Genomic DNA, 288,358 nt, shown 5'->3' on the forward strand with positions numbered 1-288,358 from the left:
GGGCCGTAAGGGCACTTGGAATTTTCGGGCAAACGACAAGTCCATAAACCCACTGCACGCTCCAGAATCAACTATCGCGGCGACTTGAATGTTCCCTCCGGGAAGCTGAAGAGAAACGGGAACAGCCAGGTGAGTAGCATTACTAGGCACAGCAGGTAAAACAGGAGTAGACAAAGAAGAGTGCTTACGGAATTTGGCAGGACAAGATCTCACGTAGTGTCCGGGCTCCCCACAGTAAAGACACAGATCGTTGAGCTGCCGGCGTTGTCTTTCTTCGGTAGTGAGAGTTGGTCTAAGTAAGCCCAGTTGCATTGGTTCAGGAGTGTCAGCAGCGGGATGTGCAGGGGGGTTTGGAACACGGGGTAACATCCAGACTGGTCGGGACGGCCCGGCAGTGCGTTCTGCTCTCCGTTCTCTCAAGCGTCTGTCAATCTGGATGGAGAGATTAATAAGGGCTTCAAGTGTTGCTGGAATACCAACCCGGGCCAGTTCATCTTTTGAAGGTTCAGAGAGTCCCATGCGAAACTGGTAATCGTTCCAGGTAGTATCGGAACTCCAGCGCTGGAATTCGGACGCATAGTCCTCTGCTGCTCTACGGCCTTGCTGAAGAGAATATAAGGCTGCTTCCGCAGTGGCCGCTTGTTGAGGATGCTCATAGAGCAAACCCATTGCTTGGAAAAAGGTATTCAGGTTGTTAAGGCATGTATCCTTTTGCTCCAAAAGCCGGTGGGCCCATGCCTGGGGCTTATCCAGTAGGAGGGAAATTACAAAGCCCACCTTAGTGGATTCAAGAGAGAAAGTTCTGGGTTGAAGTGCAAAAAATAGTTCACAGGCATTGTGGAAAGCTCTATACTTGCTGCGATTTCCCGAAAACCTCTCCGGAGTTGGGACCTTGGGCTCAGGGGGCATCATAACCACTGATGGCGCAGAAGAAGTTCCCGGCACGGTAGGGCCTGTGTTAGATAAGACCTGGACACGCTCTTCCAACCGGGATTGGCCTTCTTGTAGAGATTTAACAGCCTGGGTAAGTCCAGCAAGATGACGGCATAAATCATCCATAGCAGAATCTCCCTGCGTGGGCTCAGACATGGCTGCCCGATACTGTCACGTACCTTAAGGCAGAGCCCGGAGTGCAGGGAGTGGCTTCTCGTAGACCTCTGACTCGAGAGACCCTGGTAGCGATGACAGGGGCTCGGGAGCACAGAGGGGCACAAGTGCCTGACTGGATGGTAGATGTAAGAAGCAGCAGACCGTTGATGGTGGAGGTGTATTGTAGTCCAGTAGCGGAATGCAGGCAAAGGTAAGGTTCAGCAGACAGCAGAAGGATTCCTGTAGTCCGGCAACGGAATGCAAGTGATCGCAGGGTACAGCGAACAACGGGAGGGGTTCTGTAGTCCGACAGCGGATGCAGGTGCAAACGGGATACTGCGGGAAGTGGGAAGAGTCCAGTAGTCCGCTGCAAGAGGTAGGAGATGACAGGGCACAGAGAGAGCAACAGCTGGGTACGGTGGTGGACCGGGAGGTGTCCTGTAGTACAGCAGCGGCAAAACAGGCAACTGACAGATAATGGGTAGTATAACAGTCCAGGTCAGGCACAGGCGAGCAGATCAGGTACAGAAGCGTAATCCAAAAGAGAAGTCGGGTACAAAGCCAAAGTCGGGGGCAGGCAGCAAACAGCGAAGTCAGGAACAAGCCGGGTTCAATACGGATCAGGATACGGACTCAGATTCAGGTTCAGATACAGGATACCAGGATACACGGGAACGCTGTTGATCGGGCAGCAAAGCAGTGAAGCAAGGATCCACTTTAAATAGCGCCAATTGCGTCAAACAGACGCGCACGACCGTGGTAACGCTCTTCAAACCGTACAGAAGATCTTCTGCGACTTACGCCGCTCGGATGCCTGTGAGAAGGATCTTCCTGACACATTGATTAGTTTGTGCACGAGTATGCGGTGCGTGCGGATGCGCAGTGTGACGGATCTTGGCGCCGATGGGCTTATTTAAAGGAACCTGTCACCTTGCCTCCCTGCTGTCTGGTCTACAGTGTTTCTGAGACCCCCTGCAATTACCTTCATAGAACAGAAACCCCCTAGGAGTGGATTTTAATGGCACGTACAACTAAATTAGAAAACAATCATTTCACTTTATTAAGTATAAAGTAGTGTGCAGTATACATAAAACAACTGGATACAAAAGTTGAAGAGATATTCTTATAACAATAAAGAAAGCACAAGCCTATACATAATCAGTGTAGGTACAATCATCCTACGCGTTTCGGAGCTGTAAATAGTCTCCTTCTTCAGGGCTAATGTACAACATACATACAAGGCATCTATTGAATGACAGATGACAGAATATTAGGACATATAGGCGATCAAACACGCATATAATAAAGCATGACAAGAGGGTTAGGGTTAGGTACAGGTTGGCGTACGATGGGGCACATGTCCCCATCGCCACCCCCTGCACCTGGAGGTAGTGGGAGCCATTGAAAGTAAATACATTGTGTTGTAAAATAAACTCCAAGATCGACACAATAAACTCGCCGTATCTCGAATCGACCCTGGAATCCATAGATAGAAAATGTTTAATAACTGTTATGCCCTTGTCGTGGGGAATTGAGCTGTAAAGGGATTCTACATCCACCGTGACAAAGAGGGCGTGGTCCGGAATTTGTAGAGAATCAATGATTTAGAGAAAATGTAAAGTATCCTTAACAAAGGAAGGTAGAGAGAAAACTAGTGGTTTGAGAAATTCATCTACAAGTTTACTAGCATTATCACTGACTGAGCCAGCTCCCGAGATAATGGCCCTACCAGGAGGGTTTTTTGCATCCTTATAGATTTTTGGCAGCGCGTAAAAAAACGGCACACAAGGAAATTTATTTTTAATAAATTCCCAAGTCTGTTGGGTGATAATTTGGTTAGAATAGGCCAAATCGATACGTGAATGGAATTCAAGATTGTACTTTTTCACAATGTCTGCTGGGATTCGACGGTACCAGTCAGTATTCCTAAGTATTTTGTTACACATATCAATGTATGTTGTATTGTCGAGGACGGCAATGTTCCCTCCCTTGTCCGATGCTTTGATAGTAATGTTTTTATTTAGGGAGAGTTGTTTTAGGGCCAAATGTTCCTGTTTACTGAGGTTAGCCAGGGATTGAATATGAATTTTTAGAGCTTCCAAATCGTTATAGATAAGTTTCAAAAATGCTGCGGCATTAGGACACGTGCTGGGGACGGGGCAGAAATCCGATTTTTTCTTTAAATTGGATTTAGTTAATATTGTACAGGTATCCTGTGAATGTACTGTGTCCTCCAACAAGGAGGTCAGATCAAGCTGATCAATAAAATCGGCTGGATTATTTTCCTCCAAGAGAGCCACTAGTTGGTTTAGGGCCTGTATTTATTGGGGAGTGTGTTCAGTTGAGACTTCCTTGTTGAAGAAAAGTTTTTTCAGAAGTAGTTTTCAGATAAAGAGTTGAAGGTCTTTGTATATATTGAAAGTATCAATGTCCTGGTTGGGGAAAAAGTTTAGGCCTTTCCTCAGGACATTGATCTCATCATCAGAGAGCTTATAAGAAGAAAGGTTAACAATGGTTAAATCAGAAGATGGCTCATAGGATGGAACTAAAGAGCTACTTGGGTATAAGTATTGGGATTGTTCAGTGATGGGGGGGTGCCCGCAAGGATTCGTTATAAAAAAGAAGGGTCATTGGAAATGGTATCAATAGAGGTGATAGTGATTGAGTTTTTTTCTTCCCTTTGACCCAACACTCTATATTCAGCCCCAGTGTTTCCCTGTGATTCTGCCCAACTACTATCCTCTCCCTTATTTTCCTTTACAGGGGTTCTCCAGGGAGGTTATTTGGGATCCCCCCTATCTAAACAACCATAGAAGATTAATGATACATCTGTGTTTTACTACATTCCCTACTTTTCTCCTCCCCTTGAGAACCCCTGAATACTGGCAAAATCAGCTATTTATTTGAGATCATCCATTGCCTTTGTTTTAAAAAAATAAGAACCATGGGATACATCTAATTGTTGTCACAAGTTCTGTGAGTACCATCTGTAATCTTTCTTGCAATTTACTTGTCATGCTTTATTATATGCCTGTTTGATCGCCTATATGTCCTAATATTCTGTCATCTGTCATTCAATAGATTCCTTGCATGCATGTTGTACCTACATCCCTGAAGAAGGAGACTATTTACAGCTCTGAAACGCATAGGGTGATTGTACCTACACTGATTATGTATAGGTTTGTGCTTTCTTTATTGTTATAAAAATATCTCCTCAACTTTTGTATCCAGTTGTTTTATGTATACTGCACACTATTTTATACTTAATAAAGTGAATTGATTGTTTTCTAATTTAGTTGTACGTGCCATTAAAATTCACTCCTAGGGGGTTTCTGTTCTATGCAATTAATTTTGGATGTGGCACAACTACCCTACACAGCCCTGCTGTACCATATTATTTCCTGCTATTACCTTACCGTTTATCTGATACCAGTTACCCGGCTTGTCTCTGATCATTCTCTGTTTGCTGCCTGCCACCGACCCTGGCTTGTCTTAACTATTCTCCTGCCTGCTGCTTTGGTACCGATCCTGCCCGCCTGTGTATGACCCGCTTGCTTAGGAGTACGCCTTGCCTGCCGCCTTGGTACTGTTCCTGCCCGCCAGTGTTCAACCCGGCCTGCTAGAGATCCGCTTGTGTCCTGATCTACAAACACCTCCCGACTGCCTCTGCCTTCAGCTTCCTGTGCGGTTGTTCTGGCTGTTCTTGCTACTCAGCCATACCATCCTGCTGTCTGCGGTCCTCGAGTTCCAGCTTCCACTCCTGGACTACCTCTCTCTCTGTTCCGGTTTGAGTGTTCCTGCTGCTCCCGCTCACTGCTGGCCCCAGTTCCAGCCAGCATTTGGATCTTCTTCTGCTTCTTGGAGTCCGGACCAGCCCTTTCATCTGTGACCTGTCAGGCACTCGTGCCCCTTTGCACTCCTGAACCCCTGTCTGCTCTATCAGGGGTTCTTGAGCCAGAGAAATACGAGAAGCCGCGCCCTGCATCAGTGGGCTCAACCATCAGGTATATGACACCGAGTTAGAATTAGATTTAGATGCACACACCTCTTAAAGGAGTCTTAAAATCAGTTACTGCTCCAGTGCAAGCTCATCACTCTGGTTAAACTGGTTAAATGTTGTGCACGCCTTCAACAAAATTAATGCTCCTCTGAAGTTTGGCTCTAGCTGCCTTTTGCCTAGTTTCTGACATAGCTACGTGTGAGGGTAGTCCTCTGTGGGGTACTCACAGAGTAGGGTGTTAAATATACAGTATATATTTAATTTGGTATATATTCGATGATCGGATTGAATAGTCCCAAAAACTTTAACACAGCATTATTTTCTGATCTATCGAGTGAGTTACTTAAAGATCTCAGGATTCTCACCTTTTTTACTTTCCTGGCAGCTAAGACCACTATAGTGCGACTATGGAAATCACCTCTGATAAATCTAGCATTGGTGAAAAACAAAATCTCCTGGATTATGATAAATTAGCTAGCATCCTTCGCAAACAACAACGCCTTTTTAAAAAGGTTTGGAACCTCTGGATTAGATAGCTCCAGTCCCTGTGAGGGGTGGGATGGAGGGGGTTGGCGGTTTGGAGCATGGTGATCGGCTGTAAATATTCTTTTCTCTCTCCTTTTCTTTTTGTACAATTTCTAACTTCTATCTGATTATCTTATGTACACTTGATGTGGGCTACAGCTTTTGGAAACATATATGAATAATAGTACTGAATTGTCATAAATGATAGTATCAACATTACTATGCCTACAGTTATCGGACCACGTTAACCACTGCACTTCGTGCTTTTCGCATGTCTCCGTCTTGCCCCTCTGGGTGGAGATGGTCATGGACAGTCATTATAATATGTTTTAGTCACGGTATGATAATAATATGATGGCTTTGATAATCCCCATTGTAACACCATTACTTGACATTAATTTTTACAATTGAGTAATTCATTGTTTGTCTAAATCTCTTTTCAAAAAAATCATCGGAAATAATTTTAGCTCAGAGAATGAAGAGTTTAGACTGTAAATTTAATACATTACAATTTGCCAGCTTTTACGTAACAGAGATACAGCATGACCCCATCTTACCTGTGTTCCACAACACTGGAATGTATATAAAGTCCAAGCTTCAACATGGGAGGTGGATGTGCTTAGTCTGAAAATACAGAGTTTCTAAAGTTTATGGAGAAATGGAGAACACAGGAAAACAGAAGGAAGCTCAGACTTAATTTATCGATTTTAGCGTGTGTCGATCTTACTATCATGTTCACTTAAAAAAAAAATTGTCCAATTTTCTACTGTTGTATAGAAAAAAAAATGGTTTGCTTAAATACCATAAAATGCCTGCATATCATAACGTATTGGTTAAGGTGAGAGAAAGAAACCAACATGAGAAGAAAAGAAGCCTGAAGCCTCAGGTCAACCTTGTCTCTGTGTAGCACAAAAACTGAAAATTGTATACTCACCTTCCGTAATTTTCCTTTCCTGACGCATCTTCATGGCAGCACACACTGGGCTGTGACTCCGCCCCCACAACCTGACAGGATTGGATTAGCTATAAATTTGAAGGGGAGACCCCCCGCTGCATTCTCTGTATATATCATCACAAAGAGACAGGGAGGGAACCGTGTGCTGCCATGAAGATGCGTCAGGAAAGGAAAATTACGGAAGGTGAGTATACAATTTTCCATTTTCCTGACGCTTTCATGGCAGCACACACTGGGGAAAAACTCGCCAGTCGGGTGGGTGCAAGTAAAAAATAAACTTTAATTCCTTAGAATGCGGAAGAATTTGCTCTAATGTTGGATCTGCCGAAGTCAGTCATGGACAAGTGAGCTGAATCCACCTTGTAATGGGAAATAAAGGTATGCCTGGAGGACCAAGACGCTGCTCTGCATATTGTCTCTGGAGATACTCCGTGAGGGATGACCAAGAGAGAATCTGTCCTTCTAAACAAGGTAGTAGCAGTTAGATAATTGATGATGGTTGACCTCACATCCAGAGGGTGTGGATCCCCCTGATCATTAGAGAAGGATGGAAGAATGATGTCCTGGTTGTAGTGGAATGAATGGCCACTTTGGGTATAAACTGCTCCGAGGGTCTTAGAACCACTCTGTCGGGAAAAATAACTAAATGAGGTTCCGAGATCATTAATGCTTGGATTTCTGATACCCTTCTTGCTGATGTAATTGCAATCAGGAAAGTCAGCTTTAAAGTCAAGTCCCATAGAGAGATTTTTTCAGATGGATTAAACGGAGGTGAAAACAGGGCGTGGAGAACTACTGACAAATCCCATGACGGAAAGACTGGTTTCCTGGGAGGTTTGATTTTCAGATAGGCCCTTAAGAACTGGATAACTAGAGGATGAAAAGCCCACTTCGTATCCATTTTGGTTGATAGGGCAGACACTTGAACTTTGAGGGTACTTAGACTCAGGCCCTTGTTGACCCCTGATTGGAAAAATTCCAGAATGTGAGCAGGCTCTGGAGAAACGCTATTCCATCCCTTCTGTTGAGCCATGGAGCAGAATCTTTCCCAAACTCTAGAATAAATGGTATTGGGCGGAACTTTTCTGGCTTGCATCAGAGTTGATATGACCTCTTGAGAGCATCCCTGGGCTCTCAGCCTAGCCCTCTCAATCTCCAGGTCATCAGGTGCAACCTCTCCGGAGCTGGATGCAGGAACTGACCTTGGGACAAAAGATCCGGAGTTACTCGAAGGGAAATAGGAGGTTGAAGGCTGAGTTGCAGAAGTGTCGTGAACCACGGCCTCCTCGGCCATAGTGGAATAAATGCGATTACCATCGCTGAGGATCTCCGGAGTCTGGACAGAAACCTTGCAATAAATGGAGTTGGAGGAAAAATGTATCCCAGCCTGAAGTTCCATGGGTGACTCAGACAGTCCACCCCCTCTGCCGATGGGAACGACCCTCTTGATAGGAACCTGAGGCATTTGGTATTCGCTGGGGTAGCTGCTAGGTCTATCTCTGGTATCCCCCAGACCTCCGTCAGAAGAGAGAAGGTTAGAGGGTTCAGGGACCACTCGTTGTTGGATAAAGTTTCTCGACTTAGGTAGTCGGCTAATATGTTTTGCGTTGCTGGAACATACACCGCTTTTAGACTCGAAAGATGAATCTGAGCCCATTCTAAAATGGGCCGAACCTCCTCCATCAAAGTGATACTCCTGGTACCTCCTTGCTTCTGAATATAGGACACTGCCACTTTGTTGTCCATGCGGATAACCACATTCTTGCCTCTCAGGAGTGGTGCGAAAGCTCTCAAGGCGTGGAAAGCCGCTCTGAGCTCCAGAATGTTCGAACTAGGCCCAACGCCTGAAAATGCCACTGTCCCTGGGCTGCCTGGTCCTGAAAATGGGCTCCCCAACCCATCTGGCAAGCATCTGAAGTGACTATTTCTGGATCAGGAGGGACTATTGGTCTGTATCTCCCGAGATTGCTGCGGTGTGTCCACCACCATATCGACTGCTTCACCGGTCTGGCGACAAAGATGATTTGATGCATCGATACTCCATCCCACTGCCTGAGAAATTAGTTCTGGAGAGTTCTCATGTGCCACTGTGACCACTGTATCATAGGAATGGTTACCGACATGGAGCCCAGTACACTTAGGCAGGCTCTGGCTGGCAACTGATTTGTCGACAATAGTCTCTGCATTTTCCGCATTAGAGGCTTGACCTTCTCCTGCGGAAGCTGTATCCTGTTCAATCTGGTGTCTTGATCTGCCCCCAGAAAGACCATTCTATGTGTAGGTTGTAAACTGCTCTTCCTCCAGTTGACTATCCACCCAAACTTCTGAAGTGTCGCAAGGAGAATCTCCCGGTGGAGAATCAGAGATTCCTGATCTCCTGCTAACAGCAGGATGTCGTCCAGATAGTGGTGAACTCGCAATCCTTTCTCCCTGAGAAAAGCTACTAGCGGCAACAGAATTTTGGTAAATGTCCTGGGAGCCGAGGAGATGCAGAACGGAAGACACCGAAACTGGAAATGGTGCTGTTTTATGGCGAATCGCAGAAGTTTTTGAAAAACCGGGTGAACTGGCACATGAAGATAAGCGTCTGACAAATCTATAGAAAGCATCCAGTCATTTAGATTTATCGCTAAGAGAATGGACTGTAAACTTTCCATTTTGAAGGATTCCACTTTGATGCCTCTGTTGAGTCTCTTGAGGTCCAGCATGGGTTGCAAGTCGCCCGTCTTTTTTTTCACCAAAAACAGAGGGGAATTGCTCCCTTTTGTTTCAGCTCTGTTATATACTTTACTAACAGACTCCTCCTAGATAGTGAAGACGGAAGTCTGGTTGAGCGGAAGTAGTTTGGTGGAAAACTGTTCTTGAATTTCCATCTGTGACCAAATCTGATTGTGGAGAGTGTCCATAAGTCTTTTATGTGCTTTTTAGCCTGGCGTCCACCTGAGCCGGGTGGGCGGGCAAATTTTCGGGGTGGCCTTGGACTTCTGCAATTTGAGAAAGGAGGGTTTTGCAATCCTCCAGTCTTTTCTAAATTCCCTACCCGTACGGTAGGATCTGGATTCCCGGTATTTGTCTGGCAAATTACGCTTGAAAGCTGGACCTCTCTGTGCCCTGGGTCTTCTGATTTCCCTCCGGAAACCTTGGAGATGGCCGAATCTAATTTGGCACCGAACAGGTTCGAACCATCATACGGAATCCTGCACCAATTTGTTTTAGAGGCCACGTCTGCTATCCATGGTTTTAGCCATAGACCTCTTCTTGCCGTTACCGAAGCCAGCATTGACCTAGCAGAAGATCTTATAAAATCTATCGAGGCCTCTGCCACGAAATCTCCTGCTAGTCTGATCTCCTGCAGGGAAGATATCATTTTCCCCATCTCAACGCCATCCTGAAGGTCTTTCTCAACTCTGGATGCCCATCCTGAGATGGCTCTGGCCACTGCCGCCGTGGTAATCGCTGGCCTACAGGCTCCTCCAGCCGTAGAATAAGCTTTTTTTAATTCATCTTTCGATCAAGAACATCCCAGAAAGAGACCACACCCTCGATCGGTAAAGTTACGTGACGGGCAAGATGCATTAATGAAGAGTTGACGATGGGAGCATTTATTAGGGGTCTCACTTTCGCTTCCTTTAAGGGATACATTTTTGCCAGTCTATTGGAAAGGCTAGCCCTCTTATCTGATCTCTCCCACTCGTCCTTGATGAGATCCTCGAGCTCTTCAATGAAAGGAAATGTCTCCGGATCCCATTTCAAATTCGGAAAATACTTCCGCACCTTAGGGGGATTTGTTGCGTCCTCCTGCCAGCCAATTGCCTCCTTGACGGATTTTGCAGAAGGTTCCACAAGGGAAAAGTCAAAGCCGGCTGACATATCCTGACTCTCACCCTCAGAGAAAGACTGGGTGAGATGAGGTTCCACAGAGGGTGTGCTGGGAACTGCTCTATCCAAAGCTGGCGTTGCTGACTCCAGTAATGTTTCCCGTACAGACTCCCTAATGAGGTCCGTAGCCATTCTTGCATCTGCTTCCTTCTCTCTAGTGGCCTCATTGAAGCAGGAGCGACAAGCAAGCTTATCTGGCAAAGCCGGAGCACCGCATACCCAGCAAGCGTTTGCTGCAGGACGGGCATGGCGGCTCTGATGGTGCGAAGGAGGAGACCTCCTGCGTCCTGACTGGCTATGGTGTGAGTGGCTATGCCGTGAATGGCTATGCCTTCGGTGGCGTGAAGGGGATCTTAAGCGGCTTCTGCGAGATTTTCTACTCGAGGTATGGCTGGATCTTCTCCCATGTCTAGAACTTGTGGTTCTTGATTCAGATTTTCTACTCGAGGTATGGCTGGATCTTCTCCCATGTCTAGAACTTGTGGTTCTTGATTCAGCTGGGCTGCCGAAAGAGAAAAAGGCAGCACTAAGCATCTGGCACTCTTTTTTCCATCTGCCCTTCAATACCTACCTAACTGGTATAACCTCTTACTTAACTTGCTGATGGTGGTCTGCGTGGGCAGTGGACTCCATAAGGAAAAAGGTACAGGACAGTCTACAATGTAAGAAGGAACGCATAAGTAGGAAGCAACTACTATGTCTCCTACCGAAAAAAAAAATTTAAACATTTAATTGCCCGCAATACACCAAAAATATGGACCTATAATAAAAATTTAATATTATTTTATAATTATTTTAATAATATTTAAATTCATTAAATATTAATAATAAAACAAGACCAAGCAGGAAAAATGTATAAAAGAAACCCCATAGGGACTTACCTTGGGTGCAATATTGGAATCAGGGATGCAGAGCAGTCTTCTCCAGCTGTAGCCAGCAATACACTATACATTGGACTTACACAGAGACACTGTGTTTTTAAAAAATGGCGCCATACCGCCGCTGAATGACGCTCCGTGCATGCGCGGAAGTGACTCGAGCATCCCCGCGCCATCTTGGAAGAGGGAAGCTTAATCAAAAACATAGGGAAGAAAATCCTAGGTCTGCACATGCGCAGAGCAGCGAAACAAACGGCGGTCGTGAGGGATAACAGGTACCAGCAAGTCCTGCTCCCTCCGCTGGAAAAAAGTAAGGTATTTAAACTAACACAAAGATAATTAACACAAGAGATGCCAGGTTGCATACATATAGAAAAGTGAGTGGGAAAGCAAGGAAGGGAAGTCCACTGCAGATAAAAGCTTCTTTAAAGCTTGTCATATGCCAATAATATGCCCCTTGAGACCACCAGAGCGGGGACTCCCTCCATAGAAGCTCCTTTAGAGACTGTACAGGAGGGACTTCCAAACAGGAGAGGCTTGAACCTGCTGGGGCAAAGGCGGTAAGAGGCTTATTCATCTGCAACAAGGAAAACGCGTCCGACCAACCTGTCAGGTGAGGATAAAAAAGAGAATGCAGCGGGGGGGTCTCCCCTTCAAATTTATAGCTAATCCAATCCTGTCAGGTTGTGGGGGCGGAGTCACAACCCAGTGTGTGCTGCCATGAAGGCGTCAGGAAAAGGGGTTTTTATAAGTTTAAGGCCAGGAACTCAAATTTGACTTGCAGAAGTGATGGCAATGAAGAAGGCAACCTTAGAGTATATAGAGGAATATCCCTGAAAGGTTCAAAGGGCACTTTTATGAAGTCCTGACAGAACCAGGTTGAGGTCCTACAGTGTCATTAGGGGACATACAGGGGGAGAGGGAGCAATGCCATCAAGGAGAATCACCAGGGCTGCAATTTGATAAAGACTGTAGAAAATGATGGATAATTAGGTATGATATCTTTTAAGACCTGGGCTTCAACAGCTATGTTGTTACAGCCAACAACTGTGGAGCAGCATTATAAACCACTCCTTGGGGCAGAAGAGTACCACATCTATCTGGGCCAGACAGCGATGCGATGAGTATCACTGGAAATGCCCTCCACCTCGATACTGCATAGAAATCATGAGTGGTGTTTTAGAGAAGGAAAGGCATAGAATCAAGTTGAGCTGATCCCATGGAGTCACCAGAGTATCCAGTGCCATACTTGGAAGATCCCTAGACCTGGGGACAAAATAGAAATGGACGTCAAAGTGCATACAGTGCTCAGCACAAATGAGTACACCCCTTTTGAAAAGTAAGATTTGCATCAAAATCTCAATAAAAGAAAAATTTCCAAGATTCTTAAAAAACTGAGTTTTGTAGAACATTTGTTTAGCTCATTACATGAAAGTAAGGTTAATAATATAACTTAGATGACAAAATCTTCAGTTTTACTCAAATTAGTTGATGCAAAAATGAATACATCCCACAAATAAAACTACTACTACTACATCTAGTATTTTGTATGACCTCTGTGATTTGTAAGTACAGCACCAAGTCTTCTAGGCATGGAATGAACAAGTTAGTGATATATTGCAACATCTATCTTTTTCCATTCTTCAAGAACGACCTCTTTTAGATGGATGGAGAGTGATGCTCAACTTGTCTCTTCAGAATTCCCCATAGGTGTTCAACTGGGTTCAGATCAGGAGATATACGTGGTCACTGAATCACTTTAATCCTGTTCTTCTTCAGATATGCAACAGTGGCCTTAGATATGTGTATTGGATCATTATTATGTTGGAAAAGTGCACAACGAACAAGGGCACGGAGTGATAACATCAATGAAATGCAGCTCCTCGACACCAGCAGCCCCACAGAAGGACACTACCACTACCATGTTTCACTGTAGGCACCAAGACATTTTTCTTTGTACTCCTAACCTTTGCAACGCCATACAGTTTTGAATCCATCAGTCCCAAAAACATTTACGTTGGTCTCATCACTCCAGAGTACAGAGTCCCAGTAGTCTTCTTCTTTTTCATCATGGGCCCTGGTAAATTCTAGGCATGCTTTTTTGTGCATGGGCTTTAGGAGAGGCTTCTTTTGTGGACGACACCCATGCATGCCATTCCTATGCAGTTTACACTGTATTGCGTCACGGGATACAATTAGATCAGTATATCTTTCTACTTCTTTAGTTAACTGCAGTGAACTTGCATGGTGATTTTCTTCAACCCTTATCATCAGAAGATGCTCCTATCAAGGTATTAACTTCCGTGGAGGGACTGGATGTCTGTGTGAAATGGTTGCAGTTCCACAGCAGACTGAGGAGGCCATGGTATGCAGTGCTGATAGTGAGGATGTCACAGACCCATTGATCCCATTGCCCTCAGACCTTGTGCTAGATGAACAACCCACTTTGTCTGAAATATTGAGGGTGGTACATATGTGCACAGCCTCGGTCAACACCTTAAAAGATCAATGCGGGGGCCTGCAGTAAGAGGTGTCGCTGCTGCGACAAGACCTCCAAGATCTTGGAGAGGACAACTGATCCCAACAACTGGCAAAGGAAACTAACAGGGTGGATGATATGGAGAATCATCTATGCCGCAATAATATTCGTATCGTAGGCCTGCCAGAAAAGATGGAAGGAGGGAACCCGACTGCTTCCGAGGAAAGCTGGCTGATAGAACTTTTCAGTTTTCGGTCTCCCCTTTTTTCATAGTGGAGCAAGCCCATCGCACTTCGGACTGGTCACTCCCAGCTGGTGGTCCTTTTTGACTGATGCTGGCCCGTATCATGCACTATAAAGACCAATGCACGGGAGCATGCCAACATTCAATACAATGGGGCCAGAATATCTTTCTACCCTGATTTCTCTGCGGAAGAGCAGAGACGCGGGGCAAAATTTTCTGGTGTGAAGAGGCAACTGCGGAACCTGCAATTATCCTATGCGATGATATACCCTGCAAAGCTGCGAGAAAAGATGGAAGGAAGGAACCCGACTAATTTAGTAGAAAGGTGGCTGATAGAACTTTGCGGTAAAGACGCCTTTTTTCACAGGGGAGCGCGCCGATCGTGCTCCGGATTGGCCACTCCCAGTTGGCGGTCCTCTTCAACTGATGCTGGCCCGTCTCATGCATTATAGAGACCAGAAGACGGTACTGCGTTGTGCACAGGAGCATGCCAAAATTCAATACAATGGGGCCAGAAACTCTTTCTACCCTGATTTCTCTGCAGAGGTGCAGAGATGCGGGGAAAAATTTACTGGTGTGAAGAGGCTACTGTGGTACCTGCAATTATCCTATGCAATGGTATACCCTGCAAAGCTGCGTGTCACGGCTGGTGGGCAGACATATTTTTTGAATCCGTAAAAGAGGCCTCAGCATGGATGGATTGTAATGAGCAAGCTCTACAACATCATTATGATGCAGAAGATGGAGACTAATGCTTATTCTTCCTTTCCTGTACCAGGTAATAAGACCTGGGTCACCAGATGCTTTCTTGGGCTCACTTTTTTTGGCTCTTCAAGCAAGTTAATGTTTTGCTGGGGGACATGATATTGTGTACTGAGCTATGAGCTACACTGTGGTTTAACTGACAGTTGTGCTGTTTCAAAGCGTAAACAGACAGGGGTTTCAAACTGGCAGCCCTCCAGCAAAACTACAAGTCCCATCATGCCTTTGCCTGTGGGAGTCATGCTCATAACTGTCAGCCTTGCGTTGCGCCATGGGACTTGTAGTTTCACAACAGCTGGAGGGCCACCAGTTTGAGACCCCTGGCCTACACACTTCTACATATTTTTCCGACTGGTTTGGTCTGCCATGTTCACAGGCCTACCTATTGTTTTTCTTTTTCTACTTTTTTGTGTTTCTTTTAGATACAATTTGGGACACAAGCAATTTCCTACCTATGAGTTCTCTAAAATTGGCGCTGTTGCGTCTAATTGTTCTAATTCATTGTTGACAGCCCATTATAGTGCAGTGCAGCATGATGGACAAGTTTGAAGGTTTGCTCGGTCGTGACAATATATATGCCAATTGCTACCGGACAGAATGGTCCCAACCTGATAGCAGATATGTTACCAAGACGATATGCCACGCATTCTCTTTGAACATCCCGCATGACTGAGATCCATGTGATTTCTTGGAATGTTCCTGGACTCAGCACCGCTCATAAACACATAATGATTTTTTTTTTTCCTGCCTTAAAAAATTTCACCCGGGGTTGTCTGAAATACCCTTGGGTGGGATGACCGTACCCACTCCATTCACACCTTGTTTTCTCGGGGTGTGAGTGTACTGGTACATGGCCTTACCAGGAATATTATGTTAATATTGATTCTGAAGGACTACCCTTCCCTGTGGCGGTGCTCCAGCTTCTGTTGTCCTAATTGGTGGGTGTCAGGTCACCTAGAGCCCAGGTGACAGGTGCACACCGTAGGGTTGGGGATGCACCGCAAGGCTGTGGACCCTACGGCTGACGGCTGCAGACGGGGGACAGATCCCACTGGGGTAAGAGCGTAAGATTCCCCGGGGCGCGGAGTCTAAGAGCCAGCTGGTGTTCACCAGAGCTTCGAGTGGTGAAGATGGTCTTAGCTGCAACTGGCTCCAGGTCGCGACCCCCAGGGTCCCCCAGCTCACACCCACAGTAGGTAACAGGAGGATAGGGATGGTGAGGGACAAAGCCAAGGTCGGGGCCACAAGCAGAACAGAATAGTCGGGTACACGCCAATAGGTCAGGGTCACAGGCAAGCAGGGATGGTCAGAACACGCCAAGGTCGGTAACGGAAATCAGAAGCAGAGCACACGACAGGAAACAGGAAGCTAATACACAAAGGTTGATCAGCAGGATAGGCTAGCAGTGCAAAGGTTAATATAGTGTAGTCTGATAGGGGCTAGGGTGGAGCCATTCCAGAGGAAGGAAATAAAAGCAGTCAGGTGAAGCTCGGCTGGTCTCTAGAAATGAACACATGCAGACAGGTAAGGAGAACAACTCTAATGCATAACCATGACAGTACCCCCCCTCTTACGAGGCCTCCCCCTCCCCCGCCTGGGAACAGGTTTAGAGGGGAACTTCAAATGAAACTTCCTCAACAGACGAGGTGCAAAGACCTCGGAAGCCGAAATCCACGACCTCTCCTCAGGACCAAAACCTTTCCAGTGCACGAGGTACTGGAGAATGCCTCTACAGAGTCGGGAATCCAAAATTTGGCTAACCTCGTACTCCTGATCATCCTCAGAGACCGGTGCTATGGTAGGGGAAGGACGAGAGAACTTATTGAGGACTAACGGCTTTAAAAGGGCAACATGGAAGGAGTTAGAGATTTTGAGGCTTTTGGGAATCTGGAGCTTGAAACAAACCGGATTCAGTTTAGAAATTATGGTGTATGGACCAATGAATCTTGGGGCAAATTTGAGGAAAGGAACCCGGAGTTTGATGTTCCTGGTGGAGAGCCAGACTTTGTCTCCTGGCTGAAAAGAGGGTGGCTTACGCCTGCGACGGTCAGCAAAACTCTTGAATTTGTTGGCAGCTTTCTGGAGGGAATCATGAACGTCAGCCCACATGGAATTGAATGATTCCTGAACAGTAGCCAAAGCTGGAATGTCAGAAGAACAAATCATAGGAAGGGGAAGCTGAGGATGTCTTCCATAAACAGTGAGGAAGGGTGTTTTCTGAGAACTGACGTTAACATGATTATTGTGGGAGAACTCAGCCCACGGTAATAGTGATGCCCAATCATCATGATGGGCAGAGACCAAGGTACGGAGAAAGACCTCTAACTCCTGATTAACTCTCTCAGTCTGGCCATTGGATTGGGGATGATAAGAAGAGGTAAAATCCAAGGTAATGTCGAGGGATTTGCAAAAGGCTCCCCAAAAACGAGAAGTAAATTGCACACCCCTGTCCGAGACGACATGCGAAGGAACACCATGAAGGCGGAAAATCTCTCGTACAAAAATGGGAACCAAGGCAGGGGCAGAAGGGAGACCAGGAAGAGGAACAAAATGAGCCATCTTGGAGAACCGATCGATTACTACCCAAATGGCCGTATTATTCTCCGATAGTGGAAGATCAGTGATAAAATCCATGGCGATATGAGACCAGGGCTCCTTAGGAATGGGCAAGGGCATGAGAAGACCAGCAGGGGCTTGAGTGGAAGATTTAGACTGAGCACAGACGTGACAAGCCTTAACATAGTCTTTAACATCCGAGCGGAGATTAGGCCACCAGTAGTGACGACTGATAAGCAGGAAGGATCGGAGGAACCCAGCATGACCTGCCATCTTGGAATCATGTCCCCAACGAAGGATCTTGGTTCTTAGCTCCGTGGGAACAAAGGTCTTACCAGGAGGAATCTTTGATTCCAGGGTGGTAGAATGGGCAACAATGCAAGAGGTAGGAATGATCGGCTCAGGATCAGGGTTGGACTCCTCGTCCAAGGTGTCAAATGACCTAGAGAGCGCAGGTTTGTACGTAATCGTGAATTTAAAACGAGAAAAGAAGAGACTCCACCTGGCCTGTCTGGGGTTCAGACATTTAGCATTCTGTAGGTACTGTAGATTCTTATGATCAGTAAAGATCGTTATGGAGTGAGGGGAACCTTTCAAGAGATGACGCCACTCCTCCAACGCCAATTTAATTGCGAGAAGTTCCCGATCACCAATGGCATAATTTCTCTCTGCCTGAGAAATTTTTTTGGAGAAGAACGCACATGGTTGACGTTTCTTCTCAAAGTCCTGAAGAAGCACAGCTCCCACCCCCATCGAAGAAGCGTCTACTTCAATAAAAAATGGGTCTTCAGGATTTGGTCTCCTCAAGAGGGGTCCAGAGACAAAGGCCTGTTTCAGATCGTGAAACGCAGAGACAGCCTCGGAAGACCAGTCTTTGGCATTAGCACCCTTCTTGGTCAAAGCGATAATAGGCGCAGCAATGGAAGAGTAATTCCTTATGAACTGCCTATAATAATTTGTGAAGCCAAGGAAGCGCTGTGTGGCCTTGAGGCTAGCAGGAAGGGGCCAGTTGGTAATGGCAGAGACCTTTCCGGGATCCATGCGAAGACCCTCACTAGAAACAAAACATCCCAGAAACAGGACCTCGGAACATTCAAAGGAACATTTCTCCATCTTGGCATAGAGATTGTTCTCTCTAAGGCGCTGAAGTACGGTGCGTACATGGTTTCTGTGAGCAGGTAGATTTTGGGAAAAGATGAGAATGTCATCAAGATAGATGACAACAAACTGGTACAGTAGATCCCTGAATATTTCGTTGACAAAGTTCTGGAACACAGCTGGAGCATTACACAAACCAAAAGGCATAACCAAGTACTCGTAATGCCCGTCCCTAGTGTTAAATGCGGTCTTCCATTCGTCACCTTCTCGTATTCGAATGAGATTGTATGCACCTCTGAGATCCAATTTAGTGAAAATGGAAGCCCCCTTCAACCTGTCAAATAGCTCAGATATTAGAGGTAAGGGGTAACGGTTTTTAATAGTCACAGCGTTTAAACCTCTATAGTCAATGCAGGGCCTGAGGGTGCCATCCTTTTTGGCAACGAAAAAGAACCCTGCTCCTGCAGGCGATGAGGATTTCCGGATGAAACCTCTCTCCAAATTCTCAGCGACATACTCAGACATGGCTTGGGTCTCTGGAATGGATAAAGGGTAGGTACGACCCCTGGGCAGGGTTGCTCCAGGGACAAGGTCAATAGCACAGTCAAAAGATCTGTGAGGAGGAAGTACCTCAGCAGACTTCTTACAGAACACATCCCGGAAATCGCTATAAGCCGCAGGAAGATCGGACGAGACAGATGTGGTAGCAATGGGAAGTTTCCTCTTGGGGGTCACCTTGGAAAGACAAGACGAGAAACACGAAGGACCCCAGGCCAGGATCTGCCCAGATACCCAGTCCACATGTGGCGAGTGGAGCTGCAGCCAAGGAAGACCCAATACAATGGGGGTAGAGGCCTTGGGTAGGATGAGGAAGGAGATCCACTCCTGGTGGAGTATCCCTACCGACATCCTAATAGGTAGCGTCTGGAAACGGATAGGACCCCCTGGGAGCACAGTGCCATCAATTGCCGAGACTACTAGTGGAGTAGCGAGGGGAGAAAGGGTAAGCTTCATAGAAGAGGCAGTTCTCCAGTCCATAAAATTGCCGGCAGCCCCGGAGTCCAGATATGCTAGGACTGATTGGGGAGAAGTGCCTACATGGAGGAACACCGGAAGAAGGAGACGAGAAGGTGATGTTTCTGGGTCCAATACTCCACCTTCCAAATGCATTAGACCCGAGCATTTCCCGGACGGAGCGAGCAGGAGTCACGAAAATGACCCTTTCCCCCACAATAAAGACACAAGCCCAGAGTTCTGCGTCTAGCACGTTCTTCGGGGGTTAGTCTGGTCCGGCCCAGCTGCATGGGCTCCTCAGCAGACGGAGGATGCTCCACAGGGCGACGGGGAAAAAGCTCAGGCTGACTAGAACCTGGGAGGTGCTGGCGTCTTTTTTCTAAGGACCTCTCCTGGAAGCGAATGTCAATTTGATTACATAAGGAAATGACTTCGTCTAGACCGGCGGGGATAGCTCTTCCTGCTAATTCGTCCTTTACTCGGTCTGAGAGGCCATGTAAAAAGGTTGCGACCAGGGCCTCATTGTTCCAGCTCAATTCCGCTGTAAGGATACGGAACTGAAGTGCATATTGGCCCACTGAACCAGATTCTTGGCGAAGGCGTAAAAGGGCACTAGCCGCAGAAGAAACCCGAGCTGGCTCCTCAAAGATGTTACGAAAGAGCTTCAAGAAGTCGGACAGGCTGGAAACCACTGGATCATTTTTCTCCCACAGGGGGGCAGCCCAGGCTAAAGCTTCACCGGAGAGGAGGGAAATGATATAGGCTACCTTTGCCCGATCGGATAGAAAGTTTTGAGGCTGGAGCTCAAAATGAATGGTGCATTGGCTGAGGAAGCCCCTGCAGGCCTTGGAGTCCCCAGAGAAACGGGACGGAGCAGGCAGTACTAATGAATGCGTGGATGCGACTGGTGCGATAGGTGCAGTCGCAGACTGTACTTGAGGCTGCGGGTTCGGGGTTCCCAAGGAAGCCTGTAGCTGCTCGAAGCGAGAAGCCAGATCCTGGAGGAATCGCATCACCTGAGTCTGATTAGATTCCTGGGTCTCGAGTCTCTGCACTATGCCCTGCAATGGATCGAGTGCAGGGAGCGGCACGTCAGCCGGGTCCATGGCTGATCAAACTGTCAGGTCACCTAGAGCCCAGGTGACAGGTGCACACCGTAGGGTTGGGGATGCACCGCAAGGCTGTGGACCCTACGGCTGACGGCTGCAGACGGGGGACAGATCCCACTGGGGTAAGAGCGTAAGATTCCCCGGGGCGCGGAGTCTAAGAGCCAGCTGGTGTTCACCAGAGCTTCGAGTGGTGAAGATGGTCTTGGCTGCAACTGGCTCCAGGTCGTGACCCCCAGGGTCCCCCAGCTCACACCCACAGTAGGTAACAGGAGGATAGGGATGGTGAGGGACAAAGCCAAGGTCGGGGCCACAAGCAGAACAGAATAGTCGGGTACACGCCAATAGGTCAGGGTCACAGGCAAGCAGGGATGGTCAGAACACGCCAAGGTCGGTAACGGAAATCAGAAGCAGAGCACACGACAGGAAACAGGAAGCTAATACACAAAGGTTGATCAGCAGGATAGGCTAGCAGTGCAAAGGTTAATATAGTGTAGTCTGATAGGGGCTAGGGTGGAGCCATTCCAGAGGAAGGAAATAAAAGCAGTCAGGTGAAGCTCGGCTGGTCTCTAGAAATGAACACATGCAGACAGGTAAGGAGAACAACTCTAATGCATAACCATGACAGTGGGGAGGCCAGGCCTTTTCGTTACTGATTGTTGGGGATTTTAATTGCGGGCTGAACCCATCTATTGATAAATATCCAGCTCCTCGCAATCCTATTTTAACGAGGGGAACCCCTCTGTTGCGGTTGTTGAATGAAGTGGGATGAGTTGATATTGGGAGGCATAGTAACACTCTTGATAAACAATTCCCATGTTTTTCAAAAACTTAACAGTAATCTATCCAGGATCGACCTGGCAGTGGGTAACTTGGCCATGCTCCCCCATCTATCTCAGAGGTCATGTATAAGCCCCGCAGCGTGTTGGATCATTCACATCTGGTGATACAACTTATCCTTTCCCCACCCTCTCAACTGTCCGGGGAGCCCTGGAAATGCAATGCCTTTTTTCTGAAATGATTTTCATCTCATGGGAAGCTGGAGCGGAGCATTCGCCAGTTCTTTGCCAACCAGAATCCTGATGATTCCATTCTCCTTCAAAGGGAGTCGTTTAAAGCTTATTTGAGGGAATGCCTTATTGCAGAAATTACCAAAGTGAAAAGGGCCTCTTCTGGATAGCCAGAACAAGTTGAGTCTCAAGTTCATATCCTGGAGATGCGGTATGTAGAGGACCCCACTGACTCCACCTGGGAGGCTTTGCAGTCGGCTCAGTCTGTAAACAAGCACCTGTTATCCTCCTTGGCAGAAAAGAAGGGGTTTTTCTCCAAATTTGCATTCTTTGAGGAAGGGGAGTGCACAAGTCGCCTTCTGGATTGCCAATTTTCAGCAGAGCTCCCCTGCTTTCGAGCGATTAAAGACCAGACGGGCCATATAGTGCGCTCCCCAGATCAAGTAACGCAAGACACTGTACCTCCCCAACTCTAGTTATTCTTAAGTACTAGAGGGATATTTAAATGAAATTACATTTCCACTACTTGTATCTGTTCAATAGAGGGAATTAAACTCTCTTCTTACACTAGAGGAGTTGCGGGTGGCACTTGCTGCATTACCTACCTGTAAGGCACCCGGGGAGGATGGTCATCTCATGGAGATACAGTATCTCACAAAAGTGAGTATACCCCTCACATTTTTGTAAATATGTTATTATATCTTTTCATGTGACAATACTGAAAAAATTACACTTTGCTATAAAGTAAAGTAGTGAGTGTACAGCTTCTATAACAGTGGAAATGTGCTGTCGCCTCAAGATAGGATTTTTTGTACTCACCGTAAAATCCTTTTCTCTGTAATTCACCGACCTCCACAGCTCCATTCTTGGCCATTGGGTTATATACCTCACCTCTAGGAGAAATACTAGGCAAAGTTGTAATACAACACTCAGAACTTTCAGTTCTGCCCATGGGGGCGGTCCCTTAGGTCTCAACCCTCCTGCCTGCTAGCAGACCTCAGTACGTCACCAAGCAGTATAACAAAGAAAAAAGGAGGGGCGGGTGCTGTGTCGGTCAGTGAATTACAGAGAAAAGGATTTCATGGTGAATACAAAAAATCCTATTTTCTCTTATATTCACCGACCGACACAGCTCCTCTCTTAGCCATTGGGACGTCCCCAAGCAGTGCCAAATAAGGGGTGGGAAAACAGCATAAACACTTCATCCACCGTGGCAAGTGGGAACAAGTGAAACTTTACCCACAAAAGAGAACAGTGCGTGGAGAAATCCACCACAAAATCAGGGTACCCTCAATAGGAGTGACTACCCACAACCGCACAAAAAACTGCAGAATGTAATGCAACAGTGCATTAACATAAAAGATACTGTGTTTTTATCGAAAAAACAGAAAAAAAAGGTAAAATATTGCACATTCAATTGCAACTATACAGCCGCCTGCAAAACTTTGCGGCCAAAAACAGGCATCAGCCGATGCACTGATGCCTACCTTGTAGAACTCGGTAAACGTGTGGACAGACGACCAGGTCGCCGCCCTACACACCTGAGCGGCAGACGCTTGGTGTCGGAAAGCCCAAGACATTTCGATTGCCCTTGTGGAGTAGGCCGTAAACAGAAACATGGGCACATGCCCCTTTAAGGCGTAGGATTGTACTGCAATCTGTCTGATCCACCTGAAAATGGTGGTTGATGAGACCGCCATGCCTTTCTTGGGACCAGCTACTGAGACAAACAGCGACTCTGACTTCCAAAAAGGGAGCAGTGGTAGACAAATACACTTTCAGAGCCCGAACCACGCCCAGAGCGTGAATGCCACCTCCTTAGGGTGTTTTGGCCTAGGACAGAGAGATGGTAACACCATGTCCTCATTAATGTGAAATGCCGCGACCACCTTCAGTAGAAAGGACGGTTGCGAACGCAACACCACCTTATCATATGGATAACCAGATAAGGTGACTTGCAAGACAAGGCCACCAGTTCCGAGACCCTCCTGGCCGATGTGATGGCCACTAGAAAGACCACTTTCTGAAAAAGCATCAACAGGGGAAACCCCCTGATATTTTTAAGCGGCGGTTTTTGAAGTGCCGATACCCCCATGGGATTTGAACGGTGGACGCACCAGAGGGACTACATGACAGACCCCCTGAACAAAGTTACTCACTATGAGTGAGACACCAGGGGTCGCTGAAAAAAGACAGTCAAAGCTGAAACTTTCCCTTTAATAGTGCTGAACGCCAATTTTTTGCTCTACTCCTTGCTGAAGAAACAGCAGGGTCCTGGATATAGAAAAAGAGCGTGGATGCCAACCTTTCTCCTCACATATGGAGATGTAGGCCGTCCAGGTACGATGATATATCTTCCTAGAAGATGATTTTCGTGCTCTCAACATAGTTGGGATCACCGAGTCCAACAGACCCCGGTTCCTCAACACCTGGCTCTCAATAGCCATGCCGTTAAAGCCTGCGATGGTAAAGCAGGATGGAGAATCAGACCCTGAGACAGAAGGTCCTCTCGTAATGGCAGTCGTCAGGGAGCGTCTGCGTACCATGGACGCTAAGGCCAATCTGGGGCCACCAGTATTACTGGGATCCCCTCGGCTTCGACTCTATGAATCAGATGTGGTAACAGCTTCAGTGGAAGAAAGGCATAGATCAGCTAGTACTGATCCCACGGAGCCACCAGCGCGTTTGACGCGTTCGCCCACGGATCTCTTGTCCGGGACACGAAACTTGGCACCCTCTGATTGAGACGGGAGGCTAGAAGATCCACATCTGGTGTGCCCCACCTCAGGCACAGTAATTTGAATACCTCCGGATGCAACGCCCATTCTCCTGGGTCCAGCATCTGGTGACTCAGATAGTTCGCCTGCCAGTTCTCCACTCCAGGAAAATGTAAATGGCCGACAAAACCAGTACATGTCGCTCTGCCCACCTAAGTATGTGAGCGACCTCCCATGGCGTGGCTGAGCTTCTTGTCCCCTCTTGGTGACTGATGTATGCCACTGCAGTGGCGTTGTCTGACTGGACCCTGATCGGACGTCCTTGCAGTCTCATTGACCATGTGGAGAGGCACAGCCTGATCGCTCTCAGTTCGAGCAGACTGATCGGCAATTTAGATTCTTTTGTCGACCAGAGGCTCTGAGCCGACTGGACCCCCATTATTCCACCCCAGCCGAAAAGGCTGGTGTCCGTTGTGATCACTGTCCACTTTAGAGGTAGGAACGACTTTCCGGCCTGAATCACCGGGGACCTCAGCCACCAGATCAGTGATTCACTGACTGATTGGCTCACCTGAAACAGATGATCCAGGGACAACTGAGATTTGTCCCATTTAGACAAGATCTCCTTCTGCAGGACTCTGGTGTAGAACTGGGCAAACGGTACAGCCTTAAAGAAGGCCACCATGAGCCCCAGGACTTGCATGCAAAAGCGAAGCGACGACCACCCGCGGTTCATCAGCAGTCTTACCGCGGATCTGAGAGTCTGCAGCTTGTCCGAAGGGAGAAAACTCTCGCTTCAATGGAGTCTAGCAGCAAGCCTAGGTACTCCAAACGCTGAGTCGGTACAATCACTGAGTTCTTTAGGTTCAACAGCCACTCAAATTCTTGCAGAGTCTGCATGGTGATCGCTACATCCTCCTCTAATTCTGAGGCGGAAGATGCTCTCAGGAGGAGAATGTGCAAGTACGCATCCTGGATGTCCAAGTACGCCAGGGAGTACCCTTGATGGAGTGCAGCAAGTACTGGGTGACTGATTCCATTCTGAACCTCTAAACCTTAAAGTGATAGAGGGCTTTTGGGTCCAAGACTGGACGTACCTCTTCCTTCTTGGAAACTACAAACATATTTGAGTAGAATCCTTGGAAATGTTCCGATTCCGGAACCAGTACAACCACCCTGCGTCTCAGCAGATCCCTTACTGCCCCCAAGAGGGCCTCCCGGTGAGCCGAGGATATGGGTATGCTGGAAGGGAAGAATCTGTTTGGCGACTCGAGAGCTAGAGAGCAACTCTATCTTGTAGCCTGAGAAAATCAGGTTGCAGGTCCATTGGTCGAAAACCGAGGGGACCACCGGGCTGCAAACTCCCGAAGGCGACCCCCCACCCGAGACATGGGTGGGGACAAACCTTCATTCGGTAGCACTTATACTCGCAGGCTTGCGGTTCCCGGTACGTTTTTGTCCGTCCATGGTCGTCCTGTCGGGCTGGGGACGATATATCGAAGCTCCAGGCGGACGGAAAAGCCATTAGTGAACGGGAAAAAAAGAGGGCCCTTGCCTACAGAGTGGCTCCTTAGCCTTCCTGTCCAAAGAGCCGTTCACCAAGGAAGGGAAGATCCGCCAGGACTTTTTTAAATGCCTGGTCAACAGACCAGCATTTCAGCCAATCAGGCGCCTCAGCACCACAGCTGACACTGAAGCCCTAGATACAGAAGGAGGTATCCAGGGCCGCGTCACAAACGTACTTAAGGCCTTGCACTAGTTGGTCTGCCAATTTCATGCAGACAGGAAATGCCTGACGCTCTTCGAATTTGCGGTGCAAAAGTTTTGCCCACTCAGTCAGTGTCTGCGGCACAAATGCGGATGCCAGTACTGGTCGCACAGCGGACCCCACAACTGTAAACTAGGAATGAGCCACTGCCTCGGCCTTCCTGTCCGCGGGATCCTTAAATGCAGGAGCTCCCACTACCGGGATCCTGGTTATTAATTTAACCTGGATACTGGCGGGTCCACCACCGGAGGAGCCGACCACTTCATGAGAAGGCTTTCCTCAAAGGGGTAATGCACTGCCGTATCTGGGGACCAAAAAGGTCAGTTGCGTGCGACCCCATTCCCTGTAAGTGAACTTGTCAAATAAGTCAGATACGGGAACACCATAAGTGAACATGCTGGCTTGCGGGACCCAAAAGGGACCGGCGCCTCAGCAGGGGGACCTGATTGCTCCTGAATCTTCATGGTATCATGCACGGCTGTGATAAGTGCGCCAACATGTGCTTTTTTGCACCCGGACGGGGTCTCATCCTTACTGTCCGAACGGTCCTGGTCAGCGTCATCTGACAAGACAGAGCAGGGGTCACCAGCCTCATCAGTGCCCGAGCTCTCCCCAGAGGACGGGGGGAACAGGGGCCACCTTATTGCACCCATCTTCCCACGCACCGCCATCTAGCAATGAACGAGTTGAGGACTGCCATCAGGGTGTCCATGGGCACTGCGCAGTCTGCAGGTGACCCGGTTGCCATTGTCTGGACTTTGGGGGAAGAAACACTAGTTTCTGAGCAATGCTAACCCTACCCTGTCTGCCACCCGGAAGGGGACTTAGAACAGTGACAGTCCCACCCTCCCTGCTGCCACTGACTGAGGGGCTCATTCCCGCCTGACTCACCAAAGCTGGGGAGTTCTGCGCTGTCCACAAGTGGTGCCTGTAGTCCCTGAGTGCACCCAGGTGAAGAGGAAACCAAAAACAGAGTTGGTGATAACCGCTGGAACGATTGCTAAAACGATCAGAAAAAATGCTCAGGCTTCAATAAAATTGCCCAGTACACAGACAGGAAACACAGGGAAAAAAAAGGTTGTGAGCACATGAGCCATGCTGCTGTCAGGGAACACTGAAATATGTTCAGGCTTCCAGAAAATGGCCACCAGTGCCTTGAATAGGAATCACATCGAAAATGGCCGCTGAAGCCCAGTCAGCCTGCTCTGCCCACACCTAAAATGGCCGCCAAACATCGCCATGAGGTAGAAATAAAAAAAACCTGCAAAGCCACAGCGCTGCACCATTCCCAGCAGACCCTCACAGGCACCTTTCAGGGGCATACCATACAGGCCCTAAGACCCCTGCCATTCAACCAGCCCCCCCCCCCCCCCATGTCAGGTGAGAGCCCACAGAGAGCCCCTATATAGGCACACACACACCGCTCAGCAGCCACATGCAGCATTCCCCCCCAAAGGGAGGAGGGAGGGAAGATAGGGATGGGAGAGAAGATAGGGAGGTGAGGGGGGCCCTTAATCGACCTCCCAGGGAATGCTCAGCTACTCAGCCCCGTCAGAACAGGGAGAGCTGTACTTACCAGTCCTGAAGAGCTGGGAGACATTCCACTGTAGACCTACTCCTAATCAGTACAGGGAAGGCTACTGGCCTTGGCATACTGTGACACAGACATCAGTAGCCCGGTCATATGTAAGCCCTGGAGGATAAAAGCTCACTGACCACCTCTGGAGCTGAGGTATGTCGTGGCCTGCCGAGCTGTAGCTGCGACCTGCACACGCTCGATGGCCGGACTGGGGAGACTTCAAGGATAAGTGACCCAGCCAGCTGTTGATAGAAGATCACAGGATCATTCATCTTGCGCAAAAAGCGAAGCTTCTGCATAAAAAACACGGACCTATGGGACCACAGGGTTCCTAGGTCTTTCTCCATCACTATACAAAATAAATCTGAGGTCTGCTAGCAGGCAGGAGGGTTGATACCTTAGGGAGCGCCCCCATGGGCGGAACTGAAAGTTCTGAGTGTAGTATTACAACTTTGCCTAGTATTTCTCCTAGAGGTGAGGTATACAACCCAATGGCTAAGAGAGGAGCTGTGTCAGTCGGTGAATAAGAGAAAATAATGCAACACATAGCCATTAACGTCTAAACCGCTGGCAACAAAAGTGAGTACGCCCCTAGGTGAAAATTTCCAAATTGGGCCCAATTAACCATTTTCCCTCCTGGGTGCCACGTGACTTGTTAGTGTTACAAGGTCTCAGGTGTGAATGAGGAGCATGTGTGTTAGATTTGGTGTTATAGCTCTCACTCTCTCATACTGGTTACAGAAAGTTCAACATAGCACTGCATGGCAAAGAACTCTCTAAGGATCTGAAAAAAAAAAAAAAAAAAAAACGAATTGTTGCTCTGCAATCTTCTTATAGCCTAGGCCATCTATATGTAAAGACCATGAAACTGAGCTGGCAAGACCATACAGCTGCTTAACAGGACAGTTTTCACTCAGAACAGGCCTCGCCATGGTCAAACAAAGAAGTTGAGTGCATGCGTTCAGCGTCATATCCAGAGGTTGTCTTTGGGAAATAGATGTACTGGTGCTGCCAGCATTGCTGCAGAGGTTGAAGGGGTGAGTCTGTCAGCGCTCAGACCATATGCTGCACACTGCATCAAATTGGTCTGCATGGCTGTTGCTCCAGAAGGAAGCCTCTTCTAAAGATGATGAACAAGAAAGGCCGCAGTTTGCTGAAGACAAGCAGACTAAGGACATGGATTACTGGAACCATGTCCTGTGGTCTGATGAGACCAAGAGTATAAAGACAAGTGTGTCTTGCCTACAGTCAAGCATGGAGGTGGGAGTGTCATGGTCTGGGGCTCTACAGTTCATTGAGAGAAACATGTACTGTGACATACTGAAGCAGAGCATGATCCCCTCCCTTGGGAGACTGGGCCGCAGGGCAGTATTCCAATGTGATAATGACCCCAAACACACCTCCAGGACAACCACTGCCTTCCTAAAGAAGCTAAAGGTAATGGACTGGTCAAGCAGGTGGGGAAGGTGGAGGAGCGCAAGGTCTCAAATATCCACCAGCTCCATGATGTTGTCATGGAAGAAGACTCCAGTGGTAACCTTTGAAGCTCTGGTGAACTCCATGCCCAAGAGAGGTAAGGCAGTGCTCAAAAATAATGGTGGCCACACAAACTATTGACACTTTGGTCCCAATTGTTCAGTTAGGGGTGTACTCACTTTTGTTGCCAGCGGTTTAGACATTAATGCCTGTGTGTTGCGTTATTTTGAGGGGACAACAAATTTACACGGTTATACAAGCTGTACACTCACTACTTTGCAGCAAAGTGTAATTTCTTCAGTGTTGTCACATGATAAATATTTAATAAAATATTTACAAAAATGTGAGGGGTATACTTACTTTTGTGAGATACTGTATATAAACAGTACACTGAGGTCCTATTGCCACAATTACTGAAGATCTTTAATGCAGCCTGGGAGCAGGAAACTCTACCTCCCTCTATGTCCAAGGCCAATATTGTTTTAATCCTAAAACCTGGGAGAGGCCTGGTTGACCCAAGTTCATATAGATCCATCTCACTTCTACAGAGTGATATTAAACTCCTGGCAAATGTATTGGCAATCAGACTGAATGGGGTTATTACATCTATTGGGCACTCGGACCAAGTCAGATTTATGCCCAATAAATCCACTGCATTGAATTTGAGAAGGTTGTTCCTTAATATTCAATCCTCGGCTGATAATGTGGGACATAGGGCCTTGTTCTCGCTAGATGATATGATGGACTTGCCACCTGACTATGGACAGGTTACGAAGACTTAATGCTAGTTGAAAACTTATAAGGCATTACCGGTGGCTCGAATGGTAACATGATTTTATATACAGTGCCTTGCGAAAGTATTCAGCCCCATTGAACTTTTCAACCTTTTGCCACATTTCAGGCTTCAAACATAAAGATATAAAATTTTAATTTTTTTGTGAAGAATCACCAACAAGTGGGACACAATTGTGAAGTGAAACGAAATCTATTGGATTTTTGAAACTTTTTAAACTAATAAAAAAATGAAAAGTGGGGCGTGCAAAATTATTCGGCCCCCTTGCGTTAATACTTTGTAGAGCCACCTTTTGCTGCGATTACAGCTGCAAGTCGCTTGGGGTATGTCTCTATGAGTTTTGCACATCGAGAGACTGAAATTCTTGCCCATTCTTCCTTGCAAAACAGCTCGAGCTCAGTGAGGTTGGATGGAGAGCGTTTGTGAACAGCAGTTTTCAGCTCTTTCCACAGATTCTCGATTGGATTCAGGTCTGGACTTTGACTTGGCCATTCTAAAACCTGGATACATTTATTTGTGAACCATTCCTTTGTAGATTTTGCTGTATGTTTGGGATCATTGTCTTGTTGGAAGATAAATCTCCGTCCCAGTTTCAGGTCTTTTGCAGACTCCAACAGGTTTTCATCCAGAATGGTCCTGTATTTGGCGGCATCCATCTTCCCTGTCCCTGCTGAAGAAAAGCAGGCCCAAACCATGATGCTGCCACCACCATGTTTGACAGTGGGGATGGTGTGTTGAGGGTGATGAGCTGTGTTGCTTTTACGCCAAACGTATCGTTTTGCATTGTGGGCAAAAAGTTCGATTTTGGTTTCATCTGACCAGAGCACCTTCTTCCACATGTTTGGTGTGTCTCCCAGGTGGCTTGTGGCGAACTTTAGACAAGACTTTTTATGGATATCTTTGAGAAATGGCTTTCTTCTTGCCACTCTTCCATAAAGGCCAGATTTGTGCAGTGTACGACTGATTGTTGTCCTATGGACAGACTCTCCCACCTCAGCTGTAGTTCTCTGCAGTTCATCCAGAGTGATCATGGGCCTCTTGGCTGCATCTCTGATCAGTCTTCTCCTTGTCTGAGCTGAAAGTTTAGAGGGACGGCCAGGTCTTGGTAGAGTTGCAGTGATCTGATACTCTTTCCAATTCAAAATGATATCTTGCACAGTGCTCCTTGGGATGCTGCCTGGTGTGTTCCTTGGTCTTCATGATGCTCTCTGTGCTTTCAACAGAACCCTGAGACTATCACAGAGCAGGTGCATTTATACAGAGACTTGATTACACACAGGTGGATTCTATTTATCACCATCAGTCATTTAGGACAACATTGGATCATTCAGAGATCCTCGCTGAACTTCTGGAGTGAGTTTGCTGCACTGAAAGTAAAGGGGCCGAATAATTTTGCATGCACCACTTTTCAGTTTTTTATTTGCTAAAAAAAAGGTTAAATTATCCAATAGATTTCGTTCCACTTCACAACTGTGTCCCACTTGTTGGTGATTCTTCACAAAAAATCAAAATGTTATATCTTTATGTTTGAAGCCTGAAATGTGGCAAAAGGTTGAAAAGTTCAAGGGGGCCGAATACTTTCGCAAGGCACTGTATATAGATCTATTTATCAGGGATATGCAATTAGCGAAACTCCAGCTGTTGCAAAACTACAAGTGCCATCATGCCTCTGGGGGTCATGCTTGTGGCTGTCAGTTTTGCTATGCCTTATGGGACTTGTAGTTGTGCAACAGCTGGAGGTCCATTAATTGCATATCCCTGATATATATTGTTTTTGTTTTTATATCTGCTTGACCTTTATATATTAAGAATTTACCTGGTGGCATTCACTCTGCTTTTTTTAATGCAATTTTATTATTTTTGAAAGTTTTATGTATGGAAGCAAGCATGCTTGATGTTCACAGAGTCTCTCAAAAGAGTCTCACAGATGAAGGGAAGCAATAACTGACCTAGTAAATTCCATGCAGAATGTTTGCACCCAAAGGAAAGTGGTGAGAACTGTTAGAAGAGTATGGGGTAAATGTCCAGTTTTTCTTTGAGAACTAAGCAGGGTTAAGTACAAACCCCAAAACCTTTTCTGCTCTGGAATAATGGCTTTAACCCTTTGAGAAAAGAGCTGTACCAGAAAAGCTAGCCTTTTTGGATACGTTTACAGGTTTGATAACATGAAGCAAAGTTTAAAATTCTTGTTGCCCTGGATACCACATTCTGGACCCCAGTATCTGAAAAGGCTTGATTGGCTTTAAAGACTAAAAGATATCACCCACTCTGATAATTGAGGGATTCACACATTGTGTGAAGGACTTGTTCAAAGGTTTGGAGGACTTTATAGTCCAAGACTCGCAGTAAAGGCCCAAAGCTTGAATTTGGGAAAAGCAAAAGGCCTCAGAGGTAGAGGGTTTCCCAGACTGGGGCATGCGTGATAACTTAAAAAGTGTTGCAATGTCACATTAAGCTGTCACAGCACACACATTAAAGTTGAAGGGAATTGCTAGAAAACACTCTGTAAGGGTGCCAGGCTCCCCTTAACAGGAACAAGCTCTTTTACTCATCAAGTAGCAGATGGCTGGAAACATTCTAAAGCAGTGTATTATGCACATACCAGAATAAAAACAAGACATTTGCATTTTGGCATTGCCCTGTCAGCAGGGCCCTCGGGAACCAGCTGATTATTGCTAAGGGTTTCACCTTACTTACCTGCTGGCTTATTTCCAATTATCCTGCCAATGCAGTCTGTGCCTGTTTATAGGCTCATAGCAATTTCCTTTCACTGTGTAATGACAGCTGTGTAGATGTGCTGTTTATCCAAGACTTTCCAAATAATGATTTGATACACACTGAGCTACATTCATTGTTAACAGGTTGCTAGTAAAGACAGATGCAGGACTCTGCATTAAATACATTTGTGACCTGATAGTCTTACAGTCTGTGTGTGTTTGTGTATGTGTGTACTTGATTCAGCCTTGAAGCAACATTGTATCAACGTGGCTCGACTCTCTCAGCTTGGGTTGTCTTTAGACCCCTTTCACACTTGTACGACTAGGGACTGCAATTTCAAATGAAACGTTGTACCCCACGATTTCCACTGAGTACCATTTATATCTGTGAGACTTCAAAGTAGTCCCGGCACTACTTTGGTCCGTTCTGATGCGACTTGAGGTCCATAGACCTCAAGATTACACAGGCCAAGTCGTGTCAAAAATCACAGCCAGGTTGCACAAGTGTGACAGGGGCCTTACATGTGGACATTCAGCTGTTGGTTCCAGTCTCTGCTCATTTATAGCTGAATACATGGTTTATATTTATCACATCATTTATTATGTTCCATGTGTTGTTGATATACCATTTTATGACGATGTTCAACTATATGCGGTTGGGTTTCTAAGATTGTATATGGATCCATGTGTGCCATTTAACTACTTCAATACCGGACACTTTTACCCCCTTCCTGTCCAGGCCACTTTCCAGCTACTAATGCCAATTACAGACGTAAAACAAGCTCTGGACTGCGGCACTCTTCAGAAGACCACTTTTTGACATTTCGCACTAGCTGTAGTGTTTATTCATATTAATTTTTGCTATGAATAAACACTACAGCTAGTGTGAAACGTCCGCAATTTTTCCTTGTTCGTTAAGCTGTGGTGTGATTTTCCAATAAAAAAGTGGTCTTCTGAAGAGTGCGGCAGTCTAGAGCTCTTTTTTTCGTCAGTTGCTAGTGGTAATAGCCAGCACCTGTGGCTTCCCAGCCGAAGAGACCGTTTACAGCCTGAATGTGTGCTGCTGGAGCGGTGAGATCCCTTCTCCTACTTAATGCCAATTACTCATTTTTTATTTTATTTTTTAAACAGAGCTTTCTTGTTTGGTGGCATTTAATTACTATTGGGTTCATTGTTTTTTGTTCTATAACTGAAAAATACAAAAAATTTCTGTTCATAAGTTTGTCAAGATGTATTCTGTTACATTTCTTTGGTAAACAAATTACCCAAATCAGTGATTATTAGTGTGTGATGATCTAATATTTTGAGATTATTATATATATATTTTTTTTTTTGGGCTGGTGCGGCATATGTAAAAAAAATAAAAATCAATAATTTTTGTTTACTGTCTTTTTACAATTTTTTTTGTTTCCCATGAACAGGGAATAATATCTTTTTAGATTTAGCAGGTCTCTCTGTACCCAAAGTGGAGTGGTGAGACAGAGGAGACTCAAGCCTGGCAATGCCGAGGCTTTTGCTCACAGTAATTCAACATTTGGAAGCATATTGGGTAAAGCTATAACCTCACATATATAGGAGGCTGGGGGTGAGAAATCTTCCGCAGCCTGCTCCAACACCACTTCCAGTCCTCTTCACATTCTTCAATGTCCGCTGCTTTCTACGGCAGGCATATCAGCATCTGAATTCTGTAGATAGGGTTGAGCTAGGAAAAGGAGCTGAACAGTGATGGCTGTATGAAAGCCCCTTCGAAATTGTGACATAGTTGCAAAAAAGACTGCCAAAGTCAGATAGGCTGCTTTGTCGCTTGCCTGAGATGGAGCTAGATTTAGATGTGGTGTTAAAACAGAGTCCTGCGCCGATGCAAGGGTAGCCAATTGAAGAATCTGAAGATAAAATAATAAGCCAGTTACGCTAAGAGTGATTTCTTTGTAAGGAAGAAAAGATCCATCACCTCAGGACACTGGTGAAAAAAAAACCTAGAGGATTCACAGAGGTAGGTAGAGATCTGTTTATCTGTTCACCTGTAGTTCAGCTTAAAGCAGCCTATAGACGGTACAAATTTCTTTCCTGCAAACATGGGTTGCAGAAAATTAATTTGCACAATTCCCCCATCAACACAGACAGTGCTGACAGGGGAATACCTCCTGCTGAGCAATATAGTGTTCTCCCAGCGGGTGGGGGAAGCCGTGCTGACCGGGAGAAGACAGTGATTGTTGCTAGCAGCTATAGCAGCTGCTTGCGATTATCGGAAATGAATCTGGCAGGCTGGTTGAACCAAAGTTGATCAATCAACTTGATGCATTCAGCCTGCAATGGTTCGAATCTAGTCCAGTTCGTTCCTGCTGAACCGGCCAAGATTTGAACCGTGTATGGCTGGCCTTAGAGTCCATTTACACTATTCAACTGGATAAGCGTACACAAATTAATATGCATTGCATAAAGGCAGTCCATTCATCTGAATGGTCTGTATATACACCGAAAAGGTACACCTAGAATTTTTGGTAGCACATCGAACTACAATTCTGTTGGCAAGGTGTGCTACAGTGACTTTCAGACTGACTGGCACCACCTAATAAAGTACGTTGCTTTGTTTTATGGTAGTGTACACATTAGCACATTAACTACTTTTGGACCTCCCCACCGCACATATACTGCAGCAGGGCAGCCTGGCTGCGGGAAACAGTGAAACCTGTACTTTGTTCGCGCTTCCTGGTCTGGGACATGCACGCGTGCCGCCTGCAACCCACTCCCCGCTGTGATTGGACACAATGGGAGCCAATCAGCGTGTCCGGCAGCCACAATGTCCGCTGGCTACCGGTGATCGTTTGGCAGAATGACAGAACGGCAGTCTGCCTATATAAACAAGGCAGACCATTCTTCAATCCCAGAAGAAGAGAGAGATCTGGGATTCCTACTATTTAGGAACACAGATCTCTCTGTCTAGTGAAAGCATCCCCCACAAAGTAAGAAAGCTCACCTAGGGAACACATAACCCTTTCATTGCCCAATGTTAACCCCCTCCCAGCCAGTGTCATTTATACAGCATCAGTGCTTTTTTTTTTTTTAGCACTGATCACTGTATTGGTGCCACGGGTCCCCAAAAACTGTCACTTCATGTCCAGTTAGTCCGCCACAATGTCGCAGTCCCACTATAAAATCGCTGATGGCTGGCATTACTAGTTCTAAAAAAATTTTTTTTTTTTTTTTTAAATAAAACAAGCCTCTAAATCTATCTCATAGTTTGTAGACGCTACAACTTTTGCGTAAACCAATCAATATAAGCGAATTGGGATCTTCTTTCTTACCAAAAATATGTAGCCAAAGACAAATTGGACTAAACTGATGAAGAAATTCGATTTTTTTACTTATTTTGAGTGGATATGTTTTATAGCAGAGAGGAAAAAAAATAAAATAAAATGTATATATATATATATATATATATATATATATATATTTATTTATATATTTATATATATATATATATATATATATATATATATATATATATATATTATTTTTTTTTAAATTGTTGCTCTTTGTTATTTATAGTGCAAAAAATAAAAAAAAACGCAGTAGTGATCAAATACCACCAAAAGAAAGCTCTACTTGTGGTAAAAAAAAAAAAAGGACATCTTGTTTGGCTACCACGCCACATGACCGCTCAAAAAAATGGCCTGGTCATTAAGGGGGTAAATCATTCCGGGGCTGAAGTGGTTACAATCGTGTGAATGGGCCCTTAACATAGGGCTTCAATCCAAGCACTGCACGCCTTGCTTTGATACAGTCTAGTGTTTATTGTATGTTATGGAAGGTACACTTGAATTTCAAAAAGTTAAAACATATAAAAGTGGTTAAGGGGAAAAAGAACAATGTATGAACATTTGATAAATGCATGAGAATGTCATACCATATAGCAGATTACAATGGTAATGTTAATGCCAACAGAGCATTATGGAAGTTAGTTGAATAAAAAAAAATACTATGCTTTTTACAAACATCTGCTGCTTAAAATACCGGAAAGGAAGTCTGTACTGTAAATAATAAGTAGTCACAGAATGTGGAGAGATGATCATTTTGTTTTGTTTTTTCAATTTTTGTTTTAGAACTTACTGCAAAATGCAATGGGGAGAAAAAAAAGAAAAGATGTAAATGGTGCAATTACTTCACAGAAAATCACAGAATCACCTAACCAAACCGTTATCGATAAGAACATAAAAAGGTACAGATTATAACTCTCCTATATGAAATAATTTACACACATATGTCACCTATATCACCATCTAAAATAATCACTAAATACATTTCTTTGAAATAATAAACAAGCAATAATATTTCAGCATGATGAGTTATCAAAAAAAAAAAAAAAAAAAGCAAAAAATAGTGTTTTGTTTTAGTTTGCCCCCTCATATTTTTTATTTTATTCTCTGGATGAAACTGTTCTGAAACTTTTTAAATTTTTGTATTTTTTTTTATGTAATGTAGTGCAATCAACCAAGCTTATCTGGTAGTACAACTGCAAAAAAAAAAAAAAGAAGAAACCACTTGTCAAAAATACTTGTACAATGGAATGGGGGGGAAGAATTTAAGTCACAAAACCATTTTCATTTCCCAATCATTCAGGAAAAAATACTCCACAGTTTTCAGGCTGAACAAGCTTGTGCTGTGTTTTCACAAAGTAAATGTTTATGCAGAGGATGTAACACTCTGTTTGTAAACTGCGTGGTAAGCGTTTCTCAGTAAGACGTATGGGAAGCAAGATTCCAGCAAGTCCATGGTCAGGAATGGTGACTCTTGCACAATCTGTGAGCAGAAACAAATGTGATTATTACATCAATCACTGCATTATACAAAAAAGATAGGACATTTGAACAATCACCAATTTAGACAGTTATGCTTGAACAAGTTGGGTGAATGAACTTCTTTGCAAGTATTCGGTTTTATTTTTATTTTTTTTATCAACTCTTAGCTTGCATCCTGTAAAGATTTTTTTCCAAATCAAACCCCTACTTTACGCAGTTGCTTTGCAGTGAATTTTTTTATTTAATTTTTTACACCCACCAGCTGCAGTTTACCATTGCTTTAAGCCCTGCATGCATGAAGCCTAATTTTTTGATAATTCAAGGGTCAGCTCATTTTAAAATGGAGTCAATTGACTTCACACATTTCAGCTTTGTATCATTGCTGGAGGCATAAATTGCCCAGCAACTTTAGATGGCTATTGGGAAAACATCCAGGCACCCGATTTCCAAGGTCCACCCATTAATTTCAATTGGCTCATCCCTGATATTTCCTGCTACGATATTAAAATGGTGGAAATGACTGAAAGAGATGAGCATGGGATGAAAATCTCATAAATATGTATTTACAATCAAAATTGTAGTGTAGGGTAGACTAATCCTTAACACCAGTCATTTAAAAAAAAAATTGTAATGTTTGAAATTGCTGCATGTAGAGTAACATAAGATGGCTACCCAAGTGTTCTGCTAGCTAAGGGCAATTTTTTTTGCAAATGCCAATTTTTGGAGAGAAAGTCCAGCACAGCCACCCTCCATCCTACTCCTCACGTCTCGGTATTGGTCACTGGGGCACCCACATGGATTAAAGCGGAACTACAGGTACAAATCTTTAGCAAAAACTTCCAGGACTAAGCTTCTGGTGTTCACAGCTAAAGTATCTGGAAATGTTCTACCTGAAGGAGCAATCAACAAGTGCGGAGCTTTTACGGAGCTATCTTGTAAGTTGAGCAAGTTTTGTGAGATGTGAAGAAATTATTGCAGAACATACCATATCTAGCAGCAAATAAACAGATTCTCGGTTTCTTGTTGTTGTTTTATCAGTCTCTTGGCCAATTTTCAGGAGGCTAGAAGATGCCAGCTGTGAGGAAAAAAAAAAAAAAAAAAAGCACAGTGGACAGAAACATAAGTACACAGGTCCGCTGAACAGGTAAAAGATAAACATACAAATGTATATGGGCTCCTTTCATTAGGGATCCATTAGACATTATCTTTACACATTGCCAAGACAGCTGAAAGGCCTAGATTTAGGTCTACTTCTAGGAACACTAAATATGCATTTTCTAGAGTGCTGTGTATGCATTGTGATGCTTTTGCAAGGCATTTTACATTTATTGCATATGTGTATTTCAAGGGAAGGATACTACATATACACATTCAATGCAGGTATGCTTAGACCCATTACCATTCACCCTAGATACACTTTCTGTAAACTGCACCAGACATGAAAACTGTAAACCCATTTCACAAAGTACACAGTTAACAGCTGTAGGTGACATTCAACAGTAAAAGCCATCAGTATGTACCTCTGGATATAGTTTTTCCCCTTCAGTGTCTCCTAAAACCCTTTTAAAGTGGTCACTACAATACAGACTCTCACAAGTGTCTGTATCTGCAAAGCTATTAACACACCCCACATGATAATATCCCTGGACCTACTGTTAAAGCAGAATTCCACCCAAAAGTGTAACTTCTGTTCGTAATTCTTCCACCCTCAGGTGTTACATTGGTCTTTCCCAGGTATCTGCCGGGTTCCCTTACTCAAAATGGTGGCCTCTGCTTTAAGTTGCTCAGGCACTGAGCATTGTATTGCAGGACAGGGGACTGGTGCATGTCCAAGATACATTATTAGAGCCGGTTCACATAAGACCGTGGAGCGGGAAACTCGCATTCCCTGTCAAAATTAAGTTAAGGAAACCCCAAACGCAGATTGCAAATGCAGGCCACTTGCCCACACCGGCTCACATGGTACAGAAGTTGCAGAAAATTTCCAAAAGTAATGCATGCACTCCTTTTGGTGTGTTGTTGTGCAATATCAGCCCATTCAAAATGAATGGGCTGAAATGGCACCACACAACTGCATGTGACTCGCATATGAATGCACAGCACATCCCTGTGCGATTTCTCGTGTGAACCAGGCTTTAGCAAGTGGAGACACTTTGGGGAAGCTCAAGGCAACTTTAAGCAGGAACATAGTAAAAAGGTAGTTGTTAAAAGCATATCTTGTTAGGTCCCTCCAAAAGTTGTTTGTTTAGTACTTCACATGGGTTTGCATAAAGAACGCACCATGCTAAAAAGGCACTATGAATGGTGTATTTTAATGCTGCAGATTTAAGGCACAGAGGTGTGAACAGATCCTAAATCTTCTGGACAATAAAAACCCCTCAATACTATTATATCAACATATATCTAAATCTTTCTTAACACTTGTTGCTGAAGCCACTAACTGTGCCAGTTCTACCTCTTCACCGCTCTGACTGTAAAGACCACCTATGCAGGTTACGACTACATTGATTTTTGGCCAACCTCATGTTGTCACTACGTGTCTTCTTCAGAGTCCTTAAATTGAATAACCGACCCACATATTGTAGGTATGATTACTATTTGTATAATGTTGCATAACCCATCTTAAAATGGAAGTAAACCCTTCCAAACAACTTTGACCTACAGGTAAGCCTAGATTAAGGCTTACCTGTAGGTCCAAGTAATATCTCCTAAACCTATATGGTTTAGGAGATATTTGCCCGAAAATGGGCACCGCTGTCTACGGCGCATGCGCCGTAGACAGCGGCGCGCATGCGCACTAAATGCGGCAAGTCCAAGAATGGATTTGCCAAATTTGTCGACTCCCGTGCGCATGCGCGGGAGTGACGTCATCGCGGCCTCGCCGTATGACAGCGGCGGAGCTGCGAGGCGCGACTCCCGTGCGCATGCGCGGGAGTGACGTGATCGCGGCTTCGCCGCTGTCATTGGTCGGAGCTGCGAGACGCCACCAGCAAGATGGACGCGGCGGACTACAGGGATCAGCGGCGACTTCGCTGGCTCCTGTGTCAGGTAAGTGACACATAATGAGCTACTATGCGATGCATAGTAGTCCATTATGCTTTACCTTTGCAGGGAAAAAAAGAGGAAGTAAACCCATCAGGGTTTACTTCCTCTTTAAGCATCAATTTTCTAGGGAGAATGAGTTTAATTTTTGAAGTGTTTCCTCATAATTTAGAACAATCACCCGCCTTAATAATTTCGTAACTTTTTAGGCATTGTTTATCTTTGCTTTTCTTTGAATGATTTAATCAGTCACATGCACTATCAATTAGTTCTTGACATACAGGCATACCCAACTTGTCTTTCACTGGACACTTAGAGTTCTATAGGCGTTTTTTTTTTTTTTTTTAGAAGCACGTGATTAGACTCAACATTCGCCATTATCTTCCTGCTTCTCCTCCTGGCCAATCAGTACAGGAGGAGGTCCTGAGACCAGATTGGCCGGGGGAGAAGCCAGGAAAGCCTCCCGGGGCCTGGGTGGGCCAAGTGCGAGACTGGCGGGCTTGCGGGCTGGGCTTTCCCCCGACCCTCAAAAAAAAAAAAACATTTTTTTTTTAAAATGGAGCACCAGCTGCTGCGGCTCCATCTGCTTGCGGTCCAATAAAATGCCTATACAGCTATTAATGTTCACATGTGAGGTATCCCCATAATCATTGGGAGCTTTTCCTCACTGTACATATGGAATATTTATCAACAAATTACACCATAATGAATTTTGTTTTTAGCATCCTCCAGTAAAATGTGTAAAATAGAGAAATAAAAAAGAACCTTTTATACCACTTACTGAATATCTGGTTTTGTCTACTATAATAGCTGGAGGACATTTAATAGGCTTGAGTATGGCACAAGATAAAGCTTCAGATTGTTTCAACTATATACCGGTATCTAATATACCAAAGTGTACATTTAGATTAAGATAACTAGCCAATAAATGCATTTTAATGAAAATATTTGCCAAGATATTAGTTAAGAATTAGTATGCATTAGATAAGCTATAGGTGCTTTTTAAAAAACAAAAACTCTGCCAAACTAAGGTTCAGTAAACCAACACAACAAAATGGCAAACTATGGTCTGGTCACAAAGGTTTCAATTACCCCTGGACAAGAAGGGGTTTATTCTAGTTTCAGAACAAGTGCTCAAAGATAAATTGCACATTTAAGGCAAGTCTGTACAAAAGCTATGCATAGTGGTATATAAGATCTCTACAATGTAACAGAGCTGGGATATGTTTTACATCTACAAAATTTCCACTGCACATACATCTTAAATGAACCAAGGTTTACTGGAAATGGTTTCCAGATTCGTATATAGCAAATATATACATCACATGTGACAATAAGCCCAATGACAGCTCTCAAGCACTTAGACAAGCATAAATAAATTCGGCTCTGACTGCATGGAGAAATATACCAAATGCCTGCATGACAAGTTATACGTACAGCCAAGAACTCCTTAAGACGATCCTCAATACTTCCTTTGTGAATGGTAAATAAAGCTGCAGCAATCTGGTTGATGGCCTTTGCTAGGCAGTGAATATTATTGCAGTGACCTAAATCAAAAAGAAAATGGTTAGTGCATACACAGTTGCTATGCACAACAATGCATCTTTCTGGCTTATTGAACAACATTACAATACCTTCTATGGCAGGGCTGTACTGAGACATCACGTTGCTAGCCAAGGTTGGCAAAGACACGGCCACAAAGACCATGAGAAGGCAGGCAATTTTGTACTCTTCCTCTGGACTGATTGTTTCTGCAATGAAAGAGGAAATTGCTTTAGCTATACAATCTAAAATGGTTGTAAAGCCTCGAGGTTTTTCATCTTAATGCATTAAAAGGTGAAAAGCCTGTGCTGCAGCCCCACCCCCAATGTGCACGTCTCTCTCCTCATTGGAAAGATTGACAGCAGCAGGGGCCATTGGCTCTTCCCCTGCTGTCATTCAAATCCAGTGGCACGTGAGCAGGGGGTGGGGCAGAGTCCCGCTGTCCACATCGATGGACGCAGCAGTGGAACTTGGGCGCGGGCCCACATGGGTGATCCCATTGAAAGCGGTATTCCATAGGGGGACATGATGAAGACGAGGGGCCTGGAGCACCAGGGGAGCAACCCAGAAGAGGATTGGGACTGCTCTGTGCAAAAGCATTTTAAAAATAACAAAGACAAGGTGATAACAGTCCCCTCTTCAAGAGTACACACACACTTCTACAACCCCTATATACAGTTTTAATGGTATGTATATTGTTCTACAAAAGAAAGCAACTATGATCTAAAATGATCTGTGGCACCTGGGTTTTTTCTGCTGAGTTAACTCAGGGGCACAGTTAACAAAACTTAAAAAGCATCCAAAGCACGTCAATAGAAGTGATGTATTTTTACAAATGAATTCTGGGAAATGAATTGCACTGCAATTTAAAGAGCAAGTGAGTACTCTCTAGTAGAACTATACAGAAAACACATACAATACACACGGGAAATGCATGGGTTTAATAAAAGGAAAATTATTTGAAAATGGACTTGGCTATCTACAATGACAGTCAACTGCTTCTTAAAGTGGAACTTTAATTAAAACAGCTACATGCACTTTTGAAATAGGTTCACCATTTTAGAAGCTTATTAATTTATACTTCTATTTCAACAGTTTTTTATGACATGCACAAATGTAATAACCAATATTAGTTAGGAGTTCTACTGGTTCATCAGCTGCTTCACAGAACTTCATTACATTTTCCTTAACTTTTTAAAAAGTTAAAATGTACAGTATATATAGTTTTTATTAACCAGATAGTATTGTCAGCTGATGCTTTCAGTGCAGGTCAACATTGCTTAGTTTTAACACTGTGCTTCCAACAAACTCATCTGTGGCTTTCTAATTAAACGGCCGTTGCTGCCACAAGTAGGTCCAAGTCAGATAAACAAATTGTGGATTGAAATAAAATGAACAAACCACAAAAAAACGACCCCCAATGTATTTTCACAAGTAAAACCACATAGGAGGGGTAAATGTTTAAAATACAGTTCATGACACTATAAAAAGGAGAAAGTAAAGATTAAATATTTTCATCAACGGCAGAAATCATTACACCAGTTACGTTAGCATTGGGGTGATATTTTTGGTGCCTAACAACCTATTTTAATGTAGGAGGTGATCTGCATAAAATATAATGACTGACTGCAGTCCCTAAAGGGATGTGGCTTAGCAAAAGTGTGTATGGTCTGCTTTAAAATATGGTTATGCTAGTTGATGCAGCTTCTTAGAAGAACGTGGAACTTAAAAGAGGGGGGTGGATGAGCAAGCAGGCAGGATTTTTAATGCAGAAGAGACCGGTCTCTTGGTCTCTGCTGCATTAGAGTTAGAGTTACTTACCTGTGTACCCCTGTACTTTGCGCTGTGCATACACAACTCATTGTACAAATTTGGCAATATTGAAGTTAACAGAACTCTAGCACATGCGTGGGAGTGACAATCTCGGCCTGGCCAACAAAAGTGGCCAATCACTGAGACCCAGAAACCAGCCGCCTGAAGATATCAGCAGCCGGAGGGGAGCTCTGGGATTCTGCATGTTGGACTGAAGGAGAGTATAGTTCCAATTTAAAGTTTAAAATCTGGTATGAGACATACAATTCAAATATAGAACATGTGCAGTGTTAACTGTCTATTTTACATAAATTTAAAATTCTTCAGTAAATTTATAATCTTACTCATACAGAATTTTTACACTTTAAATCGTCATATGTATTTGCAGAATCTCTATGAGGTTTTGCAGTCATTGGTGTTTATATTTTTACAGTTTGGAAGTAAACCAATTTTTTCAGCAACACAACCTGTATTCGAACACAACAAAGAAAGCATACTGCTGTGCACATATGCAAAGGCAACTTAAAGTGGTTGTAAACCCTTACAAACCACTTTGACCTACAGGTAAGCCTACACGGTTTAGGAGATATTTACAAAAAACCAGCACCACTGACTATGGCGCATGCCCAGTAGACAGCGGCGCGCAGGCACACTGAGCATGCTGCTGCTAACGGAGATATGCCATTAGTGGCGGCTCCCGTGCGTCATCACTGCTCCGGCCATTCACAGTGAGTGGCCGGAGCAGCAATATCTGGGGGGGGGGGGGGGGAGGGGGAACTGGAAGCTCCGTGCTACAGGGGACATTGATGGCTCCTGTGTCAGGTAAGTGACACATAATGGACTACTATGCAATGCATAGTAGTCCATTATGCTTTACCTTTGCAGGGAGACAAAGAGGAAGTTTACTTCCTCTAAGATTTACCAACCAAGTTCAAAACCCCTTTAAGTATAACTAAAGACAAACTTTTTAATTAGTTTTGGACAGAGTGAAAAGGGAACAGAAGACCTATTATACCCTGCTCCTACAGCGCCTCAAAGATGGCGCTTGCAGGACTTTTTTTTTTTTTTTTTAACGTCCTGCCAGTGCACAGCTCCAGTAGAAAATCCCCATTTCTTGTAGAAAAACTGAGGCTTAACTAAGCTGAAAGTGGTTATGCCAGAACAGGGATTTCTGCCTTTTCTGGCCAGTGTTCATACACTTGTAGGTGGTAGCATAACCCAAGTAGTCATTTGCACAGTGGTGTAGTGGATAGCACTTTCACCTAGCAGTAAGAAGGGTCGCTGGTTCGAATCCCAACCACGACACTACCTGCCTGGAGTTTGCATGTTCTCCCTGTGCCTGCGTGGGTTTCCTCCGGTTACTCCGGTTTCCTCCTACACTCCAAAGACAAGCTAGTAAGTTAATTGGATCATGTCTAAATTGTCCCTAGTATGAAAGAATGTGAGTTAGGGACCTTAGATTATAAGCTCCTTGAGGGTAGGGACTGATGTGAATGTACAATGTATATGTAAAGCGCTGCGTAAATTGACGGCGCTATACAAGTACGTGACATAAATAAATTGGTGTCCTGTGACGTACGATTAAGAAAATGTGGATTTTTTTCTATTGAAAAGAAGTCTATATTTGTGCATCTAGTAATTGTTTTGGCACGAAGCTTCCACTGAACTTCAATCTATTACACATTTTTATCATATGCTTTGTGTGGATTGCACTTATTTTAGGACCAAAACCCAGCTCATCGCCATTTATGACATCATTCATCATTAGTTGCCTGCAATAAAATTCTTATATATATATATATTTTTTTAGTACATGAAGTGTATAAAACGTAACTCCGGGAGGGGGGAGGGTTGTAAAGGGTGTAAGGTAAGCACATAAGTGTGTAACTGATACATTGTCTCAGATTATTCTTTAAAAATGGCAAAGTTTTATGCTAGGAGAAAACAAAATAATTTACCAAAAAAACATACAAGACATACCAGATTTTTGGGAAGATAATGCCACGACTAAGGCTGGATCAATTTCACAGGGCAATCCAGCTGCAGATGACAATTCATACACATTCATTGCAACCTTTAAAAAAAGGAAAACAGAAGTCATTAATAGTTATTCTTCCAAGCAGCCCATATCCAGCTGTGGTTTTTCATCACAGCGCCTCTTTTTAGCCAGATTTCACACACAACTGTAGGAAAGAATGTGTTACCTATAGTAACCAGGATCCACTTAGGAGTCCTTCAGTGCATGCAAGTGATAAATTGTCTCACTTTCAGCACTGTGCAAGGATATTCTGTCCTCCAGATGTTTATGAAGAATGTCTGGTTTAAAAAGAATCAAAGTCAGCACGTACAAATACTCTACACCTGCTGCTATAAAAAAAAAAAAAAAAAATACTTGCTGTAGCATAGAGTCCAGCTCTATCTTTCCCTCTGCAGATTCTTATAATGGTTGCACTATCATCTTAGATTAGAGAGGCAGCTGCGATTTCCTGATAATTTACAGCCAGCCTCCCATCTCATGATGCAGGGAGACCTGAAGACCTGAAGTCTTGCAGTATCCTGGGACATGTGACATTATCGCAGGGAGTGGGTGAATGTGGCCCAAGGTGACTTTATCCTCACCTAGGTAAGGCTTAAGGAAGTGGGAGCAGGTATGTCAAAAAAAAGGTACCCCATCCCAGAAAAAAATAAATAAATTTGGATAAACGTTAGCAGTCCTAGCAGGCTAAAATTACTCGATAAAGTCAGTTATACTTTAACCACTTGGACAATTCTGACACTTCCCACCAACACACATGTAAAAATATATATTTTGTTTGCTAGAAAAGTGCTTAGAACCCCCAAACATTTATGTTTTGAACACAGAGACCCAGAGAATAAAATGATGGTTTTTGTAATTTTTTTTATGTTCTATGATATTTGCGCAGCCATTTTTAAAATGCAAATTTTGAGGGGAAAAGAGAAAGAGAAAAAAGCTATTTACTTAACCACATCAATACTGGGCACTTTCACCCCCTTCCTTCCCAGGCCAATTTTCAGCTTTCAGCGCTCTCACACTTTCAGTGACAATTGCGCGGTCGTTCTACACTGCATCCAAATTACATTTTTATCATTTTGTTTACACAAATAGAGCTTTCTTTTGGTGGTATTTATTCATGACTCCGTTTTTTTATTTTTTGCGATATAAGCAAAAAAAAAAAAAAAAAAAAAGAAGAGCAGAAATTTGGAAAAAAAAAGCAATATTTTCTTTTTTCTATTTAAAAGAAATCTAATAAAAATCTAATTTTGTCATAAATTTAAGCCAAAATGTATTCTTCTATATGTTTTTGGTAAAAAAAAAATTCCATTAAGTGTATAATTGGTTTGTGATCATGGACATATGTACAGAAATGATCATGTACAGATGTGCGCAGGTGATAACAGACATATGGGAGCAGATAATCACTGAGGCATATGATTTTAGTGGGACATATGTGGGGGACAGGTGTTATTATTTGGGGACATCTGTGTTTTACATTGTGTGGTGACAAAAAGCTGTAAAAAAAAAAAAAACTGCTCATACTCACTGATCACCAGCCAGCTGCAGCGATCCGCTCTCCTCACCGACAACTTCCGTGTGAGCAGAAGAGAGCCGATTGCCTAGACATCATATAACCACTGTGATTGGACACGGCCATCATGTGATCAGGAGGGCCAATCACAGAGCCCTCCTGTCGATCGGAGATGTGTCGTGTTCCCGAACGTCCACTCAGGAGAGAGCGCCCACCTGGCCGTTTATGTATATTGGCCGGGTGGAAAGTAGTTCATTTTAGTGTGCACAAACAATAACAACAAACTTGTTGGTAAAATATTAAAGGTGATGTTACGCTAGGTAAATAGATACCCAACATGCCATGTTTTAAAGTGTGTATGCCTGTCCAACAGTAACAAACTACAGTAGCTAAAAAATCTCCACAGGCAACATTTTAAAAGCCAGTTTAAAGTTACACAGGAGGTCTGTTGCTAGAATTATTGCTCTTAATCTAACATTTGTGACGATACCTCACTTGTGGTGTGATCACCGTTTGCGTTAGCATTTGTGTGGTAGCATTTTCTTTTTTTTTTTATTGTATTTAAAAAAAAAAATAATAATTGACACGGCCCCTTAAAAAAAAAATGTTGATCAACTTTATTGCTATCACAAGGAATGGACAACATCCCTTGCATGAGCAGTGGCCAGTATACTTTACTGGGAGATCTAAAGGGTCTATTAGACCCCAGATCTCTCCTCTCCTCTGCCCTCAAGCATCTGATCAAATGTAGATTTGTAATGCATTCTTTGCAAGTGTCCAGTCACCTGAAGGTACTATCTTAACGCAGGGTCCATGAATATCAAGTCTCTGTCCTGTAGGCCTCATACATACTAGACGTTTTTACAACTGTGGTTTGCATGCACACATAAGTTATCAGCGTATTTTGGCAGGGGCGTTTTCTGGCTGGAAAAAAAAAACCCCCAGCACTAGTAGGTTTTAAGAGGACCTTTTCAGCTGTAAAAATTATTTAACTCTGATAAAAGCTTAAAAACAAAAAGTAAAAAACTCATTGTAAAGTTACAGCTAATGCTACTGGCATTTTTAGAATGTCCAGCGTGCATGAGGTCTTATTGTGCGATACAACTAAGACTTAGAAAACCATATTCAGTTCATTGGGAAACTAGCAGCTTTATTCTGGAAACTTTAATAATGGCAGTGGGAGAACATGGTTGAACTTGGGGTTCTTGGTCCTACAAGTGAATGTACTTTGTATTGGTGTAGTTACAATGAACCTTATGATACAATATTTTCCTTTGTCACATTTTCCTGTGCCTCTGCGAGAAACTGTATACAGGACTATTCACCCTCTACAAAGAAAGAGCAGCAGTGTCTGGTCTTTATTTTTTCAGTTTTCACACTGAATCACTGCACAGATCTTGTAGAAAAACACAAAGTACACCAATTGGCATGGGGGGAAATGTATAGCCTGCCATTGATGACCATTGTGATGCAGTCTGCTATTGCTGACCACAGTAAAATTGTGCTAGTTTCCCAGCTGTCCTGGTGAAGCTTTAGAATACATCCCAAGTCGCTGACCAAAAATGAGAGAAGGGAAAACAAACATTCCAACTCTCATACTTTATTTGGATGACCAACAAATATTTTAAAGTGATACTAAAGTCTTGTTTTTTGTTGTTTAAAAATAACAAACATGTCACACCTGCTCTGAGTAGTGCTTTTGCACAGAGCAGCCCAGATCCTTCTCTACTCGGGTCCCTCTTTGGAGCTCGTGGCTCCTCCCACCTGTCAAGTGCCCCCATAGCAAGCAGCTTGCTATGGGGCAACAAAGCCGAGCAGCTGCTCTGTGTCTTCACTCAGACATGGAGCTGCGGTTCGACCCCATCCCCTCTCTCTCCTCATTGGCTCACTGATTGACAGCAGCGGGAGCCAATGGCACCCGCTCTATGTCTCAGCCATTTAGGAGGGAGAGTCCCAGATAGCCAAGTCTTTTGTACAACACTACTGGATTGAGATGAGGCTCAGGTGTGTATTGGGGGGAGGGGGGGGGGGGGGTTGCTGCTGCACACAGAAAGTTTTTTATCTAAATGCATTAAGATAAAAAAAAAAAAAAAAAAAACTTCAGCCTTTACCACTTTAGGGAGGAGGCAAACGGGAGCCTTTGTTTTCTAGCCAAGTTTACTTTATCTGAACTACTTTTTACAGTTTGACTACTTAAGGTAGGAGAAGAACTCCTCTGAGTGGGTGTTGCTGCTTCATGGTACAGTCTCTTACCTTCATGTCAGTCTCCCTTGGAATGTGATCCTTGAAGTCTTCCACAGAACTTACAAGGAAAGGAATGTGGTAAGATAAGACCTGAAAGAAGGATTGAAAACTGTTATTACACCAGTCCCTCTGATCTGCTAAACAGCTGATAAAAGATATTCACTATGCATTTATGAAACAAGTTGTTCAAGAAGTTTGCTGCTAAAATGTCAGGCATGAAATAGATTATGAATATCAAAAATAGATTTTCCAATGAACTCTCTAAAACAGCATTAAACCATCCATTTGGAAAAGTATTTATGGCGCTTTCAAGACAGAATTATGATCCTAAATCATTATAATTGGGTATGGTCAAAAAACGTAGTACAAGATACAGACCTCAATATAAAAGTAACCACCTGCTATGGATGCAAACAATTCTGATTGCTCACATACAGTACATGCAGCAAACGGGTAATAATGCATGAATAAAAACAAAACTGACAGAATTAAAAAGGCAGAGAAAAGAGCTGGTGATTGACAGTCAACAGTTCTTCGCTCACAGAGGACCGAGAACTGATCAATTGTCTTTGATCGCTCAGTTCTCACTCTTAGCACTAGAGGGGGACCTAGGTAAATATGATTTCTTTAAAAAAAAAAGTAGTTTCCAATTCTTTGCTTATAAAAAAAATGTAGGCTGCTGACAGTCCTTATGCTAGGTATCAATAATTGGTAACTGTAAATCTCTTTAGAAATAAGTTTATATCCCACCTGCGGTTAAGACCAAGTGGAACCCTTGAGTGTAAATTAAGAAAATCCACTTTTCTGCAGCAGGGATATTTCCTCCTCTAAGATCAGGAAGCGCCCTTTCATCAACAGTAGTAGCAAAAGTGGGGACACCTTTCCCATGTTGATTTGTTTTCTTACATTTTAGCTTTAACTGAATTAATTCTTTGCTATCCCTTGACATGACTCATCTCTTCACCTTACTGGATTAGCCAACTGGGACAGCCTCTATCCTACAAGCATGTGTTAATACAGTAGCTTCGGCTTCCATTTCAAATGATTGCAACATTTCAAAATGCACTTATAATTGCCCATTCAAATGGCCTTGATGATATGGCCAGGATGGCGAATAGCGGCTCTTAAAATAGTAACATCGATACGTAATTTGCCACTGAGACAGGAAATCTCCCCAAGGCTTTACTTTTTCAAACACCTTTTCGAAGGTGGCAGGACATAGATGATACAATCTATTCCTTCATCAACACAGTGTTGATGGGGAGCTACTAACAGTGATGCATAGCATAATAGCCACTGGCCATAATCACAGGTAAAAAAAAATAAAAAGACATGCTGCAGATCGATGGTTTGAACCATCTATGGCCAGCTTAAATCTGTCATCCGGGTCCCTTGCTAGCGCTATTTCCACATGTAGGAGACTGGTAATCCAGCACTACAGATGTGCAGATGTAGGATGGTACTCGTGGTCATCACCTGCCGGACACTAAAACAAGGACCCCGTCTCCTGTGCTCTGTTGAAGAGATAAAACTTGGGTCCTGACAATCAAATGATCACAGACTGTAGTGAGTTAAAGAAATATATATCTCTCTGAATGCCCCTTATTATAGCTATTCGTTTAAAAAGAAAACAAGGGGGCAGGGGTTGGGGTGCAATGGGGAACCCAGAGTTAAGCCTAAATCAAGGTCCCCAAAGCACCTCTTTTTAAATAATTGTTTTGTCTGTTTTATGTTTGCTTTCATGAGGACAAAATATATATTTTTTTTAAATTAATTTCTCTTTATTTATTATTTCAATTTATCATAACAATATCCAGATGTATTTTAAACAACCGTACACTTCATAAAAACACAAGTAAAAAAACATAATACAATAAGGTTTGCTATCTAACATGTCCAATTTCTTATCTCCCTAACCCTCCCTTCCTTCCCCCTCCCCCCTATCCCACCTCTGTACCAGTTAAACATCACACAGTCTCCATAACTGTCACTATTTCGGGACTCAGCTATTAATAGGTATTAACCTCTTTCTACTCCTATCCTCGTGCAGTAGTATTAATCCATTGGGTGCTCCATTCCCTTCCACCAAGGGGCCCATATTTTCTCAAACCCTTTGAGGTTTCCCCTACGTATATATACCGTTCTTTCCTTCCACACCAACTCATTGATAACTTGGGTCCAATCACTCAATAGGGGTGCTTCCGTCGCCTGCCACCTTTGCGCTATCAACTTCCGCGCTTGAAACAAACATCGTGTAACTACAGTTGTTATATTCCACCCTTCCCCCCGGTTTCTCCTATAACCCAGTATACATGTACCTGGATCTAGGTCCAGCTTTGTCCCAAATATTCTGTTTATAGTTTCAACTATTTCCTCCCAGTACCGGAATAGCTTTGGACACCTCCACACCATGTGTATGAGGTCTCCAAAGCCACCACATCTAGGACAATTAGCATCTGTCCTCTTACCGAACCTAAACAGCTTTTTGGGGGTAAAATAGGCTCGGTGTATCAACATTAAATGCGATATTTTTTGTGATGGGGAAATTGAGGTTAGTGGCCCAAGCTCCAATACTCTCTTCCACTGTTCATCAGACATTACACCTATGTCTTCCTCCCATTTCTCCTTTTGTTTAACCAGGTCGGTTTCCCCATTAGGATTTTTACATAATGATTCATACATGGTCGAGATAAACCCCCTGGACTTATCCATCGAGTTTATCTTCTGTGCTAGTGATGTCCTGTCCAGTACAGGTGTCTGGGAGCCAAATTGTGCTTCCAGGGCATGCCTGATTTGTAAATATCGGAAAAATGTCTGTTGGGGTATGCTATATTCCTCTTTTAAGTCCATAAATGACTTCAGAGTTCCATCCTCATATAATTGACCCAGTCTTGTTATCCCTTTCCTCTCCCATACATTAATTTTTCCTACTGACAATACCTCCTGCAAGTTCTTATTATCCCATAGGGGCGTGTATTCTGACCATTCCCTGCATCCTGTCCGTTTTTTTACCGTTATCCATATTTTCCGCATCATTACTATTGTAGGGACCTTATACTTAAAGGAATTCGCCTCTAAAGCATCAGTCAGGGTTTCATGCGGGGTTTCTATCAACCTCCCCCCCCTATTTAAATTACCCACCTCTTTCTGATCGCTATCCACCATGTGTTGTAGCTGTGCTGCTAGGTAGTAGTTCCTAGGGCTGGGCACCGCCGCTCCCCCTCTATCTGTTGGTAACTGCAACGCCTGCAGCCGAATTCTCGCCTTTCCCTTTTTCCAAATTAACTCCCGGAAGAGAGTTTCAATTTTTCTAAACCACTTCTTACATATCCAAACTGGTGCGTTATGCAGTATGTATAACAATTGTGGCAGCCATATCATCTTGATTAGACTGCATCGGCCTGCCGCTGACAGGGGAAGCCGACTCCAGGCGTCGCAGTTCTTCTTAAATTTGCTCAACAACGGACCCACATTCCTATCCACATATTGGCTAACATCTGATGTTAAATATATGCCTAGATATTTCAATGCCACTACTACCTCCATTTGTGGAATCCCTGATGCGGTCACATCCCTCAGGCCATCAACCTGGAGCAGTTCTGATTTCCCCCAGTTTATTAATAACCCCGTAAAGCCTCCAAACTTTTCTACCACTTTGATTACTTTCTCAAGCGATTGCCCAGTATCTCCCAAAAAGAGGAGAACATCGTCCGCATATAGGGCGATCCTCTCCTCTCTACCCCCCCCCCTTTGAAACCCAGTTATCTCAGGATGTGACCTGACGGCTATTGCCAGCGGCTCCATCGCCAGCGCAAAGAGCAACGGGGAGAGTGGACATCCCTGTCTCGTGCCTCTGCTCATTTCAAGTTTTCCGGACTGATTCCCATTAATCCTTATTAACAAGATTATACAAAATATATATAGAAGCAGTCCATACACTGTTGTAAACAACCGCTCCTACAGTTTCCACTTTGAAAACTAAAACAAAGCATATTGAGGTAATCCACGTTTCTTGCAAAGCTTATTTTACTGCCCTGCCTAAATGCAGATTCATCAGAAACACAAATACATTTTAAGAGGACCTAATTTTCAGCAACAAAAGTTAAAAAGCAGCTTCCCTTTTAAGTGGAGACTGCTGGAAAGCGCACAATCTGATGCAGCTCAACTTCACCACTAAAAGCAATGCATCTCTGGGGCCTGAGCTTTGTTTCAAGGTTTGACACTAGACCAAGTGAAAGGGTTTTTTTCTATTTGCATGCTTTCTAAGTTGATTCAGACAAAATTTGGGCTATGGGGGCTAAAAGGTTAACACATTCTCATTTAAGTTTTCAAAAGGGAAGCATATGATCTGCTGTATTCTTGTGTAAACTACAGCTAGAACAGTGTGCGTAAATGGAGAGGGTTCAAAAAGACAGAACAATGGCACGCTAAAATGAAGGATTACTACCATTATCTCTTTTCACAGTTAGCACTCTGAAGTATTAAAGAGGATGAGTCAATCTGAACAGCTGGAACATCAAACGCGCTGTTCTACTTTAGATGCATGTGAGAAAATAAGCACTTGTAAAGTCTTCAATTATACACCTGACCATATCGAAAAGCAACCATTACACTGGCATGCTGGAATGTGGAGTTTATAATCAGAGTGTAGCAAAAATGGTTCTGACATTTATGATGTGTCTAGGTTTGAGAAGCCATTGTCTATTTTTTTTTATTTTAAAAGAAAAACCCACACTAAGAATATAGAGAGCCTGCTTGAACTGTGGATCACGATATGACTTAAAAAGGAAGTCTGTGCTAAAACTAAAACCACTGCATCTATAGACACCAACGATTTAACACTAACCTATCTAGCCAAATAAATCAGTATACATACCTTTTTGGAAGGCGATCCAACCCGATCCCCAGCGGCGGAAGCGCTGCAGAGGACAGAGGTGTCAACGGCTGTGAAATGAATGGGAAGTGACGTCACCCATAGACTTACTATGGGGCTTCCATCATCGTCCCTGTCCTCTGCACCTGCCTACACAGCGAAGGATCAGGTCGGAGCGGCTTCCAAAAAGGTAAGCATACTGATTATTTCTTTACAGGGTTAGATAGGTTAGTGTTAGATCGTTGGTGTCTATAGATGCAGGAATTTCACTTTTAGCATGGACTTCCACTTTAATTCTTATAATTTGCAAAATTGTTCCAAGTTAGCAATTCAAAGTAGTAAAGCCAAAGATGGCCAGGAAACTAATATATTTGGTTGAAGGTCAGCAAACACAACTTCAGTATTTAAAAATGGTACTTATGACTGCACCTCAGTTGTGTAAAACTACAGTGTATACAGTGCCTTGCGAAAGTATTCGGCCCCCTTGAACTTTTCAACCTTTTGCCACATTTCAGGCTTCAAACATAAAGATATAACATTTTTATTTTTTGTGAAGAATCACCAACAAGTGGGACACAATTGTGAAGTGGAACGAAATCTATTGGATTTTTGAAACTTTTTTAACCAATATAAAAATGAAAAGTAGGGCGTGCAAAATTATTCAGCCCCCTTGCGTTAATACTTTGTAGAGCCACCTTTTGCTGCGATTACAGCTGCAAGTCGCTTGGGGTATGTCTCTATCAGTTTTGCACATCGAGAGACTGAAATTCTTGCCCATTCTTCCTTGCAAAACAGCTCGAGCTCAGTGAGGTTGGATGGAGAGCGTTTGTGAACAGCAGTTTTCAGCTCTTTCCACAGATTCTCGATTGGATTCAGGTCTGGACTTTGACTTAGCCATTCTAGCACCTGGATACATTTATTTGTGAACCATTCCTTTGTAGATTTTGCTGTATGTTTGGGATCATTGTCTTGTTGGAAGATAAATCTCCGTCCCAGTTTCAGGTCTTTTGCAGACTCCCACAGGTTTTCATCCAGAATGGTCCTGTATTTGGCTGCATCCATCTTCCCCTCAATTTTAGCCATCTTCCCTGTCCCTGCTGAAGAAAAGCAGGCCCAAACCATGATGCTGCCACCACCATGTTTGACAGTGGGGATGGTGTGTTGAGGGTGATGAGCTGTGTTGCTTTTACGCCAAACATATCGTTTTGCATTGTGGGAAAAAAGTTTGATTTTGGTTTCATCTGACCAGAGCACTTTCTTCCACATGTTTGGTGCGTCTCCCAGGTGGCTTGTGGCAAACTTTAGACGAGAATTTTTATGGATATCTTTGAGAAATAGCTTTCTTCTTGCCACTCTTCCATAAAGGCCAGATTTGTGCAGTGTACAACTGATTGTTGTCCTATGGACAGACTCTCCCACCTCAGCTGTAGTTCTCTGCAGTTCATCCAGAGTGATCATGGGCCTCTTGGCTGCATCTCTGATCAGTCTTCTCCTTGTCTGAGCTGAAAGTTTAGAGGGACGGCCGGGTCTTGGTAGATTTGCAGTGGTCTGATACTCCTTCCATTTCAAAATGATCGCTTGCACAGTGCTCCTTGGGATGTTTAAAGCTTGGGAAATCTTTTTGTATCCAAATCCAGCTTTAAACTTCTCCACAACAGTATTACAGACCTGCCTGGTGTGTTCCTTGGTCTTCATGATTCTCTCTGCGCTTTCAACAGAACCCTGAGACTATCACAGAGTAGGTGCATTTATACAGAGACTTGATTACACACAGGTGAATTCTATTTATCACCATCAGTCATTTAGGACAACATTGGATCATTCAGAGATCCTCGCTGAACTTCTGGAGTGAGTTTGCTGCACTGAAAGTAAAGGGGCCGAATAATTTTGCACGCACCACTTTTCAGTTTTTTATTTGCTAAAAAAGTTTAAAATATCCAATAGATTTCGTTCCACTTCACAATTGTGTCCCACTTGTGAGTGATTCTTCACAAAAAATAAAAATGTTATATCTTTATGTTTGAAGCCTGAAATGTGGCAAAAGGTTGAAAAGTTCAAGGGGGCCGAATACTTTCGCAAGGCACTGTATCTTATATCAAATACATGAAGGAACGTTAATGGACTTGGCCACAGAAAGAAGATCCACAAATATTGTTCTGGTATTACAGCATGGATGCACGATGTGCAAATAGTGTTCCTGATCACTAGCCACACCAGTGCCAGTGTCACCAGAACTGCATAGCCAACAACAATGTTCCCGGATTGCTAGTTATACCAATGCCAATGTAAGGCAGTAACAGTGTCCTGATCGCCACCAAACTAGTATAGTTTCTGGTGAAACAGCATAAGCCAGTACCACTGTTCTAAATTGGTGGCCACATCAGGTGTCATTGGGTACCTGTAGAGCTACTGTCAAAAACATCCAAAAAAACATTTACACTAATGAAGAGGCCTTTCAAATTCTGATCAGGACCGATCTGTTAAGAGGAGCAGGGAGAAGACCTCACAGTCAGATTCAGAGTCTGCATATATGAGCCCCTCATACATTTTACACACAGCCTTAAACCACATGTCGGGTTGGAGGGGCAGTAAAACCACATGGTAAAGCTGTTTTTACCATCCCCAGCTTCTCCCCCTTTAGCAGCTGGGGGATGTACACATGCTGTGGCTGCAGCTGGAGGTATACCCAGGGTGAATGGGCCTGCACTTCAACTACCCCGCAACTGTGTCTATAGTGATGCTGCATTTACGGGCTTAAAACAGGTGGTGAGGAGGTAACATAATGCCTCTTTACCACCTTTAAAATTCCTCTGAAAAGCAATCTGTGCATGGATTGCTTTTCAGAGGAGCAGCAGTCCTGGCTGCTATCACACACAAGCCCTACAAAAGCAGTTCTGATGGTACAGGAATGGGGGGGGGGGTTCGGATTAAAAGCAACACACACACACACACACAGCCACATACACAAACAAATGCACACACACACACACACACACACACACACACACACACACACACACACATACAGACAGACAGACACATGCGCGCGCACACACACACATACATACAGACACATGCGCGCACACACACACACACACACATACAGACAGACACATGCACACACACACACACACACACACACACACACACACACACACACACACAAAGCCCTTTTAAAACTAATCTAGCTTCTAGCACAGTACTCTACCTTTCCAGCTTCCTCATTCAGCCGGGTACTACACTGTAGGGGGAAGCAGAGAGCACAAGCACACTCCCCTGCACTTTACTTTCACTTTTGAGGCTGACGGAGCTTCTCACAGTGCCGATGTACGGTTCGGCAGGGGATCAGGCTCATCTCACAGCCCTGATCCTGCAGCACACTGGTTGAGATAGCCAAGTGGGCAGTTCAAAACTAGGCAGCGATCAGCCCGCGGGCTGGACTTTGGACATGCCTGCTGTAGGCAATATCAAGAAGAGAAAAGATTGATCGCACACTTGAATCCAAAAGATGCTGTAGAAATGTCTTTATTGTCACGAGCCAGACAACATTGTAACGATGATCAGTTCAATGTTGTCTGGCTCATGACAAAGAAATTTCTACAGCATCTTTTAGATACAATGGTGCGATCAATCTTTTCTTCTCTTCATACGGATATAGCATGGGACCTTGTCAGCTTTATTACATTAGGAATATCATCTCTATGTGGACAATTTCTATTTCAGCATGCCACTTTTCAGACAACTTTTTCTCCAGCAAACTGTGGCTTGCGGTACGTGACCAGATCACAAAAGCTTTCCACAGAGACTTATCACAAAGCTGGCATCCACCAAAATAGCTCAGTACAAACTCTGGGAAGGTGTGCTCCAAAAACCTGTTTGCACTCTATAATATAAGGGTGTTCATCACTAATTCCAATTGCCAATATACATACAAATCATGTCCTAAGTCTACGTGAAGACATTCGAAAATATTAAGAAGAATTTACCGGGAAGGCCCTGTACCCAAAAGCCTTTCATCTGATGCAGTTAAGAGGAGAGACACTTCCCTGATCTTCTCCCCTCTACCCAGGCTGAACCTCCCAAAGTGTTGTAGATGCACCACTGTCTACCATAACTTGGTCTCTGCAGAAAAGGTTTTATTGCTACCGTGCCTCACTACGATATTAGTGAAGGTGCTTCTTATGTGCTTGACTAGCTGCCATTTATGCCTGTATCTGATCTTCTATGTACCAGCCCCTCACCTGTTATTTTAACCATATTTTTGACTTCTGCCTTGACTGACCCTTTGCCTGCATACTGATCACTTCACCGCTTGCTGCCTGAACTGATCTTGACCTATTTAGCGACCACATTTATAACCACCACCTGGACTGAGCCTTTGCCTGTTTGCTAACCACACCTCTGCCTGTACCAACCTATCTGCACATTCCACTGACTATATTCCTGCCGGACACCATTCGCCGATAACTGCACTCCTGGAACCACAGGCCTTTTCTTCAACCAGTAGGTTAGGCCTACTTGGCTTATAGGAACAGCGATTGCTGTAGGTAAAGCTACAATGAGCTAAATTCCCTGACCACTCGTATAAAGGCTAGCATTACAGAACATGGTTTTTGACCAGATGGATGACTTTTTCGTGACACACAAGATACAATGTCCAGTGCATAATTAGTTCAATCACTGAAAATGTCTCACATGTGGTATCCCCATACTCGAAAGGAGTAGCAGAATGTGCTTTTGGACCCAAACTATATTAAACAGGTGTCTCTCAAGACTCAATTGGGTTATCTTATGTAGCAATCGCTTGGTGTGAAGACAAGGACAGAGCTCGCCCAAGCTCTAGACCTCTAATGGAAAGGTCATGGAAATCGCACATCTTTGCAAAACCCGTAAGGTGGTATATGACGGCCTTGGCCCAGGTTCCAACCAGGTCACACTCCCAACAGGTTTCACTGCATCCGCAGAGCTTAGTCACGGGGGGATACTCATGACTAAGCTATGTGGGTGGAGTGAAAACTGTTGGGCCAATGGCATGGTTGGAGCCCTGGCTGAGGCCGTCATACACCTCCATACGGGTTTTGCAGGGATGTGCGACTTCCAGGATTTTTTCTATTACGTTAGGATGTGTTTTGGAATGTAACTCGAATATCTATAAAATATCTTATTGAATGAAAACTTAGAGGTGCACCAAACGAAAATTTTGGCGCCAAACCAGAAAATTCAGGATGCACTTGGCCAAAACCAAAAATAACAGTTTAAAAAAAATATATATACATATTTTTATATATAAATTGGATTAGATTTGACTTTTTAATGAAAATCATAACTTTAAATTAATATGAATTTATTGTTGGCCATTATCGGCACCTTTAGCACAAAAAAAGTTCACAAAATGCATTCCGTGGTGTTGTTAAAAATCTTGCTTGCTGAATGTTTGGTCAGTAAAAAAACAAAAAAAAAACTGCACCTCCCCGTTGAAATGCATTGAAAATGCAGCAAGAACACATCAATAACGCACCCGTGTTAGTTTTGATGTGGTTTTTGAGGCACATGACCTATGAAAAACACCATAAGCACAGTGAACTTGTGGTAAAATTGTGGCAAAATTGCTGCAAAATAGCATGCATTTTTGGCGGTGTCTTCTTTATCGGCAGAAGGCCGAAAACAAAATTTTTGGTCGCTAAAAGTTTTGTGCATCCCTAAAACGTTTTAAAAAAAAAAATACATCTTTTCTAAATTTTCCAAACACTTACGGCAATAAATGTAATCCACAAAAAAATTAAAAAATTAAATAAAAGACTTCCTATGCATCCTAGAAAATATTGTAGGTGACTGCTTCTTAAAGTATGTAGGTCTGTGGGCGTTTCTATTTTCCTAGTGCTCCAGGTCCTCCAAAAAGTGATAGGGAGGAATGTATGCTCCTTAGAATTTAGGCCCCTCTATGCAGCTAGTCTGCAAAAAATCTCAAACATGTGGCAACCCCATACTCGGGGGGGGCGCAGAAGAATAGGGTGCAAGTCTTACTATACTATTATAAGAGGTCTTATTTGACATCTGAGTAAAAAGATACATACACTTTTTTTTCATATTCCAAAAACTTGTGGCTAAAAATGTGATCTTCAAAAAAGACTCACCAGTTCTTATGGTAAATTAATTTTATTTGTAAAGAAAGTTTATTTGCAAAGTTTGCAAAACAAACCGTTTTTTTTTTACCCAAAATGTTTGCTCTTGTTTGCCTTATAAATTATAATATTAAATATAATATTGCGTGACTGAATAACTGTCCAGGTATCAAAACTGAAGAATGGCCTGGAGAGAAAGGGAGTTTAACATGCTGGTCTTCAAGTGGTTAAAGAAACCATAATAATTTTAGGCATTTTAAGTATATTTACTATATAAATCTTTATTTCACAAACAGGGTCCAACACTATTGTCACAAACCATTATGGGCTCTCTAAAAAGAAGTACATTTTTCTACAGCCTGTTTAAAACGTTATACCATGTGAGCAGGGAGGGCAGACAAGTCACTTCCTAAAGACTCTTTCTCTAGTGTGTGTAAAATTAAGCTTGAGCCACTGAGCTCCATAAACTGGCTATATTTTGCAGCACAGCAGCTAAGAAAATAGTAAGCCAACTGGCATAAGGCATCTATGGAATAGGGTGCAAATTTAATTCAAGGTTCACTTAAAATGGTTTTATTTCCCTTTTTAAAGTTTGCACCATTTGATGCTGGGCAACAGCTATCATTTATTTTTTTTTATTTTTTTTTAAGGCGACTTAAAAAAAAAAAAAAAAAAAAGGTATGCAATACAAGTACACCTTGTTTGCATGCTGCTGCTTCCCTTGCTTCTTGCACCATCAGTCCTTAAAGCTACACAATCATGTGGGAATGCATGAGTGCTCTCTTAAGGAAGGTGTTATGTGGGCAAACATCACTACCAACACTCCTTGAAGGCCAGATGATTTTAACGTTTGAAGAAAGCTCATTGCTATTCCGACTAAACTTCTAGTAATGATTTTTAAAGCACCAGACATATCTGTTATACGTACTCCACAAGTGTGTATTATCGATAAGTCTTGTATTACCTGAAAATAAACAAACATATTGGTAGCAGACAGTAAAGTGTCCACACATTTTACTACAGTAACGATCCTCTTGCAGATCCTAGGAGTTCTCTTAAAACAAGTATTTGCAGCATACAAATACCATCTTGAATGCAAATGCAGACCTCTATCACTCCTCACAACATCCCACTATGGCATGTGCAAAAGCTCAATGAAGTAAGCATGTTTCATAATTTTTTGAGCCAGAAATGTATAAGCAGACACTCCTGGCCAGCTAAAGGGCAGTAGCAGTGACTAAAGTCAAAACAGTGGCAGGTTTACCTTAAAGAGGAGGGCCGGTTTTAAAAAAAAAAGAAAATAATAAAATAAAAATGTAAAAGTCAGCAGCTGCAAACACTGTAGCTGCTGACTTAATAAGCACACTTACCTGTCCAGGACGCCCCCGATGTCGGCCGCCCTAGGCTGACCCGTCTCTCGGTCTCGGGTCCCGGTGCCGCCATTTTGGCAAAGGGAAACAGGCAGTGGAGCCTTGCGGCTTCACTGCCCGTTTCCTACTGCGCATGCGCGAGTCACGCAGCGATTTGTGAATGGGACGCGCTGTGTTCTGGGACACACAGTTCCCCGAACACAGCGCGACCCATTACCCAGAAGACGCTGCACGGAGGAGAGAAGAAAGAAGATCTCTGCGGAGGAGGAAGGCGCAGATTAGGATGATGTGCCTAGCAACAGGCATTCCTGGTAAGTTAAAAAAAAAAAAAAAAAAACATTTTTTTTTTAATGATTTTTTTCTAATTTTTAATGTATTTTTTTTTTCAGGCTGGCCCTCCACTTTAACTTCATTTCCCAATCAGAAAGAACATGCTTTTAAAACAGGCCAACAACATAGAAGGGAAGAAAAATTACATTCTCTCCTAATGAAGCAACATTTTACAGTCCACCCCTAACTATGCTTTCACTGAAGATATCATCAGTGTGGCTTTCAAAGTAATTTCCAGGAAGGGAATGTGACATCTACATCTTAGATTTGATCTGAGATATTCCTGGCTAACGTCCTCATGTAAGAAGAAGAAAGAAAAGGGCCATTACCGGATTATACTGAACTAATATCAGGTGGAATACAAAGCTAATATGCATCTGGCACAGCTTCAGACGGTAGCAAGACAAATATTCTGATATACTTCAATGGCTTAGATTTAAAGCAGGACTCCATGAATTCAGCTCCTTTTTAACCACTTTCAGACCGGACCATTTTGCTGGCTTAAGACCAGACTACTTTTTGCGATTTGGCACTGTGTTGCTTTAACTGACAATTGCGCGGTCGTGCGACGTGGCTCCCAAACAAAATTGGCGTCCTTTTTTTCCCACAAATAGAGCTTTCTTTTGGTGGTATTTGATCACCCATGCGGTTTTTATTTTTTGCGCTATAAACAAAAATAGAGCTACAATTTTGGGAAAAAAACAAAACAAAAAAAAAAACGCATTATTTTTTACTTTTTGCTATAATAAATAAACCCCAAAAATATATAAAACTTTTTTTTTCCTCAGTTTAGGCCGATACGTATTCTTCTACATAATTTTGGTTAAAAAAAAAAAAAAATCGCAACAAGCGAATGTTTGGTTTGTGCAAAATTTATAGCGTTTACAAAAAAGTTTTATGGCATTTTTATTAATTTTTTTTTTACTAGTAATGGCGGCGATCAGCAATTTTTATTGTGTCTGCGACATTATGCCAGACACATCGGACATTTTTGACACATTTTTGGGACCACTGGCATTTATACAGCAATCAGTACTATACAAATGCTCTGATTCCTGTGTAAATGACACTGGCAGTGAAGGGGTTAACCGGGGGGTGGCAGTGTAGGGGTTAAGTGTGTCCTAGGGGCGTGTTACTAACTGTGGGGGGCTAAGCTGTGTGTTAGTGAACACTGATCTCTGCTCCAATCACAGGGAGCAGAGATCAGTGTCACTTGTTGATAGGCAGAACGGGGAGATGCTGTTTACATCGGCATCTCCCCGTTCAGCCTCCCCGTGAGACAATCGCGGGTATCCCCGCGGCGATAGAATCCGCAGGACACGCGACCGGACTCACGGGGTCCTGACCGGCGCACGCGCATCGCCGGCAGCTCGCACGCGATGGCAGGACGGCAAATACAAAATGGACGTACTTGTACGCCAGCTTGCCTGCCCGTGCCATTCTGCCGACTTACATCGTCGTGCGCCGGTCGGGAAGTGGTAAAAAAAATTAAAATAAAAATGAAGGTATACGACGAGTTAAATCCAACAAAGTACATGACACCACCTGGGATTCTCTCTATATTTTACATCTGACAGGTTTATTTAACTCCCGAAAGACAGCTATAATAGTTCAGGGAGTCTGATGCAGGACCTTCTAGTCTCGGCGCCAAGTATATTCAATACACTGTTATGCTTGCTCCACCACTCCTGCTGCTCAATTACAGAAGCCTCGAATATGTGAATCCATTCACAAAATACAAAGGCTTCTGTGCATTGGAAGCAGATGGGAGGCACAGTTGTAAATGTGGTGTGTGCTTCTCCCCTCTCTGAGCCAAAAACTTAGCAGATGTTAATAGTAATAGTAGAAGTCCAAGATGTTAGATCCAACTCATAGTGTGCTTGCACTTGTTATAAAGTGGCCGAATCCCTGCAATTCATCTTTAATAATTGAGACTCAAAACATACTGAGTACTCTTTGGGAACATATATATGCTGATGTGTTTTTGGAGGGGAAGATTTGAGGGGGGGCATTGTGTCAAGCTTGCAACAAAACAATCCATTCGGTTTAAAACAGAAATTAAAAGGCAAAATGTCGGTGCATTAGAGCTGCATGATCAATCAGTAAAAGATAGTTATCTCGATTCAAAAAAACAAAAATGTTTGTTTATTCATTTACAGGTCAAATTAATGAACTTCAGTCTGCAAATAAAGTCAGTTTAAAGCAGGGGTAGGCAACCTGGGGCCCCCCAGAACTACAAGTCCCATCATGCCTCTGGGAGTAATTGTAACTGCCAGCCTTGCAATGCCTCACGGGAAATGTAGTTCCACAACAGCTGGAGGGCTACTGGTTGAAAGCAACCTTGTCCAGAAAAAATAAATAAAATAATAAATTTTTATATATATATATATATATATATATATATATATATATATATATATATATATATATATATATATATATATATATATATATATATACATACATACATACATACATACATATATATACACACACACACACACACATACATATATATATAAAATTTGCTTTTATGAAATTGCTCCTGGTTTAATCCCTCATTAACCCTTAATGTACTCTAATGAGTCTTAGTCACTCCTTATTCTGCTTCTACATTTAATTATTTTCCTGCTGATTTTTTATTTATTTACTTCTATTTTATAAACTAAATAACTTTTTTTTTTTTGTTTGTGGTGTCCATTAATTTTTTTTATACCTTTAAAATATAGTTACATGTTTCACATTAAAAAAAAGGGAAAAAATAAGAAATATATATACATTTAATTTGTAAAATAACTTTTCATGCTTTGTACCATTGCTGACAGCTAAAGTGTAAACAAAAAAGTTGCGGTACTACTATAAACAAAAAACAAAACAAAAAAAACAAACAAACATTTCTTTACACGTTACATTATTTTTCATTACATTTCTTTCAATTTGATCGAAGCAGAGTACTATGTCCTATTTTATTGCCATCTTGTTGGATAACCTAATGTTCATAAATAAAAAAATTCTTCAGAATCATGTTCTTTAGTCTAAGCAAAAAAATTGATTCTCATCTTATGCAGAAACATGCAGCTCTATTGTGCATATGTAATAAAAATACAGAAAATACCCTCTCTTTTTTTTTTTTTAATAAGTGATCATATGTTTTCAGCTGCACAAGGGGCCAAGAGAGGTGGGAGTGGGGAAATAGCAATACACTATTCTTCCCAGTGAATGGCTGTGCAGCGGGGCTTGTCAGAACAAGTCTAACCATTGGAGAACAGGCAGGCTGTGCACCCAGCACAGCCAGAAAATTGACCACTCTGCAATGCAGATGCTCTTGTGTCTAGTTTGGTCAGTTTGAAATATGAAATCAGGGGGACTGACAGGAACACCAGGTATTTCAAAAAAGGAAGCAATACAAAACAGGATACTTTTTAAAACACAAGTACATGGTACAATAGACGCATATCAAGAATATGAAATGTTGGGGTAACATTCCCTAAAGTGGATGTAAACCCGATTCATGAAATTTGAGCTGGGCACAAAATATCTGCAGTGTTTTCTTATCTCTCTCCAAAGCACCAAGCCCGGTGGCTTTCTGCTGCTCCGGTCTTCTGTTTTCCGTCTGATAACATCTGCCAAGTTCTCCATCAACTGAGATAAAAGCAGCCTGAATTTTTTATTGGGGAGGATGCTATAAATAGATTAGCAGAGAGCTGAATTATACAATGAACAGCTCTGAAAGTCTCCACCTATGAGAAGATGGGGTGTGTGCTTTTTCTCCAATCAGCTGTCTCAGGTGTATGCCCAGACTTCACTGCAGTGCTGAATAAGACACAATCTGAACTTTCTAAATAGTATAAAAAGAAGAAGACAACAGGGATGCATGTAAAACTTATGTAGGGAGATTTGTTTCATCCCTGTGCATCATTCTGAGGCTATACACACTGTGTATATGTACAGGTTTACTTCCACTTTAAGAATTATATTTTAAATCTTTGTAAATTGAACAGTCACTGGCTCCATTTAAAGTGATACACCAGAGCAGTGCTATAGCTGTACTGCAATATACAGTTGTTAATGCCAGCATGTGCAAGACAGGCAGAAAGGAGCAACATTCTCTGATGGAAAAGAAAGGTTTTTAAGTTTCTTACATCACGCAAAGCTTCCTGCGCAAGCGAGCGGAACGACAAAATCACTCCAATGATGGTCATCCTCTTTAAGACACTGTCCACAGCTACAGGCAATGATACAACAAAAAAATAGGCAAGTTGAAGGTTTTGGTATACAACACACAAGCACAAAAAGGATGCATATTTATAAATCAGTAAAATGTGACACTCAAACATTCACTGCAATTTAAAGAGGAAGGAAACCCTGATGAGTTTACTTCCTCTTTCATTCCCTGCAAAGGTAAAACATAATGGACTACTATGCATCGCATAGTAGTCCATTATGTGTCACTTACCTGACACAGGAGCCAGCGAAGTCACCGCTGTCCCCTGTAGTTCGGCGCATCCATCTTCTCGGTGGGGTCTCGCAGCTCCGCCGCTGTCATTCGGCGAAGCCGCGATGTCACTCCCACGCATGCGAACGGGAGCCGAGACGCACGGCATCTTCGTCATCGACGACGCCGCGCTCAGTGCGCCTGCGCACCGCTGTCTACGGCGCATGCGCCGTAGACAGCGGTGCCCGTCTTCGGGCAAATATCTCCTAAACCGTATAGGTTTGGGAGATATTTCTTGGACCTACAGGTAAGCCTTAATCTAGGCTTACCTGTAGGTCAAAGTGGTTTGTAAGGGTTTACAACCACTTTAAACACACGCACCAGGAAACTACAACTACTGAGAATGCTTAGCGAATGACATTTATCATTACTTCTTATCAAACTTATTTAAATATAACTTGGGCAGCAGATACACAAGGACTGAATAATGCTTTGTACACCAATCTATAGACCAAGGAGATGCTGAACACTAATAATTTCCATCTTTGGGGTCTTCTTTACTTACAAGACAGTCGCTTAAAAAGAGCTTGCATTTGTTCTGGTTTGTCGAAGCTTGTCCTCATCTGTGTTAGGACATCAACATTCTCCACCACTAGTTTCTGAAAAGATGTGTAAATTGATAAATTAGCAACAATAAATGAAGTGAGAAAAAAAATGTAATGCAATGAGACTAAAGATTTCATCAACTCTAGTATAAGACACTGATTACTTCATTCAGAAAGTCGGTACCAGTCATGGAGTTTGCATGTTTTCCCTGTGCCTCCATAGGTTTCCTCCCACACTCCAAAAACATGCTGGTAGATTAATTGAATCCCGTCTAAACTGGCCTCAGTATGTGTGCATGAATGTGAGTTAGAAACCTCAGATTATAAGCTCCTCAAGGGCAGGGACTGATGTGAATGTACCATGTATACATAATATTTTAAAAGCATTGGGACACCTGCCTTTAAAAAACAAAAACAAAAAACACACACACACACACATTAATGGTGTCTTAGTCCGTAGGGTTCAATATGCAGTTGGCCCACCCTTTGCAGTTATAACAGCTGCAACTCTTCTGGGAAGGCTGCCCACAAGGTTTAGGAGTGCGTCCATGGGAATGTTTGACCATCCTTCCAGAAACGCATTTGTGAGGTCAGGCACTGATTGTGAACGATAAGGCCTGGCTCACAATCTCCACTCTAATTCATCCCAAAGGTATTCTATCGGGTTGAGGTCAGGACTCTATGCAGCCCAGTCAATTTCCTCTACCCCAAACTCACTCAGCCATCTCTTTTTGGACATTGTTTTGTGCACCGGTGCGCAGTCATGTAGGAACAGGAAAGGCCAACCCCAAACTGTTCTCACAAAGTTGCCCAAAATGTCTTGGTATGCTGATGCCTTAAGATTTCCTTTCACTGGAACTAAGGGGCCAAGCCCAACCTCTGAAAAACAACCCCACACCAAACGATTTGTACTAGTGCACAAAGCAAGGTCCATTGAGATATGGATGATCAAGTTTGGGGGGTGGAGAAATTTGACTGGTCTGTACAGAGTCCTGGCCTCAACCCAACAGAACACCTTTGGGATGAATTAGAATGCAGACTGCGAGCCCAGCCTGCTCGTCCAACCTCAGTGCCTGACCTCACAAAATGTGCTTCTGGAAGAATAATCAAACATTCCCATAGACATACTCCTAAACCTTGTGGACAGCCTTCCCAGAAGAGGATTTGAGATGGCATTAAAAGTTCATGTGTGTGTAAAAGGCAGGTGTCACAATACTTTTGGTAATATAGTGTATGTAAAGTGCTATGTAAATGGACAGTGCTATAAAGTACCTGTTAATAATAAACATAATATCAGATATCAGGGATGTGTGCACAAAGGCACAATAAAGGTGTTTTGAGTAACGCTGAACGCTTTTAGTTCATGCATGCTACACAGGCTTGTTTTCAGCTTGAATCACTTGAAAGCCAACCAAAGGTGACTAAGTGGAAAGGATTTTAGACATCAGGAGCATGCACATTAGAAAAGTTACATTTGCATGTTCTCCTTTGTGGATACCCTTCACTTGTGTCCATTTCCTCCTGGTGTGGATGTCACCAAGGCTGTGTTAAGGACTTTATACTCTAAGTTAACTTGGAGATAAAATATTTATGTGAATAAATGTCATTCCCTGTAAAGCACTATGGAATTCATTGGCACTACATAAATGAACCAACACTGAGCATCTCTATCAGGGACACCACCTCTACACCACTTACAAATCTTTAAAGCTTGGTAGAAGACCAGTGTGTCAGTACACAGCACCATGCAGCCTAATAGTCATATGGGGCAGGGGATAAAGAGGAACTATGGAGAGTGTCAGAAATATTATATGAATGTCCTGAAAGATTATAATAAATGTAGTAAGAGGCTTGCTTGCAAAAATATGCAGAACTTTAAAGAAATATGAATCTGCTTCCTCTAGTCTGCTTGTAGTACAATCGCTCACCAAGAATTGTACTAATGAATTTAAAGAGTAGAGAACAAGGCAGGAGGCAAGCAAGTAGAAACAGCACTTTTAAGTAGGAATATGCATACTCCAAATGAAAGACACTCTCCCCAAAGATGGAGGCTTTTAGAAGCAGAAACAAAGATCAACTATAATATTGACAAAAGAAATTGTTTAAAGACTGAAATGACAGCAGCTTGGCCCGTGTCTTCTGCTGAAGAATTTGCTACTACCTAGCCTTTTGTAAAGCAGACAAAAGAACATTTTACGTCTTTGGCAGCTTGGACGTAGTTCCAGTTAAAAAATCAAAATTAAAGAAAATTCAGGCTAGGGAAAAAAAAAAAAAAAAAAAAAGGGGGATGACCGAAACTCTTGCAGTCCTTATGAGAATGTTTTTTGTTTAACCACTTGCCTACCAGGCACTTACACCTCCTTCCTGCCCAGGCCATTTTTAATCTTTCAGCACTGTCACTCTTTGAATGACAATTGCGCGGTCATGCTACACCGTACCCAGATTAAATTTTTATAATTTTCTTCTCGCAAATAGAGCTTTCTTTTGGTGGTATTTAATCACTGCTGAGTTTTAATAAGAATTTTGAAAAAAAATGTTTGTCAGTAAATTTTGTAACAATGGAATTTTTCTCCTTCACTGATGTGCGCTGATGAGGTGGCACTGATAGGCTGAACTGGTGGGCATTGAAGAGGTGGCACTTATGGGCACTGATTAGGAGGCACTAATATGCCGCATTTATGGGCACTGAGAGGCAGCACTGATACAATACCGCGATAGCTGCGGGCGTGCGAGATCTGCCGTTCTGGGATGCAGTCAACAAGAGCCGCAGTTTCTCTGTCAGGTAAAAGTATTCCTGAGCGGCTGGCCAGACACTAATACTTTTACACAGGGCGGAAGGGGGTCCCACCCTCATCCTGCTGCCACCATTACTGGGCTTTGCTGAGCGATCAGGAAGCCCAGGAGCGATCCGATCAGCGGTATCCATCTCTGGTTTCACAGTGAGAGGAACTTACGTTGTGTGTGACGTCAGAAACGCAAAGCGCAGACAATGTTGTCACTTCTGGTTCTGGCTCTTCATTTCTCCGTTGATTTGGGGCCAGTGAAGCAGCTGATCAGACCTATCTCTGATCAGCTGCACTGGAGCCCAAAGAGGAGATCTAATAGACACCCCCGCCCCCCCCAATCCCTCCATAAAGAGTACCTGTCATTGCTATTGCCATCAAAAGGGAGGTTTACATTCCTTTTGACAGCAATAAAAATGATCAAAAAAACCCTGAAAAAAAAAAAAACGAAATAAATAATTTATTTTTTAAAAGCACCTCCGCCACCCCGTGTTCACAGCGGCGAATACACGTCGGTCCTTCGCACATGTGTAAACAGTGATCGCAACATACATGTAAGACATCACCGCGCTCGTCAGTGCGAGAGCAATAATTCCAGCACCCGACCTCCTCTAACTCTAAACTGGTAACCTGCAAAGGCTTTTAACGTGTCATCTATGGATAATGTAAATTACTGTAGTTTGTCGCCATTCCATGAGCACATGCAATTTTAAAAGCGTGACATGTTAGGCATCTATTTACTCAACATAAGATCTTTCACATTATCCAAAAAAAATTGGGCTAACGTTAACGTTTTTTTTTTTTTTTTTTAAATCCAAAGTTTATTTTTTTCCAAAGAAAAACTGCATGTGAAAGATCGCTGAGCAAATACCGTGTGACATAAAATATTTTAATGACCACCATTTTCTAGGGTCTCTGATCCCTTACGCTATGCCAATGTGTCTCAACTCCAGTCCTTAAGTACCCCCAACAGGTCATGTTCTCAGCATTTCCCTCAGCTGTGGTAATTACCAAAGCAGTGAAACTGATCAATTCACCTGTGAAAAATAATGCAAAGCCTGAAAACATGGACTGTTTGGGGTACTTAAGGACTGGAGTTGAGAAACATTGCTCTAGACAAGGAAAAAAGAAAAAAAAAGGTTTGCCTTAGTTCTACTTCTATAAAGTCCAATATCACAATTCAATTTAGGCCTTAATGAAGCTTCAGAATGGAACATGCTGTGGACATGAAAGTCTATCACACGCTTCACTAAGAAAAATAATTATTTTAAATCTTACCTTAAGTTCAGCCACTTGGGAGGAAATATGCCACATGAGACTTTCACTAAGGAACTTCATGCCATATGGTCCCAGCAGCTCCGACAAGGCTCTCATCTCTGCAAATAGAGCACAATAGATAAAATAGTATTACAGTACCTGAAAACTGAGTAAAATGCTGCATGTATTTAAAAAAAAAAAAAAAAAGCCAGTAAAAGTCCCAATTTGCTTAAAAGAGAATTACAGTGTACTATCAATCCATGCATATTTTATTTCTATTGCAGCAAAAATTCCCAGGCGCTTCCAATTCCTACTTCACATTCAGACCATCTGGCCCATTAATTTAAATGGATGGTCTGTATTCATACCAGACCCCAGCCATCTACAGAAATACAGACCAAGCTGCAAGGAATGAATGGGCAGAGGGGCATACATACACAACAGCTGCTGGATGTGATCAGGAGTTTTTGGTACAAAAGGCTGGGCAGTGCCAAGCAGGGGCACTGATCTCAGGAGCAGGGACGAAGGTACAAATGTTACTAGGTGGATGCTTTCCTGAGGGTGAGCTTGCATCAGGTCTGAGGTCTCTTTGCCCTGCCATTATCTGCCTACATTACACGGAAAAGCACAGTGACCTGGAGATGGGTCTTAGATTATTGAATAAAAAAAAATATGAAAGGTTTTGTTTTACTAGAAATGTTATTGCCATTTTGAAGAAGGAGGGAAGGTGGTGGGCGACCTCCTTTCCAAAGATAGTCATCAGCCATTGCTACACAAATTCAGTAGGGTCACGGCCCTTTACTTTTTCAGGTAACCCCACGATGCGCACGTCATTGCTCCTTAACCGATATGTCCTCAGCACCCATATAATTAGCTCTGGCTAGGTGGGCAGTAGTTGGAGTCTCCCTGAGAAGAGGGGGAAGCGTGTCCTATGTCACCAATTCTACTCGCTGCAGCCGTCCTTCCCTTATCTTTTGCAGATCCTGCCTTATCAGAATGACCTCCTCTTAAACCTCCAAATCTTTCTTGCAGGGGATTAGTAGAGGAAGTGCTCATGTTAACAGCCCTCAGGATTGTTGCCAAAGTCGGTTGCTCTCCCTCCTCCACAAGGCAATTTTCAGGCTTGGCTATAATGGCGGCAGCTGCCTGCCCTTCTTCCCCCACCACCATCTCTGTATCGAGTGTCTCAAACATTATCAGTCTCTGAGGGAGCCAGCTGTCAGCTTCTGAGCATAGTATTGCATGTCTTTGGGAGGATCCCCAGCCAGGGTCTTTATGGGTTTTAGGTGGTTTACTTACAGCCTCCTTGTTCTCCACACCACGAGCATGCTGTGGAAGGGACTTCAGGAAACAAATGAAAGACCGCACTCCAAAAGAGAAGGATAGACAATTTATTGTGTAAAAGACGCGACGTCATGTTGGTGATCCCGATGCAGACCCTCTCCTTTATTTCCATGGGTCATCATGCCAATTCAACAATGATAACTGGTCCGGGAGCTGCTGCCGGTGTCCTGGATTGCACGGGAGCCAAAGCAGGGAGCTAACTAAGCTGGTAAAAGGATTAAATCTGAACACATGTTGGGAGCTCTGTGAAAAAGCAGCTGCTCACATGCCGTACTTGACCACGCCCCCAATGGCTGCCTCCTTAACCAATAGGAATGTTTGTGAGGCAGACAATCTCAATCACTACAAGCCAATATTGGTGCAGTGCTCCGTGATGCAATCTAGTTGTAGCAGAAGTGCATTAAGAGGTACCCGAAAATACCTGCTTATAGCAGTTTTGCTTCTGTCAACTACTGCCTGTCTAGTTGGCTTTTCTGATGGTGTAACAGTGGACCATGCCTGTGAAAAGTCTTGTTAAAGGCCACCTGTAGTCTCAATCAGAAGCACAACTGTGGCGCAGAGATTTAGAAAACTTTATAAATCCCACAAGGGAAATTATTGATATTAATCCCAAGGAGACAGAGCACTATCACCATTTAAATTTAGGTGCCTGAACAATGATCTACTTGGCAGGACCAACAGGTATTTTTCTAATGAAAGATTTATCATGTCTTTAGAAATTAAATTAACATGTGAAAAGCATAAATATTTTAGTGATTGGGCTGAATATACTTATAATCTTCTAAACAGCACATTTCCATTGCAGTTTACAGCTAGATCTGTCTGTAAGACTTCGAAAACAAAAATCAAACTTCATGTAACAATGGACCTCGATCCAGGGGGGTGGTCTATACAGTTTGTGCAAAGGACTTCCATAGAAGTCACATTTGCTATGTAATAGGATCACTTTTTTTCAGTGTATACAGTGCCCGAGGTCCAATTTTGTATACATCTCCCAGCTCTTAGGTTTACTGCACCAAGCCTTTTACAATATTCATATGATAATAAAAGTCATATCTATATTTGCTGGACATGCAATATTTCTCCCAATACAACATTGGTTTAGACCATGGGACAGAAGCACGTAAAAACTGCAAACAAATTAAGCTATAACCAGTGAAATATGAACAATTAACCTGACAGAAATGAAACCATCACTGTAAACTATTAGGAGGCCCAAGTAAAAAAACCCTGCAAAAATGCATCAGTTTTGTAGGTTTTTCCCATGACTACACTTAGTGCACAGCCAGTGCCAGCAATGGTCTATGTGAATAATTAATACTGCTTGCATAGCAAGTTAACACGCTCTCATCTCAAAAACTGGTATGAAACAAACACAATCCAGCTTCCCCTCAGCTGCTTCAATCTTATCTCACTTACCAGATATGTCCGAATACTCCTCCGCATTGAAGGTTAGCTCATTTTCTGTGGGAAGATTTACAAAGGCTTTCATTGCTGGAAAATAAGCTATGTGGCCATTGCTAACTTGCCTCAGTAGTGTTTCCAAATACCTAGAAGAAAACAGAATGAGATGAGTTTAATGTGGGAGAATTACACGTTAAAGTAGATCTACAGAGGAAAATTACTCCTGAAAATGCTCCAATACCCAAAGCAGTCACCGGAAATGATGTCACTTTGAGAGCAGAATGCCTCCTGGTACTCCTCTGGCTGGCTGTCTCTTCTGGTAGGTACCATCCCCACCTAGTTCTCACAGTGGCATCGCTGGGGGGGATGCATACCGACACCCAGGTGACACACTCAGTCTTTAAATTGAGGTAAAAGCCTGCAACAGTGGCAGAACTCCCAGCTCGTCCAAGTCCCGCCTATCAAATATGATTGGTTGCTGGGCCGGCCTAGCTACCAATCAGGTGCATGGAGACCTTGGCATTCAGGAGGAGAAAGATGCAACTTCCTCCTCCTGAGCTGCTCTGCATACATCTACTTCCCACTGACAACAGAAGGGCCTGGAGTCTGAGGAGACTTTCTATCTGGACTGGAACACTGCTGCTGAGCTGGATGGCCAGGAGTCTAAGGGGACCTGAGTGCAATCTGGACCAGGACTCTGCTAATATAAGTAAGCAGAGCTTCAGTGATGGCTGCACACAGAGGAGGAGGGGAGGGCGCAGGAATCACACAGGTGTATTCTAGAGGTAGGGAGGACAGGATTCCCCCCAGAGCTGTGTACACTGACTGCAAGTTCACCACACCACTTGTACCATGCCTGCAGCCGCTGTTCGTCTCCTGTGCCATGCCTGCAGTTGCTGCTGTCGTTTCTGCCTGTTGCCGCCTCCTTCTTCCTTCCACCAGCTTTCGCCTCTGCCTCCATATCTCCCAATGACCCTCCCATCCTCATCCACCCAGCGATCACAGCCTTTTCCATCACAACTCTCCCACCCCTCTCTCACTTACCCCTCTACTCCCCTTAGCCTCACCCAACTCGCGCGCCCCCCCCCCCCCCCCAAAAAAACCTACCTACTCTTCTATCTGAATCGGTAATGGTATCAGCAAGTTTTTGAAAAAAAGTATCAGTGCATGTAGTAAAAATAAAAAATGGTATTGGTGCACCCCTAATTCTATGCATTAAGATAAAAAGCCTTTGTACACCAGCCACCCCAGCACCCCCTAATACTTACCTGAGCCTCATCTAGATCCAGAGATGTTCTAGGATCGTCTCTCCTGCCTAGGACACCCATCCTCATTAGCTCCCACTGCGGACTATAACAGTCAGGCAGCCAATGAGGAGAGAAAGGGGGTGAGGCCAGGCCACGGCTTAGCGTCTGAATGGACACAGGGAGCAGAGGCTTGGTTCAGGTGTCCCCATAGCAAGCTGCTTGCTGTGGGGGAACTCAACAGGAGGGAGGGGCCAGTAGCACCAAATAGGGACCCAAGAAGAAGAAGATCTGGGCAACTCTGTGCAAATCCACTGCACAGAGCAGATAAGTATAACATGTTTTATTTTTATTTTTTTTAACTAGACTTTACAATCATTTTAAAAGTAGACCTGGTTATTCCTTTAGTAGTCCCAACAGTACCTAAGCTGGAGAAAAAAAAAAAAGATTGCGTACCCTCTTTATTGCCACCACTCATGTCACAAGTCTAAAGCAATCCCTAAGCAGTTGTGAAATCTGTAAAAATTCACTTTACTCTCCTTGTAGATCCTTTAATCCCTCCAATCCACATTAACTAGAACTATTTATTCTATTGCCTGACCTCAGCCATGTGATAGAGCTTTGTGCGGATTGTCCCCATGCCTTAACACTGTCACGTGGGAAGGCAGTGGCTTCATCCACTTGGGTAAACTCTGACACCGGAGTGGACTCCTGCAGTGGATAGGTGCAAGGAAGCATAGATCTGTAAACATAACTAGGTGGGCGGGTATCAGTAGGAACCATAACTTTCCCCTAAATGGTCAGGTGACCATGTCTCTTTAAAAAGACGACGACAGTTCTGCAATGTACTTCACCCCACCGTGTTTTCTGAAATATTAATTGAACTTTATCATGACAACATTTTATAAACTTTAAATTTTTTTTAATGGATGTTAACATTACTATCTGCTGCATGTACAATATTTTAACATTATAAGTGCAGATATCTTCATTTAGATTTTATGCTTCAGTAGGGATGCCTTAGATGGTTCCTCTGTTTTCATTTTGCATAATGTATTTTACAGTTTTAGATTTTCCACATTTCTTGTATTCATCTTAGGCAATATATGTATGTAATATTAATTAGACATCTATGCAGTTATTTTATCAAATAATCAATTTAATTTGAAATACAAAATGTTCCCATACTGCTAATATACATTAAAAAAAAATTGAAGAAAGAGCTGAAACAAGACTTTGAATTGTCAATTAAACAATGCAGTAACAGAATATGTAGAAGGAAAAAAAACACTGCATACAGACCTTATCCCCCTTACTTCTGCCTTGTGCACAGAATATCCCCATTTTGAGGTTTTTGAGAAAGGTTGAAAAGCTGACATTTGTTGAAAAGACCTCAGCAGAGGAATACACAATTAAAGTTACACATCAAGAAAGGCATCTCCAGACTTCAAAAATCTGTCAGTGTGAGCACTTACCAATTAGTGTACAAACTGGTGATTGTTGGCTCTCCATGGCTGTCTAGATGTTGCGTTTGTTGAAGCAGAACATTGTTGAAAACCCTTGTGATGTCAATCTGCACATAATTTTCTATTGACTGGAGCACAGTCATGTAGGCTCTTACGCTAGTTAATAGCTCTGAGGGCTTTGCAATCTCTTGTGTGGCCTGATTGTACATGGTCATGCCAACAATAGACCTGTGTGGTGGACAATACATGAAAATATTAGCTAAATCTCTACAGCAGGATTGCCAAAATCCAAACACAACAGGAGGGAAGACATAGCTTATTGTTCAGAGGGTTGCCTTAAAAACTTCTCCTAAGTTTTACTTTATTTAACCATATAGAGCAAATTAACCCTGTATGATACTGGTAGTAAATAAAATAAGAAAAATGTGATCTACAGCTGCTACACAGCCACCTCTAGTGTTGGCTGATGGCATCTGCCATAGGGAAGAGAGGATGCAAACAAAAATCTTCTAGGCTGGAGGTCCCAGTGCTGGAAACTCCCATGTATTAGCAACACAGGTGCCCCTTGCAATTTACTTTATTGTGCAGGATGTGAATAAGGTACAGGTGCTGAACGTGATCCTATGGATAGGCTATGGACATTGAGGCATTTACATATTTGAAAAGATACTGTCACCTTGACCATGCAGGGAAGAAAAATGTGTGCCCCTGCAAAGACCTAGAACTCTTCCTCCCCCTAGCTCCCCCCTCCCACACTTCCCTTACTTACTGCTTCTTCTTTTCGCAACTGGCACTAAAATCATCAATGTCAGCGACCAGGGAGGAAAGCGACATATCAGTCATGCGACAGTGCTTGGGTTCTAGCAGTCTATTGCTAGGCATGAGCAAAGTCAAGGTAGGCAACATATGCCTTCATACCGGGTAGCATTGCCAGGTGTGATAGAGGAAGGAGCACTGGCAAGCTGAGCAAAAAGGGATTGGGGGCGGGTATCCACTGTTAATTCACCAAGGTGACAAGTGTCTCTTTAACAAGGATGCAAATAAATTTTAATGCAATCCCTCACTGACCTCTGTAGCTGCAGGCACCACGGAGGATAAAATTCACAGCAGAAGCATTGAAGTTGTGCAGTTTGTGTTCTCTGCAGCTCAGCGAACCATGTTCTACACTGCTTTGTTAAAATTAACAATTCGAAAACATTAGCAGTCTGCACAGTCAATGCCGGGATGGGCTGGCGAGCTGAGCTGCTAAGAGACTGACTTGATTGCATCTGCAGGTAAATATGAGAATTGCTCCACAGTACCTGGTGCTGAGAAGTTGTTTAAAAGCTCATTTACTTTGTAAAGTGACTCTATCATATAAAAAGTATGGGGATGCCACGGCTTGATTGCTTGAACATGCGAGCTGCCCAACTGTCTGCCTTTAACACCTCAGACACAGAACAAGAATGTCTCAGAGCTCCTTATCCCTAGGGCTAGGGCCTTTGGCCTAGGTTAGTGACTCAAAGCAATAAAGCCAAGGTATTAGCATGATAGCCAGGGAACCAACATCTTCAAAGAAAATGTCAGCAATAGCAGCATTGTACCCATTCTTTCCTCATGACAGTCACTTAAAGAGGAAGTAAACCCTGATGGGTTTACTTCCTCTTTTTTTCCCTGCAAAGGTAAAGCATAATGGACTACTATGCATCGCATAGTAGCTCATTATGTGTCACTTACCTGACACAGGAGCCAGCGAAGTCGCCGCTGATCCCTGTAGTCCGCCGCGTCCATCTTGCTGGTGGCGTCTCGCAGCTCCGACCAATGACAGCGGCGCAACCGCGATGACGTCACTCCCGCGCATGCGCACGGGAGTCGCGCCTCGCAGCTCCGTTGCTGTCATACGGCGAAGCCGCGATGACGTCACTCCCGCGCATGCGCACGGGAGTCGACAAATTTGGCAAATCCATTCTTGGATTTGCCGCATTTAGTGCGCCTGCGCGCCGCTGTCTACGGCGCATGCGCCGTAGACAGCGGTGCCCATTTTCGGGCAAATATCTCCTAAACCATATAGGTTTAGGAGATATTGCTTGGACCTACAGGTAAGCCTTAATCTAGGCTTACCTATAGGTCCAAGTTGTTTGGAAGGGTTTACTTCCCTTTTAAGAGGATATGAAAAAAAAAAAAAAAAAAAAACTTGAATGACCATAGCCTTGCAACAGGTTCACTTAGGAAAAGCAAGGGCAGCACTCGGCAGAAGGAACTAGTCTATATTTTTGACATGAACTTAGTCAAACGTTATGCCCTGTACACACGACCGGTTTTCCCGTCGGAATAAACTCAGAAGATTTTTCCGACGGAATTCCACTGAAATTGTCTTGCATACACACGAGCACACCAAATTCTGACCGTCAAGATCGCGGTGACATACAACGCGTACGACAGGACTAGAAAAAGGAAGTTCAATAGCCAGTAGCCAATAGCTTCCATCTCGTACTTGCGTCAGAGCATGCGCCGTTTTTGGTACGTCGGAACAGCATACAGACGAGCGGTTTTCCCGATAGGAATCGGTTCCGTTGGAAAAATTTAGAACATGCTCTCTTTCTAGGTCCATCTGAATTTTCAAACTAAAAAAAGTCAGATGGGGGCATACACACGATCGGAATATACAATGAAAAGCTTCCGTCTGACTTTTTCTGTCAGACATTCCGCTCATGTGTACACGGCATTACACCGCTATGTCCATCGCATGCTGCAAGCAGCATAGTTAAAGCAGCTTTTTTTCTCTCTCATCAATAGGTTTTTTATTTATTAAAGTATCAAGAAATAACAAGGCGTTATGTTAAAGCTGCTAATTTAACAGCAACAGAAATAAGAAGGCAATGTCCTGCTTAACCTACTAAATGTCCAACCTGTAGTCATTTTAACAGAACATAATTTCTCAGTGGCAATTTACACAGCTGTCCCTTTGTTTTATAAAGCCAAAAATCTATCACTGCAAGACACGTGTCTGTTGCAAGATGCAGAAAATTATGACTATAACTTTTTCCAAAAGACACATTCCAATGAAAGCCTTGCACATCTTTATTTCAACACTTCAACATGACTGATTGCTCAAGAATTCCACACTACTTTACCTCAAACATTCTTTTATTTACTGAGCAAGTCCAAATTTCTGTGAATTTACATTTTAGGAAGCTAATAAAACACTGCATGGTATAGCAAGCACTCACTTACTTGGTAAAGCGAATTTCCAAGTGCGAGGTCAGATACTCTCTTGGAGTGAACGTATGTTCCCACACCACCATATTGGGTGCATAATTAATGGAGAAACAAAGCTCTGAAAGTGCTGTATGTAGCTTATCCAAACTAAGGGAAAAAGAAGGAATAAAAAAAAAATGGTTATAATAATGTTATTAAAAAAAAAAAAAAAAAGAAAAAAACACAACCTCTAGCCACCATGATGTAAAGCAATGTGAAGTAACCTGAGTAATCAGCGGATATGAGGACCTGGTTATCCTCGGAGATCACTGGTTTTACTGAGATGGCAAAAAAATAATGTACAGAGGTCCAACAATTAAGACCCCTTTCATACTGGGGCACAGGCCATGTTAGCGTTAAAGCGCTGCTAGTTTTAGCGGTGCTTTACTGGAGCTGTGAGGGTGGTAGCAGGGCGCTTTTAACCCCAAAGAAGGGGTTAAAAGCGCCCGAAAAGCACTGCTGTCGAAGCGCTTTGGCAGCGCTGCCCACTGATGTCAATGCCAGCAGCGGTGGAGTGTTGTATACACTGTTCCCACACCACTCCAAAGACGCTGCTTGCCAGGCTTTTTTTTTTCCGTCCTGCAAGCGCACCGCTCCAGTGTAAAAGCACTCAGGCATTCACACTGGGGTGGCTTAAGAGGCACTTTACAGGTGCTAAAAAGCGTCTTCAGTGTGAAAGGGGTCTTCCTCTGCTAACAAATTTCCAGACAACCCATAAAATGATCCTAAGAATGGTACTGGTCAGCAGTCAATTTTCACAAAATGGGCAAGAGCATTTCAAAACGCAGAGATGACCAGGGAGGTTACTCAAATCCACACGTGGAAACCCAGAAACAAAACAAAAGCTCCACATAGTGTGATAACGCTTAGGAGGAAGAGTAAAAAATGATAAAAATTGAACACTCACATTTGAAGAAGCGATCAAGGACTTATCGAATATAAAATGGTGCAGTAGTGAAGGCAGCACTCGACCCAGCACGTTTTGTCTGCATAGACATCCCCTGGAGTGTGACACTCGCGTTTTGTCAGATTAGACCTCATCTGGGGTGTGTCACACACCCCAGATAAGGTCTACTCAGATGAAATGCATCGGGACGAGTGCAGAAACTGCATTAAGGTAAAAAAAAACGTGCATGCTTTAGAACCACTTTAAGGCCATTATACATGTACTGAAAGTTGGCTGGTTTAGCAGGAACCGGACAATTTTCGGTACATGTGTCCCGCTGTCTAATATTCTTATTTAATGGTCAAAAATCTGGAAATCCAGCATTTAATCAGTGCTTGCAGCCAATAGCAGAATACAATAGACGATGGAAGAAATCCCCACATCAGACGTTGTTGTGTTAATTTGAGGATCTGCCAGTTTTTTTTTTGTTTCGCTTTTTTCATCCAATCCGCGTGTTGAAATTAAAAAAACAAAAAACACCCCAACGTGAAAACGTCAACCCTAATAAAAAAAGGAATTTCAAGTCTTACTAGATTTCCTGGGGATGGCACATTTCCTGTAGAAAAATTGGTAGCGATTGCTCGTAAAAAATACAAAAGAAAGCATAACAGAAGTCTTACTTTGTTACCACAAGTCTGTTCTTTCTCATGCTTTCAACTCCAGGCTTCTCTCTTTCAGGTTCTCCTTTCTTTCCAGTCTGCTTTTTTGACTTTTTATTTACTGCTTGACTGATTGTTTTGGCACAATGTTTTGGCAGGAGCTTTAGAAGAATAATAAAAGTGTTAATAAGGAAGAAGCCAACCTAAAAGCAAAGGCAACAAGCGAGACCTTACAGCTCAGACAAGTGTTCTACCCTCTTCACCACTTCCAAAATGTTAACAGATCACTAAAATACATTGGAACACAAAAAGCCAGGTAAGCTCTCTAAAGGAAACCAGGAGTACAAAAATATGGTCTATAAGGTAGTACGATTTCTCTGCCATTTAAATGAGTCTTTAATTTAAAGATCAAAGCTTCCATCAGAAACTAAGGCAAGGACAGAGAATTGACAGAACTAGACACTAAAACCTTTAGCATTGCCCTCCGTAGCTGCCTCTACCCAAGCTGCCATTTGATTCTCATGCCTGTACACTGTTCTTACCAACCAGAAACCACAAGCCCACCAATACCCAGAGGAACATTGAAGCTGCTACTTAGCTACCAAGAGGTGCCTTGCACTTTTAGGGCGAACTCACACCAACTGCTGTGTGAGGTGCAGTGCAGCAGAATAATGCAATGCTGATCTTGCACTGGCGCATTGCACTGTTTTTTTTTCCCCCACACAGTGACATTCAATTGGCTTGCCGCGTGGTGCCAGGCGGGACTGCCTCACACTAGGTTGAGCTGCAAAGTATGGTATGCCATACTTTTTTTTTTTTTTTTAACACACATCTCCACAATGCAGTGGTGTGAACCGGGCACACAAAAGTTAACGCATGCCTCGCCATGGGACTCTATTGCCCAGTGGAGTCTCACAGCACCTGGGGTGAATGGACCTTTAATGGATTTTAAACGTCCCTGAAAACCCAAAGCAACAGTCAACTTACTGAATGACAATAGCTATACAAAGATACCACTACCCCATGATACAAAGCTTGAGCTTCAGTAACTAGCTAGGTACGAGTGCATAATTGTTGTTGGTGTTCTACCAAATTGGGAATTTTTATTGTGCCCCTGTGAGTGATTGAAAAGCAATGGAAAAACGTAAAAAGAGGGCTACCTCTGGGGCTTGCTACCATGCTGCAGTTTTAACTGTCTTGCTTGCAGCTCACTACAGTCTCTGTATGAGTCCGTAAACAGGCTGATAATTGCTTGTTCCTGGTGTTTACCATTTGTGAATTTCATTGGCACAGAAAGTTCTAGTGGCCAAATTGCCTACACTTTGACAAAAGTACAGCAAATCGAAAAAAAGATATCTATGACTACCAGTCAGTCATACATTACCAATTGATCCATTTTGAAAAAAAATGAAATTAACTGGTAAAAAAAATTAAAAATAAAATAATCCATTCAAGTATGTACAGTATTCTTAACCACTTAAGTACCGCCCACCGTCGATATACATTGCTACTTTGACGTTGAACACAGTTATGGCACCAGATACCTGCCCTAACCCTAGTATTGTCTTAAACGTTGAGCGGTCCGCCCCCACCCCCCCGGTCATCTCCACTGCTTAACTGAGCCATCGGTAGTGGCGGAGACAAACCAATACTTTCCCCTGTTAGGCAGGAAGTCCAATGAGGGAATGATGACCTCGACTCTATGCCATTGGATGACAGAAGCAATGTCAAATGCCATTTCCGCCCATTGGCCTTAAAAGGGACCATTTTTTTATTGCTTTGAAGTGAAATCGTGAGATAAGGTCTTCTTGATCCCAGGTCTCTTATTAAAGAGGTCCTTTCATGCTTTTTTTTCTATTCCAAGGGATGTTTACATTCCTTGCAATAGGAATAAAAAAGTGATATTTTTTTTATTTTTTAAAAGGTCAGTGCAAAAATAAAAAAAAGAAGTTGAATAAATAAGTAAAAAAAATAAATTAAAAGTGCCCCGTCCCACAGAGCTTGTGCACAGAAGCGAACGCATACACAAGTCATACCCACATATAAAAACGTTGGTCAAATCACACGTGAGGTATCGCTGCAATCGTTAGAGCGAGAGCAATAATTTTAGCACTAGACCTCTTCTAACTCAAAACTGGTAACCTGTAGAGATTTTCAAACGTTGTCTATGAAGATTTTTAACTGCCAAAGTTTGTCGTCATTCCAGGAGCAGGCGCAATTTTAAGCATGACATGTTGGGTATCAATTTACTCGGCGTAACATTATCCTTCACAAAATAGAAAAAATTGGGCTAACTTTCAGTTTTTGTTTGTTTTTATTATTTCTGGTCTATAACGCGGTTTTCTTAGGGTTTTGGGAGTTAAGTAATTTTCTAGCAAAGAAAAAAAATTATTTCAACTTTAAACTTATGTGAAAAATAGGCCTGGTCCTCAAGTGGTTAAAGAACAACTCTGAAGAGATTTTTTTCTTTTATCAGTGGGGGCCTTTCATGTACTCTAGATAGAGTCCTTAGCTGCGCCAAAACATCCCCTGCTTGCATTCCTTTTGCATTATGGGAAATATGGCATTTACCTTCAGGGATGTGACGTGCAGCAAGAGTGAAAGTCCTCCTCCCTGTGCACGGAAACACCTTAATTTCCGAGTGAGGAAGTGATGTCACTGGGACACAAAAGCTAGAATTCTATGAAAACCAAGTCATATTATACACAATGCCAGTTTTTTAATCAAATCTGGGGAGAGAGATCTAAAAACACAAAGTTATTTGTATCCTGGGGTTCTTCTTTAACTTAAAGTACCTTTTACTGTTCAGTCTGCTCCAAACTTTTTTTTTTTTTTTTTTTGCTGCAATCATCTAACATCCTGTTAGAAGGGTGGCTACATTCATTCTTCAGAGTCCCATTGTGTGAAGGAATATAGCCACCCTTTTTTGCTCGCTCCCGCAATGGACTAGGGACTATAGACTACAGAATATGTAGTGTGCATAGAGCAGTGCAAATGACCTCAACTAATGTGCACTGCTCGCTCCAAACAAATGGAAGTGAGGGGTAAAAATCAGAGGTTCGGGAGCTCACGGAGGATATTGCAGAGGAGGTAGAAAACACAGAAGCAATTACATGAAAAACAGATTACAGGGATATTAGTGGATGTGTATAGATTCTTTTAGGAGAATAAGGATAGTGCTCAGTGTGACTTTAGCGGCATGTATACAGCTGAAAAAAAATAAATAAAAGTATACTGAAGCTCCAGAAATGGCAACTGTAATTTAGATACTTGCCTGATCACTTAGAGTACACTGTTCTGTGCAGATGTCTGTTATGAGATTGCGGGCTTGCTTTGCCATTTCATCCAAGAACATGTTACATAAAGATAGGCTGCGATCTCCAATGTGATGTCTCTAAAGAGATGTAGCAATGGATAATCAATTTCCCAGTTAATGAAAGATATACGGACTTGGCAAAAACCTTAAAGTTATCCACTACTTTGTAACATTTTCCATGAGATATATATATAGATATATATATATAGATATATATATATATATATATATATATATATATATAGCGCTCTCTCTAATACATATACTATATATATATATATATATATATATATATATATATATATATATATATATATATATATATATTTCATGTGCACACATACATACAGCATATACACATACATACAGTGTGTAGGGGGAGAAGAGATCTCCAATGAGAACGTGATGAGATTCCAGCAGTCGTTTTCTAGCTTAGGTTAGGGAATCAAAGGCAACATCTAGTTGCTTTAAAAAAATCATGTGCAAGTCCAAATTATAGTGTGGACTTCCCATTTTTAATTAGACATTACAATAGACGTTAGTTCATTTTGTAAAACATGGCGCCACTACTCTACAGACAGAACAGATTACAAATTGTACTGTGTGTCACTTATATCAACACATGGGGGAAAAAGCAGCAATAAAAGAGTATCCTATGAAGCAAAAACCTGTTAATGCAATTATTTGGAAAAACCTATTGTGCGTCAATATAAATCTTTGATGCCTTGAAATGGGACAGAAGAATCTTTTTAAAGTTGTCCTCCAAGAAAAACATTGGCAGCTGTGTAGCACCCAGCCGTAAAACATGCTGAGCTAAAAATGTTGTCTTTAAAATAACTTAAACCTACACAAGACATTTTTTTTGTTGTAGCAGACAAAACACACCCTATACAAGATTCGCACACTGGGCTTTTCATGAAACACTTTAGATTTTTATTTTTTTTTATGAAAATTCCTCTTAAGGATGTACCTATGCAGCATTTATGATACACAAGATAATCAATAAAATAAAAGATAATCTACTTATACCTCAGGGCCCAACCTGCAGCCCTTCAGTACTTTTTATATGGCCCTCTGGGTCTTTGCAGAGAACAGTCTGTTTCCCTATTGCCCTGGTATAGCAGTAATATGTAGAAGTCTCATGTAACTGAATGTCTCAAGTCTATGAACGTCTCCTGAAGCTTGTTCCCAGTTTCCAACAGCCCCTATAGCATATGTTACCATCTCTGACCATCTTCTGAGTAAAATCTTTGACTATATCCTGTTGTGCATCTGCTGTCTGACACTGAATTTTATATGTGCAACCCTTTGGAGGAATCGAGGGCCACACTTGAGCCGCCCCCCCTCAAGAAAACTGACCACCACTGCCCATCTACTGGGAGATGCCAACACCTGTGGACAGGGCATTTCTGAAACATCTGCTGGAAGACATCTAGACATCTGCTAGATCGAAAGTTTCCTCCAATCTACTGAATGATTACTTTAGGCAAGAGAACCAAGCTAGGTCCCTTCTCAGCACTGAAAGTGCAACCATAAAGAGCCCCAAAGATATAAAAAAAGTTAATTAATGGTGAAGCATTATGGCTGTACTGTGGTAAGAGCCACCATGCTCCCCAAGTAGGAATAGCTGCACACACGACTCTAAATGCTAACTTTAACCAATTTAAAACTGGAGTTTGTGTTAAAAAATTATATTACTTGTAAATAAAATAAAAATTATGAAAGTGTAGCTGCACTTTGCTGTGTTTCTTAAGTGTTGAAAAATCAAGAATGCTTGATAAATGGCCATGGAAGTGTTGCTTTTCTAGTATGAAGATGAGTATGATGAGTATGCCATCATAATCATAGCAAAGCAGTAAAAATAATCAGGGGTGGCGGAAAGTTAACAGACTGGAGGGGCACAAAGATAACAGGAAACGTAAATATGCCATAACATGGAATGACACTTCAAGTTTTTTCTTCTTAAAATTGTTTAACTACTTCCAACCCTTATGTTACTTTCACACTGCGGCATTGCAGGCGCTGGCGGTAAAGTAGCGCTATATTTAGCTGTGCTTTACCGCCGTTTTAGCAGTGCTATTCGGCCGAAAAAGGGTTAAAACCGCCCGCAAATGGGGTTTGCAGTGCTGCCCCTTTGTTTTCTATGGGAAGGGGCACTTTAGGAACGGTAAATAAATCGCTCCTACAGCGCTCCAAAGATGCGGCTTTTAGGACTTTTTTGACCGTCCTGTAAGCGCACCGCTCCAGTGTGAAAGCCCAAGGGCAGCGGCTGTTTCAGGGAGCTTTGCAGGCGCTATTTTTAGAGTTGTTGTGCCTGCAAAGTGTCCCAGTGTGAAAGGATGCAAGTGGTTATACCAGGATCCTGGCGGCATTTTTACAGCTGGCAATGGGCTTTCAGGTAAAAGTGATCTGAGCTGCTCTACAGCCACATTATCTTTTTTCCCAGGCTCTTCCGTTCCACAGCGGAGTCGGGAACTGCTGCAGGTAGTCAGGTCAGCTGAGCACAGAGGAGAAGCAGGAACATCCTTTCCTCCCCCTTCTCCATGACAAATGATCCCAGAAGCAACAAGGATTCTACTCGCGTCTGACAGACGCGATTGAGGAAAAGCCGATCACCGGCTCTTCCCATTTACACTGTGATCAGCCGTGATTGGACACGGCTGATCCCGTGGTAAAGAGTCTCCGGAGACTCTTTACCGAGATCGTAGTTGCCGGGTGTCAGACAGACACCCCACAACAACGATTGCCGCGATGCGCGCCCTGACTCAAAATCCTGATCACGTCATATGACGTCCGATCAGGATTATGAAACCACTTTGCCACCGGCATTTTGTTATAGGGTGGGCAGCAAGTGGTTAAATGGTAATTGCACCACAAATGTGAGTCATTGTGGGGAATGTCAGAGTGAAAGCACCAGAGCACACATTTAACGCTAAACTGGTAACCAGTATAGGCTTTTAAGATGCTGCTTATGGTAACCATAGTAGCTCATTACATGGATGTGTGAAATTTTTCAACTTGACATGTTCGGCATCCATTCACTTGGTGCAACACAATCATTTATATTTTACCCCAAAAAATGGGTACTATATAGTTTGTGTACACTAAAATGCATTCAAGTGTATTTTTCCCTAAAAACTTGCATTTAATAAATGGAAGCGCAAATAACATGCACTAAAAAGAAAAAATTGCGATATTTTTTTTTTTGCTAGAATTTTTTTTTAAGATTTTTACAACTATGCAAAACGTTTACAAAATTGGGTAGCAAGTGGTTAAGAAGTGACATCTGGACAATCACTGCTGTAGAGAAAAAGCGAGAATCAAAGACTTTGAGCTTCTGCAAAGACTGAGAACCAAGGTCAGAAGCAGAATCTGAAAACAAATTACCTCTTCAGGACAAAGCTCGTGAGTGCAGCTCATAAAATGAGTACAAATGAGAGGAAATGAAATTGAGTATCTTGACTGGGATGGCAGCTCCAAACACTGCTGAAACATCTTCTCAAATGCCCGACTGTAAAAGCTAAAAGCAAACACAGTTCACCCTTTAAGATAAACATACATTAGCTAATGCTAAAATTTCACAAGCACAATAAATTTTTTCATAAAATTGTAACACAAAAGCACAAACGTGAAAGAAAAACACACATCCTTAATACAATGGAGACTATGGGGGTATGCATGTGTTTAAAACATACATCCAAAAGCAATGTCTAAATTTGAACTTTCTATAAGATAATACAGTATGTGGAGCAATAAAATATCAAAAAATACAGCGGTCTAGTTTTTGGGGGAAATCTCAATGGCAACACCTGGAAAAACCTGGCAGGGGCTCTTACCCTTTCCCATGCTACGTTAAAACAAAGGTGTTCCTATTAATGTGTATCCCAGCAGGGGCCATTTGCCCTGTGTCCTGTCCAATTGACATAAAGTCATGTCAGACATGAAGAGAACAAATAAAGAAGTAAAACCGGCTAAAAAAAAAAAAAAAACAACAAAAAAATAAAAAAAATAAAAAAAAATTATAAATAAAAAATGTTAAAAGCATTTAAAAGGGCAACTCCTTTATTGTGGAAAAAAATACATGGCAAAATTAAACGTAAAAAACAAAAAAACTAAAAAAAACACACAACATAGCCTAAACAATTGCTATACAAGCTATTTTGTAATTTAAAAGTTTTTAAAAATAACTTTTTCATTTCAATCTGTAGCCGTGGTAATTTTCTTAAAAAATGCAGCATCTCCAATCAGAACACAGAATGAATCCGCTGATTACAATGAACCATTCCCTCCCATTCAGGTTTAGTATCCAAAAAAGCAAGGTAAAAACACAGCTTTTTGATTTGTAGAATTCTATTGATGCTTCAACACAGTCTTGAATAAATAGAATCTGCAACAGTTTGTTAAACATGCTTGGCTATTGTCTTTTGTTATGACAAACTCAAGTCTTCTGATCTGCTTATTTTATGCCATTTCATTATTACTATAATTTTTGGTCTTATCTGGACTTTCCTTTCTAGATAATATTTTTTGTTTTACAACTGTGAAAATTAAATAAAGATTTAGCAAAAAACAAAACAAACAAAAAAACCACAAAAAAATTAAAAAAATTAATTAAAAATAAAAACAAACACGTGACTTTTTTTCCTCCCTTAAACAAAAGTGACGTTACTATTTCAATAATTCTAGAAGACCATTTGCACTTGACTGTCCATAATCGAAGACTACAGCGTCCCCCAAAAACTCCACGATTTTGCAATGGACATCGTAACTTACATATCGCAATCTGATGGAATGTTAATCAAAAATCCCTTTATTCAAGACTGTGTTGAAGAATCAATAGAATTCTACAAATCGTTTTGAACACTGCTTATATATAAGTCGGGGGAAAAAAAAAATGATATTACACACACACACACACACACTATGCAAACCAAACTATAAATTATTCTGAATTATTCCAATTCAGAAAAATGTCAATGGCTGTGGTGCTCAATCTCTCAGAGTCATTACACCAACGCTTGTGTAGAAAAGGCCAGGGCTCAAAATGGTAGCAGTAAAAACAAAAAAAAAAAAAATAAAAAAAAAAAAATACGACCACAGGCCATCTCCATTATCTTTATGCCACATTTTACAATAACAGTTAAAGTGATTGCAAACGATCACCTTGTAAAACAACTCATCCAGTTAAAAATTGAAATGAAAGGCAAAACATTTTGTATAGATATAAAAAAAATCATAAATACCTTTTGTCCCCTTTTTTATAAGTGTTCACATTCCCTCTGTTCTCAGCTGCATAAGAGCTAGGGGAGGAGAAGCAACAGTACACTTATCTTCCCAGTGAATGGCTGTGCAGGGGGTGTGTGTGAGGAAAAGTCTAATAAATGGAGAAGGGCAAGAGTTCCCAGTATAGCTAGAGAACTGACCACAATGTACTTTCCTGCTTAGTGTGGTCAGTTTTTAATAGGAAAAAAAAAGAGGGCCTGGTAGGAACACCAGGGATTTCACATAAAGGAAGCAGTACAAAGAGAACAGGATACTTTTTCATACAAGTACATGGTACAGCAGGTTCATATCAGGAATATGAAATGCTGGGGTAACAAAATACTAACTTCAAAATACCTCCTGCTGAAAATACTGGGTGCCTAGGTCTCATGCTGATCTAGAGATATCAGCGCTTTGCGAGTCACTGACCTGGACGCAGATCAGGTGTCCTGACTACATCATATGTGGCTTTATAATTGTTCTAAATTGATCTTTTTTAGTGCAAATGTGGCCATGCGATGGTCATTTATCACTTGTACATATTCTTAACAAGCTGTAAATGAGCTTTAAAAAAAAAAAATCAAAATCCTCGCTGACTTCTGTAACTCCAGAACTTGCAGAGCAATTTCTCCTCAAAGCCCACAGCAGATGCACTGAAATAGGTCAAGTTGTTCTCGACAGCTCAGCCTTACTCAGAGGGCAGCAATACCCTATTTACATTGGAAGGCAGAAAGGGAGCAGAGTGAGCTGATCTTGCATAGAGCAAGAAATGCTCCACAGTGCCTGTAGCTACAGAGGTAAGTTGCATTTATTTTTGGATCATTTACAGCATTATATATAAATAAATGTTGAAAGACTTGTGAATGATTTATTTTAAACAAAACTACTAAGGACTTTGAGGTGGTCAGCAATAGCAGCACATGTATTTCTCTTCACTACAAAGGAATCAATAATTCCAACATAATAATATTAATAAAGAAATAATAAAACATCTTGGCTAGAATGTTTCTACTCTATCAATAAAAGATTAAAACAGAAAAAAAAAAAAAACACTTGAGACAATAGAATCTTACCAAAATATAGAAAGATCAGAAGTTTCCACCAACATTTCCACCAAGGAATCCACCATTTTTGTGTGGAATATTATAGTGTTCATCATCTTTCCAAGTTCTCTGTGGTCTGCAAGGCTTAATGATGCTTTGGAAACACTGGTGTAGGCCTAGATAAGTAAAGTTATTCAATGAATTTACAATACACATTTTAAGCCCTGAAATTTCTGCATGTTAACATGGTGTATTAATAAACATGGGTTCTATTTAATGATGGCATCTCATAACTGATCTAAATCAAAGTGCTATTTGACACTGGACTGGAAGTAAGAACCTGGCTGAAATGCAGTTCTTATTTAGGTCTAGAGGTCGACCGATATATCGGCCGATTGTGCTGAAAATTAAGCTGATTCATTTATGCACTAGCCGGTTCACACAGGGGCAAGCCGACTAGCGGGGCGACTCCGCGCGACTTGTAAATTACTTCTGTAATACAAGTCAATGCAAGTCGCCTGAAGTCTCCCCATCAGAGCAACTTGAGTCTCTCCAATTTAGGCAGTCTGTCAAGTCTGAGAACCTTGCCGATAAGTAGAAACATTGCATCTCTTTGCTTCTTTTACCAAAGGAATGAACTCTGGTGTGTAGAAGATCTCAGTTTAACCATTTAAAGACTAAATCTTTTCTGACATGTGTTGCTTACAAGTAAAAATCCAGTATTTTCTTCTAAAAAAATCACTTAGAACTCCCAAACATATTATATATTTTTAGCAGAGAACCTAAAGAATAAAATGGCGGTTGTTGCAATATTTTGTCACACGATATTTGTGCATCGGTCTTTCAAACGCAATTTTTTGGAAAAAATACTGTGTTTTTAATGAATTTAAAAAAAAAAAGTGTAACGTTAGCCCATTTTTTTTTTTCCATCTAAAAGTTTTGATTGTTTTTGTGTATTTAATATTTAAGATACATAGTTTTCTGTAATCCAAATTAAACACAATAGTGCACTGATTGTAGGCTTGTTGTGTTTAATTTAAGACATTTTCTGTATCACTTCTTATTACTTAACTGTTAGCTTTTATGAGATGAAGGGAAAGAAGAGAAAAAAAATAAAAATAAAATTCGGCCTTACATATCGGCCAAAAAAATAAAATAAAATCAGCATCATGTATATCGGCCATCAGCCAGAGAAAAAACCATATTATTCACCCTCTATTTAGGTCCAGTTCACACCAGGTCCATTTGGACAGCACTGGGCAACCTTCCAAGCGCAGTCCCAATGCAAGACAAATCAAAAACATCTCGTTTCCTATGAGGCCAGCTCACACCACCACACTGCAGTGATGTGTGCTGAAAAAATAAAGTCCCACAGTGCTTTTTACCTGTGGTCTATAAAAATTAAGAGAAGTTCAGGGTTTGAAAAAAAAAAAAAAAAAATAAAAAAAAAAAAAAAAAATCATATTCGATCCAATTGTGCATCTGTCCCCCGCCGGCTCTGCAGTGAGAACTGAGCGATTAAACACTACTAGTCGCTCAGCTCTCACCCTCCTCTCTGAGCAGAGTTAGGACTGTCAGTCACTGGCTCTCTGCCCATCCAGTGCTCACTGGAATGCTGGGCTGTGGAAGGGGCTAGCTCAAGCTCTCAGCAGGCGCCGGTCCAAGAATCTGGGCAGATAGCAACCATATGGTCGGGATCTTTTCCGAGCCTAGACAGGCTCTGATGATGTCAGCGGACAGCAGTCTTCAGCCCACTATCGGGCGAAAACGGATGAAAAGGAGTACAGAACAAACTGGTCTTCTGAGATAAAGGATGGGCGTGTTCACAGTGCCATATGCCCGTGCCCGCCAGGAAATTTACACTGCGCAGTGCTAATCACAGGCAACGAGACAATTCCCGATCTCTGCAGCTGCGGATCAGGAAACATCTCACCATCTGATTAGCGCTGCACAGTGTAAGCTTCCTGGTGGCCTCGGGCACGTGGAGCTGCAAACATGCCTGAGCCCATCCTTACCTGCAAACCATAGGAGAAGTATGGCCAAGAGATTTAATCACTTTGTGACATTCCAGAACAGTGTGATGAACTGGTTACATCATATTGGCCCTGCTTTTTTCACATCGCACACCAGGGGCTGTGTTCTAATGCAGCTGCTGATGTGAAATTCCACCTTTTACAAAATACATAAAACACACCCAATTTGCAAAAAGCAAAAATTTGCATTAGTTTTTGGCATCCAAGCATGGATAGCATTATTCCAATGATCGTGCTTAGGGGGATTTGTATACAGACACCCTAAATAGGGTTGTAGCATGAAACTTGCTCAGAAAGATGAAGTCGATAAATTGGGCTCACTGTAGTACACTTATGTCGTGGTATACAAAACCATACACTTGGGAGGATTTCACATATTAATAACTGCTATGGTAGCAGTAGCAATGATGTATGTGCAATCTACTTCCAATCAGAGATGAGTTTGGTCATCTGCCAAACTCATCTCTAGCTGAACTCGCACTCTTACCCAATAGGCTGTGGGGTCATGGCCAATCCTGCCATGCAGCTCGCATTAAAAAAAAAAAAAAAAAAAAGAAGGTTTGGAGGACACCCAAGCTCACAGTACTTACAAACCTTATTTAATATCACAGGACAATTGGAAGCTCCATAGTTAGAAGACTATATAGGAGAACTTCCTGCACTGCACATTCATCCACATTGCATAAATTTGGTACATTTTTTAAAGTGGGTAAAGACCAACTTCAAAAATGGCTTACTATCCCACATTATGTCACCTTCCAGCTTCTGGTAGAAGTTGTGTGTGTTAAAGTTGTGCAGGAAGGCCTTATGCCGCGTTTACACGATGGAATTGTCTGGCAGACTCGGTCCGGCAATCAATCTGCCAGACTTTATAACAAACAGACTTGGCCACACATGGACACTCTGAAAGTCCGGCGATTTCGAACACATACGACGGGACTAGAAAAAGGAAGTTCAATAGCCAGTAGCCAATAGCTTCCTTCTTGTACTTGCTTCAGAACATGCGTCATTCTTAGTCCGCCGGACTAGCACACCAACGAACGGATTGTCCGCTGAAAGCCAAGCCCGGCGGTCAAATTTTTTGTCAAAACTACTTTCTAAGTCCGCCGGACTTTTACAATGAAAAAGTCCGCTTGAGCCCACACACAAACTAATTGTCTGACGTACTGTGGTCTGGCGGACTAAGTACGCCAGACAATTCGATCGTGTGTATGCGGCATTAGAAGCAGTGACTTAACCTTATTAAGGGGTACTCATTTAGCACTTAGAGCCCTTTCTCACTGATGTGTTTTTGCTGCGTTTTTACCTTCCTGCATGATAAACGCAATGAAATGATTTCTCTTTAAATCCCATGGGACTGTTTAAACATTTTGAAAAATCTGCATGCTGCATCTTTGGCAAACTTTTCAAAACTGCACCTCTCCATTGAAATGAATGGAAAAGCATTAAAAACGCAGGCTGCATTTTTTGGTGTTCTTGGAGTCACATGTCCATGTTTTGCAGGTGTATGTATTCCAAAAAAACTCATCGTAAACACATATGCCTTTTTAAGGCTTTTTTTTTTTTTTCAATGAAGTATGAAAGCACCCCGATTTAAAAATGAGGGCTCTCTATGGTAACACCTGTGTATTCAGTCCACCAAGTAACAAATAGTATGGGGTGGCTGCTGTTTACAAGTAGGGTGAAGGAAGAGCCCACCAAGTTTTTATGCTTTGTGGTTTTATACAGAAACAAAAGTGCACTTTTCGAATGCACTAGAATATTTTTCCACCCAATACATCAACTCGGTCTACCAGATGCTTTTCCACACCACTGCTTTCCAGCAGCCGCAACCATACTGTACAAAACTTACTAAGAAACCTTGAGATTTGAATTCTGGGGGATTAAAGTGCCATTGTTCAAAGGATAAAGCTCAGATTTTTTTTTTTTAAAGCAGCTTAAAGAGAAGTTTGGCAGACACTTCTGATAAAAATTCCTCGGCTTTAAGTTCCTCTGTATTTCATCTTGGGCAGCTATGAATCTGTTAAAATGATCTGTGTGGATTTCCATGACTCAATCTGAGTGGGATGTTAAGGTTTGTCAGCACATCTTTTGAAGCATGGTTTCACCATTATCTCAAAACAAAGACAAAAACGCCCAGATAGCTTGACTTTAAAGTGGTTTATTTTTTTTCCCCCCTCCTTGAAAAAGAGGACCAAGAAAAGGCCAGCTTGTTTTTGTTGAAACCATTATGCATTTTGATGCACAGCCTCCTGGCTTCCAAGCCAAAAATAATACAAGCGGAAGCCATTCTGCAATCATCAAAGCGTTCTCAGGTCAGAAGAGACAAAGTGCTATTCAGCTACTGTTGCACAGATGTTAGTGCAATTCTTACATCCAGTCTCTAGCCAACCATCCCTGCCTCCAAATCTGGCAAGCGATTTAATGTCTCAGTTGCAGAACAATGTGCGACATTAGAGGAAGGAAAAAAAAAAGCGGTTCTTTCCAACTTCTCATTACACTATTTAATGCTGTAATTCACTTTCATTATCTGTAAAAAGAAATAATGTTTTCAAGAACACCAAGTTGGAAAAAAAAAAAAAAAAGGATTAAACCTTACATTAGTATGTGTCAAGTGAATTTTTGGCAAGGCAAGTATTTTGCCTGAATAGGTTGTGCTAAGAGCTAATACCAGGGAGTTAGGAATCCAGTTTCCTTTCATTGCCACTAAAGTAGCAGTTTCAGTATATAAAAGTAATACCTCTACACAATACAGGTGGTTAAAAAAGGTATATAAATTATTAGCTACTCAGCCATCGGAAGGCACAACATTTTTGTTACATACAGTGGGGAAAATTATTATTTGCTCCCCTGCAGATTTTGTAAGTTTTCTCAATTACAAAGAAATGAAGGGTCTCTAATTGTTATCATAAGTGTATTTTAAATGATAGAGACAGACTATAAACTAAAAATCCAAAAACAACACATAAAACAAAAGGCTATAAAATTTAATTTGCAGTTCAGCGAGAGTAAAATAAGTATTTGATCTCCAAACAAAACATGACTTGGTACTTAGTGGAGAAACCCTTGGGAAGAAGATTCTCATCCAAGATTTTACAATATATGGCCCCATCCATTGGCCCCTCAATACGGCAAAGTCAGTTTGTACCTTTAGCAGAGAAACAGCCCCAAAGGATCATGTTTCCACCTCTGTGCTTACTGTAGGGATAGTGTTCGGGTCATAGATACACAGTAGGCGTGGTTGAAAGATACAAGTCTATCAAGTCCAACCTGTGTGTGATTTTATGTCAGTATTACATTGTTTATCACTGTATGTCGGTCGTTCAGGTGCTTAACTAATAGGTTTTTTTTTTAAACGAATCGATGCCCCCCCACAGACCACGGCCCGTGGAAGGGAATTCCACATCCTTACTGCTCTCACAGTGAAGAACACTATGTAGTTTATGGTTAAACCTCTTTTCTTCTAATTTTGTCTGACTGGCCATGTCTTGTTAAAGTATGCATGGTAGGTATGGTAGGTATGGTACGGTATTTGTAAATTGAAATCGTATCCCCTCTCAAGCGTCTCTTCTCCAGTGAATAAATTCAGTGCTTGCAACCTTTCTCCATAATTAATGTCCCCCAGACCCTTAATTATCTTTGTTGCCCTTCTTTGCACTCGCTCTATTTCCAGTACATCCTTCCTGAGCACTGGTGCCCAGAACTGGACAGCATACTCTAGGTGCAGCTGGACTAGAGACTTGTAGAGTGGGAGAATTATCGCTTTATCCCTTTTTAAATGCATGCCAATATTCTGTTTGCTTTGTTAGCAGCAGCTTGGCATTGCATACCATTTCTGTGCTCATCTACTAGGACCCCCAAGTCCTTTTCCATCCTAGATTCCCATAGAGGTTCTCCCCCTAGTGTATAGATTGCATTAATATTTTTGCCACCCAAATTTATTTTTTTACATTAAAGCTCATTTGCCACGTAGTTGCCCACCCCATTCATTTGTTCAGATCTTCTTGCAAGGTTTCCACATCATGCAGAGAAGTTATTGCCCTGCTTTGCTTAGTATCGTCCGCAAATACAGAGATTGAACCATTTACTCCATCCTCCAGGTTGTTTATGAACAATTAAATAGGATCAGTCCGGGCAGAGAACCCTGGAGGAACCCCACTACCCACCCCTGGCCATTCTGAGTTTTCCCCATTTATCACCACCCTCTGAACTCTACAAGCCCTTGTAGCCAATTTTCAATCCATGTACTCACCACCCTATGGTCCATGCCAATGGACCTTATTTAGTACAGTAAACGTTTATGGGGAACTGTGTCAAAAGCTTTTGCAAAATCCAGATGCATCACATCTACAGGCCTTCTTTTATCTAGATGGCAACTCACCGCCTCATAGAAGGTTAATATATTGATTTAGCTAATGATATAGTTTTCATTACTAAAATCTTGTATATAGTCCCTTAGCCCCTCCAAGAGCTTGCATACTATTGATGTTAGGCTTACTGGTCTAATTCCCATTGATGTATTTTGAGCCCTTTTTAAATATTGGTGCTACATTGGCTTTTCTCCAATCCACTGGTACCATTCCAGTCAGTAGACTGTCAGTAAAAATTAGGAACAATGGTCTGGCAACTACTTGACTGAGTTCCCGAAGTACCCTTGTGTGCAAGCCATCCACTCCTGGTAATGAACGTTAAGTTTCCCAAGTTTTATTCTAATTCTGTCCTGTTAGCCATAAGGGTGCTTCCTATGATGTGTTACGAGGATAAATACTGCAGTTTTGGCTACTGAAGCCCCACCCCCTCCCAAGTGAACTGTGATTGCAGTTTCTTAAATTGCCCCTTATTGCCACATCTGTGATCAGGTCTGTATTGTTGGTAATCAGTAGATCTAGTAACGCTTTATTTCTAGTTGGTTCGTCTGTCATCTGACCCATGAAATTGTCCTGCAAGACATTTAGGAACTGGCAAGGTTCCCTCCACCCAGTCTGTGTCTGGATAATTAAAATCCCCCATTATGATAACACTTACCATCCCTTGCTGCTAATCCAATTTGTGATAGGAGGCCCACCTCCTTCCTTAGGTTAGGGCAGGGGTTGACAAATTTGCTTGGAATCTAGGAGCCAGCTAAAAAAAGTTAGAAGCCAGGTCCGTGGCGGCGATCTGGACCTGTCCCTGGCCTGACACGGAGATAAGTGAGGGGAAGATAGCCCCCAGCCCCCCACCTGTCTCCAAGTCATTGCCCATAGCTCTTAGAGGGACATTTATTTTATTTTTTTCAAATGACAAAAAAATTTTAAATTGCATTTTAGTGTAAATATGAGATGTGAGGTCTCTCTGACCCCAGATCTCATATATAAAAGGACCCGTCATGCTTTTTTCTATTACAAGGGATTTTTACATTCCTTGTAATAGTAATAAAAGTGGCACACTTTTTTTTTTTTTTTTAAAACAGTGAAAAAAAATAAAAATAAAAGTTAAAATAAGAAAAAAAAAAAACGTATAATTTTAAACTCGTCGTGTCCCACCAAGTTTGCGTGCAGAAGCAAACGCATATGAAAGCGGTGTTCAAACCACACATGTGAGGTATCACTGTGATCGGTAGAGAGAGCAATAATTCTAGCCCTAGACCTCCTTTGTAACTTAAAATGTGCAACCTGTAGAATTTTTTAACGTCGCCTATGGAGATTTTAAAGGGTAAAAGTTTGTTGGCATTCCATGAGCGGGCACAATTTTGAAGCATGACATGTTGGGTATCGATTTACTCGGCGTAACATTATCTTTCACAATATAAAAAAATTGGGCTAACTTTACTGTTGTCTTATTTCTTTTTATTAAATAAATTATTTTTCCCCAAAAAAGTGCGCTTGTAAGTCCGCTGTGCAAATACGGTGTGACAGACAGTATTGCAACGACCGCCATTTTATTCTCTAGGGTGTTAGAATAAAAAAATATATATAATAATGTTTAGGGGTTCTAAGTAAAGGGAAGGAGATAGGCTGGCAGGCAGGGGAAGCTCCATTAGCATTGATGGTTGTCATTCCAACGGCCACCACAAGAGGGCGCCAGATTCCAGAAGGAACCATAGGATCGCAGAAGGCCTCAAAGCCGGGGGCTCAATTACCGGCCGCCAGCGGCGCGGCACGACGCGATCACGCCGGGGGGGTCCACGGAGACAGGATACCCCCAGCTGTGCTGCGCCAGGTCGCCAATTCTAGGTCACAAATGTGACCTGGCGCCCGAGCCCTGGGTTAGGGAGCCTATAGTATACTCCCAGTATTATTTTTCCATTAGCTTCATCCCTTTGGAGCTCTACCCCGTAAGGATTCCACTTCCTCCCTTGCTCCATTAGTTATGTCATCTCTCACAGCCACTTGTACATTATTGATATACAGGCATACTCCTCCCCCTTTTTTACCCTCTCTATCCTTGCGATAAAGGGTATACCCTTGAACAGTTGCCAGCCAATCATGAGAACTGTTGGACCAAGTCTCTGAAATTCCCAAAAAACCCAAATCCTCCTCGTACAACAGTATCTCTAGTTCACCCATCCGGCCTCGTAATTTAGACCGGTCACATACTATCCTCTTATTGGATGTTTCAAGATTGCAACTAGGACTTGTTACTATACTTAACTTGGGTTTATGTGCTTTAGTTAACCTACCACTAATTCCCCCAATACTACCCTCTGGACTATGTTCCGCGCTGACTACCTCCATCTCTGGCCTTTCCCCCCTGTTGCCTCAGTTAGGTGCAGTCTGTCCCATCTATAGCACTGGTGACCCAATGAGAAGTCAGCCCAGTCCTCCAGGAGCCCAAACCCCTCCTTACTATATCAGCTCCTCCGCCACTTGTTTACTTGCCTAATCTCCCTCTGCTTTTTGGTGTGGCTCGATGTACAGGTAGTATTCCTGAGAATACTACCTTGGAGGTCCTTTGCCTCAATTTAGCTCCCAAGTCCCCAAAATCGTTCTTTAGGACACTACATCTGCCTCCGACTTGGTCATTGGTGCCAACATGCACCATGGCAGCCCCAGCCCCTTCCAGTAATCTGTCCACCAGATCCGTGATGTACCAAACCAGAGCGCCCGGGTAGACAGCATACAGTTTGGCGCTTCAGGTCTTTGTCAGATTGCCCTCTCTATCCTTCTAAGAATTGAGTGCCTACCACCAGGAAAGCTCTATACTTTCCCTTCGCATTCCCCCCCACTCTCACTGGAGGAGTAATTCCCCTGCCAGCTAGGAGAGCCCCTTAAGTCCAGCAGTGCTGGTCCCTGACTGGTTTCACCAATGTCACTCAATTGAGCATACATATTGGGATGCTTCCCCCTCTATCCTTCCTGACTGTCACCCATCTACTCTTTCTTGGTGCCTGCACCACTTTGTCTCAACCCACTTTGTCTCTGTGTTGGCCCCTACCAGATATCGTTCCAGGCTCTCCTTTAGTATGGAGGGTCCTCTCAGTGCTTCCGCAGTACTGACAGTTGCTTCCCTAGATTCAGAACCTGGGCTTCCAGGGAAACAACGTGCTTACATTTTGCATAGCAGTAGTCGCCCTCGATCAGATACTCAAGGAACACATACATGCCGCAAGATGTACACTGAGTCGCATCTCCACACCCGCTGGGCATCTTACCTACCAATTTAATAAGGGTTGGGATTATACCCTGTCCAAATAACCTAACAACTAGCTTCCTGACACTACTACTCAAGACAATACACAGGTACTCAAGATAATACACAGGTACTCAAGATAATACACAGGTACCCGCAGAACAATCTGCCCCCACAGAACAAGGTGCAGGCATAGTCAGATTTTTTCTTCCTCCAAACACAGCGAGTTAATGCCAAAGAGCTAAATTTTGGTCTCATCTGACCACAGCGCTTTCTCACAATCCTTCTCTGAATCATTTAGCTGTTCATTGGCATGACTATAAATGTGCCTTCTTGAGGAGGGGGACTCGCCATGCTAGGAGGAACAACAATACTGACTATGACCCTAAGAACACAATCTCTAACAGTCAAGCACAGACATGGAAATATGCTTTGGGGCGGTTTCTCTTCTGAAGGCACAGACTGACTTTGCCGCATTGAGGGGCCAATGGATGGGGCCAGGTTTTGTAAAAATCTTGGATGAGAACCTTCTTCCCTCAGTCAGAACACTGAAGATGGGTCATGGATGGGCCTTTCAGCGTGACAATGACCCAAAACATACAGCTAAGGCAACAAAGGAGTGACTCAAGAAGCACATTAGGGTCATGGAGTGGCCTAGCCTCACCTAGTCTTCAGACCTTAATCCTATAGAAAATTTATAGAGGGAGCTGAAACTTTGAGTTGCCGAGCAACAACCAAGAAACCTTAAGGTTTTAGAGAAGATCCGTAAAAAATAAATAAAAGAGTGGACCAAAATCCCTCCTGAGATGTGTGCAAATCTGGTCACCAACTACAATAAATGTCTTACCTCTGTTTGCCAACAAGGGTTTCTCCACCAAGTACTAAGTCAGGTTTTGCTTGGGGATCAAATACTTATTTTACTCCCTGAACTGCAACTCAGTTTATAACATTTGTATAATGTGTTTTCTAGATTTTTGGTTGGTATTTTGTCTCCATCATAAAAATTTATAGACCCTCCATTTCTTTGTAATTGGGAAAACGTACAAAATCTGCAGGTGATCAAATAATTATTTTCCCCAATAAACCATGCTCACTAATGAAAACATGGTGGGTATATTGATACCGGCTTTGTTTGTTATATATGATGCTTGCCTCTCATTGGCAAGTGCTGTCCGTTCAGGCATACCTCGACATTTGAAGCCACTACCCCTTCAATTCAACAATGATTCTGCAGCATTGTGGATATTTAACACATTGAGGAATTAAAAGAATGTTGTTACAAGGCAGGGAAAAACAAACAATGCCAAAAAAAAGTTTTACTGGAATTAATTTTCGTTCTCCGATGAGTTCAGGCAAATTCTGGAAAAAGAGGCCTTGACTTCCTCGGTCCTCCTCTCCTCTTCCTCATTTTCTCACACCTAGACTGGTATGTTGCGACACCCCTACACTTTTTAAAAACTACAGTACTGTACCCGCACTGCCAGGTAGTGCACTGTATGAAGAGGCGTAAAGGTCATATCTCAGGAAGACGCCTTTCTCCTCAGCACGTCACTGTTTGCTGTGCTGATGTACAGGGGACTTTGGAAGAAGGGGAGGAACAGAGAAGAAAGGATCAAACAGCCTTTCCACACAATGCAGAGGATAAACCCCTTAGGTTCCACAGTGAGTATAACAAGCATGCTTTATTGCATATATAGGCTGATTTTAATGTTGTGGGTTTAGCAACACCAAGTGGCACTTTTTAGATGGGCTGTCAGGGAGTGGAAAAAACATCAACCGTTCATTTTATTGCAACCTAGAAGCCAGAGGGAAAGCAGCAATGTGACTTGCGTTACACAAAAGGAAAAATAATTCTACATTTAGAAGCATAGTTACACTTTTAAAATAACCCCCCCCAATTCTCTTAAGGCCAGGTATCTTCAGACAGATTGGTCTGCATGCCCCAGACATCTAGTCCTGGGTTTTTTTATTTACCGTATTTATCGGCATATAACACGCACCTCAATTTAAGAGGGAAGTTTGAGGAAAAACATTTTTTCAAATAAACCACTTTGAAGCAAAATAATGGTCAGTGCCAATCAATGCAGCCTGATTAGTGCCCATTTGCAGCCTGATCTACGCACATCCAATGCAGCCCGATACCCATCTGCAGCCTCAATGCAGCCTCTGTGCCCATCTGCAGCCTGATCTGTGCCCATCCAATGCCGCCTGTGCCCATCTGCAGCCATCCAATGCAGCCTGATGCCCATCTGCATCCTCAATGCAGCCTCTGTGCCCATCTGCATCCTGATCTGTGCCCATTTAATGCAGCCTCTGTGCTGATCTGCAGCCATCCAATGCAGCCTGATGTCCATCTGCAGCCTCTATGCAGTCTCTGTGCTGATCTGCAGCCTGATCTGTGCCCATCCAATGCCGCCTGTGCCCATCTGCAGCCATCCAATGCAGCCTGATGCCCATCTGCATCCTCAATGCAGCCTCTGTGCCCATCTGCATCCTGATCTGTGCCCATTTAATGCAGCCTCTGTGCTGATCTGCAGCCATCCAATGCAGCCTGATGTCCATCTGCAGCCTCTATGCAGTCTCTGTGCTGATCTGCAGCCTGATCTGTGCCCATCCAATGCAGCCTGATGTTTATCTGCAGCCTCACCATCTCTCATGCAGTGCAGAAAATCAGGAGAGGGACGAGCGCCGCTGGAATCACCCGTTTACAGTACTCAGCTCTCAGTCCCACCTCCACTATCACCATTGGACCACTTCCTGTGATTGACAGAACACTGGTCCAATTCCGGTGGCAGAGGTGGGACACGTGTGTGATGTCAGAGCCGAGTAAACAGGATATGATGGCTCGGTAATTCCGGCAGCGCTCATCCCCCTCCTTCTCGCCCCTGTGTGTGTTATACGCCAATATGGTATTTATTTTTTATTAAAAAATGTTTTTTAACAGGACGTCTAGGGAAATAAAACACAAAATTGGCAGTAGAGAATATCTGCAGATAGTAGATGGTGGCCAGGCTTTCAGAAAATGCTAAATCTTGACATAAAATTCTTGCTCCAAAGTAACACTCCTTTTCTAATTTACTGTTCAGTTTGAGAGGAAACATGGAGAAATAAAGTACTATAACAAGTACAATTTCAGATGGCACCTTATAAACGATTTATGGGGAAGTGGTTTCCTCCGAGCTGTGCACTGCCACAAATAATTCAGAGCTGGCTGAGAAGGGCAATTGACAGAGGTTACAGAGAACAGTTCCCTGCTGTTCAGCTTATAATACAAATGAACAGTGCCCTTTTGAGTGCAACATTAATCTGACTTATACATTACCCAGAAATTAGACAGTAAATATTACCCACAATGTCAACCTGAACCTGCTCCACATACTAAATGCTTCTGCTTAAAGACTCTTTTCAGGGCTCTGTGGCATCGAAACAAATCTGCTTTTCCAAGAAGCATTACGTTTATGCAGAAACCATTCTGAAGAGTGCCTACTGCTCGGCAATTAGTGTTAGAAAAATGTTGACAAGTAACGGTTGGGAAGTACCATAAATTCAAATGCTGTGACATTTAAATAGCCTTAAGTAGAATGTTGCTCTTTATATCTGGCAGACACAATGTTCAGCCAGACTCTGCAATATAAATTTGTTAAAACTGAATGCCAAACAAACAGCTAAATACACAGCTAAAGCACATACACCTGGTTTACAGGCCAAAAGATTCACGGTACTGCTCAACCATTCACCTCTGCCACATAACACAACAAGGCAGGTGACAGCACTATTTCCTACTGTAGCGCCGTACCTTTATGTGCCACCGGTCTACAAATTACAGAATTCATTCATGTAAATGTGATCTTTCGAAATCCAACGAGCATGCAGGTGACACAGGAAGCTACAAAACCAATAAAGGAAATAGTGTTTTCACCTGTATGGCATGACAATGGGTTAAAAATCGCCAGGATGGCTGAATTTTACTTCACTTTACTGGTGGGTAAAATACATATCAACTATGTATTCGTTGCTTAGTAGAAAATATGAAAGCTTCTTCACTAAAGACTTCTTGGTACCCTACAGATCAAGTCTGGACACTTCTGCTATCAGCCCATTTGTGGTCAACGCAGCTCCCCCAAAATAGTATTTCAAAGATTTATACAGTTTTGAATAAGGCAAAATTAAAAAATGTTACCCATTTCTATGTAAATCCAAATCCAATGTGCACCACCAAGCACACACCTGCATGCAAAGGTAATCTGTACACCAAAAGGGACTCTTAAATTGTAAAGTACACTTAAAGCTGAACTAAACTCTTTCGATCAACTAGGTTTATGCTGCTAGCATTAGTAAATAGATAGGATGGTATATTATATTTACTTGTTTTAAAACTTTTTTTTTCTTCATTTTTTGAGTTGCTTTTTCTTTTTTGCCCTAGGCCTAAATTATGTTCTCCCCTTGGTGCCCGAGTGCCGCCAGGCCTTCAATAACGCAAGGACCAAACCCATTTCTGGCACTTGTCATTTCAAAAGTTAAAATGTTTTGTTTTTTTGCTAGAAAATTACTTAGAACCCCTTTTTTCAGCAGACACCAAACCTTGGCACCCCAGATGCTTTGGAACTACATTTCCCATAATGCTCATGCACTCTGCAGTGTATTGCATTGGTATGACACAGTGGAGAAACAAAAAGCCAAATCTGACACATTCCACACAAAACTCCAAAAATGGACTGGACAAAATTATTTGCACCCTCAATTTAACATTTGGTAGCACACCACTTGGAAAAAATAACTGAAATCAGTTGCTTTCTTTAACCATCAAGGAGTTCCTTAAACCTCTCTACAGGAATTTTGGACCACTCTTATTTCGCCAACTGCTCCAGGTCTCTCAGATTGGAAGGGTTCCTTTTCCCAACTGCTGTTTTGAGATCTCTCCATAGGCACTCTATGGGATTTAGTTCTGGACTCATTGCTAGCCAGTTCAGTACTCTCCAGCGCTTTGTTAAAACAAAGTTCAGGAATATTCCATGGTTTTTAAAATCTATGTACACTACAAACTGTATGATTGAATTGGTTCTGATAGCGCCGTTTTATCAGACAGCTTATTATTCTAAAATAGGAAACACTCATTTTGTTTGCAAATATAAAAAATTCTAACTACCAGCAAGAATAAGTGCTTACATTTAAAGAGCACCTGTCATTTGAGATCCATCGTGGCAGCGCCTGCTTCAGACCTCCACGTCCCTCACCTTGTGTCACTGCCACATCACCAGCCCTCCCATTAAAGTGAATAGGACTATATCAGTGAATCAACAGTGGGTCAGAGGAGGAGCCGTGGCGGGACAGAGATGACAGTTCCTCTTTAAAAATTATGACTTAAAATAGAGTTGATTTAAATCAAGCCTTTTTACCAACAATGTAAAATCGACTTGATTTAAATCAAACACACCCAGAACATTACCATTTAAGCCAATCTTTGTTCAATTTTCTGTAATTGCAACAATTTTCCTAGTGAAGTGGTGCATTATTTGACAGAAGAGAAGAAAGAGAAATCCCCTATGTGGTGGACTTAAGGCACGATAATTTTTCAAAAGATTTAATAAAGTGTTTTTAAGTTGTTCAAAAAGTATTTTTGAAAAAATATACACAATATACAAAGAATGTTTAAAACACATCTAAAGCTTATACACCATCCTAAATATTATACTACAATACAGTTTATACTTCTTGCACCCGACATGTTTCAGAGTACCACGTTATCGCCTTCTTCAGGGGTATTTAGCAAGAAGAAATTATATATTTAAGTGCTATGACAGTAACATTCCAGTGATTAAAAAAAACAAACATACGAGAGTACAAGTTCCCTCAAGTTCTCATTCGAGACCCCCAGTGGAACATCTATGGACGCGGGACACAAAAGGGGAGCCCACCGTGGACCAAACACCCCCTCCTCCACAGAGGGAGGGAAAAACAGAGGACGGGGGAGCCTAGAGGCCCACTGAGGTCGGATGAAGAGCAGCCCTGTCAATGGTAAAAAATATGCCCACATAAAGAGAGCGGGTGAAGGTTTTGTTGGACCACAGCTTAGGGAAGAAAGATTTTATGTATGACCGCTTGTCTCAACATCCAAACGCCAAATGAGGAGGAGGAACTCCTCCAGAAAAGTAATAGAGGAGAAAGCTTCCAGTGAGGACACTAGTTTGGTGACCTGGGGGTCCCCAAGGAATTCCCTTAATTTGCATAATTTGGCTATGGGACAGGAAATGAAGGGAAATCTTTGTAATGCTACACAGACGGCGAAAAAAAAAGTGACAGAGGTTGAAGCCCTCCCTTACTCTATCCTCTATAAGAGGTATGGTAGAAAAAAAAAAAAAAAGTTTTGCCTGTAGTTCTACTAGAATGCTAAATTGGATAAATTTTAAAATGATAGAATAGTGTTCACGGACGGCATAGTGTACTTCTTTTTAAAAGGTGAACTAACCACCTAAAAGGGAATACACAAGTCTGCTGTCAGAGCAATAGACCAGAACTAGTGTGTTGGACTGCTAAGCAGGGAGCAAAGCTATGTAGGGACGAGCCCAATGTTCGGGTTGAACGCAAGTTTGACTCGAACATCGGGTGTTCATGCCAAATTTGAAAGCTGCCGGAACACCGTTAAAGGCTATGGGACACCAACATGAAGAATCAAACGTTTTAATTTTAAAGGCTTATATGTAAGCTATTGTCATAAAAAGTGTTTGGGGACTGGGGTCCTGTCCCAGGGGACATGTATCAATGCAAACCCCCTTTTTTTTTTTTAAACGCCCATTTTTTCGGGAGCAGTGGTTTTTTTTAAATGCAAAAAAAGTGAAATAAAAATGAAATATTCCTTTAACCACTACAATACAGGGCACGTTCACCCCCTTCCTTCCCAACCCAATTTTCAGCTTTCATTGCTCTCACACTTTCAATGACAATTGCGCGGTCATGCTACACTGTACCCAAATTACATTTTTATCCTTTTGTTCACACAAATAGAGCTTTATTTTATTTATTTAAAAAAAAAAAAAAAAGAAGGAGTATGGGATCTCTGGGGGTCTTCCATATTCCGATAAGCCACCTGCCCACAGACCCCTACAACCACAGAGCAAGGGTTGTGGGAATGAGGCACTTGTCCCCATCAATATAGAGACAAGGTGCTTTGAGCGGCTACCCCAAAGCACCCTTCCCATGTTGAGGGCATGTGGCCTGGTACAGATCAGGGGGAGGGCGCTCTCATGTCCTCCCTCTTTTCCAGACCCAAAGGGCCTGGTAATGGACTGGGGGGTATCTTATGCTCTTTTTTCAGTGAGTTTTGTCTATATTGCCGAGACCCGACAATTCATTACAGCCGCGATCGGTTTTAAATGACAATTTTTCCTATAGAAATGTCATTTTGCTGTGGTACTGTTCTAAACACGGGAAAACTGCGCCACTTTACAGTCAGTCATACTATAGACATGCCCCAGGCATGATATTTAAAGGAATATTTCATTTTTGTTTCACTTTAAGCATAAAAAAAAAAAAAAAAAAAGGACTGCTCCCGAATAAAAAACATTTTAAAACATTTTTGCATTGATACATGTTGCCTGGGGCAGGACTTGGGTCCCCAAACACTTTTTATGACAATAACTTGCATATAAGCCTTTAAAATTAGAATTTTTGATTATTCGTGTTTGTGTCCCATAGACTTTAACATGGTTTGTGTGTTCTGCCAAATATTTTGCCCGTTCGCATGTTCTGCTGCAAACCAAACAGGAGGCTGTTCGGCTCATCCCTACCCCCATGTATACATGCATATACCCAATGAACTCCTACCATTACAAGCTAAACCATCTAAAATGTTTTTAAAAAAACATTAACACGAAATGATATTGAAGTTAAATTCTTTCAGACCTATAACGAAAAATGCTTAAAAGGTCTGTACGTTCTTTAAGCTGTGTGATTCAGCTCACACTTTTGTCTAGAAGCTCAGGTAGTCTAGACAGATTCATGAATAGATTTGGCAGGAGAGCCAAAAAGCACTTCTACTGTTCAGGAGCCAAGTCAAATAAGCCATTACAATGATTGGCAGCTAGGTTTGACAGAAAGACGACATCCAACCCCACTGAGGATTTTCCTGTATAATTACTAATATATAGATCCGTCCCATGGTAAAAATCACAGAATCTTTTCATCTAGTCCGTTAACCTGGATAAAACAAAGATTTGCACACAGTTCCTATGTGCTCCATTTATAAGGTTGCAAATTGTAAAGCCCAAACCCCCTTCCTGACGCATGCAAGACAAAAAAAAAAAAAAAAAACTGTATAATCATACATTTTTAAAATGGAATTTAATAGTTTTATTTTTCAGTACGCACTGGTCTAGCATTCTGCAAAAAAAAAAAAAATTTATATCTATCTATCCACACACACACACACACACGTATGTGTGTGTGTATATACATATACACACACACACACACACACACACACACACACACACACATATATATATTATAATATATGCACACACACTTTGGCTGAGTGTGCAAACAGGCAAAGCATTCACATTTAGTATAATCAATATATTAAACCTTTCCAAAAAACAGGTTTAAAAAAATAAAAACTACTGAAAAGGTATTGCCGTTTTGCCTTATAATTTGCAACCTGGAAGGAGGATATGCAGATACTTGCAGGGCTCATGTACACTGAGCTTAAACCCCCCCCCCAAAAAAAACAATGCTTTTACATGCACCTCTTTGGTAGCCTATGCATCCATGCGCATATAGGCATTTACAGGCGTATTAGTAGAGGAGCATTTACAGGCAGGTAAAAAAAAAAAAAAAAAAAAAAATCACACTAATGGCTAGAATAAATTAATATTGTGGCCAATAAAGTGCATTAACTCACAGACGCACATAATATGTGGCTTTTACACTGTGCCAAACAATAACTGAAGGAATCAACGTCTGACTCATGGCTAGATGAAGAAAAAGCCAATCACAAATGAAAAATGCCATGATTAAGGTGAGGGCATTGAAAAATCCATCTGGATTTGTAACAAAATGCAGAAACTCTCAATGGCAAAGCTACCAAATGCAAACCATCTACAAATAGGCATTAGAATAGCTCTTTTTATATATATATTTCTGTTGAATTCAACACTTTCCCATTAATCAAGTGCTTGCTTTATTTCACAATGTTTATACTGCTAAAGCCCAGTACACACGATCAGAATATTGTACAAAAAAAACACAGCTTTCGAAGTGATCATACCATAATCTGATAGTTAGTACACAGCTGTTGTTCGAAATTTTCCCAAGGGACAAACACGAAAATCGTTTCTTGTACAATTTTCGTTTAGTCAGTACAGTTTTCGTCCAAAATACAATACAAATACACTATAACATCACTTCTGAATTTTTATTCTGAAAAAACGAGAATTTTCATACTTTCGTTTTCGATATGGAGACTAGCATCCAAAAAATAAAAAAAGGTGATCATTCGTCCGATAATCTCATTGTGTTTACCTGGCCTTAAGACATTTCTGTGAACAATTTTAAATGCAGAGTATATGCCAAGAACACTGAATGAAAAGGGTACTGTTGTGCACAGCAGTATTGAAATCTCCAAAGAATTAAAAATGCTTCTTACCTGCAGTCTGAACCAATCCAATCTCATTCCTCTGAAGTCAAAAACTTCCCCGTCTTCAACTAGAAACAAAAAACATAGCACTCAGCTATTAATACAACTCTAGATATAACTTTAGATTTTAGAAGAGTAATATAAAAAAGGATCTGTTCAAGCAAACTGAGAATTCCACAACAAACTGAATCATTCACCTTATCCCAGTAAGGGCTCATTTACACTTGCTTTGACTTCAACACAAAATTAAAAGTCCCTACCGCTTCAACATGCTTTTTTGATGCGTTTTTGATGCTTCGATTATGCTTTTTTTTAAATGAAGCTTGGCAGATGCCCTGTGTGTGTGCCGATACCCCATTCCTGCAATTTCTCCAAAACAAAGTGACGCTAAAGCTGAAATAAAGCCTCTCAAAAGCTGCAGGTGCTTAATGCAAGTTTTGTCATAGACTTCAATGAAGGCTTTGAAGTACCGCGAAAGCGACAAGGGGTATACTTTTTGAAGCAAAGCCAAAGCAAATGCAGGGTGTAAACAGGATTGAAAGCTGTCTATGTCATCATAGACTATCCTTTTAGCTAAATTCCCTTGGAAATGCTTGAAACCAATGACTTTATTGTAGTGAAAATGTACTCCCTGATTTCACAGGTTAGTATTTAAAAATAAATAAATAAATAAAAAAGACACCATGATTATTAACTTTACTCCAGAGAAAGACGTGCATTATATCAGGTCTGATTGTATATGCTTTTTAGAGAAAAAATAAAACACACAAACAGGTTTAACTTATCAGGTCTGTGCAACAGAATTGTACAGAGTGGCCTCGAACCTCCATTTCTTGGGTCCCCTGCGGCATTGCCTTGCCACTTTCTATAAAGGCACTCATGCGCGCTCGCTCACCTCATTATTCGCGCCTGAGACAGACAGTGGGCCTCAGTCCCGCCCCCTTATTAGCTTTGAGTGACAGCAGCGGAAGTCAATGGCTTCTGCTGCCTTAGCAAATCCTTTGTGACTAGGAAGTAAGGGAAAAGAGCCACTGCAGAAAAAACTAATTGCAGCAACAAGTGAAAGCAACAGTGAGCTACCAATGCTTTCAAGTAAAACAATATACCTTCGCTACCACCACCTAGCAGACTTAAATCAGATTGTGGCTTTAAGAAATGTCTTAGTACTGGATTTTTATTTAAATAAGGCTGAACCCAGAATTTAGTCACTTTTGGCTCTTGTCTAATGAGGTGTATGTCATCTCGTGGATGTGACTCATTACAATTCAGTTTTACTGTGTGCCAGGAGTACATTTATCACTACAATCCAGGAGCTCTGACAGGAGTGATGTCGCTTTCTCACAGAGCAGCCACCCTACCCATTGCCTGGTAGCTTTGTTTTTTGTAAATGGATTCATATAAACACAAAGTGCTCCATGACTGGGCAAGCGGTGGGGCAGGCACAGTACCTGCATAAGACTGCAGCTGCAGGAGGAGAGACCTAAAAAGGAGGGGAGCATCGAGGGGCGAAAGTACAGTAATAGCTATACACTCAGCAAAAATATAAACTGTAAATAAAAGAGGTAAGTCCACTAGGTGGCATAAACCTTGCCAGGCTTATCCCACAGTAAGCCAGCAGATTTTAAATAATTACTAAATTCCTGGAGTTCTTTAACCTTGCTGTATGCGTGCGGCAGTTAACGGGAAGGTTACAGCATCTAAAACAGGTGCTACCAACAAAAGGAAATGTGGCGTACTGGTGCAATATAGCAAACTCTGGATGCATTTCACGACTTCATTTTCAGTTTTGACTAGACTACTTGTATATCTTTAAAGGTTGCTAGAACGTTAGCCTGTTGTACACTGCCATTGTCCAAGTAAAAGTATAACTAAAGGCAAAATCTTTTTTTTTTTTTTTTTTTGGATAGAGTGGAGAGAGATTACAATGCTTTTCAGTTTGTATTGCCCTCTGTGCCACCATTAAGGAGATGAACCCTCTCCATTTGTCCTGTTTACCAATGAAAATGAAAGTACAAGAAAAGCCCTAATTTTGGGTTGTCCCCAGAAATAGTGTAGGGGAAGTTTTCCCAATACGAATACTAGTTCTGGTGACCTCGGGGTCACAGAGGTATTCCCTTAATTTGCAGGGACCTCTCACTTCTTGTTTGGCTATAGGACGGGAAGTGAAGGGAAAGTTCTGCAAATCGGACACAGATCCCGAAAACAATCTGACAGGGGTTATAACCCTCCCTTTAAGTGAATGTAACCCTCATTGGATGCATGAAGGTGAAAAATCACAAGGATTTACAACCCCTTTAATCCATTCAAAATAATATTTAAAAGAAAAAAAAAAATCTTTTGCCTATAGTTTAGTATTCTAAGCTGCAAAAAAAAAAATGATGTCTACAGTCCCACATGTGAGCAGCTTCAGGGGTCTCCTTGGCTGCCAAACACAGCTGTACCTACAGATTACATGCTCCCTGTCAAAGGACAGCATTTAGCTAGCCAATGCTGCCAATTTGGGCATTGCGATGGCAATACCAGAAGATGGGGGATTGGTAATGAGTATGACCTGTATTCTGGCCTATCATTGAGTATATTTAGATAATTTACCTTAGGTGAGGCAGTAAGAGAAGTGCATTTATATTTTACCTTGTTTTACGCTCAGAGATGTCATTGTATTTACAAAAGAGGACATGATAATGGACTCATCTTCTGGGCATACTGAGAGATTCTGAAAATATAAAATAAAAAATGATTTCAGACATTTATCCCACATTATCTTAATCCTACATCCAATTACCTAGCCAACTGGTCTCAAAAATACTGATGGCATTGCCTAAAACCTTTATATTTGAGGAAATGCTAAGAATTTCTACCTTTATTTTTCAAATAGAATTAAAGCAATGTGTTCTTCAAATTTTAAAAGTACTAAAAAACATTCCTGAACATTTTTTTTTTTGAGAAAGAAAATGTTCTTTTGTTAACAGGAGAAAGTTCTATAAAGCTACAGTGCCATCTAGTGTGCAAAAAATGCCGTTAAACAGTTTAGATGCTTGGTCACTTTTGTATATTTAAACTTCTTCCAGCAAAGATGGTTATCCAGTAAACTATTATGACAGTAAGATATTCTATCCTATCAATATTTTCTTCCACAATCTGCAGAAAATTATGCAATGGCATTTTATAATCCTTACAGCTTTGGGAAGGCTTTCTTCTTGCCTAGCCAATGATTCACAGAGCTTAGCCCATTGACTTACAGGAAAAGATTCTCAGTAAGGTGTAAACCTATTCAGTAACTGGCAGTGGAGAAACTAGGTGCAAAGAATGGACCAAGACGCTCAATGAACACACAACCATGTGGAGCAAGATTATAGAAGCGTCTCTAAGACTACATTTCATAACTACAACTTAAAGAGGAGGGCCGGTTAAAAAAAAAAAAAAAAAAATTAAAAGTCAGCAGCTACAAGCACTGTAGCTGCTGACTTAATAAGCCGTCTTACCTGTCCAGGGCGCCCGCAATGTCGGCCGTCCGGTCCCTCGGCTCTCGGGTCCCGGCGCCGCCATTCGATCTAAGGGAAACAGGCAGAGGAGCTTTGCGGCTTCACTGCCCATTTCCTACTGTGCATGCGCGAGTCGCGCAGCGCTTTGTGAATGGGACGGGCTGTGTTCTGGGACACACAGTTCCCAGAAAACAGCGCGACCCATTACCCAGAAGATGCCGCACGGAGGAGAGAAGAATGAATATCTCCGCGGAGGAGGAAGAGGCAGATTAGGATGATGTGCCTAGCAACAGGCATTTCTGGTAAGAAAAAAAAAAATTTTTTTTTCATTTTTTTTTTATGATTTTTTTTTCTAATTCTCAATGTATTTTTTTTTTTCGGGGTGGCCCTCCACTTTAAGGGATATTTTGAGTCTTACTTGTCATCCCTATAGCTCAAGGGTCCCCAAAAGGGCCAGTTTACTGTCCTTCATAGTTTAGAGGGGCCATACTGTGGTCAGCGGAGTATAAAAATGTCTTGCTGTCAATGGGAGAAGACAGCGTCCAGTCTTTGGTATAAGGGAATAGTGTCCCATCATTGGTGGGGAGGAATAGTGCCCCATTGTTGGGTGTCAATGGGAGGGAATAGTGTCACATCATTGCTGTCAAAAGGAAGCCCTCATTGCTGTCAATGGAAGAAGAGTGCCCCATCATTGGCATCAGTGGGAGGAATAGTTCCCCATCATTGGTGGCAGTAACTATGCCCCACTTTACCGACAGTGGGGCAAATGCCCCAAGGGCCAGATAAAAGCAAGAACAGGGCTGCAGATTGCTAAAGATTATTGCTTTGCTGCAGACATCAAATACGCAGCAAGCAGGATTTTTTAAATTCTCCAAGATATGGAATTTATGGGCAACTCAAAATTTTCATCTTAATTGTACAGGACACAAAACTGGATATTCATAGACCCTGGGATATCCCCAATAAATAAGAAAGGTGAGCAACAGCAAGGCAAACAGAGCCCAATAAAACAAAAAAGGTCAGACCCTTGCAGCAGACAGCTGCATCCGCAATGGCCTGGTAATTCACCAGGTGGAAATGATAAAACTTGATGCTGGAATGCTCAGGAAACCTCTACCGATATGGCACAGCGACCATGTAAGGGTACTGAAGGTACCAGACCCTTCATTGTATAAGCTCTTACAATGAGTTGTCCTATCCACCTGGCAATAGTAAATTTGGAAGCATGGTACCAATTTCAAGACCCTGTTTGCAAGATAAAAGATAATTTGCTTTTTGTTTAGAGGCTGTGACTTTTACATAGACTGACAACTCTGATTACGGCCAGACAATGGAGGGCAATTTCCTTGGGATACTTAGGAGCAGGACAATGACTTCATTAACGTGGAAGACTGATAAATCATTTATAAAAAGGGGATCTAGGTACCCTGCGACCTGGATGTTCCAAGTTATTAGGAGGAGAGTAGGGTTGCAAGCACCTTTGTGAATACTTAGGGTGCAGAGGATCGGTCAAAGAAAAGTTTGGTTTGAGAGAAGAAAACGATGAGGGTAGTAGAAACTATTGTGTACCTCTTTGAAACCACCAATAGGACCCAAAAGGTCTGTGACCCATCTTTGTGGCCAAGCCTTTTAGACATACTTGGTGAGGCTCTTTATTCCAACTCTTGTGCCAATAGGAAGAGCTGAATTTTGGCTTTGAATTTGAAGAAAGTATGGGCACTCTGCATTTGATGGCGAAGAAGCCCCAGAAGAGAGGGTTTTTTTGATACTTTTGCTGTGGTAAAGAGAAATTCTGACAATGTTGCTGAGAAATATGCCTTGGTAAGATAGGCCACTTGTTGTGTGCCTGAGATAAAGCTAGCTAGAATCAAATGCAGAGACCGATTTTAACAAAAAAGGAAGCAATGTCGCTCTGAGCTTTTTGAGCGCTTTGCAGTCCAATAGCAGAGAGAATGTTTGACTGAGCTTTCCCCAAAGTTTCCTTGCATCTAGTTTCCTCCACTCCCATAATTGAGGGTATACCCCTAGGAGGAACTAATTGAGAAGGGTACAGAAATTAGGGAAGCTTGTTCGAGGTAAACCAAGGTGTCAATCATCCTGTAGAGAAGTCCACATGGCAAAATGTTGAAAGTGCCTGAGTAACCTCTAAGAGCTCTTAGCGGAAGTGATAATAGTGCGTGACTTGTGGTGGAACACTGTCAGTCATTCACTTGAGGCTAAGCTCTGAATGTTGGAAATTTTAACACCAAGTTTGAAAGTTCAAAAGTTCAAACACTCAATACAGTCAGATAAGTCAATTACAATTCCCAATTTTCTGATTTAAATCATAAAAAAAAATTTGAATACTATTCAGGAGACACTAATAAGTGTACTGCAAGTTATAACAGGACAGACCTTTTCACATTGCTGGTCCCTGTATGGGAGTGGGCATAGCCCAGGAGAGGTCCTCAGAACCATTGGAACAGACCACAGCCCTGGACCCATGTGGCACCCTGCAGCTAACTAAACGTGTTGCACTAAGTTTTGCAGTGAACACCAAGCAACATTACAGGCCATCCCCACAGAGTGATAAAGTTCCCACAGTATCACTGAGGTTGTACCAAGCCAGATAAATTGCATCTTATGTTCAAGTATCAGACAGTAAAGATTTTTTGAACAGTTGCCAAGCAAATAACTAGTTAAGCATAGAGGCTTCTCTATAAGGGTAAAGAGGAATATCACCTACAGGGCACTAGCAAAAAACAACTTTGGGTAGGCTAACGAGGGTCAAAAAGCTTTGCTAGTGTCCAGTCACCTGAAGGTAAAAGCCTATACTCCAGGGTCTATGAACATCCATCTTGTGTCCTGTAATGTACAATTAAGATGAGAACTTAAGCAAACATGACCATAAGCATGCTCTCCAGTGTTCCACATGGTCATGCCCAGATCTGCTGACAGGTTGCTCAGGTCTTGAATAATGTTCTGTGAGATGAAGGTATGGGGATTTGGTTAGGCTACCACTAACAGGAAGATATTTACATAGGCACTTTATGGAGGGATAGAGGCTGAATGACTATGTAGCCATTTGCCTGTACCTCTGATATGGGCAGGTACTACGACAGGAAGCCTGAGCATTTGCTACTCTAAACCTGGATATATCTTTCAGCATTGATGGATTTTCAGATGTGCAAGCTTCCCATTCCATACAAACTAAGGCATCCCCATACCATCAGGGATGCAGGCTATTGAGTTTGATGTTGATAAACAAAAAGGGTCCCTTCTCCTCTCTTTAGTCCAGAGGATGTGGGGCCCATGGTTGCCAAAAAATATCACATTTCGATTTGTCTGAAAACAGAGCAGTTTTTCACTTTGCAACAGACCATTTTAAAGGAGCTTTGGCCGCCTTTTTGGATCATGTTCCGATATGGCTTCTTCTTTGCATTAAAGAGCTTTCATTTGTATTTTTGGATGGCACGGCAAACTCGGTTCACAGTGATTTTTGGAAGTATTTCTGAACCATGCAGTGGTATCCATCACAGAATCATATCAGTTTTTAATGCAGTGCCATCTGTGGGCTCAAAGATCACGAGCATCCAATATTGTGTTTCCGACTTATCCCTTGCACACAGATTTCTCCAGATTCTCAGAATATTTGGTTGATGTGATGTACTGTAGATGTAGATTTAAAGTCTTTACAATTTTACATTGAAGAACATTATTCTGAAATTGTTCAACAATTTTTTTTAGATGTAGCTTTTCAGATTGGTGAAACTCTGCCCATCTTTAGACACTCTTGACTATTTAAGATGCTCTTTTATCCCCAATCATGGAACTGATCTGTTGTCAAAATGCTCTCGTTAGTACCAGTTAGTTAAATTGCCAGCTTTTTGTTGCCCTGTCCCGACTTTGAGACATGCTGCTGCCATAGATTTCAAAATTACTTTATTTTTTTTTTTACTTAAAATTTTACTTTTTTTTTTTTAGTTTAAGCATTTAATGCGTTTTCTATTTTCAATTGTGAAAAACATAAGGATTTATGAGTTTCACAAATCATTGCATTCTGTTTTAATGTAGATTTTACCATTTTGGAATTGGGGTTGTAGGCTGTTATAATTTGTGTCTTGAGTTTCAGGTTTCGATTTTCATCTTTCCCCACAGAGTCTCTTAGATTTTCACTAATGTGGCAAACTTGTGACTTTAGTCCATCATTATTGCTATAAAATCAACCACCTACACAAAGTGAGAATCAAAAGATGCCAAAATAAAAATGGCAAACATACTGTGTGTAGCCCACATCCATTGCACCCTTACCTGTACCAACTCATTAAGGACCACTGCATCGAAGCCAGACAAGTACTGTACATAGTATCTCTGCATCACAGGTCCATATTTCCTGACATGCGCCCGAAGTTCTTCCATGTAAAAAATAAGCTCAGCAATGTGCCTGTGTGGAACATTAACACCAAAATCATACCAACATTTAAAGCATGCATAACACATTTTGAAAAATTCAATTTTGTCACTTTGAAAAAAAAAAATGAACACTAAGAAAAATATATAGTTTAATAGGTAAATCTGGTATTCAACCAATGAATTACTAAGAAAGCATAACCATTTACGAGGAGACTCCTTAGCAAAACCTACAAATATGACTAATCGCTATTACGCCAGATCGTAATATATAAGACAATTTAAAGGTGGTGGGGGGGGGGACCCCTCTCCTGATTATCGAATCTGCATCCCCAACGGCAAATTGTTCAATGGATACACTATAATAATTGCAGTCACTTCAATTTCATAGAGATTACCAAAGCGTATGTAGATTAAAGTGCATGCACTGTGATTTTTTTTTTGATTTTTTTTTTTTTTGAGTCCATTGAAAGACACAGGAATTCAGAAACAGCTACAGGTGATAAAGCCACCTACAGGATTGGATACTGGCAAACAAAAAAAAAAAATTGTAAGCCAGTGCAAGTACAGCCCCTTCCTCTACCCAGCATGCCTCAGTTTTGTGGAAAAAATAAAACAAACACCCAGAGGAGTGGAGCCTGTGTCCTTCAATGAATTCCAAAAAAGGGTTGTATGGCAAGAGCAATAATAGATTGTAAGCTCTGACGAGCAGGGCCCTCTGATCCCTCCTGTATTGATTTGTATTGTAAGCATACTGTCTGCCCTCATGTTGTAAAGTGCGCCGTAAACTGTTGGCGCTATATAAATCCTGTATAATATTTTCTCTCTCGACCATAGAGGAACACAGGAATTCAGATACAGTCAGGATATGCAAAAGTAGTCTGAGGGTGGGTAACACAGCAACAAGCACCAATAGGCCTCCTGAAGACCACTGGATACTGCCAACAGCCGAGGACTGGCATGAAGGACTAACGCCCTAATCTGAAAAAAGTCTAACCCCCTGCCAGATATGGAAACTTGTCAACACTGCCAAAGATAGCAAGGAAAATCAACCCGATGTTTCAAGGATTAAAAAAAGTTTTTCACCAGACGGAACAACTACACGGAAGGGAACCCAACAGTGGAAGCAACAAGAAAGCCCACTGAAACATGTTGAACAATGAATTCCTGAACAGGGAAGAAGAAATACACCACTTGAAGTAGTCAACAAGAAATCACTGGAAACAATCCCAGTAGGAGCATGTCCTAAGCAAAATCTAGGATGGAATCAAAGTCAAACTTCGCTGACCTTTTCTGATCAAGTACTAAAAATAGAAGCATCTTCTAAGTCACCCCAGAGTGTTGCTGGGTCTTGTTGATGAATTTTTCCATGCCTGCTCTACACAACAGCCATGGGTTTAAAAAATATAAAAAAATAATTAAAACTCCTGGGATCCCCCAGGTCAAGCAAAACATCAAAGCAAAGTAAAATTTTAGCAGGACTGCTATCAGCATTCATCCGATTAAGGCCAGAGCAAGAGAATAAATTACTCCCTAGGAGGCTGTGGGGCAGCGGAGAAAGGAGGACCCATTCCCAGGAGAAGAGTCCCACAAAGTTCTCCAAACATCCACTACTTTGAGAAGAAGGCATTGGCAGCAGGAAGCCAGGATCTGCTGCCTGCTGACAAAGGAGGAGACTTGGCTTCATACAATGGAGCTGAGGAAGACTCCAATGATGCAGACCCTATAACTATAGGGGCACCAGGTTTCGAAAATCGGTAGCCTCAAAGAATACAGAGTAGACCCATAACAGCAGGACTGGCCTCCACAGCAAATGCCGATGAGAATCGGAATGGACTGAGATGACCAAGTAACTGTAGGTTGACAGTGGGAACAGACTGGGAACCAGAGCTCCAACAGGGATAGCAGCAGGATGGTGCTTCTTCTGTGCTGAAAGGCAGGAAAGAGTTAGGAGCAGAATGACATTTCACTCAGCCCCTCAGCGTTAAAGAAAAGGTTAACTTTTTTTAAAAACAGAAACACTTCCCCCCCCCCCCCCAGGTAAAAAAAATGTGCATTATTTTTTGTTGCTGGAACCTTAAAAGCATTGCACCAGTGATCAGCAGATCATCGATGCTATGCAAGTCCCCTGCAGACCTGTCGGTGTTAATTGAAAACTACAAGCCGACAGCCACAAAGGATTGTCCACTCCTCGCTGCAAACACAGCAGGATCCTAGAAACTGAATATGTACGTGGATGACATCCCATCTCCTCAAACATGGAGATGTAGGCCTTCCACGTACAATGATAAATCTTCAGAGAAGAGGACTTCTGTGCCCTCAGCATAGTGGAGATTACCGAATCTGTCAGTCCTCGGTCCCTTAGCACTTGGCTTTCAACAGCCATGCCGTTAAAACCAGCGACGGTAAAGCAGGATGAAGTATTGGACCTTGCAACAGAAAGTCCTCTCACATCGGCAGCTGCCAAGGAACACCCTTCACCATTCTGACTATGTCGGCGTACCAAGGACGTTGAGGCCAATCAGAATCACCGGAATCCCCTCGGCCTCCACTCTGCGTTGCAGACGGGGTGCGAGTCTGAGCGGGGTGAAGGCATAAATCAGCCGATAATGCCCCCATGGAGCCACCAACGAGTCTGACGCGTCCGCCCACATCTGGCACGCCCCACCTTAGGCAAATGAGCCAAAATACTTTTGGATGCAGCGACCAGCAGCTGACGACTGAGGTAGTCTGCCTGCCTTTCTACACCTGGAATGCATACGGCCAACAGAGCCAGCACGCGCTGCTCTGCCTACTGCAGGATGTGAGCGACCTTGAGCGCTCCAGTCGAGCTCCTAGTCCCTCTTTGATGGTTGCCATATGTCATCGCCGTGGCGTTGTCCGACTGGATCCTGACCGGATGCCCCTATAACCTCTGACCAAGTGGAGAGGCACCACCTGATAACCCGAAGTTCCAGCACATCGATTGGCAGGCAGGATTCTTCCTGCACCCAGCGACCCTGGGCTGACTGTACGCCCCAACTCCCTCCCCCCCCAGCCGGTCAGGCTGGCGCCCGTTGAGATCACCATCAAATGAAGAGGAAGGAACGACTTCCTGGACCGAAGGGCCGGAGACCTCAGCCACCAGAGAAGGGAATCCCGGACTAGTTGGCTCCCCCGAATTTGACAATCCAGGGATGTCGGAGATTTGTCCCATTTGGACAGGATCTCTTTCTGCAAGACTCGAGAGTGGAATTGAGCATACGGTACCGCCTCGAAAGTGGCCACCATGAGACCAAGAACTGGCATGCAAAAACGCAGCGACGACCACCCGTGGGACATCAATAACTTCACCGCAGATTGAAGAGTCTGCAGCTTGTCTGCAAAGACAAAAAACTCTCGCCTCTGAGGAGTCCAGAATCAAGCCCAGGTATTCCAGTCACTGAGTCGGCACCAACACCGACTTCTGAAGGTTCAATACCCAACCAAACTCCCGCAGAGTCTGTATGGTGATCGCCACATCCTCCCTTAATTCTGAGGCAGAAGCTGCTCTCAGAAGGAGGTTGTCCAGGTAACCCACGATTGCGATCCCCGTTGTCTTACCAATGCCAGAATTGGGGCTAGCACCTTGGTGAAGACCCTTGGCGCCGACGCTAGGCCAAAGGGGAGAGCTACAAATTGGTATTGCTCGTCCCTGACCGCAAATCGTAGAAACCTCTGATACCTGACGCATATGGGGACACGCAAGTATGCGTCCTTGATGTCCAAGGACGCCTAGAAATCCCCCTGATGGAGTCAGTCAGTCAATCAATCAATCTTGTAGCCTGACGAAACCAGTTCGCAGACCCACTGGAGGGAGGTCCACCGTACTGCAAACTCCCGAAGGCGACCCCCCACCTGAGAGTCGGGAAGGGGCAAACATTCATACGGCAAAAGATTGGCTTGTTCGGCTTGAGAAAGCAGGGACACTTTTGTCCCCTCAGCGGGCACCTTGTCGGACTGGAACGCTTACCTGCCGACCCGGGCGGACGAAAAATCTGCTTCTGAGTGGAAAAGGAGGGATCCTTGCCCTTTCAGGACTATGGGAGCAAAGTACCCTTTCCCCCAGTAACATTCTTAATGATGTCATCCAGCGAGGCTCCAAATAGCCTCTCACCTTGAAAAGGCAAATCCGCCAGCGCTTTCTTAGAAGCCTAGTCTGCAGACCAGCATTTAAGCCATATTGGGCAACACACCACCACTGCTGATACCGAGGCTCTAGAAAGCAAGGGGACCATATCACAGACATACTTCAGGCCATGCACCAACTGGTCTGCCAGTTCCACGCAGACCGGGGAAAACCTGTGCCTTCTCCACTCACGGTGCAACAACTTAGCCCATTCAGTAAACGTTTGTGACACCAAGGCCGTGGCTATACACTCACCACAATGCTGACCCCACCACTGCAAACATGGACCGGGCAACCACCTCGGCCCTTCTGTCGGCAGGGTCGTGGTTACCTTATTTAACCTGGATACCGGGGGGGGTCAACCATTTTTTTTTTTTTTCCGGAAACTCTCCTCAAAAGGGGTAACGCGAAGGCCATCCGTCTCGGGACTGAAAAGGCCCTCTTCGGGCTTCCCCACTCCTTGTAAATTAACTTATCAAAATAAGTTAAATATGGAAACACTTTGGCAGTGCGGGCCAGTTGTGGGACCCAAAAGGGACGACACCTCTGAAGATGCCCCCGCCGTATCCTCAATCTTTAAGGTATCCCACACCGCTGTAATAAGTTCTCCTACTAGCGCTTTTTCCTGCACACGGAGTAATCCTCACAGTCCGAACGGTCCTGGTTTGCATCCTCTGAAATTTCAAAACAGGGGCCACCTGTCACAGTGGGACCTGAGTCAGAGCTGTCCCCAGAAGACGGTGGGGGGGGGGGGCATTTTTAACACCCCTCGCACACCGATTCCGCCCTGACAACAAAAAGACTCCGGGACCACCGACAATGCGTCCATAGGCGGTGCAGATGAACCAGTTGCAATAGCAGGGATGTCTGGGGAAGAAGGGACAGCTTCTGGCGCCATGCTGACCCACTCTCGCCTGTCACCACTAGGGACCTAAGGCAAGCCACACAAAATGCCCACCCATCCTAGCTGTCACAGACTGATGGGCCCCCCGCAGGACTCACCACCCTGACCCAGGTACTGCCCCCATCCGCTCTCCTCTGTGCCTGCCACAAGGTGTTCTGTCTCAGTTTAGCACTGTTCCAGGTTGAACCAGCCGGCCAGCGCTAGAGTAAAACAAACCTGAGGCAACTAGAAAAATGGCCACCGGCCGCCTTAGCAAAAAAAAGTCTGAGTGCGCCGGGAAAATGGCCGCCAGACCCGCAAGAAAATGGCCACGGTTTAGAAAGTGGCTGCAGCTACAAGAAAATGGCAGCGGCCAGTTCCCACATGGCAACACACAGACGCTCCAAAAACGGTCTAAAAACTGTGAAAACGAGCGGACTACAAACCGTCCAGTGTAGCCCCCTGCCAGGACCCGGCGACCCCCGAGAGGCCCCTGGCCAGGTACGTGTTCTGCACCCCCTGTGCCCAGTCACACAGTGGCCCCTTAGCATGGGGAGGAGGGAAAGGGACAGGGAGAGAAGAAAGGGAGCTAGAGAGCCCCCTAGTCGACCTCCCAGGGAATGCCTAGCTGCTCCATCTTGCTGAGACAGGTGGAACCATACTTACCCATCCTGCAGGGACTGCTAGATGCATTCCGCGGACAGACCCATCACCCAAGTCGTAAGGGGTGGCTGTCGGCCACAACACACGGACACGGACAGCAGTAGCCTGGTCATATGTATACCCCGGAGCATATAGCTCGCCGGCTGCCCCTGGATCAGACGGGCATGTTTTGGCCGACCCATTGCATAGCTATGGTCTGCACACGCTCGATGGCCAAGCTAGGGAGACTACTAGGAGGATCTATATTATCCAGCCTGTCAGCCAGCCCGCCTGCTGATGGTAGATCCCAGGAATCAAAAAGCAGCAAAAAAGAAAAAATTCCAAGGACCAATTGGTCCCCACAGGGAGCCAGGTTCTTCTCCTATACTAGGCATTAAAATAAAAACTGGAGCTGCTAGAAGAAGAGTGAGGGGGTTATAGCCAGTGGGAACGCCCCTTGGGTGGTACTATTCAGTTTTGCTGTTTTTACATGTTCTGCCTAGTCCTCTCCTGAAGGTGGCGCTATAACCCTAAGGTCAAGATCAAAGGTGCTGTGTCCGTCAATGAACGAAAGAGAAATCAGATTTTCCATATACGCACATGAAATAAAAAGGAATTTTGGCAAAATAAAGAAAATGACTCACTTATCCATAAAGTCATCTGCAATCTTCTTTGGAATGTTATCCGCATGTCGAAGTAACCAGATAATTTCATCTCGGGCAAATGACAATGCCATGAATACAAAAAGTGCCTAGAAGAAAGACACATGGTTGGTTTGTGTTGAGTAGAGAAAATATCTTCAGGATTGTCAGTAAAAATTCTTACCAGGCAGTGCAGCTCCCCTCCTGAGCTCAGCTCAATAGGTCCTTTATGCAAGTGGCACACAATCTATATTTTGCATTTTATACAACAGGACCGCAATTAGGCTACCATTTACTACAATAGAATATTTGCCAGTAAACGCTATATCAAAAAGCATTTCGTTTTGACTAAAATTAGTGGCATCATAAACTTGGGAGTCTACTTTGGGTCTTAAACCACTAAACAGGTATATTTGAATAATATAAAACATCTAATTTATTAAGATTTCTTTAGGGTGCCTTTTTGTGTTATTTTTAAACAATGACTGGAGCACTAAACAGTTGCACAATACATACCTTAGGCCCGAGCAAACCAGGTTGATCAGAAAGAACTGTTGCAAGTTCCTTTAGGGCAGATCTTAAGAATTTGCGCCTCTCTCTATGTGTCGCACCACTTGATTGAAATAAAAATAAAAAAAGTCAGTATTTCCTACATACCACAACCACCGTTAATCTCATTGGAAAACAAAAAACAATGTGCTTTATTATTAGGGCTTTATAATTGTGTGTAAAATTAATCTCATTGCATCGGGAAGAGAAACGTGTAAAAAAAGAAAAAAAGAAAATTTGCTTACGCATGCGATATGGCGTTCTCTTTGCATTCTCGGATGTCATTTATTCTTTTGTTGTAACTGTAAAAAAACACAATTTAAAAAAATTAAGAAACCTGAAAATTGTCCGCTTTATTAAATTACAGGTACTTATATAGCACCGTCAATTTACGCAGAGCTTTACATATTATACATTTGCATTAGTCCCTGCCCTCAAGGAGCTTACTCTTTAACACATACTATAGTGTTCCATGGGTGCCTGATGGGGATTGAACTCATCTCAAACAAGCACAGAGCTTTAGGGTCCACTCACAAAAGGATATTCACTGTGCACCGCCAGAAATATCTATTGTTCCTTAGTTTACTTACTACAAAATTCAGTGCACACTGGCACCACGGTAAAGTGCAGGGCAGTGAAGTGTGATCACTGTCCCCTTTCTCGACATTACATCTAAGGCTGGGTTCCCATATATGCAAACTGGATGCGGGTTTCCCTGCATCCAATTTACATGACAGACAAGTGTGACAATCTCTTAATGGAGCCGGTTTACACATGTCCAGGGTGGGAACGGCCTGCGAGTCTTCGGGTTCGATGCAGGTGCAAATTCAGGCAAAAGTTTGATTCCGATTCGCACCTGAACTGGTAAACAGGGACGCACCGGACCCCAGACACGAAGCCGCAGCCACATATGTGTGAACCCGGCCTAAAACCCCATACACGCAGGCCCAATGTCAGGCAGCATTGTTTAATAGAAACCGACCGACATTCGGCCCGTATGTACTGCAGCTGGTCAGACAGAAGCCGGCCCAAGGGTCACGATGGTAAAAGGTCTACTGACCAGCTCCTGATCAGGGCGCTCAGCCAATGAGAGTGCTGACCAGAGTGTTCTGGCGGGGGGGAACAATAGAACAGAAGGAGAGATTGCTGTGCCAACATTGGAGTGTTAGCACAGCAGCTCCGACCTGAGCTGTCAGGTTTTTTCCATTCAGCCCGCTGGGTTGAACAAAGAGAAAAAAAACTAACAGTGTGTACTAGGTTTTAGACCAACTGTGCTGGTAACTGGATTCCAAACCCAATTGCTATATTTTACTGAAAAATTAGGGGCACGAAAAACATTTTATGGGCACTTTGCCAAATGCAAATTAGGTTAATAATTAGCCACCTATTCAACCGCGTTTAAAAGGTGAGCAAGACCGATCCGCAAGTATAAAAGTCACAATCCTGCCCAAATGTAGGATTCTTGACTTTTGTGACATCAGAAAGTGTCAATAGTGTGAACCCAGCCTTTAAGTTGAAGCAGACATTTTTATTTTTTTTGCGTACATTTCTCAACCTACACGAGGGATAGAAATCCACTTTGTGTGAACGCCTTTGCAAATGCAAATGTTTCCCTGTAAAGCAGCAGTGACATCACATAACCTGTGCAGACTGCAGAGCTGTGGGGGGAACACAGAAGGTCAACTCAATAAATGCTGTCCGAAGAAAACCACAGAGGTGGGGGTGAAACCAGTGGAAATTTAAAAAAGTTTCATGCTGCATTGGACCACTTTCACACTGAGGGGCTTTACAGGTGTTTTTGTTTTAAAAATAGCATCTGTAAAACGGCCTCTTCTGCAGCCCCAGTGTGAAAGTCCGAGTGATTTCACACTGGAGTGGTGCGCTTGCAGGACGGGGGGGAAAAAATAAATCCTGTAAGCATCATCTTTGGGGCGGTGGGGGAGTGGTGTATACTCAGCTCCTGCACCACCTCTGCCATTGAATTGAAAGGACAGCGCTTTGAAAGCAGCGTTAACCAGGTGCTTTTTTAACCCCTTTTGAGGGGTTAAAAGCTCCCCGCTATAACATTGGTAAAGTGCTGCTAAAACTAACAGCGCTTTACCGCTAACAGACCCGCAGCTTCAGTGTGAAAGTGGCCTTAAGCCTGGCACACACCAATTTTTTTTTTTTTGTTCAACCTCAAATAACTGACAACTCCGGTTGGATCCGATGTACTAACGATCCTATGTTGAGTACAGAGATATCCACTACTGCTGTTTCGTGTTCAGACAAGGCGAGGCGAGGCATTACAGCAATCAGTGCTCAGTGGAAAAAAAAAAAAAAAAAAAGCACTGATCCATGTATGACACTGGCAGGGAAGGGGTTAACACTAGTGGCAATCAAAGGGTTAACCGTGTTCCCTGGCTGTGTTCTGTGTGGGGGGTGGGCTCACTGGGACAACACAGATCACTGTTCCAGATCACTAGGAACAGCAGATCTCAGTGTTGTCTCCTGTTAGAATGGGGACCCACTTTGTTTACACAGGCAGATCCCCGTTCTGCCTCTCTGTGGAGTGATCGTGGGTGGCTAGCGGACATCGAGGCCTCTGCTAGCATGCGCACAGTATCTATTGCGTGAAACAAAGTACAGGTACGTGATTCGAATCACGAAATACAGCCCCCCGCCGCAGTATATATGTGTGGTGGGCGGTCTTTAAGACGTTAAGAAATCATTAGCGCTTGCATTTTTAAACATCAAAATCATACCAACACTGAATCTATTTTGTCAGGGACATACCCTCTGATGTTGACAAAGAGGTCTTCTGCTGCCTTGTGGATATGGAATACTTCATCTCTGTAAAGGGAGAGGCAGGAGCTGCTCTGAAGGGCAAGTTTCCAAAGATTCAGTGAGGTGGCATCTGTGTTTAGTATCCCATGACAAAGAATAAACCCAACTAGAAGAGGAGAACAAAAAATATATATATATATATAAATACAAGATAAACAGACCATCATGCAGCCTGTTACGACATATAACCAAACACCAAGAATTTACTGCTGCATGCTGTGAATACTGTACTAACAGGCATCTACTCCAACACCACAGGCTATTTGAAGAGAATAAACATCCTTGGGATTTAACTGAAATTTTCTCTCTTTATATTTGTCTTGCCATTCAGCTACAGTCCTTCAAGATTGCATTCCAATTTGCTGGTTTAGGAGGACCCCCTTGAAGGCTGGCTCTCTTTTTGCAAACTCATAAAGGGAAAAAGTGTAATATACGGTTCTAAGCCACTATGGATCTGCACTAGTGTCAACATTTCCATGAAGCTCAGTTCATCTTTCTCAGTCCATCTTTCATTCTCATCAGAAACGTTGCGATTATATCTGCCGCAAGACCTGTGAGCGTCTCTATACTCGTTTTGGATTTGTATGGATTTATTTGTGGGTATACACTTGGGCCATTACTTCACAAAGTGGGGTAACTAGCCTTGTACTGTGTGTATACACAAAAAAAAAAAAATTTAATTATATTATATTATATTATATATAGCTATTTTTCAGCAGGATCTAGGGGGAACTCAGTTCCACCACCTCTGGTTCAGGTCTTCTGCTCACCACTATCACTTGGTAACAATGAAGTCCAGCTTTTGCATTAACAAGTGATAGCTTATCTTAGGTGCCCAGGGTTCAGTGCAGTCATGGGCAGGAGAGGGTGCGTGGTAGGCTGCACCCTCTGTGGTCTCCATTTTCTTCCCTGGTGACCAGTTGTTGATGCTCCTATTGCATGAGCTCCCTTGCAAGTGACTAGTATAGTATAGTATGCTGGGGAGGTACTACAGCCGGATAGGTGTTTCAGCTTAATATTGCAACAAAGGCAAGACATGTGGTGGCACTTTTAAGGAGAGGAGAGAAAATGAGGGCAGTGGAAGGAGGGGGTTGTATGCAGAGGGAAGAGCTACTGTTTGATGCCATTTGGCAAGTATTCTCTGAGGAAAATAAGTTCTCTCTCTATAATGTAAATTTGCACTAAATGAGTAATGTTATATATATATATATATATATATATATATATATATATATATATATATATATATATATATATATATATATATATATATATATATATATATATATATATATATATATATATATATTTTTTTTTTTTTTTTTTTAACTATGGCCAGAATGGAGATGGAATATTTTGTATTAAATTTTTTTTATTTTTTTTAGCCATTATGTTTTAAGTCTTCCAAAACAGCTTTGTCAGCCAGTTCACAAAGTTTATAGCTCAAGCTGCAGTTTACACAGAGAACTAATCACTTCTTTTGTTGCAAAAACCCTTAGTGACCTGGGGATTTTGTGTTCTTCATATTTTATTTTCTTGATTATAGTAAAAGCAAAAGTCATACAGAAGTGTATATATACCAATAGTTTCCAAGTATAAATAAAAGGCAAAACACTATATATATATATATATATATACACACACGCGCACCTGGCCCATGTTGCCGTTGAGCTATCTGATCATTCACCAAACTTGTTACAAACAGTGTGTGTGTGTGTGTGTGTGTGTGTGTGTGTGTGTGTGTGTGTGTGTACACACATATATATAGGAGGTGTATCTAAAAAGTTTGGTGAATGGTCAGATATCTCAACAGCAACATGGGCCAGGTGCACATGCACACTTATGGCTATCCAGAGACACGTCAAGAAATGCCACCTAGCAAGGAGTACACGTGACCGCCAGAGTAAACCCGCTGCAGGCAGTCTAACGTAGTCTGCATGAAAGGTAGGGTCACAGTACAATGGCGCAACAAGTGAACATCAAGTTTTGCTACCAATTTTGGAAAAAAGACGATGGAGACGCATAAAATTTGGTGCAAGTGTACAGGATGGAAGCCATGAGCAGAAAACTCGTTTACGACCGATTCAAGCGCTTTCGTGAACAGGAAGGAAACCACTGAGAATGAGCATTTGGGTCAGCTGTCAACCAGCAGAAACCCAGACATGATCAAGCGAGTGCGACAAATGCTGGCACAAGATTGACGACCGACTACGATTGATGGCGGAGGAATTGGGCATTAGCAAGGGCACGGTGCGCACCATCGTCCGCGATGATTTGTATTAGCGGAAGATCTATTCCCGCTTTGTGCCACACAAGCCGACAGACAACCAGAAAGCAGATCGGATAGAAACCTCTGGGGATTTCATTATCATGCGTGTCCAGGATCCATTCTTTTGTGAACCATCACAGATGAGACCTGGCGTTACTAGTTTGATATGGAATCCAAGCAGAAAATCGATTGAATGGCGTTCACCATCTTCCTGCGACCCAAAAAGTTGCCTGCAAAAGTCCAAAGTCAAGACAATGTTGATTGCAAAGCCAAGAACGTGCAACAGCGGTTTTACGAGTGATCCTAGAGAGGTCTTTTCTGACAGTTCCTAGAAGCTTTATGAACGTTGCCAAAAGTGTGTTGTGATGAACTGCGATTTTGAAGGCCAAGAAAGGTAATTTGTATCTTCTGGGGTTTTTTTTCTGATACGATTAAAACTTTTTAGACACACCTCATATGATTTAGGTTGATAGTACACCCTTTAATGTCCCCCAACCACAACACAAGCTTTGCAACACTTTCAAGTTATGGGACTACTCCTATAGGTCCAGCTGACTGAAGAAATCAGCCTGACAAACCGCTATGCCTGGAATGTACACGGTGGACAGGGTGTGGAATATAAAGTTCTGCCCAGGACAGAAAAATCAACATCTCTTGCCCCAGGGAGACTTCCCATTCCTCCATGATGGGTGTTTGGGATGTCCACCACAGCGAGAGTCTGAGTGTGGATTGAATGACAGTCCAGGAGGATGGTCCAATGCTTCAGAGACAGCCAAATCTCATGCAGCTCCAAAATGGGAGCTAAGACTCCAAGTCCCCTGCACCCAGGCTCCTGCCAAAGCTGGCATCTCTTAGGACAATCCACTAAAAGACAAACCGGAATCGCTTCCAGATTCTATAGCTGGATTCTTGAGCCACCAAGCCAGGAGCAATCTAGTCTTTGGCTACAATACAAATGTGTTTGTCCAGGGACTGAATTGACCTGTCCCACATCAACAGAGGTCTTGAATGAAACTGCCTTGAAGAAGGCAGGACTCTTCTAATGTCTGGACAGTTAAAGACACATTGTTGGAAAGAGACTGCACCAACAGTTCCCTCAATGGAGATGCCACAAGAGCATAGCAGGCGTGATATTGGGGGATCAGTACCTTGATGGATATCTGCGAGGTAGACACCAATGAAGCTCAAAGGGACTCAGAACAGAATAGACTCCAGGAGCAGAGGGTAACATGGCTCCAGGATGTAGAATATAACACTGTCAGCTGGAGCCATTAGTAGAATATGAGCTTGGGTGTCTAGGATCAGCCATATTGCAACCACATGACGGTAAGGCAATCTATAGCCCCGCCCCCCCCCCCCCCCCCAATCATCATATGAGCCAAATCTCAACCCAGTGATGTGCAAGAGAGCCGAGGTTCTCCTGGCAACCAACTCCCACTGCTGTCAGTCACAACCAGTGAGGAGGGAGTATGGCTGAGCCATGTTCTTTGTGTCTTTCGGACATTTTTATTTATTTATTTTTTTAAAACAAGCAACACAAACCATTAGAAATCACTAACAGGCAGCTGGTAGCAGGATTGAGTTGGATTGCTGAAGATAACCAAATTTACTGTAGGCAGACACCAGAAAAGAGTCAAAAATGTAACTTTCAGGTCATCCCTTGCAAGCAGATCCAGAGAGATGCTTCCTTGATGCTGTATGGCTTAGAAAGTGTGTGGCGCGATCATGCGTCTAGCTTCATCCAGTGGATGACATCAGGGCTCAGTCCCACAGTGGTCAACAATGGAAAGACCAGCAAGTACAGAAAATATAGGCATATAGATGGGTATCTCCCAGTGTTCAGTGCGAATAGCCAACTTCCTAAATTTTCAAAGACAAGCACTGAAGCAATTCCATGGCCCTGGAAAGCGCTCTACAGCAAACCTTTACCAGAGAGAAAAGTTTGGAAAGTGCCCCATGTGGAACCTAGTGTCCGAAGGTCACATACAAGTTACCCCATGTCCAGGCAAGCGGAAGCCTGAAAGGAGTATTAAAAAAGCCAGGCTAGGAATGACCATGATGAATAGTTGCAATTGAAGGGACAAACTTCAGCAGCAATGTAGAAAAAAAAAATGTTGCCAACAACAAAACACAAAAAAAAAAAAAAACACATCTGTTCTAAAGTAAAAATTATCCATCCACCTAGGGCACTAGCTTAAATACTACCAAGCATTCTGGTAGTAGGAGGGGTTATCCAGGGCTGTCCCACAGTTTTCTGGCCAGTGTCCAATATTCCCGGTTGTGGCAGTAAAGCCTGAAGGTTAAGGACTTACTGTGTCCTCTAATGAACAAGAAAGAAAAACTTTATATAACATAACATTAAGAGACTAAGCTCAATTTCCCTAGCAAAAGTCAATCTAGCATGATGGTGTTCATAAGATTCATCGATTCTTGAAAAAAATAAAAAATAAAAATAAAGAAGTCACAAAGATGGATGGACCCTGTATCAGACTAAGGCAAATAAAAACACTTGCTGTGAACTGATGCCCTCGTGCAGACACCAGCATAGCTTGCCTTGGTCAACTAAGATGACAGCAATCTCATTCAGCACTAGTGTATTCAGGCCATATTCACTCAATCTCAGAAAATTTGATTGGCTTTAGGCAGGACACATTTCTTGAGCAACGCCTCATTCACTTCATAAAATACATAAATACTGCGCTTGTGTAAATAGTGCTTGAACAGAACTATGAAAAGCAGCAACAACAAAAATTGTCAGCTAAAGACAACATGAGAAAAACCAAAAAAAACAAATAAGTTGCACTACCAAGAGCTAAAAAAAAACACCTTGCTCAAATAAAAATAAACCAAAAATTGATGGCCATGTGACGTGACACGCCACAATGTACTCTTACCCCAAAGCATGGACCCTCTAATTATGGAAGGTCATAAGAGCCTTTGTGTAGCCCACCATTCAAGGGTAATCAGGATAGGCAAGATCGGTAATATGCACCCCACATACAGCTCCTAATAATCTGGTCTATGGTTCAGATACATCTGAAACTTGACCGATTTCTCCAACATCTTCTGACTGTACTCCAGAGACTCTGAACACGATCTCAGCCTCCCGGTCACAGCTCTTAGCGCCTCCAGCACTCTCCTCGCAATCTTGATCTTGCCTCCCCTGCTTAACCTTGAATAATGGATACACAAAGGCTCTTATGACCTTCCATAATGCAAGGGTCCATGCTTTGGGGTAAGAGTACATCTTAACCTCTATGTTGGTGGAGGATTTTCTTCTGAATCATTTGCGCAATGTTGTGATGTGGTTTACATTTGTTCCACTTTTTTCTGGCTAATCCTTAAAGCGGAGTTCCAACCTGAAAACATTTTTACATATTCAGTCCTTTCATATTATTAAGAAACATTTTGGGGGGGAAACATTTTTTTACTCACCAGAAACGCCTTGTTGCCAAGTAGTGGCTCCTAATCAGCCACTTTCAGGCCTGCAGCGCTCCACATCACTTCCACCCTCGCCTGTGCTCCTGGGAAATGCGAGTAATTTCCCAAGAGTCAGTGGGCAAGACTGTGTGCAAAAATTGCGTTATTTCCTTACAGGAAATGACGCGATTTAAGACAGATCAATCTATGTTGCCATAACAACGGGGTGGGACCTTCCTCTGTCCGGCCTGTTATGGCAACTTGATAAACAATCAGCACTACGGCCGCCGGGAGAATCGTGCTTGTGCGAGATCGAGAGGTGCATGCTGGTTACTTAGCATGCACCTCTCCATCGCAAATCCAGGAAGAGGTTGCAATTGGGCTTCACATGCCCACAACCATGGCAATGGCAAGAAGAGGATTTTCTAAATGGTAAGAAAAAAATTCTGATCCACTAGAAAACATATATAAATATGGAATAGACCAAACTGATGTGCATTGGCTTACTATGCTGCTGAGTACAATGCACACTTTCAGGAGGTGATGCTGTCAGTGGGATTTGAACTCAGGGATTGAACCTTTGACGGCAGCAGGGCATACCGCTATGCTACAGAGCTGAGCATAGCGGTATGCCCTGCTGCCCTCAAAGGTTCAATCCCTGAGTTCAAATCCCACTGACAGCATCACCTCCTAAAAGTGTGCATTGTACTCAGCAGCATAGTTAGCCAATGCACATCAGTTTGGTCTATTCCAAAGATATATAAAAGTTATTTGGATCATTAAAGAGGAAGTAAACCCTTCCAAACAACTTGGACCTATAGGTAAGCCTAGATTAAGGCTTACCTGTAGGTCCAAGCAATATCTCCTAAACCTATATGGTTTAGGAGATATTTGCCCGAAAACGGGCACCGCTGTCTACGGCGCATGCGCCGTAGACAGCGGCGCGCAGGCGCACTAAATGCGGCAAATCCAAGAATGGATTTGCCAAAATTTGTCGACTCCCGTGCGCATGCGCGGGAGTGACGTCATCGCGGCTTCGCCGTATGACAGCAACGGAGCTGCGAGGCGCGACTCCCGTGCGCATGCGCGGGAGTGACGTCATCGCGGTTGCGCCGCTGTCATTGGTCGGAGCTGCGAGACGCCACCAGCAAGATGGACGCGGCGGACTACAGGGATCAGCGGCGACTTCGCTGGCTCCTGTGTCAGGTAAGTGACACATAATGAGCTACTATGCGATGCATAGTAGTCCATTATGCTTTACCTTTGCAGGGGAAAAAAAGAGGAAGTAAACCCATCAGGGTTTACTTCCTCTTTAATGTATAATGATGGGATGCCTGAAAAAAAAAAAATGTCTGTGGCCAGAACTCTGCTTTAAGCCATTGTGTTCCTGGGGACTTTAGAGACTTTGTTTTTTCATCAATTTCTTTGTTTATTCTTATTTGAGCAAGGTTTTTTTTTTAGCTCTTAGTATCGCAACGTATTTGTTTTTTTTCTCATTTCACTTTTATGACTTAATAAAATCCAGAATGCGTTTTTATTTTTACGGCTGTTGAATAACCAATTTAAGGCTTGCGGAATAGACCGTCAATAGGTCTTGTAGCCCAAACATTCACCAGCCAACTGTAAAGAAATAGTAACAGGAGCTGGCAAAGCAGATAGCACACAAACACAAGTTATTTAGTTTAACACAGAGCTCAATATTTTTTAGATCAGATGTCAAGAACATGTATGCAGCAATGAACTTTGAAGCTGCTTAACAATTATAACACATAGCATGCTATAACCTCAAAAACAAATTAAAAAAAATACTTACAAATGATCCATTTCTCCATTGCGTCTAGTGAAAGGTACTCACACGGCATCTGAAAATAAATAAAATCAATATCTATCACATACTATTTGCCATTAAAAGCACTTAACATCTCACACTCTTTTTCAACCTAAAGCATGTGTTGGCAGGCATGTAAAATTACCATTTACTTTTTTTTTTTTTTTTTTTTTTTAACATTAAACCATTCAGTTTAACCACTTGCTGCCTGGCGCAATTTTTAAATTTCTCACACATTTTAAAGACAGCCTTTTTGCTAAAAAAGAACTTAGGACATGGTGAGGACAACTTGCTGAAGTTCAAGCCGAGCATCAGAAAGGGGAATAAAGGGGATTTAAGTGACTTTGAATGTGGCATGGTTGTTGGTTATCCAGTGAGCGGCAGTTGTGTGGATGAAAATGCCCTGCTGATGTCAGAGGAGAATAGGCAGACTGGTTTGAGATGATAGAAAGGCAACCGTAGCTCAAATAACTTGTTGCAACCAAGGTATGTAGAAAACCATCTCTGAACGCACAACACGTCAAATCTTGAAGCAGATGGGCTACAGCAGCAGAAGACCCGACCAGGTGCCATCCCTGTCAGTTAAGAACAGAAAACCGAAGCTACAATTTGCATAGGCTCACCAAAAATTAACAATAGAAGATTAGAAAAATGTTGTCTGGTCTGAGTCGTCTCAATTTCAGCTGCGACATTCAGATGGTAGGGTCAGAATTTTGGGTCAACAACATGAAAGCATGGATCCATCCTGCCTTGCATCAATGGTTCAGGCTGGTGGTGTAATGATGTGGGGGATATTTTCATGGCACACTTTGGGCCTCTTAGTACCAATTGAGCATTGTTTAAACAACAAAGTAAACACTGTGGTGGTAGCTATGGCGCTCTCCTATGACAGCAAATTGTATATACAAAATACACCATGAAAATGGTCAATAGATACCACATGCGGGTTACAAATTAAAAGTGCTAATATTAGTGAACATCCATATTAAAGTGCTAGTGAAACTGGTAAACACCTATAATAATTGATACAAGTGAAAATTGCAAGTTGCAAACAAACAGTGCAAAAAAATAAATAAATAAATAAATACCACAAGTTTAATCTATATTCCACAACTATGTGCGATATGAAGTGCTTTTATGTTCTTGGTGCAAAAAAGGTGGGTATACAACTTCTAATGTCTCCACACAAAGTCCGTTGAAAAAGCAAAAAAAGACTTTAAAAAGTTCCACATAAGTTAAATCAAAGTGACTTGTGCTCGGTGTCTGGTGTATCCTGAATTGCAACCGGTGCATTTTCCGCGCATAAGACAATTTGCCGCACTCACCAGCTCCCCTGCCCCTGCAGGGGTTAACTCGCTTCCACAGTGTGAGCCCCTGTGGTGCTATATGAAGCTGGTCCGGTTAATATTCAGTTCCTCCTCGTTTACTCGTATAATGTAAGAAATTAAATATCCATAGTGTAGTATTGTTGAAACTTATTGACTTTATTAAAATTCAAAAGTGGCTACTCACATTAATCAAAAGGTAAAAAGCGATATGAGATACATTCACCGCCTTGTGAGAGTGTGTGTACACGTTAGGCCATGCCCTACGCGTTTCGTCATTGGACAACGTCTGGAGCGGATGACGAAATGCGTAGGGCATGGCCTAATGTGTACACGCTCTCTCAAGAATACTACACTATGGATATTTCATTTCTTACACAGACTTTATTGTGTGGAGACATTAGAAGTTGTATACCCACCTTTTTTGCACCAAGAGCATAAAAGCACTTTATATCGCACATAGTTGTGGAATATAGATTAAACTTGTGGTATTTTTTATTTTTTTGGCACTGTTTGTTTGCAACTTGCAATTTGCAATTGTATCAATTATTATAGGCGTTTACCAGTTTCATTAGCACTTTAATATGGATGTTCACTAATATTAGCACTTTTAATTTGTAACCCGCATGTGGCATCTATTGACCATTTTCATGGTGTATTTTGTATATACAATTTGCTGTCGTAGGAGGAGAGCGCCATTGCTAACACCACAGTGTTTACATTTCTCCCAACCTATTAGGCTGGTAATATTTGGTAGTGGCAGCCTCCCTTTTGTTACATATATATTTTCTACATTTTATAATTTCTAATTTTAATTGCCTCTTCCATCATTACTATTACCTCTTCCAAAATTATTTTTAATCATTTGTCTCCATAGCGCAAACCTTAAACCCCCCCCCCCCCCTTTTTATCTTTTATTTAAAAACAAAGGCCTACCTGAGTATTGTTGCCAACTATGTCTATCCCTTTATAACTACAGTGTAACCATCTTCCGATGGCTACTTCCAGCAGGATAATGCACCATGCCACAAAGCTCAAATCATCTCAAACTGTTTCAGGATGTTGATATGTTGATATTTCCCTAGAGGACTCCGTTCCCTGAACCGAGAGAGATTGGAGCACGCCTCCCAAGCCTGTAAAGCTGGCATCCGTTGTCTCCATCAGTATGGCAGAAATTACTTTCCCTTGTCCAAAGCTGGACTGAAAATCCACCAAATTAAAAATAGTTCTTTGCTTTATTGTAAAGAAGCAAAAAGAAGGCATGTGTTTGTTCCAGGTCAACAGAATGTTGTTTTGGAGTTAGAGTGGAACCAAGCAAAAAGGAGCAACCTCGAATATGGCTGCCTAAGGCCTAGGAGCCCTTATCCAGAATCTCTTAAGGTCAAAGCATGTGAACGTGGGGGTGGTGTCAAGCTTGTTTGCCGAAAGGAACATTTTTGTCTGGGCCTTTTCCAGATGAAGCATACGTTTTTTGGGCAAAGTGAAGACTTGAAGGCAGAATTTTGGAGGTCAACCATCTAAAAAATCTGGATAGTCTTTTCGATGTTCGCAGATAGTTTTGCACGAGATGAGACTGAAAAGGGTTATCTAGGTACCCAGTGAGAATTTTTATGAGGAGGACTAGAGGTGCAATCTCCTTTGTGAATACTCTAAGGGCAAAGGATAAGCTGAATGGCACTACGACAAATTGGAAGGGTGTCTCCTAATGAAAAGCGCAGAAAGTGCCAATGAGGTGGGTAAATGGCAATATGTAGGTAGGCATCTTAAATGTCTACTCACGCCAGATATTACAATGGTCTCAGAGAGGCAAATAGTGGCATTGCAGAGTTCATGTGAAACTCAGGCACACAAAAGGTACTTGTTTAACCCATTAATGCCTCTTGTTCCAAATATTGGAACAGTAGTGGAAGTTATTTATAGCCTACTGCTCTAGGCAACATATGAATTTTATGTGCAAATTTTTTACCTAAGGCATAAATGGGTTAAGTCCAATACAAGATAAAAAAAAACCCATTGAGTTTTGGTACCCTGAATAGGTTTTAAATAGAATCATTTGAACTTGTCCTCCAGAGGGACCAGAACAACCACTCTACAAGACAAGATGATCCAGGACAGTCCATCACTGTCTTTGGAAAGACTTTGGCAGGTTTGAGGGAACAAATCGCTGAGGGGTTATAGCTTGACACTATCCTGTACCCTGTTGTGGGACATCTGAGACCCAGAGCAATGCAAACTGCAGATGTCCCCCAATTTTTAAAAGTGAGGGAGCCCCTTCATTGGGACATCAGCTTTGAGGTAAACTTAGTGGATTTTGTGTTCCAAGTCCTGCACCGAATGGAAAGGCTGAAACTTTGGCTTTGAAGGTGAAGCCTGCAGAGAGCAATATGGTGCTCTTAGTATAGGGGAGGTAGAAGTCCCCAAAGAGGGGGGAGTTTGGAGTCTCCACTGTGGAAGAAAGCCTTTGGCCTGTGACCTCTTATGAGCTTGCCAAGTGCCTCAAAAAGCGGACACCTTCAAAAAGGCGCACAATATTCTACGCACATGGACAAACGAGAGCCATTCAGGAAATTTGTGTCACAACATGTTTTAGGACATCAGCACAGAAAAGTAGGGTGGAAGGAATGTTCAACTAAAACTCTATTTTAGAAAACAGGATCCTGTTGATGTTTAGTTCTCTAGTTCATTTAGTTGCAGTTTGACAAACAGAAATTGAAACATTAGCAGAGCATGTTATATTTTCTATCTGCAGAATCCGTAAATGAAGGAAGGATCATCTACTATAGGGACAGTAAAATGTTTATTTTTAAAACAGATTTATGAGAATTCAGCTACTTTGTAAAAATTACGGCACAGTAGGAGTTAGGTCCAGCAAGGTGCATGACATCTCCCGGGCTTGGCTCTATTTATATCTGATGGCTTTTTAGTAGTCCTGGAAGATAGCTACCGCTGTCGTTCTGGGAGAGCAATGCTCATCCTTCTGAGCTCTGCATCTTGAACAGGAGAATCATAATAAACCAGCAAATGCGCAAAAACAGGGTCAAAGATTTTTTCCCACGTCCACCAGTCTCACCAGTTGAAACCAAAAATCCAATTACATGAATGAGAGGCCATAGTATGTTAAGATCCGTATGATTATAAATAAAAAAGATGCTGTGCAACAGAACAAAGGAAAGCATTTAAAAACAGGAGCTCCATATCCAGGGCTGCCATCAGTGAAGGACAGAAACCATGTTCCGAAGTCTGTGAAAAAAAAAAGCAAAGGAAGAGGCGCCTCTGGGTGTAGAGATCACACACTTTAATTATAAAAACTTATTTAATACAGGCAACTCACATTTTGGATGTGATTTATGAGCAGTCACTTTAAAAGCTGAATATGGATGTGGTCATCTGATAGTCCATCAAGCTGAGGCGCTGTAGTCGCTAGTGGTCAGGAAGTAGCACAGACGCCGGTCGTGGAGCGCAGTTCAAAGCGGAATGAAGTCTTGAGCGCAGGCAGAGAGAGAGAGAGGATGTCATGAGGTGGGCCGAAACCGGTCGCACCCACCTCATGACGCCATCTCTCTCTGCCTGTGCTCCAGACTTCATTCTGCTTTGAACTGCGCTCCACGGCCGGCGTCGGTGCTACTTCATGGCCACTAGCGACTACAGTGCCTCAGCTTGACGGACTATCAGATGACCATATCCATACTCGGCTTTTAAAGTGACTGAATGCTCATAAATCACATCCAAAATGTGAGTTGCCTGTATTAAATACGTTTTTATAATTAAAGTGTATGTTATCTCTACACCCAGAGGCGCCTCTTCCTTTGCTTTTTTTTTGAACAGGAGAATCACTGCAGCTGCTATGCCCACCCCTCTCCTCTTCCTGCCAAAATCACAGAAGCCTTTGTATAAAGGGAACACATTTACAAAATACAAAGGCTTCTGTGAATGGTTAGCTGAGGGGAGAGGCAAGCATAGCTGCTCTGTGTGTTGCTCTGCCAGGGAAACACTCCTGGATCTGAGAGGAGAAAAATAAACCGGTCAGAGGTAAATCAGAGATAAGCAGCTCCTTGAACTTAACTCAGCACGACTTCACTTTTTACAAAGCAGCTGAATTTCTGGAATACAACTTTAAGACAGCAAGGTCTACATCAGGAAGTCTAATTTTTCTGTGAATTTTTCTTCCACTGGATATAGCTCAGCACAAATTCTTGGAGTAAAAACCCCATATAAAAACTACACTCAGTGCCAGGGTAAGCACCAAAGCTGGATCCAGTGCTTGATGCATCATTATAAGCCACCCCCACACTGTGGGGTCCAAGTAAGGTTCCCAAGGTGCTACCGATGTTACACCAATCTGGATACACTGATTCAATTATTATAGTAGATGGGAATGAAGATTTGGTTAAAGAATAATAATAAAGAAAATTAGTTAAGCATAGATGACGTCTCCATGGAGGAAAAGAGGTCTATCACATAAGGACACTAGCAAAAAACTGAAGACTCATGGAGGAGGGTGGGGTTATAGAAGGATGCCTAAGGGGCATGCCCAGCAAAACTTTTGCTACTGTGCAATCACCTGAAGGTAGCATGAAGGTCTATGAATATCCAGCCTGTGTCCTGTACTGTACAAATGAGATGGTTGTTTTCCCCTTTATACACACACACACCTTAGGTTTTGGAATAGTTTCATGTGATTTTCACATGCTAATACTATAACAAAGCTACACATGCTTTTGCAATGGATAAAAGATGTATCTGTAACAGGCCTACCGTATCTGACTGAGCAGGGTTCAGCATTGTACTCGGTGCACTGATGAGGCTAAGAAGCTGGGCATTCCTCCACTGTTCTGCTGAAAGGTTTCTTCTGGGATAAACCATCTGAAGTGAAATGAGGGCATCTGACAAAGACTAAAGTAAGAGTAAAATAAAATGTAGTGATTAATCTCAGAATCAGATTAACATAATATTCATAAAGCAATGAGATGGAAAGCAAATACTGTCCGGCCTAACAGTGGAATATGGATGATGCCTTTGCATAGCTGTTAAATAATGTACCAAGCTGCACTGCTGATTGCAACATAGCTCAGAAATAATTTTATCCTCCAATAATTTGGGCTATTCAAGAGACTGAAGCACATCTCTGAGGAAATGGAGATAACATGCATCTGCTGAGAGGATGAGGAAAGGAGCCGGTAGTGATTCCCACTGACAAAGACAGCCAACAGAAAACACTCACAATCCTCAAATATGGAAATTTGTCTCTCTAAAACCAGGCTGGTGCAATTTACAGGCCAACAGCTGCAAGAGAACTACAAGGCACAGTTGGTTTCTGGAATAATTAAAGTGTTACTAAACCCAGGACCCTGCATTCATTATCTGGTTTCCCACAGTACATGGAAATGCAATTAATTTAGTAAATATAAACTGCTAAATACCCTTTCTCATCAGCAGTACATAGCAGTCTTGTGACTTAAATCAGTGCCTTTTCATTCTACTCTGACTGTTCTATGAGGCTGCAGGACCCCTGACTGGACAGTGATCGATTGGCCCTGTGCTGATCACATGCACCCTCCCAAGAAGAAAAGAAGAAGAAGAATAAAAAATAAAAATAAAAAAAACACCTATCTAGCAATACACACCAAACTGAGCATGTGCAAAGTGGCTCTGTGTGATCAGGAGATAGATTGGGAGCAGTGGAACCCCTTAGATTCTACAGCGAGTATAACAAGCATGCTTTATTGCATATACAGATTGATTTTACTGTTGTGGGTTTAATAACACCAACTATTGCTATCAGCTACTTTGCAGTTACTGCAACACAGATAGCCACAAAATACCATTATTAAAATTACAGGTTCAATTAAAAGTAACAATAAAAAGACAAAAAAATAAAAAATAATTATAAATACAATTGCGGCATTAACAGAGCCTTAATGGGGATATTGTTTTCTTACTCAATTAGCAATGGCTAAAACAAACAAAAATAAAAAACAAAAAATAAAAAACAAAAAATAAAAATGAGTCCACTTAACATAAATGATGTAAAGTTAAAAGTATGGCCAAAGCTTTTTATTCTTCTGGGTCACATGAGTGCACTTACTTTTTCTCTCCTGTCACGCAAAATCAGCAGACAGTGGGCTATAGCTCACTGTCAGTTGATGTCAGAGCTGCTCCAGGCTCTGGAAGAATCCCGACCTTATTATCAGGATCCCCCCAGCTGCCTTAATGACAGCTGGCTCCAGCTATTAGCTATTAACTGATCCTTTATTTCGGAAGGTTTCCCTCTGAATGAGAGGCAACCTCCTTGAAAGGAGAAGATTACTGCCTTGCAATCTCCAACTAAACCGTAATGCTCAGGGAAACCTTTTTTTAATCGGCTCCCGACCGGCTGCTGTCTGAAACCCTGTCCCTTTAAGAGCCGCCAGAAGGGGCGCCCATCCGCTGCATGGGGAGGTACACGATGCGCGTGGCCGAGGGGTGCGAACGCGTGCACCAGAGCCAGCAGGGGTATTTGCGTGTGTAAACACACAAATCCCTGTTCTGTCAGGGGAGAGGAGACATACCGTTTGTTCCTATTAAGTAGGAGCGAGGCGTCTCCTCCCCCAGTCAGAACGCATCTAGGGAACACACTTTTAATCCCTTGATCGCCCCCCTAGTGTTAACCTTTTTCCCACCAGTGACATTTACACAGTAATTAGTGCATATTTATAGCACTGATCGCTGTATAAATGTCAATTATCCCAAAAATGTGTGAAAAGTGAACGATCCGTCTGTTGCAATACCGCTAAAAAACACAGGTCACCACCAATCGCTAGTAAAAAAATAAAATAAAACTGCCATAAATCTTTCCCATAGTTTGTGGACGGTATAACTTTTGCGCAAACCAATCAATATACGCTTACTGCGATTTTTTTTAACCAAAAATACGTAGCAGAATATATATTGGCTTAAACTGATGAAGACTTCTTTTTTCATTTTGGGGGATATTATAGCAAAAAGTAAAAAATATTGTTTTGTTTTTACAAAATTGTTGGTCTATTTTTGTTTATAGCGCAAAAAATAAAAACAGCAGAGGTGATCAAATATAAACGAAATCTCTATTTGTGGGGGGGATGCAATTTTTTTTTTTGGGTACAGCATTGCATGACCACACAATTGTCAGTTAAAGTGATGTAGTGCCAAATTGTAAAAAGTTCTCTGGTCAGGGCTGAAGTGGGAAAAAAAAAAAAACACTTTAAAAACCAAAATAAGAGTAACCCACTGTATTAGTTTCCCTTTAATGGCAGTAATAGACAATTTCTTGTTAAATCCTAAATCATATGAGACCATTGCTTCAAAAACTTGAAAAAGAGAAAGCCAAAATGTCTGAAAATCGATGTATGCAAATTGGATAACTGACTATATTTAGGTGCAGTATTCCCTCCCCTCCTGCAACTGAGCAATGCTATAAAAAGAATGGCAGTTTTTCTGCTATAGCTTCCAAAAGCAGCTCCTCATAATTGGAAAAAAAGCACCATCTGTATAGCCCTTTGCCGTGTCCTCCCTACTGCACAGCATCGCTCATACTTCCGATATAGACAGAAAGTAATATGTGTTATTAAAGAAAAACAGTGGCATTACCTTACTATGGGGTACAAATTCTTCCATCATCTTTTTTAAAGGATTTTCATAGTCTACAATCATCTGTCCAAGCCGAGGATACTCCCGATCACTGGTAATGAGAAAGTTCCATCAAGGGTCACAATTTATGACTTTAGAAGTCATCCTATCGAATATCACTGACCAACTCGGGCAACTTTTAAACAAAAAGACAAGCTTGATAGCCAATTTAGGATCATACACAACTGTCTATACCAGAGGTTTCCAAACTTTCTAAACAAAAGGGCCAGTTTACAGTCCTTCTGGCTTTAGTGGGGCCGGACTGTGGTCCGTGGGAGGAAGGGTGCCGCCCCATCGCTGGCGTCCGTGTGAGGAAGGGTGCCGCCCCATCGCTGGCGTCCGTGTGAGGAAGGGTGCCGCCCCATCGCTGGCGTCCGTGTGAGGAAGGGTGCCGCCCCATCGCTGGCGTCCGTGTGAGGAAGGGTGCCGCCCCATCGCTGGCGTCCGTGTGAGGAAGGGTGCCGCCCCATCGCTGGCGTCCGTGTGAGGAAGGGTGCCGCCCCATCCGTGTGAGGAACAATACACCAAGGACCAGATAAAAGCAAGCAAAGGGCCGAATTTGGTCCTTTGGGCCAGTTTGGAGACCAATGGTCTATATAAATAGAGAAACCTTTGATAAGCATTCCTGGGGGGCTGGAATTCTGTGCATCAATACATTGTATCAGAGGTATTCTTTTAGTTAATTTCAGTCACCTTAAAAGGGCAACTGTGCCTTTGTTTAGTACACTTATTAAAATCACAAAATAAATTTACAAAATATAAGTGTGTGTATGTAATATAGATTATATATATATATATATATATATATATATATATATATATATATATATATATATATATATATATATATATATATATATATATTATATAATATATATCTATATCTCTTAACCCAGCTCGATTTCTAAAATCAACCAAAGTGGAGGCCAACTACATTATAAATTATAATATAAGAGAACTTTAAGTGAATAGATTATTTTAACATCCAGCAGTGTATGGCCTCTCCTCCTGGCTGTTCATGTGCATTAGAGGCCCCAATTTTTCAGGTTCTTGGTTTCCGACTGGAGACAAACCCTTAAAGCGGGATTCCACTGCCGTTTTTTTTTTTTTTTTACCTGTGTCACTGTTGGGCGATTCCTACGGTGTCTTTGCAGCCACGATCGGCGTCTTTTTAACCCCCCCGGCGTGACGATTTCATTGCTAAGGAAAACTTTTAAAAAAGCAGTCCGGCGGTTTCCATTTTCACTGTGGGCGTTTGAAGCCCACAGGCATTTACTTCCTGGATGCGATGACACTGGGCTCCCAGCATCCACCGCTCCATCTCGCACATGCTCATTGAGTGTCCTCTTTGTTTTCCTTCCTTTTGCCTCATGTGCTATAGTGATAATGGCTGATAGAGCTGCCTGACCACTTTCAAAATGGCAATTTCGGCTTGACTGTGTCCCCCATGGATTCCTGTGAAATAGCTAAAAAAGTTCCCAGGGACCATTGCGAAGCCGATAAACACGCCTACTCCCACGGGAGGAGAGCCCGGAAGTCGGCATAAACATTAAAAATAAAAGGTAAATACTGCATATTATTTTATTTCAATGGTCATAACTGCATCTATGTTCCAAAGCCATTTGAATAAGATGAACTTGCAATTTTCTGTACAAAACCGCTTTAAGACTTCTATGGGGCTCTGCAGCACAGGTAGGAGAAGACTTGCAGCGCTAGATGTCAACATAGGAGGCCACAGGTGTGGGTTCATGATAGGTATACATCTGAGGAGGGGAAGGTGGGATTGTTTAGGTCAACAAAGAGAATAAGGTGCACTTATTCTTGAAGTGACCATTGAAGCTCCTGTGGAGGAAGGAGTACACAGAAAGTACTCTCCTGTGCTCTACAAGTACCAGCATTCAATGCACCTAAGGAAATGCACTCCTGCCCTCTCGCCCTCTTCTTTGTCCACCTGCTGGCTGATTGATGGAAGTGCTGAAAAGATTTAGCTCACCATTTTACTTTGCAGCACTGCACAGGAATGTGATACACCAGTCTCTGGCATTAACTGCTCAGGTGAAAATAAAAAATACCCAAGCATGAACATTTTGTTAAAGTGGTATAAAACCCTTAAAAGTTTTTTAGTTTAACACATTGAGCACAATAAAATAAACATTCCCTGTAAACTATTTGTTAAAATATTAACTACAGCACTTGCAGTTTACAATTTTCAATGCTGCCAGTTCCCGACCCCTCAGTGCCACTTCCCTAAACTTCTGGGGCCAATAGGAAAGAGTTAACAGTGCAGTCTTAAGCCAGTCGGTTAATCTGGAGAAAGGAAATTAAAATGGGTAGCAGCATAAGAGTGCCTTGCCATCCTTGGCAATGGGGCTGTGTGTTTATTAATGTACAATGTGTTGTTAGAAACAACTAGTCCCGGTATGCAAAGGTGGCTCTATAGCACGTGGCATAAGAAAGGAGCTACTCAAAACAGGAAACCTGGGTGTCAGCGGTCACAACCACCAGCTTAAAGCGGAGCTCCACCCAAAAGGGGAAATTCCACTTTAAGGCCTCCTCCGCTGCTCCTTTCAGTAATGACACTTTTGTTGGAGGTGGTACACGATTTTGAAATTTTCTACTGACAGAAAATAGAAAATTAACAGAACACGAAACAAGTTACATTTTATTGAACAAAGTATTTACCTGGCACCATGAGTCATTTCATGTGAGTAGTTGTATAGTCCTATAATTGCTTTCCGCTCTTCAATGCGAGAAAGCATGATCATGAGCGTAGTGTAAGTTACTATCAGGTCTAAGTAGTTCTTCGTTAAATCAAAATTGACAGTCTGCAGAAATAACACAATTGTTAACCTTTTGCACAAAACACAAAATACAAACACTGAAAAACTGTAAAAATTAGGAAAAGTAGTAAAGGGAGAATGTTTACTTTATGTAAAAAAGTATCTAATCTTACTATTTCAATACAGCTAGACACACAAATTAAAGTGGAGTTGCCCCCCAAAAAATAAAACTACTTAAAATTCTTAAAAAAAAACAAAAAAAAATAATTGGCAAAAAAAAAAATTTTTACTCACCTCTAAATACCGGTTGCTAGGGGGTCCCTCGTAGTCTGCCTTCTTCATTGCCCGGGCTGGTGACATCACTTCCCCTCGCGCCGCACATTCACCTGGGACCTGTCACGTGTCCCAGGTGACTGTACGGCGTATCACGGCGCCCTGCGCCGCTCGCGCATGCGCAGTGGGTGCCCGGCTGTGAAGCCACAGCCGGGTGCCCAAAGTATGCATGACGGCGCCGCGAGCGGAGCGGGGAGCGAGGGGGGGGCTTCGTTCCCCCGCATCGCTGGAACCCGGGACAGGTAAGTGTCCGATTATTAAAAGCCAGCAGCTGCAGTATTTGTAGCTGCTGACTTTTAATTTTTTTTTTTTAGGGGGTACCCCACTTTAAGTATAGGCATCATACGCCAACTGTAGAGCAAAAGTAAAAAAGTCAGGCAAATGTTTGCTCATGTTCGAATCCTACAGGCCTCCTTTGACTGTTGTGTCATGGTCCAGTGCAGGAAGGAATACTACAATATAAATGGAAAAGGATACTAGGAGAATAAAGAGGCTGCCATTGTTGACCCCCTCCTGAAAGCGTTAGTTGTCTACCAGTCATGCCAGTTCAAAGAATCAATACTCTCTAAGGCATGGATCCATTAAAAAAATAAAAGAAAATAAAAAAAGAAGAGTATATAAAAATGGAAGTTCTGACTTAGACCATCTGCATGCTTGTTCCAGGTCAGCGAATGAGTTTACAATACCCAGAGATAAAAACACCAAACCAAACCCAAAAAAGGGGAGCCTGTATGTTTTTTAAACAACGCAAGGAGAGTACAAGCAGTAATTTCCGCAAGAGGGCGAAGTGACCGCTCACTCTTTAAGCAGACAGTAATTAAGTTATAGTTAGTATCGGTGCACCGAAATGAAAATTCTGGTGTCGAAACCGAAAAATCTGGATGCACTTGGCCGAAACTGAGATATATATATACACATTATATATATATATATATATATATATATATATATATATATATACACATACATACATACACATATATATATATATATATACATACATACATACACACACACACACACACACACACACACACACACACATATACATTATATATATATATATATATATATACACATATAAATAAATAAGTATTAATTGTCAGTCATCATTGGCACCTTTTGAAGCGATGTTAAAAATCCTGCATTGTTGGTGCTTATTTGGTCAGTTAAAAATAAAACTAACCAAACATGCACCTCCATATTGAAAACGCAACGAGAACACATCAAAAAATGCACCCATGTTGCGTTTTTTTGAGCCACATGAACTATGAAAAAAACACCACAAGCACGATAAAATTGCGGGCATTTTCGGCAGACATTATCGCTGCCATGCTGAAAACCCTATAAAATCGGCACATCACTAGTAGTTAGTGAACTTCCAAAGCTACATGGTAGGTACACACTAAATAACTGTTCTACCCACAACAGATTTTTGAAAAACACTTCTTTCTCTTAGTCCCCATTTAAAAAAAAGAACCCAAGCATTCCTCTGCTCGTTTCCCTAAGCATGACAATGCAGAATCCCCTTTTTCTAAATTTGGTCCCGATCACACATTTGTAACGGAGTCACCCTCTGCTCAAAAACTACACAGATTTTTTTCCCATTTGAGCATGTTTAGGCATTTTTGATCCCATGGAATTCGATGAGAGCATCTCTAAAATTTGCTACACATGCGTTTTAATGCATGTTTTACACATGAAGAACTGATCTCCTCCCCTTGCCCAGCACAGAAAAAAAAAAAAAAAAAAAAAAAAAAAAACCTGATAAATGCACAAAAAGTCTGCAAAAATGTCTGCAATATGACCGAAAAGTGGTAAGAAAAAAGAAAAAAAGAATAAAAAAAGGGGGGGGGGGGGGAGGAGGAGGAGGAATGCTCTGCTCACATGCATGTCACAAATGACATGGAGCTCCTGTGTGTTTTATAGTTCACTTCCATTCTACAAAAACCTTGGGAGCCCTGCCGCCTTACTGATCAATCTCAAAGCTTGAGTCATGTTACTCTAACATTTTCCCTAGCTAAATGTTTCATCATTACACAGCAATTAACCGTGGCGGACTCACCAAGGAAAATATGCAGTTTGATATTAAGATTTTACCAATGACAAAATACACTAAAAATTAGCAGTTCATTTTTTTCTTAAAAAGGGAAATAAAAATGTCAGTTGTATATACTTACAATATCAAAGAAAACTTGACAAACATCAATAGTGTTAAGCAGCTCACATACATGATCCTGCAAATAGAACGCATATACAATCAATAGTTAGAAATCTAAAGCATTCAGTGTTACAAAGGAAAGCCACCCCGCAGAAAACAAAGGCCTCCCAGTCAGAGACAAACAAAAAGCTTCTCAGCAGAACTGTATGTTCAAAACGCATGAGTTGAATGATTGGCAAACCGTATTTTGTTTCAGAATAGTGCTGACACCGTAATAGAAGCCTTTCACAGATTTGGGCAAGCTATATAAAAAACTATTAATCATGTGGAGCTTATCGTGATGGATTTTGTGAAGGTTTCGAGAGGCAACCTAAAATATCACGAGCACAGGGTGGTACCGATACCAAAATCCCCCTCTATAAACACATCACTGGTGTCTGATCACCTGTAAAGCAATCAGCTTTTTTAAATTACAAATCATTTCTACAACCAGGGCAACCGTGGATCTGCAGAAAAATGATAAATACCTTATGATCTATGGACAGAGCATCAGTAATGAGAAATCATCATCATCATCATCATACCCCAACCACCTAAACAGGGACAGGCTTACCTTTACAACTCTTTAATTTAGTGCAGATTGTGCCGATGTTGATTGCTCCGAATCACAGACAAGGAGAATCACCGATAGCTTAAACGTCACCCAAAAGGGAAAAAGATCAGTTTTATGCCCTCCTTCCCTTTCTATCACATTGGGAACATGATTTTTGATCCGTACCTGTTCCCATTTCTGCTCAGATCACCTAGGTCAGTGATGGCGACCTTAGCACCCCAGATGTTTTTTGGAACTGCGTTTACCCACGATGCTCGTGCAGTGGATCATCACGGGAAATGTAGTTCCAAAACATTTGGGGTGCCAAGGTCTGCCATTTCCCATGATGCTCCACTACACTGCAGAGTGCACGAGCATCATGGGAAATGCAGTTCCAAAAAACATCTGGGGTGCCAAGATTCGCCATCACTGGCCTACGTGATCCAAGGATAAGTTCAGCCCCCACTCTACTGGGCACAAAGTGCAGCCGCAAAGAGTGAGAATTGGCCCGGGTGTGGACAGTGTTGGTTTCCTGGACAGATAGGCATTCTTTTATTAAAAAAGTCAGCAGCTTCAGTATTTGTGGAAGAAAACAGCAGGGCACTGAGGCCTGTATCAAATAAAAAAAAACACTTTATTAAAATAAGCAGCACACTTACATTGAAGTCAGCATGGATAGGGAACACCTGAGACTAAGCAGCTGTGATCAGTGTGAGGCTATAGGCATCACTGAGCAAACAGACCAAGGATATCAGGGAGATAGCTCAAAGTGTGGATAAAAAAACAGCGTTCCAAGTTGCACACAAGGACAGCTGTCAAAATGCCTGGTGGATGTTGGGACAGAGGGTGTGTATGGTGCGTTTCCAGGGACTTTGCCCATTTTCAAATGCAGCTACAACTTCACTTTTTCTCTCTATGGTGAAAATCCTCTTTAAAAGTACCCCTGTCAAATTCTAATGCTAGGAATAAGCTAGATGCCCTAGGATGATCTTCTGTGCATGTGTGCAGGAATTACAACATGATTGCCCACCAACTGGCCAAAGATGATTGCTGCAAGGCCAAGAAGAATAAACAGTGGGGGGGAGGGGGAATGCAGCTGTGACAAGTGCCTGGATCCACCATTAAAGTTTACTTCTGCTTGAAAAGGACAACTAAGTAAAAGTTATGCTTTAATTAAAGTGGTTGTAAACCCCAGACATGAAATCTGAACAAATAATATCCCTCTATAGTGTGTACTTGTCTCAATCCAGAGTACCAAGTGTAATTTCTCTCTGCATGAATCACTTCTGATGAGTTTTCCTGACACCAAGAGAAAAATGGTGACGAGGAGGGCACAGCTTGTGATTGACAGCCTCAGCTATGTTGCGGTGTGCTGCACGGAGGGTACATCTCTTCCCTCCAATCAGCTCTCAGAGCTCTCCTCATTCATGTAACTTCAGCTCTCCGCTTTTCAAAGTTGAGAAATCCTGTGTAAATTCTGCAAATTGAACAGATGTAGTGCAAAGATAGCTTTAGATAGAACGGATATAACTCATGTAGGAAGATTGGTTTCATCTGTGTATCACCCGAGGTCAGGCACTTCACTAGGTCTATGTAAGGGTTTACAACCACTTTAACCCACCTTTGAGTGCAGCACACCAGGTTACTTTACACAGTGGCCCCACTTAATCCTATGAGAGAGCCATAAAGCTGGCAGCCCCTGGCAGCAGAGTATAGCCTTGCTATAGGGTTTCAAGAGCCAGAGCATGCATGAGCACTAAGAAGAGGACTCAACAGGGACAATTTCAGAGGAAAGTCTGTACGATGCCAGGCAGAGCACATTGAAGATCTCTGGAATAGAGAGGAAAGAAAGAGGATAAGGGGGCACTCTTTACGTCTAGAGGAAAAGAGATTTCATCTCCAAATACGGAAAGGTTTCTTCACAGTAAGAGCTGTGAAAATGTGGAATAGACTCCCTGCAGAGGTGGTTATGGCCAGCTCAGTGGATTGCTTTAAGAAAGGCCTGGATCATTTCCTAAGTGTACATAATATAAACTGGGTACTGACATATATAGGGAAAGTTGATCCGGGGAAAATCCGATAGGAATTTTTTCCCCTGCTTTAGCAAATTGGATCATGCTCTGCTGGGGTTTTTTTTTTTGCCTTCCCCTGGATTTTATATATATATATATATATATATATATATATATATATATATATATATATATATATATATATATATATATATATATATATATATATATATATATATATATATATATATATATATATATATTTTTTTTTTTTTTTTTTTTTTTTTTTTTTTGTGGTTGAACTGGATGGACTTGTGTCTTTTTTCAGCCTGACTAACTATGTAACTATGAAAGCATGTATCCAGGTGGGTTTGACCAAGTATAGTAAGGGATTAAAGGACAAACTCTACCGAAAGGCCCAGTTCTTTTAAGTGTTTCAAAACCAAAAACAACAAATATGTAATATATTGCAATTAAGCCCTTGTTCACATTGGAGTTTTTCAGCTGTAAAAATGCGCCAACGTCCAAAAACCCATGATAAACGCTCAAAAACATGGTTCACCAGCGTTTTTAGTTTTTTTTTCAATGGATCTAAAATGTTAAAAACACTAACGTGGAAAACCGCTAATAAAAAAACATTGAGAAACTCACTGCAAAGCTACTGGCGGTTTTATAACGTTATTTTAAAGTCCAGTGTGCATGAGGCATAAGGCTTGAGAAAGGGGGCTGAGCCCGAGAAACATAGTGTTCCTCCCTGTACCCATCCCATTGGCTAGCGGTTAAAAGGTGCCCTGGTCCCACCCACCCCCCAAACATCACTGCTTCGCTTTGACAGTTTAGTTTTTCCTGTGCACCCAGCTACTCTGCCAGCCAATTCTGACATTTGAGCGGCCGCTGTTAGCCTTACCATCTGCTCCTCCTTGTGATACTGTTCCATCCAGCTGTGCCCTTTCTGCTGTCTATGGTGTTCCCTGCATGCCAATCTTTCCCAGATGTACTGTAAGTGTGCTTCTGTTCAATGAATGATGTTACATTCAGTTTGACTAATTTCAGCTCCCTTCTTTTTCTGTTAAAGTCAAGAGACCTATCTCATCGCTAGTCTTTTAAAGGAGTTGCAGGAATTTGATTGGACTTTTTGCATCCCATCCCACTACTCCATTGGCTTGCAATTTACCTTTGACATTGGTCACATAGAAGTACTGAGCTAGCGGTATACCTTTGTATGTACTTTCTTTGTATTGGACACCGTAGATCATTGGTTGCGCAACCTGTGGCCCTCCAGCTGTTGCAGAACTACAAGTCCCACGAGGCATTGTAAGGCTGACCGTTAAGAGCACAACTCCCAAAAGACAGGGCATGATGGGAATTGTAGTTACGCAACAGTTGGAGAGCCACAGCTTGCGCACCCCATGTTGTAGATGCTACTTGTTTCTTGGCCCCTCCATTCAGAAATTGTGGCGCTTCTCTGACCATTGTTATACACTATATGGACCAAAATTTGTGAACCTCTGCCATCCACACTTTAATGAGTTGTTCAAGTCAGGCTAAGATTTCAGTACAGATAACTAAAGTTCCTCCACAAAATACTTGTTGAACAAAGTCTTAATACATCTGGCCTTTTGTACAGGGGCACAGGGAAACAAACTTGGCCTTGTCCAAACTGATGCCACAAGGTTGGTAAGCGTACATTTGTCCAAAACTTATTCGCACCGTATGCCATAACATTAATAGCACCCTTCACTGTAAGGACAACTTAGAGCCACAGTCAATGTAGGAAAGAAAAACTAAATAGAATGCTCACCTTAAATTCCATAACATCCACAAATGTGAAGTAGTAAAGTGCCAAATTTTTCAGGATCTCAGACTTCTCTTTTTGGAGTTGTGCAAGCTGTTGCTGTGAAGAGTTTAGACACAATCTTAGACAATTGAACATAATAAACCATCCACAAAGAAAAACACTCCTGGCATTTCAGTGATTTTAAGTTTACGTGTGCCCTCAACTCATGAGTGTACTTACCTGCCTACTAGCAAATAATACACAAATATGCCACACTTATAAACTATAAAGGCAATGTGTTAAAAGCAGAAATGAGAGATAAAGCAGTCCACAAAAAGGGACATTGAAGATGTTACAAGAGAGAAAGCAAGACAACAGTCTTAGGTGTAGAAGCAAAGGACACTTAAAATTCTGAACTTACCAAACAGAATATCCGGGCAAAGCCACGTCACGCATGCAAAATAAAATGTAGATACAAAACATAAAATACAGTAAAAACGATCTAGATAAAGTCACAATACAAAAAAAAAAAAATGCAACAAAAAGAAAATAAGCAAAAACACTTGTTAGACACACAAGAGTAATGAGCAAGGCGAAGAAAGATATTAGAAAGATATTAGAACGTTAAGATATAGTCAAGGGGTAGTATGGACACAATGATGCACACGTAAGCAAAGCAAGGAGATCATTTTATGAAAGCTGAACTGAATTTTATGTCATGTTTTCACCAGAAGCAGATTCCGTAAAGTCAGGTTAGATTAAAATTCCAGCATGCCAAACATACTTTATTATACACATTTCCGTATATGTCTACCTGAAACTACTAATTGAGCACAAGGAAAAAGCCAACAGGTAACCATTGCTGGCTTATCTTCCTAACATAGTCAAAGGGAGAGTATTAGACTTTTTCAGCTTTTGCTGAACACGAATGAATGAAACTGGCATCTACCAAGTACTGAAATACAACCACGATTCCAAAAAAGTTGGGACGCTGTGCAAATCTACATAGAAACCAAATACAATGATTTGTAAATCTCAAACCCATATTTTATTCACAATAGAAAACATATCACATGTTTAACATAAGAAAATATACAGTTTTACGAAAAACAAAATGTCATTTTGGAAATTGAGGGCATTAACATGTCTCAAAAAAGTTGGGACAGGGCCCTGCTTGATATAGGATTCTAACTGCTCAACAGTCCTGAACCTTTGTCGTATTTTAAGCATCAAGATGCACCAAATATTTTCTAATATTGTCAATTGGTGAAAGGTCTGGACTACAAGCAGGCCAGATAAGCACCTGGAATCTACTATGAAGCCATGCTGATGTCATAGATTCAAGTATGCAGTTTAGCATTTTCCTGCTGACATATGCAAGGCATTCCCCAAAAAAAAAAAAAAAAAAAAAAAAAAAAAAACTACAACACACACAAATGTCTAGATGGGAACATATGCTGCTCTAAAATTTGGATTTATAGTGCCTTTTCAGATTTTCCAGCAACCCATTCCATACGCACTACCGAACCCCCGCACCATCAGAGACGCAGGATGCGGCTCCTATGGTTGGCAAAAAATAATTTCAAATATTGATTCATATCTCAACAGAACAGCTTTCCACTTTGCAATAGACCATTTTAAATTAGCTTTGGCCCAGCAAAGGCCACAGAGTTTCTGGATCATGTTCAGATATGACTTCTTTGCATAAGAATCTTACCTTGTTCCTGCTGCTCCTCATGCCTAAACATTGTGAACTTGCAATGTACATCATTGACATTTTTTATATAACATTTTCTGTGCAACTTGCGCTTTAACAGCTTTGTGAACAGCAAATAAACATGTTTTCTTTCATAATGTCTTTTGACTGAGTTTCAATTCCTCATATGTCGAAAATGTGTAATTTTTCATTTATTTTTTTATTTTTTATTTTTAATTAGGTCAAAAAATTACCAAAATCAGGTATCGGCGAGTACATGATGTCAAGTATCGGTACTTGTACTCGGTGTCAAAAAAGTGGCATCGGTGCCTGCCTAATTTAAAGTCTTACAATTTTACGTTGAAGAACATTACTCTGAAATGGTTTGACAATTTGTAGAGACAGTTTTTCACAGACCGATGAACCTCTGCCCATCTTTACTTCTGAGACACCGACTCCAAGATGCTCTTTTTATCCCCAATCACGTTACTGACCTGTTGCCAATGAATCTAATTAGTTGCAAAACGTTCTTCCAACTCTTCCTCGTTAGTACCACTTACTTTGACAGCTTTTTGTTGCCCGGTCCCAACTTTGACACATTTTGCTATGAAACTTTTTTTTTTTTTTTTTCTTTTAATTATAAATTTTTTCAGTTCGAAACATTTGATATGTTTTTCATTTTCTATTGCAAATAAAATATAGGGTTGAGGAGATCTGCAAATCATTGCATTCTAATTTTATGTATATTTCACACAGCACCCCCAACTTTTTTGGAACTGGTGATGCATACATTTTATACAGACACATCGTTCATGATCTAGAAAAGTAAACTTCGGCCTCGTAGTCTACATACATTGAAATATATCAGTCATGTCTTTCTTCTTCCCCTGGAACTTCCTATCACAATGCATAGCCAGTTTTGATTTCTTTTTTTTTTTTTTTTTTTACAGAACAGCAATGAAAGTCAGCTTATCAGATAAAGATTTTTTTTTTTTTTTTTTTTTTTTTTTTTTAATAAGAATTAATGCACATAACAGCACCTAGAAGACCTCACATGAATTGGAATAGCAAGCATTTATAAATGTACACCATGTTCTCCCTGGAGTTTCCCACACACTATGGGGTTTATTTACTAAAGGCAAATTTACTTTGCACTACAAGTGCACTTGGAAGTAAAGTCGCTTTAGATCTGAGGGAGACATGCAAGAAAAAAAAAAAAAAAAAAAAAAGCAGCATTTTTGCTTGTACCTAATTGGATGATAAAATCAGCAGAACTTCCACTCATTTCAGATGTTCCCCTCAGATCTAAAGTGACTGCACTTCCAAATGCACTTGTAGTGCAAAGTGGATTTGCCTTTAGTAAATCAACCCCTATGTATTTAGTACTATGCAGAGGAGCCCCTGACAGATGAGTGCACAGTGCAAGAAACGCAGATTTTAATGTTGATCTATATTGCCTTTCCACAGCATCCCCTGCTGGGCTGGGTGAACCTCATGTAACATTGTGCACATGCCCTTTGAGTCCTTTTGTTTATGTCCTGGACAATCTTTATAAAAATGATTACTCTGTTACCATAAAGCAAACACGATCAAGCTTAAATCATAAGGGTAAGGCCACACACGGTTCAAATCTTAGCCAGTTCAACAGGAAGCGGCAGAGATTTGAAACGTTAATAGGCAGGCTGAATGTACAAAAGTTTATCAAATTGGGTACAACCAGCCTGCTGGATTCCCTTACGATTATCGCTAGCGGTTACTATAGCCGCTAGCGATAATCACTGTCATCTCTTGGTGGTTTCTGCAGACAATAACTCCGCAGGATGGATTCCCCAGTCAGCACGGGTGAACCGTTCAAATTTCTTGCTGTGGGAAGCTTCAAAACCAGTGCATTTCTCTGTAGTCACGTCATCTTAGTCTCCGCTTCTACTAGTACAACTTGTCAGGCGACTTTGGACAGTCACAGCCCATTGATTTCAGTGGCACCTGTTCCAATCTATGCAACTTAATAAGGAAGTAAACTTACTTCTTTAAATTTTTACCTATTAGGTAAGCCTTATTATAGGCTTGCCTATAGGTAGTGTAAATATCTCCTAAATGTGCACCGTTTAGGAGATATTTACTGTACATGCAGCCAGTGACATCACTGGTACATGCGCCCTGAAGGAACGTGGAACGGAGCCCCTTGCCATGACCGGGGGGGGGGGGGGGGGGTGAGGTCTATGGATGGCCAGTCACAGAGCTGGAGTCCGTGAACCCGGAAGCAAGACAGGTGAAGATGGAAGCTGTGCCACCAGCGATAACATCGCATTGCTGGAAGGTTTCATTTTCATGCAAGTTTCACATAATGTGCTAGTAGGTAAGAACAGGTAAGGAAAAAAAAACACCATGTGCAGCAATTTACAACAGTTTTAAAGTTGCAATGACTTTGAAAAGGTGCCTCACACTCTAAATCAGGCGACCTTGGAGTTGCACTAGTGGAAACATAGCCTTAAAGTGAACATGCAAGGACAAAAAAAAAAAAGACTTAGACTTACTAGTGACGGTATTGCTAAGAGCCTTTCAGGACAACCTTGGAAAGCGTGCAGCTTTGCTTATTTTTCCAGGAAACATGCCATCTTTAAATCCCTCCTCTTCCACCATGACCTCATTTATTGTGTGGTCTCCGACATACTGGAAACCAAAGCAGAGAAAACCACCAACCAACCATGGCAGATACTTAAACCACTTCTAAGAGAAAAGGAAGGGAAGCAACGGTCGAAATACCGTCACTGCTAAGTCTAAGTTTCTCAAATCGCCTTTCAGGACAACCTTGTTGAGGATAACCGAGAAACTTACCCTAGGTTGTGACCACTGCCTGCAGTAGGGTTGATCGGAGGTGGACAGTAGGTCCGACCTATAATGGTCAGAGAAAGGTTGAGAAGTTGGACCATGTGGCAGCCTTGCATATTTGTTCAGGCGTAACACTGGCCCTTTCGGCCCAGGAAACTGCAGCTGATCTCGTAAAATGAGCAGCAATACCTGTGGGGGGTATTTTTCCCTTAGTTTTGTAGGCCTTCGTGATTGCCCAATTAAGCCACTTGCCCAGAGTGCTTTTGTTCAACACTTTTCCCCTTTATGTGAACCTGAGAGACTGTTAGAAAGTGTAGCAGGCACCTCCTCACATCCCGTGTGTGGAAAGCTTCTTCTCCTGGATTGGCAGGCGCTGAGGAGAAAGTTGGCAAGACTATTTGCTGTGAATGTTGAAAAGTTGAAGAAACCTTAGGTAGAAATACTGGATCTGTTTGAAGGATTACCCGGTCTGAAAAAACCTTTAGAAAAGGGTTCTGTGACTGCCAGGGCCCGAAGCTCACTGCTGAGGTGATGGCTACCAGAAAAAAAAAAAAAGTTTTAAGAACTAAGCTCTTAGATGCTTCCTGCAAGGGTTCAAAATGGAGGGGAATCTGAAGAGAACTCCTCCTCTTCCCTTACCCCTTTGGGAGACCCAGCTGTTCTGGTCTTGATCCCTAATTTTGTGGGGCTGCTGAACAGCATGAAAATTCTTCTTGATCGGTCGTTTCCTTTTAGAAGGGACAGCCTTTTTCTTGTCAGCTGTCCTGTCCAAGACTGTTTCAAGGTCTGGACCAAAAAAGATCAACTGAAAAAGGTAGCCCACATAATTTTATCTTGGATGCTGTGTCACCAGACCAAGTTTTTAGCCAGAAAGCACGTCTGGCTGAGTTCACCAGTGCCGACGACATTGCTGACATTTTTACCGATTTGGCTGATGCATCAGCCATGTATTTTACTGCCTTCAGGATCAATAGAAAGGACACCAGAAGTTATTTCTGTGACGTGACTGCCTCTACTTGGCTCTTCAGCTTCTCTACCCAGAAGTCCAGGTTCCTTGCGACAACCGTGGAAGCCATAGTGGGTTTGAGGCTGGCCGCTGTGGAATCGCGCTCTCTTTTATCCACTGCACCCCCATGTCCTCAAATGCTAGGTCTGTGCAACAGGAAACATGAGAGACTGTGGCATCTACACAGTGTTTCTTACTCCATACCTCTGACTCCTTATCCTCAAAGGGAAATCTTCTCCTAAGGGTCTTGGAAAAGAAGGGGCCTCACTCAGGGTCCTTCCATTTCTTCTTCACTGCGTCAGAGGATTCAATGGACTGGGAACACTATGTTTATTGTCATCTAGTCCTTGGTACAATTTATGAACCCACAGTTGCACCTTTTCCTCCTAGAACGCAAGGGTAGTGTAGATCGCTCTCAAAAGGTCATCCATTTCCTCCGGTGATAGTTTCTATCTAGAGGCTCAGCCATCATCCTCTTCTTCCTCGCCTTAATCCCTGAGGAAGGGAAGAGTATTTGTCCCCTCATTCCCTGAGTCAACAACCTCTGTGTTCTAGAGGTGGATGCCCTAGGCCTGGACAGTGGATGCTGGGGCTCAACCTGCCCTGTCAGGCTCTGTACCAGCATAGTTTTGACCAAACTCAATGAGTTTGTAAGCTCTCGTACTGAAGATAAGTAGTCCTTGTATTGCTGGGATGTTTCCTGTTCCACCAACTCCTTAATACAAGAACTGCACATTGCTTTCTGCCACGAATCTCTGAGGGTGTTCTTGCAGGAAGGGCCTTTCCTCTGACTTGGGGGGTTTGAATGCTTGTTTTTTTCCCCTAACACTTTTTCCTGCAATGAGAATAAATTAAACTCACCTAAGGGTCCCTGAACACTTTCCTGCAAAAATAGACCACCAGACAGAAGGGAAGGATGTATGGAAAAAAAGGATAAAATTATATATATATATATATATATATATATATATATATATATATATATATATATATATATATATATATATATATATATATATATATATATATATATATATATATACACACACACACATACATATATACATACACATACACACACACACATACATACATATATATATATATACATATACACACACACACACATATATATATATTTTTTTTTAATTATGTTTGGGGTTCTAAGTATTTTTTTTTTTTTTTTTTGAAAAAGTAGATTTTTACATGTATATGAGAAGTGTCAGAATTGGCCCGATATTGGAGGTACTTAAAAATGTTTATTATCCTATAATGGTATAGTTCTTCAGGTCAAATTATGCATCCTACTATCTTCTATATACAGTATACAAGCGGTTCTTCTATGGCATATGAAATACACTCTGCTGAGGGATAAAACTGACTTTTTTTTAGCACAGCACCTGCGCACTCCTAAAATGACTCCATTCATGAAAGGGCAGGATTAATGCAGAATATGCAAAACCCATTAAAAATGCCTATGATAAAAAAAGAGAACACAAAGGTCAGCTGTGCATCTTCACATCTGCAGGAATGCAAAGAGCAAAGCTCTGGGCCCTGTTCAGTCATATGCAATGCACATCCCAAATATTTGCTCAGTTTATCAGCTGCGAGTGTGAACTTCATAGAACACACCCAGCCTGATCCATAATGTGAGCAGCTATTTCATAAACTCTTGCAGCACTGCAATGAATGTCAATAGCCGCTCACTTTTATTTACACCACACTCAACTGGAGATGCATACCCAAAAGGGCAGAACACGTTAAACCAGACAAGTTCACTTCCCTTAATCCCCGGGCAGTGAATCACTTTTATGGTATTGCTGGAAATAAAGGCGTGCTACTGCACTATGCGGCCTACCTATCATGCAATGTATTCATGCTAGAAAACATTGCGAAAGAGAAACTGCTTTGGCTTCAGAAGAGAAAAGTTAACAATGAGGAATCCTCTTATGGAGTTCTTGATCCATTAATGTCAACTTCCCTGAACACGTAGCAGGACATTGATCGGCGCTAGTGGTGGTCACCCCTCCTTCTCTACATTGGGCTTGTGTGATCATGTCAGGTTATCTAAGGAATGATTCCTTAACTTGATGGCATGTTCCCAAAGACTGTACTTCACATCAATTGCCTCTGGATGGTTTAAACCAGCAGTCCTCCATTCCCTTCACCTCGCATTCTTGTCACAGGTGACACATAGTGGAAACGTAACAGAATGCGTCACACCTGTTGCACTCTGCAGCTTGAAAAAGATCAGTGCAGCGGTTTTTTGTTTTTTTTTAACTGATCTAACAAATACACAGGCAAATAATGCAAAAAAAAATAAAAAAATAAAAATAAAATAAAACTGTGTTCCTGGTCATTACTTTGTGCTGGTGCACACAAACACATGCATAAGCGCACACGAGCATAAATATGAATAATTTCTCCCTAGGAAGATATTGTGCAAGTGAATGTGCATATACGTACAAATATGTGCATGATTCCATGCGAAAACAAACACCTGAAAATACGTCCAAAAAATAAAAAAAAGCAGAATCTCAAACACCAGTACCGTGTGCAAGAGACCTTAATGTGGGGCTCCAAAAATTAGAAGTCAGCAGCTACATATACTGTAGCTGCTGACTTTTACGGTTAGGGAACTTGCCTGTCCAGGGATCCCATGGTGTCCTCACCCAAGCCAATTCCTGAATCGGCTTTCGGGTGCTGTCGCCGCCATCTTGGGTAAGGGAAACTAGCAGGGAAGCCTTGCAGCTTCACAGCTGGTTTCCTACTGCGCAAATCGCCTTGTGCTTTCTCAATGGGCCGAATTCCCAACTAAGTTCACCACAGCAAACTCAGCAGGAAGTGAGAGTGGGTACCTGTGAAGCATTGTGCCAAATGTGGCTGGGGGGGGGGTGGTGTCGGAGGCAGCGGGTGGAGCTCCGCTTTAAAGTATTGCCATCCTTTATTTAAAAAGCAGCAACATATTGCATGGCTCTGTATACTAAAGGAAATCTAAAAAACTTAACTGAAGGACATTTAGTATGCCCTGCACTGTGCATCGTCTTTCCTACTTGTTTTCACCATTTTTCTACATCTTAGCACTGCTGATCTCCGATAGATGCTTTCAGCTACTCTGTCTAATTATATGAACTTCAATGGCTGCTCGATTGCTCAGGGTGAGCTTTCTGGGATTACTCAGTATTTTTATGAAATCTGACAATTTAAAGAGATTATGGATTGCTCAAAATACATTATATGCCATTTCAGATCTACGATAAAACCCAAATGAGAAACCAAAAATTCCTCCTTTGCAGGATGCCAAAATGCAAGGGTTAACTGCTTGTTTCTGTCTAGTGCATGGTAAAAGCCATTTTATATACTCTATTCTCACTCTGGGAGTGCACTGTCCATCAACTTCATGTCCAATGCAGGTTATGGACCCTGCATCAGTATTGATAGCTTCTGATGACTATTACCATAGTGCAGGTAGAGGAGGCTGCAGGGTCCCGTGTAGCAGTGCAGAGGAGCCTGCAGGAGTGGACAAAGCACACAAGCAGTTCATTTTTTGCAGCGTGGGAGCAGCCCCGCAATTTCCCAGAGCCCCACTTTGTGGGGAAAAATATTAAATAAAAATAAATATAGTGTATACAAATTGCAACACAAATCATATAGCTAAGTGGAGGTGTCCTGCTTGTGTGATTGGCCCACTGATTTTCCCAGAAGTCTACACTAAGATATAAACTCAACTTTGAGCATCCCCTGCAACAAAATTAAATTTCTCCCTCTTAAAGGGAAATCATGACTGAAGGGACAGACATGGCAACTTAACTCAGAGCCCTGCAGGTGCAGCAGCTGATTGATAATTATAAAATCACTCCCATACAGATTTACTCTGAACATGGACTATTCCTTCAGAATAACAAAAAGGTAAGAATCTGCAACACAGTTTGTTAAAATCCTTGCAATGTACATTGATCATCCAGGAATTTTTTTTTTTTTTTTCCCCAAAGTGGAGTTACGCTTTAAATAAAACAAGAGGGTGCAAAGTAATAACTCCAGAACAAACAAGTACAGATTATTGTGATTCAGCAGGGCCATCTATGAAAGATTCATACATTGAAAAGTGTCTGGTATCTATTCAGAACATTGGAGGATCTCTAGTTCCCAAGGCAACATACTTGCTGTAGTTAGAAGAAACTTCCCTAGTTGACGTTATATTTACATAATGGAGAATACAACAGGTTAGAGTCCCAATGAGGACAGGAACACAGGAAACGTCATTGTCTGCAGGAACAATGACAAGCATCTCCCCACTGGAATGCCCATACAAGAATCCAGTGAATCTCTAAGGTCAGATACCAACCGCAAACCAAATCATTTTGGATGGACAGACATTTTAATCAAGAACTTTAGTCCAGTAAACACACGTTCAATGGTCATAATTAAAAAAAAAAAAAAAAAACAACGACAAGAAGAACATCTAGTGGATTTTAAAAGGAGACCAAAAATAAATTACAAGAATAAACCACAAAAAAATAAATATAATATATAAAAAAAATGTATGTGTATATATAATATTATATATATATATATATATATATATATATATATATATATATATATATATATATATATATATATATATATATATATATATATATAAACTTGTGGCTTTTAATACTTTTGGATTTTCTTGTAACTATTTGGTTGCCTTTAAAATCCTACTAGAGGTATTTTGTAAATTATGACTACAAACAGGGATGGTGGAAACCCTTGCCCAAAAACTGAGGATGTTGTTTATTTTGGACACAAATTGGATGGCAAACCTGCTGCCACAGCAAAAAAAGGGGTAATGCATGTCTTGCCTTTAGTATTGTCTCTGTCCTTCAGTAGCAGCAACATGCAAAGGGTTAAATTGATCCTTAAAAATAAGTTCTGTTTTATTTCAAAATCAACCTTACCTAGGTGGATATAGTATTGGTCTGATGCTGTGTCTCCCGCTGACTCCAAGACTGAGGATTGAGCGATCAAAGACTGCTGATGGCTCGGTTCTCAGAGCCCCGTGAGCAGAGACACAGTGATTGTCAGTTGCCAGCTCTCTGCTCCGCCCCCCACTCACTGGAGCACTGGGCTGTGGAGGGGGTGGCAGCGGCTGGCTCAGGCTCTCAGTGGTGTGCTCAGAGGCTGAGCCAGATACCAACTTTATTGTCACGATCTTGCCCCAACCTGGACCGGCTGTGTGAAGTCAGCAAACAGCAGGCTTCAGCTCACTGTTCGGTGAAAACGGGTCACAGGAGTGCAGATGAACTGCACTCCTGTGATCCACAGCAGCACAGCCAAACGAGCTTCGGCTGTACTTCTCCTTTACATGGTTGACACAGACTAACACCAGCATTAAACAGGTGCCACAGCGCACCTTTACTCCCAGAGTGCCACATCAATGGAAAACATCATCTCAGTATGGGAACAAAGACACATTCCTACAGGGTGGTCAATGCCTGACCAATTATACCAGACACATTACAGTCATTCATTCAGGTATAAGAAAACACCAACTAGTCAACATCTATTAAAGCAATTTTAGGGGCTTCAACAGCACCCTGTGCGTGTCGGTTAAAGCTCTACCATTGAAGGATAAATATATTGAGGCAATTTATAGCATGTTCTATGGGACCATGGTCCTACTGCTAAAACCCAGGAGATCCAACACATGAATAAGTGAAGTATAAAAGCTAAAACCTATAGGCAACAATTGTGGATGATCCTCCTGTATGTTGGGCATAGTAAACTAGGCTAATATGAATACATTTTCACATTTGAAATAAACTATCAGTTGTATATCACAATCTTCATCATATAAAACTACAATTAAAAGGAAATCAAAAAAAACCATAAACTGAAAGAGGTCATCTCTCAGTACGCAGAGTATAAGTGTACAACATCTCTCTCTTCCAAATGATAAAAATGGTACTTACATTGTTGTTGCGGGTTTCAACTGCTGGAAATTTCCGGACAATAAACTTGACAGCAGATTCCAAGTTTTTATCGATCAGGTAAGAAGGTTTGGCTTTAGGGTCCCCACATGCCTATCAAAAACGAATGGGGAAAATGATTTTTTTTTTTCCAAAAACATAGTAACCAGCAGACTGAAAAGACTTTTGTTCCAAAGTGAAATGAGAAAATAAAAAAACAGGCAGTGCAGGGGTTTTCAGAGCTGGAACCAAGAATGAAGCAGAAGGAAAATAGAAGTTCTCCTACACAGAATAAAAAATAAATAATAATAAAAAGGGATGGAGATGTTTGAAGCAGTGTGGAAAGTGCAGCGTTAAAACCTAGATAAAATAAAATATTCATACAACAAAGTTGAGGTAGAGCTGTCCGCAGAAAAAAAATAAAAAATGGTAAATGAGCATTCGGAAAGAAAGAAAATATTTAGCTTTGGTATTGATGCCCAGATTTAAAACATCTATAAAAAAACAAAAAAAAATAAGTTATGTGTTCTAAGGACTGTAATAAAAAACACACTAGTTTTTTTATCTACAGTACACATAAAAACAGAAAACAAGAACAAAAGAATTGGTGATATGTCCACGCATTTTCAGAATGACAACTCCCTAGTTGATATTAAGCAGCGTTTCAAATGCTTCTTGTCCACTTTTAGGCCCAAACACATGTAGGGACCTCCATTACAACTGTACTAAATATTTTTATCTACCGTATATACCAACCACTTCAGTGCTAGGTGGTCAGGCAATGGCATAGTAAAGAAGTGGCTAGCGCCAGGGTTCTGAAGTGCTGGCAGGGAGAGCAAGCAAGAGCGCCAACAATGGAGAAAAACCTGTCATCTGGTACGAAGCTCAGGTCCTTCTCCAGCTTTCATTCTGCTGGTCTTCCAACCAGCCTATCAATGCCAGATATACTCGGCTCCTCAAAAATTAACCTCCAAGACCTGGTTTACAGGCAGGCAGACAGGTAACCGCAAGACTTTAATCAGTGGAAATGATATATAGACACTGGCAAGAATAGAACACCAAAATGTTTAATGGTGGTCTTATTTTTAGTTGAAAGTCCCCCTAATACTGGCCAAAAGTGCACCTGACTACACTAAAATAATTATAAAAATGGGCACTGCCTACTCTCTCTACCATCCAGTAAGCCAGTTGCACAAAAAATAAATAAATAAACCTGTCCTGAGTTGCCTTTAAGACCCCTTTCACACCACACCGCAACTTGCGTCGGCGGTAAAACGCCGCTATTTTTAGCGGCGTTTTACCGCCAGATTTGCAGCGGATTTGCGGTGCATTTCGGCCGCTAGCGGGGTGCTTTTACCCCCCGCTAGCGGCTGCGAAAGGGTTAAAACCGCCGGCAATATGCCGCAATAGCGGCGTTTTGCCAGCGGCATTATAGCGCTGCCCCATTGATTTCAATGGGCAGCAGCGGTGGAGGAGCGGTAAACACACCGCTCCTTCACCGCTCCAAAAGAAGCTGCTGGCAGGACTTTTTTCTGACGTCCTGCCAGCGCACCGCTGTAGTGTGAAAGCCCTCGGGGCTTTCACACTACACACAATGGTGCAGCTTCTTTAGGGCGTTTTGCAGGCGCTATTTCTAACGCTATAGCGCCTGCAAAACGCCCTGGTGTGAAAGGGGTCTTAGAGGAGACAGGATTGCATCAGTTACCATAACAATATTCTTTGCTAGCACTCTTCCTTTATGTGAAGCAACACTTTGCCGATTTCATGTCGTTTTTCATTTATTAATTTTTTACACCATTTAGTGTGCGTATACTGTGTATGTATGCATGTATGTATGTATGTATGCATGCATACAAAATGATGCACTCAGAAGCCGATTGGCTACCATGCACAGATGCACCAGATTCTAATTTCACTGCGTTTTGTTAAAGAGGAGCTCCAGTCTTCCCCAAAAAATAAAATAAAAGTCAGCAGCTACAAATACTGTAGCTACTGACTTTTAATAAGGACACTTACCTGTCCAGGGATGACGGCACCCGATCAGACTCTTCAATCAGTTTCGGGTGCAGGCGCTGGGCATCTTAGGTAAGGGAAACTGGCAGTGAACCCTCCTGGCTTTGCAGCCGGCTTCCTACTGCACATCCACAAGTCGTGTGTGCTTTCTGAATGGCCCCAGTGTCTTCTGGGACCCGTGTTTGTCCCAGAAGACTGCGAGTGGGAAGTAGGAGGGGCTGGACATTGTAGATTGCCATGGTGATCTGAGCAGGAAGTAGGAGCGGGTGCCTGTCAAAACCAGGTACCTGCTCCCCCACCCCCTAAAAAAGTGCCAAATGTGGCAGGGGAGGATACAAACAAGAAGAGCTTCCCCTTTTCGGGTGGAGCTTTGCTTTAAGAACAGTTTAAGACAATACAACCTGGAAGCTGATTGGTTTTGATGCAGAGATGCAGCAGAGTTTGCACTCTCCAGTTTTAGTAAATAACCCTCTAAGTGTTCCTCACCTCTTGTGACAATTCTAACATTTTGGGTTTACTGTCAATTTCTGTCTGTCCTGGTAACAACAGTTCCCAGGAGAAAGAGGAAGAATCCGAGAATCTTCAAGCAGAACTTAAAGCGGAGGTCCACCCTAAAGTGGACCTTCCGCTCATTGGAACCCTCCCCCCCCCCTCCGGCGCCACAATTGCCACCTTTCAGGGGGGAGGGGGGGTTCAGGTACCTGTACAGTGCAGGTATTTGCACCCACTTCCGGCGTAGATTCTGCAGAAGGTACGCCCCTTTCCGCAGAATCGACGCCCCTTTCCGAAAGTCCCCCGCTGCCTGCTGGGAAACACACGGATCCCAGAGACAGCGGGGACCATCCTTATTGCGCAGCGCGACTCGCGCATGCGCAGTAGGGAAGCGGGAAATTAAGCCGAAAAGGCTCCACTTCCTGCTTCCCATACCCAAGATGGCGGCGGCAGCACCCGAGAGATCGGCTTCGGGTGCCGACATCGCAGGCGCGCTGGGCGGGCAAGTGTCATTATTTTAAAAGTCAGCAGCTGCAGTATTTGTAGCTGCTGGCTTTAAAAAAAAAAAAAAAAAAAAACGGTGGAACTCCCGGCAGACTCCCGCTTTAACAGGAGGTTGTTATTCTTCCCTAAAGACAAAAAGGGGGGAATCAAGTGTTGCACTCACAGAATATTTATGTGAGTGCAATGGTTTTAATTTAAATAAAGGGGTTGATTTACTAGAACTGCAGAGTGCAAAATCTTGTGCAGCTTTGCACGCAAACCAATAAACTCCAAGGATTTTTTTTTTGTCCAAAAGCTCATTTGAACAAGCTGAAGTTAAAGTGATTATATAAAAAAGGTAAATTTTTTTTTTTTTAAATAACAAACATGTCATACTTCCCTCCATGGTGGAGCTCGCTTTGCACAGAGTGGCTCCCGAACACCATCTTCTGGGGTCCCTTCTCCACATCTGCTAACCCCCTCGGAGAAGTGTTTCCAAAAGGTGAAGCCGATTGGCTACCATGCACAGCTGCACCAGATTTTGCACTCTCCAGGTTCAGTGGATGAAACCCAAAGAGTTTTTTTTTTTTTTTTTTTTTAAACTGCTACACTTAGCTGGCGCCTAACTGCTAAACGAAACAAAGAACCTGATCTGTTCTGAGCAATTGTTAAAAAAAAAAAAAAAAAAAACACAGACATTTTTTTTCCCTTCTAAACCTCCTAGACCTATCAATTTCACTGAGCGGGGCAATACTGATGCAACAGTGAACCTTGAGCAAAAAGGGATATAAACAGAAGTGGCCTAGCTGAACAAGGGGGTGGAGTTACCGTTAAATAGTTTTTTTTTTTTTAAACAAAAGGTGAACAACCCCTTTATTAATTCTAAGCTAAAATATCCCACTAGCCAAGAAGCACAATACATAAACAGATCATAAGCACTCATTTTTAAACACCAATAAGCGGCATAAAGAGACTTCAAATTAATTTTATTATCAAATGGGGAGAACGAAAATAAAATGTGTGGACAAAAAGTGTGATGGAGAGACATTTAAAGCGGCTTTCTATACCTGTCAGCACAGGACATAATAAAGCCACACGCATGGCTTTTAACTGTGCCGTGTTCTACAGCAAAATGTAACAAGTCCAATAACAATAAAAATGGCTAGAAAAGCAAAAGACCAGAAACACAATGTAAAAGTAAAAAATCCAAAAAAAAAAAAAAGAGAAAAAAAAAACCCACACACATACATACAATAAAGCAGTCATACATGCATGCACAAGGGAGCCTGCATGCTTGGGGGCAACATACAAAGTCATTAGGGAGGTCGGTTATTGCTATTCAATTCTGATCGGTGGGTTATATGGGTGTGCTGTAGATTACAGAGAGAAGTCATGGTTTATGAATCCAGAGATTTAGAGTGGGCAAAGGGAAGGTGAAAAGCAATGCAAACCTTCCAAACTTGTCCTTGCTGGGAAAGCATTTGAATAGAGAGAAAGAGAATTACATAGAGACATTATGCAGCTTACTAAAAACACAACACTTTGCACAACAAGAAGACATTTGTTCTTAAAGGCACTCTAATCTATAGTATGTAAAAAGTCAGTGCATGCAAGGAGAAACATAGAAGGTAATCACGTGTTCAACTGGAGCTATCATTAAAAGTCACATTTCATATCAACAGGACACATCAGCATTATACATTGCATTATTTGGAGTGAATGAAAAAAGGTGTTACTTTTACAAGTAGGGTTGCACCGATATCTGTACCGATACTAAGCATTTATCTGCACTCATGCAAATGCTCAGATACCTGAAACAGATACTTTCGTGCTCAGTTCTTTCAGCTGTCAGCAGGATTCCCCCACTGACAGCTGAAATGTAAACAAACAAAAAAAAAATAGCCACCAATTACCAGTAGTTAAGGAGCGGGCCGCCACAAACTTAACAATCGATGACTCATTTAGCTGTCAGTGGGGTTGCCCTTTATTAGCTTAAGTGTGAACAAAGTCTTGGCAATTGGAGTAAACAAAAAAATAAAAAAATAAAAGCAAAGGTAAAAATAACAGGTCCATCAACAACGTTCAGCCTCTAAAACAAAGATATTAAAGTGGAATACCACATAAAAAAAAAAAAAAAAAAAAAAAAAAAAGTCATCAGCTACTAATAGTGTAGCTGCTGACTTTTAAAAAGAAGGACACCCATCTGTCTAGGGCGCCCGCAATGTCCGAAGCTGACCCGACCCTCCAGCTCTGGGTGCAGGCGCCGGCATAGCTAGTAAAGGAACCAGGAAGTGACGTCATGCGGCTTCACAGCCTGGTTCCCTACTGCGCATGCGAGAGTCGCACTGTGCATTCTCAGTGGTCCCTGCTGTCTTCTGGGACCTGTGTGTCTCCCAGAAGACAGCGGGGGGGGGGGGGCAGAGGAGGGGCTGGACATGGCATAGATGGCCACGGATACTGCGTCGATCTTTCGCCAGAAGAGGGAGCAAATATCTGTATTAGACAGGTATCTGCTCCCCCTTTCCCCCTGAAAGGTGACTAATGTTGGGGGAATCTAGGTGGAAGTTCAATCTTTGGGTGGAACTCCGCTTTTAGAAACATTGTTTTATTCTGATTGAACTGTAGATGAATAAACAGAAGTAAAGGGATGAACTTCTCTCTGCAGATGAAGTCAGTTTAAGACACCTTTCACACCGACACCCCGGCCAAGCGGCACTTGTTTTAGTTAGCTAGCGGGCCCACTATTAACCCCAAAAAATGGTTTAAAAATGCCCATTATGTGGTGCTTTCAAAATGCTTTTCAGGCAGTTTGAAATCGCTGCCCACTAGTGCTACAAACCCGCCCCAAAGATGCTGCTTGCAGGACTTTTTCCCTTCCCGCAAGAGCACCGCCCCAGTGTGAAAAGGCACACTGGAATCAATGAGAGGTGGTTTTCAGGCACTAAGCAGAGGCTATTTGTAGCGCTAAAGTGCCTGAAAACCACCTGTCAAGTAAAAAAATAAATAAATGATGGTACTCGCACATGCTGTAACAAAATTGGTATATCGGTGCATCCGCGCTTGCAAGATCAGATAATCAGACCAACAGTGAGATAAGAAGGGACTGCATACACAACAAGAGACCATGGCTGCCCTCATGTACATAAACATCAAGCAATATAAATAATATATTTTTTTTAAACATTCCCATTTATAAAAACCATTTTGCTGCAGTTTTTGCTGAATTGTTTACATTAATATTTTAATTATTTGTTCATAATTTCTTAAATACAGTGATTTTTAAATTTCCCCGGCTTAATAAAAACTGGTAATAGTTAAAATAAGTTAACTGAAGCTTATTTTCCACCTATTTTATATATAAAAGAAAAAAAATATATTTATATATATATATACACACACACACACACACACACACAGTTAAAGAAGTTGTAAACATCTGGAAAAAGACAGAAAGGCATAATGAGTTTGTACGCATCACATACTAGTTCATTATGAATACTTACCTTAAAACGATGCCCTGCAGTGCCACCCGCACTCCACTTCCATGGCCGACATCTTTCACAGGCATTACTTCCGGGTTTGCGGGCTCTAGCACTGTGATTGGCAGGAGCCGCGATGACGTCACTACCGTGCATGTGCGTGGGAGCCACTGGTCATGGCACAGGCCCTGAAAAAGAAATGGCACCAGCGGCCCGTTCCTTCAGTGCGCATGCACCGATGACATTGGCAGCAGTGTATATAGTGCCTATATACAGTACCTACAGGCAAGCCTTATTAAAGGTTTACTTGTAGGTACAATTAGTGTAACAGTTTACAACCGCTTTAAAACTATACAGTCCTTTAGAGCTGTATTGTCAGCCTTAGAAACTGGACTCTGAACTGAACAACAGTCACAACATCGCAGGTACAGTACAAGGTTATTACAATCCAGAAAATATCTACTAATGTTCAAAGAGCAAACAATTAGAAAGGATGGTCATTCATCCCATAATTGGATGCATATAATGATCCTTAAAAGTAGAACAAAGGCAAAGCTCTCTCCTCTCTTAAGCCCCCCCTTCCATTTAAAAGGGAGGGTTATTGCCCATCAGATTTTTTTCCCCTCATCTGTGTCCCATTGGGGAGAATTCCCTTCACTTCCTGTGCCATAGCCAAAAACAGGAAGTGACTGGGAATCTCTGCAAAATGAAGGGAATTTCTTGGGGATACCCTCTACCAAGGGTAACTAGTGTTACCCTTGGTAGATTTCCCCTTTATTACTTCTCTGGGGACAACCCAAAATTTGGGCTTTTCTTTTAATTTCACTTTCAAATGATAACATTAAACAGTACAAATAGAGAGAGTAAACCTTTTTACCGGGACACAGACAGCAATTATACACTTCTGTATGACTTTTGCTTTTACTATAATCAAGAAAATAAAATATGAAGAAGACAAAATCCCCAGGTCACTAAGGGTTTTTGCAACAAAAGAAGTGATTAGTTCTCTGTGTAAACTGCAGCTTGAGCTATAAACTTTGTAAACGGGCTGACAAAGCTGTTTTGGAAGACTTAAAACATGGTGGCAAAAAAAAAAAAAAAAAAAAAACATAATACAAAATATTCCATCTCCATTCTGGCCATATTAAAAAACAAAAAAATGTATGTGTATGTATATGTGTATGTGTGTGTGTATATATATATATATATATATATATATATATATATATATATATATATCTATATATATCTATCTATCTATCTATCTATCTCATTTAGTGCAAATTTACATTATAAAATTCTAAAAATGATTTTGATAAGTTACAGTTGAGGGTTCAATGAACTTCCTGGATTCCTGACCAGCCTATATTATTGGGACAAGTGTAGACAATAGTTTAGGAGACGTCTAAAACCTGCCGCACCAAGCTGCATTCTGTGCAACCGGCAATTCCTGCCCCTTTAGAACATCACTTCTGAAATGCGGGTATAATCTAACAAAATTTCTAAAAGAGGAATAAAAAAAATAAAAAATAAAAATAGCTATTTTGACTATACTTCTGTGGGCCACCGGAGTGGATGTAGTTTTGCACTCCTGTGACCCAAATATAGCCAACAGCAGGCTAAAGTCCTCTGCTGGCTGATGTCACAGAGCCGGTCCACTGGTCAGATGCCTGACCAGCAGCTGGCTTAGCCTCTGAGCAAGCCGATGAGAGCCTTAGCCAGCCTCTCCGGCCCCTCCTCCAGAGAGCCCTGGAAGGGCAGGACAGTGAGCAGTGACCAAAGACTGAGAAATCAGCAATCTTTGGTCACTCGGTTGTCGGTCTTAGAGACATCGGGGGACAAATGCAGCATCGGAACAATGCTGCATCCACCTAGGTGTGAAGATATATTTGTTTGTTTATTTAAAAACCTACACTCCTAGGTTTGTTTTTTTAAATTCAAAGTCAGCAAAATGCTGTAGCTGATGATTTAAAGTGGTTGTAAAACTTAAATTTAAAAAAAAAAAAAATAAAAAAAAAAATAAAAAAATAAAAAACAAAAAAACAAAAACAAAACATGCCTAACCTTACCAGCTCTGTGCAATGATTTTGCAGTCAGTGGGCAGCGACGTCAGTGGGCAGCGACGTCAGTGGGCAGCGACGTCAGTGGGCAGCGACGTCAGTGGGCAGCGACTTGAGCTCGCAATTAGCTGACTCTGGGCCACAGGAGAGCAAAATGCACTCTGTGACCCAGAAGAGAAGTATGACCAGAAAAAGCTTTAGCCATACAGTTTTTAAACTGTACAATGAACCAATTTCACTATACAGAACAAGGGTACAATCTGAACTGGGTAACATGCATTCAGGGAAAATTAGAGTCTTTATATTTATAGGCTGTACTTATGAAAAACATGTGAAAAGCCATATTTAGCCACCACAACAGCAAGCTCTCATTACTGGTACTACCATGCAGTGACCATATATGAATGATAACTGCAGAGAGCCTACTGTTTTCAAATCGTATGTGTGACCTACCCAACCAGGACAGGGGCTTTTGGAGGGGACAGCAGGGTAGCCTCTTGCCTACCAACTATGAGCCCTGGCAATTGATGGAGCTACAAGAATTCAGGAAGATGTCCTGTTATACAATGTAAGATGATTATTGCCACATTTATACAGTCAAGGAAGACATGATGGACTCTACCAACTTGAAACTCAGTGAGAAGATGTACGTGAAAAGAAAGCCATTTAACCACTTAAATACCGGGCACTTATACACCTTCCTACCCAGACCAATTTTCAGCTTTCAGCGCTGTCGCACTTTGAATGAGAATTGCAGTCATACAGCACTGTACCCAAACTACATTTTTCACAAATAGAGCTTTTGGTGGTGTTTGATCACCTCTGGGATTTTTATTTTATGCTAAACAAATAAAAAAAAAATTAGACCAAAATGTATTATTTATTTTTGTTACAAAACAATAAGTTTTCTCCTTCATTGATAGGCACTGATGAGGTGGCACCGATGGGCACTAATATGCAGCACTGATGGGTACACATAGGTGGCACTGACTGGCACCGAAGTGGTACTGATGAGCACTAATGGGTACATATATGTGGCACTGATAGGCAGCACAGATGGGCACTGATGTAAACCAATAGATGGTACTGATGGATGCCAGTGCCAAACAATGGCTGCCAATGATGCCCATTGTGGGCATTGATTGGCATACCTGGTGGTGACATCCCTTGGTGGTGGTCCTGGTGGCGTTCCTGTTAGGGCATCCACTGATAATCAAATCGGCACAGACTCACTCCCGTCAGAGGAGCAGCCAATCAGTTCTCCTATACTCGTGTATGACAGACGCAAGTGAGGAAAAGCTGATCAACGGCTCTTTCCGTTTACACCGATCTAAGATTTAGGTCACACGAGGCAGCAGTTCTTAGTTTTAAATTCAAGGCAATCGAAACAAGAAAAAAAAGAAAAAAAAACAACAATGTGGTGCTACCGAATTATGTCCGTCTGGTTAAAATGAAATGTGAATTTTAAATGGCTCCATTTCAAAGATTCTGACACCCAGGATAAATAAGTTACTTTCCCAAATACTTTTCCAGAAGCAGAAGACAGAGTGCCATTAAGACTGGTATGCTCAATACATCAATATTAACAGAACAACCTTCTGGCACATAGGTTTCCATAATCAAAAACAAGCAATACAGTCATTTCAGCCTTTAACATAAACATGCATTAACAATTCATTCTGGTACGTATACATTAGCACTGATACAACCTCTTTATGTGAGAGAAAGGTTTATAACAATTACAGCATTTTCAGATAACTTTAGATGTCAGCACTCAGCAAGGAAAAGTAAATAAGTTATAAAATCACACACTTAAAGGGGATGTTCACTTAAAACACCCACAACATAAAAGCCTTCTCATATCATCTTTTACCAAAATATATTCAGTGGAAGCAAAACTAGCAATACATAGAAAACAATTCAAGCGACAATTTTTTCTTTTTTGGTGTGTTCCCCAAATTTATTTTATTGAGTAAAAGGGAAGCAAGGTTACAAGATCATCAAATAGGTGTGCTACATTCACACACAACCAGATCAGAAAAAAATAAATAAAAAAAAATTAAAAAAAAGGAAAAAAAAAAAAAATATATAGGAGACAAGTATGATGTTAGAACAATAATAAAGATGCAACAAGAATAACAGTGGGTAATACTTCAGTGGTTCCAATAGGGGAGGGAAATTAGTTATATATGTAGGGAGTACGGTATGATGATCAGAGTATATGTTGCTACCATCACTCCATTCCTTTCCTAATTCACAGCCATTATATATCTAGGTTAGTGTACAGCAAGTGACAACTTTATTGTGGGTAGGATAAAACGTTCTGAACAGCAATTGGACAATCCAGGAGGTGAGACCCCATGACCCCAAACCATCCTCCCTCCCTCAGTGCCCTTCATGGCTTTTACAGTTTTCTTCCAGAGCCTTTTATATGAATGACCACAGAAAACTGGGGTACAATGTTCCACAAACCACGTTTTTGGAGCCCTAATTTGAATACTTAAGACTTGATAACAAAAAAGTATCTATACAAAATATTGTGCATTATGTCTGAAATAGATAAAAACACAATCTGAATCACTGGATTGCAAATGGTGCCACGCATCCCGCCTCTGCATAAGCGACAGGATCTTCTCCCAGTTTTAAAAAGACGCAGCAGTGCGGAGCTCCGCCCACCCGACTGTCACTCATTCACAGTATTCTGTGAATGGGAAAACTACAACTAGCAACAGCTTTTGTGGTTGGCAGGTTGTAGTTCTCAATTAACTACCACTGCGCTATGGTAGTTCATTGTGTGTGTAACAATGATCGTATGAGGTACGAGCACAAAGTTAACACACAGTCTGTAAGCACCTTTGCAGGCTCCCAATAAGAAAAATAAATAATAATAAATATCTGCAAAAAGATGTGCATATAATTTTTGGAAAAGGTTAACTTACCCTTTAAGCCTGGAACACACAGCAAGTTTTTTCTTTCAGCCTAGCAGGCTGAACAACTGACAGGGGGGTCTCTGTACTAACTAATCGATGTTAGTACAATGATCTCCCCCGCTGCACTATAGTGTTCTGACAGGGGACGGGAGTGCCCTGCCCCTCCCCCCGCCAGAACACAGCCATTGGCTGCCAGCGCTGGTTTTTCAGAACTCTCATTCAACAGTTGCCGGTCAGATCATCGGCTTCTGTCAAACAAGGACCTGCAAACACAGGCTAATCACCACCCGATTTCTTCTGTATCGGCTGGTTTCAGACGATTTTCGGCCCGAGTGTATGGGGCTTAAATGGATTCTTCATAGGAATTTAGGGGGAAAAGGAAACTCAGTTTGCAATCAAATAGAGGACAAATTTTCCAACCAGACTGCAATGAAAAACTAGTTGACCTTTTTGCGCTGTTAACATTTTTAGAATTCTTTAAAAAGGAGGGTTTTTTTTGTTTGTTTTTTAACTCAACATTTTAACGCAAGTCACATATTCAAGGAAAAAAATAAAAAAATAAAAATAAAAAATAAAAAGGTATAGAAGGAAGGAAAGCTCAATTTGTATTTACTCGTGTGCCATCTTCAACTCCATACACATGTATAAGGAAATCATTAATCCTTTACATGCAAAAAAAATTAATAAAATAAAAAAAGTAAAGAGACAGCAAAAGTACAATAAAAAAAAAAAAACTGTAGTTAATAAAAGCATAGAGTGGTACAATAAAAAAAAAAAAAAAAAAATGAAAATCAAAGCATAGTGATAACAGCATTTTGCAGACCAAATGCCTCTCTGCAGTGCGTTTTATGTCTCTTCACTGGACGGGTCTTTTACAAAGAAAAAGTTATCATTTAGAGGTTTAACTGTTTAGACTGATCAGCCCTCTTTGGGATGAAATTTGCTGCAACTATTCTAGTAAATCCATAAACCATACTGCTGTTTCAAGTATGTCTCTTTAAGGGCCCTTTTCACACTTGTGCGACTTGTCCTATGACTTGGGACTGCAATTTTTTTCCCCTGCTGGAGCATATTGGTTCATGCCTTGCTGGGGTTTTTTGCTTTCTTCTGGATCAACTGTGGGTATAACATTGTGTATAATATCTCACACACACACACACACACACACACACACACACACACACACACTTTAATTGGTTGAACTAGATTGGACTTGTGTCTTTTTTCAACCAGACTAACTATTGTTTTTTAGTCTTTATTAGAAATATGCAGGAGAGGGCACAAGGGCACGTCTATGGCCTCATCATAAAATCTTGCAGAACTATGGTAAAAACAGTCCGAGAGGGGAAAGGGTCCAACACAAATGAATGGAGCTAAAAGGGACTTTAGAGACAAAAGAGACTAAAAGCAGATGATACCATGATCCAGGGCCGCAGACATTGGCACCATCAGTGGGCCTTCTGCAAACAGCCCCAAAACCATTAGGAGATAGAGGACGGCACCCAGTAAAATGGGAATTAAACCCAACCAGAGCCTAAATGGGGTACTAGGAAAAGAAAGACTACTAACCTGCATAAGGCACCCACTGCCACACATAGCTTCTGTTGTGGAAAGCTACCCCTAGAATTACCACTCACCATTCTTCTACCAAAAACCACAGACAAAAATTACAATTACACTTACCAGTGCTTAAAGTGGAACTACAATGTATCTGACCACCACAAACCAAATGTGCCATATAATTCTTTTTTTTTTTTATATTCAAAGCAAACAAACCCATCCATGTTTCCATGCTTTAGTTTTCTGATAAACCACTTAGAAAAACACCCCCTAGCATTTGTGCCTGTGGCCATCTTGAGTAAGGGCAAATGATTCATGTAACATTTACTTCCTGAACTCCATCTGCCCTTAGCGCAGGCATGCAGGCAGAAGGGTGTACTTAGCTGAGAAAGTCCCTTCTCCCCTCCTGAAGACTCCTGGGATGTACGACATTGTTTGCCTAGGCATTGAAACTAGGAAGTAAAGAAATGGGGGGGGGGGGGGGACACCAGACACATTTTTTCTATTTACTAATGCTATCAGAATAGGGATTCAAAAGAGTCAATGTTGATTGAGAGTTAAGTTACACATTAGCCCCTTGCGACCAGCCGCTGCAGGTGCACTGCGGGGTGCCGATGCTCGTGGCCGGCGGTCATCGCAACAGGCAGAACATGGACGCATGTGCGTAAACACACAAATCCCTGTTCTGAGAGGAGATGCAGATCGTGAGTTCCTAATAGCTAGGAACTATGATCTGTCATCTCCTATAGTCAGTCCCCTCCCTCTAAAGTTAGAACACACACTAGGGAACACAGTAAACCCCTTCCCTGCCAGCGACATTTATACAGTAATCAATGCATTTTTATAGAACTGATCGCTGCATAAATTGTCAATCGTTACAAAAATGTGTCAAGTGTGTCATAATGTCGCAGTCACAATATAATTTTTTTTTTTTTTTTTTTTTTTTATTAAAAATGCCATAAATCTCTTATTTTGTAGACACTATAACTTTTGAGCAAACCAATCAGGCTTGTGATTTTTATTACCAAAAATATGTAGAAGAATAATACATATCGGCCTAAACTGAGGAAAAAAAAAACAAATTAGCTTTTTAAAAAAAATTGGGGGGATATTTATTATAGCACAAAAAAAAAAAGTACAAAATATTGTTTTTTCAAAATTGTTCTTTTTTTATAGCGCAAAAAATAAAAACCGCAGAGATGATCAAATACCAAAAGAAATCTCTATTTGTGGGGAAAAAAAACAAAAAAACAAACGCATCAATTGTTTGGGTACAGCGTCGCACAACCACTCAATTGTCAGAGCGACGCAGTGCCGTATCGCAAAAAATGCTCTGATCATTGATCAATCTTCCAGGGCTGAAGTGGTTAATTAATCCAACAGGCATAATCAACACTTGTGATGCGTTTACAAAAGGAGGACAAGTTTACCAAAACACAGTAAACTTTCAGGATTATGTCATTTATGTCCACTGCGTGAAATGGAAAATGGCCTTTTCCTGACTGGTAAGCTGAAGGGATAATTATAAATCACTGGCAAAATGACATGCAGCTGTACAGATGACAGCATTTCCTGCACCGCATTTTATTTCTCAGTCTGTATATCATGAAGTTTCATGCTACACCCGTCAATGTAGTAGGACAACTTCTCCCATATAAATATAGACACTCCCGTCCCCTGAGTTATCCATCTACTAACACTGCAGAGCAGCTAAAATAACAAACATAGCATGTCAGATCAATGAAATCAAATTTAGATTGCCACTAATAAAATCTACAGTTCAAAAGAGTTCTCCTGCCAGCAGATATTTTTAAGCTACGCTAAACTTTAAGACGGACATTAAAAAGTGATACTAAACAAACACTGATTTACATTGTCCCTTCTATTTCTGTATATTGATGACTTTTTAATAAAAAAAATAAAAAATAAAAATAAAAACACATCTAAGTACCTTTTTCCTAATCGATATACATCTGTCACATGACCCAGCTCTCTCCCAGCCTGTCTGAAGGGAAACATAAGCAGGAGGAACTTCTAGTCCTCTGCTGCTGGTCACATGTTAAAAAAAAATAAAAAAAATAAAATAAAAGTTAAAATTATTAAAGCGGAGTCCCACCCACATTTTTAACTTTTCACCATCCAGCAGTAAAGAGTGCATTCATTGCATTTTGGCACATTTTATTTTTTTTTTTTAAAAAGGAACACTTACTGCTGTATTTCTATATAGTATTCCTACTTCTTCCTCCACAGCCACAACCGAAGAGACGGTGCTTTGCAGCCATCTTGGTACCCCCGCACTCGTGCACAGTAAGTATAGAGTTAGAAGTCAGCAAGCGGACATCTTTACACACCCACTGGAGTCTTGCTTTCCTCAGATATTTTTAACAGTAAAGTCAGCTCCTATAGTGAATAGTTTTGTATTACAGTGGTTTACCTACAGTTCAGCTTGAACCACTTGCCGACCGGGCCATAGCCAAATGACAGCTACAGCATGGTCGGATAATTCTGGGACGGCGTATAAGGACGTCCTTCCAGATTCTCAGTTCCCACACCCCCAATAGGGCACGCATACGCAAGTGTCCATGCTGGCCGGGCCCGATGCATCACGTGTCGCGGTAAAGGGCCCTTGATAGCGGACTTTTACCATGTGAGCGCTCCGTCCAATGATGGAGCAATCACTTAAACCGGCGCATGTCCCGTTCAGCTCCCCCCTCTCCTCGCACGCTGTACATACCGATACAATATCCCAGAATGTGAAAGAAGTTTATTTGAAATCTTTGCAAATGTATTAAAAATAAGAAACTAAAAAAAAAATCCCATGTGCATGCGTATTAGCCTTTGCTCAATACTTTGTGGAAGCATCTTTGGCACCAATTACAGCCTCAATTCTTTTAGTACATTACTACAAAAGCTTGCCACGCCTATTTTTGGGCAGTTTCTCCCATCGTAATTTGCAGGACCTCTCAAGCTCCATCAGGTTGGATGGGGAACATCTGTGCACAGCCATTTTCAGATCTCTGCCACCCATCGGGTTCAAGTCTGGGCCCTGTCTGGGCCACTCAAGGACATTGACAGAGTTGTCCCATAGCCACTCCTTTGTTATCTTGGCTGCATGCTTAGGGTTGTTGTCCTGTTGGAAGATGAACCTTCAACCTGGTCCAGAGCACAAGGACATCAAGGATGTCTCTGTACATGCCACTGAAAAACATCCCCCCAGCATGATGCTCCCACCACCATACTTAACGTTAAGGATTGTTTTGGCATTCTATGCATTAAGATAAAAAGCCTTCTGTTAGCAAATGCCCTAGCACCCCAAAATAACTTACCTGAGCTCCCTCTCTGTCCAGCGATGTCCACTAATCATTTGGCCATCCAGGACTCTTCCTCCTGATTGGCTGAGAGACAGCAGCACCATTGACTTTGACAGGGGGAAGAGAGGGGACAGGGCCAAACGGCAGCTCCGTGCCTAAATGGACACAGGGAGCTGCAGATGAGCTCAGGTGCCCCCATAGCAAGCTGCTTTCTGTGTGGGAACTTGACAGGAGGGAGGGGCCAGGAGCAGCAAAGAGGGACTCGAGAAGAGGAGGATTCGGGCTGTCCTGTGCAAATCCACTGCACTTAGCATAAGTATAACACTTTTTTTTTTTTTTCTTTCAATAAAAATAACAAGACAGAATAATGATACTTTACAATCACTTTAATGAACTACCACAGGGCTGTGGTAGTAAATTGAGAACTACAAGCCGACAGTCGCAAAGGCTGTCGGACCTTGTAGTTTTCTAAACTCACAGAACACTGAATGGATGACATGGCCGAGCGAGACAGCCAACGGGAGGGTGAAGATCCCCCAATAGCGGTCAGACCGGGGGTTCAGGGGCCGGTGCATCTGTAACGTTATGGATAACTCTAATGGTCCAGGGCTATCTTCTTCGACAGTCTCTTATGACTAGTGTAGTAGAGCTGTGACTGCAAGATTCTGCAGAATAAATGCTGCAACAGCCATTAATGGGAAATGGTTCTTTAAAATATATATATATATATATATATATATATATATAACACACACACACACACACACACACACACACACACACAGCGGATCCACAAAAAATAAAAAAAAGTGAATCAGTATTACAAGCAAGAATATGCAGTTATCTTGCCAGCATCTGTGCAATACTAAGATCTAGCCTTGATAGACGTCAGCCTTGCTGTGCTTACCACCTACACACAGCAGAGGATTACTCACAGGGTTCACAGCACAATTTTAATTGGTATAGAAAGAATAGCAAGCAGCACACAGCTTGAGCAACTTATGACAAAAATATAAAGGCCCTGTATTTATATCATTTAAGTGTATTGGTTTACTGTCGACATTATGGGTACACTTTAAAAAAAAAAAAAAAAAGGAGGTTCATCTAAAACTCACACTGACCACTTCAGCCCTGGAAGGATTTACCCCCTTCCTGACCAAGCCCCTTTTTCGATACGGCACTGCGTGATTTTAACTGATAATTGTGCAGTCATGGGACGTTGTAGCCTAACAAAAATTTACTGCCTTTTTTTCCCCCCACAAATTGTGCTTTCTTGTGGTGGTATTTGATAACCTCTGCGGTTTTAATTTTTTGCACTATAAACAAAAAAGAGCTAACATTTTGAAAAAAAACTAACTTTTTTTTTTACTATAAAATACACCCCCCCCCCAATTTTTTTTTTATATATATATATATATATATATATATATATATATATATATATATACACACACACACACACACATATATACACACACACCTTTCCTCGCTTTTTTTCCCAAAAATATCGCAATAAGCGTATATTGATTGGTTTGCGCAAAAGTTATTGTGACTGCAACATTGCAGCAGACAGATCGGACACTTGACACTATTTTGGGAACATTGGCATTTATACAACTATCAGTGCTATAAAAATGCACCGATTACTGTGTAAATGTCACTGCCTGGGAAGGGTTTAAACACTAGGGGGGCGATCAAGGGGTTAAGTGTGTTCTAGTGAGGCCCCCCTGCAGGCATGGGCAGGCTGGCTCTCGACTTTCACTGCAAAAACTCAGAGATCTATAGCAGGGCTGGAACAAGGAGTGGGCAGGGGGGTGGTTGCCCTCGGCGCAAAGGTTTACTGGGTGCAGGATCCTCTAAGCTTGTACCTCATGAACGGGGGAGGGGGTGTCGTTCGGCATCTTTGCCCTGGGCGCTGGATAACCTTGTCAGAGCACTGATCTATAATCACAGCATTCACTTTCATTTAAACACATCAGCTTTATATTAGCAATAAAAGCAATAGTTATTTTTGACAATCCACTATAGGCCAATACTTTCAACAACCTCCAGGATTCTATGAATACTGGGCTGCTTCTTCTCTCCTGAATGGTTTGGTTTACTTTCAAATCAGTGGTGGCCTGTCCATAGAGTGCGAGAGTGCGGCAGTGCGCACATGCGCCGCCCCCTCTATCCATGCATCCGACCGCCTGATCTACAAAATTGCCCCCCCCCCCCCCCAAAAAAAGAAAAACCCACCGGTCACCACTGCTTTCAATGGCTAAGGACTACATATCCCATGGTAGTTTGTTGCCGGTGTTCTGGCAGATAGTGTCCTGCCATCATATAGTGTCCACCCCGTACAGCGCATGAAAATCTCCGAAGATGAACGGCGCCTGCACCATGAGTGGAGGTGGTAGCCCCTCCATCCAAGCGGACATAGGGTTGGGAAAATTAGAGGGCCCCTCGCGGGTTCACTTCGCTTGCCACGCTTCGGGCTTGGCCTTGCTGCGCTTGGCTCTTTTATATTCCAACTATGTCCACTTGGATGGTGGGGATAGAACCTGGACTCACGGCGCAGGCGCCGCTCATCTTCGGGTATTTTCGGAATCTGTGTGTGCTGTGTACTGCGCATGCGCAGTACACAGCGGACACTATCCGATGGGGGACAGAATATGATAGGACACCGGCACATGCTGCTTTCTATACCGACTCCACCTCCTGAAACTCCTCAGCACCTCTGTAGTTCAGAAGGCAAGCTCTGACACAGCAGTGCACGTGAATATGTCACAGAATTCTGGGAGGTAAAATGTTTTGCATTCTTCAGAAAGTACATTTTTAAAAAGATCATTCAGATTAATAGGTGTAGGCTAGAAATAATTTAAATTTATATAGGATTTAAACAATTTGACTCCTAGATATTTTCTTGCGATTGTAACGAAAAAAATGATTAAAAACTAAACATGTCATACTTACCTGCTCTGTGTAATGGTTTTGCACGGAGCAGCCCTGGTCCTCCTCTTCCCGGGTCCCTCACCGGCGGGCTAGGCCCCTCCCCCTTGCAGAGTTCCCCCATAGCAAGCCGCCTGCTGCAGGGGCACTTGTGCATGCTCTCTGCATCCATAAGACACGGAGCGGGGCTCAGCCCCTGCCCCCACCTCATTGACTGCTATTGACAGCAGCAGGAGCCAATGGCTCCTGCATCTTAGCTAATCAGGATGGAAAGACCTGGGAGAGCTTCGGGTCTTGTGCACATTACTGGATCGTTATCTGGATTACGTAAGTATTAGGGAGGAGCTGCACACCAAAAATTGTTTTACCTTCATGCATAGAACAGGTAAGGAACCTTTAGCCTTTGCAACCACTTTAACATTAGCATTTCAGAGGACTCTGGTTTGAAGGTCCCAAGACCCTAAAAAAGCGGATTGATCTGGGGAGAGGGGAAAGGGGTACGGTGCTTGAGGGATCCCTTTGCAGACACTCGCTTTGCTCTAAGCAAGGCGACAGTGCCTCTTTATTGTGACAGGGACCTTACAGTCATCGATATTTTGCAGCTGAAACTTCATAAAGCAGTTGCACTTCCCTTTCACTCCCCATATATTAAACCACAAACTAGCACGGCTTCTGACCTCAATTCCTCAAAAGCTTTGATTGCCCTTTCTGTGGTGCCCTGTGCAGAGCGCCTCCCCCCCAGTCTAATCATTCTATTCACAATAGCAGAAAACAGTCATCTGATAAGTCCAGCACTCTATGATGACTAATCATCACACATTGAAACATGTAGCATGAACAGAACAGTCACAAGTCGTATGTCCTGACCACCAGTAGTAGTAGTTCGGTTATGACCAATATGTCAGCAGCATAAACTGTCTGGCATGAAAGGGAGGGGGGGGGGGGGGGGGGCAATACTGCTGTGAATAAAAAAACAAACAAACATTCTGTGTAATTCTAATATCTAGTCCTTCCACATTACATACAATGCAGGATCAGCAGTTCTGCACTGCAAGCGAAGACGCCAAGGAACTGGTAACAGCCTGTGGTGGAAAAGGAAAGTGTTGGCTCCCAGGGAACAGAGGGGCAAGAGATAGTAGAGTGATATTTAAAGTGGTTGTAAACCCATTACAACCACTTTAACCTACAGGTAAGCCCAGATTAAGGCTTACCTGTAGGTGCTTGAAATATCTCCCAGACCGACACGGGTTTAGGAGATATTTGCAAATCGCCATAAGGCGGTTTCTTCTGCGCGTGCACCGGAGTTAGAAAGGGCACGATGTGCCGTTTCTAGCTCGGGTCATGCCGTTAAAGGTGGCTCCCGCACACGCGACTCCGGCCAGTCACAGAGCCAGGGCTCGCAGCCCCAGAAGGAAGAGGGGTGAAGAATGGACACTCACTACTAGCGAGGAAGGCAGAGACATCACAGGCTTCTCCTGCAGGTAAGCGACACATAATGGGCTACTATGCGATGCATAGTGGCCCATTATGCTTTACCTTTGCAGGTAAACAAAGAGTAAGAAACACCCATCAGGGTTTACCTTCCTCGTTAATGGCACCCAAGGCAAAATTTGGCATTTACTCTTGGGGGAGGCAGGTGCCATTTCTCAGTCACAGTTGGCTCCCATAACCAAAATGGTGGTGCTAGAGACACGCAGCAGAAAGAAGACTGCGGGAACACAAAGCTAGACCCCAGATACAGGCGAGTACCTCATTTTTAAAAGTCAGCAGCTACAGTATTTTTTATTTTTTTTATTAACAAAAAAAAAAACCCTATTTATATATATATAAAAAATAAAGTGGCCCGGTCATTACAGGATCGCTTGTATCCAAAAGCATACCTGTAAAATACAGTAGATATACTTACCTTTCCGGTCTGTGTTGAAACCTCTTTGCTACAAGTATTCAAATACCCATTTCACACACACTAATATATATATATATATATATATATATATATATATATATATATATATATATATATATATATATATATATATATATATATATATATATATATATATATATATATATATATATATATACACATATATATATACACACACACACACACATACATATATACACACACACACACACACACATACATATATTCTATATCTATAATCACACACATACATACACAGTACAGTTCCCTGTCCTAGCAATTGTCGCCCAGGTTTCTCAAATAGGCAGGTTGAGGGGCTCCATGGGTATTTAATGTGGAGTAATCCGTTTTATCAGTTTCCTCCAAAGTTTGTAAAATCCAGTTGGGGACCTGGAGCCCAGAGATTCCATAGCGTTATGGGTGGGATGGAATCTCCAATCCTGGGACCGGGTTTTGGGAACAGCCAGGAGTCTGGCTGGTTGATTGAGCAGGTGGGTCCGGGGCTGATAGCAGAGCCAGGATTAGGGTTTTGGGCTCCACCCAGAGAGACAGGAGGTCTCCAGGAGTCCAGAGAGTGTAGGTGTGCACTAGTGAAATCCAGAGACCCAAGTCTGAGGATCAGAGCAGTGAGGGGCTGCTTCCTAGATAGATGCTGTGTGCGTCCAAGAAAACAGATGAGAGCCTGAAGTGGAAGGCCTGAGCAGCTAGGAAGCTGAAAAGAGGTACAGTAGTTGTACAGGAACCCCGTTATATGGCCAAGAGGGCTGAAGCATAAAGCCCAAGTGGCAGTACTGCTGAAGAGAGCCAGGTGGCTTGGCATTTTTCATTTGTTATTGTTTTTGGGAGAAGAACCCCTGTGTGGGCATCCAAGTGCATGTATGAACTTTCGTTTATTTTGTTCCTTTTAATAAAAGTAGGCTACCATGCCCTTAAACTAAAGTTCCTGTTAACTTACTGAAAACCCATCCACCACTGAGCTAGACCATAATGAATTGGTGTACCAAACCACTATACATTTCCTTCAATTCTGACTAAAGCGTACTGCTCGCTCGCAGGTAAGGCATGTCAGGCAAGCAATCCCCTTAGTGATCCCGTGGCTGACCATTGACTACCAGTGGCCCTTAGAAACACCAACCTCTTGCAGTATTTTTATTATTAAAAAAAAATTTCAACAGTAGTAAATATATAACTTCCTGTTCTACAACCAAGGAAGGTTAAGGAAACCTGAACATAGAACAGTGCCATAGTCAGAGCAGTCCCAGGGACCATCTGTACAGCCAAGAAGGAAGTGAGCCTGTGAATGACTATACACTGTGTGAATATCAGTCACTTCACATAGGCAACTTGTCATTCCTAGGCTAACTTCCTCTTTGCTCAGAATGAGCTATTGAGGGAATTTGCCCAGAAGACACACAGATCACGTACCAAGAAACTGTACACTTGACAAATTTAATCACAGTATGCTACAGAGGTATAGCCAGCCTTCTAAAGAGAGAGCATTGGAAATCGCAAGCTAACATGGACCTGGCTATTACAAATTGCTTGCTGATCTTTTTCATTTTTTTTACAAAAAGTATAAAACCTGCATTAAAAAAATAAAAACTTGAGCAGTTTTGTGCTTTGCTCTTATTACAGGGTGGATAGAAATGAATTTTTTTTGGCTTTTATTTTTATTTAAATCTGATTTCTTTAATTTTTATCAAATTTATTTTAATAAAATGCTTTTGGCGTACACGTTTGGTAAACTCATTCAATGAATCCAATCTCTGCAAGCCGAGATAACATGCACTGCATTGATGCAGTCACACAATTTCACAGTAACCGTGAGATAAAACAAACAAAGTTCAGGAATATTCCTTGATCCCATTGTTTTGCAAATCTATGTACATTACAAACTGTAGAATTGAATTGTTTTTACTAACCTGACCGCTTGTTATTCCAAAATAGGAAACTTTCATTTTGTTTGCAAAATATTAAAAAGGAAGCAAACAAAAAAAAAAAAAAAAAAAAAAAAAAAAAAATCGCACCTTGCAAGGCAAAGGCATAATGAGCTAGTATGCATAGCATACTAGCTCATTATGAATAACTTACCTGAGATGGAAGCCCCTGAAGCAACCCTCGTTCTCCTCCGACAGCGCCATCTATCCCGGACTGACTTCAGGGTATTGCGGCTCCAGCGCTATGACTGGCCGGAGCCGCGATGACGTCACTTCCGTGCAATCGCGTGGGAGCCGCTACTAACGGCATGCTCAGCGCGGCTGCTCGCTGCTGTCTACGGCGCATGCACCATAGACAGCAGTGCCTGTCTTTTGCAAATAACCGTGTAGGTTTAGGAGATATTTCTTGGTCCTACAGGTAAGCCTTAATCTAGGCTTACCTGTAGGTCAAAGTGGTCTGTAAAGGTTTATAACCACTTTAAAAAGACTAACAACCAGCAAGAATAAGTCCTTACATTTAAAGAGCACCTATCATTTCAGATCCATCATGGCAGCTCCTTTTAGCGGGCATCAACTCACTATCTGCCGCCACGTCCCTCACCTTGTTTTGTCACTGCCGCATCACCAGCCATCCCATTAAAGTAAATAGAACTGTCAGTGAGTCGACAGCGGGTCAGAGGAGGAGCCACTGCAGGATAGAGATGACAGTTCCTCTTTAAAAATTATGGCTTAAATCGAGTTGATTTAAATCCAGCTATTTACTAGCGATATAAAATCAGGATTTAAATCAAATCCACCCTGCCTTAGTCCTTGCAATAAAGGCAAAACGAATGTATTTTGCAGTCTAATATCTAAAAGCAAAAAGAAAATATAAAATGCACAAAAAAAAAAAAAAAAAAACCATAGTTAGCTCACAGAGGTTTTCAAAATGTGCTTAAGACCCCTTTCACACCGAGGGCATTTTGCAGGCGCAATAGTGTTAGAAATAGCCCTCAAACTGCTGCTCCATTCACTGCAGTGTGAAAGCCTGAGGGCTTTCACAATGGAGCAGTGCACTGGCAGGACGCCAGGAATAGTCCTGCCAGCAGCTTCTTTGGAGCGGTGAAGGAGAGGTGTGTTTACCGCTCCTCCGCCGCTGATCCCCATTGAAAGCAATGGGGCAGCGCTGCATTATTGTAGCGTATTGCGGGCGGTTTTAACCCCCTCTCAGCCGCTAGCAGGGGTAAAAGCTCCCCACTAGCGGCTGAAATGCACTGCAAAGCAGACAGTAAAACGCCGCTAAAAATAGCGGAGTTTTACCGCCAACACTATGGGCTGCTTGGTGTGAAAGTCATCTAACTGCTTATGTGCACAATAAACAGAATCTCACATAAAGGGTAAAGTGATAACGCTGGATTCCAGAGCACCATAATATGTATACAGGTTATCAGACACCATACACTGACAAATAAGGGACTTGCACACTTACTTTTATTTATTTTTTTCATTTTTTTAAAGCTAAATTCCAGGCTCAACATTTTTTTTTTTTTTTTTTATTATTTGAATATACTCGATAGCCATAGAAGAGATATACACTTTGTGTATATCAAATGACATTGCAAACTCATTAACATGTAGAGAGCAGAGCTGTAGAAGGGGCACAGTGGGTCCCCACCCACTGCGGGCAGCCCGCAGAGACAGGACCAGTTATCCTGCACAAGAAGAGAGTCAAAGTGACCGGTCTTTATTACATCTCCTGCACAAAATAAAATTTTCGCACTGCACAGATCTGGGGGGAAATACACAAAAGTATACAACATTTAGGTAAGAATACATATTCTGCTATTATTTAGATATTTTCTTATGTCTGAGTTTAGCTTTATTTCCTTCTTCCAAAATGTGCCGATGATGCTTTATGCACTCATTCTCAGTTGAACAATGCAGGTTGTAGGTCAGCGGTAATCTGGATGACTAGGTCACAAACTTGCAGAAGTAAAGTACATTTTACAACAATCCTTAAATCCATTCTGTGCTATGAAAGTAGAACAAACAACCCTAGAACCTACAAGGACGCACACTCTGTATATACCAATACAGGCAAGATTTTAAATGCAGACAAGATGTGCGTCTTCTGCATTAAAGGGGTCGTAAAGGTTCATTTTTTTTTATTTTCTAAATAAGTTCCTTTAAGCTAGTGCATTGTTGGTTCACTTAACTTTTCCTTTGATTCCCCTTCTAAATGTTTTTGTTTTCTTTGTCTGAATTTCTCACTTCCTGTTCCTCCTCAGTAAGCTGTTCATTAAGCTGTTCTGGCTGACTAAACACCACTCGGATGATGGTGTGAAGTTTATTGAGGAGAAACAGGAAGTGAGAAATTCAGACAAAAAAAAAAACCTTTAGAAGGGAAAATCGAAGGAAAAAAGGTAAGTGAACCAACAATGCACTAGCTTAAAAGGAACCTATTTAGAAAATAAAAAATTAAGCTTTACAACCCCTTTAATGTTCCTTACCTGCCTGTACGCTGAAATGCACATGCGCAGCTCAGTGTACAATTTCAGAAATGGCGAGATGAATGAACTCCTGCCCGTGCGCATAAGTTACATGATCGTGGCCCGGAAAACATCTGGGAAGAAGAATGAAAAAGGGCAGAAAATCAGTAACGGGAGCTGCCCTGCCGAATATATCAGTGGCTGGTGGGAGCTCTCAGGCATCGCAGAGCTGGAGACAAGGCGAACATAGTTCTGCTTCTATCCACAAGTATCCGAAGACACGCTATATTACCAAAAGTATTGGGACACCTGCCTTTACAGGCACAAAGTTTAATGGCATCCCAGTCTTAGGTTCATAAAGACATGTATGAGCAAGTTTGAGGTGGAGGAACTTGACTGGCCTTGCACAGCATTCTGACCTCAACCCAATAGAATACCTTTGGGATGAATTAGAGCAGCGATTGCCAGCCAGGTTCTCTCATCCACATCAGTGCCTGACCTCACAAATGGGTTTCTGGAAGAACGGTCAAAGATTCCCATAGACACTCCTAAACCTTGTGGACAGCCTTCCCAGAAGAGTTGAAGCTGTTATAGCTGCCAAGGGTGGGCCAACTCAATACTGAATCCTATGGACTAAGACTGGGATGCCATTAAAGTTCATGCAAAGGCAGGCATCCCAATATTTTTGGCAATATAGCGTACATGCAGTTGAGCCAGTGTTCTGTCAAAATAGCCAATTCATCAAGCTCTCCAATCACGTCACTGCTGGTTACTGTAAAGCATCAGTTTGGAGATTTAGACAAGTTGCTGTTTAGGACAGAACACCGGCAAGCATGTACACTCCAGAACACAAACAGCTTGCCGTTTAGACAGAACAGCGGCCAAGGAGGAAAAAAGTTGTCAGCGTCTAGGAGGCGGCCATGTTGTTGGTTAGTATCGGGCCGACCAAAATGTTTGCTCATAATTAGAGATCGACCGATATGGGTTTTTCTCTGGCCAATTTATTTAGAAATTGCGGGGGCCGATGGCCGATATATGATGCCGATTTTTTTGGGCCGATATGTTAGGCCGATTTTATTTATTTTTTTCCCCCTTCATCTCATTAAATCTAAGTTAGAAACCTTTCATACTGGGGCGTTTTTCAGGCGCTTTTGGGCTAAAAATAGTGCCTGTAAATTGCCTTCAAAATGGCTCCCCTGCAGTCTCAGTGTGAAAGCCCGAGTGCTTTCACAATGAGGAGATGCACTGGCAGGACGTTAAAAAAAAAAAAAAAAAAAAAAAAAAAAAAATCCTGCAAGCAGCATCTTTGGAGCGGTGTAAACCGCTCCTCCACCACTCCTGCCCATTGAAATTAATGGACACCGCTGCCGAAGCGCATGCAATGCGATTTGGCAACAGCACCACAAGCGCATTTAACCCCTTCCTCGGCCACTAGCTAGGTTATAAGTGCCGCTAAAATTACGGTAAATCGCTGCTAAAACTAGCAGCATTTTACCGTCAACGCCTGCCCGCTCCAGTGTGAAAGTAATAAGTGATACAGAAAATGTATTACATTTATTAAACAAAACAAACCTCCAATCAGTTCACTTGTATGTATAATTTAGATTAAAAAAAAAAATAAAAAAAACACACAACTATATATTAAATAGACAAAAACAGGTACTCAAAACTATTGTACGAAAAAAAAATACAAAAAGGGCTAACTTTGCTGTTTTAGTTAAAAAAAAAAAAAAAAAAAAAAAAAAGTATTTTTTCCCCCCAAAAAAATGCGTTTGAAAGACCTCTGCGCAAATTCCGCGTCACATAAAATAATCGCAACAACCACTATTTTATTCCCTAGGGTCTCTGCTAATATATATATATATATATATATATATATATATATATATATATATATATATATATATATATATATATATATATATATATATATATATATATATATATATATATATATATATATATATATATATATATATATATATATATATATATATATATATATCTATATATATCTATATATATCTATATATATCTATATATATATAATTTTTTGGGGTTCTAAGGGATTTTCTAGCAGAAAATACAGGATTTTTACTTGTAAGCAACAAGTGTCAGAAAAGATTTAGTCTTTAAATGGTTAAACTGAGAACTCCTACACAGGGAGTTCAGTCCATTGAAGAAGAAACTTTGTATCTGATTTTTTTCTTGGCAGACTGCCCAGAGAGGAGGAAAGTAGCTTCACTGATAAACTTCAGGCAACTTACATTGACTTCTATTACAGAAGTCTTTTGTAAATCCTGCTGAACATATAATCGGCCTTTTTATCAGCACAATCGGCCAATGCCGATTAATTAAAAAAATTCCAAATATTGGCCGATATATCGGTCGACCTCTACTCATAATATTGTGTACCGGAGTCTACACGCTTGGTGGTGTTCTGTTAAAACAGCAACTCATGTAAATCTCCAATTGATGCTTTACAGCAGTGGTCTTCAAAAAAACAGCCCTGGGGCCCAATGTGGCCCTTTGCTTGCCTTAAACTGGCCCTTGAGGCATTATTGCTGCCACTGACACCAACAACGGGGCACTATGCCTTCCACTGACACCAAAGATAGGGCATAATTCCTACCACAGACATCAAAAAAGGGCACCATTTCTCCTAATGACACAAAATTTAGCATTGTTTACTAACACTGGGCACAGTTCAGCCTTCTCAAGTCTGAAGGATAGCAAACTGACCCTCTCTTTAGGAAATTTGGAGACTCCAAGCTTTACAGTAACCAGAAATGATGCGATTGGAGATCTCAATGAATTGGCTATTTTGACAGAACAGCAGCAGGAACTAAGATGTCAATCTACTTTCTTCGACCACTTTGGTTTCTCATTTTCCGTGACATTAGTAGACCTTCTAGTACAGGGGCAGGCAACCCCCAGCACGCACAGCCTCTTATGCTGGCACTCGACTCCCTCCCCATCGAATGCATTCCCATTTCAGAATTCTCCACCCGTCACCTGCACTGAGGGAGAGGCACTGTACCCCCTACACGCTGTAAAAGATGGGAAACATTGGTTCTCCAACTGCTGACAATTGCTGTAGCTGCAATTGTCAGCTTTTGTGATGGGGAAGAGATTTGGTGCAGTTCTGCTGGGAGGGGGGTCCCTGTTTCGAGGAGGAGGGAGGAGGAGGGAGGGAGGGAGGAGGACTGTCATTGTCACTCGCTTGGTTGCCACTACCAATCTCAGAAAGAAGGGATTTCACTGTGAATGAGAAAAATCACAATCAGATGACAGTTTGTGGAATTAGTGTTGAGCTTCTGGGAACTTTGTTGAAATTATTCCTGAACCTTTGCGTCACTTATTACTGAACCCCTAGCGCAGAAACTCTCTCAGCTGCGGGGCCCCAACTTATGATCCTGCACACAGGCCCACTGCTTTCAGAAAATGCCCCTGACCTGAGCTCATCATTGTGCATCCATTCCAGATGCTTATATGTGACATCACATACAAGCACGTTGGTTGGATGCAAGAGGTGGATCAGCAGGATGAGTGTGCCAGGACAGGTAGTTGTGTCTCATCTCTGCTTCCTTTCACCACTCTGCACATCACAGATTAGAAGAGGGTACAATGGTGGAGCAGATGAGCAGGGGGATTCCTTTTATAAAATTGGCACACTAAATTTCTTTGAAAACATTTTTCGGCACACTGTGTTCAAAAGGTTGCCTACTCCTGTTCTAACAGAACAGTTTTGCTAGCAAACATACAGGCAACTTAAAGTGGTTGTAAACCCTTACAAACCACTTTGACCTACAGGTAAGGCTAGATTAAGGCTTACCTGTAGGTCCAAGAAATATCTCCCAAACCTAGACAGCGGCACGCAGGCGCACTGAGCGTGGCATCCTCGATGACGAAGATGCTGCGTGTCTCGGCTCGCATGCGCGGGAGTGACGTCATTGCGGCTTCGCCGAATGACAGCAGCGGAGCTGCGAGACCCCACCGAGAAGATGGATGTGGCGGACTACAGGGGACAGCGGTGACTTCGCTGGCTCCTGTGTCAGGTAAGTGACACATAATGGGCTACTATGCGATGCATCGTAGTCCATTATGCTTTGCCTTTGCAGGGAAAGAAAGAGGAAGTAAACTCATCAGGGTTTACTTCCTCTTTAAAGCGGAGGTTCACACAAAAATTGAACCTCCACTTTTCGGAACCATCCCACCTTCCAGTGTCACATTTGGCACCTTTCGGGGGAGGGGGGGTGCAGATACCTGTCTAAGACCTACTAAGAGTCTACTCCTCTTCACACCCCATAACTCCCCCCCCCCGGTGTTGTCTGCTGGGACACACACAGGTCCCAGGAGATAGCGGGACCAGTTAGGACGCGCAGAGCGACTCGCATGCGCAGTACGGAACCAGGAAGTGAAGCCGCAATGCTTCACTTCCTGATCCCCTCACCAAGGATGGCGGCGGCAGCTGCCAAGAGCCAAACGATTGAACGGCTTTGGCTGCCAACATTGCTGGACCCTGGGACAGGTAAGTGTCTATTTATTACAAGTGAGCAGCTGCAGTATTTGTAGCTGCTGGCTTTTATTTATTTATTTTTAGGTGGACCTCCTCTTTAACTATTGTGCACATTTTGATACATTTACAAGTTGTCATAGAATGTTACTGAACTGTCACAGCAACAATTGCAACTGCCTGCAAAACTTAAACACATTGAAACAAAGTATAACCAAATGGGTGAGGGGAGTGTACAGAAACCATGAAGTCCTCCACATTACCAGTGTAATGCCAAGAAGAGCCTTTTTAAAAGGTGAATGAAGCCTAAACATTTGAAGGAGTTGTAAAGGCAGAAGGTTTTTTATCCTAATGCATTGTATGCATCAAGATAAAAAAAAAACCTTCTGTGTGTAGCAGTCTCCCCCAATTACCTGAGCCCCATCTCTTTCTCCAGGGATGTCCACAAGTGTCTTAGCTGTCCAAGACACTCCTCCTGATTGGAGACACAGCAGCGGCGCCACTGGCTAACTGACTTTGACAGCTGCGGGAGCCAGAGGAGAGAGGGGGGCGGGGCAGGGCTCAGTGTCTGAATGGACACGGAGCTGTGACTAAGCTCGGGTGCCCCCAAACCAAGCAGCTTGCTGTGGGGGCACTCGACAGGAGCACAGGAGGAGGACCTAAGCAGAGGAGGATCGGGGCTGCTCTGTGCAAAACCAACTGCATAGAGCAGGCAAGTATAACATTTTTTTTTTCTATTTTCTGCATACACTGTAAAGCAGGGGTTGTCAAGCCCCGGGCTGTGGCCTTTCTGCAGGTGGGCCGTGAGCATGAGAGCTCCGCCTCTGTGCTAAATGGACCAGTGGTGCCACCAATGCAGTGGTGGCAGGTACCGTGCTAAGTGACATTCTGCATTTGGTGACAGGCAACAGTGGCAAGTGACACGCTCAGGGCTCCCACTGATTCTGCATTATGGCGAGTTGAATTTTATTAATTACTACAAGATAATAGAAATAATGCACTGACACCATATCAAGCATGGTGCCGTGATGATTGAAGCGCTAACACTAGCCATTGCCCACGAAAAATAGTCTGTTCTCCGGTCCTTGGCACAATTTTCTTCAACGCAGTGGGTTTCTGGCACTAAAAAGGTTGGGGACCACTGCTGTAAAAGCACATACACCATGCAGAGTAAACACCAGCATCTAAGGTGAGCGGAATGAGTTGGCTGCCAGAGATGATCTAACAGTTGTGTGCCTCTTAAGACCTTCAAGAATAATGAATGACTACAGCCGGCGCATAATGCTGGGTGCCATCGGTTTGGGCTCCAGTTGATTTCACCCCCTCTGCCCTCGTCTCCTCGTTCCTCCCCTTTTATTCTCTGTTTAGTGCTTTCCTCTACGTACAATATATGGGCAAGTTGTGATACCTCCTGTGACCATATCATGGGATATCTGAGATAAGCGATCCTTTTTTGCCCATACCATTCATCTTGTGTCATATTTTTGGCCACTATAGTCCAATTTACAGTGGTAAAAAAAAAAAAAAAAAAAAAAAAAAAAAGTCTACACAGCCTTGTTAAAAAATGTCAGGTTTCTGTGATGTAAATGAAACAAATCTTTTCAGAACTTTTTCCACCTTTTAATATGACCTATACACGGTAAACTGGAAGTAAAAATAAAAAAAAACTAAAATAATGTGGTTGTATAAGGCCCCTTTCACACTAACGTCCCGTTCAGGCCCGCCTGTCAGTTTTTCAGGCGGACCTGAACGGGTGCTCCATAGAGCTCTATGGAGCGTCGGATGTCAGCGGTGACATGTCCGCTGACATCCGACCCGCTCCGATCCGAAAAAGTGTGACGGAGGAAAAAGCTATTTTTCCATCAGTCTGCGGATCGGATCGGATGACGACGGGCACTGCGGTCCGTCGTCATCCGATCTCCCATAGGGGAGAGCGGCGCTGTGACAGGTCCGTCCCTGCGCAGTGTGCGGAGACAGACCTGTCATCTCCCTGCTCAGCGGGGATCGGCGGAGTGATCCCCGCTGAGCAAACGGACATCCACGGGGCGGATCAGAACTGATCCGCCCCGTGTGAAAGGACCCTAAGTGTGCACACCCTCTTATGTAGCTGTGTTCAGAATAAGGCAACACCATTCAAACTCATGTTAAATAGGTGTCAGTACACACCTGCCATAGTCCGCAGAGATCTTCAGAGGGATCTCATTGTTAAAAAGTGTCTGTCAGGAGAAGGGTACAAAAAGGGATTTCCAAGGCATTAGATATACCATGGAACACAATGAAGACGGTCATCATCAAGTGGAGAAAATATGGCACAACAGAGATCTTACTAAGAACTGGACGTCCCTCCAAGATTGATGAAAAAACGAGAAGAAAACTGGTCAGGGAGGCTGCCAAGAGGCCTACAGCAACATTAAAGGAGCTGCGGGAATATCTGGCAAGTATTGGCTGTGTGGTACATGTGACAACAATCTCCCATATTCTTCATGTGTCTGGGCTATGGGGTAGAGTGGCAAGACGGAAGCCTTTTCTTACAAAGAAAAACATCCAAGCCCGGCTAATTGTTGCAAGAACACACCTGAAGTCTCCCAAAAGCATGTGGGAAAACGTGTCATGGTCTGATTAAACAACGTCTGAATTTTTTGGCCATAATTCCAAAAGATATGTTTGGCGCAAAAAACACTTCACATCACCAAAAGAACATACCCGCCATGAAGCATGGTGGTGGCAGAATCATGCATTAGGGCCATTTTTCTTCAGATGGAACAGGGGCCTTAGTCAAGGTAGCGGGAATTATAAACAGTTCCAAATACCAGTCAATATTGGCACAAAAAAAAAAAAATATATATCTTTCAAGCTTCTGCTAGAAAGCTGAACATGAAGAGGAGCATCATATTTCATCATGACAATGACCCAAATCATACATCCAAATCAACAAAGGAAGGGCTTCACCAGAAGATGATAAAAGTTTTGGAATGGCCCAACCAGAGCCCAGACCTGAATCCAAATGAAATCTGTGGGGTGATCTGAAGAGGGCTGTGCACAGGAGATGCCCTCACAATCTGACAGATTTGGAGTGTTTTTGCAAAGAAGAGTGAGCAAATATTGCGAAATCAAGATGTGCCATGCTGATAGACTCATACCCAAAAAGACCAAGTGCTGTAATAAAATCAAACGGCGCTTCAAAGTATTAGTTTAAGACTGGGTTTACACTAGCGCAATCCCAGAGATCGCATGTGATTTGCACCTGCGCCACAGGTGCTGATCACATGCGATCTCTGAGCAGTGCGAGTTCAGCCATATAGTTGTATGGCTGAACTCACATTGGTTTCACACAGGAAATAGTGTAGGGACTCGTTTTTCCCTCTGCACTAGAATCAGATCGCATTGGGTGTTCTCACCTATGCAATCAGATTGCTGTGCGAGTTCATAGTTCACACTGCGACCTGTAAACTAAACTGGGGGTGTCATTAACTTGGTAATGACACCCACAGCAGGCTGCACAAGGCAGTGTAAACTGCCTTCGGGAGAGGGGCGATGCGGAAACCAGAGCTGGAATCGCGCTAGTTTGAAACCCAGGCTAAGGGTGTGCACACTTATGCAGCCATATTTTAGTTTTTTTAGTTTTTTTTTTTTACTTCCATTCACCTAAAAGATTTCAGTTTGTTGTTCAACTGAGTTGTACAGTTTATAGGTCACATTAAACGTGGAAAAAGTTCTGAATTTATCTGTGTCTCACTTTTTAATTTTACAGACACCTGACATTTTAAGAGGGGTGTGTAGACTTTACATCTACTGTACCTCTGGCTTTATTTACAACTTCCCTAATCTCTTTGATTATATTTGCCCATTCAGATTGTGATGGACAATACTTGTTCCTTTTATGGAGTGGTTCATTTGTCCAAACTTTCACATAATTAAATAGTCTGGTTGAAAAAAATTAAAATCTTATATAAAACAAACGCTATCCCTACAGTTAACCCAGAGCCCTTTCACACGGGGTGAATCAGTGCCGATCCGCCCCGTGGATGTCCGCTTGCTCAGCGGGGATCGCCGGAGCGATCTATGCTGAGCAGAAGATGACGGGTCTGTCTCTGCACACTGCGCAAGGACAGACCTGTCACAGCGCCGCTTTCCCCTATGGGAGATCGGATGACGACGGACCGCAGTGTCCGTCCTCACACGATCCGATTACGGATGGAAAAATAGCTTTTTCCTCCGTCACACTTTTTTGGATCGGAGCGGGTCGGATGTCAGCGGACATGTCACCGCTGACATCCGACGCTCCATAGACCCCTATGGAGCATCCGTTCAGGTCCGCCTGAAAAACTGACAGGCGGGCCTGAACGGATCGTTCGTGTGAAAGGGGCCTTAGGCCAAAAAAAACAAACAAACACACACAACAAAGCATGATCCAATTTACTCCAATTTTTACAAAAAAAAATAAAAAATAATCTCTCATCCAAGAGGCAAATCAGATATTCCCTAGATAAACTTAAACTATAAATGTTAGTATCCAATTATATTATGTACAGTTAGAAAATAATTCAGGCCTTTCTTAAAGTAATCTACCGAGTTGGCCAGAACCAGCTCTCACGGGAGTCCATCCATTCCACATCCAGCTCTTACTGTGAAGAAACCTTTCTGTATTTGGAGATTAAATCTCTTTTCCTTCAGTCGTAAAGAGTGCCCCTTGTCCTCTAATGACCTTAAAGTGAACAATTCCACACAGAGTTACAGGATTAGTCATGCCCCCTCACGATCCTAACAAAGCATTCCCCCCAATGCTGAACTATAAACATTGTTTTGTTCTTTAGATCAGGAATGAAAAGGAATGAGGAAAGTTTACTTAAAGACTAAAATCTTTTTCTGAAACATATTGGTTTCAAGTTAGAATCATTTTTTGCTAGAAAATTACTTAGAACCCCCAAACATACATACATTTTTTTTTTTTTTTTTTTTTTAAGCAGAGGCCCTAGAGAATAAAATGGTGGTTGTTGCAATATTTTATGTAACACTGTATTTGCGCAGCGTTCTTTCAAATGCAGTTTTTTTGGGGAAAAAAAAATACACTTTAAATTTTATACAGTTTTTTTTTGTATAAAACATGAAAGATGTTACACCAGGAGAATCATGATCTTTATTTAAAGCAAAAAAAAAAAAAAAAAAAAAAAATTGTGATTCTCCTTTTTCCCCAGAATCGTGCAGCTTCACGCCAAGTTCACTATATGGACCACTTATGTATTCATACACGATCAAATCCCCCTTAATCTCCTATTCTTTTATTTTGTTGTTTGCCGACATGGCTTTATCACATAGCATAGCAGGCAGAGGTGATAACAGCCCAGTTTCAGCACATCCAAAGAAAAAAAAAAAAAAAAGAAGAAGAAAACTACCCAAAAGGGACACAGACAGTGCTGAGTGAAGTATATAACCTTCCACCGACATTTTATTATTCAGGTTGCTTGTCTAGTATACTTTTTGGTGTCTATACTTTTATGTTTGCTAACTTGGTACAAGTTTTCTTACTTAGTCAGGTAAAGCACTAAAGCCAAAACGTCCGCATTAACCTCCAGTTAAGAAGCATTTGCACTAGCTTCCAAAGTTTTTAAAATCAAGTGTTTACATACGAAAAAGGTCTCCTTTGATATGGAAATGAAAAAGGGACATTAAAAGTTAATAAAAAAAATTAAATAAAAAAAAACACACACACACACACACACCACACACACGTCATGCTCTGTGCAATGATTTTGCACAGAGCAGCCTCAATCCTCCTCTTTTCGGTTTCCCTGACTCCTCTTCTTCAGCCAGTGCCCCTAATAGCAAGCCATTTGCTATGGGGGCAATGATGCTCCTGAGCCCCACTCTAGGAAGAATTAGAAACCCAGGAGAAGTTTAGCTCGCATGCACATCCCTGGATTGAGGGGGAGCTCTGGTGAGTATTAGTGGAGGGGCTGCTGCACACAAAAGGTTTCTTACCTTCATGCATGGAATACATGAAGGTAAAAAACCTTCAGCCTTTGTCTCATTGGAGTGATTTCCCTTTATTTCCTGTCCCATAGCCAAACCAGGTTAGAGGAAATCCCTGCAAAGAGAATTTGTAGGTGAGCCCCCAGGTCCCCACTAGTGTCTGTTGGAAGATTTCCCCTCTAGGCCTGTTCTAGGGACAACCTGAAATTTAGATTTTCTTTTACTTTTTACTTTTAAATGAAAAAGTAAAATAGGACAAATACACAATAAAAACCTGACAAAGTCTTCTAATCCATCTCCACAGTGTCCAAAAACAAAAAAAAATGTTTTTAGTTATACTTTAAAAACATACTGGGGAAAAGTTCACCAAATGGGGCCAAGAATGAGAGGTTACGAATCCAGAGATAAGATTTTGACATGTAAATGCCAATATACCCAAAGTCTTTTTTCTTTTTTTTTTTTTTTTTTAATATATACACACGGAGCTCCACTGTTCAGTGCTTGTCAAAGGCCTGTGTACAAAAAAAAATGTAACTTTGAAATCACAGGACACAGACAACTGCGCAAGGGTTCTATAATGGTCTAAACCAACAAAGAGGAAGGGTCTCAATCCCTGAACCCCCTGGGCACACAGCTCCCGACTGGGGCAAGCTACTCCAGTCTAAGCTGAAGAGAGTTGGACCCAGCTCCTTAGGGGCCTGCTGTCCAACTTCCACAAAAAGTGCAGCTTGATGGAATTTTGACAAGATTTCGATACAGCTGTCATTTCTGTGCTAGGGGAAGAAATCTGGCTAGAATCGTATGACAACAGGACAGAAAAGCATTTCCACTGAAGTCTATACCACAGAATGGCACCAAAGAAGCACAGGATCCTTTCCCAAAGTTGTATTGCAGCTGCACTACTGTTATTGCCTTTGTCATTAGATTTAGTGCAATCAGATTCAGTTCTGACTTGTTAGTGTTACAGGGTCTCAGGTGTGAATGGGGAGCAGGTGTGTTAAATTTGGTGGTATCGCTCTCACTCTCTCATATTGGTCACTGGAAGTTCAACATGGCACCTCATGGCAAAGAACTCTGAGGATCTGATGAAAAGAATTGTTGCTCTACATCAGGAGTCTCCAAACTCTAGGCTATAAGAAGATTACCAAGACCCTGAAACAGAGTTGCATCAGGACACAGGAACAGGTAACAGGACAGGTTTCACTCACAGGTAACAGGACAGGTTTCACTCAGAACAGGCCTCGCCATGGTCGACCAAAGAAGTTGAGTGCACATGCTCAGCGTCATATCCAGAGGTTGTCTTTGGGAAATAGACATAAGAGTCCCGCCAGCATTGCTGCAGAGGTTGAAGAAGGTCAGTGCTCAGACCATACACCTCACACTGCATCAAATTGGTATACATGACTGTTGTCCCAGAAGGAAGCCTCTTCTAAAGATGATGCACAAGAAAGCCCAAAAACTGTTTGCTGAAGACAAGCACACTAAGGATATGGATTGCTGGAACCATGTCCTGTGGTCTGATGAGACCAAGATAAACTTATTTGGTTCAGATGGTGTCCAGCATGTGTGTGGCGGCAACCAGGTGAGGAGTACAAAGACGAGTGTCTTACCTACAGTCAAGCATGGAGTTGGGAGTGTCATGTTCTGGGGCTGCAGTGCAGTGCTGCCGGCACTGGGGAGCAACAGTTCATTGAGGGAACCATGAATGCCAACATGTACTGTGACATACTGAAGTAGAGCATGATCCCCCTCCCTTTGTAGAGTGGGCCGCAGGGCCATATTCCAATAGGATAGCGACCCCAAAAATACCTCCAAGACAACCGCTGCCTCGCTAAAGAAGCTGAGGGTGAAGTTGATGGACTGGCCAAGCATGTCTCCAGACCTAAACCCTATTAAGTATCTGTGGGGCATCCTCAAAACGAAAGGTGGAGGAGCCCAAGGTCTCTAACATCCACCAGCTCTGTGATGTCATCATGGAGTGGAAGAGGACTCCAGTGGCAACCTGTGAAGCTCTGGTGAACTCCATGCCCAAGAGGGTTAAGGCAGTGCTGGAAAATAATGGTGGCCACACAAAACATTGACACTTTGGGCTCAATGTGGACATTTTTACTTAGGGGTGTACTCACTTTTGTTGCTAGTGGTTTAGACATTAATGTCTGTGTGTTGAGTTATTTTGAGGGGACAGCAAATTTACAGTTCTACAAGCTGTACTCACAACTTTACATTGTAGCAAAGTATAATGTCCTCACACGAAAAGATAAAATATTTTCAAAAATGTGAGGGGTGTACATGTGTGTGTGTGTGTGTATGTATATATATATATATATATATATATATATATATATATATATATATATATATATATATATATATATATATATATATATATATATATATATGCCATTTTAGTTAAACCCATGAGTGAATTTGTTACCGCTGCCTCTTTATATTGGCCTTTGGAATTTACAAATTGGATGAAAGATGTAGCACTGGGAAACGCTTTCCGATAGAGAAATATTAGTTGTATATAAATTAAAAATGCACTATAGATCAGACCAAAGTGAGGGGCAAATGAGGAGGAAAGAGGGGCAGAGCGTGCCAAATCAGGGACAGTCCCTCAAAATCAGGGGCAGTTGGCTGCCTTCATCAGTGCAGTGTATGGAAATCATGGCAACTATGGAATAGAGCTTGGGAAAAGAAGCCGGAACAACCACACGCAGTTTGGAATAAATTGCTCTATAATAATTATATTTGCACTATATACCAGCGGCTTTGGGTGTGCATCTGGCTGTTTGGAGCATAAAGACATAATCTCAACAATCCGGCCCACTGCCTGGAAACTAAGAATACTCATATTTTTGGAATATATGATTTAAAGATTCATGTGAACATCTCTGTTTTTTTTTTTTTTTTTTGAGAACATTCTACTCCTTAAAAAGGTTATTCTACCCAATTTTTTGGTCAGCTCTGTAATGTAATGTGGGATGATGAAAGGAAGAATCTAATTGGCTGCAAAGGAGAATATTTATCTCAGATACTTTAACCCCAGCTTCCATGAATGATGCCATGTCTAAGTAAACATAAAAAAACTTAAATTGTATATACATATCGAATCGATGAATGTTCCTGCATCTGATTAGGCAGAAAATGGCTTACCGCGTCCTATGACGTGTAATATAAAAAAGAGCGGTCATAGCAGTTTCGCTGGAAAATAATAAATGCCAATTGTCTGCCAACCTGGTCCAGTGACTACAATGCTTTCCTTGAATCCCTGACATGAAACAAGCATGCAGCCAGGGAAGACAACACCAAATTTGCATACTTGTTCTAGTTAATGACTGACAAAAAAACTGAAGCCACAGGCTCAGCATGCCAGTCAGGCAATGGCCTGTTTCAGAGGGAGATCTCAGCAGTGGCAGCCCATGTCCCTCTGGACAAAGGGACAAGCGCTTTCATAATTCGCTAACAATGTAAATTCCATGACACCTGCCTATATCCCAGAGATACCTAGACTTCACAACGACATCATTTATCTTTATTCATTTCCAACATAAAAAATAAAGCGTCACTGAACCATAATATAAAATGGAAGACTAATACGGAAGAATGGAGAAAGGACCTCAACCTACAGTTTATATAAAAAAAAAAATAAGAGCTCCATCACACGAGCACAGAGAACCATACACCGCTAAAAATGAGCGGCTCTACTTGTGCTTTATTATTACATCGTATTATATGGTCCTGTGGGGGTCAATGTCTTTTTTTCCCCCCCATCTAATGCCGCGTACACACAAACAGACTATCCGGCGGACTTAGTCTGGCGGGCCAAACCGCCGGATTTCCGAACGAGCGGACCTGCCCACACACAACCGGACTTTTCCGGTGGACTATGTCGGGAGTCCGCCTTACTTTTGAAAATGAACGGACTTACCCACACACGGAGGAAAGTCCGTTCATTTTGAACACGGCTCCAGGTAGCCGGGACTAGCGTAGGAAGTCAATGTCGCCGCCCTCGGCGGCGAGATTGACACATCACTGGGCTGTCACCTGGTATGGACTTAAAGGGGAAGCCCTACGCCGAAAAAACGGCCAATCAGGAAAGGGGGTGGGGACGAGCAAGCACCCCCCCTGAGCCGTACCAGGCTGCGTGCCCTCAACATGGGGGGGGGTGCTTTGGGGAAGCACCCCAAATCACCTTGTCCCCATGTTGATGAGGACAAGGGCCTCTTCTTCCAGCTCTTTTACTGGCGGAGGCCCGGTCTTCTGTCGCCACCTTCTCTTCTTTTCTTCTTCCTTGAGATGTTGACTCTACGCCATCTCTGGCCATAATGACAGGGACGTGTTGCGCAGCGACTTATATAGGGACAATGGGCGGGGTCACTGGGTGATGTCCCTGCCCATTATGATGTCACAGTCCCAGAGGATGCGGCGGCGGCGACAGAAGAACGGGCCACCACTAGTAAAAGAGCTAAAGGAAGAAAGCGGAGGCCTGGCAAGAAAAACCGAAGAGGGGGACAAGACCCCCGAAGTCGGAAGAAGACTTCCGGGCGGCGACCAAGAAGAAAGCCAGGCTCCTCCGCTAGTAAAAGAGCTAGCAGAAGATAGCGGAGGAGTCCGGCGAGAAGACCTCCCTCAAGACGGAAGAAGACCCCCGGAGCTGTGCAATAAATTATTTTAAACCCTTGTGTGTTGGGTTTTATTTACATTTTTTTTAACAGGTGAATGGGTAGGGGTACACTGTACCCCATACTCATTCACATAGGGTGGGGGCCGGAATCTGGAGGCCCCCCTTATTAAAAGGGGGCTCCCGGATCCCGATAAGCCCCCCCGCCCGCAGACCCCGACAACCAATGGTCAGGGTTGTCAGGAAGAGGCCCTTGTCCTCATCAACATGGGGACAAGGTGCTTTGGGGGTGGGGGGGCGCACGGCCCCCCTTCCCCAAAACACCCCCCCATGTTGAGGGCACGTGGCCTGGTATGGCTCAGAAGGGGGAGGCTGCTCGCTCGTCCCCACCCCCTTTCCTGACCTACCGGGCTGCGTGCTCGGATAAGGGTCTTATATGGACCTTGGGGGGGGGACCCCCACGCCGTTTTTTCGTTATATATACACACACACACACACACACACCTTCAAAACCACTTTAACTAGTACTCCATCGATGAAATATATATAATCCAAATAAGTTACCACAATTCAGATATGAACCTTTATACAGGTTTGATTTCTAGCGAATGTCTCTCCCACGTGTAGACGCACACACAGCAAGAACCATTAGTCAGCAGGTATAGTATTGTGTGTACCCAGCCAGGGGTGTCCGACCCTCTCCAACTTGTCCAGCAACCACATGCCTTGTGTGTGAATTTATAAAGTGGAGGTTTTCAGTTAATAAGTCCATTAAGTGTGGGAGGTTCAGAGGATTACCTGGTAATAGCCGTCATTTTCTCCACATAAAAGGCAAAGAAATAGTTAAGTGTAGTTAGTCATATCAGAGACCTCAAAATGCACCAAGAAACCCCAAATCAGGATGTAAAGATTGGGTACAGCTAGGAGATTAGCAATGATGTTTGTTAACAGACCAAACGGATCATATCACCATCCATGTGAATAAGTGTACCCAGAGAGGTGTCAAGTTAAATGACATACTAATTCAGCATGAAGCACAATACATACCAGCCTGCAAGTCTGAGGACAAAATACAGAGCAGTGACAATCTCAGGACTGGATGAAATACAAATCGTTTCTGATATAGATATATAGCTCTATAAATGTCTATCTATAGCGGGTATAAGACCCAATCACAGCAGTGGGTGTGTGTTCTGCTCTGTATAAGTGGGACACATTGCACTCTATTGAAATGTCACAAAACAAGGTTTAATTCATCCTTATGCACGTCAATGTATTGTGATACAATATGTGCATTAAACATGCAACCCAAACTTCTACTGCCATTAGTACACATCACACTGGTGTGAACTGCAACAACAGGGCATACAGGAAATGGCTTTATGTGTTGGGTATTGCTGCCCGACAACACGGTGCAAATGGCTCATAGGGTTCATTTAGATGGCTGCATGCCATAACAATGCCACCACACGGGTGATCAGCAGAAAGTGAGGGACCAATTATCGGCCCAGAATGTAAACTGTGTATAGGAACCATTCCTAGCTGCAGTCAGCCTGTCATTGCTTTGTACAGGCTTCCTGGCCACATGCATACAACATTCCAGAACACTATTTGTATGGAGTTTTCATGTTCTCCATGTGTGGGTTTCCTCCTACACTCCAAAGACATGTTTGGAATTGGCTCCTGTCTAAATTAACCCCAATAGGCATACAGATGTGAGATTTTGGCCTTAGATAGAAAGCAGGGACTAATGTGAATGTAGAATATATAAAGCTCCGATTAAATTGTTGGCACTATTGAAAAACCTGTAATAAATCAGAAAATAAATCCAGCTTAAAAAATCTGATCCTAGCCACAGAAATCTATTGGGTGCTCTAATCACCTGTGTGAATGCACCCCCAAAGCACGGCCATAGTTCTTCATCCACGGGTCACAAGTGCTCAGCACAGCGGCCTGTACAAAGCAATGACCGGCTGTATCTGTAAGCTAGTAAATGTAGACAGTCTGCATTCAGGGTGTATGTACATCTGTAGCTGTGCACGCTTGGATGATAGTAAAGCTGAATGCCGGGCACTTGGCCTAAGGGCTCAATAATACACAGGCACAGTGTGAAGTATATTGTTAAAAACAAAAAAACACAAAGCATACTTCTGTGTCCAGGTATGACAGGAGCGGCCTGTACAAAGCAATGACAGGCTGTGTGTGTACACTGCTAGACACAAATCTGAGTGTGTATACATGTGTACAGGGAGGGACAGTCTACATCTAGGGGTGTGCACAAGATTCCTGTCTGCCATTGCTTTGCACAAATCGCTGTACCAAACGCCTGTCATTTCTGGGCACTGAAACATGCTTGTGATTTTTTTACAATGCACTTCCTTCTGTGCCGGTGTAGTAATGAGCTCTTAAACCGATATTAAAGGCAAGTTTAAAAAATAAATAAAACCACGCACCCATATTATACTGGAAAAGAAGAAAAGGCTGCACACCACCAGAAACCATCGAACGTATTTTATAGTTTTGAAGAAGAACTATTGACTGTGTGAAATTTGTCGCCTCTCCTGTCTCTTAGTGGCTGTCATTGAGTTTTTGTTGGAACAATAAACTACGCTGGATTGTTTCTGGTGGTGTGCAGCCTCTTCTTCTTTTCCTATTGACATTGGTTAGTGAGCCGTGGCTCACACCCAGCATATGCAGATTGCATTGATTCACTCACCTGGAGCGCTCCAGTTTCTCCTTCTGGATTTCTACACATTTGATACTTACCTGTTCTGTGCAGTTGATTGTGCACAGAGCAGCTCCTAGCCTTGTTTTCTCGGGTCCCCCGCCGGCACTTCTGGCCCCTCCTTCCTGACGCGTGCCCCCAGAGCAAACAGCTTGCTAAGGGGGCACCCAAGCTGCTGCTATGCGGGTCTATTCAGTGTCCCGCCCCCTCGCTCTTCTAATTGGCTGTAATTGACAGCAGTAGGAGCCAATCGTGATGGGGCTGCTGCACACAGTTTTTTTTTTACCTTCATGCATGAAGGAAGAAAACCTTAAACCTTTTACAATCACTTTAAGCAAGACATAGATTATGCATTTTTTTTCCCCTTCAACCATGGGTTGAAGGTAAGAAAAATTACCAGATTTCCCCATTGACACAGTCAGTGTTGATGGGGGAATCCCTCCCGCTACGCTATTGGATTATGAAAGAATGTACATAAAATGTAATACAATGGTCAATGCCGTTGGCTATACCCGGAGGTAGCGATTGTACAAAAAGAACCTGACAGGTTGGTTGTACTTAATTCAATAGTACAACCAGCCTGCCCATAGATGGATTGATATTCGTCCAGTTCCTAATGAATCCCTCTATAGCCAGGCTTAGGCTGTGTGCCTGACGTCCAGCTTTCCCATCATCCATCAGGTATGTACACATCTCATCCATCCATTGCTGGACACATGTGTACACCCACATCTAATACCAGAAACAACACCCGTCACCCCCAGGAGCACACTAATTTCTTCTACTGAATGATTGAACCCCAAGGCCCCATTCACACCTGTGTGCTCCCAGAACATCACACTTTCAGTTCCCTTTAACTCTTAACAGCATCCCAAATGTGGCTAGCAGACACGCATTTTGACCGGGGGGGGGGGGGGGGGGGGGTAAAGAGAAAAATAAAAAACACCACACACACACACACACACACACGAAGCTCACTGCCTGAAACAACGCAGGATCTTTGGCACATGTGTTGTGTGTAGGGCATCTTGTTCAAGTGAATAGGCTGCACATTGCGTTAAAATGTGCAAAAACAAGTGGGAGAGAAAACACATTCCCGATACACCTGGTGTGAACGGGACCTTCCTGGTTGGATGAAGTTCAGATTTTACATCATCCCTGTCATCACACTTCTATAGGAGTCCTAGCACCATATCACTACAGGGAGATGACAGGTAAACTTGGCGGTGCAATCACCAGGCAGGAGGATGGACACATGCCCGGAGATGGCATCTGTGTAAACCACATCTGATCAGGGATCCTGGGCGCACCGATCCGGTGACCAGTGTGCGCTGATCGGGGATCCGGCGACCAGTGATCGGGGATCCGGCGACCAGTGATCCAGCGTGCACTGATCAGGGATCCGGCGACCACTGATCAGCGATCCTGCGACCACTGATCGGCGACCACTGATCAGCGATCCTGCGACCACTGATCGGCGACCACTGATCAGCGATCCTGCGACCACTGATCGGCGACCACTGATCAGCGATCCTGCGACCACTGATCGGCGACCACTGATCGGCGACCACTGATCAGCGATCCTGCGACCACTGATCGGCGACCACTGATCAGCGATCCTGCGACCACTGATCAGCGATCCTGCGACCACTGATCAGCGACCACTGATCAGCGATCCTGCGACCACTGATCAGCGACCACTGATCAGCGATCCTGCGACCACTGATCAGCGACCACTGATCAGCGATCCTGCGACCACTGATCAGCGATCCTGCGACCACTGATCAGCGACCACTGATCAGCGATCCTGCGACCACTGATCAGCGATCCTGCGACCACTGATCAGCGATCCGGTGTGCAGTGATTTATACAATCATGGAGGATTTCCTCCTCCCTTCTCTTCCCTGCAGCTGGTCTCCTCATCCTGCACCGCCCTGTGTCCCCTCCACCACCCCGGGATGTCCGGGCTCCTCTCCCCGGGAATCCCCTCCCCTCTCCTCCCCCGGTGTCATGGATCCCGGTACAGGCCCCGCACCCCTCCGGCCCCCCGGTTTTACCTTCTTGATGTTGTAGAGTCGGGTAAGCATGCCGACCCCCCGGTCATTGAGGATGGTGAGTTTCTCGGCCAGCTTCTGCTGACTGGGCTGCAGCACGGAGCGCGACATGCTGCCCGTCCTCCACTATAGGAGCCGGCGGCGGCCTCACCGGTAGGAGAACAGCGCTGAGGCGATAGGGCGGAGATCCCGGGTGTCCCGGGAGAAGAAGGGAGAGGGGTTTGTTGTTGTAGGGAAAGGGGGGGGGGGGACCTCTCATACAGATCCCATGCTCCGCAGTTTAACGCGATGACACGCCTGCCTAGAACCGCCGACAGCCCCTCCCTTCCTGTCGAGATGTGGGATCGTCCACCGCCGGCACCGCCCCTCTCCCTTTCCCGAGGGATCCGGGAGATGCGCGTCCTCGTCCGTGCTCCGTGCCGTGAACGCGGAATGCCGTGGTGACATCACCGGTTCGCTGCGGCGTCTTGATTGGCTGCTTGGAAGCTGCGGGCAGAATTAGGTGAGGGCAGGACAGGTGTGGGCGGAGCTTCGTGTACAGTGACTGATCCGTCCATCACTCCACATTCCACAAATCTCAGTGTGAGTCTTCTAGAGATAGTCCGTGTGTGAGATCAGAGCAAGGGATAGTCAGTGTACGAGATCAGTGCAAGGGATAGTCCGTGTGCGATATCAGTGCAAAGGATAGTCCGTGTGTGAGATCAGTGCAAGGGATAGTCAGTGTGTGAGATCAGTGCAAGGGATAGTCAGTGTACGAGATCAGTGCAAGGGATAGTCCGTGTGTGAGATCAGTGCAAGGGATAGTCAGTGTACGAGATCAGTGCAAGGGATAGTCCGTGTGTGAGATCAGTGCTAGGGATAGTCTGTGTACGAGATCAGTGCAAGGGATAGTCCGTGTATGATATCAGTGCAAGGGATAGTCCGTGTGTGAGATCAGTGCAAGGGATAGTCTGTGTACGAGATCAGTGCAAGGGATAGTCCATGTGTGAGATCAGTGCTAGGGATAGTCTGTGTACGAGATCAGTGCAAGGGATAGTCTGTGTGTGAGATCAGTGCTAGGGATAGTCTGTGTACGAGATCAGTGCAAGGGATAGTCCATGTATGATATCAGTGCAAGGGATAGTCCGTGTATGATATCAGTTCAAGGGATAGTCCGTGTGTGAGATCAGAGCAAGGGATAGTCCGTGTGTGAGATCAGTGCAAGGGATAGTCTGTGTGTGAGATCAGAGCAAAGGATAGTCCGTGTGTGAGATCAGAGCAAAGGATAGTCCGTGTGTGAGATCAGTGCAAGGGATAGTCCGTGTGTGAGATCAGTGTAAGGGATAGTCAGTGTACGAGATCAGTGCAAGGGATAGTCCGTGTATAATAGTGCAAGGGATAGTCCGTGTGTGAGATCAATGCAAGGGATAGTCCATGTGTGAGATCAGAGCAAAGGATAGTCCGTGTGTGAGATCAGTGCAAGGGATAGTCCGTGTGTGAGATCAGTGCAAGGGATAGTCCCTGTACAAGATCAGTGCTAGGGATAGTCCGTGTACGATATCAGTGCAAGGGATAGTCCGTGTACAAGATCAGTTCAAGGGATAGTCCGTGTACGATATCAGTGCAAGGGATAGTCTGTGTACGATATCAGTGCAAGGGATAGTCCGTGTACGATATCAGTGCAAGGGATAGTCTGTGTACGATATCAGTGCAAGGGATAGTCCATGTGTGAGATCAGAGCAAAGGATAGTCCGTGTGTGAGATCAGTGCAAGGGATAGTCCGTGTGTGAGATCAGTGCAAGGGATAGTCCGTGTACAAGATCAGTGCTAGGGATAGTCCGTGTACGATATCAGTGCAAGGGATAGTCCGTGTACAAGATCAGTGCTAGGGAGAGTCCGTGTATAAGAGGGGGGCTGGCAGAAAAAATGCAACTCAACCTCACATTTTTGCTACCCTCAAATTTAAACAAACTGCAAGCAGCCTGTCACATTCTATGGTAGACTGCAGCTGGATGGGGCTTTTAGGGCTCTGTGTCTTCAGAGATGAGGCTAGGTTCACATACACTATATTACCAGAAGTATTGGGACATCTGCCTTTATATAACAGCTATAACATCTTCAACTCTTCTGGGAAGGCCATCCACAAGGTTTAGGATTGTGTCTATGGGAATGTTTGACTTTTCCTCCAGAAGTGCATTTGTGAGGTCAGACACTGATGTTGGCCAAGTAGGTCTGGCTCGCAGTCTCCTTCTAATTCATCCCAAAGGTGTTCTATCGGGTGGTGGTCAGGACTCTGTGCCGACCAGTCAAGTTCCTCCATCCCAAACTCCCTCATCCATGTCTTTATGGACCTTGCTGTGTGCACTGGTGTGCAGTCATGTTGGAACAGGAAGGAGCCATCCCCAAACTGTTCCCACAAAGTTGGGAGCATAAAATTGTGCAAAATGTCTTGGTATGCTGATGCCTTAAGAGTTCCCTTCACTTTAACTAAAGGGCCAAGCCCAACCCCTGAAAAACAACCCCACACCATAACTCCCCCGTATACCAAATGGTTTGGACCTGTGCACAAAGCAAGGTCCATAAACAAAGCAGATGTAAGTGCTGTCACCTATGGAAAATACTGAACAATGCACCTCCATCCTGATATGTTACATTTTAGGCCATTGGGCAAAGGAAAGGAGAAAGGAGGGCCGGGAGGATTTTCTTGGTACCGTCAAGAACTTTACAATGGCATAAAAGCAAAAAATCTTTATTACAATTCTGAAAAAGATATACAGTAAAATCTTGGCTTGAGAGTAACTTGGTTTGAGAGAGTTTTGACAAGCAACATTGTATAATACATTTTTGGCTTGATATACAAGTAGCGTTATGTCACAACTGAGTATAAAAGAGAAAAGAGGTGCCTCTAAGTGTAGCAATATGGTTCCCAATCAACCACCGCAGTTATACTGCAGCAGATTGGCTCCCCTGGGCGAGCCGTCATAGCTGTACGTTGATTGCAGGAGGGTGTAGGTGTGGCGCTGTTCTTAATTGAAAAAAACTTACATGTTTAAATATAGTTATGCTTCTGTGTTGCACCCTCTGCAGAATGCTATACTATAAGACCTCAAAGAAAACAAGGAAAATTAGGAAAAAAATAAATGAAAACATTAGTATATGCTGGCTTTATGTGCTAGTATTCAGTATATGCACCCTCTACAAGGTGCATTGCCTCATAATTATATTCAATGTGTTGCACCCTCTGCTGGATGTAAAATTGAGAAGGAGGCCTTTTAAAAAAGGTAATTGATCATTTCACTCAATGGAATAAGCCAAGGTGATGGAAACTAAGATGTAAGAGAATATGGCACCTATGATAGAAATATGCTACTGTGTTACACCCTCTGCACAGTGCGTCTCTGAACCAGTGCAGTTGCCTTTAAATTAAACTCCACAATTTGCTGGTGAAATAGCAAAGGGAAATGTGAACTAAACGTTAATTTCAAATTGTGTTGGTGTTGTACCCTCAGCCAGTTTGGGGTGCACTGTGGTGGTAAAATATTATTTCAATAATGCTGTTAGCAAGACAATCCTGTAAATGCGTTGTTCCCTCAAGTGGAAATACGGTGTTGCAGTGATTAAAATAAGTGTTGGTGCAATATTAGAATGTATAAATTCAAAATTGATGCTTGTTGGGTTATGCCCTCTGGCAGGTGTATTCACAAAATTAAATGTTTACAGCTAGTATTTATCTAACAATCTGCAAAGAAATCTATTTAACCCAAAGGGGTTAAATGCCTATGATGTGGTGACTGTATTTGACTTAATGACATAAATACCATAAATATGTGGCAAAATAAACCAATATAAAAACAAACAAAGTGACTTGTGCTAAAAAAGTGTCCAGTGCTTGCTGAAAAACGAATCATTTCTCAAAAGCTTCTTATTTAGGTGACGACTGGCGTTGGTGATTCTTATCCGTGCGCCTATTGTGAATGCACTCACCCAATGGCCTCAAACCCACCCCCCCCCCCCCCCCCCGGGGTACTGACACTGTGTAGCACTCTTTAGAACCCTTGATCCGTGCTTTAATGGTGCTGTGTTGGCGGTGTTTCACTTGTTCGCCATATGAAGAAGAGAAGGGATGCCCATAGTGTAAATCCGTATTAAAAATATTTTTATTTCATTAAAAATATTTTAATTTCATTAAAAATAAGAGATACTCACATTTGATACAAATTTTTAAAAGCATGAAAACAAAGCAGAGGGAAGCTATCAGAATCCTAATCTCTGCTGACTGGAAGTAACGCAAAGGCGTTTGTAACTTAACCGTATGCATTTCGTCATTCAGACGTCAACAACAGTCTGTTCATTGGCCGCTTTAAGAGCACTAAGGGGCATGCACTTGTGCATATGGCACGACGATGGAGGCGATGCGCGTGTCCGGCAGTCGCGATGTCTGCCGGGCACCCACTCCTGAGAGAAACAGAACGGAGGTCTGTCAATGTAAATAGACAGATCTCCGTTATGTCAGGTGAGGAGACTAATCAGTTCTTCCTAATGCTTAGGAACAACGATCGGTCTCCTTCCCCAGGCAGTCCCATCCCCCTATAGTTAGAAACACTCCCTAAATGACACAGTTAACACCTTGATCGCCTCCTAGTTTTAACCCCTTCCCTGACAATGACATTCATACCGTAATACTTTTTTTTTCTTTTTTTTAGCACTGATCGTTGTATAAATGTCAAAGGTCCCAAAAAAGTGTTCAATCTGTCCACCGCAATGTCGCAGTCCTGATAAAAATCGCAGCTTGCCGCAATTACTAGTAAAAAAAAAATAATAATAACAAAAATGCCATAAATATATCCCCTATTTTGTAGACGCTATAACTTTTGCGCGAACCAATAAATAAACACTTATTGCGATTTTTTTTTTTTTTTTACCAAAAATATGTAGAAGAATACATATCTGTCTAAACTGAGGAATACATTTTATTTTTTTGGATAGTTATTATAGCAAAAAGTAAAAAATATCGTTTTTTTTTTCAAAACTGCCGCTTTTCTTTGTCATGTCTGGTCTGGCTGGTCTTGTCACGTAGCTGTCTTCTTCCATTCTTATGTTCCGGGCTGTCCAGCGCCTCTTATATAGGCATGGGGTGTGGCCATCCAATAACATCACCCAGAGAGCCCACCCCTTGTCACGTGTCACAAGGGACGGGCTGTCCAGGCGATGTGATTGGATGGTCACGACCCATGCCTATATAAGAGGCGCCGGATAGTGGGGAACATAAGAACGGAGGAAGACAGCTAAGCCACAAGGCCAGCTTTTTTTTTTGTTAGCGGCAAGGAAGAAGGCGGCGGCGACGACATTGGGAGGAGGAGGGAGATGACAGCTCTGAGAGAAAACGGCAACGGAAGAAGGCAAGGGCACCGGGTGAGATGACACTGGGAGAGACGGCGGCGGCTCAGAGCTATTTTACTAATAAAGGAATTGTCAAAAACTGGCTCTTGTTTTTTTTTACTTTTCACTGCTTTTTTGGTGAATGTGTAAGGGTACGATGTACCCAATACCCATTCACATAGGTTGGGGGGCTGGGATCTGGGTGTCCCCTTGTTAAAGGGAGCGCAGTACCTTGCTGCTCAGGCCTTCCACTTCAGGCTTTCATCTGTCTCCTTGGACGCACACAGCGTCTATCTAGAAAGTAGCCCCTCACTGCTCTGATCCTTAGACTTGGGTCTCTGGCTTCCACTAGTGCATACCTGCACTCTCTGGACTCCTCGGGAGGGTGGATAATCCTGACTCTTCTATAAGCCCAGGACCCACCTGCTCAATCAACCAGCCAGACTCCTGGCTGTTCCCAAAACCCGGTTCCAGGATTGGAGATTCCGTCCCACCCATAACGCTATGTAATCTCCGGGCTCCAGGTCTCCAACTTTTAGGAAACGGATAAAACAGATTAATCCAAATTAAATACCCCTTGAGACCCTCAACCTGCCTATTTGAGAACCCTGTGCGACAATTACTAGGACAGGGAACTGTACTGTCACCCCAGCTTTAGGCAGCCGATAGATGATTACATTTTCTTTTTATATTTTTTATGTTTGTTATTTTAAAAAAATTAGTTTACAATCACTTTAATTATTACAAATGATTATTGGAAATCTCAAGCTGGACACCGTGTTCAAAACTAAAATAAAAGAGTTACAATTTGATTAATATACTTGGAGCCTTAATCAACACATTGCTTCTTATAAAAACCATAGGTGAACTCCTAAACAGTCTACAAATTTGAAATACCTCTATGTTAAAATTGCTTTTCTAACACCATATTTGTAGATTTGTTTTGTTTGATAAATACGGCGCTACTTTACATTGTAGTTAAGAATACTGGCATTAATTATTGAAAGACAACATATGTTTTTTTGGGGGCTCTAAGATCCCCCCTCTTCAGGGCTACAAAACAAATACAAGGGTAGTTGTAACAATGCAAAGTTTTGTGCCAATCATTTCACAATAAAATTCATTAGTACTCTTACAAAACAACATTTCACCAAAATCATGATAATCAGAACAACTTATAAAGACCACTATCTTATAACAGATGTATCACTCCAAGCTTAGAAAATCTATCATATTATAAATGTTTCAAGTATTTATAAAACTTGAAAGAAATAGATGGCATTAGGCCGCGTACACACGGGCGGACTGTTCGCCCAACTTTGTCCGCTGAACAGTGTTTGGGCGGACAGTCCGCTCGTGTGTGGGCTTTCAGCGGACAGTTTCAGCGGACAGTTGGACGGACAAGGTTTTTCGGAAATTCCGAAAAACTGTCCGCTGAAACCTTGTTTGAGCGAACAGTCCGCCCGTGTGTAGGCTTGTTCGTCAAACAAAGTTGCGCGCATGCTCAGAAAGGATTTTCACGCCGAAAGCTATAATGCAGTGTATAGGACGTCGTATTTTTCGTCCCGTCGTACGTGCCGTTCACGTCATCGCGCACGGTTTCAGCAAACTGTTCGTCCGTCGTGTGTGGCCATGTCCGTCCATGCTAAGTTTGAGCGGACTGTTTGCCGAAACTGTTGGACGGACAAAGTTGGGCGAACAGTCCGCGCGTGTGTACGCGGCCTTAGTAATGACCAACTGATTTAGAATAACAGATACAATCAATAAAAAAAAAAAAAATAGGTAGATCTCAGAATTCTGATTAGAAACGTAGAATTTTGATTAATACGTTTTAAGGATGGCCCCAAGCCTCTTCCGTAAAACTCTATCCTGTGGGGCATTAATATGAAAGGCTAAGTTCACCAGTCAGAATCCGCGTAGCCCGTCCTGTCACTGCAGGCGAAGAGGAGTAAAAGCTGCGCTGATTTCAAACCCCCGGACCGGACCAGACACTCATCAGGGGCAATTTGCACCAAAATCTAAAAAATAATATATGCGAAGATCTACAGTAAAGTACAGTGTGCATTGTTAAAGGGGAGGGTATACATATGGGGAAGAGAAAGATTCACTCATCCCCAATAGATACTCACATGCCAATGGAGTGTAACCCACATGGGGACAGTAGCTGCAAGCCGCCAAATGGGTCAAATCTGGGAGTAGAGGGAAGAGCCCAAAGAGAGGAGGCCAGGCGCACAAGGAAAACTCCATGGAGTGTGGTGGTGATAATCCACACTGGTGAAGTGTAGTAATATGGATTCTAGAAATAATTAAAATGTAATTTATTTTATTTAACACTTTATTTTATAATGCACTACAGAAACCGTTGGAACTTTATAAATCCTGTGTAAAAAAAATAATAACAATCCATGTTGAGAACCCCTAAACATTAGAATTAAAAATTTGATAATAATTGTTCTATGGTATCTTAAAAACTGAAAGTGAATATTTCAACTATGTACATGCTAAACAGATAGAAAAGTAAACATTATTAAATAAAGTTGAAATGATTATCAATAGAAACATTTTTGGTTTGACATATACTTTAACCACTTAAGGACCGGAAGATTTGTCCCTTAAAGCGGTTGTATAGTCATTTTTGGGACTTTTACCTACAGGAAAGCCTATAATAAGGCTTACCTGTAGGTAAAAAAAGATATCTCCTAAACCTCTACGGTTTAGGAGATATTCCCCTCGCAATGCGCCGCTGACTGCAGCACACGGGGATTCTCGGCTGAAAGCCCGGCAGACGCCGGACCCTGCCGGGAAGAAATCTCCCACGCGCATGCGCGGGAGTGACGATATCGCGGCTCCGGCCACTCACAGCACCGGAGCGGCGATACCCGGAAGAAACGGGTTCCCTGACATGTTCCCTCGGCATGGGTCGGGCCAGATGTCGGGGCCTCGTTCTAAGGTAAGTATTTCATAATGAGCTAGTATGCAGTGCATACTGGCTCATTATGCCTTTTCCTTTGCAGGTGGGAAAAAACAACACATCAGCGGGTTTGCAACCGCTTTAATGACCAGACCATTTTTTTTTGCGATATGGCACTTTAACTGTATTCTTCTACATATTTTTGGTAAAAAAATTGCAATAAGCGTATATTGATTGGTTTGCACAAAAGATATAGTGTCTACAAAATAGGGAATTGATTCGTTAGTTCTCATAGTTTACTAATTTAACCATTTCAGCCTCTGAAGGATTTACCCCCTTCCTGACCAGGCCATTTTTTGCAATACGGCACTGTGTTACTTTAACTGACAATTGCATGGTTGTGCGACGCTGTACCCAAATAAAATTTATGTCAATTTAAGCCAATATGTATTCTTCTACATATTTTTGGTAAAAAAAAATCTTAATAAGCATATGTTGATTAGGTTTGTACAGAAGTTGTATCATCTACAAAATAGGGAGTAGATTTATGGCATTGTAGCACTTACCCCTGTAACATTGGGGTGTTTAGCTCAATTGGTAGATGCATTTTTTAGTTCACATCAGGCAGGCGTTTATGGTTAAGGGCCTGGTAGCCCACGTTTATTATAAGAAAACAAAATATTAATCCATCCAGAAATCCCACGCAGGGGTCCAATCTTAAATTAAATACACAATCCAAATGAAAATGCTAGCCCACCTAGCTACTCTTCAGCAGTAGTGCTGCTATAGGTACTTGCTCCGTCCACCAAACTGCTTGGACGCACACGGTCTTAGGCTCCTTGGACGCACACAGCTTCAAGCCCTTTAACACACAGCTTTGGACTCCTTGGACGCACACAGCTTCAACCCTTCAACGCACACAGCTTTGGGCTCTTTGGACGCACACAGCTTCAAGCTACTCCACTCCACCATCCCTCACACTCTACTCCCAACAGCCCCTTCGTTATATGGGCTGTGTGCAGCTGGGCACACACCCTGCTCGTTATCACCAAGACCTGGACACAGGGTTGGAGATCCCTCTTTCCTCCAATTTCACAGGGACAGAGCCTCGCTCTGTCACATATCCCCCCCCTTTGTTTCGATCCGGAGGGAGGAACACCAGCACCCATCATGATGGTTGGGACACCTCTGTGCTGGCTGTCAGCCACGTAGGTCCAACCTTTTTCCGGGTGTGCTTCCAGGAACATTCCCCCCCTTTGTTTCGACCCAGAGGGCGGAACCCCCAAGTTACTTTTGGCACCTCTGTGCCAGATACCATTTACAGAAGTACACTCCTGTCCAACCTCGCTTCTAACGGGGAACTCTACCCAATGCCTCCTTTGGTGTCTCCCTCTAAGCCTTACTGTCACTCTGCTATGAGCTTTGATGCAACCTTCCCAACTTTTCTTCCGAGTGCATTTCCATAAGCACTTCCTCTCCTGAAATCTTAATGGGTTCCCGTTGGTCTTTCTACCAACCCTTCTGCCTCCACGCTTCAGGTTCCCAGGTTTCCCCAAAACTTTCTCAGCAGTACTGTTCTGAGACTGTAGGGGGCCTATTTCTATAGTGTTTAGAACGGAAACCCACCTCTTATTTCTGGTACCTGACTCAGCAGTCACTAATTGATTACCAGGTTTACCTGTACCTTTGGGCACTACATTATCATGTACCATTAACACATTATTTGGTTCATCATTGACAGACATATTCAAACCAACATTAGACCTCTCAATGTTGCACATGTCACCAATGCCTTTTTTTTCAATATTTGCTAGGGCAGAGTCTGCAGAGGGCACACATACCAGAGGGCCGCCATCACCCACAGGAACCTCACAGGACGCCACCTCCCCTGGGTTCACCCACTCTGCAGGCAGCTGTCCTACCACTTGACCCGTTCTGATGCCATCTGTATTTTTATCCACCGGAACATGCCAGCTCTCGTCTGATCCACATACAATTTTTACCACGCTCCTTGCCCATTCCCCTGTCCCGGGGACCTTATTAGGTTGGTCACCTAAACCAAGCACTGGACTGGGGACCCCAGTCTCTTTAACCACCTTTGTTTGAGCCCTGGTCAGGATCTCTGCTGCTTTCAGGTCCACACATGGTCCTTCCACCTCATGTGGTTTTTCTACTGGTGCAGTATACACGCCCTTCACCAACTGACCAGCACCACACTGGACTATAGCAGCAGAAATGCTTCCCATCTGGCTGTTAGGAGGTGTAACCACAGACATTTTAGGCTTATTTTCAACTTCTCCAAAGTCTGTCTCAAATATTTCTTCTGCCCGTAGTCCAACAGCATACGTAGCAGCAACTTTTAACAAAAGTAGCAAATTTAGGAATAAACCATTCCTGTCCCGTTTTGCTTTGCTCTGTACAGCCTGCCATACAGTGTTCCACCTAGTGGTACTCCGCAATACCAGACCATCAGACTGTGGAGGAGACACACTAGTATAGATTGGCTGTACATCCCAAAGTTCAAGCATCTCTTTTAATGCTTCGGTTATAAACCAGGCCCTTGACTCCAGACCTAAGTCCTTCCTGGGGATTTTCATGACACTGGGGATACAGAGAGACTCACTTGCTGAGACTTGAAAAGTTGCGACGGTTAACGGAACCTTCTCGCAGCTGGAGGTAAACACAGCCTGGTGCTCCACCAGAGCGCTGCCAATTGCTGGACTCATACCCAACTTCTCAGGCTCAGCATCAGTGAACTGCTCCAGAACATTACCAGTGACGTCACGTTGACACTCCATGCCAACCTCAGTTTTGTGGGTCACGGACAATGTCTCTGCTGTGCCCTTATTTGGTTCATCCTGCTCACCAGGGTTAACCCCTGCCGCAGCCACCGCGCCCTCAGGTACAGGCTGTTCTGCAGCCCCTCCTGCTGGCCCAGCAGAAACCGTGTCCACCTTATTTTTGTGCATAAAAGCCTTATCTATCAGGGAGATAAGATTTTCACCCCAACTATTCCAATCTATTGTATGTGAGCTCCCTTCTGCGGTACTCCTCAGCACCGATCCTTCTGCCCAAGGAGACACATAAGAACAGACTGGCTTAGTTGCAGACTCATAACACCAGTCATTGTAAATTATGTCAGACTGTGGTAGCACAGGTTGCAATACACCATATTCACCACCTTTCTCTGCTTGCATTTCATAAGCCTCACACACTTTTGCATTTTTCACAGGTTGTGTTAATCCACCATTTACCTGCACATTTTTAGTACTAGCAGCTTGCACTAACACATTACCATTACACAGTACAGTTCCATTCTGTCCCACCAGAGTGACATCGCAGTTGTCCAGGGCAACCTCTAACTCCAATACATGAAGTTCCCTGGAGATTCCTGTGGACAACTGTGCTGTCTTACCACCAGTTGCTATAGGCAATGGCCCATTTTTGCTAACCCCAGGTTCTTTTAGAGCAAAAGTTTTCCCAACAGCATTAAACTTTTCATTAACAGTAACACTTATAGCATTTTTCGCATTTGTAGGCTGTCCTAGCCCATGGTCAACTTGAGCCTGATAGTCATTAGACACAACACTTTTAGTCATCAACACAGGTTCTATTTGGATTTTAACCCTTGCATTCCCACTATATAGGGAAAAGTCATTCTCAAGTGCACATTCAGTGGCCCCACTAACTGGGGTCACTCTCACATCGTCATGGACAGTCTCGTAACCAGTCCTTTTATACATGAAATCAGCAGTTCCAGCCATCATTTCATTAAAGACAGTCTTACCCACCGCAGTAGTTGGTGTCACCATCTTCATTTGAGTACGTCGTCTTATGCACCAGTCCTCTGCTGCACTTTTACTGGCCAACTCCTCCTGGTGGCCATGGGATGAAACTACAGCAGGCATCTCCCACCGTTTAGCACCCCCTGCAGGCACAACAGGAAACTTCTTGTTGCTAGGGGTGACTGCAAACATATTTTCACCGGAATCTGGGCCTACAGACAAAACTTTCTCAGCAACATTATCTCCAGCCGTATTCCACAACCTAGGGCAAGAAAACATGCCATGCCCCAGCTGGCCACATTCCAGGCATGGTACTGGACGATTTTTTTCCAAAGCGATTCTCTCCTGGTGATTCCCAGCTGGCCGGAATGCACAGGCCTCTTTGTGGGGACGCTGAACCAAACCTCTACTGCAGCTCCTTTCAGGCATAAATTTCACTCCGGTTGCCATGGGAGACCGCACTCTCCCAGCAGAACTTTGCTGGCTCTCTCCAACATGATAAATTGGCTCCTCCTTAAGCCACTTTCCACGATCCTTATTAGACATAGCCCATGGTACAGAGATAGCCCGACTGGCTTCGTCTGCGTTGCTATGGGCAACCACTCTCATCCTCAGCCTTTGATCAGCCTCGCTCCTTGCATATAGCATGGGCTTCTCTCTGCTGGATCCCGTCTTATGTTGTGACACATTCACATCTTTCACAATAGCTGTTTTAACTGCATCAGCTTTGCCAGGGGCAACAACAGCCCTCTTCCAGTTATGGACATCCAGCAGCTTTCCCCTTGCACTGAGGGTTGGCTTCCTTTCCTCTGTAGCTTGGTTTAGTGCTGCTAAATGCCGATTGCACCAATCCACTGCAGACTCAAATGCTGGTGGACTCTCCATAACAGCAGTCACCTGTGCACTCATTGCACCAGTGTTGCTAGGGACAACCCCAGCCCTTTTTCTCCTTGATACACTCTGATCAGGTATGTATGGGGCTCGTTCGGGCGGTAACAACCCCTCCAACCACAGAGCTCTGTCTCTCATTTCAGCAAACCTTGCCCCTTTTAGGAGCTTTGACCGCCCCATACTTAGAGACTCCAGAACAACTTTAAACAGTCCAGGAAAATGAAAGTGTCTCTTTTAAAGCAAGTTGCTTTTCTCTTCATGCAAGCTTTCCTCACCTGCACATTGCACACACTGATTGTGCTGTCTCATGCACACAAACACATTTCATAGCAAGAAAAAAAAAAAATTTGACTTTTCATTTACAGGTACACCACCTGCAACACGCAATGCCTTTTGCCCGGCTGCACTTCCACACACAGCCAATAGTTCCTGACTTGAACTTACTGTAGGGCAAGGACCCGGATTCCACCGTCTTGTGCCCGCATTCTCCACCACTTGTAAGATTGGGGTGTTTAGCTCAATTGGTAGATGCATTTTTTAGTTCACATCAGGCAGGCGTTTATGGTTAAGGGCCTGGTAGCCCACGTTTATTATAAGAAAACAAAATATTAGTCTATTCAGAAATCCCACGCAGGGGTCCAATCTTAAATTAAATACACAATCCAAATGAAAATGCTAGCCCACCTGGCTACTCTTCAGCAGTAGTGCTGCTATAGGTACTTGCTCCGTCCACCAAACTGCTTGGACGCACACGGTCTTAGGCTCCTTGGACGCACACAGCTTCAAGCCCTTTAACACACAGCTTTGGACTCCTTGGACGCACACAGCTTCAACCCTTCAACGCACACAGCTTTGGGCTCCTTGGACGCACACAGCTTCAAGCTACTCCACTCCACCATCCCTCACACTCTACTCCCAACAGCCCCTTCGTTATATGGGCTGTGTGCAGCTGGGCACACACCCTGCTCGTTATCACCAAGACCTGGACACAGGGTTGGAGATCCCTCTTTCCTCCAATTTCACAGGGACAGAGACTCGCTCTGTCACACCCCGAAGGAGCTGCTAGTTTGAATTGGGCCTGCACTCTTCAGAGACATCCCCCCTTAGCGTAACTCTGTCCCCTTGGCACAGCTGTGGTGCAATAATACAGTACAAAATAAACAGTATAAAATACCTGTATCGATCCCTCAAGATCCCCTGGCTCCAGCTGGTGGGAAAAGACATTATGCCACGCAATTGTACTCTTAACCAGAATAACTTTTACTGATAGTATAACAATTAAATGGTTACATGGATTGCACTGTCGTCCCAATGTAGAACGTCAGTACAGCATGAATCAACAGTCAAATACAATAAGCAATATGCAAGTGTGTTATTATCTAGACCTGGGAGCTCCCCTTACTTAAAATTTTATGTGAGGCCTCACTTAAAAGTACTGTCTCCTTTATCTTCGTTCTTCGCTAGCTTAAGTAGTTCTTCAGATATTTGTAATCCAAAGGGGTAAGTGCAAAAGTTAACTTAGAATGCTCCAGGTATAGTTCCAAGAACTTGTAATCACACTTGGGCGCTAAAGTGAACTAGGCCTCAAGCCTTCTAAATGTCAGTTGCTCAGTTACGCTTCCGTGGAACAACAGGTTCCAGCAAGGCCTGTGAGTGAGTCTAACTGCATGCAGTAATAACAAACAGTGGGCCATAACCCGCTCACCAACTGGATTAGAGTTCTGGATGATGACTTGAGTCCGGTAACTGCAGCTTGCTTCTGCTTAGACTGGGCCAGACGCTCTGCGTCACTCTGCTGACTAGATCCAGTCTTCCGCTACTTCGACAAGCATCTCCGAACCTCTCCAATCCAATCACCAGCTCTCAGGCTCCGTCAGGTCACCTCGCAAACAGTCCGGTTTGCAGTCCACGGTGACTTTCTGCCTATGTGTCCGAGGATCCTCCTCACAGTTCCGCACAGGCAGGCAGCGTGGTCCCAAGAGACCAAATATGGCTGCTGCAGTCCCTTTTATACCCTACCCATTATGCATCGCATATCAGAGTGTTCATGGGTAGGTCACATAGACGCCTGGGTAACAAAAGTCAAACCTCTTATCAAAATAAACAGTACTTCCTATGAAAGTCTTTGTGTTTATAATCACCATATCGTGTGCGTTACCAGACTTTGTCAATAGATGGCTCCAAACACTGAACCATCTCAATGTCCACAGATTTAACACTGATATATATATATATATAGCCACGTTAATAAACGAATATGTCCCCGCTACACATTTTAAATTATTATTACTTTTTTTTTTTAATAGTAACGGCGGTGATCAGCGGCGGACAGATCGTACACTTTTGACACTTTTTTTTGGGACCAGTGACATTTATACAGAGATCAGTGCTATAAAAATCCACTGATCACTGTATAAATGTCACTGGCAGGGAAAGGTGTTAACACTAGGTGGCGATCAAGGGGTTAAATATGTTCCCTGGGAGGTGTTTCTAACTGTGGGAGGAGGGGACTGACTGGCAGTACAGAGAGATCACTGTTGCTAATCACTAGGAACAGACTTTGAACTTCCCTTTCAGGACAGAGATGAGTTTTTTTACATTGACAGATCCCCATTCTGGCTATCTGTGGAGCAATCGCAGGTGGCAGGCCACGCGCATCGGCTCCCCTGCTACGGGCACGCTTGCTGTAGCTCTTACAGGGATTGCTGTACACCTGACTTGCCGTCGTATAATGACGGTGGCTGGTTGTGGGGTGTATTTATAAAAAAATATTAAAATCACCCACTGAAAAAGCGTGTACATTTGTTCTGTGGAATGGGGCAAAAAAAGTTTATGTTGTTAGGCTTATTTCCTGTGCTGGTGAATATTTTTCATTGATTCAAAATAGAGAACACTGCATTTGGCCACGAGATGGCACCAATTCCTATGATACTTGACACCATCTAGTGTTTTTTTTTTGTAAATTTTATATTCAATGAAAATCATTGACCAGCATAGGGGCATCTACCTGGGAAGCAGAGGATTGGGTAAGTAAATGTGCTTTTACTCTCCTCTAGACATAAACAGTAGAGTTGAGCTGAACACACCCCGATTCAGTTCGTGCCAGAACTCTCAAACATCGCAAAAGTTCAGACCCGAACCCCATTGAAGTCTATGGGACCCAAATTTTAAAAATCAAAAGTCCCCATTTTGAAGGATTATATGCAAGTTATTGGCCATAAAAAAGGTATGGGGGCCTGGGTACTACCTTAGGGGACATGTATTAATGCAATTTTTTTTTTATTTTTTAAGTTTTTACAGGAGCAGTGATTTTAATGATGGTTAAAATGAAAAACTCATTTAAATATAATTCCTTGGGGGGCCTCCGCTTAGTCTGCCTGTAAAGTGGCGTATTTGTACCGTGTATAGAACCTGCTGCAGCAAAACTGACATTTATATAGAAATAAAAATGACACTTACATAACACACTTAACACATGACACACTTAATACTATACAATTTCCGGCAATACAAAAATGTTAAAAAAAAACAAAAAACGACTTGGGGGTCCCTCCAAAATCTATGCCAGACCCTTATCCGAGCATGTAGCCCAGCAGGTCAGGAAAAAGCGGTGGGGGGGGGGGGGGGGGAGTGAACCATACCAGACCACATGCCCTCAACAAGGAGGGTTGCTTTGGGGTGGGTGTCATGACGATGGATCTACATTGGGGGACATTGTTTTTTAAAAAAAAAAAAGGAATTATCTACTGTCTTTGTTTATTTTTGACCCAAACCCCCCCATATTGAGGTCATGTGTCCTAGTATGGTTCAGCTGGGGGGGGCGGGGTGCTCGCTTGTCACCCCTCCCTTTCATGTCTTGCCAGGCTGCATGCTTGGATAAGGGCCTGGTATGGATTTTAGGGGGGGGGGCACGTCTTTTTTTTTTTTCACTTTTTTCTATTGCCTGTGATGTATCAATTAGTGTCCCCCATCGGATAGTGTCCACCATGTACTGCGATTGCGCAGTACGGAGGACAAGGAGAAGCCGAACATCTCGGAAGATAAACGACACCTGCACAGTGAGTCCAGGTTCAAGCTCCACCATCCAAGTGGACATAGAGTTAGAATAAAAAATAGCCAAGTGAAGCGAGGCTGTGCCCGAAGCGTGTCGAGTGGCCCTGTTACTATGAGCAACTGTATGTCCACTTGGATGGTGTGGCTTCAACCTGGACTCAGTGCGCAGGCGGCGTTCTTCGGAGACCTTCAGAGTCTCCTTCTCCTCTGTACTGCGCAAGCGCTGCACCTGCGCAGTACGGGGCAGACACTATTCGATGGCCGGACACTTTTTGACAGAACACTGGCAATGTTTTTTCATTCAGCTGTCAGTGGGGAAGCCCCTGACACATCTTTTATTAACCACTTGACCACTGGGCACTTAACCACCTCGCGCCCGCCCTATGGCCGAATGACGGCCGTAGAGCAGGCGCGTTCGTCCGGGTGGTCGTCCCTGGACGTCCTGATGTTTACTTCCGCAATGCGCGCCGCCGCGGGCGCGCATCGCGGAAGTTCTGTGTTCGCCGTGTCCCCCGGGGACAGGCAAACACAGATCGCTGTAAACGGCCAATCACAGCGGCCGTTTACAGCGTGATCGGCGTGTCCAATGGGAGATGATCTCATATGTAAACATATGAGATCATCTCTCAGCGCCGCTCTCCCTCCTCGCACAGACAGTGTGAGAGGGGAGAGATGAACGGCTGCAGCGGCAGCCGTTCTGCCTGTAGTAAAAAAAAAAAAAAAAAAAAAAAGTAAAAAAATAAAATAAAAAGTGCCATCCGCCCCCAGCAGTGCCATCCGCCCCAGTGCCATCTGCCCCAGTGCCATCCGCCCCAGTGCCATCTGCCCCAGTGCCATCTGCCCCAGTGCCATCCACCCCAGTGCTACCTGCCCCCAGTGCCATCCACCCCAGTGCTACCTGCCCCCAGTGTCATCCACCCCAGTGCCATCCACCCCAGTGCTACCTGCCCCCAGTGCCATCCACCCCAGTGCTACCTGCCCCCAGTGCTACCTGCCCCCAGTGCCACCTGTTGTCAGTGCCACCTGTCGTCAGTGCCATCTGTCATCAGTGCCACGTGTCATCAGTGCCACGTGTCATCAGTGCCACATAGTGCCATCTGTCATCAGTGCCACGTATCAGTGCCATTTGTCATCAGTGCCACCTGTCAGTGTCACGTGCCATCTGTTGTCAGTGTCACGTGTCATCAATGCCACTTATCAGTGCCATCTGTCATCAGTGTCACGCGTCATCGGTGCCATGTATTAGTGCCATCTGTCATCGGTGGCACGTATTAGTGCCACGTATTAGTGCCATCTGTCATCAGTGCCACGTATTAGTGCCACGTGTCTTCAGTGCCACGTATTAGTGCCACGTGTCATCAGTGCCACGTATAAGTGCCACGTGTCATCAGTGCCACATATTAGTGCCATCTGTCATCAGTGCCACATATTAGTGCCATCTGTCATCAGTGCCACCTGTCATCAGTGCCACGTATAAGTGTCATCATTGCCACGTATCAGTGCCACCTGTCATCAGTGTCATGTGTCATTGTCCTGGTGCTTCAAAAGTGTAATAAATAGTCAACAAGTTAGATGTGTAATTTATGTTCCTAGAACACATGATGGCGCTACCTGCATGTTGGGCCTCTCTATGTGGCCAGGCTGTGAAAAAGTCACACACATGTGGTATTGTAATACTCAGGAGGAGTAGCAGAATTTTTTGGGGGGTGTCATTTGTGGTATACACATGCCATGTGAGAAAAATAACCTATTACAATGACAATTTTGTGGAGAAAAATAAATGAAAAATCTTAATTTTGCAAAGAATTGTGGGAAAAAAATGACAACATCAAAAAGCTCACTATGCCTCTTACTAAATACCTTGGAATGTCTACTTTCCAAAAAGGGGTCATTTGGGGGTATTTGTACTTTCCTGACTTGTTCGGGTCACAAGAAGCGAGATAGGCCACCAGTACATCAGATGTGATCAATTTTGTGCGATTCGCACCACACCTTGTAGACTCTCTAACTTTCACAAAGACCAAATAATATCCACTAATTTGGGTTATTTTTACCAAAGATATGTAGCAGTATAAATTGTGGCCAAAATTTATGAAGAAAAATTAATAATTTGCATAATTCTGTCACAGAAACAAAGAAATATGCGTTTTTTTTTTTTTTTAAATCGGTCTTTTTTCATTTATAGCGCAAAAAATAAAAACCCCAGAGGTGATCAAATACCACCAAAAGAAAGTTCTATTTGTGGGAAAAAAAGGACAAAAAATTCATTTGGGTACAGTGTTGCATGACTGAGTAATTGTCATTCAAATTGTGAGAGCACCGAAAGCTGAAAATTGGTCTGGGCAGGAAGGGTGTTTAAGTTCCCAGTAAGCAAGTGGTTAAACACCCTTAATAACCAGACCAATTTTCAGCTTTCGGTGCTCTCACATTTTGAATGACAATTACTCAGTCATGCAACACTGTACCCATATGAAATTTTTGTCCTTTTTTTGACACAAATAGAGCTTTCTTTTGGTGGTATTTAATCACTGCTGGGTTTTTTATGTTTTGTGCTATAAAAGAAAAAAAAACGAAAATTCTGTAAAAAAATGAATTTTTCTTTGTTTCTGTTATAAAATTTAGCAGATTAGTAATTTTTCTTCATAAATTTTTGCCAAAATTTATACTACTACATATCTTTGGTAAAAATAAGTACAAACTGGTGGATATTATTTGGTCTTTGTGAAAGTTATAGAGTCCACAAGCTATGGTGCCAATATCTGAAAATTGATCACACTTGAAGAACTGACGGCCTATTTCAATTCTTGAGACCCTAACATGCCAGAAAAGCCCAACATGCAGGGAGCGCCATCAGGTGTTCTGGAGCACCCAGGCCAATTCTGACATTTCTCTCCTACATGTAAAAATCATCATTTATTTGCTATAAAATTACATAGAACCCCAAAACATTATATATTTTTTTAGCAAAGACCCTAGAGAATACAACTTTTTATCACGCACGATATTTGCGCAGCAATCTTTGGAACGCGCTTTTTTTGGAAAAAAAACTGTTTTGTGCTTAAAAAAAACAAAACAGTAAAGTTAGCCCAATGTTTTTGCATAATGTGAAAGATGAAGTTACGCTGAGTAAATAGATACCTAACATGTCACTCTTCAAAATTGCACACGCTCGTGGAATGGCGCCAAACGTCGCTACTTAAAAATCCCCATAGGAGACGCTTTAAATTTTTTTACTGGTTACATGTTTTGAGTTACAGAGGAGTTCTAGGGCCAAAATTATTGCTCTCACTCTAACGTTCGCAGCGATACCTCACATGTGTGGTTTGAACACCGTTTTCATATGCGGGCGGGACTTAAGTATGTGTTCGCTTCTGCATACGAGCACATGGGGACAGGGGCGCTTTACATTTTTTTTTTTTGTATTGTTCATTTTACTTTATTTATTTTAGTTTGACATTTTTTTCCCCAAAAATAACTTTTTTGATCACTTTTATTCCTATTACAAGGAATGTAAACATCCCTTGTAATAGGAATATGGCATAAAAGGTCCTCTTTACAGTGAGATGTGGGGTCAATAAGACCCCGCATCTCACCTCTAGGCTGGGAAGCCTGAAATAAAAAAAAGATTCTGGCTTTGATCGTATTGACGAGTCGGTAGAAGCACCGGAGGACGGCGGGAGGGGGGGACCTCGGCTCCTGTAAGAACGATGAAGCAACGGAACAGCCGCTATGATTGTTCTTATGGTGTAGGGAATCGCCGGCTGAAAAAGCTGATATCTGAATGGTGCCTGTAGCTACAGGCATCATTCAGATATCCCCGCACAAAGTCAATGATGGCCGGCGGGCGGGAAGTGGTTAAAATGCTTTTTTTTTTTAACACAAAGTTGTCCATTTATACAATATTTCTAACACATAGCATGTACATACCAAAAATGACACCCCAAAATAGATTCTCCTACTTTTCCTGAGTACAGCGATACCACATGTGTGAGACTTCCACAGCCTGGCCACATACAGAGGCCGAGTACAGCCAAGCATGGCTGGGTATCACTGAGTATGGCTGAGTATGGCTGGGTATTGCAGGGTATCACCAAATATGACTGAGCATGGCCGAGTATGGCTGGGTATTACAGGGTATCAGAATATGGCTGAGCATGGCCGAGTATGGCTGGGTATTGCAGAGTATCACCGGGTATGGCTGGGTATTGCAGGGTATCACCGAGTATGGCTGGGTATTGCAGAAAATGGCTGGGTATTGCAGAGTATCTCCGAGTATGGCAATTTTTGGGAGGGTATTGCAGAGTATTGGCAGGGTATTGCAGGCTATTTCAGAGTATTGGCAGGGTATTGGGTATTGCAGAGTATTGCAGGGTATTGCAGAGTATTGGCAGGGTATTGGGTATTGCAGAGTATTGGCAGGGTATTGCAGAGTATAGGCAGGGTATTGGGTATTGCAGAGTATTGCTGGGTATTGCAGAGTATTGACAGGGTATTGAAAAGTATTGGCAGGGAATTGAGGGGTTAATTTTCGGTGAGCAGCGATGTGGACACTGCAGATCCAGCCCACAGCGCTGCTGACACTAATCTCTTCCCCCTCCGCTGTACCGATCGGTACAGAGAGGGGAGGGAGGAACCGGCGTCATAACATGGGGGCGCACGAGAGCGGAATTCTGGGAGGATGTCATATGACGGCCTCTCAGAGTTAAACAACCGCCCTGTAGCCGTCATTCGGCTATGGGCCGGTTGTTAAAGAGGGATTCCACCAAAAAAAAAAATATTAAAAGCCAGCAGCTATAAATACTACAGCTGCTGACTTTTAATAAATGGACACTCACCTGTCCCGGGTTCCAGCGATGCCGGCAGCCGAGGCCGATCGATCGCTCGGCCCTCGGCTGCTGCCGTCACCATTCTAGGTGAGGGAATCAGGAAGTGAAGCGAATCGGCGTCACTTCCCGGTTCCCTACTGCGCATGCGCGAGTCGCGCAGCGCAATAGGAATTCTCCACGCTGTCTCTGAGACCCGTGTGTGTCCCAGCAGACAGCGCGGCAGGACAGGAAATGGTGGGAGTCTATGCCTGGAAGTGGGTGTAAATACCTGTCTTTGACAGGTATCTCCACCCCCCTCCCCCCTGAAAGGTGCCAATTGTGACACCGGAGGGGGGGAGGGATCCGATCAGCTGAGGTTCCACTTTAGGGTGGAACCCCACTTTAAGTGGTAAAGTGATGCTAAAGTGTCATTGTTTTTCTTTAAAATTAACAAACATGTTATACGTACCTGCTCTGTGTAGTGGTTTTGCACAAATCAGCCCAGATCCTCCTCTTCTCTGGTCCCTCACCGGTGCTCCTGGCCCCTCCCTCTTGCTGAGTGCCCCCACAGCAAGTAGCTTGAATGGGGGCACCCATGCCAAGCTGCTGCTTTGTGTGTCCACTCAGACCCGCCCTTTCTCTCCTCATTGACGCCCTGACTTTGATTGACAGCAGTGGGAGCTAATGGTGCTGCGCTGCCATCTCAGCCAGTGAGGAAGTCCCGGACAGCTAAGGCACTCCTGCAAGATCGCTGGATTGATATGGGTTAAGGTAAGTATTAGGGGGAGCTGTACATAGAAGGGTTTTAATCGTAATGCAAAGAATGCATTAAGATAAAAAACCTTCTGACTTTACAACCACTTTAACCACTAGCAGACCAGCCGCCGTCATTATATGCCATATCTGTATGTCGGCCCTTTAAATAGCCCTTTAACTAGCCTTAGCAGGACTTTAAATAGTCTTAGCAGGCACATGCGCGCACCAACCACATGACGTAGGAGCTGATGCATGTGCCCGGCAGCCCCGATCTCCGCCGGGCACCCGCAATCGCTCCTGAGAGAGAGAGAAAACGGGGGATCTGACAATGTAAACAGACAAATCCCCATTCTGTCAGGGAGAGGAGAGAGGTCTGCTGTTTCTAGTGATTAGAAACAGCGATGTCTCTACTCCCAGTCACTACACTGCCCCCACAGTTAGAAACACCTCCCTAGGACACACTTAACACCTTGATCGCCCCCTAGTGTTAACCCCTTTCCTGGCAGTGACATTTATACAGTAATCAGTGGCTATTTTTAGCTCTAATCCCTGTATAGATGTCAGTGGTCCCAAAAAAAGTGTCCGATCTGTCCGCTGCAATGTCGCAGTCCTGCTAAAATCCGCACATCGCCGCCATTACTAGTAAAAAATAATAATAATAAAAATGGCATACATCTATCCCCTATTTTGTAGATGCTCAAACCAATCAATATACACTTATTGCGATTTGTTTTTCTACCAAAAATATGTAGAAGAAAGATATTGGCCTAAACTGATGAAAACATATTTTTTTAAATATTTGTGGGGGATATTTATTATAGAAAAAAGTAAAAAATATATATATTTTTTCAAAATTGTTGCTCCTGTTTTGTTTATAGCGCAAAAAATAAAAACCGCAGAGGTGATCAAATACCACTAAAGGAAAGCTCTATTCGTGGGGGAAAAAAGGACGTCAATTTTGTTTGGGTACAACATCGCACAACCACGCAATATTCAGTTAAAACAATGCAGTGCCGTATCGCAAAAAATGGCCTGATCATTAAGGGGCAAATCCTCCCAGGGCTGAAGTGGTTAAGGTTGTAGCGGCTGGCTTCTTGGCCCGCTCTTTAACAACCAGCTATTCACTGTGCCCTCATTAGGCAAAGCTTTGTGGGGCATTTGGCAGGCGAGCATGCCATTGAGTGACCCCCAAATTCGGGTGTCCGAACTTTTACTTTGTTTGCCCAACTCTGATAAACAGTTAGTTAACCCTTGCAGTGTGGATGCAGCCCCAGTGCAAGGGAGAAAAAAATACAGATTTCCTGGATCTGGGCTTTAACCACTGGAGATCTGCGCTATAGCCGAATGACCTGCTTTCCCGGGACGACGTCTATTGACGTCGTCCCGTGCACGAGCGGCCTGCATGCCCCCTGAGGGGCGTGCGCAGCGTGCTCTGTGATCAGCGAGTCTATGAGACTTGCCTGATCAGGGATCAGAGCAAGGGGTCGATCCCGACCCCTTACCACGTGATCAGCTGTCAGCGAATGACAGCTGATCATGTGACACAACAGAGCCGGTAATCGGCTATTTTTCCTCCTCGCGAAAAAAAAAAGCCGATCACGGCGGCCGTGAGAGGGACTTCAGTCGATCACGGCCAGCTCATCAGTGCCCACCTGCCCCCTGCCAGTGCCACCTAAATATTAAAAAAGTGCCACCCATCAGTGCCCATAGTGCCACCCATCAGTGCCCACAGTGCCACCCATGAGTACCCACAGCGCCACCCATCAGTGCCCACAGTGGCACCTATCAGTACCCACAATCTGCCTCAACAACAGTGCTGCAACCCAGTGCCACATATCCGTGCCCATCAGTGTCATCTACCAGTGCCCATCAGTGCCACCCATCAGTGCCCAGCAGTGCCACCTATCAGAGCCACCTATCAGTGCCCATCAGTCCCATCTATCAGTGGTACCTATCAGTGCCACCCATCCGTGCCACCCATCAGTGCCATCTTAGCTGTGCCCATCTTTGCCCATCAGTGCCGCCTTATCTGTGCCCATCAGTACTGCCTTATCTGTGCCTATCGGTGAGACCTTATCTGTGGCTATTAGTGCCGCCTTAACTGTGCCTATCAGTGCAGCCTATCAGTTTTTTTTTTTTTTGCATCTTTTTTTGTTTGTTTAGCAAAAAATAAAACTCCCAGCTGTAATTAAATACCACCAAAAGAAAGTTCTATTTGTGGGAAAAAAATTATAAAAATTTAATTTGGGTACGGGGTTGTATGACCGCGCAATTGTCATTCAAAGTGCATCAGCGCTGAAAGCTGAAAATTGGTCTGGGCAGGAGGGGGGTTTAAGTGCCCAGTAAGCAAGTGGTTAAAGAAAAAAAGAGAAAAAATATATATGTTTAAAAAAAATACAACAAAAAAATATTTATTCAATAAAATAAAAACAGCCTGAAGCGGTTTTGTTTGTAACTGTGTTTATTTTAAATGGTCTTAATCTCTTGGGAGGTAAGTTTCTTACCAATAAGGGCACATACTCACAGATGGTGATCTCTAGCATAAAAATCATGGCGGTTTTCCACACCTGGGGAGCCACAGGTGGCATGTACCACCGGCCAAAGCAGTGAATGATTGTACATGCTTGTATTCGGGTAAACGTGATGCTGTGTTGCATTGGTGTTCCCTTGTGCAAGCACATATGACATATTTCAGAAACACAAAACACTTGCAAAAAAAATGAATTTTCTTGTGAGTATTTTGTATTTTATCCATATTGTTGTGCTGTAAGAAACACTCCATGCTATTTTTCCCATAGTAATAATCTTTGATCTCTTCCTCTAGTTCAGGTTTCATGGGTTCTGTGTTGTGCACGAAGAGATATGTATTGGTAAAGAATCACATTTCTGTAGACACATTGTTTTTCATGGAAAAACAAAACTGTCAAAAAGTTGCATGATCTCAGTAGAACAGCATGTCACACAGATGGTATGCACTCAAGGAACCAGATCTGCAGTTCCAGCTTTCGCTCTGTGCCTTGTGAAAAGCAGCCAATGAGGGCTGTGAAGAGAATACCCAATGAGAAGGTTTCTGTTATGTCATGCAGGAAGACTTGAATGAACACCCAGGTCTAGGAAGGGATCAGATGTGAGCTTGGTATCTGAGTGCATTGTCTGCTGTCACTACACGTCTCTGGCTGCACATTGTAGAGCGAATGCTCATGTGATGCACTCACTGGGTGATGAGATTAAAGGATTCTCTAAAAACAGGCTCAAGAAACAATGCACTCGCGTTACAACATTATCAGGAAAGAGAATCATAGAGACATGGAAAGATTCCCTGGTACATGTTGTGGATGACCCAGAGCAGCATGGTGGACCAGCCTGTGGATATGTGCAGGACCTTAGCATGGACTTGCAGGTGGGGGTCATCAAGCCCTGGCTATTGTTGGGTAAGTGCGAAATCGTGTACATTTGATTATAGTTTTTTTTTATGTATCAGAAACTTAAAAGTAAACAATTGTAATTTTTAAAGGATGAATCCACCCAAAAGTGATATTAAATCAAAGTGGAACCCAGTGTAATGGGTTTTTACTGCTGACTTCTTATTTTTCAGATGTTTCTGCCGTAATATCTGGCTCTGTTCCTACCCACTTTTGCATGTTTCAGTGCCTCTTGCCTCTGAGGATGTTCACATGCTAATATAAGAAGTAAGAGTAAGAATGTGACCCTCCTAATATTAGCCACAACAGGTGTGCGGACCTGGGAACTCAAGTGCAAAGATCTCACCATAGGAGTCCCTAAGGAACATAAGGGTGCGCTTATACTGAACCGTGAGTTAGTAGGATTGACCCAACTGCCTCGCAGGTCTGCACTCACATGGGGCTATAAGCAAGTGTTTCTGGGCACACTTATATGATCACCTCTGCCAACCATACTACAGTGATCCCTACTTCCATGCTTGGTGATCTATGTTTGGTTTGCGCTAACACTGAAGGTAAACGTATTGGACCACAAGTGGTCGGGGCCCATGCAGCAGGGTGTGGGCAGGGAGGGTGATCGGTACGGAAGGGGGTAATTACTGGAACCAATTCAATGTATCGCTCTCTAAAGCAGCCTCTTCTCCTTTCCTTCCTGTTGGCATTCAGCTGCTGCAGAGAGAGACAAAAAAGGGACCGGTTCTAGTAATTGCCCCCCCAAAGTGGCCGATACCGATCACTCACTGTGTTCATTCATAACTGAAGCATTGGCTGTATGGGGCATTGTGTCAGGTTGTCTGTACGGAGCCCCATACCAGGTTGTCTGTATGGGGCCCCATGGTTTCTAATAGCAGCCTTTCTGGGCATACACCACATAACAAACCAGACAAAGGGGTGAACCAAGACACAGTTAAAACTGCCAGTGTAAGTGCACCCTATGATGCTTATAGTCACTATTTTAACTCTCTACCTTCTGTCTAGTAGTTTAGCTGTGTAGCAGCTACCATCAGACGTAAGTGGACTGACCTTTCATGCTTGAGGGCTCTTTTACACTGTTGTGTTTTAACACACTAAAATGCATTTGTACAACATTTGCACAAAAAAAAAACAACAAAAGAAAAAAGAAAAAAACATCTGTTTCTATCTCATGGTTGTATTGTGCTTTGAAAAACTATCACGTCTATTTTTCTGCGTGTTGGCATGAAAGTCAATGGAAATGCATCAAAACACAAATGCGTTTGAAGCGTTGGCAAAAAGGTATGAACAAGCCTTGGTCAACAGTTGTTAATCCTATCTACTCCAAATTTCTAATTCAAAAACACATAAAGTGCGTCTTAACACATGTCAAAGTACAGTATATAGATCAGACCAAACTTAGGGGCAAATGAGGAAAAAAGAGGTACAGAGGAACTTCCAAACCTCTAAATCGGGGACAATTGGGAGCTATGCATGTTGGAAGGAGCAGTTTGTTTGATGGCCTATTTGTTGGGTATATACATGTAGCACTGACCCCCGAAGGAGCTGCTGGTTTTATTGGGCTTACTGTTACCTTCTTGACCTCGTCTCTGTCTAGGGTTTCCCGTGGTAGATGGCCCAAAGAAATGCAGAAACTGACACTGGATCTTCTTTTGGGATATTTATTTGAAATAGGAACAAGATCTCTCAGGTTATGATATAGGGTTAGGAGGAAGTTCAGGTAGTTTGGACTGTCAACAATGGAAAGTCTTTATATAAGGAATCCAGAGAATAACCATTTCACAGCGGGATTTTTACGACCCCCGGATAGACTTCCTTTCACTAGGCCTAGCAGCCGGTAGGGTGTTAAGTAAAGTCTCTGCCACAGACTTGAGCGTAAAATACTTGAGAAAATGTCTCTGCCACAGACTTGAGTGTAGAATACTTGAGAAAATGTCTCTGCCACAGACTTGAGTGTAGAATACTTGAGAAAAAGTATCTGCCACAGACTTGAGCATAACTGAGGGACATAGACAAATTTATAGAGCTATGATACGGTACCAGTATCTCTCAGCCGGTCTGGCGATACCGTATGAGTGTGAATATATGAAGTGTCCTTCAACTGAGCCTCAGGCTCCTTCAGAGAAGCCAGCCTTGTACATAGCCTTCTCCTGAAGAGTCCTCCCCTGGATGCTTCTCCAGTTGCTGGGCCTCTCCTTAGGTGAGACGGCACCGGACCACCCTTGAATCACCAGGCCTTGACATCCATTCAGGCCTGTCCCTGCAGTTGCTTCACCTCGGGCTATCCAGCCCCGAGACTTGGAAATGCATGGAACTGCACCCCAGGCCAGGAGGGCCATGGGGGCTGGTCAGGAGGACCAGAACCAAACAGACATAAAATCCTCTGGCATGGAACCCCATAACATGTGATGTCAGCACCTTAAATACCACCTCCCAGAGTGCACAGCAGGAGAACACTCCCACTGGGCTGGTTCCGAGTAAACGTGGCATTCAATACACCCAGCTAAACTGCGTTCTACCACTTGCCAGCGGTGACAGCAACACCTGCGGCCAAGGAGAACCCAGTGCAACCCAGCTGGACCAGCACTGAAATAATCATTTAGTAAAATTAGCCCTAAAACCCAACTGTGGTTTCAGAAATATTAATTTTCAAAAAACATATAGTGCATGCTCGTCAGGAGCCAGCGCTACATACATAACATAATTTTTAGTGTCCCCAACATGAGATGGGTGGTCATCCTTTGTCTGGAGCTCTCATACCTGGCACCTTGGATGGCCAAATATCTGAGGTTAAAGGGTCGTGAAGGAATAACAAATTATGCTATTTTTTAGATCTTCTGCCAATGCTAGTTGGCTGACCTATGCTGACCCACTAGCTTTAAACTGTTACTAAACCCAGAACCCTGCATTCGCTATATCTGGTCTCCTACAGAATATGGAAATGCATTAATTTTTGTAAATACCACATAAACTGCTAAATACCTTTTCAGGTGTGCTCGATTGGCAGAGTTCAGGGGTGTCCTATGTACAGGCACGCACAACAATAAGAGTGCAGAGTTCAAGGGTGCGCTATATACAGAGTGCAGGGTTCAATAGTGCACTACGTATATGGTCCAGAGATCAGGAATGCACTACGTACACCACGCAGAGATCAGAAGTGCGCTACGTAGACCGTGCAGAGATCAGGAGTGTGCTACATAGACCGTGTAGAGATCAGGAGTGCACTGCATACTGTCAGAAACCATGACTCAGCGTAGTGGAACAGAAAGTAGGATCTGGAGCCAGAAGGAATGTCAGCCAAGCATGTCTTTAACAGGAACACAGGATATGGTCTCTGATGTTGACCAGCGAAGGCAGAGATGATCTGGGCTGGACGGCTTAAGTAGGCAGGACTGACGAGCAGGATATCATCAACAGGTGAGTCACTATGGAGAGATAGGAGCTGGCAATTCGCCAACAGCTGAGTGACCAGCTCAGAGAAGGAAGGACTGAGCCCAGCCCTGACACGCACACAGTGCAGAGATTAGGAGTGTGCTACATACAGAGTTCAGGAGCACGCTATGTACACAGTGCAGGGTTCAGGAGTGTACTGTGTACAGATTGTAGCATTCAGGCATGCACTACATAGAATGAGGAGTTGCGAATTAGCTGATTCTCTTGAAAAAATTCCATTTGGTGATGGTACTGACCACCAAACTCAATAATGGATATAATTTACACTAACATGAGAAGAGAGAGATAGTACAGAGAGAATGTTCAAATTACTTTTATTGAGATTCAGGGCTCTTGCACACGGGTGGCTGAGACCATTTGGTGTAATTGCAGCCCAGGTGCAATGTACAGTCCGTCACTGATATGAATAGGTGTACGCTGCTATACTCATGTTTATGACCACTGTATAGAGTAATACAGTAGCGTACAACTATTCATGTCAGTGAACGGGCTGTACACTGCACCTAAGCTGCAATTACACTGAATGGGCTCAACCACCTGTGTGCAAGAGCCCTGGCCTGGATAAAGGGATGGTTGGATGGAGGGAGGAATGGATAGATAGGGGGAGGGATAGATGGAGCAAGGGACAGTTGGAGAGAGGGATGGATGTTTGGATGGAACAAGAGATGGAGGGAGGGATGATTGAAGGGAGGGATGGAAGGAGGGATGGTTGAAGGGATAAATGGAGGGAGGGATGGTTGGTGGAATGGATGAAGGAGGGATGACAGGAGGGAGGGAGGGATGGATAGGGGGAGGGATGGTTGGATGGATGGTTAGATAGAGGGAGGGAGGGATGGTTGGCTAGAGAGAGGGATGGATGGATTGAAGGAGGGATAGAGTGATGGAGGAAGGGAGGGATGCATGGAGTAAAGGGGGGGGGGGTGGATGGAAGGAGGGATTGATGGATGGAAAGAAGGATGGAGGGAGGGATAGAACACATAGACATCCTATCCAGGTGCTGCTCTTCTAGCTTTCTGTATCACACACAGCCTTTGTTCTCTCATTGCTGGCAGAAGCAGTTTCTTTAGACTCATGGGTTCACCACAGAGGCTGAGAAGTGATCTGTCTGCCTTTGAGACCTAGAACAGTCCATCATCTTTATTTTTATTGAGGGGATTGAACTTGGATGGGTAAAGCATAGTTGTGGGATGCCCAGAATGATTCAAAACAACTTGCTTGGACTTTTATATACACTTCAGTATATACGGTCCAGTCTTCTCTTTAGCACAAACACTTGCTAAAGACCTCCTTTCCTTCACTCCTCCAGCACTTCCCATGCTGCAGACCATTACTCCTCTAGACTAGCTTGCACCAAATGGTTAGGCCTGACACTACTCCAGTCAGGCCTCAGTGAACTGCCTTATGCGGGCAGGGACCTCGGGCTCCGGTGGTGTAAAATAGTTCAGGTGCTAGCTGACCTCCTATTCAGCTACCATTCCCCGATAACGCCCCTCAGGTCCTGCCAGCCAGCCCTGCTGCAAAGACCTCTTTCCACTGCTCTTCCAACAGTCCTCTCTTCTGGTTCTGCACCCATCTCAAACTGCAATCTCCCAGTTCTCTCACAGTCCTCCCTAGTCCTCCCGACTGTGCTTACTCACCAGCCCTCCTGGCTGTGACCAGTTGCCCTCCCTGGAGACTCTTAGAAGTGTTCTCTCCCGCTGTCCTTTCCTTGCTCTCTCATGTGCCTCTCCTTCTAGGATCTCGTCCCTTCTCCTGGATGTACCTGAGCCCAGCCCAGTGTCCCCCCCCCCCCGACTGGGGAGCTCCCTGTGAGCCCTGACAGCCTCCACACTCTAACTCCAGCTCTTCCACCTGACAACTCCTCCCCAGCTGAGCTGACCCTAGATATTTGAAGAGGCCCGCCCCCTGCCAATCTAGATTGGGGATTGGTCAGGGCTCCCCAAGATACCCCAGACAGTGGCACCTCTCCTCCCTCCAGATCTTTCTAACAGACTCTAGCAAGAAGAGGGAGGTCCCAGTGATGCTGCTTGTGGATCACCAGCTGCTACCCTGACCCACTATCAGCCCAGAATGAAAACAAACAGGCCTAGTCACCTAGCTAGGCCTGCCTAAATTTTCCTACTCTTCTTCCAGAAATATCTCACTCTAGCCCCTACCTAACTAGAGGGTGCTACATTATAAGAGCATTGTTCGGATGACTTAGTCCCAAGGTGGGTGAGTTTTGTCTTATGCCTTAAAATTTGTATGATGTAATTTCTAAAATTTCTGAATTAGTGATCAGTGATTCAAGAATAACTATGTTCCATTTGCCTAGGTAGGAATTGTGATGTCAGTTTTCTAGTCTTTACTTATTGATGAGGGTTTCATATGTCAGTAGTTCTGCACAATGTGTTACCTTATATGACAGTGTTGGTTCTGTTGCCAATACTGTTGGCAATGCTGTTGGAAGATAAAGTGGGCCAACTGTAATAGTAGCTACAGTAAAATGTTTACTTTAAATTAACATATATAGAGAATGAACAGCAAATTTAATTAAATTACCTTTTTATAACTTAAGCTTTCTTATGCATTTTATGTCATTTTATTTTAGGCTCACAAGATATTGCACAGGACCTGGATGTACTAAAAAAGTATAAGGTAACAATGAGCTTTTTAAGTGCTATAACAAATGTAATTTAGATGCTTTGGGAAAAAAGAGAAACTCTAAGGCTGCTTTCACACTGGGGCGGGAGTGGCGTCGGCGGTAAAGCGCCGCTATTTTTAGCGGCGCTTTACCGTCGTTTTAGCGGCGGTCTGCGGGCGCTAGCGGGGTGGTTTTAACCCCCGCTAGCGGCCGAAAAAGGGTTAAACCCGCCCGCAAAGCGCCGCTGCAGTGGCGCTTTGCCGGCGGTATTGCCGCGGTGTCCCATTGATTTCAATGGGTAGGAGCGGTGAATACACCGCTCCTTCACCGCTCCAAAGATGCGGCTAGCAGGACTTTTTTCACCATCCTGCCAGCGCATCGCTCCAGTGTGAAAGCCCTCCGGCTTTCACACTGGAGGGAAAGGGGCCGGTTTTTTTCAGGCGCTACACAGGCGCTATTTTTAGCGCTGTAACGCCTGAATACCGCCCCAGTGTGAAAGCAGCCTAAGAGCCCGTTCACACCGCAACGTGGTGCAGAAAAGGTGCGTTCCGCGCATATTTCCTGCACCGCACGTGAGCGCGCTGGCCTTGCAAACGACTCGTGGATGCCGTTAATTGTTAAGGGCATCCTAAATGCATCTCGCATCCACCAAACCACATGTTGCCACAGTAATGCTTGACCTACTTTTTGCTCGGTTCTGTGCGTTTGGCAGCCCATTCAAAAGAATGAGCTGTCAAAATCAGAATGCAAGGGACCACACAGTAACATGCGCAATGCAAACAAACAAGTTCCAGTATGAACCGGTCCTAAAACATAAAGCTGAATGTAATGAAAATTAAATATTCTCCATGAATACATTAGATGTTTTCAATTAGTATGCACAAACTAAAAGGATTCCTTTTATTATTTCATACCATTTATTGTAGTTATAATATACAGTATGTATTACAGTGTATGAATCCATGTAACATTACCAAAATTGTTAACCACTTTATGACCAGGCCATTTTTTGCTATTCAGCACTGCGCTACTTTAACTTGTAATTATGCGGATATGCAACACTGTACCCAAATTACATTTTATATAAAAAAAATTTAAACAAATAGATCTTTTTTTAAAAAAAAATTATTTTTTTTGTTTTTTTTGCGATGTAAACTAAAAAAGACCGACAATTTTGAAAAACAAACCCAATATTTTTTACTTTCTGCCATAAAACATATCCAGAAAAGAAATAAATCTAAAACTTAATTTTATTCATAAATTTTGGCCAAAATGCATTCTTCTACATGTCTTTAGTAAAAAGAATCCCAATAAGTGTATATTGATTGGTTTGCGTGAAAGTTATAATGTCTTCAAATTATGGTGTATATACCAGGGGTCTCCAAACTTGCTAAACAAAGGGCCAGTTTACTGTCCTTCAGACTTTGGGGGGGGGGGGGGGGGGGGACGACTGTGGAAGTAGAAATTATCCTGGCGTCAGTGGGAGTAAACTATGCAGCTTTGGCATTAGGGGGAAGAATAGTGCACTATAATGGGTGTCAGTGGGAGGAATAGTGCCTCATTGTTGGTGTCAGTGGGAGGAATAGTGCCTCATCGTTGGTGTCAGTGGGAGGAATAGTGCCCCATCGTTGGTGTGAGTAACAGGAATTATGCCCCTTTGTTGGTGCCAGTGGGAGAAAAAGTGTCCCAAGGGCCAGATAAAGGCAAGCAAAGAACCGCATCGAGCCCTTGGGCCACAGTTTGGAGACCACTAACATTTAGAATTTTTATACTAGTAATAGCAGTGATCAGTGACTTATAGTTGGGCTGTGATAGTGAGGTGGGCAATCTAAAACAAACTGATCCTGGGGGGAACTGACTGACACTGACATCAACAGTGATACTAATATAGTGATCAGTGAAAATAATATTCACTGTACTAATGACGGAAGGTAAGGGGTTAACATTTAGGGTCAATCAAGGGATTAACTGTGTGCCTAACAATGCTTACTGTGTGTGTTATATGCTGTTTTTACTAAGCAATGTGCCGGTTTTAATACCTGCTTTGCAGGGAGAAAAAAAAATGGCACATCGCTGCTATCTGTAGAGTTTACCAACATAGGGCTGTCTTCTGTCATTCCTCAGCTGATCAGCAGGTCCTGGGCATAAATCAATGGCCGGGACCCACTGATTGCTGCAGAGAATGACAGCTTGGATTTTCAGGTGCGCATGCACATGCGCAAGCGGACCCAGAAGAAAGCGAATGTACAGGTACGTTATGATGCCTGTACGAGCCACCCAGTATATACAGTATATGTTATAACCTTTTTTATGTGAGCTATTTTACCTGCCAAAGGATTTGTATTTCTGTCCATACAATCCTGAGATTTGCTATGCCACACATTACAGTCCTGTCTGGCACAGCAAGAGACCTAATTTTTTTATCTGCTGCTGTTTCACTTTCAATAACAGATTCCCTCCTCACCCGTATCCTGTGACTGGGTAGTAAATCTGGACATGTATGGGGACAGTTTTTTTTTTTTACGTTTAACCAGCAGTTTGGACGAAAAAAACGGATGGATCCCCGCATTCACACAAAGTGATATGGATTCAGGGATTTCCGCACTGCAATATTGTATTTTGACAGTGAGGACCCCCCCCTTTCAGAATATACATATCAGTGTTGCAACCATGATTGACTGCAAGAGCTGATGGTTTTCCAGCAGGACCTTTCAACCGAAGCCGATTTAACAACCAGTACACACAGACAGAAATTTGGCTGATTTTCAGTGTGTGTATAGCAGCCTTAAAAGAAGCAGCAACCTTTGGTTGCAGGAAAGAAATTTGCACCATTTATGATCGGCTTTAAATGGCTTTGATGCAAACAGTGGGCTGGCTCTTGGGATGAGTTATGCAAATATCGAAATTCCTTTTACAGGCCACCCTAAATAATACCCATATGTGATGTTGAGCTTCCATGATTGAAACAACTGAAATCCAATGAATGAAAAGAGGCAGGTCAGGAACAGTAAGGCTGCAGAAGGCCAGATGACGCTGGATATCTTCTTGGGCTTTATATAACTTGTTGCAGCATCTAACGCATGCGAGTAAAAGTGTGGAAGACTGAAAGTAAGGCTGGAGTTCAGCTTTAAGGCTGGGTCCACACTGTTGCGAATTGGATGCAGATTTCTCTGCATCCAATTTGCATGGCAGGAGATTGTGACTCGTGCAGCTGTGAATTGTGTGTGACTCTATGGAGCCAGTTCACACATCTCAGCAGCGGCTCCGGTGTAAATTGCACAATCTTGTGTGTCTTCTGGTCCATTTCAGGTCCGAACTCAGCCAAAAATTCAGCCTGAAATTGGATCTGAAATGGTGAATAGGAACGCACCAGACTCCTGCTGTGAGCCAGAGCATGCTGCAATGTGAACCCAGCCTTAAGCCCAAGTCCAGGGAAAGTAAAAACCCTTCATTACAAAAAGCAATCCTGTATTGGGGTAACATTAGAGAGGAGCAATATTAGGTAGGGCCGCAGTGTGTTTTGTCCTGCTTTCTTAAAGTTGGATGTAATATGTGTAGCACTGTCCCCATAGGGCTTGCTGTCTGTTGACTTCTAAGCCCACGTACACACGGTCGGAGATTTTGCCAACCAAATCCGTCAGATTTTGCCCGTAGGTTTTAGTCCGACGGATTGTGTCCGAAACTGTTGCATACACACGGTCGGGCCAAGTTGGCGAAAAATCCGATCTTTCAGAACGTGATGACGTAATTTCGTTACGATGGGACTACATTCAGGCTAGTAGCCAATAGCTTTGATGTAGGAATTTGATCTAAGCATGCGTGGCACTTGGTCCGATCAAAATGCTCTACACATGATCGGATTAGGTCCGTCCGGCCCAGTTGGTCGGGAAATATTTCCAACATGTTGGAAAATTGGGTCGGACGGAGATTCGGATGGAATCAGTCCGATGCATACCACACACAGTCGGATTATCTGACGACACGGTCCGATAAGACTCATTCCGACAGATTCTCCGACCGTGTGTACGTGTACCGTGTGGGCTTAGGCCTCTCTTTGATTACCTACAGACAGTTGCTAGAGGTTTTTCACATATTCTTCCTTACTCCCGTTTGCCGTTATTCAATAAATAGTCCAGGGTATTTGTTTTTTTTATATTGTGGAACTTGGATGGTAGAAGGGAATAGCGGGATACTCCAACTGAACTATTCACATGAGATAGGGACCACTCTCATTTGGCCTCACCAGATTACTTGTGGAAGCAACCATACTGCCACTTGTATGGAAGAATTAAGTCTTCTTGCTCTCTCTAGCAGCTGACTTGCTGCAACTACTTTATCTAACTACTTTATCTTTAGGACACCTTCTAGTATCCCCTTGACTGACACCTGTCCACTGACTCATAGCTGAAGGGGGTGGCCTTCACAGGACAGGCCCCATGACACAGATCTGTACTCGTTGTAGGCAGAATCAGATCTCTCCTGGTGTCCCCCTTCCAGTCAGCTCTGAAGGATCTCTGGGTTCAGCTTCTCTCTGACTTTCAGACCCTTAGGTCGACTACCTAAGGCCGCATAGCAATTTTTACAGAGGAGGAGCAGCCGCTCCCTTTCTCTGGGACCCCATTTTCCAGCTGAAGACCCAGAGCACATGTGCCCTCTATATTTCTACAGTCATCCAGCAAGCAACAAGGCATTTTCCACTGCCAATAGCCAGGGCTGTAACAATACCTGTGCTCTCACTTGTCATTTTTCCTCCCACTATCCAGTATGCCTCCCTATTGGACCAGTGTGAAACATTCAGACAAGCTGAGCTGCACCTAAGCACCTTTAGCAGACCCTATCAATAGATCCTGCTCCCTGGTAGGCAGAGAGCACTCTAAATTTACCTGGCAATCATCCTGGTAAGCAGAAAGACCCAAAAACTATACTCTCTTCTAACACCTACCTAGGAGAGTGCTACATATAAAATCATTGGTGTGCAACTGCCTGCCTCCCATTGGATTAACATGACAGCCAGGCAATAGGCCAAATAGGCAATATTATGAAGGAGCAGTTGGTGTTAGCATTTTTTTTCCTCTTCACTTTAAAGTGGTTGTAAACGCTTTTTGTTGACTTTTACTTATAAGTAAGCCTAGAATAAGGCTTACCTATAGGTAGTGGAAATATCTCCTAAACATGTGCCATTTAGGAGATTTTTCACTTGTAGTGCGCCTATTTCATCGGCGCATTCGCTGTGAAGAAACGGACCACCATGCCGTTTCTTCCCCCAGCATGTGCCATGACTGACGGGTCCTGCACGGGAGTGACGTCACGTGACTCTGGCCAGTCACAGGGCCGGAGTCCGTGGCCACGGAAGGAAGAGGGGCGAAGATGGATGCGGCCTGTTCAGGGGACAACGTGGGCTTTGTTTGCAGGTAAGTGTCATATAATGGGCTAGTATGCGATGCAATACTAGCCCTTTATGCTTTTCATTTGCAGGCCTTGCTTGGAGCAAAAGAGGAAGTAAAGCCCATCAGGGTTTACTTCCTCTTCAACAACATATATACAGTATATTACAATGTGGTGGTTAATGACTTTTGTATTGATTTAGAACAGATACATGTCGCCTGGCTGCCATCCTATGTTTTGCGCTTAAAAACTTTCTAAATCACTGGCTCACTGACTTCACTGGCTGCATACTTGTTCCCGGGTCAGACAATGCGGCATTTTGAGAAGGAGGCCTGGGTTTCCTTTGAGGTGCACTCCAGGAAGAAGCAAACCTCTCTCTAAATTCTGTAGTCCTCATTTTGTTCAGCCTGTTTACTTTCTGAATTCCACACGTTCTTATACCAAGGAAAATACCAGTCATTGTCTCTTGAGTCACACAACACGTAATGTGTCTCAACTAAAGATAATACTAATTGTCAGTAGATTTAGCGCGCAATTGAATTTGCAGTTTGAATCAGCTAAATAAATTTCCTGTCCCATCATGGCAGCACACACTGTGTTGTGACTCTGCCCCCACAAGCTGATAGGACTGGTTAGCTATACATTCTAAAGAGGAACCCACCGCAGCATTCTCCTTTTTTTTTTTTTTTCCCCCTCACCTTTTCAGGACTGGATGGATAGGGGGCTAGACTGCCTACACAGCCTTGGAATTTCCAGCTGAGGTATCCCTTTCCCCCAGCACCTCTAATCGCAAGATTTTTGTCCAAACTCAGAAGATCAACATCCATGGTGATAGCAGTAATACCTTTCTCGCCAAGAAGACCCTTCTATAATTAAGCATAGCGGATCCATTGCCTCATCCAGTAACGCTGGGGGTGCTCTCACAGGACCAATTTCTACACCCAGTGACAGAGAAACTACACCTGATGGCATGGAAATTGAGAGGGATAGGCTTCTAAGGCAAGGATGTTTTCATAAGGTGGAAGCTACTTTGCTACAAGCCAGAAAAAATACTACTAATAACCAGTGGCGGTGCATCCATAAAGGACGCAGGAGCGCCACCCCCCCTCTCCTACCCCGCTCTAATCATCATAGATAGATTCATGCATTGCATGAATCTATCTATGGTCATTGCTGACACCCCCTATTCAGGTGCCCCGATCTATGTTCGGGCGCGGGGCATCTGAATTACACTGGCGGAGGTGTTTTTTGGAAGTGCCTGATTAGAGCTATAGGCTCTAATAGGCTCCCAAAAATTTGAAAAGCGGGCGCAACGCTGTGCATTCGCTTCTTACTCATATGTTATGAGTATGTTAGCAAAGCGAAGGAATTTGCTTTGCTAACATTGAACCACCTCTCAGCCAATCAGGTTGCCGGGTTACCTGTCACCTGATTGCCTGAAATGACAGGTGCTGTGATTGGACGCTTATCAGGCATCCAATCATACCAGAGGACAAGAGGAGGAGCGGGCGGGAGAAGACGTCAGTGTGTGCTGCCATGATGCGACAGGAAAACGGAAACTTGTATACGCACCTTTCCATAATTTTTCTTTCCTGGTGCATCTTCAGGGACAGCATACAGATTCCCACCCATTGAGGGTACAGATATGGAGATGGCTGCAGTGGGTTCCTCTTTAGAACTTAAAGCTAACCAGTCCTATCAGGTTGTAGGGATGGAGTCACAACCCAGTGTGTACTGCCATGAAGATGCACCAGGAAAGGAAAATTATGGAAAGGTGAGTTTACAATTTTCCTTTTTTGGCACATCAAAACAAGAGATTTTCAATGTCCTACAGTTAAAGTGTTACTAAACCCACAACAGTAAAATCAGTTTGTATATTCAGTAAAGCATGCTTGTTATACTCACTGTGGAACCTAAGGGGTTAATCCTCTATTGTGTAAAAATGCTTTTTGATCCTGTCTTCTCTGTTCCTCTTTCTTCCACAGTCCCCAAACCATCTCCTGATCGACAGAGGCTAGGGGACAAGCTGTACATGCTCAGTTTGGTGTGTATTGCTAGAGAGTTTTTTTATTATTATTTTTTTGTTGGAAGAGTGCACTGGGCCAATCAGCACTGTCCAGGCAAGGGTCAGGGGTCCTACATGCAGCCTCATAGGACAATCGGGGAGAATGAAAACTCCTCCCATAAGCTTTAACCAAACACTAACAGAAGTCACAAGACTGCTTGAACTGCTGATGAGAAAAAGGTATTTAGCAGTTTATATTTCCTAAAATAACTGCATTTCCATGTTCTATGTACTGTGGGAGACCAGATATATTGAATGCAGGGCCCTGGGTTTAGTAACACTTTACTTTTCCTTGGAAATCCACTACATCTTAAATAAATAAAAAAGTCTCCTTCCTGCCAGCAGCTACATAAAAAGGCTGGTACTCTCTGTGTGGAAGCAGTGGTCTCTCTGTGGAGGTCTGACATGCCCCCTTACTGAGTCCAACCTGTGGCACTGCAATCAGCAAATCTCATGCTCGTCACTGATTGTTCAGACTCTGCAAGGGGTGTGATGGACCTTTGTAGAGAGATTTAAACTGAAAGTTCAGTTTGGTGTTAATGGTTTTAGTGCTTTATACTTATACCCCAGAAAAACATTAATACCTAATCCTTCCTCAGTTTGGTGTTGTTCCTTTTTTTTTTTTTTTTTTTTTTACTTCTAACATTATTATTTTTCATCATCGTGTAGGTTACCCATATTTTGAATGTGGCCTATGGTGTGGAAAATGTATTTCCAAATGAATTCACTTACAGGAAGCTTTCCATTCTTGATCTCCCTGAGACGAACATCACTTCCTATTTCCCGGAGTGCTTTGATTTTATAGAACAAACAAAAAAAGAGGTAAGAATTTCTCTTACTCTTTATTTTTCCAGAGTACATTTCAGCATTCTTCACTTTAGAGATGGGGTACAGGGGTGTATAGATAACCCATATACCCTGTAGTATACATATTGCTCTATGGACAGGCAGTGCAACAATGAAGGTTTAATGAAGAAACCTAGTGCAGGTAAACCTCAATTTTTGTAGCAACACTAATGCAAGCATCGTCATGTAGCTGAGAATAAGCGGGTTGGGTGGTGAGCTTTAAAGATGTTCTATCTTGAATGGGCAAAGTGAATATCTTTAACCACTTCAATACTGGGCACTTTCACCCCCTTCCTGCCCAGGCCAATTTTCAGCTTTAAGCGCTGTCACATGTTGAATGACAATTGCGCGGTCATGCAACACTGTACTCAAATCAAATTTTTTTCATTTTATTTTATAGAGCTTTCTTTTGGTGATATTTAATCACCGCTGGGTTTTAAATTTTTTGCAAAAAAATTTAAAAAACACCAAAAATTTGGAAAAAAATATTTTTTTCTAGTTTGTCAGTAAATTTTTTAAATATGTAATTTTTCTCCTTCACTGATGTGTGATAATGAGGCGGCACTGATGGGCACTGATTAGGTGACACTGACGAGGAGGCACTGATGAACACTGATAGGTGGCACTGATAGATGACACTTCTGGGCAATGATAGGGACTGAAAGGCAGAACTGACTGGCATCTCTGGGCATTGATTGATGTCACTGATGGGCACTGCTGGGGCTACATTGATGATCAGTGCCCTGATTACCTATGCAGTCTCTTCTGCGAGGAGGTGCGGCTGATCGGCTCTCCTCACCTCACGCTCTGTCAGTATGAGGCGAGGAGAGGCGAAAAACTGCACTTCCATGTTTACATTAGATCGACTGTGATTGGACACTGCCAATCACACAGTTAAAGAGCCGTGTCATCGGCTCTTTACCAAGATCATGGTCACGCTATATCCTAGGGACACGGAGCAATCGCCATGCTGCAGACACGCAAGAGCGGTGACATTGGGGTAACGTCATATGACATTGCCCCAGAACAAGAGGGGATTCCGCCCACCATCATTTTACTATACGGCGTGCAGGAAGTAGTTAAAGCTGCATTAAGCCCAAAAGCAAACATTTATTATAAGGAAGCTTACCACCAGTTCTTAGATGTGATGGCTGCATTTGTTTCCTTTTTTAGGCTTTCTTTCTTTTATTTTTCATCTGGTGATCTAGACAGCAAGTCTGGTGTGATTCACAAGCTCAAGCTCTCCAGCAGAATGGATAGGTTTACATGGATGAGACAAACCACTTAAAGTGATTGTAAATGATCACCTTGTAAAACACCCCATTCAGTTTAAAATAGAAATGAAAGGCAAACCATTTTTGTATAGATATAAAAAAAAACATTATAAATACTTTTTTATAAGTGATCACATCCTCTGTTCTCAGTTGCATAAGAGCTGGGGGAAGAGAAGCAGTAGCACACTGAGCTTCCCAGTGAATGGCTGTGCAGCAGGGGAGGGTGTCAGGACAAGTCTGATCATTGGAGGAGAGTACACTGAGTTCCCAGCACAGCTAGAGAACTGACTACGCTGTGCTATCCTGCTTAGTGTGGTCAGTTATTAAATGAAAGCGAGGGGACTAGCAGGAACACCAGGGATTTCACATAAAGGAAGCAATACAAAGAGAGCAGGATACTTTCTCAAACAAGCACATGGTACAGCAGACACATATCAGGAATATGAAATGTTGGGGTAGCAAACGCTTTAACAATGGCAGGGGTGATTAAAGTGGTTCTTCACCCTAGAAAAAAAAAATGAAATGTCAGCAGCTACAGATCCTGTAGCTGCTGACTTTTATTAATAGGACACTTACCTGTCTAGGGATCCAGTGCTGCCCTCACCCACGGCAATTATATTTTGGTCTACCCAGGCCAATTCTGACATTTCTCTCCTACATGTAAAATTCCTAATTTTTTTGCTAGAAAATTGCATAGAACCCCCAAACATTATATATGTTTTTTTAGCAAAGACCCTAGAGAATACAATGGCGGTCATTGCAACTTTTTATCTCACACGGTATTTGCGCAGCAATTTTTCGAACGCGTTTTTTTCAGAAAAAAAACAGTTTCATGCTTAAAAAAAAAAAAAAACAGTAAAGTTAGCCCAATTTTTTTGCAAAATGTGAAAGAGGAGGATACGCCGAGTAAATAGATACCCAACATGTCACGCTTCAAAATTGCACGCGCTCGTGGAATGGTGCCAAACTTTGGTATTTAAAAATCCCCATAGGCGACGCTTTAAATTTTTTTACTGGTTACATATTTTAGGTTACAGAGGAGGTCTAGGGCTAGAATTATTGCTCTCGCTCTAACGTTCGCGGCGATACCTCACATGTGTGGTTTGAACACCGTTTTCATATGTGGGCGGGACTTACGTATGCGTTCGCTTCTGTGTGCGAGCTCACGGAGACAGGGACTCTTTAAATTTTTTTTTTTTTTTTTTATTGTTAATTTTATTTTTATTTTTTTTAGTTTTACACTTAAAAAAATAAATAAAAAAAATTGATGACTTTTATTCCTATTACAAGGAATGTAAACATCCCTTGTAATAGGAATATGGCACGATCGGACCTATTTACAGTGAAATATGGGGTCAATAAGACCCCATATCTCACCTCTAGGCTGGGAAGAATTAAAAAAAAAAAAAAAACGATCATGGCTTCCTAGCCAAATCGGCGCCGTTAATTTGAATACCGAGGCCAGGCGTGACGTCATAACATCGCGCCCGGCCTCCGAACGATCATAGAGACTCCGGGGACAATCTAGTCCACCGGAAATCTCTATGATCACTTGCTGGGGCCGGCGGATCCTGTGACCGACTCACCGATGGAAACGGTGAGTCGGTAGAAGCACCGGAGGGCGGTGGGAGGGGGGGCGTCCCCTCCCGCTGCCCGTAAGAACGATCAAGCGGCGGAACAGCCGCTATGATCGTTCTTATGGTGTAGGGAATCGCCGGCTGAAAACGGCAATATCTGAATGATGTCTGTGGCCTCAGGCATCATTTAGATATAACCAGTGAAACCCCATGACGTCAATAGACGTAGTGCGGGTCTCAAGTGGTTAAGTCCAGGTGCTGGCATGTTTACTTTGGGAAGCCAGCTGCGACAGCTTGCAGCTTTACAGCCAGCTCCCCGCTGCATATCCGTGAGCCGCGCTGCACTTTGTGAAAGATCACGTAGCCTTCTGGAACCTGTAACATGTCTCAGAAGGCTGCGGGGGAAGGGAGGGCCTAACTTCTGCTTGGAGCGCAGTGGTGATCTGAACGCATCAAGGAGTAGATACATGTCAAAACCAGGTGCCCGCTCCAAAAAAGTGTCTAAACGTGACCCCCCTTGACACCGACAGTACACAGATATGTGGCCTCACTGGACTGGGCTTTGTTTCCATGGAGCCACATATCTGTGTACCTGTCTTTGTGCTGGGAGCGCATCGCACAGAGGCCAGGGTCTCCCCAAGAGCCCTGGGTCCTGTACTAATGATTGGGACACGGAAATTTTGGTTCAGGGTCACCTGATTGCTGTGATAGCCTCTAATTGGCTTTCACAGTGATCAGTCACCGTGAAGCCTGCCCCTGTGTTTCTCTCTCTCTCTCTGTGAGTTGAGAGATACAATATATCTTTCTCTCTGCTTGCAGAGACAAAGAAAAGTGTGTAAAAAAATAAATAAAATAGTAATACAAAATAAATAAAAAAACCTAGATCAATGTTTGATCAATGTCAGTGCCAGTTTTAGTGTTTGGGTCAAAGGTCATGGTCATGGTCAGTATATTTTGGACAGGATTTAAATTTATTTTTTTATATAAATTAGTATCAGTGTGTTAGTATCAGTATATTTTGGACAGGATTTATTTATTTATTTTTATTTTTTTATAAATTAGTATCAGTGTGTTTTAGCTAGGATAAAAAAAAGCAAAATGCATACTATTGTTTCTGGGCTGTGCTAACATCATCAGATGCAGGAGAATTTATTTTGGGTTTGTCCTTTGGTTATGGTACTAATAAGAAATATACAGCTAAATTACATTTTTTTTTTTACTTTTTTGGGCCAGTTTTCATTTGATAATAAAAAAAAAATATCAGGAGATATCCATCACCATTTACCACCAAATGAAAGCCAAATTTGTCCTCAAATACATGCAGTATAATTCACCTGGATGCACAAAGTAGTTGTGATAATATGTACGGTCTCACTACACTACAGTGAAACTATCTGAGCTGTCTCTACTCTAGCTTCACACTATGCAAAGCTGAATCCTCCTCACTACACTCACACTATCCCCAGACTAACACTAAACTAATATTCTACACTGACAAATGAAGCAAAATGGCACAGTTTAGCACACTAACTAAATAAAAGCACTGAACAGAACCTTGTTCTATCTCTCTCCACGCCAAAATCACACTGAAAATGTCTCGAATGAGCCATGATTGGATAAAGTCATGATGTCTGTGTCCAATCATGACTCCTGACTCTGGTTCTGTGCCCTAATTGGCTGAAGCTTTCATTGCTTCTGCCAATCAGGGCTTGCAATGCACGGTTTAGCGTCACAATGCATTGTAGTTGGTTCGGGGGGCCGAACAAATGGTTGAATGACCCATTTGTTCAGCTGTTCGCCGAACGTCCGAACAACAAAAAGTTTGGCCCGAACCATTCGCCCATACCTACTGTGCTGCACAAAGCCTGTGCAGAGAGCTGGGCCATGGAATGGACTTATTAAGTCTACTACGTTCTACCCATTACAGGCTACTTGCAGAAAGACATAAGACCAATTACCCTACATATGGAGAGAGAGCAGCAATTACCAGTCTTTATTACAGGAAATGCCTGCACAGTGGTAGAGTACAGGAGAATTTTCATACTTGATTACTGCACAGATATGGAAAAATACACAAAGCATATCCAGATTATTCATGTAAGAATACACATGGCTCTTTCCGGTACTGTATTTTTTGTAAAATTATTTATTCTTCCATTTTTCTCCAATAAAAAAAACATTACAATCAAAATATTTTCCAGTGTGTTATCTTGTTCCAGCATTGTAATACTTACCATCAGACTTTTTTTTTACATTTTTTAAAAACATTTCTTATGCCACATACACACGATCAAACAAGCGGGTGGAAAAGTCCGGCAAACTCAAGTCCGCCGGACAATCCCCCCGTGTGTATCCTCCGGCATACTTTTTTGACCCGAAAGTACGGCGGACTTAGAATGCCGTGTTACACTCCAATCTTCCCGGCGGACTCGCCTTTCGGCGGACAATCCGGCCGTGTGTGTGCCAGTCCGCCGTACTTTTGAAATGAATGGACTTTTCCCGCCCGGAGAAAAGTCCGCTCATTTCGAGCGCATCTCCAGGTAGGCGGGGCCCGCGAAGGAGATGCCGCCGGCCCCGCCACCTGGTATGGACGAAAAAAATCGGCGTGGGGGTCCCCCCAAAGTCCAAGGGTTCATGTCACATGGGTTCATGTCACATGGGTTCATGTCACATGGGTTCATGTCACATGGCGACAGTCCCAGCATCCTCCGGGACTGTGACATCGTAAGGGGGCGGGGTCACCATGTGACATGAACCCATGTGACATCCACCGAAGACCCCGCCCCTTGTCCCTATATAAGTCGCCGCGTGCCCGGTCCCTGTCATTGTGAGCGGAGGACTCGGCGAGGCAACATCTGAAGAAGAAGAGAAGAACAGAAGTACGGAAGGCGGCGGCGACAGAAGACCGGGCCACCGCCTGTAAAAGAGCTAGGAGAAGGCGCGGTGGCCCGGCAGAAGAACCGAAAGGGGGGACAAGACCCCCGAAGTCAGAAGAAGAGGCCGGCGGCGAGGAAGAAGTCCGGCGAGAAGACCCCCGAAGACGGAAGACCCCCGGAGCTGTGCAATAAACTATTTTATCTCGTGTGTTGTGTTTTTTTTGTACTTTTATTTTACAGGTGAATGGGTAAGGGTACATTGTACCCCATACTCATTCACATAGGGTGGGGGGCCGGTATCCGGGGGCCCCTTATTAAAGGGGGCTCCCGGATTCCGATAAGCCCCCGCCCGCAGACCCCGACAACCAACGGCCAGGGTTGTCGGGAAGAAGCCCTTTTCCTCATCAACATGGGGACAAGGTGCTTTGGGGTGGGGGGGCCGCGCGGCCCCCCCTTCCCCAAGGCACCCCCCATGTTGAGGGCACACGGCCTGGTATGGCTCAGGGGGGGGGGGGGGGCGCTCGCTCGCCCCTCCTTTCCTGGCCGGCCGGGTAGCGTGCTCGGACAAGGGTCTGTTGTGGACTTTGGGGGGACCCCCACACCGATTTTTTTCGGCGTTGGGGTTCCCCTTTAAGTCCATACCAGGCGGCGGGGCCAGCGATGTCTCCTTCGCGGGCCCCGCCTACCTGGAGACGCGCTCGAAATGAGCGGACTTTCCTCCGCGTGTGTGGGCGAGTCCGTTCATTTCAAAAGTAGGGCGGATAGTACGGCGGACCTAGTACGCCGTATTAGTCGGCTGAAAAAGTGCCGTGTGTGGGCAAGTAGCCCGTTCGGAAAGTCTGACGGACAGTCTGTCGGACAGACGGCTACGTGTGTACGCGGCTTTACATATTCACACTGGAGAGTTATGCTCCAAACGTTACTTTTAGTCAAATTTAATCAATAATGGTATTATATTATTGCTAATGTATTGATTATGATCTCTCATCAGGTATATCCCTAGATATTTCATTATTTCTACTACTACCTCTAATTGGGGCATTTCTGATATAATCAGGCTGCTGATAGGGTCCACCGGTAACAGTTCTGATTTCTCCCAATTTATCACTAAACTCGTAAATCTTCCAAAATCCTCTACTGTATTCATTGCCTTTCTAAGGGATTGCCCAGTATCCCCCAAGAAAAGAAGAACATCGTCCGTATACAGTGCCATTCTTTCCTCCCCTATCCTCTTCTGGAATCCTTTCATCTTGGGGCTTGACCTTATTGCATTTGCCAATGGTTCCATTGCAAGGGTAAAGAGCAGAGGCGACAATGGGCACCCCTGCCTTGTCCCCCTTTTCAGTTGAATCTTTCCCAAATATTCATTGTTGATTCTAACTTTAGCACTTGGGTCATTAAACAACATTTTTATCCATACAATAAAAGAAGGTCCAAACCCAAATTCCTCCAAAACACGCCAGATATATCCCCACTCTAGGCTATCAAAAGCTTTGATGATTAAGTCGTATTGACGAAACATGTCTGGGCATGGCTACACGGCAATTATTAGGAGCTTTTAACGTTGGGATGTACTGGCCATTGAGTGTGCAGTGCTTTTGAAGTGGAGAAAAGTGGAGTGGATAGGAGGTTTTGGGTCTGCCGAGACCGCACTACATCGCGTTACCACTGCGAGTTCCCCACTTTGGAAAGTTTATGTTGAAGTGCCTTTGTTTGATGAAAAGGATTTAAGTGCAAAAATTGAGTTTCGTGTGCTGTTTTAAATAGTTTTACTATACTTCACTATTGGAAGCACTTTTTATCTTTACATGTGAAGTGCGAATTGTTTAAAGAACACCTTTGGAAACATTTGACACCCTTGGGGATATTAAGCGATACTGCCGAGCATGAGAGTGCAAGGCATGTTCTATTGGTGAGTGCATTTCTTAAGGGAGCGGTGACATTGAACACATATGGTGTGGTGGAAAATTGCTTCTAGTCACTTGAAGATTATCTGTTCACTTTTGGAGTCTAATCGCTTGGATGTTTCAATTATTTAATTACTTACGGACTTGAGTCTGAATTTATGGACACTATTATTATTGATCACTTTTCTCACAGGGTGATTGTTTAGGCTTATTCATTTAGTTGTGAATATTAGCGCTATTATTTTATTCATTTGAAATGACACATTTATCAAAAACTTTAGTCGCATCCAAGGATAACACAGCTCTCGATCCCATATTCTCTGATGGGGTCTGCAGGTTCAAAAATGCCCTTATGATATTCATACTAGTGAATCTATTAGCAATAAATGGTCTGGGTGATGTTTTGGATCAAATTTTCAGCCTAGCTGCCAGCACCCTAACTAATAATTTAGCATCAGAGCATAGCAGAGATATTGGTCGATACGATGCTGCATCTAACAGGTCTTTCCCCTCTTTATGTATAAATAATATTAATAGTTAATAATAGTTGCCTCTAGCATTGAGGCAGGCAATTTCCCCTCCATCTCCTCACCGCTCAATGCCCTAAGCAACTCCGGGAGTAGTATTTCTCCATAATATTTATACGTCTCCGCCGGGAGCCCATCCAGTTCAAGGGATTTTTGATTAGACAGGCTGCTGCCTGTTGTAATTCTCCAAGAGTTATTGGGACTTCCAAATTCTCTCTATCCTCTTGTGTAATGGTCAGTATCTCCAAATTCCCCAAGAATTCATCAATTTCTCGCTTCTCATCTATCCTCTGATGTATACAATTTTCTGTAATAGTCACTAAATGTATCTATAATCTCTGACGTAAGAGAAGAAATCTCTCCTTTTTTTGTCCTAATAGTTGGTATAGCAGAGGGGGGAGAATTGGTTTTCACCAAATGAGCCAGCATTCGTCCCATGCTTTCCCTTTCTCCAAAAGAACATTGCTTCTGAAAAGGTCTCCTAGTTTCCTCCTTCCTTATAACTGCTATTTTATAGTCTTGTTTATTTAACCATATTTTTTTCTTCTCCAGAGTTGGATCACTTACATTGTTGTTTTCTGCCTCTATCACCTCCTTTCTAATACTTTCCTCCCATTCCCTGGATTCCTTATTAATTTTAACCACCTGCTGAATCAGTATACCTCTGAGGAATGCCTTCAAGGTGTTCCAGAGTGTCCTAGAGCACCCCACAGACGACGCTGTACTTTCATTAAACTCCACAAACTCTTTTAATTTTGGCAGGACCTCATCTGATTTCTTCATTTATTGAAGCCAAAATGGGCTTATTTTCCAAACCCCCGGATCTCCCCCCCCCCCCCCAAATTCAGTGAAAACTGTAGCCTAGATTTCTTCTTTGACTGGTTAGTTTGCCTTTTATTTAAAAAAAAAAAAAAATTCCACAGTGATAAATTTATTTGATTTTAAAGATATTCATCCTATACCTGTAGGCCATTTGTGCATTGAGTGATGCCTGCTCCAAAAGCTTTTTGATGTTTTCCCAGCTCCGTCTTGTCCTTTTCTCTAGGACGGACCAGCTGTTAGGACGAGTGCCCCCTAGTGGTACAAAAGCAAGCAGGGTAGCAGGTTTACCCCCACACCTTATTCATTCAGTTGACATTGATAAGTATTGCAGTAGGCAATGCCTTACCATTTTCTAATTTATCTTGTTTTATTCATATAGAGAACAAGAAAGACAAAAAAGTAAACATTACAAACATTGGTAAGGTACACCAACAATAATTATCAATTACATCAGAACAAATGCATATCCAGGTTACAAAAAATGAAATGAAAACCAGGTTACGTAAAAATGAAATGAAAACCGGTTTAAAAGGCACATCAGGAGACCACCTGTGATAGCAACACGTGAAAACATTACAGGCTAAAGCAGCAATCATCTTCATTTCAGAGAAGGCAATCATAGGTGTCCCATACGTAATGCATCACTTAGACCCCTTTCACACTGGGGCGTTTTTCAGGCGTTTTTCATGCGCTTTAGCATTAAAAAAAGCGCCTGAAAAAAGCTGCAACTGCAATCCCAATGTAAAAGCCCGAGTGCTTTCACACCAAGATCCCTTTCACACTGGGGCGTTTTTCAGGCGCTTTAGCATTAGGCTGCTTTCACACTGCAGCGGGAGCGGCGTCGGCGGTAAAGTGCCGCTATTTTTAGCGGTGCTTTACCGTCGTTTTAGCAGCAGTGTGCGGGCGCTAGCGGGGTGGTTTTAACCCCCGCTAGCGGCCGAAAAGGGGTTAAATCCGCCCGCAAAGCGCCGCTGCAGCGGCGCTTTGCCGGCGGTATTGCCGCGGTGTCCCATTGATTTCAATGGGTAGGAGCGGTTTAGGAGCGGTGAATACACTGCTCCTTCACCGCTGCAAAGATGCGGCTAGCAGGACTTTTTTCACCGTCCTGCCAGCGCATCGCTCCAGTGTGAAAGCCCTCCGGCTTTCACACTGGAGTTAAAGCGGCCGGTTTTTTTCAGGCGTTACACAGGCGCTATTTTTAGCGCTGTAAAGCCTGAATACCGCCCCAGTGTGAAAGCAGCCTTAAAAAAAGCGCCTGAAAGAAGCTGCATCTGCAATCTCAATGTAAAAGCCTGAGTGCTTTCACACTGAGGCGCTGCGCTGGCAGAGCGTCAAAAAAAGTCCCGCAAGCAGCTTCTTTGCAGCGCTTTTGGAGCAGTGAATACAACGCTCCTAAAACGCCCCTTCCCATTGAAATCAATGGGAAGCGCTTGTAAAACGCCTGAAAAACGTCTGAAAAACGATATTGGCAGCAGCGTTTTGTGGGCGCTTTTAACCCTTTATTTGGCCACTAGCAGAGGTTAAAAGCGCCCCATTAACGCTCAAAAAAACGCTGGTAAAGCGCTGCTAGTTTAAGCGGCGCTTTACGAGCATTTTTCGGGCACTGACATTTCACATTGGGACTGCAGATGAGGCTTCTTTCAAGCGCTTTACAGGCGCTTTTTTTTAACGCTAAAGCGCTTGAAAAACGCCTGAAAAACGCCCCAGTGTGAAAGGGGTCTAAAGGTTATATTGAAAACCTGTCCTGAAAAAAATTGTTGTAGGATTCACACATTGAATCAGTAAAAATGGGTAAGTCGAAGTCATGGTGCAGTTGTTCCATGGATTTCTAAGGGTGTATATAGGCATGGAGGAAAGGGAATAGGGGTAGAAAAAAGGGGACCATGAAGTCCAAGTGAGAGAAAACTGTTTGTCTTTACCACATTCTTCCACCAACGTTCAAGGTCCCTAATGTGGTCCACTTCATTAGCCCAGTCCCCCAGAAAGTGTAGCAATACATCTTTTTGCCTTCCAATTTTCAATGCCTGTGCTGACATGGCTCACCCCATCCAACACCAATTGCCTACAGGTGTGTTCTCCCTTATAAAGCGACAGGCAGGTGAACAGCTTTGACCAGTTAAGCTGTTCCCCTGGTTTACTGCAGGAGCATGAAGGTTGTATCTGGGCCCCCTGGACATTCCCCTGAGTCCTAGGCTTCTGCATAAGCTGAAGAAACATTATCCATGCTCAAATGGTCTGTTACCACATAGATTGCTGAGGGCCAGTGCTTATGACTGAAGTGTGTGCTCCCAAGGCATCAATCCATAGAAGAAATTAGCCAGCAACCCTATATGTTCCAATTTGCAAATTGTTTATTAGGCTTATTATTGTTTATTAGGCTACATTAATTGCTATTTTCTGCCACTTGTAGCCTAATAAAGAATTTGGAACTTGGAACAAACCGGGTTGCCTGCTAATTTCTTCTATGGATAGGTTCCTGCATAGGTTGCCTTGTGGGTGATCTGCCTCTAACTTGAAGTAGTTCTTTAATTCTCCATGCATGTGCTTGGTATTGTTTTTTGTAATACACAACATTTTAAGGTGTAGGTTTCCCAAAAATATTATAGTTATACTTTTGTTGCTGGTAGACTTTTCATATCTCTCTATGCTACATACTGTACATAGCCAATACTACAGTATATACTCTATTACCCTTTGCTGTAACCCCAAAAAGACCTTATTAATCATCTCATTACCAGCAAGGGTTGTGGGCAGAGTGCCCAACTTTATATGGGATTAACTTCTCACTAGATCCAATGTGGATTATTTATCATAGATTAACATCTTGGAAGATTCAATTGCACTGCTCTTTGTTAGGTGTAGTATCCTCTTCCCATGTGAAGAATAATTTACAGGCCACCTGAGTCCTGCTTTGCATAATGACCTCTCTCGGGTTACATAGACCTGTTAATACTTCCAAGTTTTCCGTTTTGTATAAATGTATGGACATAATGAAAAGCATTGAGTAATTGTATCACTCAGTACAGCTGTATAAAATACCTGGCTTGTTGATTTCTCGTTCATGGAAACTTGATTTTGTTAAGCATACAAACCATTCATATTTAATTGGATAGTTTTTCTCATTAAAGTACAAAATATATTAATGTAATAGATGGCAAGTCTATTTTATTTAATGGGTCACTGCTAACAAACTATTTTGCTTATCTACTGTATACATTTTTTTTTATCCACAGAAAACACATCCATTTTCATGTCACAGTTCTGTGCTCGAATTTTGCTTAATCATGTATCCCCAGTATTGATTGTGCTGTCATCAACATTTCCGAGTCACACTGTATGGTCAGAGGCAGGTAGGAAGGGCTCCTGATTATGTGACCACTGTGAGAGCCAGCCACAGTAATCACATGACCTGGAAGCTCTGGCATTAAAGGAATTGTAAAGTCTATATTTTTTTCTTTTAAAATAACAAACATGCTATACTTGCTCTGTGCAGTGGTTTTACACAGGGCAGCCTAGATCCTCCTCTTCTCGGGTCCCTGGCTGGAGCTCCTGGCCCCTCCCTCCTGTTGAGTGCCCCCACAGCAAGCAGCTTGCTATGGAGGCACCCGAGCTGAAGCTCTGTGTATCCATTTAGCCATGGAGCTGGCGTTTGGCCCTGCCCTCCTCTCTCCTGATTGGCTAACTGAGTTTGACAGCAGCGGGGGAGCAAATGGCACGGCTGTTGTGTCTAAGCCAATCAGGAGAGGAAGTCCCAGACGGCTGAGGCACTCGTGGACATCGCCAATACGTCAGCAGCTCTCCTCCCTCCTCCTTCCCCCACTGCCGGGCCAGTAAGACAGAGAAGCAGAGCCTCGTGCATGGGCAGTAGAGACCTGGCGTGGAGCCATAATGCTTCACTACCAGGTTCGCTTACTGGCAATGGTGGCAGCAGCACTTGACAGCTGATGGAAACATCAGCTGCGGTGCCAACATCACTGGACTCGAGGACAACTAAGTGTCTCATTATTAAAAGTCAGCAGCTGCATATGTGTAGCTGCTGACTTTTAATTTTTGCAGGGGTGGGCGGACCTCTGCTGTAAGATAAAAAACCTTCTGCCTTTACATTCCTTTTAAGATTACCTTAAAGGGCTGCTCTTGCTGGTAGAAAGGGGTTGAAGTGGAACTATACTCCTCTTCTCTTAAGTGCTGTGGTGTCCCGGAGCTCCCGACTGACCAATGTCATCTTTGGCTGGATCATCTTCTGAGTATCAATTTTTCATTGGTCTGGCTGTGATGACGTCCCTCCCAGGCATGCACTGGAGTTCCTTCATCTTGGTATTGCCGAAATTTGTACACTGACCTGCAAATACACAGCTCAGTGTACAGGGAATACAGGCAGTTAAAGAGATATTATTATTATTATTATAATACAGGATTTATATAGTGCCAAGAGTTTGCACAGTGCTTTACAATGTTATGGCAGACAGTACACTTACAATACAGGAGGAATTAGAGGGCCTTGCTTGGTAGAGCTTACAATCTTATACCCTTTACACACGGTCGGACTTTCCAACGGAAAATGTGCGATCGGATCTTGTTGTCGGAAAATCCGATCGTGTGTGGCTCCATTGGACTTTTTCCGTCTGAATTTCTGACACACAAAGTTTGAGAGCTGGATCTAAAATTTTCTGACAACAAAATCCGATCATTTAAATTCCGATAGTGTGTACACAATTCCGACCGACAAAGTACCGCGCATGCTCAGAATAAATTACGAGACAAAAGCTAAAGGCTACTGCCCTCTTTATAGTCCCGTCGTACGTGTTGTACGTCACCACGTTCTGAACGATCGGTTTTTCCAACAACTTTGTGCAACTGTGTGTATGCAACACAAGTTTTTTGCAACACAAAATCCGTCAGAAAAAATCAGACGGATTTTGTGGTTGGAATGTCCAACCAAGTGTATGGGGCATCAGAGGGAGGGTCAAGTGATACAAAAAGTAATAACTGTGGGGGATGAGCTGATGAAGAAAAAAAAAAAGTACAGTTGTTAGGTGAGGGCAGGATAAGCTTCTCTGAAGAGAAGTTTTCAGGGATTGCCTAAAAGTTGCATTAACCACTTCAATACAGGGCACTTATACACCTTCCTGCCCAGACCAATTTTTAGCTTTTCAGTGCTGTCGCACTTTGCATGACAATTGCACGGTCATACAACAATAGAGCTTTCTTTTGGCGATATTTGATCACCTCTGGGATTTTTATTTTCTGCTAAACAAATAAAAAGAATAAAAATTTTGAAAAAAAAAAAATTTTTTTTTGCTTCTGTTACAAAACTTTGTAAATAAGTAAGTTTTCTCCTTCACTGATGGGGCTGCATTGACGGGCACTGATGAGGTGGCACTGATGATCAGCACTAATATGCGGCACTAATAGATGGCACTGATGTGCAGCACTGATGGGTACACATAGGTGGCACTAGGCAACATGGATGGGCACTGAAAGGCAGCACGACTGGGCACTGATAGGTGGCACAGATGGGCACTGATAGGTGGCACGGGTGGGCATGGATAGGTACCGATGGGTAGCACTGATGTACACTAATAGATGGTACTGATGGATGCCAATCAGTGGCAAACAATGATACCTATTGTGGGCACTGATTGGCATCCGTTGTGGGTACTGATTGGCATACCTGGTGGTGACATCCCTGGTGGTCCTGGTGGCGTCCTTGGTGGCATCCCTGGTGGTCCAGTGTGGGCATCCTTGGGGGTGCTGCGCTGATAATCAATCAGCACAGACCCTCTGTCAGAGGAGCAGCCGATTGGCTCTCCTCTACTCGTGTCTGACAGACGCAAGTGAGGAAAAGCTGATCAATGGCTCTTCCTGTTTACATTGTGATCAGTCGTGATTGGACACAGCTGATCACGTGGTAAAGAGTCTCTGTTAGACTGGTGGGAATTTGGCCAGCTAAATTCCGATGGAGCATACACATGGTTGCATTTTCCGATGAAAGGCTCTCATTGGTCATTTGATGGCCCAAAATTCCGATCGTGTGTACGCGCCATTAGTCTCCTATCTTCAACTATTTTTATTTTCATGCTGATTTATTTTTTCTATTTTATTATCTATCTATATATGTGTAAACATTAGTTTTGTTTTTTGTATGAACATTTATACATATTTAACCATTTGCTGGCAAGCGTTATACAGCGGCAGGTCATACCGGTACGGGCGGTATTGCCATACCGGTACAGCGGTTACTTTGATAGCTATATCAAGCACGCGTGTGCCACCAGAGCCAGTGCGCTTTTCTAGCGGCCGTGATATCTGCCAGCCACCCACAATAGATCCCCATTCAGCCTCTCTGAGGAGTGATTAATGTAAACAAACAGATCCCCGTTCTGTCAGGAGTAGAGAGAGATCATTTGTTCCTAGTGATTAGGAACAATGATCTCTCTGTGCTCCCTGTCAGAACACTCCGCCCACAGTTAGAAACACCTCCACAGGGAACACTTAACCCCTTGATCGCCCCCTAGTGTTAACCCCTTCCCTGCCAGTGTCATTTATACAGTAATCAGTGCATTTTTATAGCCCCGATCACTGTATAAATGTCACTAGACTCAAAAAAGTTTCAAAAGTGTCCGATCTGTCCGCTGCAATGTTGCAGTCCTGCTAAAAATCACTGCCATTACTAGTAAAAAATAAATAAATAAATAAATCTATCCCCTATTTGCGCAAACAAATCAATATACGCTTAATTCGATTATTTATTTATTTTTTACCTAAAAATTTGTAGAAGAATATATATTGGCCTAAACTGATGAAGAATTTCTTTTTTTTTTTTACCTTTTTTTTTTTTTTTTTTCTGTTGGATATATACTATAGTAAAAAAGAATTTCAAAATTGTCACTCTTTTTTTTCTGTTTATAGCGCAAAAAGAAAAAAACTGCAGCGGTGATCAAATACCACCAAAAGAAAGCTCTTTTTGTGGGGAAAAAAAAGACATCACTTTTGTTATGGTACAGTGTCCCACGACTGAATTCTCAGTTAAAATGACACAGTGCTGTATTGAAAAAAATGGCCTGGTCATTAAGGGGGTAAATCCAGGGCTGAAGTGGTTAACATATATTTATACCATATAAAAAAAAACACTTTATTTCACTTGTAAATAACTTTGAAACGCTTTGTACCAGAATCATAATTTTAAAGTAATTTTGAACAGGACAAATTACAGAATAAAATAGACACATTTTATTGCAATAACACCATTTTATGTTTTTTTTTAAACTAACACTGCTAAAAAAAAAGAAAAATAATATGTTTTGTTTAGGTTTGTTGCATTTTATTGTCTAAGGATTGGGTGGAAAAAAATCATTGTTGCAAGACAATATCGTGAAAAAGCCAATTATGTCCCTAAAAAAACAATATATGTATTACCTTGTAATATTTAGTAATGACAAAGTTATTGCCAAATAAACAGGTCTATGGCAGAAATTTAAAAATTGCGTCAGTCCATAGGGGGTGAACAGGTGTGACAGATGAAGTGGTTAAGGAGTTTTTGGTATGCTAAAGGAAACATTTGTACATGCAATGTTATATAACTCTTTACTTTTATTTTGGCAGGATGGAGTGGTGCTTGTCCACTGCAATGCAGGCGTGTCTCGCGCTCCAGCAATAATTATTGGTTATTTGATGTATCACGATAAACTGAATTTTGCCAGAGCCTTTTCGATTGTAAAAAATGCCAGGCCCGCAGCTTGCCCCAATCCTGGATTTATGGAACAGCTCCACAAGTATCAAGACAGTATAAGAAGACAGACAGATATACATGAAAAGACAGACTGACAAAACTGTGTTCTTCATCTCCTACTTGTTATCCGTGGTTGCACTACTTATAGAAAGAGTTGAATTCCAGGTGTCAATTGAAATGCAGTGTTTTATTTATCTTAATATAAATACTCCAAAAAGGCATGCATACTTTATGTAACTTGCAGCAGTCAGTACCATGTTATATTTAAAGTGATACTAAACACACACTGTTTCATTTGCATTGTCCTTTCTATTTCTGTATGTGGATGATGGCACTGTAATTATTTTATTAAGAAAAAAACACCCAAGTACCATTTTCCTATAATTGATATACAGCTGTCACATGACCCAGCTCTTTCCCAGCCTGTCTGTAGGGAAATATAAGCTGGAGGAGCCTCTAGTCCCCTGCTGCTGGTCACATATTCAAAATAAAAAACAGCCTTTGGAATACAGAGTAAACATGAATATCAATACGCCGTTTTAAATTATCATACAAATATATATTTGAAGTCAAATCTTTATTATTTTTTGTCAATAACATGGTGTGGGGGAATTTCTGCCAGTCACAGCCTGTGTCTTAGAATAATAGGTGAAGCCTCCATCAATCTATATGTCCCCCCCCCCCCCCAGATTGTGCTTAGCTAGTTAGTAGGCATGGGGAGGAGGGAGGGAGTGTCATTTACCACTGTATATATGCCCACACGCGTGACACTCTAGTCACGTGGGCTGCTCAAATGTGATAGGGAGGAAATGCTCAGCATAGAAACACACTGAAAACTGAGCATGCGCAGAGTGGCCAACATTACTCTGCAAAATCCCTTTGCAGAATACAGAAAAACTTCATAGTGACTGAGTATGAACAGCAAGTAATTCACTATTTATGGATAGCTTTTTTATGATGTGGGTGTAGTGACACTTGAATTTCCCTGACTATTAAAGTACAAAAGTAATGCAATGCGTTCTTTGGATTATGGTAAAAAAACTAACATTTTTATTAGTTATATATTATTTATTAGCACCGTCTCCCAGCCCACCCGACCCCCCCCCCCCCACCACACCTACCCAAGTCTCCTCTCGATCCAGCACTGTCCTGTCTGCAGTAGCTCTTCTCTCCTATTCCTGTAGTCATGGGAGGCTCTGATGAAAGCAGTAGCCATTAGCTCCTGGTGCTGTCAATCAAATCCTGTGGGGAATGAGAAGGGTGTGGGGCCAAGGCGTGCTTTGTGTGCCTATGGAAACACACAGCCAAGCTCTGGAATGTGCCCAGTGCCCCCATAGCAATCAACTTCATATGGGGGCACTTGGAGAAAAAGAGCAGAGAGTGCCGGCATGGGACCCTAGAAGATCCAGCTTGACAGCTCCTGCAGTTAACTGTGGCCACTTGCATGTAGTTGCTCAAGCAGTGATGGGCCCCAAATTCAAGCAGCTTCAATACTGGCTGTTATCTATCTATATAAGTGTGAAACGCACCAAAACCAATCATTTCTGATGCGAATTACATTGCAGACATGCATTTAAAAAATAAAGATGATTTCTGCACTGGCTCTATTCTACATATTACATCAATATCTCACCATGCATGCTACAGCTTTCCTTTAATAATCTATACAGCTTGGAATAAAATAATTAATTTGCAGAGAAAGGTCATATGGGAAAAAAATGAAAAATATGGCATATATTTTAATATTTAATAGTCTCAAACACTTTTGACCCACTCATACTCTGCTGGCGTGTGCTGTTAAAATGCATCAGTCCGCTTGTATGAAAGGAGACTTAGGGGTCCATTTATTTAACATTCATTGGATGTCACAAGTATTCATTCAGGCTGCAGATATTTTCCTCATATTTTCTCCAATACTATGATGTCCTATTAACCACTTCAGCCCCAGAAGGTTTTGCCCCCTTCCTGACCAGAACACTTTTTACGATTTGGCACTGCGTCGCTTTAACTGACAATTGCACATTTCTGCGATGTTGTACCCAAACAAAATTGACATCCTTTTTTCCCCACAAATAGAGCTTTGTTTTGGTTGTATTTGGTCACCTCTGCGGTTTTTATTTTTGCGCTATAAACAAACAAAGAGCAACAATTTTGAAAAAAAAAGCAATATTTTTTACTGTTTGCTATAATAAATACCCCCCCCCCCCAAAGAAAAATATATAAAAAAAATTATTTTTTTCCCTCAGTTTAGGCCTAAATGTATTCTTCTACATATTTTTGGTTAAAAAAAAAAAAAAAAATCGCAATAAGCGTATATTGATTGGTTTGCACAAAATAGGGGATAGTTGTATGGCCTTTTTATTACAATTTTTTTTATTAGTAATGGTGGCGATCTGCGATTTTTATCATGACTGCGACATTATGGCGGACACATCAGACACTTTTTACAATATTTTGGGACCATTGTCATTTATACAGCAATCAGTGCTATAAAATGCACTGATTACTGTGTAAATGACACTGGCAGGGAAGGGGTTAACCACTAGGGAGCGATGAAGGGGTTAAGTGTGTCCTAGGGAGTGATTCTAACTGTGGGGGGCTACCTAGGACATGACAGCGATCACTGCTCCCGATCACAGGGAGCAGGGGATCTCTGTCACATATACTCAGTGAAATGAACAATCCCAGATGATACACAGAGATGAAACAAATCCCCCTACATTTTTTCCTTTCTGTATTCTTTAGAATTCTTACATCGTGACAGAATTTTTACTTCCTCATTCTGCACTGAGTGCAGTCAGGGGAGGCAAATCCATGAACATTAAAAAAAACTATTGAGCTTTGAGAGTCGTAGCTCGGCGACCTGGAGTCACAGAGACTGAGAGGATGAGCTCACAGTGCCTCTGACTCGTTATTAGAGGCACTGAGCTCAATGGACAGCTTGGAGCCTTGGACCAATGGTAAAGCACCATAGGAACAAGCTGTCCAATAAAAATTCTGCAGTGGAGGCTGTCCTCTCACTGCAGTGTCATAGAAGGGGGCATGCGTCTAAAAGGCAAATGCTCTCTTCCACCCGCGAGTGCCAGTAACAAAGCTGGGACGTGGATCTGCGTGTGTCAGGGGAGAGGAGAGGAGACCGATCATGTGTTCCCAGTACAAAGAAACACTGATCGGTCTCCTCCTCTTTTGAGTCCCCTCCCCCTACAGTTAGAATCACTCCCTAGGTTACACATCTAACCCCTTGATTGCCCTCTAGTGTTAACCTCTTCCCTGCCAGTGAAATTTATATAGTAATCAATGCATTTTTAGTGTCAAAATGTGTACTTCGCAATGTCACAGTCATGATAAAAATCACAGATCGCCACCATTACTAGTAATAAAAAATAAAAATACCATAAATCTATCCCCTATTTTGTAGACACTATAACTTTTGCGCAAACCAATCAATATATGCTTATTGCGATTTATTTTTATTTATTTTTTTTACCATAAATATGTAGAAGAATACATATTGGCCTATGAGGAAATTTTTTTTTTTTTTTAAACATTGGGATAATTTATTATAGCAAAATGTAAAAAGTATTGTGTTTTTTTCAAACTTGTCACTATAATTTTGCTTATAGCACAAGAAATAAAAACCACAGAGGTGATCAAATACCACCAAAAAAAAACTATTTGTGGAGAAAAAAATTATAAAAATGTAATTTGGGTACAGTGTTGCATACATTCAAAATGCAACAGCGCTGAAAATGGAAAATTGGCCTGGGCAGGAAGGAGGTGAAAATTCCCGGTATTGAAGTGGTTAAGAGGGAGAATGAGCTGCTGCTGAAAATTTACTTTTTTATTCAAGCTAAATAATATATTAGTATGCTATAACATAAAAATGTATTATTTATCTATTTACTGTGAAATTATTGGTTTGAAGTAATTTTTCTGTTAAGCCACCCGCTTTAGTACAGTTTTTGAAAATATAGTAAATTACCTTAAAAACAATATATAATTATTTGTATATTACTTATAGTAATTAACCACTTGCCACTCAGGCCAATTCTGACACTTCTCTCCTACATGTAAAAAAATCATAATTTAGTAGTCATAATAATAGTCATAGCATTAGGAAAATTTGTCCAACAAATGCCTTGGTTCACATGTTTGCGAGCTACAGTTGATGCATTTTCCCAATGCATTTATTTTACATACGTTTTGTATTTTTGGGAGGTGTCTGTTGTCAAGCACTGCGTTTTCGATGCGTTTCTGCTGCTTTTCCATTGAAGTCTATGGAACCAAAACACAACCTGCTGCAGCCAAAAAAGTCCTTGGCTTTTTCCAAAAAAAAGGGGCTCAGTCTCTAGAAAATTACCTAGAAATCAGATTTCAGCTGAATGGACTGACTAGTCTGTAGATGCATTGATTTCTTGAAAGTATTAGCAATTCACTGATTAGGCCTCATGTACTGTACACTGGCTTATCGTAAATTCTGTTTCTCATGACAGGAGAAAATCTGTGTTAACTACTTGAGCTCTAGAAGGTTTTATCCCCTTTGTGACCAGGCCATTTTTTGCTATTTAGCACTACATTACTTTAACTGGTAATTGCACTGCCATGCAACACTGTACCCAAACAAAATTTATATCATATTTTTCACACAAATAGACCTTTATTTTGTTGGTCTTTGATCACCACTGGGTTTTTTTTTATTTTTGATTAAATAAATGTAAAAAAGACTGAATATTTTGAAAAAAATATATATTTTTCACATTCTGCTATATGGAAAAGAGAAAAACCCCTGGTGGTGGACTTTGCAGACACGTACAACAGTAGAATAAGAACAATTTTATTTATTAATTGAATTAACATAATATCATGTCATAAAAGGTAGTTTATGAACAAAAAAGTTATTTATACAGTACAATTAAGCTAATCACCTATACAGGATACAATTAGCTAGAAAGCTTATCACCCTATGCGTTTCTGCGCTAGTGTGGTCTCCTTCTTCAGGGGTAGAAATAAAGCATAGAGTATAATTCTGATGGAGGATACAAACAACAGGATATTAGAACAATGAAATAATATACAAAAGTTGTATGCTGTTTTATCTTTGTACTTACATATCAGGGTAAGGCGTTATATAAATGTAACAGGATATTCATTAAAAACAACAGGACTGGTCAAATGAGAATAATGGGAACTGTAAGAAATATTGGTAGGTTTTAAACAAAAAAGGAAGATAATGTGTACTAAAAAAAAGTGTTTCTATATTGGCACAACAAATTCACACAGCACTGCCGTTCTATACTATATCTTCACATTCTGCTATAAAACATATCCAATAAAATGAAATAAAAAAATTGAATTTCTTCATATATTTAAGCCAAAGTGTATTCTTTAGTAAAAAAAAAATTAAAAAAAATATTTGCATATTTATTGGTTTGCATGACAGTTATAGTGTCTACAAACTATGTCATATACAGTAATTGTTTTTTTATACTAGTAATGGAGGTAATCAGCAACTTATAGTGGGACTGTGATCTCTGACACTAATGCCGCGTACACACGACCGGACTTTTCGACAGACTTGGTCTGACGGTCTTCCTGACGGACTGTTGGCGGAGGTCCGACGGACTTTCTGAACGAAAAGGATTTGGCCACACACGACCGGACTAAGTCCGTTCATTTTGAACGTGATGACGTAAACAGGACTAAACAAAGAAGTTCAATAGCCAGTAGCCAATAGCTGTGTCGTATTTGGTCCGTCGGGCTAGCACACAGACGGACGGTTTTCCCAATTTTTAGTCCGTCGCATAGATTTGAAACAGGTTTTATTTCTAGGTCCGTTGGGGTTTTGGGAAAAAAAAGTCAGCTGGAGCCCACACACGATCGAATTGTCTAACGGATTCCGGTCCACCAGACCAAGTCTGCCAGAAAGCCTGATCGTGTGTACGCGGAATTACTGACACTGGGTTAGAACTGACTAACTGACACTGAAATTACCAGTGACACTAATACAGTGATAATACATAGTTACATAGTAGGTGAGGTTGAAAATAGACACAAGTCCATCAAGTCCAACCTATGTGTGTGATTATATCTCAGTATTACATTGTATATCCCTTTATGTTGTGGTCATTCAGGTGCTTATCTAATATTTTTTTGAAACTATCGATGCTCCCCGCTGAGACCACCACCTGTGGAAGGGAATTCCACATCTTTGCTGCTCTTACAGTAAAGAACCCTCTACATAATTTAAGGTTAAACCTCTTTTCTTCTATAGAAATAAGTTGGTCCACACTATCCCAGAGACACATTCCTGTTAAAGGTACCTCATCCCCCAATAATTCTATAAATATTATATCCACGAATAGGAAAAAGGGAGGGGGGGGCCAGGGGATTTTTTAACGGTACATTAATTAAAGAGACAAAGATTTCTTAAAAAAGAATTCATAGCTTTAATGTTGGAAATATGTTAAAATTATTTTGGAGAAACCAAAATAGCAAAAATATAATAGCAAATACACATTTTATACAAAAAGTTACATGACACAAGATATAGGGGATCCTGAAATTGTTAGTTGCTGAGAATGATCATATATCCTCCCGACATGTTTCGCGTTTTTGCTTCTTCAGGAGAGTATGCAACTAACATGAACATAAACATAAAGAGAGGTTTAAGAATACAGAAAATACAATTATGCCATACAATTAGATACACATAAATTTCAGAACATTAGGTATGAAATTGGTCTCAATTTGCTCAGTCCAAATGCTTACCCTGATATAATCATTTCCTGCATCGCAACCCACAGGCCAACAGATGGTGAAATAGATGACAAGAATTAGGTGACAGGATCAAATGCTAAAAACAACCCAGCCTCATGCAGGGCATAGATGGAGGTAGACAAGCGCTACAAAGATCAAAAACAAAATCCAGAGATAAATACCAAGTATGACAAGTCCAGCACAGGTATTAAAAAATGTTAGTTTGTAACAAAGTGGGTAAGTAAATATCAATCCCTAAATTATAAAAGGGAATTGGGGCTGAGAAACATGCCTCCATAGTAGGATATGAGATGCTTATTATCAGAGGGATGGAACAATTGATTTTAATTAAGCCTAATTAGTATAAGGGTTGAAAGAAGTGGCTACTGGGGGTATACTACAAAAATACTGTTAAAGAGAGTAGAAGGAATAAGAATTATTTTTACCTGCAGTTAGAATCAGAGATGAAAGAGTTAATTCCATATGATGGTATTGGTGCAATACAAATGCAACAAGTTACAAAAAAGGAATCAATTGATTCATTATGATGTTTTATAAGTTGCAGAGTGCAGCGATATGCTGCCACTGCCAGGCTGAACCTACAAGTAAATAAAAAGAAGGATGACTAAATATAGGTATAGAAAGATGAGAGGCGGTATTATAACAGTATAAAATTCAGCTAAAGAAATATATTTACCAAGAGGAAAAGTTAGCGTGGCGGTAGTATCTGTGCTGAACCTGCGCTACAGATGAAATGACAGCGCTGCCTATTTATATCCCCCATCCATCGAGCCGGCGTCTGACGTCACCGGCTCGATGCGGACAGCCATAGGTGGAAGCAGTGAGCATGTGCAGAGCCTTTCAAGTCGGCATTTGAACTACCAACCCCATAATGCCTCAGTGCTGACACGAGGTTAATTTGGACAAATGCTGATGGAGATGGGGCTAAGCTGACTCTCCGCCCTTGAAGGGGGCGGGAAGACACAAGTCAGCATAGAGGGCAGAAGAAACGACGATTATCATGGCTTTTAACCCTAGAGGGGATTACATGCTCCCTGCCACCTCAAATCGGGCGCCGCCTGGGGATAATACCCAGCTGCGCCCTTGGGTGTCCATATGCCCTTGCATACTTGGAGCAAGGGAAGATAAAAAGCAGAGTATCAAGTCCAAATCAAAAAATATATGGCTTTGGATTGCGGTGCAGGGAAGGAGGGAGAAAGCAAAGCTCCTCAATGTGGGTGGGACTCATAGAGAGCAACAGAGATCCCAAGTGTGCAAACCATGAAACCCACCTTGGGCCAAGCAAAGCGAGACATTAGACGGTATATATTACCGGTACAGCGTTAATAATAATTGATAATGACATTAATTGATGTACAGAGATATTTTTTTGATATAACATAAATATAAAAAGAAAATAAAATAAAATAGAATATTTTGTTGAAAACAAAAAGACAAAAAGAAAAAGAAAAACCAATGACTTGGGGAGGGGGTAGGAGGAAAGGAAGGAAAAGGGAAAAAGATGAACAAAAAGGGGAAAAGGGGGATATCACCTCTCTCTCTTCATGCCAGGTTCCACGGGGGCTCACAGCTGAGGTAGGAGGGTTCATGAAACAAACAAACAGAGATTAGCTATAGAAAGGATCTGTAGCTTATATTTTCATTGAAACCAGGGTATTTAGTGGCTTTTAGAATAAAGATCCACTTAGCTTCAGTTTGTAAGAGAAGCTTGTCCACTGAGCCACCTCTTGAGTTTAGAGGTATATGGGCCAGGGCTGAGAAACGTATCCAGTTGGGGTCAAAGGCATGATAGGTGCCTATGTGCCTACTTATGGCTGTGGTGATTTTTTTATTAAGAATAGGTTTGATGTGGTCTTTTATGCGGATAGAAAATAGTCTTTTAGTTTTACCTACGTAAAATCCTCCACAACGGCATTGGGCCAAATATACAACGCCTGGAGTGGAGCATGTAACGTGAAATTTCGAAACAAAACGGTTGCCGTTTGGCAATCTGATCTTTTGAGAGTTATGTATATAGGGACACATGTCACATTGCCCGCATGCATAGGTACCTGGATATTTGGATTTAGTATCACCTGAGGAGTCCTGAAAGTGACTTCTAACTAAGCTGTCCTTGAGTGATTGAGGTCTCATATAGGTGATTGATGGTGCATCATTTATGTACTGATTAACAATAGGATCGGCTTTTAAAAGAGGCCAAAACTTATTGATTATAGCACGGAACGAATGATGTTGGTTAGAGTATTTGGTAATGATACGTACTTTGTTATCGAAATTTTTTTGTTTATTGGAGAAGAGAAGGGAAGTCCTATCTTTATTTTTTACTCTATTATATGATTTTTTCAGAGATACATGACTGTATCCACGTGCTCTGAGTCTATTGTATAAGTCATTGGCTGCAATCTTAAAGTCAGAGTCAGTACTGCAATTGCGTTTGGCCCTTAGATACTGGCTGTAGGGGATGCTCTTTAGGAGAGGTTTTGGGTGAAAGCTTGTCGCATGCAAGACCGTATTGCCAGCAGTAGGCTTTCTGTATAAGGCAGAATAAACATGTCCAGTGGCATCAATTTTAATAGTTAAGTCCAAAAATTCAATGGAGTTTTGGCTGTAATTCAACGTAAACTTTAAATTGAATGGATTCACAGAAAGTAAATTGAAAAAGAGCAACAAATCTGATTCTGATCCTGACCAAAAAAATAAAATATCATCAATGTACCTGTACCAGGCTGTGATGTTACTTAGAAAAGGGACGAGGTCTTCACGCGCGAAGGTATCTTTTTCCCACCCCCCCAGGTACAGGTTGGCATACGATGGGGCACATTTAGTCCCCATCGCAACCCCCTGCACCTGGAGGTAGTGGGATTGGTTAAATTGGAATACGTTGTGCTTTAAAATAAAATCCAATAGCTTCATAACAAATTCATTATAAGCGAAGAAATTTGAGCCTCTTTCTTGCAAATAGGAGCGTATTATTTGTAAACCTTTGGTATGTGGTATAGCATTATACAAACATTCCACGTCGATGGAAACCAACCATGACTGTGCCGGTAGGCTGATACCCTCGAGTATCTTTAGAAGATCGATGGTATCCTTTACATAAGAAAAAAGGGAAATGACGTGCGGTGTAAGGTGTTTATCTACAAGGCTACTTGCATTTTCTGTCAAACTATCACAGCTGGAAATGATGGGACGTCCCGGAGGATCAGTTAGAGATTTGTGCACCTTCGGGAGGGCATAGAAAGTAGCAACTTTTGGATCTTTAGAATTTAAAAAGTTCCATGTGCCTTTGTCTATAGTACCAGATTTGTATGCATTAAAGATTATCGAACGATATTGTGTGTCAAAATGAGAGATTAAAGACACAGAAATTGGTCGATACCAGTCAGAGTTTTGAAGAATCTTATTACACATATTGAGATATTGTGAAGTATTCATAATTACGATGTTTCCACCTTTATCCGCGGGTTTTATGACTATATTGGGATTAGTTTTGAGTTGTTTTAATGCCTTTAATTGATTATGCGTTAGATTATGTTTGTTGGTCAATGGAAAATGCGTTTGTTCGATTGCCTGGCAAACTTGTTGGGTAAATGCCCAAATATTTGGATTTGTATTTAGGAGTGGGAAGTTTGTTGACTTAGGTTTAAACATTTCTAAAGGGGGAAAAGAAACTGACTGTACCGATAAACCAGTGGAAGAGATGGTTATCTCATCATCAGGAGGTACTTGGCCCTCTTCCCATAGATCCATCAAATTGGAGAGGGCTTGTTGATCAGCACTATTTACCTCATTGGTGAGTTTCAATGTATTTATTTGTACAGTAGGTTGCTTGGGCTTATGAAAAAGGGTTCTAAATATCAGTTTTCGTGCAAATAAATGTATATCCTTTATCAGAGAGAATTTGTCCGAGCTTGAATCAGGGCAGAAGGTCAGTCCTAGTTTCAGAACATCGAGTTCATGACTCGTGAGCACATAAGACGATAAGTTGACTATAGATAATTCATTCCCTGAATTGAGTTCTGGGTAGGTAGGAGAAGATTGGGTTAGGTATTAGGTGGTTGAGGGGAATCTTTCCCTAAAAAAATAGGGGCGATTCGGAGGTCCGCCGGTAGGGGAGCACCACTAGGTGAAATGATGATGTCATTAGTGTTGGTGATGGGTAGGGATGATGTCAAAGGGGCTGATTTTGTGAAGGAAGACGTGAGAGTGGTAGACATAGAAGTGTTACTGGAGGTGGAAATGGACAAGGATGTGTTAATGGGGGTGGGAGTGATGAGAGGTGGGGGTGGTGGTGGGTGATGGAACATCATTAAGGGACGAACAGGGACTTGGTTGGAAATAGGATGAGTTCGAGGTGGTAAAGGGGTACTGAGGTGTTGGTTGGGTGCTGCCATAGCGGCGCCCTCCAAATCGCTTTTTCTCCTCTTTGGGAGTCTGTCTCCCGATAAATCACGATAAATTGTGGAATGATTGGATGGAAAGGAGGTTGATGAAGCACTCGATCTAGTTTCATCATCATTATAATCCCTCCTGTTAGAGGGGCGTGATGCTCTAAAGAACTTATTTTTATTTTTACCATCTGTTGGCCATTTGTATGCCGAACCGTTCGAGTAGGAATTACTATCACGTGTAAGTTTATTTTGTTTTAAACGTATTATCTCTAAGGTATAATTTTCAATGTGTTTGGATAATTCAGATTCCTTGCGTTTAAATTTAGAAGTGGAGGTTATTTTAGCATATTCATCGTACCATTTTTTAATGGAATTATCTATCAGGTCGATATCATGCGAATATTGGATGGCTAATAAAGTCATCATTGCAATCGAACACGTTTGTAGGTTTTCTTCCCATTTTTGCTTGATGAGATTGTCAATTTTGTTTAGATTGGGGAAAATTTGTATTCTAAGGCCAAAAGGCATGATTTGTTGATCAATGTATTTGTGAAAAAACTTTCTGTGCCAAAAAATTCTAACCTTACGTTCCAAGAGGCGTTGCAAATATTGCAAAGCAAGGTCAAGATCCTTATCCGATGGTTCACTATTCTTTTGAAGGTCAGAAGCTTTGTTCATTAGGCCCTCCCAGGCCTCGCCGCTGAAAGCCGCCATGGACCCGGGAGAGAGAGAGAAGGAAATAAAGGGAAAAAGGAAAATTGGGGAAGGAAAAGGGGGAGAGGAAAAATACAATATTATTGATTAGTAAAGATAAATGCAAAAAATACAAAAGAACAAAAAGATTTTTTTATCATCATTACAGAAAGTTGCCGTGTCACAGGGAGGTGGGCCTAAGGACAAAAAGCGTATTAAAACGCATGAGTACAATAGAAATAAGTTGGTCCACACTATCCCAGAGACACATTCCTGTTAAAGGTACCTCATCCCCCAATAATTCTATAAATATTATATCCACGAATAGGAAAAAGGGAGGGGGGGGCCAGGGGATTTTTTAACGGTACATTAATTAAAGAGACAAAGATTTCTTAAAAAAGAATTCATAGCTTTAATGTTGGAAATATGTTAAAATTATTTTGGAGAAACCAAAATAGCAAAAATATAATAGCAAATACACATTTTATACAAAAAGTTACATGACACAAGATATAGGGGATCCTGAAATTGTTAGTTGCTGAGAATGATCATATATCCTCCCGACATGTTTCGCGTTTTTGCTTCTTCAGGGGAGTATGCAACTAACATGAACATAAACATAAAGAGAGGTTTAAGAATACAGAAAATACAATTATGCCATACAATTAGATACACATAAATTTCAGAACATTAGGTATGAAATTGGTCTCAATTTGCTCAGTCCAAATGCTTACCCTGATATAATCATTTCCTGCATCGCAACCCACAGGCCAACAGATGGTGAAATAGATGACAAGAATTAGGTGACAGGATCAAATGCTAAAAACAACCCAGCCTCATGCAGGGCATAGATGGAGGTAGACAAGCGCTACAAAGATCAAAAACAAAATCCAGAGATAAATACCAAGTATGACAAGTCCAGCACAGGTATTAAAAAATGTTAGTTTGTAACAAAGTGGGTAAGTAAATATCAATCCCTAAATTATAAAAGGGAATTGGGGCTGAGAAACATGCCTCCATAGTAGGATATGAGATGCTTATTATCAGAGGGATGGAACAATTGATTTTAATTAAGCCTAATTAGTATAAGGGTTGAAAGAAGTGGCTACTGGGGGTATACTACAAAAATACTGTTAAAGAGAGTAGAAGGAATAAGAATTATTTTTACCTGCAGTTAGAATCAGAGATGAAAGAGTTAATTCCATATGATGGTATTGGTGCAATACAAATGCAACAAGTTACAAAAAAGGAATCAATTGATTCATTATGATGTTTTATAAGTTGCAGAGTGCAGCGATATGCTGCCACTGCCAGGCTGAACCTACAAGTAAATAAAAAGAAGGATGACTAAATATAGGTATAGAAAGATGAGAGGCGGTATTATAACAGTATAAAATTCAGCTAAAGAAATATATTTACCAAGAGGAAAAGTTAGCGTGGCGGTAGTATCTGTGCTGAACCTGCGCTACAGATGAAATGACAGCGCTGCCTATTTATATCCCCCATCCATCGAGCCAGGCGTCTGACGTCACCGGCTCGATGCGGACAGCCATAGGTGGAAGCAGTGAGCATGTGCAGAGCCTTTCAAGTCGGCATTTGAACTACCAACCCCATAATGCCTCAGTGCTGACACGAGGTTAATTTGGACAAATGCTGATGGAGATGGGGCTAAGCTGACTCTCCGCCCTTGAAGGGGGCGGGAAGACACAAGTCAGCATAGAGGGCAGAAGAAACGACGATTATCATGGCTTTTAACCCTAGAGGGGATTACATGCTCCCTGCCACCTCAAATCGGGCGCCGCCTGGGGATAATACCCAGCTGCGCCCTTGGGTGTCCATATGCCCTTGCATACTTGGAGCAAGGGAAGATAAAAAGCAGAGTATCAAGTCCAAATCAAAAAATATATGGCTTTGGATTGCGGTGCAGGGAAGGAGGGAGAAAGCAAAGCTCCTCAATGTGGGTGGGACTCATAGAGAGCAACAGAGATCCCAAGTGTGCAAACCATGAAACCCACCTTGGGCCAAGCAAAGCGAGACATTAGACGGTATATATTACCGGTACAGCGTTAATAATAATTGATAATGACATTAATTGATGTACAGAGATATTTTTTTGATATAACATAAATATAAAAAGAAAATAAAATAAAATAGAATATTTTGTTGAAAACAAAAAGACAAAAAGAAAAAGAAAAACCAATGACTTGGGGAGGGGGTAGGAGGAAAGGAAGGAAAAGGGAAAAAGATGAACAAAAAGGGGAAAAGGGGGATATCACCTCTCTCTCTTCATGCCAGGTTCCACGGGGGCTCACAGCTGAGGTAGGAGGGTTCATGAAACAAACAAACAGAGATTAGCTATAGAAAGGATCTGTAGCTTATATTTTCATTGAAACCAGGGTATTTAGTGGCTTTTAGAATAAAGATCCACTTAGCTTCAGTTTGTAAGAGAAGCTTGTCCACTGAGCCACCTCTTGAGTTTAGAGGTATATGGGCCAGGGCTGAGAAACGTATCCAGTTGGGGTCAAAGGCATGATAGGTGCCTATGTGCCTACTTATGGCTGTGGTGATTTTTTTATTAAGAATAGGTTTGATGTGGTCTTTTATGCGGATAGAAAATAGTCTTTTAGTTTTACCTACGTAAAATCCTCCACAACGGCATTGGGCCAAATATACAACGCCTGGAGTGGAGCATGTAACGTGAAATTTCGAAACAAAACGGTTGCCGTTTGGCAATCTGATCTTTTGAGAGTTATGTATATAGGGACACATGTCACATTGCCCGCATGCATAGGTACCTGGATATTTGGATTTAGTATCACCTGAGGAGTCCTGAAAGTGACTTCTAACTAAGCTGTCCTTGAGTGATTGAGGTCTCATATAGGTGATTGATGGTGCATCATTTATGTACTGATTAACAATAGGATCGGCTTTTAAAAGAGGCCAAAACTTATTGATTATAGCACGGAACGAATGATGTTGGTTAGAGTATTTGGTAATGATACGTACTTTGTTATCGAAATTTTTTTGTTTATTGGAGAAGAGAAGGGAAGTCCTATCTTTATTTTTTACTCTATTATATGATTTTTTCAGAGATACATGACTGTATCCACGTGCTCTGAGTCTATTGTATAAGTCATTGGCTGCAATCTTAAAGTCAGAGTCAGTACTGCAATTGCGTTTGGCCCTTAGATACTGGCTGTAGGGGATGCTCTTTAGGAGAGGTTTTGGGTGAAAGCTTGTCGCATGCAAGACCGTATTGCCAGCAGTAGGCTTTCTGTATAAGGCAGAATAAACATGTCCAGTGGCATCAATTTTAATAGTTAAGTCCAAAAATTCAATGGAGTTTTGGCTGTAATTCAACGTAAACTTTAAATTGAATGGATTCACAGAAAGTAAATTGAAAAAGAGCAACAAATCTGATTCTGATCCTGACCAAAAAAATAAAATATCATCAATGTACCTGTACCAGGCTGTGATGTTACTTAGAAAAGGGACGAGGTCTTCACGCGCGAAGGTATCTTTTTCCCACCCCCCCAGGTACAGGTTGGCATACGATGGGGCACATTTAGTCCCCATCGCAACCCCCTGCACCTGGAGGTAGTGGGATTGGTTAAATTGGAATACGTTGTGCTTTAAAATAAAATCCAATAGCTTCATAACAAATTCATTATAAGCAAAGAAATTTGAGCCTCTTTCTTGCAAATAGGAGCGTATTATTTGTAAACCTTTGGTATGTGGTATAGCATTATACAAACATTCCACGTCGATGGAAACCAACCATGACTGTGCCGGTAGGCTGATACCCTCGAGTATCTTTAGAAGATCGATGGTATCCTTTACATAAGAAAAAAGGGAAATGACGTGCGGTGTAAGGTGTTTATCTACAAGGCTACTTGCATTTTCTGTCAAACTATCACAGCTGGAAATGATGGGACGTCCCGGAGGATCAGTTAGAGATTTGTGCACCTTCGGGAGGGCATAGAAAGTAGCAACTTTTGGATCTTTAGAATTTAAAAAGTTCCATGTGCCTTTGTCTATAGTACCAGATTTGTATGCATTAAAGATTATCGAACGATATTGTGTGTCAAAATGAGAGATTAAAGACACAGAAATTGGTCGATACCAGTCAGAGTTTTGAAGAATCTTATTACACATATTGAGATATTGTGAAGTATTCATAATTACGATGTTTCCACCTTTATCCGCGGGTTTTATGACTATATTGGGATTAGTTTTGAGTTGTTTTAATGCCTTTAATTGATTATGCGTTAGATTATGTTTGTTGGTCAATGGAAAATGCGTTTGTTCGATTGCCTGGCAAACTTGTTGGGTAAATGCCCAAATATTTGGATTTGTATTTAGGAGTGGGAAGTTTGTTGACTTAGGTTTAAACATTTCTAAAGGGGGAAAAGAAACTGACTGTACCGATAAACCAGTGGAAGAGATGGTTATCTCATCATCAGGAGGTACTTGGCCCTCTTCCCATAGATCCATCAAATTGGAGAGGGCTTGTTGATCAGCACTATTTACCTCATTGGTGAGTTTCAATGTATTTATTTGTACAGTAGGTTGCTTGGGCTTATGAAAAAGGGTTCTAAATATCAGTTTTCGTGCAAATAAATGTATATCCTTTATCAGAGAGAATTTGTCCGAGCTTGAATCAGGGCAGAAGGTCAGTCCTAGTTTCAGAACATCGAGTTCATGACTCGTGAGCACATAAGACGATAAGTTGACTATAGATAATTCATTCCCTGAATTGAGTTCATTAAAAACAACAGGACTGGTCAAATGAGAATAATGGGAACTGTAAGAAATATTGGTAGGTTTTAAACAAAAAAGGAAGATAATGTGTACTAAAAAAAAGTGTTTCTATATTGGCACAACAAATTCACACAGCACTGCCATTCTATACTATATCTTCACATTCTGCTATAAAACATATCCAATAAAATGAAATAAAAAAATTGAATTTCTTCATATATTTAAGCCAAAGTGTATTCTTTAGTAAAAAAAAAATAAAAAAAAATATTTGCATATTTATTGGTTTGCATGACAGTTATAGTGTCTACAAACTATGTCATATACAGTAATTGTTTTTTTATACTAGTAATGGAGGTAATCAGCAACTTATAGTGGGACTGTGATCTCTGACACTAATGCCGCGTACACACGACCGGACTTTTCGACAGACTTGGTCTGACGGTCTTCCTGATGGACTGTTGGCGGAGGTCCGACGGACTTTCTGAACGAAAAGGATTTGGCCACACACGACCGGACTAAGTCCGTTCATTTTGAACGTGATGACGTAAACAGGACTAAACAAAGAAGTTCAATAGCCAGTAGCCAATAGCTGTGTCGTATTTGGTCCGTCGGGCTAGCACACAGACGGACGGTTTTCCCAATTTTTAGTCCGTCGCATAGATTTGAAACAGGTTTTATTTCTAGGTCCGTTGGGGTTTTGGGAAAAAAAAGTCAGCTGGAGCCCACACACGATCGAATTGTCTAACGGATTCCGGTCCACCAGACCAAGTCTGCCAGAAAGCCTGATCGTGTGTACGCGGAATTACTGACACTGGGTTAGAACTGACTAACTGACACTGAAATTACCAGTGACACTAATACAGTGATAATACATAGTTACATAGTAGGTGAGGTTGAAAATAGACACAAGTCCATCAAGTCCAACCTATGTGTGTGATTATATCTCAGTATTACATTGTATATCCCTTTATGTTGTGGTCATTCAGGTGCTTATCTAATATTTTTTTGAAACTATCGATGCTCCCCGCTGAGACCACCACCTGTGGAAGGGAATTCCACATCTTTGCTGCTCTTACAGTAAAGAACCCTCTACATAATTTAAGGTTAAACCTCTTTTCTTCTATATTTAATGAGTGGCCACGTGTCTTGTTAAACTCCCTTCTGTGAAAAAGTTTTATCCCTATTGTGGGGTCACCAGTATGGTATTTATAAATTGAAATCATATCTCCTCTCAAGCATCTCTTCTCCAGAGAGAATAAGTTCAGTGCTCGCAACCTTTCCTCATAACTAATATCCTCCAGACCCTTTATTAGCTTAGTTGCCCTTCTTTGTACTCACTCCATTTCCAGTACATCCTTCCTGAGGACTGGTGCTCAGAACTGGACAGCATACTCTAGGTGTGGCCAAACCAGAGTCTTGTAGAGCGGGAGAATTATTGTTTTATTATTGGAGTTGATCCCTTTTTTAATACATGCCAATATTCAGTTTGCTTTCTTAGCAGCAGCTTGGCATTACATGCCATTGCTGAGCTTATCATCTACTAGGACCCCCAGGTTCTTTTCCATCCTAGATTCTCCAAGAGGTTCTCCCCCAATATATAAATTGCGTTTATAGTTTTGCCACCCAAATGCATTATTTTACATTTTTCTACATTAAACCTCATTTGCCATCTAGTTGCCCACCCCATTAATTTGTTCAGATCTTCTTACAAGATTTCCACATCCTGCGGAGAAGTTATTGTCATGCTTAGCTTAGTATCGTCCGCAAATACAGAGATTCAACTGTTTACCCCATCCTCCAGGTCATTTATGAACAAAATAAATAAGAAGGGTCCCAGCACAGAACCCTGGGGGACCCCATTACCCACCTCTGACCATTCCGAGTACTACCCATTTATCACCACCCTCTGAACTCGCCCTTGTAGCCAGTTTTCAATCCACTCACCCTATGGTCCAAGGACAGAACCCAGGGGGACCCCACTTTACACCCAGACCATTTCAAGTACTACTCATTGGTGCAGTGTTTCCCACAATCAACTCTGGGGGGGGTGTGGCGTTGGTTTGCCGCCCCCCCCCACGTATTTTCCAGCACTAGCCGCCACTGGCTCTGGGCTGTGACTGGACACTATCACTAGGCCCCGGCCATGAATCATTTCCTGGAACCTGTGTCTAATCACAGCAAGAGCCGGCAGGTGGGGGCACACATTCCCCCCCGGAAGTAGCCGACAGGTACGTCGCTGTGGCTGTATGGGCGCCGTCCACAGTACATTGCGGGCAGGCCATCCTGAAGTGGTTAGAAACTAACGTGAATTATGTTTTTTCAAACCAGTTTAGGTGAATTTAACAGATTTTGGTGTTGGAGCATGTATTTGTTTCACTGAATTTTAATTTATCCTGGCCATTGAAATGAATAAACATTTACGTTCTAAACAAGTGTTTGGTATTTTTATGCCCAAAAGCTCCTCCCCGAATGCATAAAAATCAAGCTTTTACTGCCTCTAAACTCTGCAGCTCCTAAACTCCCTTAGAAGCCTATGTATGCATGGACACATAGGATTTTATTGAGGTGTGTTCAAGGGCTTAAAGTAATACTAAAGTCTAGTTTTTTTTTCATTAAAAGTAACAAACATGTTATACTTGCCTGCTCTATGCAGTTGGTTTTGCCCAGAGCAGCCCGGATCCTCCTTTTCTCTGTTACCTCTTCGCTGCTCCCGTCCCCTCCTGTTGAGTGCCCCCTACGGCAAGCAGCTTGCTATGGGGAAACCTGATGTGACCTGGCCCCACCCTGTTTTCTCTTTTCATTGGCTCACTGACTTTAATTGACAGCTGCAGGAGCCAATTTCATTGCGTTGCTGTCTTAGCCAATGAGGTGGGGAGTCCCCAGACAGCTGAGTCTCTTGTGCAACATCGCTGGGTCTAGATGGGGCTCAGGTAAGTATAAGAGGTGCTGAGGGGGGAGCTGCACACAGAAGATTTTTTATCTTAATGCATAGAATGCATTAAGATTAAAAAAAACTTCAGCCTTTACAACCACTTTAAGCACAAAATATCAAAAGCCTCAAAAACGCCAGTTTGCATGAGGCCTTATTGTCAGATGTGGCCTGGAAATTCTTTTAATGCCAGGTACCAAAAAGGAAGGAGCCCACCCATTGCCTTCAGGGCAGCTTCATGCCTTCTTGAAATGTCATCATACAAGCCCTGACTTGTATGTATTGGAATACTCAACCATTCTTCAACCAGAAATTCCTCCAGTTACTTTAAAGAAAAAAAAAAGAGTTGGAAATGCCACTCTCTGTAGCTTTTAACTTTTCATAAAGCTTCAATGGTGCTTGGATCTTATGATGGAGGCCATGAATGGCACTTGGTTTCATCCGGGTGTTTATGAAACTATTCTTGAATTTGTAAAAAAAAATAAAAAAATTCTAGAACCTAGGTAAGGAAATGGTGGGAAATTA

General features: G+C 42.6%; 2 protein-coding genes and 2 long non-coding RNA genes across 11 annotated transcripts; 1 reads left to right on the plus strand and 3 right to left on the minus strand.

Annotated features, from left to right (window-relative positions):
- Positions 1-36,419: 36,419 nt before the first annotated feature.
- NCKAP1 (NCK associated protein 1) lies at positions 36,420-211,593 on the minus strand. 8 transcript variants are annotated; one of them, XM_077448133.1, is made up of 33 exons: positions 211,209-211,593; positions 170,165-170,182; positions 165,729-165,839; positions 154,265-154,351; positions 149,879-149,935; positions 147,268-147,410; positions 144,547-144,637; positions 141,697-141,834; positions 135,602-135,650; positions 128,049-128,205; positions 125,519-125,575; positions 125,241-125,337; positions 124,728-124,834; positions 118,313-118,445; positions 113,172-113,253; positions 110,550-110,608; positions 91,299-91,444; positions 90,207-90,263; positions 88,351-88,483; positions 84,922-85,041; positions 81,669-81,808; positions 80,079-80,210; positions 76,875-77,093; positions 74,171-74,301; positions 71,429-71,526; positions 67,328-67,421; positions 66,470-66,552; positions 49,642-49,722; positions 45,821-45,914; positions 42,121-42,237; positions 41,924-42,033; positions 38,430-38,519; positions 36,420-37,445 (listed from the first exon to the last, which is right to left on the minus strand). In XM_077448133.1, the coding sequence occupies exons 1-33, from the start codon at positions 211,314-211,316 to the stop codon at positions 37,329-37,331; spliced, it is 3,456 nt and encodes a 1,151-aa protein (XP_077304259.1). In that variant the 5' UTR covers positions 211,317-211,593; the 3' UTR covers positions 36,420-37,328. The 8 variants fall into 8 exon arrangements, with proteins under 8 accessions (XP_077304259.1, XP_077304258.1, XP_077304261.1 ...); XM_077448132.1 differs by having other exon boundaries at positions 154,265-154,357; positions 211,209-211,592; XM_077448135.1 differs by lacking the exon at positions 170,165-170,182 and having other exon boundaries at positions 211,209-211,592.
- Positions 211,594-236,833: 25,240 nt separating this feature from the next.
- On the plus strand, positions 236,834-268,800 carry DUSP19 (dual specificity phosphatase 19). The gene is made up of 4 exons (XM_077448140.1): positions 236,834-237,195; positions 243,242-243,288; positions 251,394-251,546; positions 268,156-268,800. Exons 1-4 carry the CDS (start codon positions 236,970-236,972, stop codon positions 268,375-268,377), a joined length of 648 nt encoding a protein of 215 aa, XP_077304266.1. The 5' UTR covers positions 236,834-236,969; the 3' UTR covers positions 268,378-268,800.
- Positions 268,801-274,946: 6,146 nt separating this feature from the next.
- On the minus strand, positions 274,947-276,436 carry LOC143924087 (uncharacterized). Its single transcript, XR_013261814.1, has 3 exons — positions 275,736-276,436; positions 275,485-275,637; positions 274,947-275,184 (listed from the first exon to the last, which is right to left on the minus strand). It is a non-coding gene; the product is annotated as an uncharacterized LOC143924087 (long non-coding RNA).
- Positions 276,437-280,531: 4,095 nt separating this feature from the next.
- LOC143924088 (uncharacterized) lies at positions 280,532-281,659 on the minus strand. The gene is made up of 4 exons (XR_013261815.1): positions 281,563-281,659; positions 281,312-281,464; positions 280,878-281,011; positions 280,532-280,745 (listed from the first exon to the last, which is right to left on the minus strand). It is a non-coding gene; the product is annotated as an uncharacterized LOC143924088 (long non-coding RNA).
- Positions 281,660-288,358: the final 6,699 nt, after the last annotated feature.

The sequence above is a fragment of the Lithobates pipiens genome, unplaced genomic scaffold (assembly GCF_037356315.1).
Source record: "Lithobates pipiens isolate NorthernLeopardFrog02 unplaced genomic scaffold, aLitPip1_a1.2 Scaffold_22, whole genome shotgun sequence".
Classification (NCBI taxonomy): Eukaryota; Metazoa; Chordata; class Amphibia; order Anura; family Ranidae; genus Lithobates; species Lithobates pipiens.

Coding starts and splice junctions, on each gene's coding strand:
- NCKAP1 (XM_077448132.1), bottom strand. CDS start 211,316: ATGTCGCGCTCCGTGCTGCAGCCCAGTCAGCAGAAGCTGGCCGAGAAA. Junction 144,638..147,267: donor GAAATGACTCATGGTGCCAG/GTAAATACTTTG, acceptor TCTCATTACCAG/TGATCGGGAGTATCCTCGGC. Junction 135,651..141,696: donor ACCCTGCTCAGTCAGATACG/GTAGGCCTGTTA, acceptor ATTTATTTTCAG/ATGCCGTGTGAGTACCTTTC.
- DUSP19 (XM_077448140.1), top strand. CDS start 236,970: ATGCACTCACTGGGTGATGAGATTAAAGGATTCTCTAAAAACAGGCTC. Junction 243,289..251,393: donor ATGTACTAAAAAAGTATAAG/GTAACAATGAGC, acceptor ATCATCGTGTAG/GTTACCCATATTTTGAATGT. Junction 251,547..268,155: donor TAGAACAAACAAAAAAAGAG/GTAAGAATTTCT, acceptor TTATTTTGGCAG/GATGGAGTGGTGCTTGTCCA.